The sequence below is a fragment of the Phycodurus eques genome, chromosome 8, assembly GCF_024500275.1.
Source record: "Phycodurus eques isolate BA_2022a chromosome 8, UOR_Pequ_1.1, whole genome shotgun sequence".
Lineage (NCBI taxonomy): Eukaryota > Metazoa > Chordata > Actinopteri > Syngnathiformes > Syngnathidae > Phycodurus > Phycodurus eques.
This window is the reverse complement of record NC_084532.1, coordinates 10,547,006-10,835,363: the sequence shown is the minus strand read 5'-3', so window position 1 is coordinate 10,835,363 and position 288,358 is coordinate 10,547,006. Positions and strand designations below refer to the sequence as shown.

The 288,358-nt window shown below is 40.9% G+C and overlaps 12 protein-coding genes across 22 annotated transcripts in view; 4 read left to right on the top strand and 8 right to left on the bottom strand.

The window, feature by feature from the left end:
* Nucleotides 1-21,994, top strand: part of mfn1b (mitofusin 1b) — a 24,461-nt gene extending 2,467 nt beyond the window's left edge. For 3 of the 4 annotated variants that reach the window (XM_061683604.1, XM_061683605.1, XM_061683603.1), the window contains 16 exons: nucleotides 807-942; nucleotides 1,174-1,336; nucleotides 1,632-1,756; nucleotides 3,907-4,015; nucleotides 5,245-5,352; nucleotides 5,682-5,835; nucleotides 6,915-6,982; nucleotides 8,553-8,674; nucleotides 8,820-8,946; nucleotides 9,995-10,099; nucleotides 10,811-10,913; nucleotides 12,564-12,790; nucleotides 15,669-15,848; nucleotides 15,955-16,151; nucleotides 17,389-17,523; nucleotides 21,010-21,994. In XM_061683604.1, the coding sequence (XP_061539588.1) occupies nucleotides 807-942; nucleotides 1,174-1,336; nucleotides 1,632-1,756; nucleotides 3,907-4,015; nucleotides 5,245-5,352; nucleotides 5,682-5,835; nucleotides 6,915-6,982; nucleotides 8,553-8,674; nucleotides 8,820-8,946; nucleotides 9,995-10,099; nucleotides 10,811-10,913; nucleotides 12,564-12,790; nucleotides 15,669-15,848; nucleotides 15,955-16,151; nucleotides 17,389-17,523; nucleotides 21,010-21,079 (2,129 nt within the window). In that variant the 3' untranslated portion in view covers nucleotides 21,080-21,994. Of the gene's footprint in view, nucleotides 723-806; nucleotides 943-1,173; nucleotides 1,337-1,631; nucleotides 1,757-3,906; nucleotides 4,016-5,244; nucleotides 5,353-5,681; nucleotides 5,836-6,914; nucleotides 6,983-8,552; nucleotides 8,675-8,819; nucleotides 8,947-9,994; nucleotides 10,100-10,810; nucleotides 10,914-12,563; nucleotides 12,791-15,668; nucleotides 15,849-15,954; nucleotides 16,152-17,388; nucleotides 17,524-21,009 lie in introns of all 4 variants that reach the window. The other variant, XM_061683606.1, reaches the window with a different exon arrangement.
* A 3,335-nt stretch (nucleotides 21,995-25,329) lies between these two features.
* On the bottom strand, nucleotides 25,330-51,687 carry LOC133406829 (guanine nucleotide-binding protein subunit beta-4). Of its 2 annotated transcripts, XR_009769099.1 has the most exons (11): nucleotides 51,017-51,687; nucleotides 42,267-42,448; nucleotides 42,039-42,077; nucleotides 40,042-40,148; nucleotides 38,604-38,667; nucleotides 38,312-38,474; nucleotides 37,958-38,024; nucleotides 35,530-35,731; nucleotides 33,721-33,937; nucleotides 30,352-31,148; nucleotides 25,330-29,420 (listed from the first exon to the last, which is right to left on the bottom strand). XR_009769099.1 is itself a non-coding variant. In XM_061684799.1 (10 exons), the coding sequence occupies exons 2-10, from the start codon at nucleotides 42,321-42,323 to the stop codon at nucleotides 31,042-31,044; spliced, it is 1,023 nt and encodes a 340-aa protein (XP_061540783.1). In that variant the 5' UTR covers nucleotides 42,324-42,448; nucleotides 51,017-51,687; the 3' UTR covers nucleotides 25,330-31,041. The 2 variants fall into 2 exon arrangements, 1 of the variants encoding a protein (XP_061540783.1); XM_061684799.1 differs by having other exon boundaries at nucleotides 25,330-31,148.
* A 6,871-nt stretch (nucleotides 51,688-58,558) lies between these two features.
* Nucleotides 58,559-61,658, bottom strand: aldh7a1 (aldehyde dehydrogenase 7 family, member A1). Its single transcript, XM_061684798.1, has 2 exons — nucleotides 61,577-61,658; nucleotides 58,559-60,524 (listed from the first exon to the last, which is right to left on the bottom strand). The coding sequence occupies exon 2, from the start codon at nucleotides 60,517-60,519 to the stop codon at nucleotides 58,897-58,899; it is 1,623 nt and encodes a 540-aa protein (XP_061540782.1). The 5' UTR covers nucleotides 60,520-60,524; nucleotides 61,577-61,658; the 3' UTR covers nucleotides 58,559-58,896.
* A 49-nt stretch (nucleotides 61,659-61,707) lies between these two features.
* On the top strand, nucleotides 61,708-76,390 carry actl6a (actin-like 6A). Of its 2 annotated transcripts, none has more exons than XM_061683846.1 (14): nucleotides 61,708-61,832; nucleotides 63,726-63,802; nucleotides 65,288-65,462; nucleotides 71,786-71,886; nucleotides 71,971-72,068; nucleotides 72,854-72,948; nucleotides 74,074-74,180; nucleotides 74,453-74,542; nucleotides 74,630-74,691; nucleotides 75,048-75,162; nucleotides 75,249-75,329; nucleotides 75,443-75,538; nucleotides 75,618-75,704; nucleotides 75,787-76,385. In XM_061683846.1, the coding sequence occupies exons 1-14, from the start codon at nucleotides 61,808-61,810 to the stop codon at nucleotides 75,865-75,867; spliced, it is 1,290 nt and encodes a 429-aa protein (XP_061539830.1). In that variant the 5' UTR covers nucleotides 61,708-61,807; the 3' UTR covers nucleotides 75,868-76,385. The 2 variants fall into 2 exon arrangements, with proteins under 2 accessions (XP_061539830.1, XP_061539829.1); XM_061683845.1 differs by lacking the exon at nucleotides 61,708-61,832 and adding an exon at nucleotides 61,839-63,194 and having other exon boundaries at nucleotides 75,787-76,390.
* Nucleotides 76,391-76,454: 64 nt separating this feature from the next.
* mrpl47 (mitochondrial ribosomal protein L47) lies at nucleotides 76,455-81,044 on the bottom strand. Its single transcript, XM_061683847.1, has 7 exons — nucleotides 80,897-81,044; nucleotides 80,444-80,592; nucleotides 80,286-80,346; nucleotides 80,112-80,208; nucleotides 79,875-80,005; nucleotides 76,772-76,867; nucleotides 76,455-76,684 (listed from the first exon to the last, which is right to left on the bottom strand). Exons 1-7 carry the CDS (start codon nucleotides 81,028-81,030, stop codon nucleotides 76,576-76,578), a joined length of 777 nt encoding a protein of 258 aa, XP_061539831.1. The 5' UTR covers nucleotides 81,031-81,044; the 3' UTR covers nucleotides 76,455-76,575.
* A 517-nt stretch (nucleotides 81,045-81,561) lies between these two features.
* On the top strand, nucleotides 81,562-90,179 carry ndufb5 (NADH:ubiquinone oxidoreductase subunit B5). Its single transcript, XM_061683848.1, has 6 exons — nucleotides 81,562-81,862; nucleotides 82,803-82,885; nucleotides 84,167-84,233; nucleotides 84,305-84,366; nucleotides 87,574-87,680; nucleotides 89,976-90,179. Exons 1-6 carry the CDS (start codon nucleotides 81,745-81,747, stop codon nucleotides 90,094-90,096), a joined length of 558 nt encoding a protein of 185 aa, XP_061539832.1. The 5' UTR covers nucleotides 81,562-81,744; the 3' UTR covers nucleotides 90,097-90,179.
* A 2,569-nt stretch (nucleotides 90,180-92,748) lies between these two features.
* Nucleotides 92,749-146,794, top strand: usp13 (ubiquitin specific peptidase 13). Of its 3 annotated transcripts, none has more exons than XM_061683391.1 (21): nucleotides 92,749-93,080; nucleotides 98,612-98,737; nucleotides 105,056-105,116; nucleotides 107,990-108,111; nucleotides 108,841-108,983; nucleotides 109,569-109,753; nucleotides 111,526-111,623; nucleotides 111,705-111,895; nucleotides 113,512-113,583; nucleotides 114,796-114,868; nucleotides 117,566-117,691; nucleotides 120,000-120,153; nucleotides 121,563-121,737; nucleotides 121,805-121,893; nucleotides 123,046-123,168; nucleotides 129,799-129,822; nucleotides 130,131-130,274; nucleotides 137,817-137,989; nucleotides 140,890-141,079; nucleotides 144,700-144,784; nucleotides 146,673-146,794. In XM_061683391.1, the coding sequence occupies exons 1-21, from the start codon at nucleotides 92,970-92,972 to the stop codon at nucleotides 146,767-146,769; spliced, it is 2,562 nt and encodes an 853-aa protein (XP_061539375.1). In that variant the 5' UTR covers nucleotides 92,749-92,969; the 3' UTR covers nucleotides 146,770-146,794. The 3 variants fall into 3 exon arrangements, with proteins under 3 accessions (XP_061539375.1, XP_061539374.1, XP_061539373.1); XM_061683390.1 differs by having other exon boundaries at nucleotides 114,796-114,889; XM_061683389.1 differs by having other exon boundaries at nucleotides 114,796-114,901.
* A 7,612-nt stretch (nucleotides 146,795-154,406) lies between these two features.
* pex5la (peroxisomal biogenesis factor 5-like a) lies at nucleotides 154,407-254,854 on the bottom strand. Of its 4 annotated transcripts, XM_061684220.1 has the most exons (15): nucleotides 254,533-254,853; nucleotides 199,937-200,041; nucleotides 189,339-189,450; nucleotides 183,486-183,683; nucleotides 182,220-182,343; nucleotides 180,926-181,019; nucleotides 180,671-180,700; nucleotides 178,061-178,156; nucleotides 167,743-167,859; nucleotides 163,863-164,006; nucleotides 161,067-161,137; nucleotides 159,474-159,692; nucleotides 158,223-158,388; nucleotides 156,498-156,655; nucleotides 154,407-155,437 (listed from the first exon to the last, which is right to left on the bottom strand). In XM_061684220.1, the coding sequence occupies exons 1-15, from the start codon at nucleotides 254,551-254,553 to the stop codon at nucleotides 155,236-155,238; spliced, it is 1,857 nt and encodes a 618-aa protein (XP_061540204.1). In that variant the 5' UTR covers nucleotides 254,554-254,853; the 3' UTR covers nucleotides 154,407-155,235. The 4 variants fall into 4 exon arrangements, with proteins under 4 accessions (XP_061540204.1, XP_061540207.1, XP_061540206.1 ...); XM_061684223.1 differs by lacking the exon at nucleotides 167,743-167,859 and having other exon boundaries at nucleotides 254,533-254,854; XM_061684222.1 differs by lacking the exon at nucleotides 199,937-200,041.
* An 11,613-nt stretch (nucleotides 254,855-266,467) lies between these two features.
* LOC133406512 (carboxypeptidase N subunit 2) lies at nucleotides 266,468-268,744 on the bottom strand. The gene is made up of 2 exons (XM_061684174.1): nucleotides 267,173-268,744; nucleotides 266,468-266,728 (listed from the first exon to the last, which is right to left on the bottom strand). The coding sequence occupies exons 1-2, from the start codon at nucleotides 268,742-268,744 to the stop codon at nucleotides 266,468-266,470; spliced, it is 1,833 nt and encodes a 610-aa protein (XP_061540158.1).
* A 2,354-nt stretch (nucleotides 268,745-271,098) lies between these two features.
* On the bottom strand, nucleotides 271,099-276,810 carry lrrc15 (leucine rich repeat containing 15). Its single transcript, XM_061684536.1, has 2 exons — nucleotides 276,563-276,810; nucleotides 271,099-274,858 (listed from the first exon to the last, which is right to left on the bottom strand). The coding sequence occupies exon 2, from the start codon at nucleotides 274,849-274,851 to the stop codon at nucleotides 273,148-273,150; it is 1,704 nt and encodes a 567-aa protein (XP_061540520.1). The 5' UTR covers nucleotides 274,852-274,858; nucleotides 276,563-276,810; the 3' UTR covers nucleotides 271,099-273,147.
* A 2,954-nt stretch (nucleotides 276,811-279,764) lies between these two features.
* On the bottom strand, nucleotides 279,765-281,408 carry LOC133406711 (leucine-rich repeat-containing protein 15). The gene is made up of 2 exons (XM_061684537.1): nucleotides 281,314-281,408; nucleotides 279,765-281,082 (listed from the first exon to the last, which is right to left on the bottom strand). Exons 1-2 carry the CDS (start codon nucleotides 281,333-281,335, stop codon nucleotides 279,833-279,835), a joined length of 1,272 nt encoding a protein of 423 aa, XP_061540521.1. The 5' UTR covers nucleotides 281,336-281,408; the 3' UTR covers nucleotides 279,765-279,832.
* Nucleotides 281,409-283,263: 1,855 nt separating this feature from the next.
* uts2d (urotensin 2 domain containing) lies at nucleotides 283,264-284,086 on the bottom strand. The gene is made up of 5 exons (XM_061683059.1): nucleotides 283,987-284,086; nucleotides 283,768-283,872; nucleotides 283,656-283,693; nucleotides 283,464-283,551; nucleotides 283,264-283,325 (listed from the first exon to the last, which is right to left on the bottom strand). The coding sequence occupies exons 1-5, from the start codon at nucleotides 284,084-284,086 to the stop codon at nucleotides 283,300-283,302; spliced, it is 357 nt and encodes a 118-aa protein (XP_061539043.1). The 3' UTR covers nucleotides 283,264-283,299.
* Between the last annotated feature and the right edge of the window lie 4,272 nt (nucleotides 284,087-288,358).

The following is a 288,358-nucleotide window of genomic DNA, read 5'->3' as shown; positions in this document are numbered from 1 at the left end:
ACTAAGTGGCTAAACCCAGCTCCTCAAAAACAACCCCACACCATAATCCCCTGTCCACCAAACTTTACACTTGGCAAAATGCAGTCAGACAAGTACCGTTCTCCTGGTAACCACCAAACCCAGACTTGCCCATCAGATTGCCAGATGGAGATGCGTGATTCGTCACACCAGAGAACGTGTCTCCACTACCCTTGAGTCCAGTACGGCGTGCTTTACACCACTGCATCCAGCGCTTTGCATTGCACTTGGTGACATATGGCTTAGATGCAGCTGCTCGGCCATGGAAACCCATTCCATGAAGCTCGGTGCACACTGTTCTTGAGCTAATCTGAACGCCACATAAAGTTTGGCGGTCTGTAGAGATTCGCCAGAGAGCGAAACCTCTTCGCACTATGCGCCTTAGCATCCGCTGACCCCGTTACGTCACTTTACGTGGCCTACCGCTTCATGGCTGAGTTGCTGTCGTTCCAAAACGCTTCCACCTTCTTATAATACAGATGACAGTCGACTGTGGAATATTTAGGAGTGAGGACATTTCTCGACTAGAGTTTTTGTACATGTGGCATCCTATCACAGTCCCACACTGGAAGTCACTGAGCTTCTGAGAGCGACCCATTCGATCACAAATGTTTGTATAAACAGTCTGCATGCTTAGATGCTTGATTTTATACACCTGTGGCCATGGAAGTGATTGGGAGACCTGAATCCGATTATTTGGATGGGTGAGCGAATACTTTTGGCAATATAAGTGTACATTTAAGGAAGACTCATTGTGTTGATGTTGTGTAACTGTGCTTGTTTAACAGAAACATGCGAGAATAAAGCGATGGAGAAAATTGCAAGTCTGGATCAAAAGTTGGAGATCCAGGCGTATGCAGATAAACTTGCTGTCATCAAGGAGGTGCTGGCTCGCAGACACATGAAAGTGGCCTTTTTTGGAAGGTAAACACTTTTGACCATAAAACCTGACTTGTCAGCTTGAGATATTCTCTCTGAGATTTCTTGTTTATTTAACTATAAATCCCTGTCGTGACTTTGCTGCGCCATCTCTCGTATCTTAAAGTTTTAGAAGGCATCTTGTACTGTTTATAGATTTGCAGAAACATGCCTGAAACATTGCTCACTAGCTTGAACATGGTCCATCTGTTGTCCCAATCGATTGTGTGCTCGTAGGACAAGTAACGGTAAAAGCACAGTGGTCAACGCCATGCTGAGGGATCGCGTGCTGCCCAGCGGTATCGGTCACACCACCAACTGCTTCCTGAGTGTGGAAGGGACTGATGAGGATAAGGCCTACCTCAAGACTGAGGGCTCAGAGGAGGAGAAGAGCATAAAGGTCAGCAGTGTCTTAATCTATTTTACTCCCAATCATTTAAATGCATTTCATCCCACAAAGATACACATAAATGTCAATAATAATAGTATTTGAGTGATGCAACTTTTCTTTCTGGATTCTTATACAGGATGATTAGAAACTGAACAAATGTTATTAAAGTCTTCAGTTTCCTTACACATTCCAAAAGCATGCATGTCAGAAATATGTTGAAACATTCCTTCCATTTAATTTTAATCACACTAAGAGGATCCCAGTGCCAAAAGTTGCTCTCTTACATGTTTTAAAAACCCTGCAGACAGTCAACCAGCTGGCTCATGCCCTCCACATGGACGAGAGTTTGGATGCTGGCTGTCTCGTTCGTATATTTTGGCCAAAGACCAAGTGTGCCCTGCTTCGGGACGACCTGGTGCTTGTAGACAGGTATATAATAGTAGTAGTAGAATATATTGTTGCTTTACTTCAGTGTCTCAAATTTAGAGGAGACAAATTCTGCTTTTTTTTTTCACAATTTAAACTGTGTCCAAACAAAATCGCTGAAATGCTTTTATCGATACTCCCCAAGGAGACACACGCTTTACATAACCCATTGTTGTCTCGGTGAAATTACCGGTAGCGTGTTTTGAGGTGCTGGCTCTTCTCTTGCAAGTGAGCGACTACACACTGTGTATACAGTCCCTTTCCAAAAAATTACAATATCATGGAAACGTTTATTTGTATAATTACATTCAGAAAGTTAAACTTTCATAGCTTATAGATTCAGGGCCCACAATTTAGACAATTTGAAGTATTTATTTTATTTTTACATAATTTGGGCTTCCAGCTCATAAAACCCACAAAATCAGGAATTCAAAAAATTAGAATACTGTGAAGAAATTTCCATTTACTTCTCAGTTTTTGTTGAAAACTTCCCTTCTGAGCCTGAGCCAACGTAGGAAGCATCTCAACTGGGCCAAAGAGAAGAAGGACGGGAAATCTGGGCTTCAATAACTCCCAGGCAATACCACAGGCTGATTGCCTCAATGCCACGGCACATTCAGACAGTAATTAAAGCAAAGGCATTCCCAACCAAGTATTGAAGATTAAGATATCTTTTTGAAAGTACCATATTTTGATTGATTTAATGTGACCCTAATCTCTTATTTTTCTACAAAAACTGAGAAATGGTGATTTCTTCACAGTATAAAAATATGTTTTTTAAATTATTGATTTCATGGGTTTTAAGAGGCTGGAAGCCCAAATTACTTAAAAATCAACAAATAAATACTTGGAATTGTTTAAATTGTGGACCCTGAATCTATAATCTATGAAAGTTAACTTTTTGAATGGAAATTATGGAAATAAATAACGTTTTCCATGATATTCAAATTTTTTGGAAAGGGTCTGGCTTTTTGTACCCATGATTACTTGGGGTGCTACAACTAGACTACACTGTCACATTGAATCATCTCCGCCGCCATGTCGACAACTTAATCACGTGATCAAGTATGCGTTGCTTATCAGAAGCTAATGCTGTTAGCTCAGTGATTCCAACCGGGGTCCCTTGGCACATGATTGTGCTGTGAGAATAAGCTGAGCTGTGGGAAATTATCCAATTTCTCTTAATTCGTCCAAAAATGATTTATTTACACCAAACAATGTATCTTTGTTGAACTTTCTCTGCCAGTGACACATAGTGACAGGTAAAACAATTAAACACACTTCCACTAGATAGCAGTAGGTACATAAATAATAAAGGTTGGGGCCATTTGTTGAATGCTAATCTACGCATCCAACAAAGCAACTCAGGTATCAAACCAGGTCTGGCCCGCCGCATCATTTTGTGTGGCTCGCAATAGCAAATCATGTGTCAACTTCCATGATTCTTCCTCAAATCTATACCAAAATTTCCAATTGTCATACATAAATAATAATGTTGAGATATTGCAAGGATATTTTTTTTGTTACCAAACAACCTTTTACAGTAACTTGAACAACAGTTCAACAAACTATTAGCCTCGACTTCTGATTTCAAACTAGTTATCCATCAATTTGTTGTTTATGTCTAACACTATAAGGAGGTGCTTAAAGATACTTATGGTTTCACAGTCATCACGACCCTCTGAGGGAAACCTTAACTACAAAGTGGCCTGCAACAAAAATTAGTTTGACATGCCTACCTTATTAGGTGCATTTCTACATGACTGGGCCTCTGCATGATGGTGTTTCACACAGTGAAGTCTGGTGGCTGTACTCAGACCATCGCTTGAAAGTGGCTCTGGATCTTTGCCCATCTTAGCTGATCATGTCATTGGCAGAGAAACTTTGTGTGCGTGTGGTTATCATGTAAATTAGTGTAGGTTGTCTCAGTCACAGACACTTTTTTAGAAATAGCCACATTAATTTAGTTGATTATTTTCACACTTGATAGTTTCGAAGGCACTCCAGAGAGTCAACTATTTGAATACAAGCTTTCAAAAAGTAATATTTCGATAATATGCTACCTTTAAAGTTGAGAAATTTAATGTAAAACAAGTTCATATTTTCTAAGTTGTGTCTATGGCTTGTTAAATAACTACTTTGTCATTTACCAGCCCGGGGACAGATGTCACGTCAGAGTTGGACAGCTGGATAGACAAGTTTTGTCTGGACGCTGATGTCTTCGTGCTTGTTGCCAACTCTGAATCCACGCTCATGAACACGGTAATGACACTTGCTGCGTTCAGGTTCACATCTGTGAAATCCAGTAAATATGAACCTACTCTTCTTGTCATCCTGTGAGAAAGAGGAGCCTCAGAATAAACTCACATACCATTACACTGACTGTAAGGACATCGTCAAATTTTGGAGTTGGTATCACACAAAGCATAATCAAAATAATAGAAAACATTATATGTATGTGGCGGCACGGTGGCCGACTGGTTAGAGCGTCAGCCTCACAGTTCTGAGGAGCGGGGTTCAATCCCCGGTCCCGCCTGTGTGGAGTTTGCATGTTCTCCCTGTGCCTGCGTGGGTTTTCTCCGGGCACTCCGGTTTCCTCCCACATCCCAAAAACATGCATTAATTGGGGACTCTAAATTGCCCGTAGGTGTGAATGTGAGTGCGAATGTTGTTTGTTTGTATGTGCCCTGCGATTGGCTGGCAACCAGTTCAGGGTGTACCCCGCCTCCTGCCCGAAGATAGCTGGGATAGGCTCCAGCACGCCCGCGACCCTAGTGAGGAGAAGCGGCTCAGAAAATGGATGGATGGATTATATGTATGTATTTCCTCAAATATTATTCCCACATTTTAAATGATGGCCATTTAATTACTGGGTGCCGCATCCACTTGACGAAATGAACAGGTATATCTAATTTTCTATATAGGGTATGATACTTATTTAATACAGCACTATAAAAACATTTGTACAAATAAATTCCTACCACCCACCTAACCCCTAATAGACGCCTGGTAATCTCCGAGAATAAGTAAATAAACATTAAAAATAAGGAAAAACAGTAGTTGTCCTAAATATTACTAATGAGCATCTGAAATAAAGCTTGCCAAATCGTGTGCTTTTTTCTAAACTCGTTGCAGATCATAGAATGTGTCTGCCTGCTCTCGTGGTTGGTTTCTGTGCGCTCAGGAATTCATGCAATGTGAAGCGTTACAGAGCTGCTTCAAGGAAAAGCACACACATTCCGCTCCAAGTTTTTCCGTGGAATTAAGCAGCTATACTGACAAGTGATTATAAAGAGGCGTCCGGTAAAAGCTTAGTTGGCTTGTCAGTCTTTATTGTCGCTGCCTCTAAAAAACACATGCAGAATCTTGGAATGTCTCTGTCAGATATTACTTTTAATGTTATAGTTTATACACCTATCAACAAAGATGGATAGAGTAAATACCAGTTTTAAAAGTGACCAGTTTGCCTTATTTACTCTGTCACCATCTAGGAAAAGCATTTTTTTCACAAAGTCAACGAACGGTTGTCAAAGCCCAACATCTTCATCCTCAACAATCGCTGGGACGCCTCTGCAAATGAACCTGAATACATGGAAGATGTGAGTTATGTTGTATCATTTAGAAGATGGAAGCGATCTGACATGGGTGGAACAGTGATTGAGTGGTTAGCACATCCGACTCACAGGTGTGAATGGTTGTTTGTCTATATGTGCCCTGTGATTGGCTAGCCACCAGTCCAGGCTGTCCCCCTGCCTCTTAAAGTCAGCTGGGATAGGTTTCAGCACACTTGCGATGCTAGTGAGGATAATCAGTATAAATAGAAGATGGATGGATGGATGGATCTGACACCGTACAATGTTGTAGTTGTTTTTTGTTTTAAAATACTACTACTGTATATTTTAATCCTTTCCCTCCTCTCATGTTCTAGGTGAGAAAGCAGCACACAGATCGTTGTGTTAACTTCCTGGTGGAAGAGCTGAAGGTCGTGGACCGTGAACAGGCACCCAACCACATTTTCTTCGTCTCTGCCAAAGAGGTGCTCAACTCCCGCATGCAGCGGGCACAGGGCATGCCCGAGACAGGTGAGAGGTTGGGTCTTATGATTGACACTGAAAATGTGTATTATTTGAGTTGACAATAAGGAACTGGATTACAGCAAAGTAATTATAATAGTATTACAGAGTAATTGATGACCCCCCCCCCCCAAAATGTTAAGAACTGCTAATATTAACTGCCAGCCTTCCCAGTTGACATGGATATTTGACTTCTAAAGCCGTCAATGGCAGTGAATGTGTTAATAGTTCAAACACCATAACTATACCACAGAATATGATCCCCAAAAACTTTAATATCATTTCAAACTAATCTTACAACATTATCCTTAAAAAAATTATAATTACAGATGATTTGATTTCAGTACAGCAAAAACTTACACATGCAGTGAAAACTCTCCCGAACTTCCGCAAACAATTTAGCCTCACCTTCTTGACATAACAGATTTTAAACTGTCGAGATGAACCACTTCAACATACTGTACCTCCGTGACACCAATTACAACTTTCCTGCAATTTTGGCGCCATCTCGTGCCATTTTCGGGCATGAGAGAACGAGTACAAAAATATGCCTCATAGCCAAACTTTTTTTTTCTTCTTCACTGCATAACAGAGGATAGGTTCGACAAAAAATTTTTATCATTTGTCCACTGGTCCATACATCCATTTTTTTTATTATTATTATTTTTTTTAAACACCCTTATCATGTTTACTTAACATGGTGACTTACGGCCAAAGTCAGACAGGGAAGCCACTTAGTCACAGGGCGATTGTGAGTGGGAATTTAGCCCATGCCAGCTGTAGTCAGCCATGAGAACCACTGCACTACCGATAGCTTTTACAGCAAATAACCAAGAACCTCAAGTAGTAACGGAATTTAAAAACGTTTTTTCTGTGTGGAAAATACAGACATCCATCCATCCATTTTCTTTAGCACTTGTCCTAATTAAGGTCATGGGTGAGCTGGAGCCTATTCTAGCTGACTTTGGGTGAGAGACAGCCAATTTCAGGGCATATTACAGAAAAACAAGGTTTCACACTCACATTCACCCCAATTGACAATTTAGAGTCGAAACTCAAGACATGAACGTGTTCATTCCATTCACCAGGTGGTGCCCTGGCCGAGGGCTTCCAGGAGAGACTTAAAGAGTTCCAGAGCTTTGAAAGGAGGTTTGAGGTGTGTACGTGTGTTTGTGTGTGTGTGTGTGTGTTTTACTGTTGTTGTTCTGACTCTCTCAACAGGTTGTTGGAAAGCCCAGTTTTAACTATGCATTGTAGCTCCTTGAGCAGATGTTTGACACTAGAAAAACAAGCCAATTTGTTTGATTCTGTCCTAAAATCATTGTAACGAATCGGAAGTCCTAAGTGTTAAGCTGCAGTTGTGAGAACGCCCAGCAAGTCTAGTTAAGTAGAAGATGATCTCTCGTAGGAATAATGACAGAACCTGTGCCCTTTCCAAGCATACTAACATTAGTCACTGTTAGGTTCTCCCATCAAGTGCCTCTTCAAATAGGCTCCCGTGATGATCTCTGAGACCAGGCACTGTGCTTTTTTTTTTTTTTTTTTTTTTTTAATCAACCTGCGTCTTCATTGTTGAAGTCTAGATTCACTAAGGCGAGGGCATCTGTTTATTTACTTTCCATTTTGATATGATTCTGTCTTTATATTTCAAAGTTGTTTTTGCCCCTCCTTAAGATGTTTTGCACAAGGAAAAGCAGCAAACGTCAATAAGTATATACAATGTAATGTGGAACCTACAATTAGGGGTTCATCACAACGTTTTTGTACAAATATGTTTCAAAAGTCAAACAAAATGTCAGCTCAAACCATCACCATGCGTGATTTCACACGTCTTTTTTCAAATGTTTTGTATTGATACCACACGGTTTAATGTTGACAAACTAAACATGAGTATCGGTCGAGAAATGAGCACGTTATGACTTCAGTGTCCATGTATTGCCTTTGAAGCAAACGCCAACCTCCCCAACATGGCTGCCACGTAGGCACGGTTAGCCAGGTTGCTGTAGCATGCTGGCATATCTAGTCTTATTATTTATGCTTCGAAGCCCCCTCACATGCTGCCTTCCAGTTTTAATGCAAATTGCAAAACCATGTGATTGTTGATTAATCAACGACACGTTCTAACCATCTTTGCGGGGCGGTAAAGTTGATGCGTCGACTAATTGGCTAATCGATTCAACCCCTACTGCAAATAGCATGTTGCTGAAAGCATAATAGCTAATGACTAGCACAAAAATGACCAAAAACGACACATATTAACTGTCCATTGCTCTCTGCTATGTTTTTTTTTTGGCGTCCTTAAAAACTGAGTAGATTCACTTTTTGGGAGCGTTAGTTTTATTATACGGTGGTTAACACTACTTACATAACTGTGTACACAATCAACCAGCATCACACACACTATTCAACTTTGGAGGCTGCATTGTATTATATTTATCAGTTTTTATGTTCATTTTCATTATTGAAAGTTTGGTTGTATTCATTTTTTATTTATTTAGTTATTTTTTGCTGACGCTTCACCACCACGTTACTGTGACTTTCGACTATTTGGGGGCCACGGGATGTGAGATGCACACTCTGCTGCTGTCATTTACACACTTTAATTTTGTCTTTCTTTAACTTATAAAGCAGCAGCTGTGTGTGTGTGTGTCTCTGCCTCTTTTCGCCCTCCGTCATCAGCCCCAACAAACGTCACAGTAACGTGCGTGTGTGTTATGGCCTCGCAGGAGTGTATCTCGCAGTCAGCAGTGAAAACAAAGTTTGAGCAGCACACTATCAGGGCCAAGCAGATCACAGAAAAAGTCCAGTGCATCATGGACGCCATCAACATCGAGGCGGCGGAGAAGAGGTGAGTCACATGGGTCACTTTGAACTTGTAGCTGTGTCTTGGGAGAGATGTGAATATGAAATTCAGGAGGAGGTAGGAGCTGTCGGATGACGTTTTGACTGTGAGATGAGTATCTAAAATGGCTGCCTGTTTGATGGGAATTTAGAGTAGCAGCACTGGAGGACAGGGAATATCAAATAGACCGTCTGGACTTTGTGAGGAATCAGCTCAGACTGCTGATTGATGACATCAATAAGAAGATCAAGGCCATCAGTGAGGATGTGGAGTCAAAGGTAATTTGAGTCAAAATATGGAAAGTGCCACTATGAGCATGCTTTTATAGACCTGTTCACCATGACGCTACACGTGCTTCCGAGTGGGACTATCTTGAGCAAACTCCCATGGCAGGCTTTTTCCTCTACAACTGTAGTTTGAAAGTATTTTCAAAAGTGTTTACAACTAACACTTCAGTAAAAAAGATTATACGTGAGGTACATTGTTTGTGAGATGGAACAGTGGCCATAATTTAAGTTTTAACAGGTAAATCTATTTTTTTAAAAAGACGTGGTGGAAATTCAGACATAGTCAGGTCCGTAAATATTGGGACATCGACGCAAGTCTAATCTTTTTGGCTCTTTAAACACCATCGCAATGGATTTGAAATGAAACGAACAAGATGTGCTTTAACTGCAGACCTACAGCTTTAATTTGTGGGTATTTACATCCAAATCAGGTGAACGGTGTAGGACTTACATCAGTTTTAATGTTATGCCATGGACTGAATGGAAAATGCCCCAAGAACATGCAGGAACTGAAGACCTAGCAGAGCATCACCAAGGATGAAATCCAGCCTCTGCTGATGTCTATGCGTTCCAGACTCCAGGCTGTAATTGACTGCAAAGGACTTGCAACCAAGTAATAAAAAGTGAAAGTCAGATTTTTTTTATTGGTAATTTGTCCCATTACTTTTGAGTCCCTTAAAAAGTAGGGAAAGGAAGTAATGGAGGTTTGACTCCCTGTCTGTCCCTTTAGAAATGGCTGCCACGTCTACTTACGACATCCACTCGATTTATCCTCCTCGTCGGAAGGTTTCGCTTTATTACTTTGGATGACAGTATTTAGAAAGCCATCGACAATAACAAAAACCTTTTGGTGCATATCTGGTGGCACATCGCCAAACACAGCAAGTTTTAGTTGAGGTCAGCGGTAGTCAGTCACTTTTCAGCCACCTGGAAGTACCATGGCGCCTACTGTTTAAAAACATGAAAAGGTCCATAGTCGTCCATCAGAAAAAAAATGTTCCTTCTCAGATGTTTTGTGCTGACTTTGTCCTTACTTGAGGTGTCTGACGCCATGGGTGAGGAGATCTGCCGTCTGCATGTGATTGTGGACGAGTTCCATGCGGACTTCCACCCCTCGCCCCAGGTCCTCAAGCTCTACAAGTCTGTAAGTAGAAACACACTCGTGACTGTAGAGTGTATTTGTCTTCCTCAGCAGGGATGCTGAACCTTTTTCCTATCAGGTGCCGTTTCGGTCCTCCGAGGGCCGTACAAATATGAAAAACTCAACCAAATTTCTTTTTTATATACATATATACACACTGTACTGGTTGGCACGTCTGAGGTCTGGGTTCAAATCTCAGCTCCAGGCTTCCTACCTGGAGTTTGCTTGTTCTTCCTGTGTTTATGTGGGTTCTCTCCGGGTACTCCGGCTTCTCCCAGATTCATGCATATTAAGTATTTTCAAGACTCTGACTTGTCAATTGCCCTGCGATTGGCTGGCGACCAGTTCAGGGTGTACCCCGCCTCTTGCCCAAAGGTAGCTGGGATAGGCTCCAGCACGCCCGTAGTGAGGATAAGTGGAACGGAATAGTAATGAATGAATTGTCAAGAGATGTGAGTGTGATTGGTTGTTTGTCTATGTGTGTCCTGCGATCGCCTGGCGACCATTCCTGGGTTTAACCTGCCTCTTGCCCAAAGTCAGCTGGGATAGCCTCCAGCTCACCCATGATCCTGAAAATTGATGGAAGGAAAAAAAAATCCAAGCCTCCCTTCTGTCATTTTAACCACCCGTCAGGATACAATATTCAGTTTTTAGTAAATGATGACAGCTTTGAGACCTGATTTTTGTTTTCTTTGTTTTTTTTCCCCCTACCAGGAGCTGTTGTCCCATGTGGAAGAGGGGATGGGCAAGAACCTGGCCTTCCGCTGCTCAGATGCTGTCAACGCCTCCGTCCAGTCTATTCAGAGATTCATGACAGGTACAGGTATCCTCCGTTATTTACTGACAAACCCACCTCTTTGCTGTTTTTATGCTCAGGCCGAAGCAATAAAAGTTTTACTTAGGGCTACAATTACTCAGATTGTCGCTATTTGCAGCAGGGCTCGATCCCCCACGAATAGTTCACGTTACATTTGCCTCCACCCTATTCCTTGTTTGATTTAGTTGGTTCAACAAAACCTACCAAAAATGTCATTAGGTTGACTACTTCTGCATGTTATCGCTTTTCATCATTGCTGGAAAGCAAATACAATATAACACAAACAATCTGTTCCATGACCCTGGTTGACTTCCAAGTGTTTGAATTTCAATAAAATGTTTCCAATAACAAATAATACTGTAAGGTGAATTAATCCATTGCAGGCTCAAGGAAGTCTCATCATAAAACATGATTTTCATTGTTCTCCGTGACAAAAAGTTCTATTCTATTCTAAAAGATTTATTAAATGTACGACTAATCTATTCGGTAATATTTTAACATTCCTAACTGTCACAAGAATAATGAAAAGTTAACGACTGTGTAATAGAACTAAAATAAAGAAAAAATTCTCACCCATGCGATGTCTCACAGACGCATAATAGAAAGGGAGAACGTAGATATATTAAGTGATGCTTTGAGATAGGAGTGGCTTCACTTGACTTACAAGTTTTTCGAGATCTGGCGATTTTTCTTTTTACTTTGGCTTGCGAGCGCAAACTTGAAAACCGAACGCTGTATGGTGGCAGTGACTCAAGTCACTTCACAACAAGCAGCAGTTTGGCAGATTTAATAAGTGAACAATTCTTCAAAAAAAGAGGGTTGAAGTTGTTTATTTTCACCCCCAGCTGAAGTGTACTGTCAAAGTAAGTACTGTCAAAACAGAATTACTACGGATCATGCTTACCATCAAGTTAAATAGACAAATACATGGAGAGAGGGAGAGTGAGAGAGTATGCATTTTCACAGTTACAACCAAACATAAAAAGTTAAAGTGATAATATATTACCTTATGGTTTCAGTTATTACATTTACACACACAATTATTACATTATGGGCTTCTACAATGTGTGTATTATCTATTTGTCAGGCCAAGGTTGGTATTTGTGAGTTTACTTACTTAAACTCTGATTCTGTCTTGTGTTTTAAACAGTGACTTTCTGGGCATGTTCTTTGTATCCCAAAGCAATTATATGCGATTTACCAGATGTATGAGTTGAGATTACGCAGTAAGGTGTCTTTTTCTGTTAAGAAAAAGAGTCCAATTGACTTTGTGCGAGTCATTGTTGCCACATTAAAATCATATAGTCAGTAAAGCTAACTGTATCAGAGGGCTACACTGACCTATTAAAAAAAAAAAAATTGCAATGCACTGAATCCGCAATAAGTGAACTGTGATATAGCGAGGGATTGCTGTATATCCTTTTGTCTGTTGTAAATAACTGCCAGGTGGCCAAGGTGGACACGCCAGAAGGAGCAGCATGATGGCCATTCAACTGATGCAGTGTTATAAAAACTGTTTAATTCATTCCATTTAATTATGTCATTGTTAGTTTTTATAGGGATTAAAAAATTTTGGAGACCCCAATATTGAAATTCCATTAAATGTGGCATACAAATGGTGACCCTCTTTGTCTCTTCTCGCGTCTACAGAGAGCATGTTCCCGTTGCTGCCCGCCGTCAGCCAGAACCAAATCCACATGCTGGTGCCCAGCCGGAAACTGGACCTGAGTTACGACCTCAACTGCGCCTCGCTGTGCAGCGACTTCCAGGAGGACATAGAGTTTCGCTTTTCTTTTGGCTGGACGGCATTGGTGCACCGTTTCCTGGGATCCGTCCATGCCGAGAGAGCCCTCAAACTGGTGGACCAGAAACTGCAGGTATTGCCTGGAGCGATGTTACTTTGAATTTGTAGTAAGAAAATAAACATTGGCTGAAATATATACAGAAGTTTACATATACTCCTAATCCCTAGTCCTATTTATTTTGTTTCGGAGAATTAGATTCTCAGGGCATTGAATCAATCGCAGCTGGACTGTTCTGTTTGTCTTAGAAGACGTTTCGCAGGCTTCATCAGTTCATCCAACAAGCTAGTTAGGACGCCTTAGCCACTGTTTGTGTTGAAGACTCAACTATTTATGCTCCAATTTAGAGGCATGCCCATCATTCTTTCCGCTAAGCCGCCCGGCCGGATAGGCCAGAGTCGTTGGGTGGAAACTCCATTTATTTATTTTCCATTTTCCGTACCGCTTATCCTCACTGGGGTCGCGGGTGTACTGGAGCCTATCCCAGCTGACTCTGGGCAAGAAGGCAGAGTACACCCTCAACTCTTCGCCAGCCAATCGCAGGGCACATCTAAACAAACAATAATTCGCACTCACATTCACACTTACGGGCAATTTAGAGTCTACAATTAACCTACCATGCATGTTTTTGGGATGTGGGAGGAAATCAGAGTAACCGGAGAAAACCCACGCAGGCACGGGGAGAACATGCAACCTCCACAGAGACGAGCCCAGATTTGAACCCGGATCCTCAGAACTGTGAGGCAGCCACCCCTAAATGGTTTATTTATTTATTACAAAAAAGTACCAGCAAATTCAATATAAAGTGGCCAGAAATGAGTTGAAATAAATAATCACCTAACCTATAACTACTCACTTAAATATGATCATAAATATGTTTCCCTTCACTTCATAGTATAAGTTTGTTATGGCCAAAATAATAATCACAATTATTTTGATGAATATTATCAAAATTATTCCTTGTTTGGGGAAAATCTATTTTTATTGCACTACTTTTCCACAAACAATATGTAACAGTTTTCAGTGCAAACTGAATATTTAAATAAGAATAAATGACAGCTAATAATAAAAAAATAAGTCATTTTCAGAAAAGACAACCCCCTTAGTGCCAGCTGTTTTTGAGGATTTTGACCGATCTTTCAAGGCCTACAGAATACTGTGTTCAATAATTATGTTCATACGAAATTAAAAGGATGGACACTCTTCTTTCAGCAAAAAAAACCAAAAACAGTTGCTCGTATATTTTTTTTATTGCTTTTTCTCACACCTCGGACATCTGAAAGTGTTTTCATTGTAGAATCCAGCTAAAACAACATTTAGGAATGGCTTTTGATTGCAAAATAAGCATGTATTTAGCTATATAATGCGCTGCGAGCGACGCTAACTCACCAGAATTCACGTCAGTCATGACACTTTGTGTTGTTTCCTGGCTGTTGACAGGGTCCTCGTTATAGAAGATCTCAGGTATACAGTTATCTCTTTGAGTGTATAAATGCTTCAGCTCCTCCGACTTCCAGCCTTTGAGCGAGACCATTCTTGGCCTGCAAACTCTGCTTTGTGCATAGGCTCAAGAGGGCAGTTTGTCATATCTAAAACCGTGGATTGCTCCCCTCTGTTGTCAGTTTTTAGTAACAAAACAAAAACAAACAAATGTTTCCCAGCTTGATAATTAAAGTAAGGGTGCACCAGACTCTGGTCTGCCCAACCCTGTGAAAAAACGTATTTGACACGTTAACTCGTCAACGGTAGAGAATATATTGTTTCTACTTGATGAGTTAATTTGTCAGTGGCACTGAATGAGTTAATGGGAGCAAATACAGTTCATCCATAAAAGGCAGTAGGCTGTAAGCACCAACTTTTCCTTTGGTAAATCCGTCCATATAGTAAATTGTCAAGGGCGGGTACGTCTCCATTGTTCTGCTTGTTTGTTGTTCAGTCGCGCACGGTCACAAACTGCAAAGAACTCGACAGTTGTGATTTCCCTCTCTATTTACTCCCGCCCTTTTTTTTTTGTTGTTTTTACTGCGGTCAGGCCAGCCGAAAAGTTGAAGTCAAGCCAGCCACAACAACGATTGTTAATAGTGTCTTACCGTGACACGCCGCCTCTCTGCCAACGTGCTGAGAGGGCCAACTTCAAAATAAAAGCTTCATATATTAGTAAGTTAGACATCAATGCCTTTTTAAGTTTTTATTTTGAAGATGGCCACAGAGGGCCCTGAATGAACCCTTAACGCTTACGTTCGTTCCCTGGTGGCTGGGTTGCGGCACTGCTACAAATGAAACACTTTTCATATGCAGCAGTGCCCGGATTTTAAATGTAAAAAATAAATAAATAAAATAAAATAAATCGCCGATGATGAGGCTCATTTAATTATGGAAACCAGATATACTAATGCTTCTAATTCTGCCTCCAGCAAACAACACGGCCTCCTTGACAGTTAGGTAACTCCACTTTACAACTCAATGGAGTTTCCACCCAACGAATCTGGTGGCCGGACAATGGCCTCTCGGCCAGACTGCTTAGCGGCTCTCCCCTTTTTTTGCATTCCAAAAGAAAGATTCCATACGTGGTGGCTCAAAGTTGGAGCATAAAAAGTTGAGTTTTCCACACAAAACACTGGCTAGTTCGTCCTAACTAAGCCTTGTTGCATGAACTGAGGAAGGCTGCTCGGATGAGAGGCGAAACGTCTTCTAAAAAAAACAGAACAGTCCAGTTACAATTCATTCAATGCACCCGGAATGAAATGAGCTGGATGAATGATATTCACAGGCACGAGAGATTGTAGATTTACACTTCATTCTTGTTTTAAAATTCACTGCAGATGTTAATCATTCATGCTGTGAAAAGCTTCATGCAAATAATTAAATGCCCCAAGATAAGAAGTCATTAAAAGTTAATCTGACATTAATGCCCACGACAAGTGTACGTCAACATCACTTACATTTCCATCAGGCTTCTCTACCAGCTCTGCCCTCGGCCACAACGCCCTCCTCAGGACCCCCGTCCACCGTCGCGCCACCCAACCACGAGACAGCCCTCATGAGCCAGGAAGACCTGATGGTCGCCATGGCAACCAACGCTGCATCCCTCACCTCCCGCACATCAATGAGCGCTATTGTCGTCGGAGGAGTGGTACGAACTTTTTTGCCAGACTGAACAGCTTATGTTTTTTAACAGTGAGCCCATTTGTTTACTTTGAATTTCATAATGGAGTTGGTGTGTGTGTGTGTGTGTGTAGGTGTGGAAGACATTGGGCTGGAGGCTGATCGGCATGATGGCCTCCCTCTACGGTTTGCTGTACCTGTACGAGCGCCTCACGTGGACCACCAAGGCCAAGGAGCGCAGCCTGAAGCGCCAGTTTGTGGACTACGCCACAGACAAGCTACAGCTCATCATCAGCTTCACCAGCGCCAACTGTAGCCACCAAGTGCAGCAGTAAGCAACTGCACACAGTGGATATTCAAAGTCTATACTCCCCTGTTCAAATGCTAGGTTTTTGTGATATACCAACAAAAGTCATTTCAATGCTTTTTCCACCAATAATGTGGCCATCGTGGCGCGTGCACACGCAGCGACTTCTCTCTGTCCCGACCGAACGGTGTTTTTGTGTCCTTTGTCTTATATGTCAGAGTGTTTTATTCCATCTTTGTCATGTCTACATGTCCCAAGGCGCAGATACAGTCGTAGGTTTCTGCTCGACGCAGGCAGAACTACTTTTACGGAGTTAAAGTCTCCTCTCACTGAGGAGCTACAGAACTACAGTCTGCTCAGGAGCCTACAACAACGACCCCCACTACTGTATCGCGCCCAAACGGGGGAGGAGGAAGCAGAAGCGGGGCAAGCGTGGAGGTATCCAAGCAAGGCTAGTGGCTAAACCGCACAAGCTGGCAATTCCCACCATCGTGTTAGCCAGCGTAGGGTCTCTGGACAACAAGCTGGATTACATTCGACTACTCCGCTTTACCTGTAAGACTGTGAGAGAGCGCTGTGTTTTTGTGTTTGTGGAAACATGGGTTAACAGCAGTGTTCCAGACGGTGCCATTCAGCTAGACCGGCTAACAGGACAGAGCTCTCGCCGAGAGAGGCAAGACCCTCGGCGGCGGACTCTGTGTTTACATCAATGTTGCCTGTTGCCGGGACGCTGTCTTGGTCAGTCAACACTGCTCACCACTACTGGAGTTTATGGTTCTGAAGTGCCAGCCATTTTATTTGCCGACAGAATGTACTGCCATACTGCTTGTGGCTGGTTACATCCCTCCCAGCTCCAATAACAACAACAGGAGTGAGGCACTGAGCGAACTATACAATTATATCAGTGAGCAGCAGACGGCCCACCCAGATGCTTTCCTCATCCTCAACCATGAAACAAACAACCATTCGCACTCAGATTCACACCTACGGGCAATTTAGAGTCTTCAATTAACCTACCATGCATGTTTTTGGGATGTGGAAGGAAACTGGAGTGCACGGGGAGAACATGGAAACTCCACACAGTCGGGGCCGGGATTTGAACCCCGGTCCCTCAGAACTGTGAGGCAGATGTGCCAAACAGTCGCCAACCGTGCCGCCCAACTCAAATTGATAAAAATAAAAACTGAAATGTTGAATGAAACACTGAGCCATGTGTTTGAGGCCTACAGTAGAACTAATCAAGCATTGTCTGCATTCCCAGGGAGATGGCGACCACCTTCGCTCGGCTGTGTAATCAGGTGAAGCAGACGCAGGTGGAGCTCGAGGCAGAAATCCAGCGACTGAGTGCCAACGTCGATCAGCTGGAGAGCGTCCAGACACGCGCCAAGAGTCTGCGGTAAGTCCACGACAACATATTAATCCTATATGTAATAAAGTAAATTTAGTCTTGTATAATTGCAGCTTTTTTTCTCAGAATGTTATTTTACAGGGCTTTATATTATCTGGTATACAGCGACTGAAATAAGTATTCAACACAATACCGTTTTTCTCAACTATACTTCCAAAGTTGCTATTGACCTGAAAATTTCACCAGATGTTGTGAACAGCCCAAGTAATACATACATACAAAGTAGAACAAATAAGATCAGAAATTAAGGTGTGTGTAATGACACAAGGAAAAAGTATTGAACACACCAACTTGTATTTATTTAATACTTTTCCCAAAAGTCTTTGTTTGCAATGACAGCTTCAAGACGCCTCCTGTATGGAGAAACGAGTCGCACGCATTGCTCTGGTGTGATTTTGGCCCATACCTCCACACCAGCAGTCTTCAAATGTTGAAGGTTCCGTGGGCTTCTTTTATGGACCTTGAGTTTCAGTTCTTTCCATAGATTTTCGATTGGATTCAAGTCAGGTTGGGCCATTATCGCAGCTTTGTTTTTTTCTTTGAAACCAATTGAGAGTTTTCTTGGCCGTATGTTTTGGATCGTTATCCTGCTAAAATATCCACCCTAGTTTCATTTTCATCATCTTCGTAGATGGCAGCGCGTTTTTGTCAAGAATGTCTCTGTACATTTGCCCATTCATCCTTCCTTCAATGTGAAGTTTACCAGTACCATTTGTTAAAAAGCAGCCCCACACCATCATGTTCGCATGGTGATTTTTGGGTGACAGGACAGTACCATTTCTCTGCCTAACGTGGTGTGCATAAACATCCAAACAGTTAAATTTTGCTCTCATCTGACCAGACTACATTCTCCCAGTATTTAACTGGCTTGTCCAAATGTTGTTCAGCAAACTTTAAACGAGCTTTGTCGTGCTTTTTTTTTTTTTTTTTTTCCCCCCAGGGGTCTTGCATGGTGAGCGTGCATGCACGCCCTGGCGGCGGAGTGCATTACTCACAGTTTACCTTGTGACAACAGTACCTGCTAATTCCAGGTCTTTTTGAAGCTCTCCACAGGTGGTCCTTGGCTCTCGGACAACTCTTCTGATGATTCTTTGCACTCCTCTGTCAGAAATCTTGCGAGGTGCACCTGATCGACATAAATTTATGGTGGTGTGATTGGCTTTCCACTTACGCATTATGGCCTCAACCGTGCTCACTGGGACGTTCAGAAGCTTAGATATGGGCTGTAACCAATGCCATTGTTATGTTTTGCAACAATTAGTTTGCGATGGTCTTGTGACAGCTCTCTGCTTTTACCCATCATGAGATGTGTCTTGACTCACACCTTGACAATGAGACCTCTTTGTAGGCCATCAATTAGGACTGAACCAGCTGATATTAATGTACACTGACAAGGGGCTGGATTGCTGTTTGATTATTGATAGATTTTAGGTGTTGTCTTGGCTTTCCATACCTTTTTGCACCTCCCTTCATGGGTACAATACATTTTCTGTGTCATTTCACATTTTTACACACAACTTAATTTTTGATCTTATTTGTTTTACTTTCTTTGTATGTATCGATTACTTGGGTTGGGTAGAAATTTTCAGGTCAATAGCACCTTTGGAAGTATATTTAGCGAGACAAATGGTGACGTGCTAAATACTTACTTCAGCCGGTGTATACACTATTGTCCTATTCTAAACTTGTCAAATTACAACTCATATTTGTTCATTTTCATAAAGTGACAACCTTTTGTTCATTTTTTAGAATTTCAAAGTATTTATTCTCATGAAATTACCATTTTTCAAATTACGTAATGTTTTGATTGAACTCGTAACATTTTTTTAAACTTCTCATATTGCAACTTTATACTTGTAAAAGTACAACCTTGTTACTTATTATTAGGGCTGGGCGCCATTTGAATTTGAGCGATTCCGGTCCCTGTTCCTCAGTTCGATTGCGCTTCCAAACAATTCTCGATTCTGATTCTTTTAGTCCAGGGGTGTTAAACTCATTTTTGTCCCGGGCCACATCGTAGTTATGACTTCCCTCGGATGGCCGCTACGACTGTGAACCCATATAAATGAAAGATTGCCTAATATACTGTAATTACATACAGTATACACAACACATTGATGAATAACCAGTTTTGAAATCAGAAGCCAATAAAAACATGTTTTTTGACAATTACATTTCTTTTCAAAGTGGGATTGGTAACAAAAAAATGCTTCCAAATATCTCAATGGTATTACACCAGAACACAATGAGCAATTATGATTTGCTTTCGCGGGCCACATAAAATGATGTGGCGGGCCGGATCTGGCCCCCGGGCCACCAGTTTGACACCGGTGTTTTAGGGGGCTGTGTAAATTTTTTTTGCATGGTTTAAATGAGGGGTGTCCAAATTCTGAACATCGATTTTCTTAGCAGCCCGTAGCATAGACTAAGATGAACATTTGACTCACGGTTCTTTTTAACCAGTATCAATATCAAATCTATGAACTAAAAGGCAATGTGTATGTACCTAACCCATCTGACTTGAATCATTGTTGTTTCAAGTAAAACTTAAATATAGCATTGTTAAAATAGTGATTTGTGACTGTTTTATCACAAGTTTTAACTTTTATTTTGAAGGGTACGCACCGGAACAAAGCATTTTGGCACGAAAAAAAATAACTTCCCACGACACCGGTAAAAACAAAAGTAAAATGGGATGGCATGAAAAAGAGTAATGAATGGAACCAAATGCTCTGTAAAACAAGGTTAGTGTTTGTGATACAGGGAGACAACGTTCATGGGAATTTTTTCCCAATTCATTGTGATGTAAAGTTGCTTGTTTGACCTTGGGTGAGGTTACAGTTCATTGTTAAGATTGTAATGCAACTGTTTTTACTCTTTCCAGTATGGTAAAAGAATTAATATTAAATTTTTGTGTCATCAGCTCTTATGTTGGTTCGAAGACTAAAATAAATGCTAAAAACCATCAGTGCAACCCACCGTTTACCTTGTTAGCAGACGTATTTTATCGGTTCACACTCGCCCACTGAAGTTCTGCGTGGTGTAGACTGAGGCTCAGAGTGGGAGGGCGCACATCAGACTTCTACATATCGCGAAAGCCTTCTTTGCACAATACAATCTTATTCCAAGTGTTGCACCGAGGCGACTGGTTATTTATTTTAACAAAGTTATGGAACACTTGTTCACCGCTGCCGTTGGGGCACAAGCACGACTTTGGATGCGTTCTTCTTCGCCACTTTCTTCTTTTTCAGGGTCGGCGAAACTGGGAACCAAATTTTTTTATTTGAACGATTGCGGGAGAACCGGAATGTTAGTCCCGCTTCTAGTAGAATTTAGTCTGGTAAAATTAAGTTCAACTTTTTTCTCTTTCCCCACCTTATTCTCATAAAAAGGTCAAAAATGTTACACTTCTGATTGCAATTTTATTCTTTTACCTCTTTTCGCTAATCTGTGTGTGTTGTTTGTGGTCTTCAGGCACAAAGCTAGTGAGCTGGAGAAACAGTTGGAGACATTTACAAAGCAGTACCTGCAGCCTCAACACTGAAGTCAGTCTTCGGAAAGGCACAAAATAATCCATCGACAAAAGCATTTTTCCCACAACTTCACAGCCATAAAGATTATGGATGATTCTGTTCTCTTTAGTTCCATTAGGAATTGTTTTTTTTATTATTGTTTCATAATAAACCACCTGTTTAAGTCTTGGACTTGTCCACTCTATGTGACAGTAGTATCATAAAGAATACTAACTATCGGGGTGCTATATTTGTACACTAATGTGCTTCAGACTGTGAATATGCCTTTTTTGACAAATGTTTGTGAAATAAATGATCTTTTTGTGTCTGTCAGACGGCACATGTGTTGGCAACAAAAAATGCATTTACTATTGAGAGATAATTTGGGATGTAGTGCAAATCTATTGTATATACATCACCTGATTAAAAGTATTTCCTCAAATTGTGGCCAAGGGTGCTTATTTAATCAACTGCAGAGGCTACCTGGCATCGAATAGGAGTAAGGTAGGCGTCTATCTGCACAAATGCATTTTTTTATTTTTTTAAATGCAATTATTTTTCACCCTGAATGCTTCCCGCTGCATACAGCAGTGCTTTCTCTTTAAACTACACTGTAAACTTCAGCTTTACAGATGCCACGTCTACTCAGCAGTTGTGATTTTTATGACATCTCGACTAGGGTGTGGTCAAGCAGATAATGCATTCATTGGGGTACAGACACTCTGAGGAAATACTATTTTCTTTCAATTGAAAATGTAAAAAAAAAAATATATATATATATATATATATATATATATATAGTGTATATTTTTTTTCCTGAACCAATATCTGATTTGTCGAGCTAAGGAACGATAATGAAAACTCATATTCAATATGCACTTTTTAAACTGCTCCCATCTCGCCTGTGTTTGTGTCCGAATGCTCCAAGAGATGCAAGTTTGGAATAAATAAACCCACAAAAAAAAAAAAAACACCTGTTGTGATTTTTTTTCAGTTTTGGTTGAAAACCCTTCCATCACAAAAATGTATTGTAGGGTACGACAGGGTAGAGGCAGGCGCAAAATGCATCACGGGGGAGGGAAATAATGGCTGTGGTCGGAATCACTCACCATCCACTACGTCATGCCCCATTGTACCATGATTTATGAGTTTCATTTCTTCTGTGACCATGCTCGTAAATAAAAATCACTGGTATCTTAAATCAACTTTTCCACTGAAATGAAAGAAATCCCATTAATCTGAGATATGATCACTGTGCTGGCACTGAGCTCAACTCATTTCACAACAAGCTGCAGTTTGGCAAATTGTGAATTTCTTCTTTTCCTTTTGGCTTCTCCCGTTTGGGGTCTCCACGGTGTGTTATCCTTTTCGATGTCTTCAGAATCAGAATCCTCTTCATTTGCCAAGTATGTCCAAAAAAAAGAAAGGAATTTGTCTCCGGTAGTTTGAGCCGCTCTAGTACGACAACAGACAGTCACCACTGTTTTATAAATTTTGCCCTTCATCCTAGCAGAGACTCTTCTGTCACATAACACACCCGACACCTTCCTCCACCCGTTCCAACCTGCTTGGACCAGTTTCTTCACTTCTTGACCACACTCACCATTGCTCTGGACGGTTGACCCCAAGTATTTTAAAGTCGTCCACCCTTGCTATCTCTTCTCCCTGTAGCCTCACTCTTCCCCATCCACCCCTCTCATTGACGCACATATATTCTGTCTCACTTCGGCTAATCTTCATTCCTCTGCTTTCCAGTGCATGCCTCCATCTTTCTAAATGTTCTTCCACTTGCCATCACAATTTCATCTGCCAACATCATAGTCCACAGGGACTCCAGTCTAACCTAATCTGTCAGCCAATCCATCCCCACTGCAAACAGGAAGGGGCTCAGGGCTGATCCCTGATGCAGTCCCACCTCCACCTTAAACTCCTCTGTCACACCTACAGCACACATCACCACTGTTCTGTTCCTGTATTATTCTAACATACTTCTTTGCAACTCCAGACTTCCGCATGCAGTACCACAGTTCTTCTCTAGGTCATAGGTTTTTGTCTAGAGCTACAAAGACATAATGCAGCTCCTTCTGACCTCTGTACATCACCAACACCCTCAAGACAAATAATGCATCTGTGGTACTCTTTCTAGGCATGAAACCATACTGTTGCTCGCAAATATTCACTTCTGTCCTGAGTCTAGCCTCCACTACTCTTTCTCCTAACTTCATTGTGTGGTTCATCAACTTTATTCCTCTATAGTTCCCACAGGAATGCACATCACCCTTGCACACATTTCCTCCATTGCTCAGGCATCTTCTCACCTGCTAGAATTCTGTTGAACAACCTGGTCAAAAACCCCACAACCACCTCTCCTAGATGCCTCCATACCTCCACAGGAATGTCATTAGGACCAACTGCCTTTCTATTTTCATCCTCTTTAGTGCCTTTCTAACTTCCCCCTTATCATTGCTACCTCCTGGTCCACCACACTTGCCTCTTCATTGTCTCTCATTTTCCTCATTCCTCAACTCCTCGAAGTATTCTTTCCATCTATCCAGCACACTACTGGCACCAGTCAACACTTTTCCATCTCTGTCCTTAATCACACTAACTTGCTGCACATCCCATCTCTATCCCTCCATCTGGCTAACCTGTATAGATATTTTTCTCCTTTAGTGTCCAACCTGGCATACTGGACATGATCATATGCCTCTTGTTTGGCCTTTGTCACCTCTATCCTCGCCCTACATCACATCTCCATGTATTCCCCTGAGAGCAGTGTCCCACTTCTTGTTAGCTAACCTCTTTCCTTGTATGATTTCCTGTACTTTGATGTTCCACCACCAAATCTCCTTCTCCCCTTTTGTACACCAAGTACTCTTCTGCCGGTCTCTCTGATCACCTTTGGCTGTAGTGGTCCAGTCTTCTGGAAGCTCCCCGTGTCCATCGAGAGCCTGTCTCACCTCTTCTTGAAAAGTCCTCTCTCAGCTTCCACCACATGGTTCTCTGCTCTGCCTTTTTCTTCCTTCCTACCATCAGAGTCATTTTACACAACACCATCCTATGCTGTCTAGCCACACCCTTCTCTACCACGTTGGGTAACGGCAAAAACTAATGGAAAATTTTAGCTTTAACCCTTTACACCGAGAGCCAGTCAGGACTCTCATAGTGCCTAAAGGTGCAAGGGAGCCTGGGGTAAGAGAGACTTGACGCACACACACTACCTTAAAGTCAGTAACCTCCTCCAGATTACATCGTCTGCACAAGATATAATCCACCTGCGTGCTTCTACCTCCGCTCTTGTAGGTCACCCTATGTTCTTGCCTCTTCTGGAGAAAAAAAAATAATTCACTACAGCCATTTCCATCCTTTTTGTAAAGTCTACCACCATCTGTCCCTCCAAGTTCCTTTCCTGGGTGCCGTACTTACCAATCACTTCTTCATCACCCCCGTTTCCTTCACCAACATGTCCATTACAATCTGCACCAATCATAAGTCTCTCTCGGTCAGGGATGCTCAGAACTACTTCATCTAGCTCCTTCCAGAATTTCCCTTTCACCTCGAGGTGACATCCTACCTGTGGGGCATAGCCGCTAAACACATTATACAAAACACCCTCAATTTCAAGTTTCAGCCTCATCACTTGATCGGATACTCTTTTCACCTCCAAAACATTCTTAGCTAACTTTTCCTTTGTAATAATAACTCAATTCCTCTTCCCATCTACACCGTGGTAAAGTCAATGGTGGAGCGACACATGTAGACAGACAGACATAACAAAACCCACGATCATGTAATTCTTTGTCCTCTCCAGAGGACGGCTAATATGCCAGTGGCTCCCCGAGTTGTGATTGTCTTTTCAGTCTCCCTGTACATGTAGTATACTCCCCTCAGGTGGCCAAGGCGTTCAAACTATTAGCCGCAGAATCGCAAAGAAGTAATCATGATACACAAACCGTTTAATTTGTGACAGTCTACTTTATATTATTATTATGCTTTTATAATATTATAGAGTGCTATTGTCCTAAAAAAAAAAAAAAAAAAAAAACATTACAAATTTATTTGGGGGGGGGGGGGCTGGAACTGATTGAAAGTATTTCTATTCATTTAAACGGTGAAAGATATTTTGTGATATGAGTGTTTTGCATTATTAACGTGGTCACAGAACAAAACACTTATCTCAAGCCACCACTGCATGAAATCTACCGTCATCTGTCTCTTTCTTCACATTCCCGCACACATACACAGTGTCACAATATCAGTCATCAAAGTCACAACTCCCAAGTAGACTTCTTTTGTCAAAAGCCTTTTTATTTTATTGATTACAATAACTCATGGCAACATATCAGTATCACCAAGCCACTGTACAAATACAAAAAACAAAACAAAAAAAGATCTGGTGTGAAAAAGACTATAAAAATTATCCCATAAGTGATTATTTCACATACTAGCACAGTAGGAGCATTATCATGGCACCAAGTCCCTGGTCATTACTGGCTTACAACATGAACCAATAAATAGGAGATTAAGCAACGTAGAGTTAAAAAGACAGTGCATTATTTGTGATAGTGCGGTGGCCGTGGGGGTTTGTGGGTAATGGCACTCCATGTTTTTGTCATGTTGAATAACTCGAAAGTTATACTTTATGTTGGCACTGAGGTTGAGACGTGTCCACATAGAAAACTACAGTATTGTTATTTAGGCTGTGGTACCTGCGCCCCAAACAAGCGGTTTTGACAGCTCCATAATCTAAATCTGTACTCTAACATTGAGAACATACAAAAGTGTGAAATTAAATCAAACTTAGCACCTTTTGTTGTTGAACAGCTGTGTACTCTGATGGTCGTCGGCTTGCTGAATAATCACTGGCAACAGAAATGAGCCCATTTACACTTAGTGCGCTGCTCAGAAGGTCAAATTTCATTCCAGACAAAGGTGAAGCGAAAGTAAAGCCGTAAAGGAAGTCAATTGGGAAACATTTTACGCGCCGAATATTGTTTTGGTGTTGTTGACGTGGCTATAAATGAGCTGGTTAGCTTAGCGAGCAAGCAGTGCTAGTAAACTAGTTGTTACTCATTAAAACCAAATGAAACAATTTATCTCCAAAGTCTAACAGACACAAAGTTCCACCACAGAGGGTAAATATGATCGCTATAAAGCATCAAATTGACCAGATTGTGAGGTCGCAAAGGGTCTGACTACAATATTTAGCAGCGCAGATGCCAATGATTAGCATGAAGCAGCTCTTCCTGTTCCATCTTGGTTACGTATTCAAAAGGTTACTCGTTTTGCTTTTAGTTTTATTATAAAAGAAATGGTAACAACTTCAGCGACTTTGGCGGTTTCACCGTAAGACATTCATTTGTTTACGTTAGAGGCGCTGGGGTGAAAGGTTGTTTTGTGCTAAGCTAGGCTAACTGGCTGCAAGCTAACAGCGGTACAGACGGTTTTCACAAAAAAACTTTTTAAAGCAATGATTCCTAACCAGTGAGCTGCGTGAAGTTTTTTTTTTTTTTTTTTTTTTTTTCAAACAAATTTATGTTTGTTAACTATCTGTCAGGGATGTATAGTGACAGGCAGAATAATTAACTACTCTTCCACTAAATGGCAGAAGGTGAAGTGAAGGTAACATTTTTGAGTTTTTCTAATGTAAAATATGTGCCTTGGCTCAATAAAAGCTGGGAAACACTGCTTTACACCGTTGCATGTTAGCATTCTGTAGCAAATACCACAGCTCAGGGTCCATGAATGACATGGGCACAAATGAGTCAGTCTAAAAGTTAGGCGTGCTCACACGTACACATATCACATCCTAGACACCTCAGAGATTCCCAAGATAACTATTTGGTTATCATTCTGTTCAAATAAACACATTAATGCAGCGATCCTCAAAGTGTGGCAGTAGTAAAGAGGCTCGCTCTACTGGAACACAAAATAATCACTGCGTGAGTAGAGCTCGGTTGTATTTAACTTCAGCTCAATATTTGCTTATAATCTTTGTTTTTTGCCAACATTTAGGTACAATTTATGTGCAATGCATTTTAACTGGATCAGTACAGTATTTTTTAATTTTCCTATATTTAAGCAGTGTTAATGTTGAAATTGCATAATGTTACAGTGACTTACAATATTAAATGCCTTTTAGGAACAAAACCCGTGCCTCAATTTTGATTAACAACTACGCTACTGTGTTTTAATGCTGGTCATGATGGTGGGACTAGCAAAGTATTTAAAAAATATATTTTTTTTAGGTGCTACTTGGTGTGTGCGCGCGCGCACAAACACACACACACACACACACACATTTGAGAACCACTGCATTATTAGGCAAAGAAACACAAAGGTCGCTATAAAGTCCTGGTATGTTCATGGAATGAACCATAACGAATTGTCACAAAGCATAAAATTGTACCAAAAAGTTTAAGAAGTCGAAGGATTCTGCACAGGCTCGTGTTTGCTGACTATAAGTGCGCGTTCGTGTTCACGAGGGTAACCGTGTGCTTCAAATGGGCCAGTGGAAAAGTACGAGCCTTTCTTAGTCAAGGCTTTGCTTTGTGGTGATGGAGGCGGATGCAAGGCAGAAAGCGTCCGATGTTTGGACACAGGCACCTGAGATGACACATGATAGGTCCAACAACTTAATGTCAAGCTTTTTTTTTTTTTTTTTAAAGCGCAGTGCTTCTCAACTGGTGGAGTGATTTAAAAACTAAATTATAATACAGCTATTGATGTCACATGTGCATCAAGTGTGTCCAATTCGACTGCGCTCTGGTGTTGGAAGCAAGAAATGACATTTTAAATGTCGATTTTTGTACATTAGCAATTTTTAAAAAGTGGACACAATCCCCAGTGTGGGTTAATGTGAGCAGTTTTGATATTTTTTAATTGTGGCCTTATTTTCTGCAATTTTGATATTTCGTTTTAGTTTGGTCCTTAGATCTTTAAGAATCTGCTCTGAAATGCGCTTTTAACATGCAGTTATTTAGATTAGTGTGCCATGAGAGATCATCAGGTTGGTTGTTGCACATTATCCAAATTCACTTTATTGGTTTAAAAATTATTCACTACAAATATTGTGTCTTTGTCTTTATATGTGGCTGCCTATGACGGATAGAACAATAAAATGCTCTTCCACTAGATGGCAGAAGGTACAATTAACCTGTGTATCCACTGGTTGTCATTCATACAACAGAAAAACAGCTTTGTGGTCAACTCAACAGGACCGAATTTCACTCTTGAGCATTTGTGAGGAAATTGAGACAAGATCATGATTATTTCAGTGTATATACAGCATAGGTGTCGAAGTCAAGTCCCGGGACCCAGATGCGGCCCGCCACCTCATTTTCTGTGGCCCATGAAAGCAATTCATGTGCATCGACTTCATGTTTCTTGCTAAAATGTGTTTCACAATTAATAATGCTGAGATTACAAACATTTTTTGTGACCAAATTTTTTTTTTTTTTTTTAAACAATAAATTAAGTTGAACAAATTGTTTCCTTTAACTTCATATTTCAAAACTAGTTATTAATTTTTAAAAAAATTATGTAATATGAGGTCATTACACTTATACTTAATTTGGTTTCACAATCATAATGGCCCTCTAAGAGGAACCATAACTACTGTGTGGCCCACGACAAAAAGGAGTTTGACACCCCTGAAACAGTACACCTTCGGTGACATTTTTTGTTTGGTGGTGTGCCGTGAGATACCTCATACAGGTATATGCCTTGGGGGAAATGGATGTATATATATATGCTGGGTTTGATAAGTATAAAAGCTGGGAGCAACTTAATGGCCATGTAAAAACTGGGGTTACAGGGGAGACCAGTTGAGAAGCTCTGCTTTAGGAGAGCCACAGTGGAAGCAAAAAAGGGGGAACATTGTGTGTAAATCAGGGGTGGGGAACCTCTTGCCTATTATACAGAGTCCTGAGGACCATACCAACATTTTGAAAACATTTTTTTATGCCATTACGGTTATTTTTTAGCATTTGTGGGTGGGTTCAGTTTTTTTTTAATTATAGTTCCTCCGTTTTATCTTTAGATAGGTTCCCCACCCCTGTTGGAAGTGAAGTCACACGTGCTCAGTTGTTGAACTGCAGTTTGTGAGTGCATTCCTCGCGTTTCTCTTCTACATGTTGTCCACTTGTAGTATTAACAGTTCAAAGTTTTTTTTTGGTGAAGAAACTAAACAAAGCACTGAAAGTGTTCAAAGATTTTTTTTTTTGTGGCACATGACTTCAGGTCCACGCTGTTCACAACCAGGACTTGTTGTTACTTCATTTGTTTTCTTTGTAAAAGTAAAAAAGATGACTGCTAACTAGTCGCTGTAGTTCTTGGTGATGATGGTCCACACCACTCTGTGTGCTCCAGAGGCTCCACAGTCAAAGACACACACACACACACACACACACACACACACACACAGAGAGAGAGAGAGAGAGAGCCTTGTACTAGGATAACTTGTCTAGATTGCTGATTTGTAAAAACTTGAGTTGAAAAATCACCATCTCCTGTAGGAAACCCGAGCCCCAAATGGCCCATGGTTCCATTTTGATTGACTTGGGATTGTTAGAGAATGCTCCAAGCAGCACGATTTCTTTTTTGGTTGGGTTTTGGTCCAGTGAATTCTCTCAAAGCTATGATACGTTATAAATTATTGTGTAGTTTATTTTAATCAGTGGGACCAAATATTTAAAATGTTTTCTCTAAAAAAGGTACACATTTCTCGATAACCCATGATGATACATTTTCAAACATTGGTATTACCACTTTATATTCTATCGTAATTATCGAAAATAGCGCAAAAGTGTTTTAGGTGAATGTATGTGCCATTTATTGTTAACACTTATTTGCGCAACCGTGATTATTTTGGTCACTGAGACGCGCTGCCCTCATTTGTTTTGTTTGTAAATTTATTGTTTTGTTTATAATCTTTTTAGGTTCAATTTTGATTTATTTAGATTTTTTTAATTTTTTATTTTTTTAAGTGCTCTGCAAATAAAGTTGAGACTATTGGATGATGATATTTTTATACTACTGCAGCTCTAGTTTGATACAGAAGTGTCAAATATTAATATTATAGCTTCCCCGAAGTACTCTTGACACTTAATGTGATCTCAGTATTTGCCACCATCACCCAAGGTTACAAAAGGGTACAAAATCCATCAATTTCCGACTGGTTTGTTCACGATTCCCACCCCTAGTATGCTGTATGTCCATGTCATGAAAGTACATGTCTAAATTGGGTCTTGACAACGTTTGGGAAAGGCTGTCCTTGAGTCTGGATGCTTAACTTATGACCCACCTCATTGCTCCATTGACTAGATCGCAGACTCCCTCTAAACATGCGTGGCGAGCTCCTTCCCGTGCTGACGAATGCCAGGTCCTCTTCCTCTAAACATCATTGGACGTTTCCAGGGACACTCGTCATGTCCACAGACGCATATCATCACGTTCTCTGTGGAGCACTTCTGTCCCGCAGCACAGCCCGAGAGTTTTTTGCCACTTGGCCGTATCATGATGGGAGTAAGCAGAAAAAAAACAAACCCCGAAAATGATTTAGGAAAAAAAAAAAAAAAAAAAAAAAAAAAACTGAAATTAAAAATATCAACATTATATATGCATATATTATGCATACGTATATAAACACACACATAATGCTATACATATATACTGTCTTTTATATATAAATTTACAAATGACACGCATAATTATCGAATAAGATGTTTTGGGTTTTTTTTGTAATTTATCCCTCAACTGTTTTTGATGGGACTGCTTGAACGTATTCATTCAGGTTGTTGTGTTGGGGAATCAAAAAGTAAAAAGATTGTTTAGAGGGCTGACACTGTACACTCCTTAAACACCAGCCCTGCATGAGTCATGTTACGTTGAGTGGGGGGTAAAGGTGTGGGGTTTGGGTGGGGAGAAGTGTGTGCGTGTGTTTATGTTGGGAGGGGGGGTTGGCAGGCGCTGATGGAGGACAGCCCAGAGGAGTTTAGTTCCAGATCCGCAGGAAACTGTCCCAGGAGCCGGTGCCCACGGCCATGCCATCCTCAGTCACACCCAAGCAGCTCACCCTATTGTCGTGGCCCGCGAGCATGCCTGCATGACAGCAAGACAAACAACAGCCCGCACATTACTCGCCAGTTGGTTGCCGCATGTTTAGTTCTACTTACTCTGAGGGTTCTTGCTAATCCGGTATACGCAAAACCTACTTCTGAATTCGGCAAAAGGGGTTTAAAAAAAAAAGTTTTCTGTACTCTGAGGAACGGTGAAGGGGGCCGCATGAAACAGTACCTGTGAGAACTTTAAATGTCTACAATGCCTATTTTTTACCACAAGCTGTCACAATACAGCCACCAAAGAGGACAGCCTATGTTTAGGCTTCATTCGTGTTCACATCATATTAAATTTGTGAAAATAAATGATATAGCATGTATTTAACTTTTGTATGAAGACACCAGTGATTTAAAAAAAAATAAAAAAAGAATTTTAGAAAATTAGGCTTCAAACAATCATGTGATCAAACCTAGTTATGCTCGTTTGCGTACCATACAGGAAGTCCGCTATCTGATTTTTTTATTGGTCACGTGACGTTCCGCATATTAAGGAAGTACAGTGCCGTGAAAAAGTATTGGCCCCTTTCGCAAATTGTTATATTTTTGCAAAGTTTCCCCACTAATTCCCCACTAATGACCTTGAATTCTCTCGCAGCTGCTCGATTCCCATGTTCCTCCGCGTAATTGATAGCTTGCAGTTTAAACTGTGCTTCGCAAGCGTGTCTCTTCATAGGTACCATTTTCGGAGGTGCTTAGCCAAACCGATGTTTTGCACAATGCACATACCGGCGCTATATAACTACTGGGGGCGTGCCTTTAGCGTCCTCCTTCACGCGCACCCTTCCCCCTTTAATGGTCCTCAGCTATGTCCGCTTTTCCGCTATATAAGCAGCGTGTCGGCAGGAAATGCTGCCAGTCAGTCAAGCGGAGCGCTCATCACACAACAACATTTATAGATTTTGGAACTCGGTGCACACATAAGGCACGGCGCATTATAAGGCGGCCCGTTCATTTTGGAGAAAATTTAAGACTTTTAAGTGCGCCTTATCGTCGTGAAAATACGGTATACCCGGAACCATGTTTACGCCGCCGGAGCCCATGTTTCACATGGACATTTATTGCAGATGGACACAGTGTTGGGCCAATAATAAACTTTGCCAAAAACAATGACAGCATCTAAGTGATTTGTAAGACACTGTTAGATGTGTCATGTACATATAACATGGATATACTGTGTAAGTATGAGTGAGCTGAATGGTAGTTCGCATTTATTTTAAACCTAAAATTATAATCGCTAGCGTGCTAATGCTAATCTTGATTGCTAACCGTTTATCATTTAGTATTTTACGGTCTCAAACTCTGTACACCAAATTTAAACCATACACTCAGTACCAACACATGCAGTTTAGGAATTTAATTCCATCCATCCATTCATTTTCAGTACTGCTTATTCTCACTAGGGTTGCGGGCGTGCTGGAGCCTCTCAAAGCTGACTCTGGGCAAGAGGCGGGGTACACCCTGGACTGGTCGCCTGCCTATCGCAGGGTACATGTAAACAAACAACCACTCGCTCTCACATTCACACCTATGAACCATCCCTCATAAATGAGAATATAGCATTAAAAACAATATTTTTTTCGTAATAATAAGGGGGGATTATTATTCGATCAATACTCAATAAGAGTATTGATTCTAAAAAGATTCGACAGTGACAGCCCTAAGTGACTTAATAATCGCTAGTATACAGGTAGTTGGACCTCTGTTGTACATGGCCACCAATAGATATGATTGTGTAGATAAGCCAGCGCAATGAAGCAGCCCGGCTACCAGAAATGCCTATGTAGACATGCTGGGGAGGTCATCGTTCCCATAGAAGGCAATGCATGGACACTGAAATTAAGTCATAAATTGCTTATTCATCAATCGATTTTCATGAGGGTTACGGTTTTGTCAACGCCAAAGCGTATGCTACCAATACACAACATTTTTAAATAAGCAATAAATAATATATTTCAATATATTTTCTAATTTGACTCCCAGTTCCCTTGTCGTGATTGTACGCCGTTTTATGCAACCATATGCTGCACAATGTACTGGCATCGTTGGTCTTTTGGTTTTCTTGCCGTACACACACAGTGAATGCACTGACAACTTTGACCTCCCTGGCATAGTGTCGCAGTCGGGCATAGAGCTCAAAATGGACGTGTCGTAGTGACCAATTCATATCTACGTGCCCAACCATTTAGTGTGAAATTTAACAACCAAGTGAATCTTTTTCCATCTGCTATACATTATCTACTTTCAAGTTGAAATTGTTTACCAAGTCTAGGACACAAGTAAGGTAAAAATTATTACGTGTTAAAAAAAAATAAAAAAAAAAAGCCACAATAATGACATTCATTTTATGGTCATTTGCTGCCATCTTGTGACTGCATTGTGATACTACTCAGAGGATGACTGATAATTTCTCCCAAACATCTCCAATAATATCAGGAAGTACATTGTATAGTATCCAAAATTTATACGATAAATATCAAGTCACTGTAAATACCATATGTCATATTGAAGAAATGTTTCCATTCTAGGGATCCGCTCCATGAAAAAGCCTAACGTACCTGCCCGTTCGCCTTTCAGAGTGTCCCAGACGTTGCAGTTGAAGTCGTCGTAGCCGGCCAGCAGCAGACGGCCGCTCTTGGAGAAAGCCACGGATGTGATGCCGCAAATGATGTTGTCGTGGCTGTACATCATCAGCTCCTGGTCAGCTCGCAGGTCAAACAGCCTGCAGGTGGCGTCGTCTGAGCCTGTGCCAAAGGCATTTCCATTGGGGAAAAACTGTAGGAAGGGGGAAAACGGTGAAATCTAAGGATTAAGATTTTTGTTAAATCATTAACCAATAAGATTCTGTGTAAAAAATAAATAAGTGAATAAACTTTAATGCAGCAAGAGATATCCTGATCATATTTGGGGAATCCTGAACGAGGCGGCTTAATCTGCATGTTCAGCAACAATTTCGTTTGCAGGCGGCACCCAGTGAGGATATGCAATAACTAACCAAGAGAACAAGATAGAGGACAGAAAAGGGCAGGACAGCATGTGGGGAAATGAGCAAGGCAGTGCTACTGACGAGTGGTGCTTTTTTTAGTGTCTGAACACCTGTAAGAACTTGAGTTGTTATGTTTGTATAACCTGTGTTGTTGTTAGTTTTATATATATATATATATATATATACACACACATACACACACACACACACACACACAATTTCTTTACATTTAAAAAAAAAAAAAGTCTTGGCTTTTGTTTAATAGTGTTACAAGGCTGTCACCACAAAGTACACAGCATAGTGTGTTCAGAATTACAGCTGAGTTAAATTGAGTTTGAAATATAACTTTAAAACAATTCAATTCAATAAATCTCAGTTATTGTTCATTTAACTTATGAGAAGTGAATACTTTTTTTTTTCTTTTACATTTAATGCTATGATTTGTGAAAAAACATTTTATTACCACTCCAATATGTTCTGACTGGAGCAAGATTGTATGACTTGATTTGCAATGACTTGACTTGCTTGAAACTTAGTGGAGACTCGACTTGCTTGAGACTTGAAGGTTAGGACTTGAGACTTGTACATATGTGACTTATTCCCACCTCTGATAGACATGCTAACAAAACTAGCATCAATGTTGCAATTCTAAATATTCAAACAAGCAACATGTAGAAAGATCATATACAGTACATTCAAGAATATATTCTTTATCCTGTGCAAAAAAAAAAAAAAAAAAGCAAACAAAAAACCTTGATTATTCCAGTTTATTTGTTTCATTATCAAATCTGTGTCGTATGTCTATACGAATAAAGCCAAGGTGCTCACACCAGAAAGAGGAGCACAATGTCAACATGATGCACAAACTCCTTTATTCTTTACATTCTATTTAATGATATTATAACAATATGTTTTCATAAAGTGCAATACTGTCGAGTGCTACTTTTTATTATTATTATTATTATAAAATACATGTTACAAAATTTTCTGTAGATGTTTTTCAGGGTACTGGAACAAATTAATGGCATTTTCATTCGTTTCAATGGAGAAAGATGATTTGAGATACAAGCGTGTTCACGGAACAAATTAAACTGGTAAAACAAGGCACCACTGTAAAATGATTGACAAGATTTTTAAATTAAAATATTAAAACGTAAGGTCATGAAATCCCTGTTGATTTTAAAACACTTATTGTAGGCTTCAAAAAGTGGTCACCTTTGTATAGCAAGTCTAGAACTATAAAACACTCAGATCTATGAAGAGTTTATCACTCTTAAACCGAAATAATCTAAGGCAATCAAAAGAAGGAACATATGAACCATTTTAGTTACCATTTTCTTACACCGACGTGTGTATGTGTGTGTCTATGTGTGAGACTCACAGTGACAGCGTTGATGTCGGACACATGGCCAGTGAAAGACTGCCTGCACATGCCATCACGGATGTCCCACAGCTTTGAGGTGGCATCACAGGCTCCAGAAACAAAGGTCTTGTAGTCCGGACTGAGCGACAAGCTCATCACATCCCCAGTGTGGCCAGTGAAGGTTGTGGCCTGCTGGCCCGTCTCTATGTCCCATAATGCGCTGGAAGAAAAAGTATTTAAGAGGACTACTCTTGTCAAGTGTAAAACAGTGCACTGTATATTCATTTACTCAGTGATTTAACCAATCTCCACAAGAGGTATGGGATGCGTGTATCTTTATAGCAGATCCCAGTTTTATTTTAATCTGTAAAACTGAATTTCATCTTTGATACTGCTCACTATTCGTTTTTTTGAGACAGCTGTCGACCCTGTGGGGGAGGGGGGGGGGGTGAACATTTGGTGAATTGTTAAGCAATAAAAAATTAATACATATTACATATATGCTGTGTATAAATACAGTGGGGGAAAAGTATTTAGTCCGCCACCGACACATGTTCTCCCACTTAAAAAGTATGTCATTTTCATCATAGGTATACAGCAGGTCCGTGGTTGAAGTTGGACATTCATTCTTACATTGACAACCCCTAACCCAAATTTGTATACAAATCGCAATGCGCCTTAGGCGGTCACTAACCTACACTAACGCAGTAGTAGTCAAATACAGTAAATATTTGTAAAAAAATATAAAACAAAACAAAATGAAAAACAGTAAGTACAGCTATAACTGAGTACGCTTTCTTGTGCAGGGTAACAACATTTTTACGTAGCTGTGCAAACTAGTTTTCATTGTGTGCTCTCTCTAACCACAAAATGGTGTCTGTAGGTACCGTCTTAGACCGAGCACCTCCTGTATGTACCATACATTGGCTATATTAGTATTGGTACATTATGTACCATACTATACCATAGTTATTACCAACACTACATATGCACGGGAAAGGAGAGGAATGACAATTAGCCAAAGTAAGACTTCTGTATATGTGCATGAATGAGAGCGGTGGAGGGGAGTGAGGCTACAGGGAGAAGCGATAGCGAGGGTGGAGGAGTTTAACATGCTTGGGGTCAACAGTCCAGAGCATTAGGAGCGTGAGAAGGAAGTGAAGAAACAGGTCCAAGCAGGTTTGAACGTGTGGAGGAAGGTGTCAGGTGTGTTGTGTGACAGAAGAGTCTCTACTAGCTTGAAGTTTATACGGTAGGACAGAGGTGAGGTCAGCCATGATGTACGGATTAGAGACAGTGGCACTGAAGAGACAACAGGAAGCAAAGCTTGAGGTGGCACAAATGAAGATATTGAGGTTCTCTCTAGGAGTGACGAGGTTGGATATGATTAGAAATTAGCTCAGAGGGACAGCCAAGATTAGATGTTTTAGAGAGAGCAGAGGAGAGAGAGTGAATATAGTGGTAGAAGGATGAGGAGGATGGAGCTGCCGGGCAAGAGAGCTATAGAGGAAGACCAAAGAGAAGGTTGATAGGTGTAGTAAGGGAAGACATGAGGGCAGTTGGAGGATGGAGGAGAGGCTTACATGGAAAAGGATGACACGCTGTGGCGAGCCCTAACAGGACAAGCCAAAAGGAAAAGAAGACATGCAACATTTTGTCTACAATTTGATTCTTGAAGGTCCCATATTTTACCAAACCAACTTAGTATTTGGGATGTTATATTGGCTCTATGGTGCCTCAGTCAGTAAACGTAAAATATGAATTAAACTCATCCACACTTTCCTGAGTTCCAGATGTTTTTTTAGCTTATCTCCATCAGTATCGAAGATCTCCACCTATCTCTCCATTCCAGTCAGCATTGTCAACCTAACAAATGTGTGCTCTCACAAGTGGGCCTTCTGCAAGGAGGCAAGCAATCAGAGGATATGGACAAAGCGGATACAATACTGGGTCAAACAGACGTAGCTGTCAGAGGGGACTTTCCTGGATAATCGTATGACTAAACCAAGGTGTTGTTTTTATTTTTATTTTTTTAAATGAAATTTACACTTTTATACTAAGTCCGTGTTAGAGTCACTCTATGGATGTCTAAATAGCCACAATATAGGACCTTTAAGGATGTTTCGCATTTTCCCCTTGTATTTTTTTGCTCTTGTAGCTGGTACCTAATATATGGATATAAACAACATGACACCTTAATTTCTCTCATGAGGTTAATAAGATATCCATCTATCCTTTCATCATTTATATCTATCTATCTATCTATAGCTGATGGAAAGCAACAGACATGGCTTCTCCATCTCCACATGATGTTATGCAGTTATCAAACACTTTGTAATGTGAAATGGAATGGCAGTCTTTCACCGCATACTTGGCCGTTTTCTGAGACCTACCATCAAGAGTAGATTTGTAAATTGAACTCGCAGAAGGATATATGCACACTCACCAAGTGGTGTCTCCAGAGCTGGTCAGTATCTGGTTGTCATCCAAGAAGCGACAACAGGACAAATAACCTGAAAGAAGAGACATTATTCATGCATCACTTACAGGTAATGTTTTACATGACTCAAGATGACATTGCTGTGTCTACACAGATGTGATCTCATCCAGCACATTGTGTTTACACTTCTGTTGTCTAACATTTATCTCATCAGACAATATATCGGCAATTCAGGAAGTCTTTTTCCCTGACCTCAAATCAGAACATGATTATTATTATTTTTTTTAAACCCTCGATGGTATCAGGTGGACTGATTTCTGACACTCTCTGACAATAGTGCAAGACATTTGTTGTGCTCACCTGTATGTCCCGGCAGCTCCCGGGTGACACGCACACTGCCCTCACGGGTCTTCAGGCTGTATATGGAACAGATGTTGTCCAGGCCGCCACAGGCCACATAGTTCCCAGAGGGGGCATAGGCGCACGTCATCACCCAGGAAGAGCGGAGAGGGATGGCATGCATCTGTGGATACCAATTGCCTTTTTATTATTAACACTGTCCAGAAATTAATTAAGGGTTGAACTGTAAAAAGTAGTTTAAGACTGATCGACAGTATATTAGAAGTTTGCTGCCGCAGGTGAGTTTTCTGACCTTATTTGTGGTGTAACTGTCCCAGATGATTAGCTTTCCATCTTGCGAGGCACTGACAAGAAGCCTGGAAAACAATAACAAAAAAATAAGATGATGCATGGTGTGCATGCATTTTACAAACCACCATGATCTACGATGCATGCATGTGGTGCTTTCAAAGCAATGACAGGCAGCCACCGTGCGCACTCTGTGTACTCAACTCAACTTTATTGATTTATTGCTTTCACAACAGCCGCAGCTGTATCAAAGTGTACCAAAACAAAAATGTAGACAAAATTTAAGTTGTACAGACAGAAGGCATCTATCTTGTGCTCCCTTTCTTGATCAGAATTGTAATGTCCTGCTTCATGTAATATTATTCAGCATGGAAATATCTATTGTCAGATGGGCATGAACCTTGAGGGGCGAGGAAAAAACAAAAACTGAAAATATGAGAAATCTACTGGAGAGGAGGAAGAAAATGAGGAGAGTGAAGAGAGAACTGAAGGAGACACAGGGATCCCTAAGGAGTGCAAATGCAGAAACACCCTGACTGCATGTTTCCTGCTCTCTCAGGACAGGAAGTGGCTTGCTGGGGCTGTGCTATAATCAAGCGGGGAGGCACCGAGCACAAATGGTCAGTGGCTATGTACAAAATAAAGTCCCTGCTGGATCACACAGAGGGTGCACACATGCTGGATAAATTGTTATCTCAACCATTCAAATGATGTTAAAAATAATCTGTAAATTTGCCTGGGCTATAAAAAAAAAAAAAAAAAAAAAAGTTAAGGTTGTGGAATCCCCCTAGAATTCACATCATACAAATAGAAAGCCACTGCAGGGACTGCATGCATGTAATGTAAAAATAATAATTCTTGGTACAACAGTTAAAAACGCAGTTTGTATGTTTTTTATGATGCGGAAATGTGTGCAGCCACAGTCTGACTACCGGTGTAGACTGACTATTTCTGAATCATTCAAGTATTCGAAAAGCTCTCAAACTGCATCTTTAAGGCGATTTCAAACAAGCTGTGTTCAATGCCGCTGTCGGTGCATTACAAACATCATCCGTGTGATAGTTATGAAATGTAATTCTGTCCTAACACATCTTAAGTAGAAGTGGAGGTGCCAGTGTCATTCACTCATGGTGGTATTAGTCATATTAGTAGAAGTGGTAGTAGTAGCAGAAGTAGATGTATATAGCCCCACACCTGGGACTGCCGTCACTGGCCCAGTGCATTGCATTGGGAGACAGATGGACAGAGAGCAAGATTTAAGTCACATACGTAGATAGACATAAGATACTGACACACATACATTATAAACACATATACTACAGTTATCACCCTATATTATCCTCATTATGCACTTAAGTTCAAATGTATTGTGTATGCGGGAAAAAGACAAGAGGTTTAATAGAACTACTATTGTTTTAGGGTCTGAGGAATAACTGCACTACCTGGAGTCACTCCCCCAATGCATTGCATAGATCTTGGCCAGGTGGCCCCTGAGAGTGCGTCTTGTCCGCATCTGTATCCGGCCCACTGAGTCCAGACCAGCTGTGATCTGCCAAAACACAGGAAGGAGTGTCAGTGGTTACAGACACTTAACACTGTAACCACTCACCACTGGATACTACCGTATTCTGCGTTTAAAACATCAACAATCTGTCAACAATGAGGTGAACAGCATATCAGCAAACACAGAATCAAGTCATACAGTCATGAATACACTTCTGCCATAGCTATAAAATGAATGAAATGACAATATAGTAACTGAGCGTGCCTTTTTGTGTCACATCCTGTCCTAGTCTTACACCGCTGCAGAAACAACAATAGTTCATTATTGTGCGCCACTTGAAATGTTGTATGTTGGACCGTTGTCAACTCCTGTATACACATTTGTGAGCCACCAAATTCAAACTTCATACAGGTTGTACATTTAGATACAAATGAAAGTATTCAGGAAAAATCTGCTTCATGCCCAATGTCCGGCAAGACTTTCGCAAACCTTACCAGTCTTAACCGTGGTTAATGCCACACGTGTTCTGCATCAACATGCATGATCGCCTGTTCTTATCCATGCATCCATCCATTTTCTGAACCACTTATCCTCACTAGGGTTGTGGGTGCACTGGCACCTAACTCAGGTGACTCTGGGAAAGAGACGGTGTGCACCCAGTACTGGTCGCCAGCCAATCGCAGGGCACATATAAACAAACAACCATTCGCAATCACATTCACACCTATGGGCAATTTAGAGTCTTCAATTGACCTACCATGCATGTTTTTGGAATATAGGAGTACCCAGAGAAAACCCACACAGACAAGGGGAGAACATGCAAACTCCAAACAGCCGAGGCTGGATTTGAACCCGGGACCTCAGAACTGTGAGGCAGATGTGCTAACCACTCACTCACCGTGCCGCAACCTTCTTATATTGTTTAAAATTTAAAAATACATGATTATTTGAATCTGTGTATTATTTGAATATCTTAGTAGTGATTGCAAAAAAACAAGGTATATTTATACATGGCATCTCATCTCAGTCTCATTGTACTATATAGTGAAAATAAAAAGGCATTCTATTATGAGACCAGTTTAATATAAAACTGAATTATATACTACATACATAAGTAGGGGGTTACTGCTCCAGCTTTCAATCAGTTTGGGGGTCCTTGGTCTGGAAATTGTGAAAGACCCCTGGTATAAATTTTATATTAAAAAATGATATCACTTATCGGCATCGTATCGGTTTGGAGAAGCAGCAAGTTAAAGGATCTGTATCGGTGGAAAAAACAGAGCTTCCCTACTTGTCACAAAACAATTCAAACAGACATCTATTCGAAGGTAAGTTGCTCAGATGAGTCATATTTGCTAACCTGTCACTCTTTGAACTCTAACGATGCCACTCTGCGAGGTGTTTGGACACACTGTAATGGAGGTCTTCCCACCTCCGGTCCGAGTGGCTTTATAGCAGGCTTTACAGACAGGTATTGTAGTATCCCTCAGCTTGCCCTGACTGTCAGCCGTGTAAGCAAAATGTGTCCATCTCACTCTGTGTCTCTTTTTTTCCCTTCACAAACTGCGGGCAACCATGAAAGCTTGTGGCCATTTCTTTCTCAACCCGAAGACACACTCTGGGTAGTGATGCTTTCTGGGGGGGCGCCGACAACGACAGATAGCACTGTGGCCGCAGACGCACAGACTGCTGTCTGAAGCTGGCTCTGTCACTGTCACTATAAAATACAAGTATTAAAAACTAGTGGTATCGTGTAATCACTAAAGGAAAGATATCACGATACTTTTCCAGTACCAATAAACCCTGAAACCCAATCTCACTGTATTTGTTAATACCACAACTTGTGTGCAATTCACATCAACACATCAATTATACTGCTTAAATTTCCATGGTTAAGGGCCACGCAGAGATATTTTTCTATATACTGCCTCTTACCTGTGACAAAGTAGAGTCACTGCAGGCTTTTCTGGCATCCTGCATTGAACAAACAAACGACATTTTCACCAACAACACGTGTACAGGTAAATCACAAAAAACAAGAGAAACAAACACTTGTGACATGCGCCACTGTCTCATCTGTAAGAGTTTGAGTCAGAGTTTACAGTGAGCAGACAGTCGTTCGCATGTGATGATCACGCTCAATTACACAGAATGTTGCCGTACCCGGATCTGATTGCGTAGCTGATCTGCCTCCTGCCGCAACTGTTCCAGCTCACTCATTGTTCAGGTCACACTCCACACCAAACGCTGACTGAGCGAGGAAAATCCACGTGACTGAATACACAAGCTCTTGTATACACACCCACAGACAGACAGGTACTCCTCACTCTCTTGCTAGCTGACACCTGCAAGAAAAAGTGAGACAAAAAATTACATTTAGCAGAAGGGAGATTACTAATACATCCAACAAATAAATGTACTGTATCCTGTTCAGGAAGCAGCAAAGGGTAGAGAGCAGGGCAGAGGCCTTCAGGGGGTCTGGCTCTTCAAACACCTCCAGCATGGTTCAAAAAGGCCATCTGAGACACCCACTGACCTTTAACTCACTCTATAAGGATTTTGCATTGTTACATTGTATCATAACGTATGAGTTTGAATCTTGCAACACTGTAGCCCCTTTCACACCGTTCAAAAAGGCATGCATTTTTTTCTGCCGGTTTTCTTTGTCACTGTTCTGTACAAACAGCACTAACATGGAATGGCGGGAGCAAGCTGACCTGGCAGTTTTGCAGAGGTAGTCTTGCAGCTGAAAGACAGGAGGGGCAATTCTTGTGTTAAAAGGAATTCCTCAATGCTGGGACAGGGGTGACAAAATGGGTGTTTGGAAGAAATATCCACATCAGACTAGTATTTTATACATCACACCAGACGCCAGCCTATACATTGTCACTCATTTAATTATCTGATTGAGGCATGCCATGTCACTGTGTGAAAGCACAAACAGTTGTAGAAATAACCTGCATCACTCGGTTCAAAAAGGCAACAATGTACAACTTTGCAGGATCTCTGAGTAAAAGAGGCTAGTATCACAACACAGTACATTTAGGAACAGACAGTAGGGCAAATCAACCAGGTGTAGACTTGCTCAGATAACCTGTTCATGACTAGTCCAAACATCCAGGGAATGGAAGAAATGCTTGGTGTGCTTCCACTATGTAAATTTTCCAGTAACACAGGTTGCCACTTCTCAACAGCCATTATATGACTGTGTAATTTATGGTGCTTAAAGTCAACACACCTCTGCTTGGTAAACAAACTATATAACTCTGTTTTTGTTCCATCATTCTAAACGGAAAACAATAATGCATGCATGATCATAACCAATCACATACCTTATCCAGTCACGGATTGGTTTAATGGTAGATGTGCTTGACTGAGGTGCAGGCAGCATGAGTTCAGTTCCCTGCCTGTGATGGTGTGACTGTGGGAATGAATGGTCATCTATCTCTATGGCTATGCTTACACGGCAAGGCACGATACCCAACTCCAACTTTTTTGTTGAAGCCATTCTTTTTATGTAGTCGTTCACATCCGTAACATCACATGCAGGCTGCAAAACTGGAAGTCACATTGCACATGCCCACAACTGTGAGGCTGCATGATTACGGCAGATTGACATGGAAAAAAACAAAAACAAAAAAATTCAAAAATCAGATACATGTCACATGGGGCAAAAAAATTGGACCTGGCCTGCTGTGTGAACATAAATGGCCTAAATGTGCCGGCTGGCTGCGACTGACTGGTGACCAGTTCAGGGTCTAGTCCGCCTTTCGCCTGAAGTAAGCTGGGATAGGCTCCAGCTTCCCGAGACTGAACAGGACAAGCGCCGCGGCATAGAAAATGGATGGATATTTTATCCCACATACAATGCACTAGGCACAAGTTCAAGTATAAGCCGAAGTCAAAATAAAACATTGTTTGACATGTGACACTACTTTGATGCACTATGTATTTCTTAAAAGTCCCACTGCTGGAAGTACAGGACTACACAAATACTTTTCCCACATTCGTATGGCAAATGTATTTGCATATTGTAAATGTACGGTGGAACCTTGGAGTTTCAATGCCCCAGTATGCTGTTAGACCAAAATTTGCCATCATGCCTCAAAGTTCAAACATTTTTAATTATGAACCTAGCTAGGTAACAATATTAAATATTACTTGAAAGATTGTCTGTACATCAAAAATGAAAGCTTTATGATTGAAACAGTTCGGACTCTAAAATTAATCAACTCAAAGCTCGACCAGTAACAGAACAAACTTCCAGCTACTGGTGTATATTCAGTATATTGTTATGTTATAGTGAACAGGGCGATTGATTCTGTTCTGGTATTTCATTGTGTAACTGCATGTAGTATATGTAACGAGATACCAACTCAAATTCCATCCACTTTCTATTCCACTTAACCGGGGAAATGAAGCATATACCAGTTGACTTTGGGCAAGAGACACATGACACTCTGGACTGGTCGCCAGTCAGTCACACAAATATAAAGACTAACAACCATTCACACTCGTATTCACACCATCACTGACTGGGAAATGAATCCACACCGCCTGCACGGAAGTCAGTCATGTGAACCACTATACTATCAGATTATTTAACTCTCATTGTTACAGTGAAACTGTTTTCTACAAACATCCATACAAGTGTAATGTAATGTAATGTTATTGTTAACCCAGGCGCAGTTTTGTGTGATATGTTGCAAAGTCAAAAGATTAAATGTAGCGAATCGAGATTAATATAATCAGAGAATGCTAATGATAATACATATATGCATACTGTATAGACACAAAAATACACAATACACAACAAAGTCAAAACTAAAAAGCCATGGTTGTAGACAATGTAACCGTCTGGGCATTCTTCAATTGTTCATGGTAATGTATAAAGTGATTTCTCGTGTATAATGCGCATTTTCTCCCCAAACAATTGTCAAAAGTCAATAGTGTGCATTGTACATAGGTATAAGGGATAATGGGTGGGGGAAAAACTCACGTTTTACATATGTATGCAGCCATCTAGAGGTTATGAAAAAGCTGTAAACTTTCATTCCAATATGCCACCGCCACCTTGAGATTGGTGTACACTTTCATTCCAATATGCCACTGCCCCCTAGAGGTTTTTAAAAACTTGTAGACTACACTTTCATTCCAATATGACACGGGTACGTATGACTGCATACATGTAGTAGTCCAGTTGAGCTCATAACTTTACATACCCTGGCAGAACTTGTGAAATAGTTTTTTCTAAATACGACTGACTGAACAACAACCATCATTAATTTCTTTATAGTTATGTTTTGTTTCATGATAATGCTTTTCTGAAACGCTTGACAGGTTAATTTGAATCCCATTAAAATAAAATATGTTTCGCCTGGCCCTTCATGTTTTTAAAGAATTTGACCCATCTTACAAATTATGCGTATGAGAACAAATGTGTGTTTTCTCATTTACGAAATAAAAGGCTGTAAATTTCAAAATAAGAGCAAGTAAATAACGTATTACATGTTCAAATAAAGTGCTTAACTTCTGAATACTTCATGTTTTGATCATATGGATTGAAGCAAAATCATGCATTGTAAAAATGCATTATATATAGGTAGAAGGGTTTTCAAGAATTTTGAGGTCAACTTTGGGGGTGCGTATTATACATGGGTGCACATTATACATGAGAAATTACTGTAGGTACCATAAATAGAGTTGAGCATCGAGAACCGATTGGAACCGGCACTAACGTTCCGGTTCTCCCGTAATCATTCAAATTAAAAAATTCCCACAGACCCTCAAGAAGAAGTGGGGATAACCAACGAAGAAGCGGCGAAAACGAACAAAGAACGCACGTGAAGAGGTACTTGTTCCCAACGGCGGCAAACAAAAGCGTGTCTTAACTTTATTAAAATTAATGACCAGCTTCAGTGCAACACTTAGAATACGGTTATATTGTGCAAAGAAGGCTTTGACGATGTGTAGCGTCTGACGAGCTCCCTCCCGAGTCCCGCTCCGAGCCCCAGCCAACACCGCGCGCAGCTTCAGTGAAGTCAACTCTCAGTCAATTGGGTGAGTGAAACAATAAAAAAACATCTATGCCAACATTGAGACACCTAACAAGGTAAACGGTTGGTTGCACTTTTGCACTGATGGTTTTTAATTTAATTTAATTTTCAAACCAAAGTAAGACCCGATGACAGAAAAAAAAAAGCTTAACATTGGGCTAAAACTTCACCGTAGCAACTTTACATCACAATGAATTGGGACAAAATTCACAAACATTGTCTCACAATATCACAAAGACTAACCTTGTGCCTCATCGTTGGGTAAGGACAGGAATCAACGTTGTATAGCATTTGGTTCCATGCATTTAAAAAAATAAAATGTCACCAGCGCCATGTGAAGTTTCTTTTTGTGCCAAAATGCCGAGTTCCAGTCCGTATCCTTCAAGATAAAAGGCTACAAGCTTAAAACGGGAGGTCAAGTTAAAACTTGCACATATAAACCATTTGATGTGATAAAACTGTCCCAAGTAACAATTTTAACAATGCTATATTTAATTTTTAGCTAAAACATGAATAACTATTCAGTCAATTGTATTTTTAACCATGTGTATTTCATGTATTTTATGAAATTGCATTGTCCCCTTTCAAATAAACTGATTAATAAAAATTAGTTCAACACACATTGCCTTTTAGTTCCTAGGTTTGATATTGATACTGGTTATAAAGAACCCAGAGTCAAATGTTCATTTTAGTCTATGCTGTGGGCTGCTAAGAAAATGGATGTTCATAATTTGGACACCCTTTATTTAAATCATGCAAACTATTTTGACCCAGCCCCTTAAAAGAATCACAATAGAGAATCGTTCTGAACCGGAATCGGGACCGTAATTGCTCAAATTCAAACAATGCCCGACCCTAACCATAATAGAAAATTAGATTCCAATAATGAAGGTAATAATTGGTTAATTAAAGACGAAATTGCCCGTAGGTGTGAATGTGAATGGTTGTTGGTCGATATGTGCCCTTCCTCTTGCCCAGTCAGCTGGGATAGGCTCCAGCACGGCCGCGACGGAAAAATGGATGGATGAATCATCATACTCCAGTGATAACCACATTTTGAAATTATCTCCAATGACCACAGCAGGTAGCTGCTACGCCAATATTACCATTATCTTTAATGACAGCACTGTCATACAATAATTCATAATTAATTATATTCTAATCCAAACCAGTGGCTATGACACACCTATATACATTAAGTAAACACTATTAGACCACAACATCTACATATTACCCAGGAAAACGGTTTCCAAAACTTAGGGTGATGAACCAAATGGGTTTGTGAATGAGTGTTTAAACGGGTTGCCGGTTGTCAGATTAAAATGCTGTAAAATAGTTTGATTGCCAAGCAGGACCACAATTTCTTGACAAATGGCTTTTGGATTAATGCTGCTATAAATGATGTTTTCTGAGTCAATGTTAGGGCAATGCTATAAATCTATGTCCCAAGAGGAAAGCACATTTCTAATTTGGGACTTCAGATAAAAACATTTGGGAAACCTTGCACTAGAACAGTGGCTCTCAACTGTTGTCGGTCTGAGGCCTGCATATCCCTTTTATTGCAAAGTCGCAAAACACGTTTATAGATGTTAAAAACAATGAACATTTATTGTTTAAAAAAAGCTTTTGGAAACATGTAATTTTATTTTTGAAAACAGTTTCAAATTAGTTTGATGTACTGCCAAAAGCAAACCACTAGCCATGATGTCAGCTAGCCAGACGCTGAGCTGTACTGTATTTGTTTACAAGTGGCTAGAGCGTGAGAAGGTAGTGTAAATAGCAAAGATCTGCCACAGATTGCAGCAAAGCACTACATAAAGCTCCTCACCACACTTCAGCATACCATAATTTATCGTGTATAATGCGCACCAATGTATAATACGCACCCGCAAAATTGACCTCAAAATTCTGGAAAACCCTTCAAACCATGTATAATGCATTTTTACAATGCATGATTTTGCTTCTATCCATATGATCAAAATGAAGTATCTGTATTTTGTTAGTTTTTCAAAGAATTATTCTTAAGTGTATTTTTATTTATTTGCTCTTATTTTGAAATTCACACCCCTACTTTTATTTAGTAAATGAGAAAACACAGTTGTGCTCATATGTTTAATTACAAAGGCAGAATTATTAAGATGTGTATAATTTTAAGAAAACATGAAGGACCAGGTGAAACAATTAATTTTATTTTAATGGGATTCAAATTAAACTGTCAAGCATTTCAGAAAAGCATTATCATTAAACAAAACATAACCATTAAGAAATTAATGATGGTTGTTGTTCAGTCATATTTATATATATAAAAAAAAAAAATTTCCACAAATTCTGCCTGGGTATGTAAACTTATGATCACAATTGTACATCTATGCAATCATATGTCCCCTGTGTCATATTGGAAGGAAATGAAACCTTTTCCATAACCTGTAGGTCCCATACTAGAATGAAAGTGTCCAAGTTTTTCATAACCTCTAGGGGGCAGTGGCATAGTGGAATGAAAGTGTAAAACTTTTTCATGACCTCCAGATGGCGGCATACATTTATAAAATGTGAAAGTCGTTTTTATTTTCTCCTATACCCATGTATAATGTGCACTATTGACTTTTGACAATATTTTTTGGGGGGGAAAATGCACATTATACACGAGAAATTACGGTAGTTCCTTGGCACCAATATGCCACAAGATGGTGCCAAAGCAATTAGTTTATAATAGACTGTGCTTTGGCCTGAGCACAAAAACAGTTGAGTTTTTCAGCAAATAACGGATAGGTTAAAAAAGAAATCTGCCATTAAGTGAATCCGCATGTTGTAAATTGCTAATGTACACTTTTACCTAATGTTCTATGTTGGAAATCAGTACGCCTCTGTATCGTACCAAGAAATACCCTGAGTGGTGGTCCCTTAACTTGCAAGTGACTCAACTCTTTTGAAAAGAAGCTTCAAACTGTTTATTACCACTATCAGTTGGAGCTTACGATCAAACTAAATAAAGCAAAGAGAATCAACTCTTCTTCGTGTCTGTCTCGCTCTGTCTTATAATGCCCCTGGTGGCCAAGGCACGCACATCTAAAGGAATTTAACAGTGGGACTGGAAGGGATTAATGGCATTTCCATTCATTTCAATGAGGAAAGATGATTTGCAATGAGTGTTTTGTGTTACGAGGGTGGTCGTGGAACAAATTAAACTCTTATCTCAAGGCACCACTGCATATGCATTTATTTGCTAGTTGTCCACAACCCACTTGTTGAGAATCACTGCACTACATAATAGAATAATTCAAAATGTACAAATTGAACCTTTAGTTTAATTTCCCCACTGAGCAACAACTCTCGTCCGAAAGCTCCTAATCCAGGCATTGATAAACAGCATGCAATTAAATGTTAGTACTGTACTGATGTATCACATAAAACGAGTCTTTCGAAGTTCCTGAATCAAGCAACACACACACACCGCAAGACATCTGACAGAAGAGTGCAAAGAATAATCAGAAGAGGTGTCCAAAAGCCAAGGACCATCTGTGGAGAGCTTCAAAAAGACCTGGAATTAGCAGGTACTGTTGTCAGAAGGAAAACAGTGAGTAATGTACTCAACCGCCATGGCCTGTATGTACGTTCACCACGCAAGACCCCATTGCTGAAAAAAAAGCATGTCAAAGCTCATTTAAAGTTTGCTGAACAACATTTGGTCAAGCCAGTTAAATACTGGGAGAATATAGTCTGGTCGGATGACAGCAAAATTTAACTATTGGATGCCGTAATGCACACCTCATTTGGAGGGGAAATGGCACTGCACATCATAAAAACACCATACCAACAGTGAAGCTTGGAGGTGGGAACCTGCTGGTGTGGTGCTGCTTTTCAGCAAATGGTACTGGTAAACTTAATGTTAATGAAGGAAGGATGAATGGGCAAATGTACAGAGACCTTCTTGACAAAGATCTGCTGCCATCTACGAGATTGATGAAAATGAAACAAGGCTGGACATTTCAGCAGGATAATGATCCAAAACATACTGCCAAGGAAACTCAATTGGTTTCAAAGAAAAACAAAACCGCTAGAATGGCCCAGCCAATCACCTGATTTGAATCCAATCAAAAATCTATGGATAGAACTCAAACTCAAGATCCATAAAAGAAGCCCACGGTACCTTCAAGATTTGATGACTGCTTGTGTGGAGGAATGGGGCCAAAATCACACCAGAGCAATGCGTGCAACTAGTTTCTCCATAAGGAGGTGTCTTGAACATGTCATTGCAAATAAAGTCTTTTGTACAAAGTATTAAATACCAGTTGGCGTGTTCAATACTTCTTCCCTGTGTCATTGCACAATATTACACACAATAAAATTTCTGAGTTTATTTGTTATACTTTCTTTCCAAACATCTGGTGAAATTTTCATGTCAATTGCACCTTTGGAAATATATTTAATGAGAAAAATCGTGACATGTTAAATACTTATTTCAGCATCTGTACACACACACACACATATATACATGCATATATAAATATGTACACACATGTATGAGTGTGTACACACGCACACGCCACGCTCGCAGCGGCGGCTCGGATTCATAAAGGCGGCCTCGACTAAGAAAAAGAGACGGTGTGTGTCACTGGGACAAAATGCATCAATATGGGTCTACTGGGCCGCCTGGATAGCAGTCGATTGCCAATTCGTAAAGACAAATGTTATACAGAGCAAGAAGGCAGTGGTAGCGTGGCCACATTTACCCGGTGGCAATATACCAGTACTTAAAAGCCCATTTGTTTTTCTTTGAAATGAAAGTAGCGTGACCAAAAAGCAGGAAACAAGCAAAAGGCACAAGCACGGCGTTGAGACGAGACAGCACGTCCTCACCTGAAAAAACAGCCTTTTTGTCCTCCTCCCTGAGCCGTGCGCGTCCTTATAGTCCGTGTCACGCCAGTCCGTTTTCACAAGATGACCATAGTCACAGCTGTGAGGCGGGGGAAATCGCAAAGAAGGTCGTGTTGAGTGAATTTGAGGGGTTTCCAGGCTTTGGGGCTGGCGCCACTGTGGCCAGATTTGTCAAAAATTTCTCCAAGCAAGCTAATCACCACACCCATGAAAGTGGAAACATGGCAACAGGCTACGCTGAAGGGGTGCCCTGGTTTGAATTGTGTGTCTGGATTTTTCAGAACAGAAATAACACATAATTAACCGCCATTTCCCCCAATTAAATATTTTAATTAGACTCTTAGCTCTAGTATTTTTCAATAAAGTCATTTTTATAACGCAGGATAATAATTAAAAATCAAAGCGTACCCTGTACGAAAATGGTACAGTCTGTTAGCTCCCCCAGTGAAAAGGGAAGCGACCAGGATACAGGAAGCAACTCTTAAATGTACAAAACTGGTTACAACATCGAGTCAAGTTTAAACACGGATTTGTTCAAATGCCGGCAGGCTGCTAAAATCACTGAATCAACCAGAGCTGAAGAAAGTGTGATAGCTTAGATTTGCCCTGTAATTACTTAAATTGCCCGATAACGCTTTCAAAATTAAAATAAATAAATCAATAAATAAATACCAGGCCTACTATGCCACAGTACAGTGTAGTGTATGATTTGTAGAGCTGGAAGGACCAAAACAAGTTACGAGCAAAAAATTTACTTACTACAATTTGTCAACCCAAAAATATTTAAATTCAAGATCTGTGGTCAAATACAAGGTTTGAACTGTTCTGGGAGACAGCTGTGCCAAGTCTCACAATGGCACACATCACGGCTGGACTGCATCTGGTTCATTGAAAAGGATACCTTTCCATTAAGTTAGGATGAATTTTTAATGGGGACAATGAAAGAGAGCAGTGGGGTAGGCTTTTCCATATCTCTGCATGAGGTATAATCAATCAAGGGAAGATGAAAGTTGCCCAGCGTTTGGTTTCCTTTCGAAGAGGCATGGGGTCAGATTAAGTCTAATTGAATTCACACTCAGCAGTAGTTTAGGTGTGTCAAATTGACTTGCCTCCAAACACATAATGAGGAAAAGTGATATACCGTGTTGGTGGTTTGTCATTTTGCCATCTATGATTTTTCTAGTTCTACAATCATCATTAATGATCACTTACTATTACCATCCATCCATTTTCTGAGCCGCTTCTCCTCACTAGGGTCGCGGGCGTGCTGGATCCTATCCCAGCTGTCATCAGGCAGGAGGCGGGGTACACCCTGAACTGGTTGCCAGCCAATCGCAGCACTTACTATTACCACCAAAGTAAAATATATATATATATTGTGCTGGAAATTTGGAAACTAAAAGACCAATAAGAAGAGGGTGTTATCATTAAATATTAGTCATCATCAATGCCAAGCCTGCAGGCATGCATTATGATAAAAACCAAGCAAGACCAAGCAGAAACCTTAGAAGATAGTGCCTGATGTCAGATCAGGCCTGAAGTTGCTCAATGCAAGAATAATGTATATGATGCAATCGCAGTTTGCCAGTAATTAAATTATTGCGGCGCAACAGCCTTGAATGTATTTTTCACCAGAAAATAATCCAAGGACTAGAATACACAAGTCAAACTCTTCTGCTTATTTATTCATTTATTCATCTATCTATCTATCTATCTATCTATCTATCTATCATTTATTTATCTCCCGTGAAAAGCAGCTAAATGCATTAGCCTGCTGAGATTCAGTCAGTGTCCAAAAGCACATCTTTGTTCAATCACCCCCAGTCCATTGCTTGGCAACCAAAAGGGGAGGGTGCAGATTGATACTATCAAAATAGAACATCAATAGCTCTATGTTTGAAAAAAAAAAAAAAAAATACACACACGTTGGTTTGGCTATAAATAGTATCTGGAAGCCTGGACACGTTATGTTCTACAGTAGCTCAATTGTAATGTCACCTGCAGCACATAATGTATGACAGAATTTTGCATCAATGCAAAATCAAACAGAGTAACAGTCAAGAATTTGAATTTGTGGCAGTTTTATGGCTCTGGTTGAAATAACTTGAGCGAACATTACAACATCTCCTATTTATTAAGCAAAACAGGCAAAGGTTCTGTGTGAGTGTGTATAGTATATACAGGTTCCAGCTTCCTCATTATATTCTTGATGGTGGTTTGTATGAAGGCAAATTATTTTGGCATACGATACAACAATGAATTTGAATATTTTTTGTTTTTTTAACAATCAATGATGTGTAAGTAAGTGTGCTTGACATGCAATATTTCTATTATTAATTTAAGTGAATAAACTCATTAAAAAATACAAATGCATGGGTGATTAAACCAGGTTTTTTGAATGAGCTATGAAATATATATTTTTAAATTTTAATTTAATTTATTTTGTCCGACATGCAGTGCCAGGCCGAAATGACCACCGTGTAATATTTTCACTCTATCAAAGGCAATTAAAAGGTGTTGCAACAGCAGGACCTTAAAAGGCTGTCTTATCCACCAGACATCGCCCGGGGAGGCTGGCCGTTGCCAGGGTAACCCTCACAAATGGCTACTGACGTCAAGAAGGTAGGAGAAATACCAGGGAGAGGAAGAACTTCTATGCATAATGGATTATTGGAAAAAAAAGAACTGTCTTGAAGAGTGTGAAGTGACTTAAAATATGCGTGTTGTGCTTGACTTACCACTTATTTCTAAGGTAAATTAAGGTTAACAGTTTAAAGCATTAACTTGTTGGCTAACAAACATGAAAATAACCATTTTCATTCATTGTATCTCCTGGACAACATTGTATTTCCTCGAAAAGGAAATTCTTCAAGCATGGAAAATATGTATACTTTTGAACACTGGAGTGTTTGTGCAACAAGAATTTGCAGCGAGGCACAGTAGCTGACTTGTTAAGACGTCTCCCTCAAAGTTCTGAGGTTGTGGGTTCAAATCTGTGGGCCGGCCTTCCTTCATGGAGTTTGCATGCTCTCCCAGTGCCTGCATGGGTTTTCTCTTGGTACTCTGGTTTCCTCCCACATTCTAAAACATGCATGGTAGGTTAATTGAAAACTCTAAATTGTCCTTAGGTGTGAATGGTTATTTGTGTACTGTATATCTGCCATGTGACCAATTCACGGTGTACCCCACCACTTCCCCAAAGTCAGCTAGGATAGACTTCAGCATATATCTGCGACCCTCGTGAGGATAAGTGGTGCAGAGAATGGATGGATGAATTAATTTGAAGAAATGTAACTATAGTGGAGCTGCACAAAATCTTGATATCAGGGTCACCTGTTTGACAACTACCTTTTTCAAATTTAATTTAACTATCAGTTCTGGTCAAGTTACAGTCTTGTATGATTGTTGCTGCTGTTATGTTAGACAATCCAATACCATGCTCAAGAATACATGATACCAAAAGATTTTTTGACTATGTGAGCGTTCAACTGTGCTCACGCACATTATACAGTACTTACCTGGCCGTGGCACCGTTGGACAAGATGGACTTGGGAAAGCTTGGCACGGTATGCTTTCTTACGCAATGTACAGTATTGAATAAAAATGAATATGTTATAATAAAAAACAAAAAATAAAGTCATAGATTTATGAGAATAACGCAAATTATTTTCTCATAGGTCTTTAGAGGCTTCGTTCTTGTAAAATTCCAATTTTTTTCGTCTGTCAGCATGGCCGTACTAAATAAGCTATGGAGTCAGGAAAGTTGCTGCAATGCAATGTCGCATCATGAAATGATGACAGATGAAACTGAGAGCTACTGTTAGGTACTGATTAATGTGAAGGGCTACTAATTTGATAGTCACTTCTGAAATAACAAATTTGCTCTAAATACCTTTAATTACTGTATATCCATACATCAATTTTCCATACTGCTCATCTTCACTAGGGTCACAGGCATGCTGGAGCCCATCCCAGCTGACTTTGGGCGAGAGGCGAGGTACAGCCTGAACTAGTCGCCAGCCAATCACAGGGCGCATACAGACAAACTACCATTCACCCTCACATTCACACCTATGGGCAATTTAGAGTCTTTTATTAACCTATGATCATGTTTTTGGGATGTGACAGGAAACCGGAGGACATGGAGAAAACCCACACAGGCACAGGGAGAACATGCAGAGTCCACACAGGGGAGGCTGGATTTGAACCTGGGACCTCAGAACTGTGAGGCAGATGTTCTAACTAGTTGTCCACTGTGTCACCGCCCCCATTTAATTATATGTTATTATTAATGATTAATTATATTCATCTATGTGAAGAAGTCACTGATCATGTTAATGATTTCTCACAATAATTATCAACAGTGATTTAACAAAGTAGGAAACAAATATCAATATGCAACACTTTATTTCTAAAAATCTCTGCAAGTGCTTACATTTTCAAATGGTCACTTCTACAACATTCCCAGGAAATCACAATGTCCCATTACTGATTAGCTATACAGTATTTAGAACAGGGTCGTGGGCTACTCGTGGTCCTTCGGGGCTACCTGGTGCCCGCGGACACCATGTTGGTGACCCTTGGAGTATGTAAAACATGCTGGAGTACGGATGAGTGCAGTTTATGACAGTTTACTGTACGTTGTCCCCCTTTGACAGCTTCTTGTCTAATCTCAGTTCTATTGTTGGCACACGAGACTGTCCGAGCAAAGGTTTGGTGAAGTGCCCTCATCATTTCTGTGATAATGTCTCTCGTGATGTGTTGGAATTACAAGATTGGCGACCAGGACGCCGATTGTGGTGTCAGGGTCTGTATTCGCAGATGGCCAAATGTTCTGTGCCTCAAATTACTACTGTAGGAAAATGCATGATCCACAGGTGTGAATGTCATTGTAAATAGTTGTCTAAATGTGCACTGCAATTGGATGGCGACCAGTCTAAGGTACAGCCCACCTCGTGCCCAAAGTCAGCTGGACTTGGCCCCAGCTCACCCGCAACCCTCATGATGACATGTGCTTAAGAAAATAAAAACATTATGGATGTTTAACACAAAGGTGACATTAGCCGACAATAAATATCTTTAGGTTATCCAACCTGTGTGGATAACATGGCTTGGCAAGGGGGACCCATGCAGGGAAAGAATCAAATATTCAAAGAGACTCTTCTGTCTTTAATAAATCATTCATGTCAACAATGGAGCCCTGAAGGATTGTTGAAAAAGAATGTGCAGTGAGGTGAGCTGTTTGTGGGGAATTTCCAACACTTCTGCTATCAGACTTGCAACAAACAACATGAAACGTGATCCAACGTGCTCTTACATTTCTAGAGAAATGAATCACACATCAGGAACAGTTTTAAAGGAAGCATTGAGCAACCTAGATGTAATAATGTCACCCGCTTCAAATTGCTCTTGCCATAGCTGCAACACAACGGTACCAGATGAACATTCACTTACGGCTGTGATCTCACTGTTAGTTTTACTTGATCTTTGAGTGCAGCACAGGTTCAAAACATGACATAAGCACCGACAAATATACTGTAGGTGTTAAGGAAACATAGTCGTCCATCTTGATTACATTATTATACAGTTATAGGTTCATACCATAGAAAGATAATTTTCTGACTAGGAATAATGATCTCTGCTGTGTAAGGGATGCAACACACAACAAAAATGCAGCACTGAATTAACAGGAAATAAAATAATTCTGAGCATTCCTACCTATTGCAAGAAGAACAGTACAGGCAGTGGGTGTTTCCCTGTTAGGTCCGAAATGGCATGGGCTAGAAAGAGTGCAGTGGTTTTGGTTCTTTCTTTTGCTGACGTGTGGAGGCTTCAGGGAGCAGTAAATGGAGAGAGATAGAGGAGGAGGCAGAGCTGGAGTACGGGCCTGCTGAGTGGGAGAGTGAGCATATGGAAGACGAAGTAGTATTTCATTTTTGTTAAAGGGACAGTGTTAGGCTTCCATAAGAGTGAAGTTATCAATGGATGACATACTGTTGCTACTGTGATGGCAATGGCTATTGATTCCAAACAAATTCAACAATGGATAGTTGTATTCTTATGTAGTATGGGAGTGCTAATGACTCAAAGTAACTCCAGGTTCGAGAACTGTTAAAAATGAGTAGTCCCCTGAGTTTTTAAACTCAGCGGTTGGCTTTAATTTTAACAGAAACTGCAATGCTGGGAGGGGATGTTTTAAATTATATGCATTAGTAGACAGGAATCTGAACTTAAATGCCTTGTGTGATGCTTTTGCATTAGGGCAGGCGTGGAGAAACGCTTCCTTACCAAGGGTGGTTTCTTTCATTTAAATCATAGTCAATTTCTAAAGAAATATGCAAAGACCAAACATATTTGTATTATTAAGATTCTTTGTGTATTAAATGTTCTAACAGTTCCTGTAACTTCCTCACCCGTGCAATGGGGTCGTACAGGACTGGATCCAGCAGATGCTGCTGTGGTGAAAGAAAGTGTTACTTGATTGTGAAATTCCTGTGAATAAATGTCAGGTCTTCCTGTCCTTTTTCCGCTATGTGGCTTAGCATTACCCTCTGTCCCAATTTAATTGGGTAATGAAGTTGCATTAGAGCACTAAATTGTTTATAAATGTATATAGATTCTTGAATTAACCACTTCTGTTGACTATATACGTTGAACAATTAGCAATGCATACTATCTATTTTGTTTCTGTTACAAGAGTGATGATTTTTGCACGAGAGCCCTGGATGGATGGATGGCAGTGCAGCAAAGGTGCAGCAGATGGTGCTGTGGTGGTTACAAAAGTTAAAAAAAAATTTTTCATACATTACAGTGACTCTGCTGCAAAATGCATGCATAAACATAAACTTTGTCCTTTACATGGCTTTTTGTAATGTTCTGCAATAAATGTTGACTTTGTTCCTGCTGAGTCTCCCTGTCCTTTCTCTGCCATGTCCATCAGCAATCACTCCCTCCCATATGTACTAGGGAACTCAAGAAAAACACTTCTGTTGAATGATCAGTAATGCAAACAGATTGAGAAACGGTGAATGTAAAACTATTATGTATTATATTATTTATATTACTTATTCAGCCTGCTACTTGCCTTCAACATTATTTCATTTGATCTTTTAGTAAACCTGCAATTGGTTGGTGACCAGTTCAGGGTGTAGCCCGCCTCTTGCCCGAAGATAGCTGGGATAGGCTCCAGCATGCCCGCGACCCTAGTGAGAATAAGCGGTACAGAAAATGGATGGATTTTAGTAAAGCATGTAGTCTCTGTCCATGTGTGGTTGCCGCCCCACCCTTTTTAGTCTATATTGAGTAAGAAGAGCGCACAATGTTAAATGTTGACTGTTAATGTCAACAGGCAAATTTAATATTTAACCAAGGTTGACTTAACTAAGAAATTAGAACTGTGTGGAACCGTATGACAGAAAAATATTAAGTTGACATTTTAAGAGTGACAGAAGTGACCCATGTACTGTACTGTCCATTTCCATTTAATATATACGGTAATGGAAACGAATAATATTGTCCATTCCATTGTTTATGCCAGAATAAAAGGTTTATTTTATTTTAAGAGATTAAAGTATCCGGTACAGTCACTTAGCACAGAAACTGAATTTCTACGTGCTGGTACATAACTGCAAAATCAACATAATGATAGACGCATTCAAAACCTTTTCAGGTTTGCTAAGTGCCCACATACTTCAAATTCCTGATTCATATCTAAACCCATAGCAATAGACTTACATAATACACGACTATTACTTTTTTTCCCCCAAACGTTGACCTTTTCTAATTCCCAGATGCAAAGACAAAAGTTGTCATAATATTCATTGCTGTTCAGTTTCTGAACAAACAACAAGCAGCCACAGGTGTCACTCAAATTTGATTCCCTGTGCAAGAGGAAGATCCTTGCTGTAGTTGATGGTGCAGGTTGAGCGCCTCATGTACTGCTTCCAAGAGTCACTTCCAGACTCTCTGCCTCCTCCTGTGTGTTTTTCTCCACCGAAGGCCCCTCCGATTTCAGCACCGCTTGTTGGAATGTTGACGTTCACGATGCCACAGTCGGACCCTTTAGGTCCGAGCCAGCGGAAAACCCGTCCCAGATCCTTGGTAAAGATGCTGCTGGACAGGCCCTGTTTCACCTCGTTGTTCCACGCAAATGCCTCCTCCTCGGTTTTAAACTTGAGGACGTAGAGGATGGGGACAAACGTTTCCGTGTGGACAACTGGAGCGTCGTGAGCCAGCCCGGTGATGATGGTGGGCTCCACATAATTTCCTGGACGGTCCATCACTTTTCCTCCACAGACGACAGTGCCGCCTTGCTGCTTGGCCTTCTCAATTGCAGATAAGTACTGCTCCACTGCTTGTTTAGTGTGCAGAGGCCCATACATGGTGCTGGGGTCCGAGGGATCTCCAATGCGGACTTGCTTATAGGCCTTGGTGATCCTCTCAATCAATGTGTCATGGACGCTCTCATGCAGCATTAACCTTCTCGTGGTAGTGCAGCGTTGGCCAGCGGTTCCGACAGATGCAAACACCGCAGAGGGGACTACCAGATTAAGGTCGGCATCCTCAAAAACAATGATAGCATTGTTTCCACCGAGCTCCAGCAGCTTGCGGCCGAACCTTTCTTGGACCATCATGCCCACCATCTTGCCAACATGAGTGCTGCCGGTGAAAGACAACAGATCCACCCGCTCGTCCTTAGCCATGGCCGTGCCAATATCAGCTCCTCCGCATGTCATGGAACAGATGGCACCTGGAAGGTTGTTCTGCTCCAGCACCTCAGTGACAATCTTTGAAACAGCCACGCTTGTAAGTGGTGTTGTTGGCGCTCCTTTCCACAGGCAGACATTGCCACACATAAGAGCTAGGGCGTTGTTCCAGCCGTAGACAGCCACAGGGAAGTTGAAGGCGGTGATGATGCCGACAAGACCAACTGGGTTCCACTGTTCGATCAGGGCATGGCCCGGTCTTTCTGAAGGCAGGACAGGCCCACCAATCATTCTTGACAGACCGACAGCATAATCACACACGTCAATATATTCCTGAACTTCTCCCACCCCTTCAACATATATCTTTCCCATTTCTAGAGACAACAAACTCCCGAGAACTTTGATTTTCTTTCTCAGCCCATCTCCAATCTGCCTGACGATCTCCCCTCTTTTGGGAGCAGGAATATCCGCCCATATCTTCCAGGCTTCTTTTGACTTCTGAACAGTTTCTTCATACTCCGCCATTGTAGCTTGGGTTACTCTGGCAATTGGCTCGTTGTTGGCGGGGCAGTATGACGTGATAACCTCCCCACTGCCTCCCCAGCTGCCATTGTAAACACCGGGGTTGTCCTCAGAGAGACCCAGCTCCTTTAGCCAAGTGTATTTGGGCTGGCTAATAAGAAGATTTGACATGGCTGCTGACTGGTGAACAGATGGCAATTTATACTTCAAGAGGAGCGTGCTGTATCGGGCAATGGTCAAGTTGAGGCAGTGCTGCATGAGTCCTGCAAAAAAAAATCAAAAACAGTTGTATTTGTGAACCACCACAACATTTGGACAAATTGCACTCTTATGAACGTCATCTTTTGCAGTGATGTACAACTTGCACTGCAGCCAGGGTTTTCGCGTATTAAAAATGTTCGGGCCACCTCTGGCTCTAAAAGGAAACATAATGAACTCTGTTATCTAAACAGGGTGACATTAAATTGCAATGTCAGTAGGACTATTTTAGGTACCAGAAAACGTTGGACTTCAGAAGTTGCTCCTAAAACCAGCGATGATGAAGAGAAGAGCCCCTAATTTCCCATTCCCGAATGATCAGAACAGTACAACCTCTGCCTCAATTTTTGCCAGAAAAAAACCTCAAACATGTTTGTAATATAAACAGCTCTTATATTTGATCACATTCAATTGTCCAGGTGATAATAATGTTGTGGACAGTGCGCGTACAACAATAAATGACTTTTTTATCGCTAACAATTAAATGTCATTCGCAAATTAAAGTTTATAAAAGTAGACCGGATGTGATGCAATGTTTTCTCAATATATTTGTCATACCGTAGCTACAAAAGTAGCAGCTTATTAGGTCGTTACTTCTTTGTTTCTTGCATTGCTATGCAAAAAAATAATCATACATTCCATGCTATATGTACAACAAATGTCTAAGTAACTTTCCACCTATTTATTATAACACTTGAAAACTTTGTCCCGCTGCCTGTGCACATTTAAACCCGAACTGTAACTCCAAAGTGGCATTCTGAATTCTCACTTGATTGATTTAGTGTTACTGGGCAATTTTGCCGATAGCTTTGACGACTTTTAAACTTTAAGTTGTGCGGCACCTATCTAGTTTTATTTTTATTTTTTTCATTTTTTTTGCAAGTGTCATGGTCGCCAAGAACCGTGACACATTATCGAAAAGACCGCGGCTCAAGGTCATGAGTTTGTTGCTGACTTACTGCCATCATCGTACAGCTATGACGTAGCAACTCGTTTCATTTCACCATCAATTTCAAACAGGTTTTTAAACGAAAATCTGGGCAGTTTTTTCGCTTACTTTGCTGTATGGTCCGCGAGGCCACGTTCACAGAAGAGCATGGAGCGTACTGTCGTCCCCTGATTTATTCGTCACCACGCCCTCACCGCTCTCTGATTGGACGGCCGCTGTGACGCACAAGTGGCGCCCGCTTCGTCACGGGTCCGTGCTAACTCCCGCAGCTCCTTTGTTGTCATTCAGCAATAATAACCCACATTATCACGTAAACGCGCTGTTGTGAACATTTCCAAGATGAGCGGTGGCGTGTACGGGGGTGGTGAGTGGTATTTAATGGTTACAGAAATTAATCGCTTTCACGTGTTGTCCTTCTTCCTAGCCTTGTGCATAGCTATCTAACTGCGCTAGCCATGCTACCGGTTAGTTCCACGGTTGGAATATGTTACGCTATTTGGTACAGTTTGTCATGCGCACAGCCTTGAATCTCTGTTTCCACTAAAGTGTTCATGCCAAAGTGCATATATTTCCGTCAGTTCAAGCCGGTTCAGCTGTGCTGTCCTGAGTTGCTACCGTTTTAGTCGGACGAAATGAATGAAAGTGGGCAGGACGCAATTTAAAATTATGTCCGTTTGCTGTGCAACGCAACAAAAGTTGTAATACAGTAAATGGATTAAGCGTTACCTAAAATCAGTGACATTTCGGGTGCTTTGCTGGTATTTATTTTTTAAAATCAGGATAAGCGGTCTATTGAAAATGGATGGATAGACGTGTAGTGTAAGATATTTCTCCAAATGCACAATCTTGTAATCAGCATAATCGCAAACATACATTCCCCTCCAAAAGTATTGAAACGGCAAGGTAAATTCCTTTGTTTTTGTTGTGCACTGAAGACATTTGGGTTTCAGATCAAAAGATGAATATGAGACAAAAATTCAGAATTCCAGCTTTTATTTCATGGTATTTACATCTAGATGCGTTAAACAACTCAGGACAGAGTACCTTTTGTTTGAATCCACCCACTTTTTCCAGGGAACAAAAGTATCGGAACATGTGACTGGGTATTTCTAGTTGCTCAAGTGTTGCATTATAGATTGATTGCTTAAACCTTAGTGCTTGTTTTTGGTTGTGGGTTTCACCCGTGAAAACTGCATTTACTGTTAAGCAACCATGAAGACCAGAGAGCTGTCTATTGGAGAAAAGAAAGGCATTTTGAAGCTGAGAGAAGAGGAAAAATCGATCAGAGCTAATGCACAAACATTGGGCATAGCCAATACAACAATTTGGAATGTTCTGAAAAAGAAAGAAACTACTGGTGTACTGAGCAACAGACATCGAACAGGTCGACCAAGGGTATCAACAGCAGTTGATGACAGACACACTGCCAACCTGCACAGGCCAGGTGTGAAGGTATCACAATCCACTGTTCGAAGAAGACTTTGTGAGAAGAAATATAATGACCATACCACAAGATGCAAACCACTCATCAGCAAAAAGAATCGGAAGACCAGATTGGATTTTGCAAAGTACAGAGATGAGTCACAAAAGTTTAGCAACAAAGTTTTATGGACTGATGAGACCAAAATTAACCTCTACCAAAGTGATGGAAAGGCCAAAGTATGGAGAAAGAAAGGATCTGCTTATGATCCAAAACACAGAAGCGCATCTGTGAACCATGGTGGAGGTAATGTCATGGCTTGGGCTTGCATGGCTGCTTCTATATGAAAAAAAAAAAAAAAATATATATATATATATATATATATATATATATATATATATATTTTTTTTTTTTTTTTTTTTTTTGCGTGAGTGGTTCATTCACTTGAGTTCCTTGTTGTCAACATGTGTAACACTGGGTTCAGTGTGATGCACCGAGCATCATGGTGTGAATGTGAATATGACTGGTTTGTCTCAGTGTGCCCTGAGATTGACTGGTGACCAGTCCAGGTGAGGGTGTAGTCTTCCTTTTGCCTGAAGTCAGCTGGAATAGGCTCCAGCTCATATTCATTCATTATAGAAAAAGAATGGATGTAATTTTGTGTGTGCACATTGACAAATTTACAGTCATCGGTCCATGTGTGTCGGAGTATTTTGTAGCAAGTAAGGCCACATTGACCAATTTACAGTGATTGATCCACGTTTGTCAGAGAATTTTGTAGCAAGAAAGACCATAGACAATATTCATTGTGAAAGGAAACACTATCATATTCTCCAGATGAGGTGGGAGCTCTGGTGTTCGACATTGGCTCATACACAGTGAGAGCTGGCTATGCAGGAGAAGACTGTCCCAAGGTAAGAGGATCTCTCAAATAACCTTATTCAACATGTCCTTGTTTTTTTTTTGCTCTTCATCCTTCTCTCTGGGGGTATGCTGATGATGTCAAGAAATGAGGTCTGTCACCCAGGAGACAGACTGCATAAATCGAGTTCAGATCATTGTGGATGACTTGCTTGAGTTAGAGCTACTGCCGCCTCTAAATTAAATTTAAAAAATAATCATTAAAAGGAAAATCTAAATTAAATTACGATTGTTTCACCAGTTGGAGAGGAACCTCTGAGGTTGAGACACAGCTACACAATCTCCAATCTGTTCGGAATTGGGGAAATAATTCCCATTCCCTCAAGATATAATGAAATTAGAAATAACCCGGGGTTAAACAGTTTCCATCATCAATAATTTACTATAAATGAATAATTTTCGTCTTTTAAGTCACACTTAAAATATTCTTAACTGTCACACATGAGGAAGGGCGTAATGTGCCTAACGAATGTCATTCTGAAGGCCTTTTCACACTGCACTTAGCAACGTGCAGCGCACCGTCGACTTTCCTGTTCATTGTGCACTATATGTGCTGAGGGGGCTGGCATGGTCGGCAAGTGCAGACGGCATTTGACGCACTGTAATAGAATAGAAATATGCTCTATTTTAGAGACGCGGCGTGGTGACGTCAGAAAGCGTCTCCAATAGGAGAGAGGCTGGCAGAATGTTTTCTGACTGCTATTTTGGCTGACTTGCACTGTATACGGCAATGGGGAAATGGAGTAAGTCATAATAAATGCGGTGTCCCACTATCCCCAGCTTTGGGATAATAGAAAAATGATATACTGAGACGTATCTGCAGCCTTTAAACTACACCTCGAAGCGCTCTTCGTGGAACTGTAGCTCACAAACGAGCTTAAACTCCAAGATCCTGCTGTGAAATTAGTATAGCATGCACACATCCCTTTTTGACTACAACTCAACACCTCCTCCTCCTTAAAATAAGCGAACCTAGCTTACCTTTCTTTTGACAAATACATAATTGCCAAGGTGCAGTCTAACAGTGGGGAAAGCCTCCAGACTTCATTGAAGGCTGCTACGTCAGCATTTGCAAAGATGGGCTTGGTCGCATTGGGGTGCTGTCACCCCTACAGACTGCCGCACGGACCTTTCACACTTGGGCAAGTGTGGTGTGAAAAGGCCATTAACCCTCCTGTTATGTTTGCGTCTTTGGAACATCAAAAACGTTCACGGGTCAATGTGACCTGCTGCATGTTCAGTCCTTAAAAAAAGACAATACAAATTTTTGGGAAAATAAAGTTTTTTAAAAGAATGAAATAACAAAAATAAGGCCAGGTTTTATATATATATATATTTTTTGCATTACATCTCAGTGCTAAACAAGAAACAAAACAAATATATTCTGGCTTTTACAGGCAGTGTGAAAGGCGCTAGTATTAGTGTCAGTAAACTGAAATCTTAAAATACTAAAGGAGTGTATCTTCTGCGCCCGCAAGGCTGACTTCCCCACGGTGATCGGTGTGACCCTTGACCGCGAGGATGGCACCACTCCCATGGAGACGGACGGTGACAAAGGCAAGCAGAGTGGCACCATTTACTACATTGACACCAACCAGCTGAGGGTCCCGAGGGAGACCATGGAGGTCATGTCTCCCCTCAAGAACGGCATGAGTGAGTATTTCTGTCACCTTTATACCTTCCAAAGCACAGTGCCCCAAAGCCGAATGATAGAGAAGTATAAAGTACCTCTGAAGTCGTACTACATTTGTTCTATACAGTGCTGTGAAAAAGTATTTTCCCCCTTCTCAGATTCTTATATTTTTGCATAGTTTCTCCACTTTGTTTAAGATTATCAAACAAAAGTAAATATCAGACAAATATAACCCAAGTGAAGTTCAAATACAGTTTTTATATTGTGATTTAATTTATGAAGGGAAAAAAAAACTATTCAAAGTTACTTGGCCCGATGTGGAAAAAGTAATTACCCCCCCTTGTTAAATCATGAATTAATTGTGGTCACTGCACACGCACACACACACACACACACACACACACACACACACACACACACACACACACACACACACACACACACACACACACACGCGCACACACACACACACACACAACCTCTTCTTCAGTCTGCTGCCATCAGGGAGGAGACTGCGGAGTCTGCGGGCCAGGACCAGCTGACTTAAAGACAGTTTTATATATCAGGCTGTCAGAAAGCTGAACTCTCTTCCCGCTCTGGCCCCTAAACCTCTCTTGTTCTCTGCCCACCTGAACTCTGAACCCCCACGCACATGCACACACACCACCCCTCATTCACTTCTAATTTGAAAATCTCTTTAAGTGGCTTGGTACTCAGACTTTGACTATGTTGAACGTCTCCTAATCTTTGATATTTGCACATTTAATTTATACTGTCTATACCACAGTTTTAGTTAGTTTTATTCTTTATACTGATGTTTATTATTCATACTTTTTAATATTTTTTTGCAGCACTGTAGGGCCTTGAGTCTCATAATTTCAATATTCTGTATGTGCTACACGTATTGTGGAATTGACAATAAAAGTACCTTCATTGTACTCGTGCTCCAAAAATAAAAATAAAGAAGGCGGTGGTGGCCCAACACAGCGGTGTAGTGGCTGTGGGCCACCGTTAATATTGGACCCTGGGTAATTTATTTACTTTGTTGCATTTGTCTTCCTTCTTGAATTCACCGGCATGATGAATTGTGTTGCGCTCATCCCATGTCACACAATATTTACGCAGCAAAGAAAGCTATGCTTAGCCTTACAAGTTCAGGGTTCATTATCCCAAATTGTACCAGGTAGCTTAGTGGAAATGTGACTTTATTGCCTCCTCTGTAATACAAATGCATGATATGGCATTAATCCAGTTGACCTGCATCTGTAAACTCCATTACAGTGGTGTGAAAAAGTGTTTGCCCCTTCCTGCTTTTTTCTTTTTTTTTTGCATGTCTGTCACACTTTTTTTCCCCATCATCAAACAAATTTAAATAATAGTCTTAGACAACACAAGTAAACACAAAATGCAGTTTTTAAATGAAAGTTTCTATTGTAAAGGGAGAAAAAAATCCAAACCTACTTGGCCCTGTGTGAAAAAGTGATTGCCCACTAAACCTAATAACTGGTGGGGGAACCCTTAGCAGCAATCAAGCGTTTCCGATAATTTACAATTAATCTCTTGCAGCGCTGTGGAGGAAATTTGGCCCACGCATCTTTGCAGAATTGGTGTAATTCAGCCACATTAGAGGGTTTTCGAGCATGAACCTCATTTTAAGGTTATGCCACGGCATCTCAATAGGATTCAGGTGAGGGCTTTGACTTGGACAGTCAAAAGTCTTCATTTTGTTTTTCTTCGGCCATTCAGAGGTGGACTTGGTGGTGGCTGCAGAACCCAAGTTCGTTTCAGCTTGAGGTCACGAACAGATGGCCGGTTCACCATATTTTACTGTTGGTATGATGATCTTTTTCTGAAATGTGGTGTTACTTTTATGCCAGATCTAATGGAATACACACCTTCCATAAAGTTCAACTTTTATCTCGTCAGACCCCAGAGTATTTTCCAAAAAGTTTTGGGGATCATCAAGATGTCCTCTGGCAAAATTGAGACGAGCCTTAATGTTCTTTTTGCTCAGCAGTGGTTTTCGTCTTGCCCAGTCTCTCTCTTATGGTGGAGTCATGAACACTGACCTTAACTGAGGCAAGTGAGGCCTGCAGTTCTTTGGATGTTATTGTGGGGTCTCTTGTGACCTTTTGGATGAGTTGTCGCTGCAGTCTTGGCGTAATTGTGGTTGGTCGACCACTCCTGGGAAGGTTCACCACAGTTCTGTTTTTTTTTTGTGGAAAGTGGTTCTCACTGTGGTCCGCTGCAGTCCCAAAGCTTTAGAAATGGCTTTATAACATTTTCCCACACTGATAGATCTCAATTACTTGGTTTCTCAATTGTTCCTGAATTTATTTAGGTCTTGGCATGATGTCTAGATTTTGAGGATCTTTTGGTCTACTTTGTCAGGCAGGCCCGATTTCAGCGGTTTCTTGATTGAGAACAGGTGTGGCAGTATTAGGCTTGGGTGTGGCTAGAGAAATTGAACTCTGGTATGACAAACCACAGTTATGTTTTACCGGGGGGAATCACTTGACACAGAGCCATGTAGGTTTTTTTTTTTTCCTCCCTTAATAATAAAAAAAACATTTAAAAACTGCATTTTATGTTGTCTTTGAATAATATTAAAATTATCTTGATAATGGGAAACATTTAAGTGTGACAAACATGCAAAGAAATGAGGAAGGGGGCAAAGACTTTTTTACACCACTGTATGGAGCCCACAAATGTGAAGTATGATGGCCCAGCTGATAATGCTCATCAGGATGAGGACCCATGGAAATGTGACTATTTCAAGGCTATTGTGACACTAATTTTAATTGCAGCAGAGCGGCAGTGTGGGATCACAGCCTCCCTTAGAGAACTGGCCTGGAACATCGATGCACGCATCTTAAATTACGATCTAAAAAAAACTCACCATTGCTCTATTTTTCATAACGAAACTGATGCCGTGCTGACGATGAAAGAATCATATTTTTTGTTCCTGTGACACATGTGACACACACATGCAGCAAAACCTTGATCAATCAAATCATGTTCAACCTATATTTAATTGAATACACAACAAAGACAAGATATTTAATGTTCGAACTGATAAACTTTGTTTTTAGCAAATAATCATTAACTTCAAATTTTATGGCTGCAACACGTTCCAAGAAAGCTGGGACAGGTGGCAAAAAAGACCTGAGAAAGTTGAGGAATGTTCATCAAACACCTGTTTGGAACATCCCACAGGTGAACAGGCTAATTGGGAACAGGTGGGTGCTATGATTGGGTATAGAAGGAGCTTCCCTGAATTGCTCAGTCATTCACAAGCAAAGATGGGGCGAGGTTCACCTTTGTGAACAAGTGCATGAGAAAATAGTCGAACAGTTTAAGGACAATGTTCCTCAACGTACAATTGCAAGGAATTTAGGGATTTCATCATCTATGGCCCATAATATCATCAAACGGTTCAGAGAATCTGGAGAAATCACTGCATGTAAGTGGCAAGGCCGAAAACCAACATTGAATGCCTGTGACCTTCGATCCCTCAGGCGGCACTGCATCAAAAACAGACATCAATGTGAAAAGGATATCACCACATGGGCTCAGGAACACTTCAGAAAACCAATGTCAGTAAATACAGTTTGGCGCTACATCTGTAAGTGCAACTTGAAACTCTACTATGCAAAGCAAAAGCCATTTATCAACAACACCAAGAAACGCCGCCGGCTTCTCTGGGCCCGCTCATCTGAGAAGAACTGATGCAAAGTGGAAAAGTGTTCTGTGGTCCAACAAATCCACATTTCAAATTGTTTTGGGAAATTGTGGACATCGTGTCCTCCGGGCCAAAGAGGAAAAGAACCATCCGAACTGTTATGGACGCACAGTTCAAAAGCCAGCATCTGTGATGGTATGGGCCTGTGTTAGTGCCAATGGCATGGGTAACTTACACATCTGTGAAGGCACCATTAATCCTGAAAGGTACATACAGGATTTGGAGAAACACATGCTGCCATCCAAGCAACGTCTTTTTCATTGTTCCCCCGTCTTATTTCAGCAGGACAATGCCAAACCACATTCTGCACACGTTACAACAGCGTGGCGTCGTAGTAAAAGAGTGCGGGTACTAGACTGGCCTGCCTGCAGTCTGGACCTGTCTCCCATTGAAAATGTGTGGCGCATTGTAAAGTGTAAAATACGACAACGGAGACCCCGGACTGTTGAATATCTGAAGCTGTACATCAAGCAAGAATGGGAAAGGATTCCACCTACAAAGCTTCAACAATTAGTGTCCTCACTTCCCAAACATTTATTGAGTGTTGTTTAAAAAAAAAAAAAGGTGATGTAACACAGTGGTAAACGTGACCCTGTCCCAGCTTTTTTAGAACGTGTTGGAGCCATAAAATTCTAAGTGAATGATTATTCGCTAAAACAATAAGGTTTATCAGTTTGAACATTACATATCTTGTCTTTGTAGTGTATTCAATTAAATACAGGTTGAACATGATTTGCAAATAATTGTATTCTGTGTTTATTTATGTTTAACACAACGTCCCAACTTCATTGGAATTGGGGTTGTAGATTATGGTATCTTCTTGTTTTTAGCAGGCAATTTTATGATTTTTCTTCATATCAAAGGTGTTACATTTACAGTAAATTCCTTCATATACCGGTTGAAAATCGCTCTACGAAGGGAACAAAAAGAAAAACAAACTGCTTGTCTTTGATAGGGACAGATTTGATGACTTAATTTTCAATGAAACAACTTCTTAAATTTTTATGAATGTGCAACATCAATCGTTCGTCGTCTTTTTAGGTAATGAACGATGTAGAGAATTGCAATACTAACATTTTAAACATTGTTTTGGCTACAGGAGGTTTCTTTTTCAACATATGGCTAGCCATGACATCTACTGGCTAGAATCTGAGCTGCACTATGTTTGTTTCCGGATTAGACGTGCGGCTAAACTGCAAGGCAGTTACCCATTTTCTCCCTTACTTTAAGTTGTGTGTCTCACTCACAGTTCTGAGGTTCGAATCTTGGCTCAGGTCTTCCTGTGTGAAATTTGCATGTTTTCCTTGTGCTTGTGTGGGACAATCCCACCATCATATTACATAATTTCCCTTGCAATTGGTTGTTATCATTTTTGTGGGTAGTTTTGAACAGAAGTAAAAGAAAATTTGTGGAAAGCTTTTGCAAGCCATATGAAATGACAAGGAGGCCCGGACACTGCGGTCTATATAGTGCAGAACATACAGCGGCTGAAGTAAGTATTTAACACGTCACCATTTTTTTTAAGGACATATATTTTCAAAGGTGCTATTGACATGAAGATTTCACCAGATGTTGGGAACAACCCAAGTAACCCACACATACAAAGAAAGTAGAACAAATAAGCTCAGAAATTAAGTTATGTGTAATAATGTGAACACACCAACTAGTATTTATTCAATACTTTGTACAAAAGCCTCTGTTTGCAATGACATGTTCAAGACGCCTCCTGTATGGAGAAACTAGCCGCATGCATTGCTTTGGTGTGATTTTGGCCCATTCCTCCATACAAGCAGTCTTCAAATCTTGAAGGTTCGGTGGGCTTCTTTTCTGGACCTTGAGTTTAACTTCTTTCCATAGATTTTCAATTGGATTCAAGTCAGATGATTGGCTGGGCCATTCTCGCAGCTTTATTTGCCTTATTTGAAACCAATTGAGAGTTTCCTTGGCAGTATCTTTTGGATCATTATCCTGCTGAAATGTCCACCCTCGTTTCATTTTCATCATCCTCGTAGATGGCATCAGATTTTTGTCAAGAAGGTACATTTGCCTATTCATCCTTCCTTCAATAATATGAAGTTTACCAGTACCATTTTGTGAAAAGCAGCCCCACACCTTGGCAATGAGACCTTTTTGTAGGTCAATTAGGACTGAACCGGCTGATATTCATGTGCGCTGACAAGGGGCTTGATTGCTATTTGATTATTGATAGATTTTAGGTGTTGTCTTGGCTTTCCATGCCCTTTTTCACCTCCTTTTCTTGTTGTGTTCAATACTTTTTCCCTGTGTCATTTCACATTATTACACACAACTTAATTTCTGATCTTATTTGTTCTACTTTCTTTGTATGTATGGATTACTTGGGTTGTTCCCAACAGCTGGTGAAAATGTCATTTTCAATAGCACCTTTGGAAGCATATTTAGTGAGAAAAATGGTGATCCGTTAAATACTTATTTCAGCCACTGTATGTGAAGTTTCTACCTTAAACTGCAGTCACATTACCTGGGATATATTCAGATAAAAATTGCTTATACATGTTTGTGTCCATTTGTGACAAAATGTATTTTGTCTTGATTTATCTTTTTTTATACCATATGCCACAGTTGAAGACTGGGACAGTTTCCAAGCCATTTTGGATCACACCTACAGGATGCACTTCAAGTCAGAACCAAGCCTGCATCCAGTACTTATGTCGGAAGCATCAGTGAGTTACTCTTTCTGTGAGCTGGAATTTTTAGTGCATCTGCGTATGTTTTTGTCTCATGTCATATGTGTTTTACGTCTGCAGTGGAACACGCGCGCAAAACGAGAGAAACTGACCGAACTGATGTTCGAGCACTACAACATTCCCGCCTTCTTTCTCTGCAAGTCAGCCGTGCTGTCTGCGTATCTTTTATGCACTTACATCACAGGTGTCAAACTCAAGGCCACATCCGGCCTGCCACATCAATTTATGTGGCCCGCGAAAGTGCGTCGACTTCATGTTTCTTGTTAAAATAACAACATTGCAAATCGTCTTCCCTTTTATATATCGTTGATTGCAAACATTTTTATTACCAATCCCCATTTCAAAATAAACTGAATTAACAACTTTTTACTGGCTTCTGGTTTCAAATATAGTTATTCATCAATATTTTTTTGTGTATATTTAATAACATGAGGCAATGGTACATTTACTGTATATGTGTTCGCGCTCATGATGGCCCTCCGAGGGAAACCATTACTACGATGTGGCCCACAGCAAAAATGAGTTTGACACCCCTGCCTTACATGCTTCCTTGTTTATAATAGAAGAAGAAGCGACCTTCGGCACTACAACATTCCCGCCTTCTTGGCTCAGGTCTTCCTGTGTGAAGTTTGCATGTTTTACTTGTGCTTGTGTGAGATTTCTCCAGGTACTCCGGCTTCCTCCCACATTCCAAAAAACATGCATGTTAGGTTCATTGGAGACTTAAATTGTCAATAGGTGTGAATGTGCGTGTGAATGGGTCTTTGTCTACAGTATGTGCCCTGCGATTGGTTCTGTACGCCGGCTCTCGCCCAAAGTCAGCTGGGATAGGCTCCAGGCCATCCTCGACCCTAATGAGGACAAGGGCTATAGAAAATGGATGTTCCGTAATGGTCATATGCGTGTCATACATGTGTCGCAACAATTCCTTTACTTGGAGAAGCTTCGCCAACGGACGGTCTACAGGCTTGGTCCTGGACAGCGGAGCCACACACACCACAGCCATACCGGTGCATGATGGCTACGTCCTGCAGCAAGGTAACTCATAATCATTCCCTTTTCTATATATACATTTTGACTCCTAGCAGTGGGAAAACTGAGCAATCAGGGGAGAAGAGCGGTAAATAAGAACCCAAAAATCACTGTGGCCAAGCTCCAGAGATGCAGTGGGGAGATGGGAGAAATTTCAAGAAAGTCAAGCATCACTGCACCCTGCGCCAGTTGGAGCTTAATGTTAGAGTGGCTCGACGGAAGCTTTTCGTCAATGGCTTACACATGAAAGTCTGCATAGAACACATGGACTCCCAGACTATTGGAAATCAGATTCTCTGGTCTTATGAAACCAAGATTCAACTTTTTGGTCTTAATTCTAAGCAGTCTGTGAAAAAACAGGCACTGCTTATCTCCTGCCCAATACAATTCCAATGGTGATGGCAGCATCATGCTGTAGCGGTGTTTTTCAGATGCAGGGACAGGACGACTGGTTGCCATTGAAGGAAAGATTAATGCGGCTAAGTACAGAGTCTTGGACGAAAACCTTTTCCAGCATGGTCAGGACCTCAGACTCGGCCGTAGGTTCACCATCCAACAAGACACTGACCCTCGGCACACAGCTAAAATAACGGAGTGGCTTCAGAACAAATCTGTGACTGTTCTTGAATGGCCCACCCAAAGCCCTGACTTAAACCAAATTGAGCATCTCTGGAGAGATCTGAAAATGGCTGTCCACTAATGTTCACCATTCAACCTGACTGAACTGGAGAGGATCTGCAATGAGGAATGGCAGATGATCCCCAAATCCAGGCCCCTCATTTATCAAAGAGTGCATAAAACCGGTTCTAAATTCATTTGTACAACTGATATTTCAATAATCTACTTTTAGTGAGTGCTTAGCATGTTGTTGTAGTAGTGGTTAGAATGCCTGCCACACAATTCTGAGGTTTGGGTTGGAATATCTGCTTTGGCTTTCTGTGTGCAGTCATGTGCTCGTGTGGGTAGTACTCCGGCTTCTTCCCACATTCCAAAAATGTGCTACTTGGGCACATATTCCCGTAAAGTTTTGGTTGAATTCCCAATTGTATCACTTACGGGGTGTTTGTCTTTGGAGGTTCCGCTATATGTGTGTTTTGTCTGAGTCACTGTGACTTTTGTTTTCTCTGACAGGCATTGTCAAGTCGCCCCTGGCTGGAGAATTCATGAGCATGCAGTGTCGAGAACTTTTCCAAGAGATAAATGTTGAAATAATTCCACCTTACATGATTGCATCAAAGGTGAACCCCCTTTTATCATTCATATTGGGAGTGATGCATTTTAAGTAATTTTAATTATCGGACACACCGTGGCTGTGTATACTCTTGCTCACTAATGAAAACGTTTTATCTCAATTTTATTTTTCTGATGGCATTTCAATAGCAATGAGCTGACAGAGAAATATTTGTAATACATTGACTTTTTGTCACTTGAACTGTATTCTGAAATGACGTCGGTGACATGTACATCCACAGTGTTAAATAGGTATTCACTTCACTATTTATCATATCAGGATCCAGTGCGAGAGGGATCGCCGGCCAGCTGGAAGAAAAAGGAGAAACTACCTCAAGTCACACGCTCGTGGCACAATTACATGTGCAATGTCAGTAATAGAATCTAGCATTGGCAATACTTAGCTTTATACTCCAAATTTAGACTTAAACAACATGTCTCCTCTTTGTGATTACAGTGTGTCATCCAAGACTTCCAGGCATCTGTGCTGCAGGTGTCCGACTCGCCATACGACGAACAGTAAGAAAATCTAATTTGTTACCATAAAGCCATCAACATTTTCCCACGTGTATATTTTCTTCAAAATTTGCCGTGCTCGGATCATATTCACAACTATGTACAATTTAGAGTTATATGCCAGAGTAACTGGAGAAAAGACATTTGAAACCAGGACTTCTCAACTGTGATCGTTGTCATTATTAGAACTATGTTAATCTATTCTAAACTCATATTATAGCTGAATTAAACACATAGGTCATAGTGTAGAGTGACAAGCTCCGTTTTGCCCTATCCTCTAGCTTCTATGGAGGTTTTCATGCTAAAATCCACTCTCAAAAATATTTTAAAAACCTGTGAATGCTATCCTCTTCTTTCAGGGTTGCTGCCCAGATGCCCACAGTGCACTATGAGCTGCCCAACGGCTACAACTGTGACTTTGGGGCTGAGAGGTTAAAAATCCCAGAGGGCCTTTTTGACCCCTCTAACGCCAAGGTAGGCTTTGCCTCATTTTATAGCACATGGACCAAGTATATCGGTGTGTTTGGGTGTAGTAACAATGTTTCATGATCCACTGTCAGGGCTTGTCTGGAAACACGATGTTAGGAGTCGGCCACGTGGTGACAACCAGCGTGGGAATGTGCGACATCGACATTCGGCCGGTAAATATTGAGTCATGCCCTCAGCGTGATCATATTTATTGGTCCTCTGAAATCTTAAGATATTTTATTGTTAGAAATCACTATCTGAGGCAGCTCTATGACTTGCGTGTCAGGGTCTGTATGGCAGCGTAGTGGTGACAGGAGGAAACACGCTGATTCAGGGCTTCACTGACCGACTCAACAGAGAACTCTCCCAGAAAACGCCCCCGGTGTGTGCTCAACAACTGCCTTCTTTTATTGTCTTCAAAAAAAAAACAATAAATGGGTGTGTTTGTTTTGTGACTTAAGAGTATGCGACTGAAGCTGATAGCCAATAATACCACAGTGGAGCGCAGGTTCAGTGCATGGATCGGAGGCTCCATCCTAGCATCACTTGTAAGTGCACAGGATATGCTGCTGATATTTTGATATCTAGTATCCAAGTAGAGACGCATCAAATGATTTCCTTGTCTTCTAGGGAACCTTCCAGCAAATGTGGATCTCTAAACAGGAGTACGAGGAGGGAGGAAAGCAGTGTGTGGACAGAAAATGCCCTTAATTTTACACCGAGCATATCCCCATACCTAATGATACGGAGAACTGATCGTAAATCTTTTTTTAGCAGTTTGTCCATATTTTCTGTTTGTGGATGTGTTGTAGCGACATTCACAATTGCCTATCACTTTGATGTAGTGAGATTAAATTTCTTTGCCATAATGTTCAGTGTGATGCCTTATCTTCAGATGAAAAGTGGTTTATGGAAACCAGAAAGCAACAAAATCTCACTCATGAACACTCTTTTTGTACTTTACATCTGCTCTTCTTTCCTTTTGATCAGTATGGCATACCCCAAAACAACAAACTTGGTTCCCACTGAGCATAAATACATTTTTTCCCCCCAAACATTTTATACACAATACTGATAAAGTAGTTTTGAAAGTTCACTTTCAATAACTAGGTGTTTTTTAAGAACCTTTACAGTTGAAGTGATAGTCTGTGGTGCATAAACTGTGTACGAACTCATTGACGTAGGCCTCGTTGCCTCTGTGGGAGTTTCAAGTCATAATAAAACTATTTAATTGTACACTTTTCAGTGGCTCCACCTTATTGTCAAATAGTCTTAGAAATTGTTAAGTCAATTGCACATTGTAAGGTAATAGTTTATCGTACATCATCACAAAGGTTACTTCAGTTCACTCAACAGTTTCAAGTCTATCTTCAATGAAGCGTGGTGACAGTGACTTCTACAGGACGAATGACTTGGTTTTCATGCTGGAACCTTCATCTGGGGGAACCTTCCTTGAAGTTTGGCGAGCTTTTTCTTTTCCATGTTTGCTTTCCTGTACTTCTCCCGAAGGAACCTCTCAATCCGTAACCTACAAGACGAACAGCACAAAAGTACATTTATTGTACAACATACAGCTTTTACAAGATGTGGATGTTGCCTGTGTACTGTATCCTACCTGATGTGCGGTTCAACAAACTTGGGTGTGTAAAACCTCTTACGCTTGTATCTTTTATTCATATACCAAGGAATGGCATACTCTTTGAATCGATACCTAGATGAGAAAAAAACTTAACCTGAGTGAAGGGACAGGAACAGTTTTTTGGAAAGCGTGTCTCGTCATTTGCACTCATTAGCTATTTCATCTACAGTTAAACCCCCACAATTCCTGGAGGATAGAGACGGGGTCCATCCATATATGGTGAAAATCTGGAGTAACTGATGCCACCCAGAAAGGTTTGCAATTGCCTATAGATACTACAAAAATGGCAGCAAAGCACGTTTTCTTTCAAATAGACAAAGCTACGTCCTGACTAAATGAAGCTGCTCCTCTCTATTCAACATACTAGTTGCTTGGCACCAAGACGCCTTCAGATGGTGCCAAAACAATATTCGACATGGCTTTGACCTCAACACAAAAACGTGAGTTTTTGTTTCTTTTTTCTGTTACTACATGGTTTATGCAAAGACTGGTAAAACACTTTTTTTAAAAATACATTTAACATTAACATCCGTAAACTAATTTGATAATTGTAGGCGCGTTTCCTAATTAATGCAAGATGTACCAGCGGATCAACTTGTTGCCGATGTTACGTCTGCTTCGCGGTTCCGCTGGCACCACGACCCGCAACACCTCAATGCGAAAAAACAAAAGACCAGTGCAACAAATACGACACAGTCTGATCTGATGAGCAAAAATGTTGCTCTAATGTAAGAGTAGCAATACAGGATGTCCGTTCCAGGGGTGGGTAGAGTAGCCAAATAGTGTACTGTTACTTGACAATAATGTGACTCAGGTAAAAGTAAAAAGTAGTCCTCAAAAATATTACTTGAGTAAAAGGTACACAGGGAAATAATTACTCAACTACTAAGTAAATAGTGAGTAACTTCAGATTTTTTTAACCACAGCATGAAAAGCAATTAAAAAAAAAAATCCAAAATAAAATGTGAATTTGCATATTCTGATGTTGCTGTGTGTGTATGCACAGTCAAAACTACAACAAAACATCTGCAATTTACTGCACGGTGTTTTCTCAAGTTATGCGTGAGCTGAAATATCCACATTTGGGCAGACAGTGCCAGACAAAAACTACAATACATGAAAGCTGTTGTTTTTGTTCGTTTAAATGTAAACACGAGTAGCTCGCCGTTGCCTTCATGGTAACGACGACCTTCCCAACATGGTGGCCACGTATGCACGACATTCAGCGGGGCTGGCTTAGCTAGTGTTAATACCTATGCTCGGGAAGCCCAATAGAAGACATTGTGTGAGGTCATATGACTTTCTTGTGTCGTTTGATTGGTGAACTAGATTTAAACGTCAGCGCTTAAATTTGATTGGTGCAAACAGGCCCAATGCGGAAGTCGTAGTCTCGCACACGAAATAGTTAATAAGCAATAATTGACAAATAAAAGTAGCGAGCGACATTTAGCTCATTGTAACGGAGTAAAAGTACCGTTACTTCTTAACAGCAGAATAGTTTTTTTTTCTGGTCTCGTCAACTCCTGTGAGTTATCCAAAGCAGGTCCCGGGCGCACAGGCGGAACCTCAGGGTGATGCGCTCGCATATTAGTCCGCCGCGGAGTAATATTCAGAAATCACACCTGTGCGTGGATGGTGGTTGTGTGGAATGGATCTAGCTGCCAGCGTTCAAGGAGTACAAAACACCCTATGACGTCAGCAACGGTGCCCCCCACCCCCACCTACCTACCCGCTTTCGCCGAAAGTATGTATGCGTGTATGTAAAGTGCAAAAAATTAGAAGGCAGTAATGTTGCCCCTCAATAAATCATAAATGTGAAAACTAAGGTAGCATTTGTAACGCAGCCTCAGAACATTCATACACAACTCCATGAAATTAAAAGTCAGATTGTCGTAAATAAAGGGCAGTAACGCTGCACCAGAATAACGACTAGCTCTAAACTCGCTGTTCGGAGATTGAATTTGCCATCCACCCACTGCGCCATCAGACTCTGAAGTGACAGACAAAGGCTAGAATTTGAGCAGTAGACAGATTCGTACCACTGTACACGTATTTTCCACCTCAAAAGCCAGGAGTCATAATATTGCATACAGTAGTGATAGATTATTGGCCACGCCGATTATCGAGGCCAATATTTGGCTTTTGGCCCATATCGGTATCTGTCTTTACACAGCAGATTATCGGTCATGTTAAAAGTGGGTCGAACTGGGTTTATTTTGTCTGGCTTTACAGCATAACAACTGTGCTCTAACCTCATTACAGGACATTACACAATGTCCCATAATAGCTTCACTGTTCTCAAAGACTAACTGACTTCGTTTTGAGAAAATATATTCATACTCAAGAATTTCCGAGGCTCGCTTTAAGAGTCAATGCCCTGTCGGGCTTATCTGTTACGTGGAATAGACCGGGAAGTCCATTTTTCACATACAAACTATAAAGTCCTAGTTTCTTTAAAATAAAATATGTGCAATATAAATCAACCATAAATGTGGCAGTTAAATAAGGTTCACTAAGGTACATTCAACGAACTACTGCTAACACAAACACACAGAAACAAGATACATAATTATAAAACATAATTGGGACAAATAATTCAAAATTGCATTCTGGGTCCTGTGTGGCTTGATGTCACGTATGCTTACCCAAGCTTACCCCCCACTTCCCCCCGTGACAGACTGCGTTCGTTCTTGGCTTCTTTATTTGAGCCAATTACTGTCTAAAAGTGTGCATAAAGGCATTTCAATGAAGTAAAGTGTTGGAGTTTCATACAAAATTATTCAAAATTGTGATGCAAATATTTCCCCTTTTACTGTAAACGAATATCGGCTCTGAATATCGGTTATCGGCTTCCTTGATTACTAATAATCAGTATCAGTCCCAAAAAAAACATATCGGTCTATCACTACCATACAGAGAGCAAAATTCCACAAACAAGCAAATGCCAAACCCCTAATATGCAGATGATCAGTGTACATGCCATTTACATCAGCATCTGCTTGGTCAAATTAATTTGTGTTGTACATTTTCCCAGAAAATTTTGGTCACGGTTCAAATGTGTTGGTGTACAATCTCTCACCAATAAACATATCCAAACACGTTCCTCCTCCAGGCGCCTGGTCTCCCCTTCTCCCGGCCCATTTGGAGTAGACGCAGTGAAGTCTCTCTCTCCATCACCACCGTCTCCAGCCTGATCATGGATCGCTGCACCTAAGAAGAGAGAGACAAACTTTAAAAAAAATAAAAATAAATCATGCCTGTGGCAATGACCAAACCTGTCTGTATGGTGAGGAAGTCATCCAAGCATGAGACCAACCTTCCGTAGTCTCTCCGGACTTGGCATCGGAACCCTTTGTCTTCTCGCTTCCTGCTCCAGTGTGAGCAGCATGTTCTTTTCTTTCAACAGCACATACCTGACACAAGACAAATGCTTTTAAACACTGCCAAAAATATGGACTTTTACATTAAAATGTAATCCATACAATATTACCAGAGTTTGTGCAAATCCTCGTTGCTCTTTGTTCTCAGTTGTTTGGCAGTCCATGGTGCACCTGCAATATGATAACCCCCAAAACTAAATGCGTACAGTGGTGCGAACTACATTTTGCAAATTGTTAATTGTGAACGTATTACTTGTTTCTGTTTTACCTGATTTCACCTTGCTTTCTCCCCAGTTCTCAGGGAGGTCAAAGAACTCATCCAGCCCCCTTCTATGAATGCTTGTGTGCAAGGCGCGACACTGAACCAGCGGGATGCTGCGACTGTACCAAAACTGGGCAACATGTGGTAACTTTTCCCTGGAAGGGGAGAAAATATGTTTAGTCTTCCGTTTTATGTACTATATACAGAACATATACAGTAACTGGGTGTAATTCCCGGTGGAGACACTTTCACCTTAAGAAATGCCAAGGAGACCACAATAACACCATGGCCAGGTGGTCAGATTAACCTTGTTGTTAACTACTTTAAACGTTACATCCTTGCAACCTGTCATGTGTCTTGAGGTCAGAGAAGGGGGGGGGGGGGACCTCGGGTGTTAGCGCGAAGCTAATGATGAACTAGCTCCAATTCGTATACCGGTACATACAACCGGGTTCTTACCTGCAAATATAAGGGTTGAGATGTGTCAAACTAGCTGTACGTCGTTGAATATTTATCTGCGAAGATATTCGACAAACAGTCTGCAACTGTTTGCAAAGACTGAAAACGCGTCTGGTTGAAGAGGACGTCGCCATCTTTGCAATGTATCCACCACATTACCCAGAATGCATTTCGGTCTGATAATTTTTTAAACGCATATTTTACTTATTTTATACTCAGCAATATATTATAATAAAACTGTCATTCTACATTTATAGACACATTTAAAATAAAGTAAAATTAGAACAATGATTAAGACCTGTTAAAAAGTATCTGCCCAAGGATATTAACGCGAGATAAACCAACGTTGTAGAAGCCCAGCTAATCGACATGCCTACATGGCGGCCATGTTGGAAAGGTCGACGTTCACATCATAGACAATGCATACCCATTTGAAATTAAGCCGTCACCTGCTTATATTTCAACCGACTTTCACGAGGGTTACTGTTTTGTGTACGCCAAATCGTATGCTACCATCATAAAATCTTTGAAAAGGCAAACAATAAAATAGGTGAAAGGAACCTCCAGTTTTCCTGTTGTAATTGTACGGCGTTTTACGCAACAATATGCGGCACGACGTACCGGCATCCTGGGACTTTTGGTTTTCTTTCCGTCCACACACATGGAGTGTGCTGCAGAATTTGACCTCGTCCTTTAGCGTCGCCGTGGGCATAGAGCTAAAACTAGAATTGTTGTATTTACCTATACATAGCTGTGTATTTGCCCCTACTAATAATGGCGGCTTCCGTTTCAGGAATTTCGACAGCGAATCACAGTGTGTTTTGTTGGAGCGCCATCCCACAGTAGCTATGGTGGGTATCGGTCTACTCAGGTCTGCTTCTGCCATCGCTGCCAGACTCAGTCCACTGAAATCTGGCAATGCGGTGGCAAATTTACTGGCTCGAACAATACCGCGTACGGAAAAAGGTACGCGACACTACGATTCAGTCAACTATTTTAATTTTGTGACAGAAGCTTGTTGTCTCTTGTGACCTTGCGTCAGGGTTTGTTAGCATGCTAATGATAGCGAGTTGGCACGGTTTGCCTGGCAGTCTTGCAGAGTAGTAACACTATGTATCAATTTCATCTGTATTACCTAATTAAATGCACCAGAGACCTCATCGTGATCATAATTAATTAAACTTCTGACTTAAATATCCAGGTTTTTTAAATTCTGGATAAATTACTTAAAATTATAACTTGGTCAGACTTTATAATAAAATTAGAATGTCATGACTTTCTTTGAGCACACTTTACTATTCTCACACAGCCATCGATTGATCAATTTCCTATAGAGATTGTCCTGGATAATTGGAGTTGGCAATAAGGATCAATCATCAATCAATTATGTTTCAGGAATTTGGGGGCATGTCAGTGTACTTGGGGTAAAACCATGAAAATGCAAAAGCCACACAGTGTGGCCGTAGCCGAAATTCAAACCCGATCCATCCATTTTCTGTAACGCTTATCCTCACAAGGGCCGCGGGCGTGCTGGAACCTATCCCAGCTACCTTCGGGCGAAAGGCGGGGTACACCCTGAACTGGTCGCAAGTCAATCGCAGGGCACATAGAAACAAACTGCAATTTAGAGTCTTCAATTAACCTACCATTCATGTTTTTGGGATGTGGAAGGAAACTGGAGTAACCGGAAAAAATCCATGAAGGCACGGGGAGAACATGCAAACTCCACACAGGCGGGATTTGAACCCCGGTCCTCAGAACTGTGAGGCAGATGTGCTAACGAGTCGTTCACCGTGCCACCAGATTCAAACCCCGATCCACAGAACTGTGAAACAGATTCGCTGACCACTGCTACACCGTGCTGCCTATTCTCACCCAGTATAATTTTAACACGTTTGTTTTTCAGTGGCTGTCCGTTGGGGTCATGGGAAGAAAATGTTTGTCATCAAACCAACTGAGTTCTATGACAAGCGATTTCTGCGTCTCCTGGTGAGTTTAAAGGAGACATGTTATGCAATTATTCACTATATAAAAACAGTTCCAAGGTGTCTTGATAAAAAAGGTCCCAGACATTCTTGAATCAAAATACACAGAGCATAAAGAATTATACTACATTTCATATAAACTTGCCACACGTTTCGTTATGACCGGGGCAGAGCTAGAACGTGCGACGAAGCGAGCACTTACTCCTAACCTAGTGTTGGCAACTTTTTGACCCCTCTGGCGACTGACCATTAAAAAAAAAAAAAAAGAACTTTACAAATTGGATACTGCCGACTAACAGTGATTTCTTTGCTTGAGTCCAAAAATTCAAGTGACGTCATAAACGCAGGAGCACTCTTAAAGGCATAAGAATCCATAATTTCTTTTCCTCAGGGTAGTGATATTATAAGATGATTGATTTTTCTGAGCAGCCTCTGTAATGTGTTTTGATTTGAAATGAGGGAAGAAGAGAGGGAAGTATGTCAGATTTATTTTTCATCAGTCATTATCAAATGATAATCTTACCTAGCCCGTCAATGGGGTTTTCCATTAACTATTTGTTTTAATATAAAATGAGGGTAATTATTTTTGTTGTGCGTTTAGTTTACAGTAATCTCCAACTAGGGTGTCAATAAACAATTTAAAGCATCCTCCAATTTGGATTAATTGCCCAGCCAGCCTCATGCTCCACTGCACACATTCTCTGCAGGCTGCAAAGTATGAGCCGCGGGTGATTGGTTTTTGTGATCGGCAATGAAAGGCATTGATAGAAGACAGCCAATCTCGTCTTTTCCACAGAAATCGGCCAATCAATTAGAGCATCGCTACTCTGATATTTATTGGACTGGTATCCCACCAGTGTTAAATGTATCACTACTATTTTATTAATTTTAGGAACATTTTGTGGTGATTTCCTTGTGTGAAAATACTTACTTTTGTTTTTTCTATTTATTTATTTATTTCTAGTGCATTGCTGATTTTATATACATATTTCTACATTTAAAATAATGTTTTGCAATGCCTTCTGAGGGTGGATCTGTTTTTTTTTTTTTTTTTTTTTGTCCGTTTACACTTCTTTTACTAATACCTCAATAAAACCAATAATTGTGGTGATGATAATTGTGATGTGAAATGTTCTTATTCCATCTCTAGTGGGCACACACTCCAAGGACCCAACTATTTGTATAAGAACCAATTACATTTTACAGTGTCCCGTTTAAATTCTCACAAAATTGATTGGATTCATACAAGAGACAACAAGTGACTATTTCTCCTTTTCCCCCTTAGCAATATTACATCCTGCTGACCGGTATTCCAGTGGCTGTAATTGTCACATCTGTAAATCTCTTCATTGGTGAGTGATCCAACACCTTGAATGCAACGCTTTCATTTTAGACTGTAATCGAGCGTGATTGTGTTGTGAAGGTGAAGCGGAGCTGGCGGAAACCCCCAAGGGCTATGAACCTGAGCACTGGGAATACTACAAGGTATGTAGCACCTTCCCCAACACAAACAATAAAAGGGGGATGGTCTATCTATAATTTCCTCAAATTTGTAAACAATGGAAAGTTTTATTAATCCATTCAATTAAAACTGTCACCATCATAAAAATATTTTGCTATTTACTGCACAAGCATTTTTTTAAGTATACTGTAATTTCTCATGTGTAATGCGTGCCCCCAAAATTGACCTAAAAATTCTGCAAAACCCTTCTACCTATGTATAATGCATTTTTACAATGCATAATTTTGCTTCTACCCATATGATCAAAACATGAAGTATTTTTTCACAGAATTATTCTGAAGTTAAGCACTTTATTTGAACATGTAATACTTTTTTATTTACTTGCTCTTATTTTGAAATTCACAGCCTTACTTTTATTTCGTAAATGAGAAAACACATCCATCCATCCATTTTCTGAGCCGCTTCTCCTCACAAGGGTCGCGGGCGTGTTGGAGCCTTTCCCAGCTGTCATCGGGCAGGAAATGGTTGCCAGCCAATCGCAGGGCACATAGAAACTAACAACCATTGGCACTCACAGTCGTGCCTACGGGCAATTTAGAGTCTCCAATTCATACATGTTTTTGGGATGTGGGAGGAAACCGGAGTGCCCGGAGAAAACCCACGCAGGCACGGAGAGAACATGCAAACTCCACACAGGCGGGGACGGGGATTGAACCCCGCACCTCAGAACTGTGAGGCTGACGCTTTAACCAGTCGGCCACCGTGCCGCCTGAGAAAACGCAGTTGTGCTCATATGTTTGATTACCCAGGCAGAATTTGTAAGATGAGTACAATTCTTTAAAGAAAACATGAAGGGCTAGGCGAAAGACATTTTATTTTATTTTAATAGGATTCGAATTAAACTGTCAAGTATATCAGAAAAGCATTATCATTAAACAAAACATAACCATAAAGAAATGAATGATGATTGTTTTTCAGTCATATTTCAAAACAAAACAATATTTCACAAATTCTGCCACGATATGTAAACTTATGAGCACAACTGTACATACAGTATGTGGAGTCATATGTACCCCCTATTGGAATGAAACTGTAGGCTACACCTTTCTCATAACCTCTTGCTGGCGGTGACATTGGCATGAAAGTGTACAGGTTTTTCATAACCTCTAGATGGCGGCATACATTTATAAAACGTGAAAGCGTTTTCATTTTCCCCTATACCTATGTGTAACGCACGCTATTGACTTTTGACAATTCTTTGGGCAAGAAAATGTGCATTATGCACGAGAAATTATGGTAATTTGCTTGTGCCTGGAAGGTAGTTAATTGACTTTGCAATGTATATTCTGTACTTTTATAACTGATGACAACTTATTCTCATAATAGCTGTGATTATGTTGCAATGAGTTGAATTTCCTGATCTTTGGTTACACCTCTCTCTGTTGTGACATCAAAATAAGACAAAGAAAATCCAAAGCACACTTGAGGAATGTATCCTTTCGATCAGGGGTGGGCAATACATTTTCTGAAGGAGCCACATGAGAAACTGGAACAAATGTGAAGTGCTACACCAACTCAATTGAATCTCAACTGTATTCCATCTTAATTTAATGTATTTATATTAAGCATTGTATTGTTTCAATAAGATGCTACTTGGTATATGTTAATGTTATAATTAGGAAATGAAAATGTTCACCAAAATGAAGAGCAGTTATTAAAATAACATTAACATCCATTGTCCCTTGCCATATTGCGCTTCACTTTTCACAGTCTCAGGCATTGCAGATTTTTAAATCATACCCATCTAATTTTATATAGCAGTATCATAGGATTTTGCGGTGATCATTTCCCCACATGGACTAATATTACAGGCTCACGGAGCAATAAGCTCGAGCCAGGAGGAAAGTGTGTGTAAAAGACACAGAATGTCCAAAGTTTGGGATCATGTCACATTGAAAAATAGAAGGAAGTGCAATGTGTCTACTGCAAAGTAGAAATGACTTGCAACTGCATGCCCTTGGTAAAGTAAACGTCCATCCATCCATTTTCTATGCCGCTTATCCTCACTAGTGTCGCGGGCGTGCTGGACCCTATCCCAGCTATCTTTGGACGAGAGGCAGGGTACACCCATGGTGGTATACACCATGTCACCAAACAGCACAGTGATTACTTGTCACCCTTTAAATAGTCCGACTGACTGATTACAAGTTTGAATGCACCTCTGATGCTATTTAGAGACAATACCTTGTTGGAACATGTCCCTATGGCCAAACTATTTTCACTGTTTTCCAGGGGTACCATCATTTTTGTCCAGGCCGGTTTCATGAGTTTGTTTTTTGAAATAATTCTGTTGAACCATAATTCAAAAGCAATGTCTGATTTTCATTAGTTAATTTCTATATATATTATTTATATCTTATTATTATTAGGTATTCTTGTGTTGTCATTGACTAATATTTAAATTTATTTGATGGAAAACATTTCAGTGCGACTAACATGCAAAAACAAAAAAACTAACTATATATATATACTGTGTGTGTGTAAATGCATTATGGTATCCATTATGGTATTGCTGTGATGTTTTAAACGACAATATTGTAGTTGTAGAAAATCAAGATAAACATGGCTCTAGTATTTGTTTTGTTCAATATTATGAGTTATGAGTGTGTGTGCGCCTTAGCCTTTTGTGCGACTAAGGTTGGTATTTGTGAATTGATTATATATTACTCATTGTGGCTGGTGTTAGGTACAAAGTAAGGTTTCTTTATCTGCTAAGTACAAAACCCCAATTGACCTTCTGTGAGTCATTGCTGCCATTTTTAAATCAATTAGCCTATAAAGCTGACTGTATCAGAAATGTGCAGTTGAGTAATTGCACTACTCTGACCTTCAAATGAAATCTGCGATACACTGAATCTACAATAAATGTACCGCAATATAGTGAGGGATTCATGTAAAAGTGTTTTGGGATCATAGTTTGTGATACATTTTTTGCTTAAAATTTAAATTACTAATATAGGCAATTCTTAAAAAACAAAACAAAAATTGGGGGGCATCAATTACTTGGTGATTTATGCTATTCGCAGCAGGGCTCTGTCCCTATCACCCGAAGATAGTGGGGTATCACTGTAGTTACTGTCTTTCAAGAATTTACTGTAACGGAATACCCTAATTTTCGGAACCATTTCATCGAAATGTCGTGCATGCCCTCTTTCCCCATACTATTGCAGCACCCGATCACTAGGTGGATTTCTCGGACCTTCTATGACTCCCCTGTGAAGGACTATGAAAAGATGATGGCTGCGATCCAAATAGAAAAAGAGAAGGCAGACATGAGGTGGGTGAAAGCACTATTGTGTCTTTTTAATTGTTTCTGAATATCCTTATTCTGCTCTTTTGCAAGTAGTTATTTGTGAAGTGTCTTTCTGAAAAAGAACATCACAGTACAGCCTGGTGCATCTGAGTAAATTCAAATGTAACATTTGTTTCAGTAGTTCAATTTAAAAAGGTGAAACTTGTATTTTGCACAGATTCTTTAAACTGAGGAAAAATATTTTCCAAAAGCCCAATTTCAGCCTCATTTTTATATTAAACTATTTCGTTGAAGTAATTTTCTAATTTCTTGGGATGAGTTTTTAAAAAAATATAATCAATCAAAATAATAGAAAATCATCAAATATTAAAATCTGTGAGTCACGACTCTATGTTCGGAATAATTAAAAAAAAAAAAATTTTTCCATGGTATTCCAACTCATTCAGATGGACCGTGACAGTTATCTGCAGGGATGCACAAAAATTGTTTTTGTCCATGCATACAGATAACCGATAACTTGCTGCTTCTCCAAGCCGATACTGATAACCGATATTATAATTTTTTTTCCAATGGTTTATACCAGGGGTCTTGAACAATTTCCAGACCAACGACCCCTAGACTAATGGAAAACTGGAGTGGGGACCCCCTACTCATGTATATTGTATATAATTGTATTTTATATAAAACTGGTCCTATAATACAATTCCTTTTTATTGTCACTATACACAAGTACATGATTGACATTCGGTGCCATGTATAAATGTACCTGCAATCAATCGATATGCAAATAATACATAGGTTTAAATATTCATGTGTTTTAAACAATAGAAGAACAGGCGATCTTTGTTTTTTATTTATTTATTTATTTATGAAAATAAACTTGTCCTGTTCAGCTGCATGGCCTTGCAGAATTGTGAATCTGTATGCCTTTGCGCTGGAAAAGTTTTGCTGTGCAATAGGGGAGTTTGAAATACTCCCTCTGCTTTTTTTTTTTTTTTTTTTTTTTTTTTTTTTTTTATTATTCTGATGTTTATTGAAAATGTAGCAGAAAAGGGGTTTAGGGGGGCGGACGAGGGGTGAAAACCACAGCAGAACAATAGTGAAGACAGTCTAGATATTTGAACACAAGTAACATTACAAGTTATTTGTAGATTGGAGGGGGTGAGGACACCAGGTGAGGACATGCAATTACTAACCAAGAGAACCAGATAAGAGAGGACAGAAAAGGGTAGGACAGTATGTGGGCAAATGAGCAAGGCAGTGCTACTGTGTAGTGGTGCGGTGGGGTTATTTTTTGGTGTCTAAACACTTGTAAGAACCTGTGAGTTGATGTTAGTATAACCTGTGTTGCTATTAATAATCCCTGCACAAGTATTTAAAGTCTATAGTGTTTCTATCGAAACTTATTAGTGAATGAACACCGCATCACATGCATGTTAGTCAACTGGTGGACAGAGTTGCTGAGCCGGCACATCGAGGAAGGGTGAGCAAGTCAGTAAGCCCATCCAGCAGGGTACCCAACCAGTGGGACACCACCAACCACCCAGGACCCAGGGAGGTCCCGAGCCTGACCGAAGCCCCCCGACCAGTCCCAAGGGGAGGGGCACGGGCACTGGACCACCGCACATTAATTACCACTACCACATTAATCAACGTTGAACAGTTTACCATTTCAACCGCTTTTATACTCAGATCTTGGTGATGAAAAGCGTTACTAATGTCTCTCTCCACTTTATCATGTTTTATAAAATAACACGATTATAATGAGTATGTTCTGCAATTCAACCGTATGAAAATTTAGCTTTATCCTTTTTCCCCATTATATACTGGAATAACTGTCCTCCGGTTATGTTCTTGGCAGAATTTTAAAACTATGGTAGTTCAGAAACATTGTTCTGGAAGTGAATTCCTATATGTTGGCAGCTCTACAAACTGATTGATGAATGATTGCACTTACAGTATAAACTACAAAGACGAACACACACACTATCTTACAAATAAGTTAACCACTTTAAGTAGAATTACTCATCATTTTAAAGACTTATGACAGACGTAAAAGAAAGTTGTTTGCAGGGGGATACTGTCACTTCATAATGTTTTATAGATAGCCTATTGGTGGAATTAATACATGTGTAGTGTATTTTCAATAGCATCCTTCTGGGTAAAATTAGTGTGTTTATGTAATTGATTTGTAATTAATTGTATTGCTCATATTGTACTGAGCAGAAAGACAATTTCCATTTGTCACAGTTGACTTCGAAGGATTCACTGTAACTGTCTGTTCATTGAGTGGATGTTCTTTTTGTTCGTGGTCGATAGGCTGGCACAGCTGGAAGTGCGCAGACACATGAGGCAGAGAGGAGACGGCCCCTGGTTCCAGTTGGAAACCCTCAACAAGGAGCTCGTCGACTCCAGCCCCAAGGCAACACCTGATAACTAAACCAGACCGTTGTCAGTACGTTGAGCTGGTCTGGCTCGCTGTTTGTACATTCACGCCTCCTTCATGCTTAAATAAAATATCTATGTGTACCTTGTGTGTGTATGTGTGTGTGTGCATGAAAGGGAAGATTCATTATAGCTTCAGTGATTTATGAGGACAAAAAACAACTCGGCCACAACATTACCGGTAGGTAAGAACTATAATGGTCAGGATTAATGAGGCAATCATTTAACTATCTATTGTCTCATACTTTTGGCAATATAATGTATCTTGCGGAACCTTTCTGACATGCATTCTTAGTGCCCTAGGAACTATTGAACGGAAGCCCTAAATTTCTGCCCAATGTTTACAGTATAACATTTTATATTATGAATGACTTGATAAGACTGCCCAATTTTGATACACTTTGGAATTTAAAGTAAATATTACATTTTTCTTCATGAAATATATGGTTAAAACTGAGATGGTCAAAATGATACGGCCTCTTGTGATTTTGTGCTTTCAAAACACAACTTGAAACCACACCAGGCTATTTAATTCCCAGTGAGCGACATGATATTTTTCTAATGTAAAATATGTCTTGGTTCAATAAAGGCTGGGAAAGTGATTACAGCTGGGCCTACCCATCTATTGTTGTAGTAACACTGGTGGCCACTGTGGGGCAGGGCCAAGGTGAATGAATACCCGATTCAGGGGTGTCAAACTGAAATTCACGGTGGGCCAAAATTAATATTTAATGAAAAAGCACTGCGATATGCATGTTTCCCTTCTCTAGAGAAATGTACCTTTAAAGTTTATCATATGACAACGAACTTAAATTTTGTTTAACACTGAATCTGGAATAAACAATCTTTAATATTATAAACGCATGAGAAATCAAATTTTCGATAAAAGACATCAGTATTTTGTTGTTGTTTTGTATTTAAATAGACAACATGAATTCTTCTTTCTCTCTATCTTCTATTCATCTATCTCCAACTACCTTTATTTTTTATGCAAGTCTTTTTTCAAAGTCCAACAACAAAACAACCCCAAAATATAAGAATGTCCTTTATTAAAACTCTAAACTTCAAACTATTAACAGTCCCTTGCCTAGCAGTTGATAAAGGGCATTAAAAAAAACATTATTTCAATTATGTTATATTCTTTGTTCTTAGTTTGACATATATGCCCTATATTAATAAGAAAGACTAGACTCAGGACAGAAGTGAGTATTTGCGAGCAACAGTATGGTTTCATGCCTAGAAAGACTACCACAGATGCATTATTTGCCTGGAGGATGTTGATGGAAAAGTACAGAGAAGGTCAGAAAGAGCAACATTGTCCTTGTGGATCTAGAGAAAGCCTATGACAGAGTACCCAGAGAGGAACTGTGATACTGTATACGGAAGTCTGGAGTGGCAGAGAAGTATGTTCGAATATTACAGGACATGTACGAGGGCAGCAGAATAGTGGGGAGGTGTGCTGTAGGTGTGACAGAGGAATTTAAGGTGGAGGTGGGACTGCATCAGGGATCAGCCCTGGGCCCCTTCCTGTTTGCAGTGGTGATGGATAGGCTGACAGATGAGGTTAGACTGGAATCCCCAGTGGACCATGATGTTTGCAGATGACATTGTGATCTGCAGTGAAAGAAGGGAGCAGGTGGAGGAACAGTTAGAAAGATGGAGGCATGCACTAGAAAGCAGAGGAAATGAAGATTAGCCGAAGTAAGACAGAATATATGTGCATGAATGAGAGGGGTGGAGGGGGAAGAATGAGGCTACAGGGAGAAGAGATAGAAAGGGTGGAGGACTTTAAATAATTGGGGTCAACCGTCCAGAGCAATGGTGAGTGTGGTCAGGAAGTGAAGAAACGGGTCCAAGCTGGTTGGAACGGGTGGAGGAAGGTGTCAGGTGTGTTATGTGACAGAAGAGTCTCTGCTAGGATGAAGGGCAAAGTTTTATAAAACAGTGGTGAGGCCAGCCATGATGTACGGATTAGAGACAGTGGCACTGAAGAGACAACAGGAAGCAGAGTTGGAGGTGGCGGAAATGAAGATGTTGAGGTTCGCTCTCGGAGTGACCAGGTTGGATAAAATTAGAAATGAGCTCATCAGACACGTCCAGAGGAGAATTAGTGAGTATATTGATAGAAGGATGACGAGGATGGAGCTGCCAGGCAAGAGAGCTCGAGGAAGACCAAAGAGAAGGTTGATGGATGTCGTGAGGGAAGACAAGAGAGCAGTTGGCGTTAGAGTTAGAGAGGAGGATGCAGGAGATAGGCTCACATGGAAAAAGATGACACGCTGTGGCGACCCCTAACGGGACAAGCCGAAAGGAAAAGCAGAAGATTGTACAGTATTACTGTGATAGACAAAGCCTAAGTTTTCCTTTATTTGTGTTGTTCGAGAAATATTACTGTTGTGAGTTTATTGTTTTATCAAGATTCCACAGATGCAGTGGCAGTGTTTTCATTCGTTGCAACGTGGGAAATGCATGCATGTTTCCCTGCAGGGGTCGTCACGGCGGTGTAGTAGTAAGCGTGGGCGTCTGCACGAATCATTTCAAGAGGTGGGAGTGGCTCCCGTGCAGAAATATTTCCACGCGATGTCACGTGACGTTGGAAAACAAACACATAAAAGAGCCTCCGTGTTTTTAGCGCAGCATCCCGCCTCGTACACGTCTTCTGATTCATTTATTGACAGTACTTTGATGTTTCCCAGAGGCACGCCCCCGACGCCGTCCTCCACCTTCCTTCCTTCTTTCCGCCCTGCCTCCAATGGCCGGAGGAATGTAGTGTTGGTTTGCCACTTTAAAAATAACACCGCTCACCTCTGAGAGCGCGCGGCTCCGGTGGCTGGCCTGCACTGTGCGACGAGGAGCGGGAAAGCCAACATGGCTACAGACCTCGGCGAGATGCTGGTCCCCTACATGCCCACCGTCAGAGTGCCCAAAACCGGAGACAGGGTGTTTAAGAGCGAGTGCTCCTTCTCCTTCGACTCCCCGGTAAGTGCGGGTTTTTATTCCGGGGAAAGGGCAAGGTGAACCTGCAGCATCTTCATTGCTGAACCTGGATGGGTGATTACATGTGAAGAGCTGGAGGCTGCTGACTGGATGGAAGGGCTTTCATAAATATAAAACAATAAAATGAAAAACCTTAAAGTAGGGCGGTAATTGAGCGTGTTATCTCGTGCTGTGTAACGAGATTTTCCAACGTCTTTGTGCAAACTACAATACATCAATGTGCACTGTTCAAATGTCGTAGGATGAGACCGTCGTAAACCAAGGACCTCTTGTATGTACCGTCTGTGTCATGCACCTGTAAAAACCCGTGTACCACGAATAGAGACTTGTGGAACACGAACACTATCAGTCCATCTACTGGGGGCTCCTCGGTTTACGACGTAGTTAAGTTGCTACGACGGTTTGCTCACCTGGATTGTTGTAGTCTCTCACAGTGATTCCCAACCTCTGTGCAGCTTGCTGAGGCACAGTTGTGTGCTGTGAGAGATCATGAGCTTTGCCGCAGGATATTATCTAATTTCACTTCGTTGTCCCGAAAATTATTTCAGTCCTTGTTCATCCATTTATGCCAGTGATGTATCGTGGCATTCAAAACAATTGAATACCCTCCCAGAGAAAAGAAAGGAGGTAATCATCATTATTACAATATACTGTATACACTTTTTGTGACATTTTTGTCCAGTGGTGTGGCATGAGATTTCACTAATGTAAAATATGTGCCTTGGTTTAATAGAGATTGGGCAACACGGGTCTATCACGCAGTCTTAATTACAGTCAATATTGATATCATAACCTCTTAATGTTGTATGACCAGACCGTTGTAAACCGAGAACCTCCTGTGTCTATCTATCTATCTATCTATCTATCTATCTATCTATCTATCTATCTATCTATCTATCTATCGGTTTAATGTACAAACCTGTGGACCTAGGATAGAGGCTTGTGGAACACCATAAGTATTTATCTACAGGGGTGTCCTCGGTTTATGACGGCGTTCCGTTCCTATGGCAATGACTTACCCGGAATTTCTACGTAAGTCGGAACGAACCGAAGTCTATTACACAAAGTCCTACGTACGGTAAACAAAATAAAATAACATTGCTAGGTTTTTAATTTTTTTGATTTTTTCACAAAAACGGGTTAGGCAGCACGGTAATTAGTGGTTAGCACGTCCCCGGTTTGAATCTCAGCTCAGGTTGGGTTTTATCTGGGTGCTCTTGCTTTCTTCCCACATTCCAATAACGTGCAGGTTAATTGAATGTGTGTGTGAATGGTTGTTGCCCATTATGTGCCCTGTGATTGACTTCTGCCATGTCCACGATGTACCTCATCTCTGTGGATGGATATTATGGGTTAAGTTTACTTTTTAGAACAGTTTATATGTTTTTAAAAAATTCACGTAGCATTAGGCTGTAGTTTGCCCACACTCTATTTTACAGTCGTGTCTTTTAGAGTCCAGTGTCTATTCAGTTAACTTTGACACAGTGTACTTGTTTGTTATACTTCTAATAATTCTCAATGACTCCTACATATTACCTGTGCTCCAAAAAAAACACGTTCAAAGCTCTCGCAACTGTTTTTAAAGGTGACTCAGCTGCCTGGAGTCCATCATGTTAGCTTGACGATGGATTTATTTATAGCCTTGTGCTGTTCAAGCTCATATGTCACTCTGGGCCACTTAAAAGTTTATCACACTGGTTCTTTACATGTGGACATGTAGGATATTGCAGGTTTTTGTTTTTTATTTTGACAGGAAAAAGCAGGATGATAATGAATTGTACTGTTTTAAATATTTCAATATGAGCGACCTGTTGAATTGAAGCTAACGGTAGCCTTAAACACTTGTTGGCTTAAGCAAGGACTGCTACAGAACAGAAGTGTCAAGAGCGATACATACATACCAATAAGTCAATAAGTGGGCTGAACGTGAGCATTTCCCTCTTTCCGATTAAAGTCAGCAAAAGCCGCATTGTCGGATGTCTGTGAAGCAATTATCTTGTGGTGTGGGGTGTGGTAAGAGTGATTTTTTTCCCCCCCTCCTTGTTCTGCTGAGAAAAGTTGGGATGAATCAGAAACGTTAAAGCTGTTCAATCGGTTAAAATGTTAAAGATGAGTACAGGTATGTGTGTGTAGCCCACATAAGCAAATGGCCCCAGTTTTTGTAGAGGAAAAGTTCTATAAAACTCAGCTAGAAGACCTGTATTTCTTTGTGAGCATACCTTTTCTTTTCTTCTTATTTGACACATTTTTTTTAACCATGCTACTGCACTTTGGTGACTTTGGAGCCTTTCATGATCCACAAATTGAGGCAATGTAGTACTGTAATTGTATAGTGATATGTGAAAGGCTGTGTCCTGGTGTCACTCTCCAAAAGCAAGTGCTTGCATTGCCATGGCAACAGCAATTGAACCTTTCACCAGCTGATTGGTCACAGCTTCTGAGACTGCACTGACACCTTTTCATCAGCCTACTTAAATCATTTTGCAATTGTTCTGTAGACATTTCATTCATTAGAAATACAACAATTTAAATCTTTTTTTTGACCACTTTATTTGACTTATTCATGATAAATTAGAAGTTCTGTGGAAAAGGAGATTTTTTTTCTGTAAATTGATAGCATGATTTTATTTATTTTTGAAAATCCATCATATTATTTTCATTTCCATTTTGCACTGTTTAAAAACTTGTTATTAGTTAATTTCACTGAAACATTTAGCCTTATTTAGTTCACAATCTTTTTCATCGAGACCAGCGAGGTGAGCAATCATTTGTGCTGAAGGGCCACATTTGATTTTTAAAACAGATAGATGGGCCTGGTCAGAGGTGAAACAAACAAACAAAGAAACAAACAAACCAAAAAAGTTAAAATGTCTGTATAAAACAATTTAATAATAAATCTATTAATTTTCATATGCGTAATTAACACATTCAGTGCCACTGACTGCTTTAGAAGTCAAATATCCATGTTAATGGAAGGGCTGGCACTGAATGAGTTAATCAATTATTTGATAACATAAATAGGGCACATTTAAACAAACAACCATTCACACTCACATTCTTACCTACGGGCAATTTAGAGTTTTCAATTAACCTACCATGCATGTTTTTGGGATGTGGGAGGAAACCGGAGTACCCAGAGAAAACCCACGCAGGCACGGGGAGAACAAGCAAACACCACACGGGCGAGGCAGGATTTGATCCCTGGTCCTCAGAACTGTGAGGCATATGGTGGGCTGCACCATGTATACCGTTTTTTAAATACATTTTTCAAATATGAATGTCCCTACACGTGACAAAAATCAGTTTGTGCTTACTGCTCTTATCAGTATCTCCATTGATAATTACAAGTAGGGTTGGGCATCATTTAAATTTGAGCGATTCCAGTCCCGATTCCGGTTCCTCATTTCGATTCCAGTTCCAAACGATTCTCAATTCTGATTCCTTTAGGGGGCTAGGTCAAAAAAAGGTTGCATGGTTTAAATAAAGGGTTTCCAAACTATGAACATCAATTTTATTAACAGCCCGCAGAATAGACTAAAATGAACATTTGACAAGCTAGGGTAACTGTTAGCGTACCTGGTTACTTTCAGTTGCACACACTTGTCCTTGTCATTTTTACTGTGGTGAATAACATCTGAGACACATTATAAAACCACTCAACACAACCAGATGCTCCTCTATTTGTATTTGGCAATAGCGTGAGCTTCAGGTTGCTTCCTAATTGGCTATAGTTTTGTTTCACAATCACACAGTCTAGCGCCTGGCCCAACTCGGTGTTGAACATAGGCTTAAGTATTTGTGATTGTGATCGAAAATATTGAACATTATTAACATTGAAGATTGTCGTCCCTGATCATTTTCCAAGCAGATCTGAGAGAAATCCCTCTTAACACGCCCAACACCACAGGAAAATTGCTCAGGATAATCTTTTAGATACATCTGATAATTGTACCTTTGGTCTTTTGGGGGGAAATGCTCAAATTTGCTGTATGTATTGTTGCATGTGTCAAAGAACATTATGTAAACCAGTGGCAAGGCCAGCCCTATTTTTGGTGGGCTCAAGCCCACCCAAAACTTGCCTTAGCCCACCCTACGAATTCGTCCTCAAATTAAATGGAAAAAAATAGATGTTTTCCTTTTTAAATTTTTTAATTTTTTATTTTTTTTAGATAAAATGTTCTGCGGTGATAGCACAGGCTTTGGTATTGACAAAAAAAGTCAACATTGACTCGGCAGGGCCATGTAATGGTGCGTACTGCGTCGCTATTAGCTAATAAGCTAATTAGGCACCTGGAGCTCCTGCCAGCTAATTGAATAGCAAAGACTTCTTGCCAAGTATATTTGATACAATATGAAATGCCAAGATAGGGCATGTTCAAACGTGGTGTTTTTTTTTTGTTTTTTTTTCTGATTATAGGGCAAAAAAAGTTGACATGCCCTGCAAAAACTCAAAATCTTGTAATATTTTATTTCTAGTCAAAACTAATACATGAGATGCGTCACGTAAAAAATACAAAAATAAAACATTGCCAGTTTAGTATAAAAAATAGCTTACTCCCCTGGCAAACTTTTTGTCTTTGTATTTCAAGTACAAATTAGCTTGAAACAAAGTGATGAGTCTTATTTTTCTAAGATTTTGAGTTTTTGCAGTGGGGGTGTTTATTTTGAGATGAAGAAAAAAAAGGCTGGCAGTATCAGGTCGCTTGCATTGCCATAACTACATGTGCTAAATGTCTGCTTATCAATAGATGGACATACGCTATTTTTTTAAAAGAAGTCAGCCAGGTACAGGTGAAACTGTAAAAAAACAACAACAAGAAAACATTATTGCATGATAATGAGTTTGTCTTCGTTTCTTTTTTGTGTAATTGTTATACTGTATATACTGGTACTACATTTCCAACAGTGTTGTCTATTACTCAAATCAAAAGGAGACCTTATAAACAACCTTTCTTCTTTAACAGAACTAGAGACTAGCCAAAATGTTTTAATATATCTTTCCTGAGATGAAATACTCATATTGTGTTCCTAATTTTACAAAAGGTCTGTGCTTTTTTGACAATAAACCAGAATTTTATAATGTATTGAGTAAATAGATAATAATAATAATATAATTAATTATTATTATTATTATCTATTAGTGGCGAGGCTAGCCCCATTTTGGGTCGTCCATCAAATGGTCTTTTTCAAGGTCTAAAAAGTTTGATCCAATTTCAGAAGGGTACTTTCCAAAATTGAGCTCATGAGCTCAGCTCACCCAAAGTACTCGACCTAGACTCAACGATGGGGAGTTGGACGTTAATCAGTATAATAACACTGGCATGGAAACAGGAGTTCAGAACATCCAGAGAGATTTACACACGACCCTCCTTTAAACAGTTCATTGATTATTGTTCGCTGCAGTCAGTCGAGGAAATTTAATCGAACATCCCTAATTTTGACTGCTGTTGTCTCATTACCTTTACCCCTCCCTTTGTGTACGTGTATGCATGTGTGTGTGTGCACGTGTGTAGGAATCTGAGGGAGGCCTGTATGTGTGCATGAACACATTCCTGGGCTTTGGGCGAGAACACGTGGAGAGACACTATCGCAAAACAGGCCAGAGTGTTTACATGCACCTCAAGCGACACGTCAAAGAAGTAAGTATATTCCTTGTGGCTCAGAGGTCAGCCGTTGTCATTCGGTAGCGTGAAAATGTACTGTATAATCCAGGGGTGTCAAACATATGGCCCACTGGCCAAAACCAGCCCATTAGGGGGTACAATCCGGGTCGCAGGATGTATTTATAAGTGAAAAAATAAATAGGATTTCGTGGTGGTGGTGAGTGAAAATAATTTTGAGGATTATTATGCTCATGTAGAAAATAAAATGGAGACATAATAATTCCTAGGTCTTCATCAATTCATTTAATTTTAAAGTGGAGCATTATAATTTTAAATTCCAAATACCTTTGACTTAAAGTTTTGTGCCTTAAAATACAATTACTGTGATCAGTTATTATGCTGATGACAAACTGAAGCAAAATGTTCTCAAGATATCTGAAGTTGTTTTGTAAAATGCTGAAAAAAGTCATTAAATATAAAGATTTTCGTAATGTACTTGCATTGAAACAAAGGGAAGAACTTAGTTATTTAGTATTGAAGTAAGTATGGTATGATTTTAGTGGTCTGGCCCCTTTGACATCAAATTAGGCTGTATGTAGTCTCTGAAGTACAATGAGTTTGACATACCTGGTATAATCCCTTATACCATACCTGGTATAATCCCTTTTGTTCAATGGGTCAAAGTGACCTGCTGCAAGTTTCAGCATCCAAGAATTACTGCCCTCCTTTTGCTTCTTGTGTCACTGTAATTATATTTAATACATGTAGATTGAAAAATGAAAACAAAATATGTGTTATTAAAAATGAGAAATGAAAAAGGACAGCAGAAAATCTTAAAAATAATATGAACACACTTTCGCTTAAGAAATATGTTTCATTATTTGTTTACATTCTGACCAAAAGTTCCATGTAAAAAATTACAGATGCCCTTTGTTGATGTTTTAGAATGCTTTCACTATAGATTTGTCCAGGTTGTACCTTTTCATATTTGGCTTCATGAGCTCCTCAACTATGATGGTACAGGTTATGTTGGTTCTCTTTGGATATGTTGTAGTATTGCACCAAGCTATAATGTAATCTAAAGCAGTAAACCTCAAACAGAATATTTACATTCAGCACAGTAGTGTGCATTATTATAAAAAAAAGTTAGAATTTTGTTGTGTTGCTATTTCATTGCAGATCATTTCAAAAGTTTAATCTGTCATTTTGCACTCTCCTCATATTGTTACTGTATTTTGAATTTTCGGGTTATATAGATGAAATTGCAAATGGAGCAAGTTTACATTTTTTTGGGTGGGAATTATGCTTTAAAAGAAACTTTAAAAAATATGTCACATTTGACGTGGAAGTTAGTTGAATTAATATTGACATGTCCAATTTGTGGAGGTGTGTCTCTGTTAAAAATGAAAAAATCCAATCGCTCCTGGACCCAAACTGAAGCTTCTCACCTTGTGTCTCTCTCGACAAGTTGGGAGTGAGCACTCGAGGCCTTAGCTTCTGCTGTGTTTTCTCACTGGCTCTAATTGCTCCCAGATAAGCTGTGCTTTGTAAAGAGCTGCTATTTCCATGCCTGCATCTGAAAACAGAAACAGCTGTTCACATTCTGCAGGCTCCCATGTCTGCTGTTTTTTTTTTTTTTTTTTTGTGTCTTTCCCTTGAGTACTTTCTGGTCTCGAGTATGTCAGCATTCTCTCAGTCTGTTTGTGTCCATCCTGTCTAATGAACAGACTGACACCTTAACGTGAATCCTGAATGCGCTTAACAAATACAGTAAATGCTGAAATAGAGCAAGATAGGTCAGTGATGTGTAGTGGTACAGTCGCCTGACTTCGGTGCGGGCAGCATGGGTTCAAGTTTCCACTCAGTGATAGTGCGAATGTGAGTGAAAATGGTTGTCTGTCTCGGTATGTGCCCTGTGACTGACTGGCGACCAGTCAGGGGTGTAATCTGCCTTTTACTCGACGTCAATTGGGATAGGCTGCAGCTCCTTGTGACTCTGAACAGGATAAGTGGGACAGAAAATGGATGGATGGATATAGCAAAATAACAACCTGAGTAGATGAAGCACTAAGCCAGATAAAGATTTTATCTCTTACCCTGATGTTGGGTACTATTTCAAATGAGAATCGATAACATAGTATTATATGGTATGCTGACGTATAGCATGATATCAACCTGAGTACTGTGCATAAAGCACTAAACTAAGAACTAAGATTGATAAGGATTACCATTTTACATCAGGCCCAGTAGTTTGGTGCTATTTTATGTAAGAATGAATAAAATGCTAACATGCTAACAAATATGTGCTAAATGGTAAGGTAAATTGACAATGAGGTTGTGGTGCCCTGATGCTGGGTACTTCGTATTTCAATTCCTATTTCAAAAGGCATATTAGTCTGGATAAAAATGCTAACAATTGGTATACTGAAAAAAACAAAACCAGATAGTCGTATGAGTAAATAATATATGTATGTATGAATCAAGAAAGCACATAAGAAGCCCAACAATAATTTTATATCAAGCCCAGTATTTCAAAAGCCAAATATAATAAAATGTTAACATGTTAATAGTTGGTATACTAGCATATAGCAGATATGTTACAAAAAATACAAACCACCTGTATATCAAAATATAGTGTATCATTGGATACAGATTTGAAACACGAATAAAACGAGTACTAGTTTGTAAGAATTGGATAAGGATTAAGGATTTTATGCCACTTTTTATGTCGCAAAGCGGCCCAGATTTCCTTGTCCAGAAATAAATGTGAATCATTAAGAAATGTATGACCAAAACCTTGACTCTTTGCTAAAAAAATGCCTGGATGTTTATTAGTTGAGATGAAAACGTGATGTTTCAACAGGCCATTTTCATATTTTTCAATGGTGGCGTCTGCTCGAGCCATCTCATTCCCAGGCCACACCGAGAGAGCAATAATCAGCAGATTTACAAATCTTATCAAACTTCACAGAGAACAAGAATAATAAAAGTTCATCACGTTGACATACCTTTCAATTGTGTTAAAATCCTATGAATGTGTGATTTTGAACGCTGAAATGGAGGAACATTTCTATTGTTGTTTTTTTCTTCCTTTGTTTTTAAATGTTTTTAAACATGTGAAGCACATTGCATTACCTTTTGTATGAAATGCGTTATATAAATAAATTTGCTTTGCTTTGTTGTCAGAACCACAGAAAATCTCATCAGAATTGAAAAATTCTAAGATGAGATGGTAAAGGGATTTCATCATTCGCTGGAGAAAAACCACGATTACCCTACGTGAAACAATGAATGCAGTCCTATGGGGGGCACAAGACAGTGCAAACTGTAGGCCGGTCCCAAGCCCGGATAAATGCAGAGGGTTGCGTCAGGAAGGGCATCCGGCTTAAAACTTTGCCAAACAAATATGAGCGTTCAGCCAAAGAATTCCATACCGGATCGGTCGTGGCCCGGGTTAACAACGTCCGCCACCGCCGGTGGAAATTCAGCTACTGTGGGTTGAAGTCCAAGAAGAGGTGGAAAGCGGGTGCTTCGGGAGAAAGAGAAGAGGAAAGCACAGAGCCTAGAACTGAATGTTGGGACTATGACAGGAACATCTTGGGAGTTGGTTGAGATGATGATAAGGAGAAAGGTTGATATATTGTGTGTCCAGGAGACCAGGTGGAAAGGTAGTAAGGCTCGAAGTTTAGAGGCAGGGGTTAGATTATTTTACCATGGTGTAGATGGGAAGAGAAATGGAGTAGCGGTTATTTTAAAGGAAGAGTTAGCTAAGAATGTCTTGGAGGTGAAAAGAGTATCAGATCGAGTGATGAGGCTGAAACTTGAAATTGAAGGTGTTATGTATAATGTGATTAGTGGCTCTGCCCCACAGGTAGGATGTGACCTAGAGGTGAAAGGACAATTCTGGAAGGAGCTAGACGAAGTAGTTCTGAGCATCCCAGACAGAGAGAGAGTCGTGATTGGTGCAGATTGTAATGGACATGTTGGTGAAGGAAATAGGCGTGATGAAGAAGTGATGGGTAAGTACGGCATCCAGGAAAGGAGCTTGGAGGAACAGATGGTGGGAGACTTTGCAAAAAGGATGCAAATGTGAGGACAGGACGAGTGTTGTGGAGCTTTTCGGGAAGAGGTGAGACAGGCTCTCGGTGGACAGGAGGAGCTTCCAGAAGACTGGACCACTGCAGCCAAGGGGATCAGAGAAGCAGGCAGGAGAGTACTTGGTATATCTTCTGGCAGGAAAGGAGAGAAGGAGACTTGGTGGTGGAACCTCACAGTACAGGAAATCATACAAGGAAAAAGGTTAGCTAAGAAGAATTAGGACACTGAGAGGACTGAGGAGAGGTGAAAGGAATACATTGAGACGCGACATAGGGCAAAGGTAGAGGTGGCAAAGGGCAAACAAGAGGCATATGATGACATGTATGCCAGGTTGGAGACTAAAGAAGGAGAAAAGGATCTATACAGGTTGGCCAGACAGAGGGATAGAGATGGGAAGGATGTGCAGCAGGTTAGGGTGATTAAGGATAGAGATGGAAATATGTTGACTGGTGCCAGCAGTGTGCTAGCTAGATGGAAAGAATACTTCGAGGAGTTGATGAATGAGGAAAATGAGAGAGAAGGGAGAGTAGAAGGGCCAAGTGTGGTGGACCAGGAAGTGGCAATAATTAATAAGGGGGAAGTTAGAAAGGCATTAAAGAGGATGACATTGTCATCTGCAGTGAAAGCAGGGAGCAGGTGGAGGTACACTTCGAAAGATGGAGGCATGCACTGGAAAGCAGAGGAATGAAGATTAGCCAAAGTAAGACAGAATATATGTGCATGAATGAGAGGGGTGGTGGGAGAAGAGTGAGGCTTCAGGGAGAAGAGATAGCGAGGGTGGAGGACTTTAAATACTTGGGGTCAACCGTCCAGAGCAATGGTGAGTGTGGTCAGGAAGTGAAGAAACAGGTCCAAGCAGGTTGGAATGGGTGGAGGAAGGTGTCAGGTGTGTTATGTGACAGAAGAGTCTCTGCTAGGATGAAGGGCAAAGTTTATAAAACAGTGGTGAGGCCAGCACGGATTAGAGACAGTTACGTTTTTCCGAAAAATAGCACTGTATTGTAAAATATAAATATAAAAACGTAGTGAAAGAGAATGTGAAGAAATAGGATTTATACCACAGACGGGGCAGGACTCGGCAAAAGTACTTCCGGGGCCCATTGTCGCCACGGTGTCACAGTTAGATTTTTGTAAGATTAAAGTAGAGAGGGCGGCATGGTAGTTGACTGGTAAGCACATCTGCCTCGCAGTTCTGAGGACCGCGGTTCAAATCCCGGCCTGCGTGGGTTTTCTCCGGGTATTCCGGTTTCCGCCCACATCTCAAAAACATGCATCGTAGATTAATTGAAGACTCTAAATTGCTCGTAGGTGTGGATGTTAGTGCGAGTGGTTGTTTGTTTATATGTGCCCTTTGATTGGCTGGAGACCAGTTCAGGGTGTACCCCGCCTCCTGCCCGATGATAACTGGGATAGGCTCCAGCACGCCCGGGACCCTAGTGAGGATGAGCGGTACAGAAAATGGATGCATGTAATTGTAGGTCAGTACTGTTGATAGTATTTAGGCCAATGGCGAAGTCTCCGAAGGCCCTCACGGCACACCACTGCCACCCACAAAAGGTAAAAATCTACGATATAGGGAGCCTGTATAAAAACAGGTTTTACCAATTTCCACAAACTTTAAACATATTTAAACTTATTAAAACTTACTTTTGAAAATGTGTTTGAACACAAAAAACAAAAAACATAAAATGTTTAGAAAATACTGTACACATTGGAGTGTCGTGTTAGGTAAGCATGTGCCTTCAAGAGGTGGGGCCTGATGGCGTGGCATGTTATGTCGGCAAGACGGGGTTTGAGTGTCTGGGTGAGAGCTATGGTCAACAGAAGCCTCTGTATTAGTGTGCTTATTGTGTTTTTTTCCTGTTCTCCCTGAATGTGCATCAGTGTCGGTGGCTCTCCATTCCCACATGCGAGGGAATTACAATACATTCAGTATCCTGTAAAATCCCATTAAAAAACACGGTTGCTTAAAAATTTGCCATATAGCAAGGGGCGCGACCGATGAACTGCGATATAGTGAGGGGACTACCGTACTTACTTTCTGACAGTGACCCTGTTAGTTGGTAGTTGGGGTTTTCCCCAGAACTTGTAAGCTGACCTCACTACTGGACCAGCCAGCATCTATTTCTAACTACCAATTTGAAGTGGCCAATTTACAACAAAATCAAGCATCTTTCTGCAAACGATACTATCTCATGTATGGATTTAATGATGAATACTTGTTTTTTTATTTCTCTTGCTTCTTTTCTCCCGCAGAAAGCCACAGGAGCTGCAGGAGGCGCCATCCCCAGGCGACGGAACGGAAAAGTGTTTTTGGGTAAGTTATATTTGTGTCACAAGCTGTGTTTGAGGTGGAGGAATTTATAGTATGTGGAGTACCACCAGAAAGTATTCACGCCCTTCACTTTTTCCACATTTTGCTATGTTACAGACTTATTCTAAAGCTGATTTGAAGATAGTTTTCTTTAAAAAAAAATCTACATAAAATATCCTATAATGACAAAGTCAAAACATATTTTCAGATAGTTTGTGCAAATTTATAGTTGAAAAGGGGTTGACCAAGTTCATATTTTCTTCCATTTTCACGAAAGAACTAATTGATTATTATGGTAAAATTCTCATTTAGTCATTTAATTGGTTGTTAAGAGGTCTTTCAATTGTGAGGAATCCATTGTTGGTTAATCGATTGATGTATTTCTAGTTTCAATAGTGTCTATGAGTAAAATGTCAACCGTGTATGTCGAAGAAGAAGCAACATAAATACATATGATTAGATATATATATAAAAAAAAATCACAAATTGACAAATATACCGTCAAGAATTTTGTTTTCAAAATAATTGACAACAATAGAATCACAACTCAGAATTTGTGATTCAATCATGTTTGTAATATTGGAGTACGACAATATCATCAGTGTCATCATTGTTCATTAAATTCAATATGACAACCACTCTTCCTTTTAGTCCATAAACCGAATATCAAGAGATGAAAAATAGAATAGCTTAAAGAACTAATCAAAAGACCATTAATTCAAATTGAGTCAGTTGACCTTCTGACTAGTGGTTTACATATCTTCCTCGCAGTCAAGGGGTTCGAGTTTGAATCTTGGCTCAGGCTTTCCTCCTTCATTCTAGAAACATACATGTTAAGTTAATTGAAGACTAAATCGTGCGAAAGTGAGTCAAAAAAGTTGTGTTTTTGTGCCCTGAGATTGTCTGGCGACCAGTCCAGGGTGTACCCCGCTTCTCACCCAAAGTTAGCCGACCATTGGCTCAAGCTCACCTGCGACCTTAATTTGGACAATAGAAAATCGATGGATAACCATCCCTAATTTTACTTCCTGTCGATAATAGCCAACGTGCCCAATACTTTTGGTCACATTGTGTGAAACAGAGGGACAAAGTATGTGACAATGTTCTTTTGTTCATTCATTTAAAAAAAAAAAAGGCATTTCACATTGTATTCATTTGGTATCCATACATCCATTAATTTTGTTTGTCCTCATTAGGGACGTGAGTGAGCTGGTGCCTAGCCCAGTTGACTTTGGGGGAAAGACAGCGTACTTGACTGGTCACCAGTTAGTTGCAGGGCACATAACGTACTGTATAGTCAAACAACCATCCAGACTCACATTCACACCTAAAGTATTCAAAGAATCGAACATGCATGTTTTTGGAATGTGGGAGGAAGCCACAGTGCTTGAAGAAAACCCACACAAGTCCGGAGAGAACACGCCAACTCCACACAGAGAACCCTGAACTTTAGAACCTTGAGGGAGACGTGCTAACCAATATTACACTATGCTGCGTCGTCTGGCATCACAGTGAAAGATGAAAGAAAATCACCAGAATAAGGCTGAGCCGACAAAATTATTATATCAATTTACTAAAATAAAATGCCAGGGTATGTAATTTTACTGTAACTTTACAGTCAATTTACCATACCTAAAAACATTCTTAATGCATTTTATACATTTTCACTTATCTCCGTGGTTAGAAACACCACTGCTGTCATTGTTTGTTGCTGAACGTGTCAGATATTTGCACTAATCAGACTCCTCCTCTTCCTCCCGCATTCTAAATGTAGGCCGCTTATGTGTATGTGCGGTTAGTAACTGTACTAAATCAAAGCGACCCATGCACAGCCATGGCCCAGAGGGTGGTTGGTTTACAGTGGGGCTGCCTCGTGTCTCTCCCTGGTCCTTCAGCTGCTGCCACCTGTCACCCTAACCTAACACCCTTCTATTGCCGCTATATACGCTTGCTTGGCAAGGACCAGTGATCTCGCCCCCCTCCTCTCACCTCTGACCCAGCGGAGGAGGAATTCCTTCCACTTTACCCCATGGGCCTTGATGTTGACCAACATCTTAAGTTTGCGCTTCCATCTCATTCATTATGACCGATACACACCAGCTCAGCAGTACCTTCACAAATAGTAGTTCTTAGCACAGTCTTCTTTAGTTATTAATGTTGTCATCCAGGTTATTTATGTCTGTATGTTAATGGTCTGCCCCATACCAGGCCTATGAGCCAATCTATCCTTTTGTTGCTTCTCTGAGAAGTTTCCATGGCTGTGAGTCAATATACAACTAGGCTGCTCAATGACAACTCTATATGACCAAGCTCCTCTTTAGAATCATAATATAGAGGGTCCGCAGTTTACGAGGTTCCCAACATACACTACAGTGTTTTGAGGTTGTGAACCGAGTGCAATGCAAGAATACGTCGTCATGCGGCACAAGGAGGCTTGCTCAGTTGCTGCCAAACCTTTGTGTTTTTCACTGATTGTTCTGTATTTATAGCCGAAAAGTGTTTTTCATACAAATATTCCTTGTAATTATGGCGTTACTGCTATCATGTCTGTGCTGATAAACTGGGAGAAATTCCATTGTTCTACTACATTATCGGGTGGAATGATTTGAGTCAGCCATCCGTAACCCTTTGCTGGTTGCCGATGAGGGCTAAATATACAGCATGCACTCCAACTGGAAGTAAACATCATGATTATATAAAGGTAGTCAGGGACTGAAGGTTAAAAACATGCTTTTATTATCCGTCTGTTTAAACTGGGTTTTAACCTTTTGTTTTAAAATGTGTAGGAATAAAAAGAAGAAAGTATGATTAAAAAGAGCAATGTGAAAGGGTGTGTTTAGCAGAAATGACTGAATATTTGCTTCCTCCTTTTGAAGATTTAGAGCTAAACCGTGATTTTAACGGTGAGGACTATGAGTACGAGGACGAGGCCAAGCTTGTTATATTTCCAGACCACTTCGAGATCCCCTTACCAAATATTGAGGAGTTACCCGCTCTGGTCAGTGAGTCCGGTGTGTTTTCATGCATGTTATAGGAAGGGTGCACTCAGTGGCTTTCACCTTTGTTCCACTCAAAGTGAGTCTAATATCGACACAGCGTCACTCCATTACATGCTTTGTAGGTTGGTTTGTGTTTTGTGAACACAAGCACTGTTGAAACCACTAAGTGCACAACCAATACACTCACTGGCCACAACATTAGGTACACCTTCTCTATGTAACTGCATCCAATAGAAAGCTGTAGCAATAATTCTGCCTCCACAGATTTAAGGTTTTAAGTGAGTAGTATCAACAACTTTATTGTTGTGGTTGTTGTTCACAGTGGTGTACTACTGCACCACATTATACGGACATAACGTTTATAATACAAATATGAAACAGTGAAAACAGTGTAAAAGCATCGTTCTGATTGCTCTTGTATTGATCACATTAAATTGTGTAGGTGTACCTAATGACGTGGCCTGTTTTGTTTCTTGCACGCACGGAGAATGCATTCAAATTTCCTTTTATTTCAATGTCTTATGTCATATTTTTGTTCTCAGGCTAGACGTTTTAGTGTTAGAATGCTGCAACATCGTTCAACACATCTTCTCTTTGTAAAGCTTATGTTGTGTGTAACTTGATTGTTTTGCTATTGGTCACAGCAACAAAATGTCCTATTAAGAAACAAAGTGATATGTAATTTATACTGTATAATGTGGCTTCACTTTTTCCTCTGCCCCATCCAGGTAACCATCGCCTGTGATGCATTGCTCAATGCGCCGTCGGCCTACAAAAAGCAGGAGCCTGAATCCTGGGAGGAGGAGATCCAGGTATCCAGACATGCCAGAAGTCTTAGACAGTTGGACAATGGAGTCAGAATCCCCCCCAGGTAGGACAACCACCAGCCAGCCATATAAAGAGACTGATGGGACCTTACGTTTCTTTATTAGTTCCGTCATATTTTCTAAAATCTTGGCCTTTTTTAATTGGGAAAATGTAATTTTATGTATTAAAGTTTCCCATTTGGCGGCACAGTGGACGACTGGTTAGCACATCTGCCTCACAGTTCTGAGGACTGGGGTTCAAATTCCAGCTCCGCCTGTGTGGAGTTTGCATGTTCTCCCCGTGGCTGCTCCTCCCACATCCCCAAAACATGCGTGGTAGGTTGATTGAAGACTCTAAATTGCCCATAGGTGTGAATGTGAGTGCGAATGATTGTTTGTTTATATGTGCCCTGCGATTGGCTGGCGACGAGTTCAGGGTCTACCCCGCCTCTCGCTCGAAGACAGCTGGGATAGCGTCCAGCACGCCCGCGACCCTAGTGAGGATAAGCGGTACAGTAAATGGATGGATGTATTTTTGTATTATCCTGTTTGTTTGCAATTACGGATGACAGCAGGGCGTATTAACAAACAGGTGTCTGGATAATTCATTGATAACACTAAAATGACACCAGTCTCATTCCTATCGACAGTGGCTGGAAGTGTCAGAAGTGCGAGATGAGAGAGAACCTGTGGCTGAACCTGACGGATGGCGCCATGCTCTGCGGCAAGTGGTTCTTTGATGGCAGCGGGGGGAACGGACACGCTCTGGACCACTACAAAGAGACCAAACACCCGCTGGCTGTCAAACTGGACACCATCACTCCAGATGGAGCAGGTCTGATACTGCTGACGTCTTGGTTTGAGCTATCATCCAAAAACAGGAGAGTGTTTCGTCTGTCTTCTAATTTGGTATAAACTGGAAAACCTCATCAAATCAACATTATTAATGTCTTAGTACGGGAGTTATCAAAGCTTTTACAACAATTGCCTCCTAAAAAGGACTTAGCTCTGCAAGTACCACCATCATGACCAACATTAAAATATTGTAGCATAATAGGCCCAAGTGTTCATCAAGAACGAGGTAGTTTTTTCCCCCCAAAAAGTATATTTAATATTATTGTAAGCCACTGTAATGTTATGCACAGTATGAACACAGTGTAAATGTAAGGAAAAAAAATGTAGGAAAAAAAAACTACTTAAAAAAACAATTAAACTCTCATCAATTGCACATAAAAGTGTACCTAAATAAATGTTTTAAAACAGGCATTTTTTAAACATTAAATGCAAATGTATGGCACTTACAGCCGAACGGTATTCAGGCAGTGATACTTTCATGTACCACTAGAGGGAGGCTTCAGATAACTCATTCATTCATTTTCCGTACCGCTTCACTGGGGTCGCGGGCGTGCTGGAGCCTATCACAGCTGACTCTAGGCAGTACATCCTAAACTGGTCACCAGCCAATCTCAGGGCACATATAAACAAACAACAATTCCACCTCACATTCACACCTATGGGAAATTTAGTGTCTTCAGTTACCCTACCATGCATGTTTTTGGGATGTGGGAGGAAACCGGAGTACCTGGAGAAAATCCATGCCGGCACGGGGAGCACATGCAAACTCCACACATTTTAACCCGGGTCCTCAGAACTGTGAGGCGAATGTCCTAACCAGTCGTCCTCTGTGCCGCCGCTTCAGTTAACTCTTTGCAGAAAATACAGTGAAACCTCTCATTTCGAACCAGGCGTTTTTTCCACAGGAGGCATATTTTGCATTTTTTTATCCAGTGAGTTCCCACGTCTTAATAACATTTCTTTGACATACTTTCATCAAAATACCCCAAGGATAAAGAACTATAGCACACTTAAGGACCCCGTGGAGGCAGCGTTTCATCTCCAAGCTGCTGAATTACGCTTGTCAATTAGTGTAGCAGTGTGGTGGATGAGATCGCCAAACACAAATAGCCCACACCCCCACATCGACAACTAGCTGAACATTCGAGTCTGTGCCAGTTATCAGAAGCTAGTGCTGATAAAACTGTTTGGTACTGCAAATGGGGTGGTTATTGTGTAAATTAGTCCCACTGTTCGTACCAGCGAAGTAAAGAATTGCTCTCTCACAGACACATTTTCAGAAGTAGGCAGATAACAAAAGATGTACTTGGTTGTTTATTTCACACTTGATATGTGGACTTACAGTCCAGAGACTGAACTACTTTTATCCAAACAATTTCTATACAAGTCCATTTTCCATAATATGCCCCATTTTCAGACACTGGCTGACCTTTGTATTTAGAATCCTTTTCTCCCTTCGGAGAAATCGTTATTGAACAAACTCAGTTGAAGGTCAAACTGTTATAAAACCTTTTATCCACTGTACAGGTAATGTTTCAAGTAACATTTTAACATTCTTAACATTCTTACAAATGCAAAAATATGTTTGCCATTATTTAATTTGAAGATATAAAAGCAATCATTTGTGTTCTCAATTTTGATGATGATTCATGGACGGGGTGACAAACATCCAGCCTGAGGGAGCTTACTGCTTGTGCTTAGGAAGTGAGTTACTTCATGGCTGAAAAGGACTAACTGAACCCCTGGTTTCAGATGTCTATTCGTTTGAGGAAGAGGAAGCTGTGTTGGACCCGCACATATCAGAACACCTGTCTCACTTTGGAATAGACATGCTACAGATGCAGAAAAAAGTAAGTCAACATGGCTTTGATACACACAATCTGTCCGCAGATAAAAAGCACTGAATGGCGTGGCCTTCGCTGCCCCCTCAGACAGAGAATGGCCACCACACAGACAACAACGCCCGGCCACGGGTCAGCGAGTGGGAGGTGATCCAGGAGTCCGGCATGAAACTGAAAGCGGTCTACGGTTCCGGTTACACGGGCATCAAAAACCTCGGCAACAGCTGCTACCTCAGCACAGTCTTGCAGGTCCTCTTCAGCATCCCAGACTTCCAGAGGATGTGAGTATACACAAAAGGCTTCACTGCAAGACATTGTTTAATGGGTATTCTAGTAAAAAAAAAAATTCTCATAGGAACTACTGTGAATCTATTTGTTTTGGTCTCCAACCATCACATCACAAAACCTTTATTAACTGCACAGTCAAAACCTTTAACTGCACAGCCAAATGTTTTATGTAACTTTTAACATTTGTAACTGGCACACAATCATAAACATCTTAACAGTGTAAAATACACCTAATAGAAATACAATAAAGTAAAACTACTCACCGTTTACAGACACTTGACAGACTTCTAAGACAGAACAGTGGTGCTTTAAATACGAGTTCACTTTGAGCTGTGACCACGCTCATAACTCAAAACACAAATCTCAAATCGTCTTTCCCCATTGAAATGAGTGAAAATGCCATTAATACATTTGAACCTCCCCAAAAAAAATTTCAATTAACATGTTTTAATATGTTAATGTTTTTTAATAAGAAAAATAGCACTATAATTGTGTACTTAAAAAAATACACTTATGACATAATTAAATAGAATGTAAAAAATAAAAAGTTTCACAACTGACTCTGTAAGCTGCAGTAATATTTTTTGTCATTTTTTGCAAAGGAAAATAATATAGGCCTGTGAGTGTTGCTGTATTGTCTGTGTACATTTATTGCTTAATCATTTCTGTTCCAATATCCATTGCTTGAAGGGTTACAACAATGTGTCTCATAGATGCGGTTTGTTTGTCTGTCAATGGCGTTTTGCATTGTTTGTTGGCATTAAGCTAAACTGACGTTATTAATGCAAAGCAATTTGATTGTTTTAAATACACAGCATGTAATTATCTTAGTTTTATGTTTCGTTTCACTGTAAACGTCAACTGGCAATGGCATTAAACAGAAGAATTGGTCACTATCTGTCCCATTGACGAATGGATGTACAATGTGTTGTCCATCCATCCATCCATCCATTTTCTGAGCCGCTTCTCCTCACTAGGGTCGCGGGCGTGCTGGAGCCTATCCCAGCTGTCATCGGGCAGGAGGCGGGGTACACCCTGAACTGGTTGCCAGCCAATCGCAGGGCACATACGAACAAACAACCATTCGCACTCACAGTCATGCCAACGGGCAATTTAGAGTCTCCAATTCATGCATGTTTTTGGGATGTGGGAGGAAACCGGAGTGCCCGGAGAAAACCCACGCAGGCACGGGGAGAACATGCAAACTCCACACAGGCGGGGCCGGGGATTGAACCCGGGTACTCAGAACTGTGAGGCTGACGCTCTAACCAGTCGTCCACCGTGCCGCACAATGTGTTGTTTTATTTTAAATTTCCCTAATGTGCCAATTTTAACTTCAGTTTAAGTCACTGTTGTCATATTAATATAAACTGCTGAATCAAAAACATTCAAAATATCAAATTGGTGAGCTATGATAGACACTGATATTCAGATATTCTCCAAAAGACCTTATTGGAGGGATTACCAATGCACAATGCAGCACATCCAGACCGTGACTCGGGTGCAGATACCATAGGAGTAAAAATATGAAATTAGAAATGATTAACTCTTTATTTTCCAACAAAAAGAAAGTCTCATGTGTGTGTATAACACTTATTTGAATCTGTAGGTACGTCGGGAACCTTCAGAGGATATTTGACTATTCACCCCTTGACCCCACACAGGACTTTGCCACGCAAATGTAAGTGACTCCAGCTCTACACAATGTAGATTTATGAGCAAACTAGTAAGAATTGGCAATTTTGCAATAACGCACATGTATGATTTAGTCTAGAAGCTTTTCCTACAGCATGTCCGAGTAACTCTTGCTGTACTAACGTCCCAGAAGTAAGTAGATAAGATTTGCATGAGAAGAAATGTAATGCTTACTCGTCAGTCAGGAAAGGTTTAGGCCTTTATACGGCAAGGAACCGTATTTGGTCACTTAAGTGCAGTGACGCCGGTAACGCGTTACATACTCAGAAAATTCGGTCGGGTAACATCAAAAATAATCTAACACGTTACTTTTTATATAAGAGTAATAGGATTACAATTACTTTGATATCTATGCCAAAAGTTACTTTTTTGTTTATGAGAGCCCGAGCTTAATATGCTTTAGATTCTAAAATATGTTATTACCACTTAGACAACTACAGGTAATTATCATTAACAAACTACAGTTTTTGGTGACATGAGTCACTACGAATATATCATGAAATAAAACAGAATTGTAGTATAATTTAATGTTACTGTATATCATTAGAAATGAAATGTAATAAAGAATGATAATAATACATTTGGAAAAAGTCCCAAATAGCTTGAAGGCAGGCAGACCGTCTAACATCTTGCAGCTAATCAGTGAAAAATTATTATTAACTAGGATGATATTGAAATATGGAAGAGTGGACCGCGCGTCTGCCTCAGAGTTCTGAGGTTCCGGGTTTGAATCTCGGCTCCAGCCTTCCTGCGTGTTTGCGTTTTCTCTGGGTGCTCTGGTTTCCCCCCAAAACATGCTTCTTCGATCGATTGAAGACTACAAATTGTCCACATGTAAGTGTGACTGGCTGGTTGGTCTGCGATTGGCTAGTGACCAGTCCAGGGTACCTCTCACCCAAAGTCAGCTGGGATAGGCTCCAGCTCACCCACGACGCTAGTGGGAATAAGCGGTATAGAAAAAATTAAAACAAGTACATTGTAAAAATGTAAAAAAAAAAAAAACAAGTACATTGTAAAAATGTAATATTACACGTGTATTAATCCAGAAATGGCAAGTGAACACTGGGTAAATTGAGATAAGATGTTATAAAACAACTATTTACCATAAACTGATGATCTGACAGGTGAAGACACCATGTAAAAATAGAACAAAGTGTAATTTATGCTGTCCTATTTTTAACCGTGTTTTGTCCAACAGGGCTAAAGTGGGCCATGGGCTCCTCTCAGGGCAGTACTCCAAACCACCCGTGAAATCTGAGCTCATTGAACAGGTGATGAAAGAAGAATACAAGGTATTAAACTGGGTATGTTCAGCTCCACAACTGGCCGCGTAGCCCACACAAGCATGCTACTAGTCAGTGCCAGCAAACAACTAATTTCACTGAAATGCTACTGGATGCCATGTATGTGCAGTGTTGGGGAGTAGTAACTAATTACATGTAATGAGATTATGTAATTCAAATAGAATATCCATCCATCCAATCCATTACATTACATTACTGGGAGAAAATGTATACCGTTAATTAATTTACAGTTGCTTTTGGAAATTTCTGTGATTACAATTTTAGTTACATTTGAAAAATAGCCCCAAAACCTCAGATTTGTTTTCATATCACTTCATCCTTCTAAAGCCGACACATGTGATTGGCTGTCTTTGGTCATATGCTATTCTTGTGGCGCAATCTATTAGTTTGTCTGAGATTTTGAAAAAGGTTCGACACAGAGTTACACGTTTGAACACATAAAAAAGAACACTGACCTTTGGACAGTTTCATCTTTATAATTTTGCACTTTTTATGGAACGTTCACTCATCTTGTTTGTCTTATGAACCGATATTGTGCACATTTGTCAATAGTTCAACATGGCATCATTTTTTTCCACATGCTGTACACATACAGATTTATGCAATAAACACATTTTTTCCATCATTTACATTTCATCATGTTTTGTTATCAGTTATTATTTGTGTAAAGAACAAATAAGTGCTTAATTCCAAAATAATAACTTTTAGCTTTTAGTCCACCATTTCAGAAGAAACAAAAGTCTTATTCAAAATGAAGAAAAGTAGTCAAAATGTAATCAAATGTAATTTGTTATATAACTTTGAGAAAGTAATTGAAATAGTTACACTACTATTACATTTTCAACAGGCTAACTTCTAATTTTAACCAATTATATTGCCAAAGTAATCTTGGCAACGCTGTTTATGTGGGAACAAGTCTCTCTCGCTTTCATTCAGTTTGCTGTTTGTGACGCAGAGCCTGAGTGACACAAACCAATGCATGCTTTTTAGAATGTGCTTGCACCATCTTTCACTCTGTCTGAAAATAGCTGTTGGCTGCAATGCCACATTTGCAACTCAAAGCGCTTCCGAAGACAGCTGTCGTGGTTCCACTTGCACCATTGGGGTCTTTTTTTTCTTTCCGCTTTCTTTATTTTGCTCTTTAAATGTTTCTTCCACTATGTTGTCAACACTGCATCGTCCCTTCTCTGTATGTGCCTGCCAGCTCCCTACTTCCCTTGTGCTCTCGCCTACCTGTGTCATGAAGTCACTACTTTTTTTCCCCACTGCGTGGTACTTACAAGTGCCCCAACTAAGGAGTTCTTTTCGAGCCCCAGCTGTTGCTTGGTTGATTTTTGTTTTTGTGTTTTAAGCCGAAATTTGAGGTCAGAGTGGGGAGTCGGGGTCACAAATGCACTTTCAGCCACTTATTTAATGGCGCAAACTGTCAAACGCACAAATACAAAATGAAAACACTTGCAAGGAGCTGCTATCTCACGCCAAGACGCTCACACTTTACTCTAACCGGCCAGCAAAACTCCAGCTCCTGACATTTTTCACCAGGCCACACCCCTTAAAGGTACACTGTCAACACACACATACTACAGTACATACAGTATGACACTTTATAAAACCAGTTATTCCTGTACATTCTCTTTAGTTTTATTATGTTTTGTATGAAACAGTGCTATTTTTCTTGATTTAAAAACATCCAAAAATTGTGGTAATTTTTTACGGTGGGCGAGAACAGATTAATGGCACTTCAATTAATTTCCATGGGGAAAATTGAGTGACAAGTTTGGTCATGGATGAATTAAGATGGTAAGTCAAGGTACCACTGTACCAGTGCCCTTCCCTTCTATCATTTGATGATACGTGACAATAAATGACAAAAAATAAACGCACAATCTACCATGAACTTACGTTTTTGCTGTGCCGCAGCGCTGGGTGCTTCAGTATTGCACTCCACAGTCGTCACTTTGCTGCAATGTTGCGCTCTAAAGTCTCCTGAGTAAAATTTGTCTCCTTAACGTTTCTTAGTGTCTTGTCCCAACTGTTGACTTCAATGCGGCATTGTTTTTGCAGTTACCTGCGGTACTATTTTGACGTGGAAAACTAATGCCAGTACTCTGCAGTGGAAAAGTTGTCATAGTTTTCCCCAAAATGGCTTCTAATTGTATCCAGTCAAGATACAATCACAATTTCATTCGGAACACTTGTTTCGTGTGTTTTTAAAAAGCACAACTACTTTTGCAGACTTTAAGAAACCATCATCTTCCCAAACTGTCAGGATGTGAAAAGCCATTAAAGCATTATGGTAGCCGGTGACCTAGGAAGTGAATTTGCTTTAATCCTCATCAGCTTCAGTAATTGATGACTCGGTGGGGGTCATCCTCCACGTGATGGTATAGATCAGGTCTGGACACATAATGAATGACAGCTGAGCGAGAGAGGCTGTGGCTGGCAGTGTTGGCCGTTCGAATGTAAAATTAGGATTCAACTCTTTTGAACAGCTTGTATCAATCCCACAAATAGATTGTCATATATATTAACAGTGAGGTTTTATTCCCTTCCTTTAGTTACCACTTCTGTTATTAATGGAGAACAAATCACCACCAGTTAGGTTTGGCAGGGGGTCCTGTTCTGCACAGTCACTGTGTGTAATGCTGATTCTTTTTCTTCCAGCAACAACAAAAAGGCATCTCCCCCCGGATGCTGAAGGCTCTAGTCGCCCGAGGACATCCGGAGTTTTCCTCCAACAGGCAACAAGACGCACAAGAGTTCTTCTTGCATATGATCAACTTGGTGGAGGTGAGTTGGACTTAACATCCACATCCACCTAGAAACCTTTCTATTATCCTGACTGGGACCTGACACCTTCTTCTAACTGTTTGTAATTCTAGATTCAGTTAGCATATTCTGTTGTAAACACAACCAAAAACTCTCCTCCGTGGATAGCTGTCAAAATTTTTCGGGGTAGAATTAATGCTTGTGTGAGTTCCATTACCTCTCACACCGACTGTAAAATACAGTTATTATAGAACTATGGCATAATCAATCGGTCTTTAAAGAGTTGGTCTGTTGTGTGGAAATGACTGGTAATTAATCATGTCTATGAAGCAATTGAGGCAAAATGGAGTGCTTGCTGCTGTTGATTGTGTCTCAACTAGTTTGCTGTCTAAATAAGGGCAACATGACGTCAGCTATGGGACGAGGAGCAACATCCGCAGCATTATTCTGATAAGTACGGCTCTGGCAATGAAAAAGGAGTTCAGAACTTTAAGAGTGATTCTCCCATCCCAATAAAGATGAAGATCCACCCAGCTTTTCCTCACTAGGGTTGCGGGTATGTGGGAGCCTATCCCAGTTTGGCAGGAGGCGGGGTACACCCCTTCCCCGTTTGGCAGGAGGCGGGGTACATCCCTTCCCATGGGCTCACCACCTGTGGGAGGAGCAAAGGGGGTCGGGTGCAATGTGAATGTGGAGGTGGCTGAAGGCTGGGACCTTGGCGATCTGATCCCCGGCTCTTGGGACGTGGAGTGTCACCTCTCTGGCAAGGAAAGAGCCTGAGCTGGTGTGCAAGGTTGAGAAATTCCGAGTAGATACTGGATAGTCGGGCTCACACCCACGCACAAGTTAAACTCTGGTACCAGTATTCTTGACAGGGGTTGGACTCTTTTCCACTCTGACGTTGCCCATGGTGAGAGGGGCCGAGCAGGTGTGGGCATACTTATTGCCCCATGGCTCTGTGCCTGTACGTTGGGGTTCACCCCAGTAGAAGAGAGGGTTGGCCGCAGTTCGATTATCGACTTTGTAGTCGTGTCATCGGACTTGCGGACGCATGTCTTGGACACTCAGGTGACGAGAGAGGTGGCGATGTTCATTGATCACCACCTGCTGGTGTGTGTGTTGTGTTGGCTGGTGGGGGAGGATGCCGTTCCGACCTAGCAGACACAAATGTATTGTTGGGTTCTGCTGGGAAAGTTTCAACTCTCACCTCCAGGAGACATTGAGTCCAGTGGACCATGTTCCGTGCCTCCATTGTTGAGGGGCCCCACAGGGAGCTGTTGCTGTAAGGTGGTTGGTACCTGTCATGGCGGCAATCCCCATACCCATTGGTGGACACCAGCAGTGAAGTCAAGTCAAGTTGAAGGAGGAGTCCTATTGGGCCTTTTTTGCCTGTGGGTCTCTGGAGGCAGCTGATGGGTACCAGCTGGCCAAGCGGAACGTAGCTTTGGTGGTCACTGAGGCAAAAACTCAGGCACGGGAGGAGTTTGGTGACTTCAGGACAGCTTTGAGGAAATTCCGGTCCACCATACGATGTCTCAGGAAGGGGAAGCAGCGTACCATCAACACTGTATATAGTGGGGACGGGATGCTGCTGACCTCAACTCGTGACGTTGTGAGTTAGTGGGCCAAATACTTTGAAAACCTCCTCAATGCCACTGACACGCCTTCGTTTGAGGAAGCAGAGTCTGGGGACTCTAAGATGGGCTCTCCTATCTTTATGGTTGAGATCACCGAGGTGATTAAAAAGCTCCCCGGTGGCGGGGCCCCGGGGGTGGAGGAGATCCGCCTGAAGTAATGTGCATATTTTTGGAATGTGTGAGGAAGCCGGAGCAAACTCCACACAGGGTTGACTGAGCCAAGATTCGAACCCTGAACCTTGAACTGTGACGCAGAACACTGTGCTGCTGCCAATAAAATATAATTATTCATTAAACGATTCTTTTACCCCAGTTTTACACATGGTTGAACAAGGACATTTTGTGCAATTCCCATCACTAACTAGAATGATAATATAACAGTATATATTATGTAATGTAGTAATTGTAATCCCTCAAGGGGAAATTAATATCTTGAATAGATTTAATGAAAAAGACAGATGATTAAACTGCATCCTATTGGTCTATAGAACTGCTGGAAAATACTCCCAACATTAGCACAGACTTTCCAGATCATTAATATTTCATAATTCCCAGCACCTTATGTTGACAGAATGACAGCAGTGTCGTTAACTGACTCCAGGGAGGCACACTGATGCACTGTAAATAACACAGCACACACCACATCAGTGTATCTACATAAACCCCATCATCACTACCGTATATATCTGCAGAGGAACAGTACGAGCTCAGAGAATCCGAGTGACGCCTTCCGCTTCCTGGTGGAGGAGCGAGTCCAGTGCTGCCAGACACGCCAGGTTCGATACACTCAGCGGGTGGATTACTGCATCCAGCTGCCGGCCCCCATCGAAGCCGCAACCAATCGAGGTAAGGGAGACCCGTGTACTTGATGCCAGAAACAGCACACACGAACGTGTGTTCAATTCAAGTTCCATAGGGGGCAGACTGACAGAACTGCAGTCTGTGCCTTGAGATATGAGTTGAATGTAACTCAAAACGAAATCATCTTTCCCCATTGAAATGAATAGAAATGCCATTAATCCGTTACAGCCCCCCCAAAATAAATTCTTAAAGGCAATTACCCACAGAGGAGAGTGCTGCCACCTAGGGGAAGTATAAGACAGACATACGGATATCCGGTACAGGAGACTCAGCTTCTCTCCTTGCTTCTCAGTACGGCAGTAATTAGTTATGAGTAATTAGTTGTTCTTCACATAGGATAACGAATATATGCCTGTCCATTCTATGTCTGTTGATGTAGTCATTCAAAATTTGAAAAAGTAATCAAAATGGAAGCAAATGTAATTCGTTATATTACTTTGAGAACGTTTTCAACAGGGTGACTTGTAATTGAAATCAACTACATTTCCAAAGTAATCTTCCCAACACTATCAACGTGTCAGTAGTACTTTTTGTACGGTACTTGTTCTTCTCCAAGAAGAACGGCAAAATGAACGGCAAAATTCACAACAGGTGTTTGAGCCATGAATCAACCAATAGATTTCCACTTCTAAGCTATTGTGTGACTCTTCCAGTCTCTCTGTAATCCACTTGCAACCTGCTGATGACACTCTTAAGATCAATGGCCACTTCCCTCTGAGAACATCCTGTTTGAAGCCTCGCAATGGCCAGATACTGTTGCTCAATTGATCGGTCTCATGATGTCCAAACAACATGATGAAGAGGACTGTTCAAATACCAATTCTAATTGAACGAGTAACTGTATTAGTCCATTCATGGACCTGTTGTGAATTTTGCTGTTCAGTTCTTTGTGAGACCACAGCAAACCTGAAACATTGAACAGTTGGACATGTGCATTCAAAAAAGATTTCAACTTTCGAAGTTCGCCCTTGACGTTATAGTGCATTTTAGGCTCATCTTGAAAGCCCGGTGTCCCTAATTTTCTCGAAGTAGTGTATGTTACAAGAAAAATGTAATCCATCAGTGACTTAAGTTTTATTACTTGCTACTCAACAAATTCTACCATTTCCCAGCGAGTGCTAAGGGTAGACCTCCACCAAGGCAACATTTGGGGGGAACAAATCTGGATCCTTGTAACAGGTTCTTTATTGGCCCATGCTACGTCGCCACAAATTTTGTGCAAACGTGTTGATCACATCTGTCTAATACCAACAAATATTAATAAACTGTGGTGATAAACAAACCACAAAAATAACCCTGTACTTAATGAAATGTAGATGACCTCATTAACAAAGTGGTATTTTCTGTATTTATACAGTTTCAAAGTTGCTAAAATTGGTCTTTCTTCCCACCAGAGGAGCTGTTGGCTTACGAGTGCAAGCGGAGGGAAGCTGAGGAGAATATGAGACCCCCCCCAGAGCCGGTGAGGGCTCGCATCCCTTTCACCGCCTGCCTGCAGGCCTTCACTGAGCCCGAGAACGTTCCAGACTTCTGGAGTTCGGCGCTGCAGGCCAAGTCTGCTGGAGTCAAGTAAGCTACCCGCATATTAAATCCTCAATTTAATATGCTTTAATTTGTCATCCATTTTTTTCCTCAGAACATCTCGCTTCGCCTCATTTCCAGAATATCTGGTGCTCCAAATCAAGAAATTCACATTTGGAGTTGACTGGGTGCCAAAGAAACTAGGTAACTGTTGGAGGGTTAATCTACTTTTTCTTATTTACATTCCTCTTTGGTCCTCCAGCTTCATTTGTGGCCAGGAAGTTGCACTCACACTGTCTGATTGTTGAGGAGCTGAAGTGTCTTATATGCGAGAATGAACTCTCACTGAACTCTTTGGGACTTACCCGTTGTGTGTAAAAATGCGTACACAATAGCTATGTTCTAATGCAGTGGTTCCTAACAAGTGTGCCATGGGAAATTATCCAACGTCCTTAAATAAGGACAATTTAGAGTCTTCAATGAGGGAGGAAGCTGGAGTACCTGGAGAAAACCCGCGCAAGTACGGGGAGAACATGCAAACGCCACACAGGAATGCTTGGAGCCAAGATTTGATTCCCCAGCCTCAGAAATGTGAGGTGAATGTGCTCACCCCTTTTCACTGCGCTGCCACACTATAATATGATCATCATATTTAAACGCATCCTTGCGGGAGGAGCTAAGGTGCACGGCTCGAGGACATAGGTGGTTGCAAATAAAATGAGAATAAGATTTACCAGTGTTGTTAATCGGGAAGACGGCATTGTCTCTCAAACGTCCAACAGAGGGCAGCAGTGTTTCATAGGGCACACATACTGTGGAAATCCGGGGTTATTTATGTTCAGTTTGAAATCTAATCTCAGAACATCATTTTTTGAAACTTTAAAATTAAATCACATTAGAAAAAGCAGCAGAGTGAGCTTTAGTTAGCACATCTGCCTCACAGCCTAAAGGTTCTGGGTTCGAATCTTGGCTCTGGCATTTCTGTGTGGAGTTTGCAAGTTCTACTTGAGCTTGTGTGGGTTTTCTCCGGGTATTCGAGCTTCCTCCCGCATCCCCAAAACACACGTTAGGTTCATTGAAGACTAAATTGTCCATACAGGCATGTGTGGTTGTGAGTGTAAATGCTTGTTAGTCTATATGTGCCCTGCTATTGACTCGCGACCAGTCCAGGGTGTACCTCGCCTATCTCCCAAAGTCAGCTGTGACCAATGAGGACAAGCACTGTAGAAAATGGATGCCTGGCTAACTAAAAAAAAAAAGAAAAAAAAGAAAAAAGACTTCCCCTGCATTTGACATCACCAACAAGAAGGATGGTTTTAGTACAAGTACAAATGTTTCTAATGTGTTTGTGTGTAGATTTGGGCATAGATGTTCCAGACTTCCTGGATTTGAGCCGTCTCCGGGCCACAGGGCTGCAGTCAGGTGAAGAGGAGCTCCCTGACCTGATGCCACCCATTGTGCTGCCTGAAGACATGAGAGGTATTAAAATATACATGCACAAACCTAAATATAGCTCTAACATAGCAGAGTTTTTGTGACTACACAACGCCAAAGTTATGTTTTATGACTGCACTGCACGTTACCTACTCTGCTTTACATGGCTCTAGTTCTACATTTTAGGATACATGGCTAGAAATTATACAAATAAACACACATCAACGTTAGCTTACTGTTGTTGTGCCTTTGCTTGGAGAAAGTTACAGTATTATACTCCACAGTCTCCACATTGCTGCAGCAGGCCTCTTTGCCAAAAGGTGAATACACGGGACCCTCATTCTCCTCTAATGTGGTTATCTGTAGGGCTGCATGATAATGGAAAAATTAACATTGCAATTTTATACAATATCGATATTGTAATGTGAAATAATACAGGATCAGTGTTGGGAAAGTTCATTTTCTACTAGTTCAAAGTTCAGTTCATCGTTCCAAAAATGGACAAACTCAGTTCATAGTTTATAATTCAAAATTTTGAACTAACTTCACCGGTCCAAAAATGAACTAGTTCGTAGTTGCTGATGGGCTATTACCCTCAAAATACTGGCATTTCATCTTCCCATTGTTGCATTGTCTTCTGGAAGCTCCTCCTGTCCACCGAGAGCCTGTCTCACCTCTTCCCGAAAAGCTGCACAACACTCGTCCTGTCTCAGCTTCCACCACATGGTTCTCTTCTCTGCCTTTGTCTTCCTAACCTTCCTCCCCACCACCAGAGTCATTTTACACACCACCATCCTATGCTGTCGAGCCACACTCTCCCCTACCACAACCTTACAGTCGGTAACCTTCAGATTACATCGTCTGCACAAGATGTAATCCACCTGCGTGCTTCTACCTCCGCTCTTGTAGGTCACCCTATGTTCCTGCCTTTTCTGGGAAAAAGTGTTCACTACAGCCATTTGCATCCTTTTTGCAAAATCTCTCACCATCTGTCCCTCCATGTTCCTTTCCTGGATGCCGTACTTACCCGTCACTTCTTCATCACCCCTATTACCTTCACCAACATGTCCATTACAATCTGCACCAATTACGACTCTCTCTCTGTCTGGGATGCTCAGAACTACTTCGTCTAGCTCCTTCCAGAATTTCTCTTTCACCTCTAGGTCACATCCTACCTGTGGGGCACAGCCGCTAATCACATTATACATAATCTATTCTTATCCTACAAAACAAAATAAAATTCCATATTATCATAGTGTGATGATACAGTGTTTTAACTTAACCATTCTATTACAAATAATAATTTTCTTCGTAATCCATTTGTACATTTATGGAATGTATTACAAAAGAACACATTCACTCCCATATACGCAGTGTCCCTGAACACACCTCGCACACTCACGCAGCTGCCGTGTGCCTGCCGACTTTCATTCTGAAGAGCGAAATAGGTAATGCAGCAGGTGTACCATCCTTTAATCTTTCGAGCATGTCCAAACAGGTTCCTCTCCTGGTCACTTTTAATATTACAGTTGATTCACTGTATATTACTGTACACCAACATCACTTACAGCAGACCCTGCGATGTCACTATTGCGCACACGTACGTCACGATGACGATGCGCGAACAACACATCGTGCAGCCCTGGTTGACTGTTATTTTTTGTTATTTAAAAGGTCCACATGACACCCCAAATTTAAAAAAAAATTATATTTATATTTAATGTCATTATGACGGTTGGGTTCAGTGTGGCATGGCCTTGATAGGTTCCCCATTTTCAAGTTGAAAACCGACCTGCGAGATTGTATGCTGTTTTTTAAATATTCTGTCATTTTCAGATCAGAAAGTGTCCATTTTATTCTCTTAGAAAAGCTCCAATGACTCAACCCCAGTAATCACGGGCAGTATACTCAAATAGGGAAAAATTTGCATGCTGGAAGACTGGTTAGCACATCCGCCTCACAGTTCTGAGGGTTGCTAAAAAAAATTATGTTTATCATTTGGACACCTCTTATTTAAACCATGCAAACTTTTTTGCCTCCTAAAATAATCTGAATCGAGAATCGTTTGGAACCGGAATCAAAATGAGGAACCGGAATCAGGACCGGAATCGCTCAAATTCAAACGATGCACAACCTTATACATACAGTATATTACATGTTTCTATTAATGACTGTAAAACAATCCAAAACATTTGAACGCAAGTATTACAAAAAGTCAAGTTTACACTTTTAATAGCTTCTGAAATTCATTTAGGTAGGCTCCCAAATTTCTTCTGCAATATAGAAAATCAGCTTGATACAAAAGTATAGAAGCAGAAAAGTCAATACAAATTTGGACTTACCAAGCAGTTTATTCCATTCATTTAGTTCTTATTGACTTGACTTGGACCTGAGAATTCTAACCATTAAACAGGCAAAACCATTTATAAAGATGCCTTGTAAAATGGAGCCTTAATTTGTCCCCCCAAACTCCCTTGGAGTGAGTCTCTCTCTCTCTCTCTCTCCCTCCCTCCCTCCCTCCCTCCCTTTCTCTGTCTCCCTCTCCCTCCCTACAAAACCTTTTTATTGCGGTTTAAGCAGAGGGACAAAAAGAGGTTAGGAAAAACAAAAAGTTCTTTTTCAGCACTTTTGCCGACTTTCTAAATCCCTGTTTGTATGATGAGTTATGTTTGCTGCAAATGATCCACTGCCCCCATTGTCCTCAGGCAGGCATGAGCAGTGATTAATCATGTTGACCCTCCTGTCACTCCCGCTACCCAAGACTCCCGTGCCTTATTGAGCACAAATGTTTGCCTTTATGCTACTTTATACACGTTCTTCCTGAGGTGAAGTAACTTGCAATATTTTCTAAATAATAAAGGTAATATAACAATACAGCATTTATGCGATCAATATATCTATGTTAATGAAGAAGGTAAGGTTTGCACATTAAGCATCCATAAAATGAAGAAACACTTTCATTAGTGAGAAAAAAAATCAGATTCACTTTAGAACATTCACACACAGGAGTCGTTCTCATATAATAGATTGCTCAGTCTTCTAAAAACATACGCATTCATTTGTTTGAAATGTCAAATAATATTAATAATATTTAAACAATATAATAGAATATTTACACTATCACCTGATTTTCTGACGGTTATGAGAGCTTGTAAAAAGTAGGTATGCCAACATACACTCGGGTCGAACAGTGCAATACCAGTGTACAATCCACCTGAGGGAAATGGGCCCGCAATTCTCAATTTACCTGGATATTTGAGGGGGCAATAACTCCCATCAAGGAATTATACCATTTCCATTCTCTTGTTGCAGCAGCAAAATGTGAAGAATAGATTGTCACGATAGTCAAACAGCAAGTAGTTTATTGTAATGTAAAACTCAAGAGCACTAATATAGTGTGAACAACCAATATGCAAAATGGCATTATGATGTACAGTACATTAGTACCTCCAAGTTGTTCTATTAAGTTTTCATAGGAATTAAGTGAATTAATATGTCATAATGTCATAAAATATTTATTAACTGTACAGGCAATGTTTTAGGTTACCTTTTAGTATAAAGTTGAAGTTAACCACTGTAAAACGGAACAAAAAAAAAAAAGAGTCCTGTGATATGTGTTACTTTAATTCAGCATTTTTTCACCTCAAATGAGTTATTTAAATGTTTGTATCCATGTTTTATTCATTTATTTTATTAAATAATTAGTTAATTGATTGTAAATGTTGTTGTGACTTTCAGCTTCTTCCATCTGGGGTTGCCACAGCGAGTCACTTACATGATTTGTTCACCACATTTTTTTACACTGGATGTCCTTCCTGGTGCAATCCAATAAGAGTTAAAAAAAAAAGGTTAAAGGAAAAGTTTGATATATACTGTACAGTGAACATTAGCCTATTTGCAGTACACTATTAATTGTTTTTCCTGTGAAATCTAGCCTTACCTTTTTTTTCCTGAAAACTCACCTTTTCACGGCTTTCGGCATATTTTTGTGCTATATTTGTAATGCCCTAGGATGCTAAAAAAAAAATGGAGCTAAAGCCTAATAGAGAAGTATTGATTTGTGTCAAGGAAATATGTTGAAGCGATGCATCTCTACTGAGAGATTAAGGTATTTTTTACGTCACTGAGGAGCTAAGTTTAGCCTGGGTTGTCAACGGAATTTAAGGGCCTATCTCACTGGCCTCGAGACTAGTTTGGCGACCTTATGGCGACTCGTGTCTCCGCTGGTTGCGATGACGTCTACGTAACTACTCTCGGAGTCTCCTGGAGACAAGCAGTGTCGTCAAAGAGTCGCACTGAAATTGAACATGTTTCCGTGGAGACCTTTTGGAGACTCCTCAGCACACATAGACAAAAAGACTCATAAAGTACGTTAATGTTGCCAAACTGCAAGCATCATTACCAAACTTTATATGGACGGTTCTACCTGTGCTCACTTCAACCTCTGAAAATATCAGAAAGATCACCCCATTATTTTGGACTTTACAGAACGTTAAAAAGTCTTCCTCTATCCTTATAGAGTAAAAAAAGCTCAACGCTCAACGTTGCTTTGTCATAAAACTGCGAGCGATCGTTACCAAAAATTATATGGACGTATCTACCTATGCCCACTTCAACTTAAAAAAAATATCTGAACGATCGTCCCATTAGTTTGGATTTTATGGAATGTTAAAGCGTCTTCCTCATCAGAGGACTTGGTGTCCGTGCAAGCACATGGCACGGCCTCAAGGAGGCTCGTGCGCACACACACACACCCACAATATCCATCCATCTTCTTTACCTCTTATCCTCATTAGGGTCGCGGGCTGCTGGAGCCTATCCCAGCTATCTTCGGGCGGGAGGCGGGGTACACCCTGAACCGGTCGCCAGCCAATCGCAGGGCACACATGTTTTTGCTTCTGCTCTTTGATTTTTTTTCATGGCAATTATCATGAGCGTCAATTATTTTCAACGCCACTTACCAGTGAGTTGGTCACACCTGCATCGGTGTAGCTCTTGAAATGACATTTAAAACAACAACAACAAAAAAACAGTAGGTCCAATGGTCACTTTTGTGCGAGTTACTAAACCTACTCTGCCATAAAGTCCCGACTGGTGGAGGCCTGCAGTGATGGTTGACTTTCGAGAACTTTCTCTCATCTCCCTACTGCATCTCTGGAGCTCAGCCACAGTGATCTTTGGGTTCTTCTTTACCTCTCTCACCAAGGCTAGGAAGGGTTCTGGTTGTCCCAAACGTCTTCCATTTAAGGATTATGGAGGCCACTGTGCTCTTTGGAACCTTAAGTGCAGCAGAATTGTTTTTGTAACCTTGGCCAGATCTGTGCCTTGCCACAATTCTGTCTCTGAGCTCTTCAGGCAGCTCCTTTGACCTCATGATTCTCATTTGCGCTGACATGCACTGTGAGCTGTAAGGTCTTATATAGACAGGTGTGTGGCTTTCCTAATCAAGTACAATCAGTATAATCAAACACAGCTGGACTCCAGTGAAGGTGTAGAACCATCTCAAGGATGATCAGAAGAAATGGACAGCACCCGAGTTAAATATATGAGTGTCACAGCAAAGGTCTGAATATTTATGGCTGTGTGATATTTAAGTTTTTCTTTTTTAATAAATCTGCAAAGATTTCAACAATTCCATTTTTTTTCTGTCAATATGGGGTGCTGTGGCGGCACGGTGGACGACTGGTTAGAGCGTCAGCCTCACAGTTCTGAGGACCCGGGTTCAATCCCCTGGCCCCGCCTGTGTGGAGTTTGCATGTTCTCCCCGTGCCTGCATGGGTTTTCTCCGGGCACTCCGGTTTCCTCCCACATCCCAAAAACATGCGTTAATTGGAGACTCTAAAAAAATAAAAAATTGCCCGTAGGTGTGACTGTGAGTGCGAATGGTTGTTTGTTTGTATGTGCCCTGCGATTGGCTGGCAACCAGTTCAGGGTGTACCCCGCCTCCTGCCCGATGACAGCTGGGATAGGCTCCAGCACGCCCGCGACCCTAGTGAGGAGAAGCGGCTCAGAAAATGGATGGATGGATGGGTGGATGGGGTGCTGTGTCTACATTACTGAGGAAAACAAATGAACTTAAATCAGTTTAACAAATGGCTGCAATATAACAAAGAGCGAAAAATTTAAGGGGGTCTGAAAACTTTCCGTACCCACTGTATATACATATATATGTATGTGTGTGTAAATGTGTGTACAGACAATTTTTTTTAACCACATCTACAAATAATGTGGCCCATCTGTCCATTTTTAAAAAACTTTTTTGCCCACCCCGTTTTAGTTTTCCGATTTATTGTGTGACATCACACATGATGATGGTTGAACAACCCGTTTTGTTTAGCGTGGTTGTCGAGAAAATGTTGGTTGAATTCCAAATTCTCCGACTTTGGAGTTTTCATTGTATTGCGTTAAGTCAAACCCACTTAAGAATCAGAGCATTGTAATATTGGCTCATTCACTGCCGGTCCTCCATGTTAACATGGATATTTGTATTCACTAGCCGTCAATGGCAGTGTTATGGGGGGCTGGTTCTTTCAGCTGTGATATTAGCAATGGAGGCTGTGGAGGATTGTGTTCATATTAATTCCATCCATGTGTTTGTAATCATTTGATACACAAAAACATGCAAGCGCATATAAGGGAGCAGTGTGTGATTCATCTCTTTCTCCTCTGTTCCAGATAGCTCGATGAGCTCCTTAGACTGTGAGTATATTGCCTCTGCTCTCATTAACACGATGACACATTGAGCCAAAGCACTGCGCATGCATGCCTGAGCAGGTGCACAACACTTTCTTGTTGTGTACGTACTCCACGATAGATCATCGTGCGATGAAGCAACATCCCCAGAGCTCATTGTCTTCTGGTCTCTTTGCTTAATGAGGCTCAAAGAGAGAGAGAGGGAGAGGCTGGTTGCTATGACACCAGCACATGTGAATGAGCAGCTGTGTGTGTGTGTGTGTGTGTGTTTGTGTTTTAAGTTATTGATGCTGCCTCTCCGTTGTACCCCTTAGCTCCAGAAATAGATGAGGCAGCAGTAATGCAGCTGGCAGAGATGGGCTTCCCGCTAGAGGCCTGCAGGAAGGCCGTCTACTATACTGGCAACATGGGCCCCGAGATGGCCTTCAACTGGATCATAGCCCACATGGAGGAGCCTGGTAAGGAACCTGTGAATACAGTGGTACCTTGACATATGAGTGACCCGACTCATGAGTTCTTCAAGATACGAGGCATCATTCGACTGATTTTCTGCTTTGACTTTTGAATACGAGCGTTGTATGGTGGCAGTGAGCTCAGTTCAACTCACTTCACAATAAGCAGCAGGTTGAAAGATAATTAACAGTTCTTCAAAAGAGACTTAAACTATTTAATCCCACTCCCAGTTGAAGTTTAATGTCAAACTAAACACAAAACAAAGAAATGTACACGTTTATTTGAAACAACCAAACGACCTTGTCTAAAGAATGTCCCCGCTAGTTTAGTCCTAATACATTATGAAAGGTGCCTTCTACGGGCTAACATTTAGCACTGATAGTCACGGTGTTAAAACCCTTCTTGCAACTGAGATTTTAACACAAACGGTGGAGCAACACATGTAGACAGACAATATCACAATACAGTGGAACTCTTGATTTACGAACACCTCATTATCCGAACAATTCCATTTCCAAACCACAGACCAAACAAAACATATTGCCCAATGGTCGAAACCTTGTCACAGTGGGCGAACGTTTCATTCATCCCTTCTGTGCCGAGAGGTGGATCGCTTCAGTGTCACGGTCGGTACTTTGCTGAGTGTGTCACTGTGTGCCTTTTTTTGGCAAATCTGCCTCGTATGGATCAAATCAACCTATCAACAACTGTGGCTTGAATTTAACAAGAACATAATTGCCATAAAACGCCAGCAGAAGGAGCCAACGCAACACAAGTATGAGCCAGCTCTCACAAAACAAATTGCTTGCATACAGCAAACAACATGTAGAAACAACGCACTGTGACTGTAATTCATTAATCACAATTGACACATTGTCACTCTAGGTCACTGGTATAGAAACAGAGCCGTGAAAACAAATATTGGCCCCCTTCTCAAATTTGTATATTTTTGCAGTTTCCCCACTTTAATGTTTAAGATAATCAAACAAATGTAAATAGACAGAAAATACTGTATAATCCAAGTGAACTTAAAATGCTGTTTTAAAATTGTGATTTAATTTATCAAGGGAAAAAAAACATTTACCTGGTCCTGTGTGAAAAACTAATGGCCCCCTAAACCTAACAACTGCTTGGGCCATCCTCAGCAGCAACAACTGAAATCAAGCATTTTCTATAACTGCCGATGAGTCGTTCACATGCCGATGAGTCGTTCACATCTCATTCAGCAAAAATGGAGGGTTTTCAAGGGCTTTTTAAGGTCATGCCACTATATTTCAAGTCAAGTCTGGACTTTGACTAGACCACTCCAAAACTTTCATTTATTTTTTATTAAAGCCATTCAGAAGTTGACTTGCTGGTGTCTTTTGGATCGTTATCCTGCTGCAGAACCCAAGTGCACTTCAGCTTGAGGTCACAAACTGATGGCTGAATATTCTCCTTCAGGATTTTCTGTTAAAGAGCAGAATTCATGGTTCCATCAACCACAGCAAGTTGTCCAGGTCCCGAAGGAGCGAAGCACCCTAATACCATCACACTACCCCCACCATGTTTGACTGTTGCTTTGATGTTCTTTTTCTGAAATGCTGTACTACATTTACGCCTGATGTAATGAGACACACACCTTCCGAAAGGCTCAACTTTCACCTCGTCAGTCTCAAGAATGCACGGAAAAGAGAGCAGCCTCTTGCTTGTAAGTTTGAAGGGGAGCGATGCACAATTGGCTGCATTAAGGCTGAATAATGTCATTGGAGGTGGTGTAATCTCATATTTTGTGTTGATTTCGGGTTTAGGAAGCAGTGGAGATTGGCGACATTTTCATTGCATCATCATACGATTGACAAAACAATTACATATCTGGACAACCCTCATCAAAAGAGCTTTAATATGACACAATGTGGTTTTTCTCTGGGTACTCCGATTTCCTCCCACATCCCAAAAACATGCATGGTAGGTTAATTGAAGGCTCTAAATTATCCCTAGATGGGAATGTGAGTGTGAATGGTTGTTTGTCTATATGCGCCCTGTGATTGGCTGGTGACCATTTCAGGGTGTACCAAGCCTCTCAGTTCGCTGAAATAGGCACCAGCACACCCTAGCTGGCTGGAGTGAACACTTTCTTCCAGAAGAGGTAGGAACATAGGGTGACCTATAATAGCAGAGGTAGAAGCACACAGGTGGATTACATCTTGTGCAGACTATGTGTTCTGAAGGAATTTACTAACTATAAAGTAGTGGCAGGGGAGAGCGTGGTGAGACAGCATAGGATGGTGGTGTGTAAGATGACTCTGGTGGTGAGGAGGAAGATTAAGAAGAAAAAGGCAGATCAGAGAACTATGTGGTGGAAGATGAGAAAGGAATAGTGTTGTGCGGCTTTTCGAGTAGAGGTGAGACAGACTCCTGGTGGACATGAATCATGAATGAGAGGGGTGGAGGGGGAAGGAGTGAGTTAGCCAGGGTGGAAGACTTGAAATACTTGTGGTCAACAGTCCAGAGCAATGGTGAGTGCGGTCAGGAAGTGAAGAAATGGGTCCAAGCAGGTTGGAACGGGTGGAGGAAGGTGTCAGGTGTGTTATGTGACAGAAGAGTCTCTGCTAGGATGAAGGGCAAAGTTTATGAAACAGTGGTGAGGCCAGCCATGATGGACAGATTAGAGACAGTGGCACTGAAGCGACAACAGGAAGCAGAGCTGGAGGTGGCAGAAATGAAGATGTTGAGGTTCTCTCTTGGAGGGACCAGGTTGGATCGGATTACAAATGAGCTCATCAGAGGGATGGCCAAGGTTAGATGGTTTGGACATGTCCAGAGGAGAAATAGTGAGTATATTGGTAGAAGGATGATGAGGATGGAGCTGCCAGGCAAGAGAGCTAGAGGAAGACCAAAGAGAAGGTTGATGGATGTCGTGAGGGAAGACATGAGGGCAGTTGGTGTTCGAGAGGAGGATGCAGGAGAAAAGTATAACGGGACAAAACCAAAAGGAAAAGAAGAAAACTCAATGGAGGGTTTGTGTAAAATTATTTTTCACATTGTTAGTAGTTATCAGAGGTGGGTAGAGTAGCCGTATTGTACTATATTGTACTCAAGTAAGAGTACTGTTGAAGTAACAGTACTCTACAGTACTTCAACAGTACAACAGTACTGTTGAAGTAACAGTACTCTTCCTTGAATAATATGACTAAAGTAAAAATAAAAAGTAGTCATCCAAATATTTACTTGCGTAAGAATAAGAAAGTACTCAATGAAAAACTACTCAAGTAAAGAGTAACTAGTGAGTAACTTTTAGAGCATGAACATCAAATAAAATTTAAACAAATAATATATGGGAGCCGACGTACACCTGCCACCATTTCAATTTTTAACTGGCCAAAAACCAACAACACATGCATTGGGGCCTACAGAAGCATTATTTGCTTTATTCACTTCAATGACTTCATGAAGAAGCTATTTGCTGACCAGACTTAGTGACTGTGTGTGTATGTGCATGGGCGACACCATTAGTCAAGGCTAATGTTGCCATATCCACTGCCAAAACAACAATCAAAACATCTGCAATTTACTGCAAGGTGTTTTCTCAAGTTAGAAGTGGGCTGAAATATTCAAGTTCGGCCAGTGACAAAACTGCGCTGCATGTTAAAGATGTTGTTGGACAACTGGTTAGCACATCTGCCGCACAATTCTGAGGTTCTGGGTTCCCTACTGAGGATAAGCGGTACAGAAGATGGAGTCATTTTGATTGGCTCGCGAAGGCTATGTGCCCGGTCATGTGCCTTGTGTCGTCTGATTGGTGAATTGGTGTCAAATGACACTAGTGACCAGGTTGGATTGGCGCAACGGGCGCCCTATACGGAAGTCGACGAAGGAGTCTAAAAATAGACGCGCACACGCAAGAAAGAAAAGTAAATAAAAATAGCGAACAGCATGTTGATCATTGTAATGGAGTAAAAGTATCGCTCCTTCTTCACATAAATACTCAAGTAAAAGTTAAAAATACGGTGCATTTAAAGTACTCTGCCAAGTACAGTTGATCGAAAATATTACTTGAGTAAATGTAACGGAGTAAATGTAGCGTGTTACTACCCAGCTCTGCTAGTTATTCGTCTCACCTGCCTAAAAACGTTTTTGAGCAGAGTGGTTATCAACCACAAAGGATTAAGAAACAAGGATTGAATGGTCATTAAATCACATCAGATTTAGATATATTGACAAAATAATTGAAGATTTGGAAATCTTTAATTTGAGGTATTACGGTACTCAGTGGGGGTTTGTTGAAAAGTAATCTCTTTTTTTGTTTGTTGATATTACCAATTGCCTCTGAAACATAATCAGCTGAGTGGCTGAAGGTATTTTTGGTCATTGTCATCCTCTGAGGGTATGTTTACAAAGTAAAAATGGAAAACCCTCATCAGGACCTTTGATTTGATGTGCTTTGTTGCAAATACATTTTTTTGACCTTGTTACTGGTGACCTATGTCCTCAAGGCTCTAAGCCACAGAACCCACAAAGTCAGTGCCAAGTGAATTTGTGCCGAAGATACTGGCTACAATATATACATTGTCATTAATGTGATGAGATATGCACATTAAGAGAGAAGGGCTCCATTAGCAGTTTAGTGGAAACAAGCAGTTTAATAGCCATTTAACTGCTCTTGCAAACATGTGCCGTTTATTTATTCACCTCTTTAGTTTTCTGGCGGCTAGACAACACAATGGCAATCGAAAGCACACAAAACACGGAGATAAAGGCATTAGCGGGTAGATAAGGAGTTTGCGTTTTCTTTTATGACAGCGAGATTAATGAAGGCTGTTTATGGCCATCCGTAATTACAGTCGCAGTGTCCTTGCTGAAGGGCCACTTCACTTTGATTTTAGTCTCACAGAAGTGCAGAGATGCCAGATAAATGAAACAATAATTCGTTGTCACATATAAATATGCTTTTAATTTACAAGTTCATAAATGTACATACTGTAGTAAAGTATTCCCCCACTATATCTACCATGCCCCAGCTTAATCACAGATCTTTTATTGTGGAATGAATTTCTTTGTCTCTGGCGGAAATCCCCACCATATCGCTGAAATAAGCGCTTAATAGTGATTTTTTTAAAGGGTTCTGACACTATACAATGGTGCCTTGATTCACGACTGTCCCAATTTAGGACTTAGTTATACAGTGAATCCCTGCTATCCACGGGGGATAAGGACATGCCCTGCTTCGAATAGCAAAAATCCACAAATAATTGACAAGCCCCCTAAAGCAATTTGTAATTACATATAAATGCCAAAAGATGGTGGCAAAGCACTTAAAACGGAGAGGACCATAAAGCAGGGGTGTCAAACTCATTTTTGTTTTGGGGCAACTTTTTAGTTTCCCTCTGAGGGCCATTACGACTGTGAAACCATATAAATGTTTAGTCACCCCATCATATTATTACATATACACAACACATTGATGGATAACTAGTTTGCTTGCAATATCTGAACATTATTTATTAACATGACAATTTAGAATTTTGGTACATATTTTTGCAGGAATCATGGAAGTTGACGCATATGATATCCTTTCACGGGCCACATCTGGCCCCTTGGCCTTGAGTTTGACAGCCGTGCCATAAATTAGCATCTTCCGAAACGCTTCTCCTCACTAGGGTCATGGCTGTTCTGGCGCCTAGCCCAGCTAATTTGGGGCGAGTGGCGGGATACACCTAACCAGTCGACCACCTTGCCACACATAAAATATCAAATCTAGAATGTACACAATCATGAACCCATGTTACATAACTGTATTCAGTAGTTTGATTATTCAACACAAACAAATCACCTTCACATGAGGCTCATCAATGGTGTTAGCTAGCATACGAGCCTAAATAACATGCGAGCACAACCTGATGTGACATCGTAGGCCACACATGCGGTATTAAGTAATTAAACTCGCCTTTTGGCATTTAAACACAATACTAAATGTTAAATAGATAATAAATACAGGGAATACAGGCAATTTTGACAGCAAAGAAGAGAAGCGTTGGAAAGATTACGTTGGAAATGTAATTGGTTACAATTATGTTACCCCGTTGGAAATAGTATTGATTACATTTTGATGACCTTTCTTAATTTTGAAGGAATGCATCAACAGGAGTGGCACGGTGGACGACTGGTTAGCACATTCACCTTTCAGTTCTGAGGACCGGGGTTCAAATCCGGCCTCGACTGTGTGGAGTTTGCATGTTTTCCCCGTGCCTGTGTGGGTTATCTCCGGGTACTCCGTTTTCCTCCCACATCCCAAAAACATGCATGGTAGGCTAATTGAAGACTCTAAATTACCCGTAGGTGTGAATGGTTGTTTCTTTATATGTGTCCTGCGATTGGCTGGCGACCAGTTCAGGGTGTACCCCGCCTCTCGCCCAGAGTCACCTGGGATTGGCTCAAGCTCGTCCTAGTGAGGATAAGCGGTATGGAAAATGGATGGATGGATGACAACCCAGTGAATGTTCCATTAAAAAAAGTCTAAAATTGAAAAGATGAAACTGTTCAAAAGTCAATGTTCTTTTATGTGTTCAAAAGGGTAACCATGAGTGTCTAAGCTTTTCAAAATATCAGACAAACTAATAGATTGCACCACAAGGTGGCGCTTTGAAGTCATATTTGGAAAAGTATGTCATTTTTTGAGACTACAATGGCACATGACCAGAGAAAGCCAATCACAAGCGGCAGCTTTACATGGAAAAAGTAATATGAAAAAAAAAAAATCAGGTTTTGCGGCTATTTTTCAAATGTAACTAAAATCTATCTAAAAAAAAAAGTGCCATGTCAAAGCAACTTGTATTGCGTTGGCCTGAGCACAAAAGCAGCGATTTGTTTGGATTTTCAGTGAATAACGGCGGATCGTATCCATTCATATCCGTGCAGTACATCGATATAATTAAAAAAAAAAACAAAAAAAAAAACAGTGAATTCCGTACTGTGGAATATCATGGGGTTCACTCTAACTTTTGAGTTATGAGCTGTTTCTTGGTCGATTTTTATTTTTTTCCCATGTTTTTGATTTGTGTTGTGTTTTTTGCTTTGTGATACGCCGACGCTTGAGTGAAGTGGGGGTGGGGGGGGGGACTCGCTGTCTCAGATCCACTTTCAGTAGTTTATTGACTGGTACAGCCAAAACACACAAATACGTACAAAATGAGAACACTTCCAAGCAGATAGTGTTCACTTAGCCTCACGTCCAGACGCTCGCAGAAACTAACCAGCGTGGCACCTTCCGCTGTTCCTGATGCCACACACTAGGCCACGCCCCATTTGAAGGTACACAACGCGGATGCACAGTTGATGTTGTGACTTTCGGCTTGTCACAATGTGCAGTAATTATGCTTGATAACACCAGTTTATTTCTTTAAATTTCCTTTCATTGTTTTTTGTGTTTTACACAATACAGTGCTGTTATTTATTCAAAACAAAAACAATGGTGGTGGTTTTTAGGGGCTGTAATTAATTAATGGAATTTACGTTCATTCCAATCAAGTAACCTTGATGATAAATGATTTACTTCTCATGGTCTCCAGACTTTTCAGAGCCTCTCATGCTGCCCTCTATGTTGGACCTGGGCCTTTCCAGCAGTGCAGACAGCCCCATGGGCGCCACCCCGCTGGATAACTCGCCCCCCGAGGAGAGCATCGCCATCCTTACTTCGATGGGCTTCCCTCGCACTCACACCATCCAGGCGCTCAAAGCCACGGTCAGTTGCGCACCCACTCTCTGATCATATTATTGACGTACAAATGCAGTCACTGCGCAATCTAGTGATATCCAATGTAAGAAATATTTATGCATTCTACCTTTACTTAAGAGGGGTACGCATGGATTTTTATCATCTAAACCAGGGGTTTCAAAGTCATTTTTATCACTGGCCACATTGTTGGTACCGTTTCCCTCAGAGGGGCATTATGACCGGGAATCCATAGAAATGTTTTATCGCCTGATCATTGTATTTTATATACACATCAAAATGATGGATAACTACTTTTCAAACCAGAATCAAGAAGAATACTTTGTTAAACTATTTTTCAAGTTACTTTAAAATGTTGTTTGTTAACCAAAAAAAAAGCAATTAAAAATGCTTGCAATATTTCATTATTATTTATTACATATTATGATGTGAAGTTTTGGTACAGATTTTGGCAATAATCATGGAAGTTGACTTCAATTATTTGCTTTCGCTGGCCGCATAAAATGATGTTGCGGGCCGGATGGGGCTCCCAGGCTACGAGTTTGACATGGCTGCTATTTGTTTTTTAACATTTTTTATATCCACTTGATACTCTTTTCATCAGAGAGGTGTTGCTTGATGATTAAAATACATTTTTTGTTTTAGCAGTACCGTTATTTGATTTCATATCTATTCAAATTATTAATTGGTGTCTTTTGCTTTAAAGGTCAGAGGACAAAGATGTTAAAAAATGTCTTGATAACTCTAGAACCCGTTTACAAACCACATCTGCCATTTCGAAGTGATTATATAGCAGATATACAGCAGTTAAAGCGATAAATATGATTCAGAATGCGCTATTGCATCTAGCCCCTTCCGGTCTACGGCTCTGTCTGACGTAACACTAGCCAAACATCCTGTCCATTCGGCGTTGTGTGCTATTGTTCCATGCTGTATATATGTTGTCGTATGATTTAGCGATTTCACGATGGTTTATTGTGTGGCATTTGGTTGTACAAATAGTTTGGGCAGTGGCAAGAGTTTTTTGGGGTTTTCCAAGTGAAGAAGGAATATGTGGCCAGTGGATAGGGAAAGTCAATCGACAGGGGAAGAAACCTGGTCAAGTATGGGTGCCTAGCAAGCATTCCAAACTCTGTGCTGATCACTTCGAACCGGCGTGTTTTGAGAAAGACTGAGCAGAAAGCATTGCATATAGAGGTGTAGTTAGGCAGAGGCTGAAACCAGCTGCGGTGCCAACTATTCAATTGCAACGTCACTTCCGGTAGCCCTTGGGGTGGCTAGAGTAACCGCACCCCGGTGTCTCGAGCTTCAGTTATGCTCGGGGAGTGCTCAATCCATGTAATAGAAACCACATTTTTAGCTCAACTGTAGTTGCCAACTTGCTGGAAATGATGTGCATGTATTACATGACATATAATCAACGCAAATAGGAATTTTAACTGACCCCATAACATCTTTGTCCTCTGACCTTTTTCATGTTGTTTCCATGTTCAACTCTGTAGCATGTATTTTGAGTAACTACTGCATGAATGAATCTTGTAAGTACACTATTAATGTACAGTGTGCTGGACTAATAGATTATTTGTACTGTTGATTATACGTTGACTGCTACGGCACAAGCTAATAGGGATGTCTGCGTTTAAAAATACAATAGACACGTTTTCAGAGGCCAACTGGAAAGAGGGCTAACAAATAGGAGGATTTCAGACAAGAAATAGGGTGTATGTCTCCTTTGGAGGGTCCACTATAATAAGAAATAGCAATAGTTATAATAGTAACAGTTATAATATAACAATAGTTCCACTGTAATAACAATTCTTAATAACAATAGGGTTATTACAAAGGCCCTGAAATAGCGACCAGAGAGAACTTGTTTGTCTTCTTGTGCTTCCAGTATGAGTACACAAATAAACACATATTGCTTTTAATTAATGTGAAGCTGGAGGATGGCGCTCAACACTGAATTTATGATTAGCCCAAAATAAGAAGGAGGTACTTTTTTCAACCTCACTGATCTGAATGAGAGCCATAATAAGCCACCAAAACAGTACTACGGTACTTGGATGCACATTCTCCAGGAATCAAACGTCTATTTTGGATCTCCCTAAAAAATATCCTCTGCAGGTGCTTACTGTAAGTGGAGATAGAGATGTGTCACCGCAAATATATTTAGAATAAGATGATTTTGTGAGGGGCTACCTACCGTAAGATAGGTCAGGGGAGGTAAGCGAAAAGCACTTCATTAGGTCAATATGCATAATTGAATGAAATCCACTGCAAAAATAGAAGATAATGCCTGAGATGGTTAATGATTATTATTATAGTCGTGTTTTTTTTTTATTTTTTTATTATTGTGGTCATGCTGTTATTTGAATTGGTGAGAAACTGCAGTGCATCATAATGTGCACAGTCTAAAAGCTTGATAAACATATTGCGCTAAAACACTACAAGCAGATCTCAGTATGATTCATCACATCTGCCTGTCATTTCCGAAGTTCTGGCCTCGAATCTTGGCTTTGGCCTTCCTGTGTTCGCAAGGGCTCAGGATTGAACCTGCAACTTTCGGGGTGAAAAGACTAAACCTCTACCACCAGCTATGCCTCCCAGTATTATGCATTGAAATTGTACACAACTGCAAAGTACAGAAGGCTGAACATGCTGTTAAACTAATACCTCTCAAGACAGAGCATTATCTTCGTTTAGGTTGAATTTTTGGTCAATCTCTTGAATTGGATTTAATTAGATTGTGCAGGTTTATTTTATTTTCTGAACAGTGATTGTACACATTACTGCACATTTCAAAAAAACGAATAAGCGGTTCACAAGATGGCTGAGTGGATGTCTGGATGGGACTTAAAGTAATTTAAAGGGGCAGTAGATTTTACATGGTTTTTTTTTTCGTCTTAAAGAACAATAACCTTGAGAGAGCGCTCGACTGGATCTTCACCCACCCGGAGGAGGAGGAGAGCGACGCCCTTTCCAACATGGCAGACACGGAGCCCAATGACAACGCTTTCTCCAATGCCAACTCGCACAGTGACTCCACATTGTCCCCAGACAGGGACACGTCGGGGCCGCGCGTCAAAGATGGACCAGGACGTGAGTGAATGACTTTCTTTTGTCTGCACTATTACGTCTCATTGATTTTGTACGAATGCAACGACTGCAAGGAACATTTGAGTCTCATTTTATTATTTGAAAGGAGGATCATTGAGCTTAACCAAGATGTAGTATACACACTGAACCAACTCAGCAGATCTTCACATTCATGTATCTTACCAACCAAGGTCCTATTATATTTGTATTTCTTATATTTGTTAAGATATTTATATAGAGCATATAGATTATTAATCCATCCATCCATCCATCCATCATTATTGCTCTCATCTTCATTAGGGTCATGAATGAGCTGGGGCCCATCTTAGTTGACTGGGTGAGAGGTGGGGCACACCCTGAACTAGTCACCATTCAGTAGCAGAGCACAGTTATTATTATATAATATATTTTTAATTCGGCGGCACGGTGGACGACTTGTTAGAGCGTCAGCCTCACAGTTCTGAGGACCGGGGTTCAATCCCTGGCCCCGCCTGTGTGGAGTTTGCATGTTCTCCCCGTGCCTGCGTGGGTTTCCTCCGGGCACTCCGGTTTCGTCCCACATCCCAAAAACATGCGTGGTAGCTTAATTGAAGACTTTAAATTGCCCGTAGGTGTGACTGTGAGTGCGAATGGTTGTTTGTTTGTATGTGCCCTGCGATTGGCTAGCAACCAGTTCAGGGTGTACCCCGCCTCCTGCCCGATGATAGCTGGGATTGGCTCCGGCACGCCCGCGACCCGAGTGAGGAGAAGCGGCTCAGAAAATGGATGGATGGATGGATATTTTTAATTCCAGATTTCTTCCAATTCATATTGTATTGTAATTTTAATTTACCATGTACTTTTATGTTCGTATCTCAACTAATTTAGGCTGAGAATAAAAGCTTTTTTAAATTGTCATGAAACACTAAAAAAAGTGAAAGTTGATTGACTAAAAGTCAATACACTACAAAGACAATATATTTAATGTTCAAACTGATAAATTTGATTGTTTTTTGCAAATAATCATTAACTTAGAATTTTATGGTTGCAACAAGTTCCAAAAAAGCTGGGAAGGGTCATATTTACCACTGTGTTACATCACCTTTCCTTTTAACAACCTTCAATAAACATTTGGGAACTGATGACACTAATTGTTGAAGCTTTGTAGGTGGAATTCTTTCCCATTCTTGCTTGATGTACAGCTTCAGCTCTTCAACAGTCCGGGGTCTCCGTTGTCGTATTTTACGCTTCATAATGTGTCACACATTTTCAATAGGAGACAGGTCTGGACTGCAGGCAGGCCAGTCTAGTACCCGCACTCTTTTACTACGAACCCACGCTGTTGTAACACGTGCAGAATGTGGTTTGGCATTGTCTTGCTAAAATAAGCAGAAAAGACGTTGCTTGGATGGCAGCATATGTTTCTCCGAATCCTGTATGTACCTTTCGGCATTAATGGTGCCTTCACAGATGTGTGGGTTACCCATGCCATTGGCACTAACACAGCCCCATACCATCACAGATGCTGGCTTTTGAACTTTGCGTCCATAACAGTCCGGATGGTTCTTTTACTCTTTGGCCCAGAGGACAGGATGTCCACAATTTCCAAAAACAATTTGAAATGTGGACTCGTCGGACCACAAAACACTTTTCCACTTTGCATCAGTCCATCTTAGATGAGCTCGGGCCCAGAGAAGCCGGCGGCGTTTCTGTGTGTTGTTGATAAATGGCTTTTTCTTTGCATAGTAGAGTTTCAAGTCGCACTTACGGATGTAGCGCCGAACTGTATTTACTGACATTGGTTTACTGAAGTGTTCCTGAGCCCATGTGGTGATATCCTTTACACGTTGATGTCGGTTTTTGATGCAATGCCGCCTGAGGGATCGAAGGTCACGAGCATTCAATGTTTGTTTTCGCCCTTGCCGCTTACATGCAGCGATTTCTCCAGATTCTCTGAACCTTTTGATGATATTATGGACCGTAGATGATGAAATCCCTACATTCCTTGCAATTGTACGTTGAGGAACATTGTCCTGTTCGACTATTTTCTCATGCACTTGTTCTCAAAGAGGTGAACCTCGCCCCATCTTTGCTTGTGAATGACTGAGCAATTCAGGGAAGCTCCTTTTATACCCAATCATGGCACCCACCTGTTCCCAATTAGCCTGTTCACCTGTGGGATGTTCCAAACAGTTGTTTGATGAACGTTCGTCAACTTTCTCAGTCTTTTTGCCACCTTTTTTGGAACGTGTTGCAGCCATACATTTCTAAGTTAATGATTATTTGCTAAAAATAATAAAGTTTATCAGTTTGAACATTAAATATCTTGTCTTTGTTGTGTATTCAATTAAATACAGGTTGAACATGATTTTCAAATCATTGTATTCTGTTTTTATTTATTTTTAACACAACGTCCCGACTTCATTGGAATTGGGGTTGTATTTAGTTTACGGATGTTAAATGTATTCAGCGACGGGGCGATGTTAAGGTTTATGTCACAACACAGAATGAACTATCTTCAAATTCAGAAATGGCCAATAAAAACAGAAATATATTGTAGTTAATATTTTCCTGGCGGATGCATTTGGGATTAGCATTCTAAGTTGGTAATACTTTAGTGAAAAATCAAGTGAAACAGATAATGATTTCCGTCAATTATTTTCCAGAATGAGAATGCTTAAAGAGGAGGAGGGTATTCATGTGGCACAGCTTGAAGCAGGCATCAGGTGCTGGTCGAGATGGGCCTGGTTCAAGTTGGAGGCCAAAACAAAAAAGCAAAGAAATGAGGCAAATTAAAATGTATCTTAAATTTGAACATCATGTATTTGAGCGGTGTAAATAAATGTTTTTCTGCGTGAAGAAAATGTATTTATTTTTCCTTATTGTACTCTTCAAAGTCTTCCAGATTGCTTAATTTATGTTAAAATAAGCAAAATTCTCTGCAATGTTTTTTTTTTTGTCACCTTTTTCATGCCTTTGGTGTTTGCATGTCTGCACTGTGTAACACACACACAATGAAATTGTTGACCTTTCCACTGATGCAAATATAAAGAAATAAATTAAATAGACAATATAATCTAAATATTTAATCATGTATCCCAACAGTAAGTTATAAAAACATTAAGATATTTAAATAATAAAAAAAAAAAGATACATTGGGAAGAATGCGGTGGAACAGCGGGCGACTGTTTAGCACATCTGCCTCACAGTTCTGAGGACCGGGGTTGAAATCCTGGCCCCACCTGTGTAGAGTTTGCATGTTCTCCCCATGCCATGCGTGGGTTTTCGACGGGCACTCCGGTTTCCTCCCACATCCCAAAAACACGTGTGGTAGGTTGATTGAAGACTCTAGATTGGCCATAGGTGGGAATGTGTGTGCGAATGGTTCAGGGTGTACCCCGCCTCCCACACGAAGATAGCTGGGACAGGCTCCAGCAGCCCGCGACCCTAGTGGGGATAAGCTGTAAGGAAAATGCATGGATGGATGGGAAGAATGCTTAGAAACTGTTTTTTTTTTTTTTTTCATTCTAGATGTTTGAGTAGAGGGCTCTGTAAAGTCAGTATTATTGCTTATAAATGATCGGCAATATTCACATTTATTTTTTGTTGCCTTTATTCTAAACAGTGTCAATTTCTTACCCCAGGTTATGAGCTCTTCGCCATCATCAGTCACATGGGAGCGTCCACAATGTCTGGACACTATGTTTGTCACATTAAAAAGGAAGGAAGGTGAGTTGAAAAACAATGCATTCTTTCGAATGTACTTGTATTGAGTCATTATTATTTTATATTATTATTATTATTATTATTTTTTTTTTACAAAACAGACAGAATTGTATTAATGTTGAAAATGTCTGATAACAAATTGTTTTCTCACCATTCTGCTGCAATAATGGCTTTTTAATTACGAGAGAAGCCTTTATTTCTTGACGCATAATAATATTTTATTCTCCTCTCTGTCTGATTTATATAATGCAAGGGGGACTTTATGCTGATATCAAAACAACAACAACAACAAAACAACTTATATTAGAAAGTCAGTTGCCCACTCGATAAGTTGCCGAAGCCACCTTAGGGGCAAAATATTTAAGCGTATTGCGTTGTCGTTGGGTTTATCATAGAATTAATTTAATGAAATAGTTAAAGGAGCCATGTTATGCATTTGTCGCACAGTTTACAATAGCTCCCAGGTGTATTTAATAACATGTCTGTAGCATGCTTTTTTTCCCCAAATACCCCTTACGATAAAAAATGATAGTTTACACTTTCCACATGCAGTCACTGATGGTGTAGTGGTACACTCGACTGACTTTGGTGCAGGCAGCGTGGGTTCAGTTCCCACTCAGTGACGGTGTGAATGTGAGTGCGAATGGTTGTCCGTGTCTATATGTGCCCTGCGACTGACTGGCGACCAGTTCAGGGTGTAGTCCGCCTTTCGCCCGAAGTCAGCTGGGATAGGCTCCAGCGTCCCGCGACCCTAACCAGGATAAGCGGTGTTGAAATGGATGGATGGATGGATGGATGGACGTTCCACATGCTATTATTGTCTTGATGAAATCAGCCAGCCCTTATCTCGCCTCCCACCTAATGCCAGGCCAATGGCGAGTCCAGATCCCGTTACCATAATGCGGTCTACTGTGTGGACCTGTATGTGGTGTTGCACACACATCGGCAAACACAAATACGCCTCCACCCCCACCGAAACAACAAACAATAATAATAATATAATAATATATGCTCATCAGCAACTTTATATTATCTGGCTACATATGTTGTGCCACAGCGTGTGTTCGAATAGCCGAAAAGTGAGCGTTATAACACTCCAACACTGATGTTATTTGTTAGGATGGAATTTTGCATTGTTCTTTGGCATCAACTCAACAGACTTTCCTAAGGCAAAGCTACACTGCCCCGACAAAGTCAGAACAGCTTCTTCCCTCTTGCGATCAACTTCTTAAACACCTAACCTACAATTTCATGACAACATGCTGGCAATTTTTTTGACTTGACTTCGTTGTCACATTTCTGTGGGGCCAATTATGTATTACTCGTGCTCTCACTGTAGTCGTCTCGCCATGTTGCACTATTTGCATATACTGGCCACTCATGCCAGAGTAGCATCTGCTCCATTTGAACACTAATTGAGGAGTATCTGCAACATTTGCGCAACCAACATTGTCCCAGACTATTGCACTACTCGTCACTTTAAACCGCATACACTCCTTGAAGTCTCGGCGCCCTTTGCACAATGGTCATTGCACCGGACTATTGCAATATTAGTCATTTGAACTGCTCTAAGCGCTAGAGGACTTACCAGATAACTAACAACCCTTTACTGCTCAGTGACTGTTTTTTTTTTTTTTTGTCAATGTCTTTCTGTCTCCAAAGTTTTTCTGTAAATTGACTGTCTGTTGTCGGACTGCTCCAAGACAAATTCATTGTGTGTTTTTGGACATACTTGGCAAATAAAGATGATTCTGATGATTGAGTCACTTGTATATCAAGGTGCCACTGTTCTCGGTTGTGCATTTTTATACACACAATAATATGTCAAGTTCTATAATATATCTCTTTTTAAATAGCCATGATATGATGTCACGTGTGCCTCTTTGTGCAGGTGGGTGATCTACAATGACCACAAAGTGTGTTTATCAGAAAGGCCTCCAAAGGACTTGGGCTACATCTACTTTTACCATCGACTGTCAAGCAGTTAAAGTTAAAGTTAGCACCCATTAGCACCCCCCCCCCCCCCCCCCAAACCCCCTCACCCCTCCCAACCAATGAACAACTGTCATCCATCCTGGGAGAATGGCTCCCAACGGTACCAACAGGCTCAGTGGTAACCATGGAAATATCACTTCAGACCATCTACCTGCCTTAACCACGAGGGCGGTGAGGGAAAGCGATGTGCTCTTTTTGTGCGTTTGTGCTTGTTGTTGTTGGACAGCGGGATGTGTGCAATGTCTGGCGTACTCTACCCCCAAAGACGTGCAACATCATATCTCACTGGTACCCGTTAGATGCCTTCAGATAACGTGGCAGTATTTTCTAAAAGGTACATTTTGTAAATGTATTGCAATATATCAAGGTAGTGCCAGTGCTTAACACCAACATGGTCTGGGATGTCAAAAATGTGCAATTCGTGCCTTTCTTTTTATTTCAGATAGGTCCTTGAAATTGATATTGTTGGACAGTGGACAAAGCAGACCTTTCTGTGGCCGCATAATAGCTCAACCCTGACGCAATTTAATGTGCTAGTTTGTCACTTTTACCAACAAAAAACTTTTTTTTTTTCTTCAAAATTATAGTATTTTCCTTCACTGAAAGCACTTTTTTTTTTCTTCAATCAATAATATTTTGCACCCCATGCCCAAGCAGAGTCTACAGTAGCTACACAGAAGTGAATGTGATTGTGATTTAAATGTCAACTCCCATTACTACTGTAAACCCGTGAGAGAACGTCTCTATTATATTGAGGTCCTTGCTACTACACTTTGGGTCTTTTAATACAGAAAGGCAAATGTCTCAGCAGTTTAAAAAAATAAATAAAAAAATAATAAATAATAAATTAAAAAAAAAAAAAAAAAATATATATATATATATATATATATATATATATATATATATATATATACATAAATATTATATTTATAATAGACAATATTCCTGTCCAAAGCAATATGCACTACAAGCAAACCTACTGGATTGTACAGACCTGCACTGAATGTGTAAACCTGAAACAATAACAACAGAGATTTGTTTTAATACGCACGCACCACGTAGTTAGACTCGAAAATCCACAAGTAATTGATACGCCCCCAAAAAAGGTTTGTCATTACATATCAATGCCGCAAGAAAGCATCACTTATGTCAAAGGAAACGCCTCAATTAACCTTGACATACTTTGCAAATAGGCAAATGTTGAACTTTCACTGTACATGTACCGTATTTCCTCAAATGATGGCTTCCGCTCTAATAGATGCCATATCCCGAATATTCACCTGGTGCATCCGTGTGGATGAATAAACACTTCCTTTGTTTACCTCAAGGAAAGAATAACAGCAGGTAGCTGTAATTACCTTTATTATGACTGATACCAACATGTGTCACAGTAGTAAACACGCACCGCATCTGTAAATCTGAAGTTTAAAGAGAAAGCGAGTGCAGCAAGGTGTTGGGAGAGAAAGGTTCCCATCCCGCCTGTTTTCCAGGTCGCGGAATGGTGATGGTACAAAGTCATCTTTGGCGGTAGCATGAAATGCATAACAGAGACGGGACGACGTCTGTGTAAAACGGAATGTCGGACTACTGGGACCGGGGTTTGCAATTTCGCAACACTACTCCACTGACGTCATCACACGTGTCTTATTATCTGATTGCGGGATGTCGTGCTGGCCTTCTCACGATCGACACTAGAACTCTCTGCCGTTGGGTAAATAATAGAAAATTATATGGGTAAATACGTTACAGTACTTCACATCCTTAACGGGATTTTAGCCTGCGCTCATATTCAAGACTTGAGATTCATATTTCTTAAGAGGAAATAGACACCCACATATCACAATACCGGTTAGTGTCGTATCTCAGGTTTCTGACGTGTCTGCCCTTGAGGGCCGATGTAATATTTCAGCAGTGCTTCCCTTCAACAACGCTGTGCCTACAAGGTCCTTGAGCAAGTTTAAATACAGTCTATCTCAACATAACAATTCCCGAGGCAGTGAGAAAATGATCAAGCATCTCTACGGAAGTCCCGGCTCGCTTTTGCATCCCCTGTGTCGAATGGAAGGTTCTCATGTGATCAGTGGCCGCCGCCTGGTAAAGTCATCTCGACGGTGTCGAGTGCTGAATATCTTCTTATCTTCTGTTGTCATGTCATATTCTGTTAATCTCCAAGCACCCGATCATATTATCGCGAGTGTATGTTTTGTTTGAGTTTTACCCTTCCAGCTGTTGTTCAAGATACGGTTCAATTCGTCTCCACAGTTAGCATGTGCACTAAACGTTAACATTTTAGTTATTTGGATTGCAAGGCTGTACTTTGCTGGGCTTTCTTTTCATGTAACTAAATGTTCAAGTGGTTCTTTGTTGCCTTTTTAGAAACAGATTTGGGCAAATGATTTTAGTTTTCCTCAAGAGATTGTTTTACGTCGACTTTTGAAATGTATGCCTTTATTCAGATATGGCTTAGCCGTATGTGAATAGAGACATGCCAGTATGCTCAATGGCACTGTTTACTTACGATGTTTGGGTAATTTAATAAACAACACTTTGTCCCCTCTTGCCTTTTGTTTGGAGTTTTTTGAAAAAGTAATCGGAATTGTTTAAGGCCGCATTTACATGGTGGGAAAATCGGATCTCTGTCAATGCAACTCACAGTTCAAACCAACAACATTGAAGAATTGTATTGACTTATTATTCTTTCCTCGCATGATGTTGCTGCCTGGTGCTGACACATTTATCACAAAAGAATGCAATTAGGACATAAAACACAATTTACAAAATGTAGCATGTTGCTAGAAGTACAGAAGCAGCACAACTAACTTGAAATGGCGACATGGAGCATTTGACCGCTATCCAGATACAAACTCCAGTGTTGGCTTTTGCATGAAACCGGTGAAGTGACCAATGCAAATATCTACATATTTTTTCTGTATTAGGCACATGCAGCCTTTTCTCCTAGAACAACACAAAGACATACACATGGAATTTGTACGTATAACAACTTTATTTTTTGAAAAGATTACTTTCATATTGTTCATTTTAAAGGTTCTAATGCGTTCATTATGATTATACAGAGTAATATGCATTATAGTGTCGAACTACATGAATTGATGTATATAAAGTGTATCATTTCAATGTTGTCCCATCAAAATATCATTTGCTTCACACATGTAGGATGCATGGCTAAACAAAACAGCAAAATGCCTTTTGTACACTTGTACGAGGACAAAAATACTGATAACTCTCATAAACCCCAACCATTTATACCCTTTGACAAAAACTTTAAATGAGTGTAAGAACTTGACATGTAACGGAAAATGACGAGGCACATTTATAGATTTGTTTTGACAGTCATAAGGCAAGAGAATGATTTTTAAATAAAATCAAGCCAAAGTTTAGAATTCAGTGACTAATTCATCACATGGATAAATAGGACGGGTAACATATGTTATTTTTAAGAGCAGAATTTAGTTACACTGTACTGTTGGTTTTTGCAAAAATATCATTGCAGATTCAAAAGGAGGACCATAAATCTCTTTTGTTTCATTTATGTCAGGTGACGAAGTATTTGGGCCACACTGCTAAACTTAGTCCTTATCTTAATGTTTGCTAAAGCTTGTATTACACAAACATTATTTTTTTCCCCCATGTAATTAGTTTTTTTCAAATTGCATTTTTTTTCTTACTTCAACTTTTCTCCCAATAAAATGTTTTTTTTTTTCTTTCTTTGTAACATCTAGGCATTGTAAAAGGAGTACTGCATTGTACATTACAATCTTTTTCTCTGCAATGTAACAACTTTATTCTCATATTCTCTCATATTTGATCATAAAATAGCAATTTGATCCTAAAATGGTAGATTGTCCTAATATTTCAACATCCATCCATCCATTTTCTTTACCGCTTCTCCTCAGTCGGGTCGCGGGCGTGCTGGAGCCTATCCCGGCTATCTTCGGGCGGGAGGCGGGGTACACCCTGAACCGGTCGCCAGCCAATCAACATTTCTCTCATAAAATCAAACTTTTTCTTGTTATATTATTACTTTATTCTTTCAAAAGTATGACTTTATTCCCATAAAATTAAGATTTAAGTCTGCTTAAAAATAATAATAAAAAAATATATATATATGTTTTTGATGATTTATGGTAAGATTCCAACTTTCCGATAACATTAAGTGTATTCATATGTATATCAAAAATAATTTTCAGAAAATGTAACTTTCTTCTTGTAAGTCTATGGCTTTATTCTTGTATTGTCACTTGTATATTCAGTTTGGCCCTAGTTCTGCGTCACGCATTTCATGATTTGAGATTGTAACACAGTACTTTTAATATCATCTTGCTAGCTATAGCCTTTGTGGCCATGTACTGTAAGTAAGAAATAATGGTCATCCTCGTCTTTCTGACACTAAATTCTTGCACTCATAAAATGTTTATGACACCGTAATTAATTAGGTGTCATGCAAATGGGTTTAACTCATTTATTGATCAAATAATCATGATTAATTGCAACAACTAAAACATTTGGGGAAATGTATCATTCCAATAGTTGGGGTTATAAGAAAATGTTATCGGTAGTTTTGTACAAGTCAGAATTCCAAAATTCCTAGCAATATAGCTGTGATTGTAGTAACGTACTAGTGAGCTTCATAGTTAGTGTGTGTGTTTATTCTGTCTCCCTTGCGCAGCTGCTCATTCTAACCAAAGCATTTTACAGTATATAGATGTATGTATATTCACCTTTTTTTCCCCTCTAGGATGCAGTTTTTAATTGCAAACATATTGCAATGAAATGTAATACAATATGTTATGTTGACAAGTTACTGGGAATAAAAGAAAGCAGTTCCTCGTTATTCATGCACACAAACTCAATGTAAAGGATCTGGCATGCGATCAAGCTCGTTTTGTTCCTCAGGCGCATGCTCTATGATAGTTCACCTGAGAGGCTTCAACAAGTCGCTTCTACTGACACTCGATGCGATACAGTATGCCATCAAAGGTTTCGTTAAAAAAATAACTTCTTCATTTCGAGCAAAAACAGCAAAGGCCTGCAGGCCTCGATCACAAAACATTTTGTACATTTGGAAACAGACATCATCGTATCAGTTTTCATCCAGAGCTGAAAAATGACAGGTTTGTAAATGACTGCCATATGTCTAGTAAAAGAAAAAGAAAGGTGCTTGTATTGGTGGCCGTTGTGTGGCTACCTGGCAATGTCAGCATGTAGGACAGTGTGGGTGAGGCTGGTGAAAGCAAACCGATGTGCTGGCCAGCTGTGACACAGAGGCACAAAAGACTCATCCAAAGCCATTCTGCCATTTCTATGTGGCCGCGTTTAAGTACAACATTGAAACAATGAGGACAATGGGGGAGGGGATCAGTTAAAAATGGTTTAGGGACCAAAAAACTCTTTCTGGTGGTCTCACCTAACTATTGCTTTCATTGCTGATCACAAACTGTTTCCATCCCTGGCTGTAGATGCTGCAGCTGCATGCACATACAGTAGATTATACAGTTTGTCCTCAGTTTATGGCGCACATAAATCATAGGTTAACGCAGTAGTAAAGTCATCATTACAGTAAATGTATGAAAAACACTTGTCTGGCCATAAATATAAATGAAAAACAATGAATAAAGCATTAACTGTGCGTCGTTCATAACCTCAAAGTGACATGTCGGGACCGTCGTAAAACCAGGACCCCCCCCCCCCCCCCCCCCCCTGTATATTAATTATGTGACCAGAAATATTAGAACACATCTCAAAACGAATTCATTATTCAATCTAGGGTTGGTTACACCCCTTTATTCCCTCTAATTTTACATTTTTCATCTTCTCAACATCTTTTAGAGAATTTCCAACTTTGTGGGGAATTGTTTTGGAAAAGCCCTTTTCTGAAAATGTCTGTTCTTGTTCTCGTCATGATTGCGCCTCATCAACTAGTGTACATTAGGACAAGGGAATGAACTAGAATAGATATTGCAAGCCAGGCCGACATCAGTGACCTCTGACTGAACGTGCCAGGAAAGTAGAGCAGTGATTCCCAACCACTGAGCCAGGCACATTAGTTCTGATGTGAGGGATCATCAGGTGTACCTTGGGAAATGATCCAAATTCACTTCAATGGTCCGAAAATGTATTTGTTATTTACTCCAAACAATGGATGTGGGTTCATCTGTCTATGCCAGTGACGTTTAGTAACAGAAAGAAAAACCTTTGTTTCAACTAAACGGGCCCAGATTCCACACTGAATAAGTACATTTGTGAGTATATTGAGACACATTAATCATTATAGTAGTACATTTATCTTTAGTACTATTTTGTTTGGTGGTGTGTCTGGGGAATGTGAATGACCCCATAAAAAGACCGGATTGTACAAATATTTTGTTCATGTTGCTGTGATTTTCAAAATAGGGGAGGCATAGCCGCATGTAAAAAGCTAAGCTAAATATTTTAGAAGAGGCCAAATAGATTGAGCTTTAGTTTTGGATTTTTAGTTGAGCGAAGAGTCTGGTGCAGGCAAAAATTGGATACGATATGCTCATGATTATTGGATTTTGGCAGCCTGCTTCAGACGATTCCTCCTTGTTGCAACACCAACTCGTAGTTCGTGACAGCACGAGGTCATTCACCCACTGGCGTCACATTTGACTACCACCGAACAATCTTGCGATGTGATCAGTTCCGTTTCCTGTCAGTACTCTGGTGTTCTTTTTCAAAAGGTATCCCACATGCTTTCACAGGGAAAATCTGCAGTGGAGCACTGATAGAATTCTGACGTTTGAGGTGGAAACGAGGCCAAAAACAACACTACCCCATTACACAACGTGCCACAACAGGCTAAAACTTAATGGATCGTGTTGCGTGTATCTTCAGATTTGGGTTTATCTGCTGTTATTGTCTCACGTCACTTTCCTAATGAAATCCTTGCCCTTATTCACCCTGTGACCACACGACTGCACGATTGGAAAGATGAATAGCTCAAGCGCTCGGCTCTGGCTTCCCCTGATAGCATTCTGAGCAAGTTGTTTTTTTTAAGGTCCGCTAAACATAAAACATGACCTTTTGCATAGGATCAGAAAAAAAAAAAAAAACACCCCCCCCCACCGATCACCAATCCACATCTTCAGCCTGGCAGGGCCGCAGCCACGCTGAGCTAAATGTTCAGTAAAGCAGATGAGCTATCATTTCCTCCTTTTTACTGAAAAGGAAAGGACGTTGCTGACTTCACAGAGTAACTTTTAGATGATGCCTCTGCAGAAGACATATAACACAACTTCTTAGGGTATTTGACTTTTCTGGCTTCTTACAGTCATTTATTTGTGACCAAACTCTTATTTCCACCAAGCAGAACAGTGTGATTTGGTATATAATTGTCGAAGTGCTATATTTTTCTATCCTTCTGTGAGAGTACCCTATCCAAACCTTAACCTTGAACTGCACTGCTTGGTGAAAACGATAGTTCCCGCTTGAAACGTGAGTGTGATGTACTGGCGAAAAATCTGTATTGAAAGGATGCCTGATGTCAGAGGCAAAGTTTGAAGGTTTAAAAGCTGTGTTGCCTAGCTGCAAAGTAAAGTTCTTTGAACCATTAACATGAAGTGAACAAAGATTTCAACAAAAAAAAAAAAAAAAAAAAGTAAAACTGAGACTTCGTCAAATGAGAAAACGACAACAAATTAACGGCTCAGAAAGATTTCAAGTTTAGAAGACGGCAGTAAATCAACAAAGTGAAACCAGTCTGGTAATATTATATATAGAATGGGATGCAATGGCTTCATGTTTTTGTGTTGCCATAAAAATAGTATCAATAAATCTTGTTGGCATGCTTTTGAGTAAGGCTTACACAACCTGGCTTGCACATTCCACTTGGATGGAGGAGGTTACCGGTTTGTCTCAAGTGCAAAAGGGAAACTTTTGAAAAGTCATGCGGGAGCGTTATTTCAAGCCAGGAAGAGAAATGTGAACTTCAGGTTATACGGTGCAGTCGTTTTCATTTGCTCAATCAAAGCGCCCATGAGTCTTTCTGAGTAACTGAGTTGTTTGGAAAGCTTTGTTTTCACAAAACGTCATCGGTTGTGTGCCAACAGCAAACTGAACATGACGTTCCCTCTGTGAGCTCTCTCCTGGTTCAGCTCTGTTCCAATGAGTGAGCCTGTTTTTAATTGATCTATTCTCTAAGGCATTGCTCGTACAATCTTCGCCCGTCCTTGTGCTCTTCAGGATACTTGCAAATTGCAGTGCAAATCTGTCACAAAGCAGTCACTTGGAAGAAGTTGTCCTCAGAATTGCTCCAAGGTAACTGGGCTGGACGACGTCCATAAAAAACAAACAAACAAAACAAACTCCAGACTAATATCTCGTGCATTACATCCACTGCATTCTGATGTGTCCACTTTGGGCTTTCAGCTACCGGCTAGAAGAAAGAGGAGGAAATGTGGTCGACGCGACGTTACTATTCCTCATATGTCTAAGTTAAAAGCTCGCATGAGGTGATCCAGGTCACCAATGTTTGCAGCCTGGAAGAGCTCGGGCTGGTCCATCATGGACAAAGCTATTCTGAGAGCGGCCCAAATGTTTCCAGACATGACCTGGTGTGACTGCTGCCGACTCTGGCTTTTCCGCTGAAGGCTGAGGGCCGTCAGGAAGTTTCTGGCCGCCTCTCTGGGGAAACAAGTACAATCACTCATGTTTAATTGGGCTGCCTCATTTATGATAAAACCTGATTCTCCGGGCCTAACCTTGACACTGAAAACCTCAACGGTTAAACACAAACCCGTCTTGAACGTCGGATGTTCGGATTTGAAAACCATTTGCGCATAAGAAATGAAAAAAAGAATGTCTCGGTAAATGGAAATAATCTGTGTCAGACTGTCACTGAAGTTTCACAAAACATTAATTAACAGTACAGCCGATGTTTTAAATCAAATTTGAACTTAACTCTTACGAATGTGTAAAATATAAATTGGATGACACTCTTTAACGAGAGAATCATGTGACGTTGGGGGCATTTGACTTATGGAGATTCCGCTATGGTTGCTTCTCTTTATTAAGGCCAGTCATAGCACCATAGCGCTCAATGTTTGAGTAATATGTGTCATAATTGGTTATCATTGTGAGACCTGATCAGGTTTTGTTTCATAAATTCAAGTAGATGCTTCCCTGTTGACTTTGTTGCTGTTTGTATTGTGTCTGGGGTTTGGTGCCTTTCATTTTTGTGACCAATGACTTCTCTCTGCCCGACTGAGACACATACTTCATCTTCTGAACATCATGTCATATCCCAACGTGGATGTCTTACTAATTGACATTTCTGTTGGATCCCTTATCACATTGTTCCAAAAATGCTACATAATTATCATTCTGTGTACATGTTGCCAAAGGGCTTCTATAATGCAGCAATAGGTAAATAATGTTTATGGTCAAAAATACACAAACCATATTTCTGCCGTTTGTTTTTATCGTTCTGTTGGGTTGGACCTTCAGTGTGGTCACTCCTGACTCTCTGTTGTGTGTGTTTTTTTTTTTTCTATTTTTATTTTTTTTAATAAGGACAAGGCAGCCCTGAGCATATAGTCGAAGTATAAGTGTGGTCACATTTGATTAGTTCTGTCGAACTTGTCTGGCAGTGACGATGACTTGCGTTTCGCTCTAAGGATTCAACGTTGTCTCACTCAAACTTTTTTTCCTAATTTCCAGCCCCTAAGCGATTGCACTCGCTCACCTGTGTGCTCCGAGGTTAATGCAGCTTATTCCCAGGTTGTAGCGGGACCTGATAAATCCCGGCTGCAGCTCCAAAGCTCGCGTGTACGCCTCCACCGCCTCCTCGCTCCGGTCTCCGTTTGCCAGCGTGGCCCCGAGCCGGTTCCACAGCAAGTAATCCTGGGTGAAATATAGATCTTTTAATTCCTTAGAGCTGAATTATATGCTTTGCAACAAAACAAGCAGCTCGGTTTTTGCTGTGAAAAAGTGACAAAACGTCAACGTCAGCTCCTTGCTAAACCTAACAAGGGTAATTTAAGGAGAGCTCAGTTATATCACTCACAGTGTCCTTGTGCTTGTTTGCCACCTGCAGGCACACACATACGCGCGCGCGCACACACACACACACACACACACACACACACACACACGCACACACACACACGCAGAGGTCATGGTCTACGACAATACAGGGGCCTTTTAGCTAAGATGGAGCGTTGCAGTGGGGATATAATTATCTTTCTTTGTGTTCAGAGCTAGTTGTGCAGCAGGGGGCACATATTACCAAGTCAAATGTGGGCGGTTGGATTTAACAGTGTGTAATGTTCATGCCGACCTGGGACATCGTGGAGGAGAACAGATGCTCATTTGCATCAAGGGGATGCAGAGACACCCAATAGATTTTTTGTATCCCTGGGCATATTGACGTTTTCTGTTTGTTTTGTGTGAATGAGCGCTGAGTACATCTGTATGAGGGTCCATTAGGGGCATTATTCAGGATTAGCTTGCACACTTACTAGTCAAATGGTCTCATACACACGACTGAAAGGCTGTCATACACAAGACTGAAATGTTTTCGCTCATAAACACTTGTCAAATGCTCTCATAAACACTCGTAAAATGTTCTCATACACACTACTCAAACACGCTCAGGCAAGCATGTCACTGGCACTCATGTCCATCACGCTCACAGCGCATGTCAATCACGCTGACGCGTGCATGTCACTAACGCTCACATGCACATGTCAATCATGCTCATGAGTGCATGTCAATCACGCAAGATTTTAGACAGAGTGAGAGTTGAGCGGGACGTGGTTTCAGTGCATTCAACGGACAAGCCCACAGCCTTCCAGAACAGAAACAGTCTGATATTTCATGATTTTAAAGCTTCATTTTATATGCTATATATATTTCTTTCAAATATGTCACCGTTGTTACCAACACTCTGTGTTGTGTCACTTTTACAGGACATATTTTCACACTACAGGGACTTCATCATGGAAAGGGAACTTGTTTACCACATGCAGTAAGTCTTCACACCTTCATCCTTCGGAGAGACTGTTTATGTGCTTCTGTGCTGCTGTTTTGGTTAGCAACAGAGTGGAAATGGGTTGAACTGTTAATGTCCATATGAAAAATAGCATGTAAGAACTGAACGCACTCCCCGTTTTTTTCTTCTCTTTGCTGGGGCAATTTGAGGGAGGCATTTAGTTCTCAGATGGACAACTGACTAATTGGGGCACAGCATTTCTTAGAGGAATGGCAAATATTCACACAAATGCCCCTGTCAATAAATGGATTTTTGTTACTTACTTAAACAGGTCTGACAAATGTTCCCTATTACGTAGATCCTAAGAATAGTCCAAGTACATTATTCATATCACATCTCATGCGTCAATCTACAGTCTAATGTACAGTCCATGTTTCTGTCTTTCCTCGACTGAGTGAGTATGTGGCTCTGCTATACCTCAGGCCGCACCGACAAAGCCGTGTTGAAAGCATCCACCGCCTTGTTGAACTCGCCACTGAGGTTGTAAAGCACCCCGAGACCCGTCTGCAAGTCTGGGTCAACGGTGTCCGAGTTGTGCTGGACAGCTTCCAGGAAGAGCTCCTTGATCTCGGGTAGCATGGAGCTGGGGACATGTTCAGACGAGGATTAATGCGACGCCACATTGCTGAGTGACAGTGACTGTTGTTCGTCTCTATTCAAAGAGAGGTATAAAACAAATGATAAAGTTTTTCCATTGTCACCCCCCCCCCCCGAGGTCAGGCATTACATGTGCATGGAAGATGGGAGTAAAAGATAGAGTGGATAATTGCAGAGAACAGTTAACCAGCAGGGTTAAAGGAGAGGGATGGAGTGAGCAGCAGAAAGACTAGAATAAATAAGATCCTTCATGGATTAACGGGAACATCACGGTAATTGGGATGTACCTGTATCTCTTCACTTTGACTAGTCGATTAATGATTGGATAGAGTGCTTCTTTTCCTCGGGAGGAGAATTAAGCCTTTTCTATCTGATGTTCAAAGCCTAAAACCTCAATTTTAACGGCTTAAGATAGAAGCGTCTCTTCCTAAAGCAGGGATTGAGAGTGGTTTGGGGAGGAGGATGCGGCGGTCAAGATAGTGAAAGAACGCCGGCACCAGCCATGGTTCACAGAGCTGACTAGTTCTAGTCCTTTGACACGGTTAATGGAAGTCAGAGTAAAACAAATGAGCGTGTTGAACACATGATAAATATATGATGTGACAATGTCTTCTCTTGGTCAGCATGTTGGAGTTAAAATTATACTTTGGCAAGCTCCTTTGAATGATTTGACAATTTTAGCATCACACTTTGTGACAGCATGGAAATCGACGTGTCACATTTTGCACTGATGACCTTGGGGGACACTTCACTGAAAGTGACTATTAGGGCCACAATAATTAAGTCAGGCTGGCAACCAGTCCAGGGTGCACACCCCACCTCTCGAGCCAAGTCGAGTGGCAAAGTCTCCAGCTGATCCGCCACCCTAATGAGGACAAGCAATTACGTAACTACAAAATGGATATTTTTATCTATATAAACAGAGACGGACATTCGGTTTTCTTAATAATCAGGCCAGTAGTGAAAATTGAGTAGCAAGGAGGTGGCTAGTCAAATGCACCAACCTTCAAGAAGTGAAGAAAAATGTAAAGCTCCACTACAAAACATGAATACCACCATTTTGTTGAATACCTTTCATGCCTGCCAATGTTGGGTGCATGAGACATCCTGCGCTGGGAGTTTGGGGATCCCGCAAGATGTTTTTTCCCCTTCAGGAGGTGTTTGTATTTCGGATTGTGTCGCAACCAGCGGAGCAGAGCCTCGCAAGCGTCGTAGCGCATGCCCGTGTTGGTCAGGCTCACCGCCAAGGCCATGAGGGCTGGGAGGTTGTTGGGGTGGAGCTCCAAACACCTGAATGAAGACGGGAAGCGGGTGAGGTTGCACGCATTAGCGTGCAGGATTACATTCTGTATGTATTGTCCTTGGATTTGCGTGCATAGAAAGTGGTGTTGTTGTTGTTGTTTCTGATGAGGTACCACAGATGAATTTTGGATGAACGTCTTGGATTACATTAAAGATTTAAAAGAGAGACCAAAAACAAGATCTAACAAGACCAACTCATGTGCCAAACTCTTAATCTCTGTTAATCTCAAAGTAAATGATTTCACCCTGCGTATTGAAGGAGAGGGTTACATAAAGTCAGAATACTCCAACCCACTGTGCACTAATGACCTTCTTCTTTTTTCATAATACAGAAACAAATACAACAGCTTTGAAGTCATAAGCAAATGTTTGTTACATTTTATTGAAACCTTTTCTGACACAAAAAGAATAACAATAGGATGCATCCCATCCAAAGTGTTGCCAGTGCAGCTCCAACAGGACTAAAGCCAGGTAAAACATCTAATCTCACTTCAAAACATTGTGCACACAGATGGTAGCTGTTACATAACAACAACACAATGTGGACTCAAGTGCCTCATACTTGACTGGTGACTATCTGGAAGATTAAGTGCACAAATGGTCTCCCCAGTAATCACATTTACTTGGAAAAGCAATTATTATTATTATGTTTTTGTACATTCAATTTCATAGCACAGTCTACACGGAATGAAAGACTTTGAATTGTGGTCTGGTAGATTTCTGTGGACCACATAAGAGAAATTTCTGCTTACAAAACTGTGGTCTAAGTTGCCTGTTAATACTTTGCTTGTGTGGATGAGATCACTTTTTATATAAACAGTTGATCAATGGCCCAGTTATTGAATTACAATGAATACGTTGGGTAACAGGAAAAAAGAAAGTCATTTCTTAATAAGATTGCAAACGGGGGGGAACATTTCCGGTATTCTTTTGAAATCTTTGTGAGACTTTCTTTTGGAAATTTCTAGATTCTTTTGTAAATATCAAATGGTGGATTGGACACTACCGTGAGACTTATATTATTTCCCCAATAATTGTAAAAAATAATTTCGTTTGCTTTGCTTTATTTGCTAATTGGACTGTAATCAGGTGAGCGTATGTCTTGAAATTGTGGCCACTCTCCTAATGGGTTCGTCATCCAGGTAAAAAAAAACGCCTCCCTCAAATAGACTCCTCCCTTTATATTGTTAAATAATTCAAAACTGCATTTTTTCCAAATTATAGCTTTGCACCTGAATAGATGACTTGATGATGATGACATTAACGTAATAGGACTGACAGTTTATATAAGCCTCTTATACATTGCCTGTTTTTTCCCCATATCGCTTAAGTTGTTATCCAATGCATCATTTATTTCTTTACCTCTGGAGGGAGACAATTGCCGCCTGCTCATTCTCGTTTTCGGCCTGGGTGGTGCCCAGCACTTGCCAAGCCTGCAGAGAAGCAATAAGGAGACTGTATAAGGAGAAGCCGGACTTTCATTATTTGTCACCCAAGAACCAATCTCCATCACAATTCAACATACAGTATAGTGTATAGGGATTGAGAGGGCGAGTTGTTTGGCCACAACAAATCTTTCCTCTTGTCTTTATTGGAACCAAATGTTGTCCATCCATTGCCAATGTTAGACAATCAGTAGCTGGAACCACTTCCATTTTCTACCCCAGGATCCGAGCAAGTAAAGCTACTAAAGTAGCAGACATTTCTCAAGAAAAATAGCACATACTGTGTTTCCAATACCACAATAATCCAGCCATCCATTCCTTTTTTTTTTTTTTTTTTTTTTTTTAATAGCGTTTGTCGTCTCGAGGGTTGTGGATGAGCAGGAGCCTAGCCCAGCTGGCGGCGTACAACCTGGAGTGGTCGCCAGCCAATCACAGAGCACATACAGACAAACAAGAATGCACACATGGATGATTACTGTAATAGGAATCAATGCTTTTGGAATGTGGGAAGAAGCCGGGGAGACCATACGAACGAGAACCTCAGAGCTATTATTATTATTATTATTATTATTATTATTATAAGGCAGACATGCAAACCACGAGACTACCGTGCTGTCACAAGAACTTTAATTCAATAAAAACTTTAAATATGAGCAATAGAGCAATGAAGCAAGTTCCCCAAATAAGCAGTAGAGGGCAGAACAACTAATTTTAAATCCATAATGTGAGATGATAAAATCGCCTCTGTTTTGTCTCTGTAAATCCTCATGTTAAAACCTCCAAATGTTAAAGATAATCTCCGCGTATGCCTATTTTTTTTTTTGTCCCGCTCTCTTAAATAAGGGGAGAAATTATTTCTCGGAGGTCTTCGGAGTGAGGCAACGAGCCATTAAGCGCCCCAGGTGGAATTTTGGAATCGTATTAGTTCTATACACTGAGGGATTATCCATTCCCTGCAAAAATTGGCACATTTCTGAATATTCTCGGGGATACCAAAAGCACTGCGAAGGCTTTGCTCTTTCAACCTGCAAAGAGGTCACTCGTGACTAAGAAAAGGAGGGAAGGGGAATAAAATGAAATGAGTGAAGACTCATCTCACTGGTTAAATGGAAATTCTCATCAAGAGTACGAGCAAGTTGGGCCTTTTTGTTACAGTAAACAACTCAAAAAGGCAGAAGGCTTTCTAGGCAATCAGCGTTCAGCCTGTGCGCTCTGAGGACAAAATCTGCCTTGCACAGCTGGCAATCACTGAGGCTTTCTTTCTCTATGGTTTCTCTCAGCACGAGCCGGCTAGGACGGAGCTTTCTGCTCGCACTCTGCCACAGTCAAGTTGAGCTGTGCAATCTTGAAGAGTTAGCACATTTTGTAAATATGCATCTCAAGTTATGTTGCTGTGGCGAACCTGCTTGATTACAGGTAGTTTACAGTCAGCCACTTTTAACTGAAAAATGGATCAAATATATTGGTCGTTAATTTACACTGTGGCAATTTGCAGCCTGGAAACACAAACCTCTAAGAAGAAGAACACTGATTTAACTACATTCACTTAATTGGTCTGAAAATGAGGTGCAGGTATCCACTACAAAGCTTTGTTCATCTGTCTATGCCACCAACATGTAGTGACAGGCAGAACCTTTAAATATTTTCCACTAACATGAGTACCCACCTGTTGTGGTGCTGCTTTTATGTAGGGGGACACTGCTCAATACTCACTTATATGATTTTTCGAGGTAAAATTGTTGTTGTTTGCTTTGACGTGAGAGCAAAAATTTGAACTATGAGCACTGTGTGGTGACAATGAACTCAACTAACTTCACAACAAGCAGGTTCGGCAGATAGTGAACAGGCTTTAAGCTGTTTTTTGACACTCCCAGTTGAAATTTACTGTCAAACTAAACAAAACAAAGAGATTTACACACTGTGTATCTAAAACAAGCACATAGCTTTAAGTCAACTTAGCTTGATGCTAATAAATAATCCAAAATGCCATAGACAGGCTAACAAAGCACCGGTGTTACGGTATAACCTTTTAAGCAACGGCCATTTGAACACAAATGGTGCAGCAGCACATTTAGCCACATAATATAACAACACTCACAGGCATACTGTATACTCTTTATCCTCTGTGAAGAACAGCTAATATTACTGCAGTTTATAGAGGAGCTGTGACTGTGTACTGTATATCAGTATGTCTGTATTATATTTCCCCAAGGTACAGCTCCTCTAAGCAGCAGCAAAGTGTTCATTGAATTGAAGGAAAAAAATGTGGCAGAAAGAGTTACATTTTTTTACATTTTATTTAACTACGTCATCACTGTATGTTTTTATGAATTCTAATACTGTGATATTTGTGATATGCTTTTGTGATATTTTTCTTTCGACAAAAACACTGCAAAAGATACTGTTGATTGTTTTTGGGAGATTGGAACAGATTAATCAATAGCATTTCCATTCATGACAATGAGAAAAGATGATTTGAAATAGGAGTGTTTTGAGTTACCGGCGTGGTCATGGAACAAATTAAACTCGTATCTCAAGGCACCACTGGCTTGGTATGCAAATGATAGCGTTTTCAGTTGTTATGGTAGGGATCGTTTTGAGTCTTGCATCTTTTTTTTCTTGGTCTGTTACATAAAAATAAATAGGAATTTGCCACATACTGTACAGTATACTTTGTGTGTGTGTTTGTATACACTGTCATTAGTGCATTGACCTCTGAATCGTGAGGATCCTGCAAGACAGCTGCTTCCAGCATCAGCACCGCATTTGGCAAGTCTCCTTCTCGAGACTTCTTCAGCCCCTCCTCAAACGCATTAGGCAAGTCCTTATAGGGATTATCTGTGTGGAAGTAGTAACCCTGTCAGCAAAAACAAAAACAACAACAGAAAACAAGTTCAGTGGTGACGTCAGTGCCCCTCGGATGCAAAGCTGCAGCATCGAATCGATCGTTACCACATCACATAAACCCTGGACTGGGCTCCCTGGGGTTTTTCCCTGTTCTCTTTAAATGTTAAACTTTGAATTTCCCAACTGTGATTACCCAAGTGTGTTTACGGGCGCCTCTGAGCAAGATGACTTTGAATGAACTTGCTCTGCGCTGGGATCAATCAGGAGGCCCGCGAGTGTGCTTCTTAAGTCTTCCTCATATAGGAAGGTCAGTTCATGGGCTCTGCCTTTAAACATATTCGCTTCCTGCTCGATGCTCAGGTGACCGATATATCACATCTTCTTCAAACATACAGTATATTAGTTAGATAGAGGAACACGTCAACCGAGTGTGTCCGCCCTTATAGCGTACTCATTGAAATACTGAAGAACTTTATCCCACAGATATCATTGACTTATGTACATGACATTTATATATTAGCATTTTTCTTTCAAAATGTTGTAACCATTATATCTATATGTGAATATGATACTTTCCCCCATATTTGTAACTTTTTTCATTCCAATCCTGACCTTTCATTGCTGATCTATTCTGACTAAAGCTTAATGGAACAAATATGCTTCCTTGTATGCACAATATTCCAATGGACAGCAAGAGGTGATGCTTACAAATTGTGCTGCACTGCTTTGTATCAGTTTTAGTTTTCTCTGAAGTTTCAAGGCTCACACGTTCACTTGTGGGAGGAAGTAAGTACATACAGGTCAAAAATGATTTCTACTAAATTCTTTCAAAATAAGATGCAGAAAAGTTGAGTTTTCCAGCAAGCATGAGTGGAAATACACAATTTTTATATGAATAAATTCCTATTCATTGCTCTTCAAACAGAGGCTCTTTTGATAACAGGTGCTTTCATTTCAATACCTGCAAACCAAAATAAAGAAACAGTAGAGCTTTCAAAGTCACACACAGCTATTACTTAATTGGATGACTTAAATGTTGTAAAAAAATAAATAAAAATACTATTCCATGAAATGTTTATACAGGAAATTTTTTTTTAGTAACATTTTAACATAATATAAGGAGACGTTAACACGGCATAATACAACAAGATAATGTAAAGCTACTACATGTTGAAGACATTTACAGTATACACAAAACACACTTATGGAATTAATCACAACCTCGTGAGATTTGCTGAGGTCATACATGATGATAGTTGGAACTTTCAAGTTTTCTTGGCTTTTGAAGATTATTTTCCCTCAGAACATTTTGGTAATATTCTATTATTCCTTCATTCATCTTCTGTCGAGAGGCGGGGGAAAACCCTGAACTGGTCGCCAGACAATCACACATTATTGTTTATTTATTTGGATCCCAATTTTAGGGGATTTAGAAAATTTGATTACAGCTTCAGCTTCCAATAAATGCAATATCATTTCCATGGCAACCTAAAAAAACAACAACACCCATTTTAATGGTTTCCGAACACAGACATTTCACTTTGTGACTACATGTAGAATATATATTTTTTGATTTTACGCAAGGATAGATACATTATGACTCCATGTAATGAGATTACCTTTATCGGGAGTGCGAGAACATACATTATTTATATGAATGCGAGGCATAAAAAAGATTGGGAGTTACAGCCTCCTAATCATGGAGGACCACTCTCATGGTGTGTTCGCACTAATTTTGGCGCTAATTTTATTGTTATGAATTGCATGCATACTTGATTGCACACTTAACGGCTGATGATTATTTTACTGTTGTGTCCTCAATAAATAACACAAAAAAAAAAAAACCCTCTAGGACGAGGATCCTTGCAACCTGTTTACTTTTGTCAGTATAAATGATAAAAAAACGTAATATTTCCTACCATTATTGATTTGAAACAGATTAAATTATTGCTGTTTGAGTCCCCCGCATAGGAGTTTATAGCCTCTTTCGGAGGCACCCCTAAAATTTAATTCCAGCAGCCCTAAAATTTGTGTGATCAAAAAAACGTTTTCAACTGTTTGCTCATTTTAAACAACCTAGAAAAGGGTCAAACCATACCGTACACATTTGAAATGCCATATTTAAACAACAAAAATACAGCATGCCCTCTTTTGCTTCAAAAATGATTTGCTCCACTCAATCCCTCCCACCTTTCCCCAACTGGGTTGTGGGCGCTCTAGCTGCACCGAGCAATAGGCTTAGACCAGGATATGTGGCACAGCTCTTAATTGTAACTACTCAATACCAACACACTATTATCATTACCAGTCCCCATTGTTTCTGCATTTATCCATCCATCCATTTTCTGGACCGCTTATTCTCACTAGGGGCGCGGGTGTGCTGGAGCCTATCCTAGCTATCTTCGGGCGAGAGGCGGGGTACACCCTGGTCGGCAGCCAATCACAGGGCACATAGAAACAAGCAACCATTCGCGCACACATTCACACCTACGGGCAATTTAGAGTCTTCAATTAACCTACCATGCATGTTTTTGGAATGTGGGAGGCTGTTGTTTTTTTTTTTTAGGAGAAGAGGGGTAAATTACGTCATTTTAACACATTATAATCAGGTGCAACCAATGTACATGTTCAAATTAAGTAAATTCAAAGGACTCTTTTTTTTTTTTTAATCAATGTGCACTAGTGAGGACACGGCCAGTTGTTGGAGTGTAATGGCGTCGGAGACGCTGGGGATGCCGGAGGAGATGCCAGGACCGGTGGACGAATCCTCCGCATCTGTGACACTCGCGACACTGGGGACGGTGGACGAATCCCCCGAACACGTAGCATGTGGCTACGACTGCGTGTCCTCTCCTGTGTATCAAAATAATAAATTGAGTAATCAAACAGGAGGCGAAGTTTTTGATATCCTCTTTAATATGCTGACAATATACATACAACATTTACGCGTGAACCTTCATCTCATAGGGCTGAGTGTAAGTTACTGTATGAACACATTTGTTGTGCGTTCTACAAATAAATGGTATTTACCTTGTGGGGTGATCAGAGTCAGCCACGTGTGCTCCCACCATCCCTGACACAGCAGCGTCACCCATGATTGCAGCGACACACTCCTCGAATGGGGTGAGGCCCTCCGCGCCGGTTCTTCCGCCTGCTTTGGCCACACTTTGGCGGTGGGCAGCCGTCTTCCGCTTCACATCCACCTTAATGTCTGACCACTTCTTTTTTTTAGTTGAGCGTGTGTGCGCTGTTTCCGACCCCACAGCGTTGACAGCCGCACACACGCGGTCTCATTCACTCCTCTCTTTCCATCGTCTCCTCTTGTTGTTAACGCTAGAGGACAGTGCCGAAGAGGATTTTTTTTGCACACCACTTCGTTGAGCAGCGTCTCAACTTCCCATTCAGATTTTCTTTTCGCTCGTTTTCTTTTTTTCTGATCATGCAGCGATTGGGATCGCAGGTGCAGGGTTCATTTAAATATGATTTGCATATTCAAATGTGGGCGTGGACAGGGAGGAGTCGGCTACTCCAGCACGTGCGCTCAATTCTACGTTGATTGGGATGTGCGAAGGAAATGTACTTGGATTCATGCGTACGCACAGATTCATACATCTGGATATTTTTATGCTCAGGATGTTTTCTGGATTTGAGCGTACACCATGTTTCGGTAGGAAGTCTTTGTACATGCGGCCCCTGGTCCCCTGTAAAAAAATGTTTTGTTCATGCAAATCACAGACAATAATGACCTTCTCATGTGGAGAGACAGTGGAGGGAATCTGGGTTTGCTCATTCTCCGTCAGCCAGTTTCGCCGAGCCAATTCCTCCCACTCTGCCTGCATCTTATCCCAGAATTCTGTATCTGACTACAGACAACAGAGCAAAAGGGGGAGGAGTCGAGGAATGGAGAGAAAAGGAGAGGTGAATGAATGACTGGTGCACATTTCAAAAAATGTCAGGTGACATATGCAGCTCACTTAACTAACCACATGTTGAAGGGTTAAAATAGAGGAAATATGCATTAAACATGCTGCATTTAAACTGGAAGGTAAATATTTGTATTTTTGAACTTCAGTGCAAATATTGCGGGTAAACAAGCTTGTTCCTTTATTCCTGTAATGGTTATGTCACAGATTACATCCGGCAGCGCAATTGCCTAGTGGAGAGTACGTCTGCCTCACAGCTCAGAGATTCTGGGTTTCAATCTCAACTGTCCTCTCTCTTGTGGGGAGTTTGCAGATTCCGCCGGTACCCCAGCTTCCTTCCACATTTTGAAAAACTGCATGTGAGGTGAATTGGATACTTTTATTGTCCGTAGGTGTGAATGTGAGTGTGAGTGGTTGTCTATGTGCCCTGTGACAGCCTGTGACAGCCTGTGACAGCCTGCGATAGGCTCCAGCACACCCTTGACCTGAATGAGGACAGGCACGATAGAGAACGGATGGAAATATTGTGTCCTGGATTAAGTTGGGACTTAAAAGCTTAGAGAACAAGTGCAATTAGGCTTGAAATCAAAGAATTAATATATTGTCGTTTTCTTAAGGAGGGAGGAAATTATACAGTAACTGGCAAAAGCAGACACTAAATAAACCAACTTCCACATAAATAACTTTTTTTCTATTCATATTTTTCATGAAACATTTAAATCGATGTGAAAACCAAAAGCAACTATTTTTTTTTACGTCAAATATTTAAAGAGATAATTCAGTGTGTGTTTCGTCTGCATTCTAAAATTAGATTTGTTGACACAGGATTGTGTGAGTCTCCTCTCACAAGTCATAGTACAGTAATAGCTGTTCACTTGCGCCGTCCTTACAGCACCGTCATGTCTCAGTTTTATGAGGACCTTCATCCATTCATCACAGTGTCCATGATTCTTGGCCAACCTGGGATGAATGATGCCAATCAGAGCGGAACAACCTACTGTGCCTCACTTACGGACTCCTCCATTGTTAGAAACACACGAGTGGAAAAACGGGGCTAAAGTCCTTTCTATAATGTCTGCGAGCGTGCGCAGCAGGCGCGTCTACTGACAATCTAGACGGGATCACGGCCGAGATCCGCCGTGAAAGAGTGCGTTTGTGTCATAGGTCTTCTCATCAAGCCATTGTGGCTCCCAACAAGCAGCCATGGCAGGTAATTGGGGGCTGCTGACACTCCAAGCCCAGTTGCATGAAGGTGACTTTTTATAGGTGCCGCTTCCTGAGGACCCTCTCAAATACAGTATCACATCAAATATGAGCTTAGCGAAGCTACCTCGTTCGGATATTGCACAGCTCTAGTTTCTACAAATTAAAAAAGTGTCTCGAGTGTCTTTCGGAAAAGCCCGTGACATGCTTCACTTCACACCAGACTTTTCATCTGTTTTTACAGCCCTGTCGAAACCCACCTGTTTTGACGGGGCTTTCGAGTCTCATGCCAATCAGCCACTCCTCACTCCGCCCCCGCTTGACGTGTGTCAAATTGAGTACAGATTTGCATTACCATGACGACAAAGTGTGACCACTACGCGCCAAACACGAGTACCCCCAAATTATACTAAAATACACTTAATACTTGATTTAGCCCAGTTTATGAGTTTTTCATGTTGTTACTCTGTTCTTTTTTTTCTCTCTCTCTTTTTGACGCACTTTCCGTCATTCGTTGAACGGGACAAACAGTCAAACACACAAATACAAAATGAGAACATTCGCAACGAGCTGCTGTCGGCCGCAACTAGCACCCAGATGCTCACGTGCAGAATAACCGACTAACCCAACTGCAGCGCTGCATGTCACTTGATGGGCCACACATCCAAAGCACAAATACTACAGTACGTACAGTATTACACTTTATAAAGCCAATTTATTTACAAAATGAACTTATAAATCAACGTACCACTATATACTGTATTCGGCTTTCATCTTCATTCATCTACGTACCGCTTAATTCTCCTCACGAGGGTCACGGGCGTGCCGGAGCCTATCCCAGCTGACTCTGGGCGAGAAGCGGGGTACACCCTGAACTGGTCGCCAGCCAATCGCAGGGCACATATAAACAAACAGCCATTCACAATCACATTCACACCTACGGGAAAAGTAGAACACGTCACCGTGCCACCTTTGACTTAATTGTGTTATTATATATTAATTATGTCATTGGTGTACCACAAGTGAATGCTGCACCAGTGCTGCTGGGGTGGTAGGGATGATGCCTTGCTCAAGTACACCTCAGCAGTAGCCAGTAAGCAGTCTAGCATATTTCCAACAAGTAGTTGCTATTTTCTTTTTACATTTTGTCATGTGGGACTTGAACCTGTGACCTCTGACGCCAAAGCCCAAGTCATTACTGACTGAACCACTGCCGCCATAATATACCGTATACTTTAGTAAAATTTGGAATCAATATTTTAGATAACCTGAGTATATTTTCTAGCAAAACTAAAGATGATTACAATCAACCATTGGTGAATTGCTCTTCTAAACTATTATTTTTCTATCGAACTTAACAAAAACTAATCACTAAATCGTTTGCTTCTGGCAAACAGCATATGCACCGGAAGAAGATTATGACGCTGGAGCCTATCCCAGATGACTTCGGGGCACCTGCGCTGCGTGGAGTGAAAATCATATTCCTATCATTGGCCGTTGTTCAAAGCTGCACTAATCAAGTAAAATGTACGTATGCGGAAAATACTTTGGATGTGTCAGTTCACATACATCTATTTGCTACATCTAATTGGCTGGCGACCAGTTCAGGGTGTACCCCGCCTATCGCCCGAAGATAGATGGGATAGGCTTCAGCATGCCCACGACCCTAGTGAGGATAAAGCGGTACAGAAAATGGATGGATGGAATAGGGTACAATCTGTCTCACTTTGTTGTACATGTCAATTATAAATCCTTGCTAGAATAAGACACATACTGTACATATGAGCTGCATGCATTACTAATTTTGATCTCCAAATTGCAAAGCAGTAAACCTTTTTTTTTTGTTTTTGTTTTTTTAATTTACTGACAACGATAGATTGCAAATTCAAATTATTACTTCATGTATGCAAAACATATTCAAGCATGTATGAAAATCTGTTCTCATCCTAGTAATCCCTGTCTTGTGCACATGAACGGACATTGAAATGTCTACTGATAACAACCACACTATTTCAGCCTAGTGATTAAATGTCTTGATTCTTTACTGTGACATTTACACCGCTGAAGTGAACACACCGCATAAATTAATGTAGCTTTATTTTGTTGTACTTTGGATTTGAGACTGGGTATTTGAAAGTGGATCAATAACAGTTACCAAGATTTTTTTATTATATAGTGGCATATTTGTCACTGCTGAAGATGGCATATTATGTGTTCTAAATTGAATAGCTCCGTGTATCCATTTTCAATAAGACTGGCGCCTATCTCAGCTGAATTTGTTTGTTGACACCAGACAATTAATTGCAGGGCACATATAGACAGAAAACTATAAACGGAAAATTTCTAACCTATGGACAATTGAGTCTTCAATTAACATAACATGCATATTATGAGAATGTGGTTGGAGGTCAGAGTACCCGGAGAAAACCCATGCAAATACAAGCAGAATGTGCAATCTTCACACAGGAGGGCCTGAGCTGAGATTTCAAACCCAAACCTTCTTAAAAGTGAGGCAGACACATTAAACATTCATCCACTCTTTTTAATGGACTCCCACTTCACTGGTTCGCATAAGGTTCTCTAGGACTAAGAAATGAAGGGGGTTACAACTAAGGAATGAAGGGCGTTATCCATCTTGGCCCAACATCGCAAAAAGTTTAATTACTTATCAGTTACACAAGAGTCTCACCTCCAGAGTCTCCAGAGCAGGACTGGTCTGGCCTTTCAATGCTAACAAGCATGGACAGTCCTCGGTCAGCCAGACCAAAATAGAAAGCCGGCGACCCGATAATGGAATAACACACATTTATTGGACAAAGTGTGGTTGTATTTTGCAAGACGATGCAGTTACCCATGATGTGAATGTCTGTGATAACACATGGTTCAGCACGTGCAGTTTTCTGCTCTGTCGGCAGAAATAAAGGGCTAGTTATTTAGGGAAGCAACTACTGCCAGGCAGTTTGTCAACAAAAGTTGATATTACAATACTCAATATGATTTACAGCTAGAACTCATAGATGGAAATCAGATGCAGATGTTCCAAACAAATACTGTATAATAAAAATACCAAATTCAAATGAGGTTTAGGGTTTGGATCTTGGTTTAGGCTTTTGTGTGTGGAGTTTGCATGCTCTCGACCTAATCGCTTGGGTTTTCTCAAGGTACTGTACTCTGGCTTCTTCCCACATACATGTCGGGTTCATTTAAGACTCAAAATTGTCCGCAGGTATGGTACGTGAGGTTGAACGGTTCTCTACATGTGCCTTGCGATTGGTTGGCAATCAGTCCAGGGTGGATCCTGTCTCTCACCTTAATGCCAGCTGGGACAGGCTGCAGCTCACACGTGACCCTAATGAGGACATGAGGACAAGCACTAAAGAAAATGAATGGATTTACAATACCAGGCTGATAGCATCATGAATAATTGACCGCTGGAACTTGTTTGTTTAAAAGCACCTCACAGGAGGCGGGTGTACAATTTGAAGTTCAACCAAAATTCTAAGGTAAAACATGGCTTTAAAGTTACACAAAAACCCTGAGTCTGAACCGCCTTTCTGTGTTTTGCTTTTTGTACTTTTTTGGGGTGTTTTTTGTAACGCTACCATAGAAGGCGATCAGTGATAGCAACAACAAGAAATGTGATGTTTACAGCAGAACTTATTTCACCACAGAAAGGTACAACACGTCTCTGTCGTGGCTGCTCAGTATAAGATGGATAATGTAACGGTAAGTTGCTAATAATATTATAAGTAGAGCAGCATTTCGTCGAAACACGAACTGTAGCCTCCTCAGTGTCCTTTTTTTTACACTTGTTTGACACTAACAAATATTACAATGCTACTCCTGTATGCATGTACAATTACTTACAGGTTAATGATGGTGAACTTTTACGGATGAGCTGGAGACTATCCTAGCAATTTTGGGCGAAAGGTGGACTACACTCTGGACTAGTCACCAGTCTATCACAGGGCACACATAGACAAACAACTATTCACATTTGCAATCACAACGTCGCTGAGTGGGAACTGAATCCACACTGGGTGCACCGATGTTAGTTGAGTGTACCACTACTCCATCAGTGGAACAGATTAATTACTTCCCATTAGAACAATTGGTTAGACATTATAACAACTTGGAAGTCAAATAACATAAAATAACATAACATGTATTGTTTTCAATCTTAGCACTTGCACTGAATTTCTTTGACAGGACATTACTAAGCACAACAGCAGGTCAATTATTTTGTTATAAATTGTTTGACGAATTACTGCAGTGAATATTCCAGCCCTGCAATAAAAATGAAGCAGATCACGCCCATTTCTAAAACAGGTTTAACTTCTTGGAGATTATAATTTGTGGTGCATTCAAATAACATTAGGTTATCCACAGAGATAGTAATCTAATATTCATGGCAGCAGGATTGAATGAGCTTTATTTTTTAATCTTTATACTAAAGCAAATTAATTAAACTTTCCAAAATGTTTTAGAAGGGAAGAGAACGGGCAAAGGAATCATTAAATCATTAAAATTTAAGAGCACACTAATAACTGCGCTTTCGCACAAAAACTGACCACCAAACTGTTATCAATCATTGTGATTGCAACTTTGCTCGCGTTCTGGTGAACTGATAATGTTGTTGCCCAAATTGATGGATGCCGGTGAAGGGGGTAAATGCATTACTTATTGACGTTCCCCATTCATATGTGGATTGAGAGCATAATATGGCAAACAACTCCGCATCTGATAAACTCAAGACTGCATCGGGCCAATGTCCCAGGAGATAATGGGTAACAATAGAGAGCACCCATCCTGCTGTTGTTTTAATTAAGGAAAGGCCATGCTGGCAACATAGTGTACGCTTTATCTCTACTTGGAGTCCTATTTCTTATGCACGACAGACCAAACAAGTCACAATTTATCCTACATTATCCAAGTGAAGCATAACAATACCATATGCCCTGGATAATTGAAACTGTCCTAACGTAGCATGTAGAGTCACTAACCCACCGAGAAAATGTTTCATCACCCAGCCATCTTATATTAATTTAAAGCCATTTCTCCATTCCTCATTTCATCCTTCTATTCTTATCTTTAAAGCCATATAAACTACATTTACTATCATCCGTGGCAATTTTGCAAATGGATGATATTTGGGAGAGCTTTCTCATCGACTCCCTCTGAGGGTGCTACTTTTCTTTGTCTGCTTCATCTCATTGAATGAAATGAAAGAACGTCTGTGTGCTAAATTGATACACTCCCTGTTGGTGAAATACCTGGGACATACAGTTTAGCTCCAAATTATTCATAATGTGGCCAAATACGGATTTAAAAAAAAAAGACTTTTTATTTGGTGGAGGGGTAGGTCTTAGCTGGAAATTATACAAGTGTCTGCAGATGTTGCATTTCGGGATTACAATTTACTGTATATTCCATTTTGACAAAAAGATGTTTGAAAAGTAGAAAACACAATCTTACTTTTGTGACAAACCTGACAATTGATGACTGATAATCGGGCCGATTTCCCCCTCCACTTCCAAACAAAATCAATTACGTAATTATCAGTTATCTCGAAAAGATTATCCTGTGGTGTGGGGGTGTGGTGAGATTTTCTTTCCCTACTGAATCGTCTCGGTAAATAGTCAGAGCCAAGAAACGTAAACTTTAAACCTGTTCAATATTTACAATAGCAACTCCTTGTGTGTGTTGTTAACACCAAGTTGGGGCAAGACAGGGAGTGCTTGATCGTGATGTGAAACTGAACAATAGCCAATTAGTAAGCGACCTGAAGCTCGCTGGAAACAAATATAGAAGCAACTGAGTGTGTTGAGTGTGCATATAACATGTCTCACGAGTCATTTGCCACATGAAAAATGGTAAGAAGAGTTGCAGCTGTTACCAGATAGTTACTCTAGCTTCTTCTACCACATGAACTAGTGTGCGATATAACGATATACACTGTATGTTGTTGGTAAAACGTTTACCTTACGATATAACCTTATCGTTTATATTATTATAAACGTATTATTTTAGATTTTGGATTCCGCTTGTCACTACTAAGGGAATCCTGTGGTTTCTTTTCCTCCACTTAGTAATGCTTACGGCGATCAGGGAGATGCCACGGTCGTCCGGCCGCCGCGGACTGTGTAGTCGCGCTGGTCCACCAGCAGCTGCTCTCTGCGAAGTGAAAGGCTGCCCCAGCCGCGGGGAGCTGCAAGGTGCATATGAAGTGTTGATGATCATCGTGTCCTGCAATTCACATTAGTTCTCAGAGCTAGTCTTCTTCGCCGCATGAGCAGAGTGATCTACCGCTATGAGTTGTCACTGTTTGGTTGGGTCGGGCCAGCTGTGACTGGCTGGCCCACCTGTTCCGGACGGTTGGGTTCTGTTGCTGTGATATTCTCAAAAAGCAGTCTTGTATTTCTTTTTTTAATTCACTTTATTTACAACTCAGCACACAGAGCTCAAATGGCACCCATGTACCGTAATTTCTTGTGTATAATGCGCACCCATGTATAATACACCCCCCCAAAGTTGACCTAAAAATTCTGGAAAAACCTTCTTCCTATGTATCATGCATTTTTACAAAGCATGATTTTGATTCTACCCATATGATCAAAACATGGAGTATTATCTGTATTTCGTTAGCTTCTTTCAAAGAATTATTCTAAAGTTAAGCACTTTATTTGAACATGTGCTCATTCCAAGCCTGGAGATGATGTTACCAATCGATGATCCATGCTCTGACACTCATCACTCTCTCTAAATCCCTTCTCGAACCTGCCCTGCAGCTGATCCAAAGACAGATATTGTGAGGGCTTACCACTTACACAACGCTGTGACATCAGGGCTAATTTTAGGATGGGATCCCCCAAGTGGGCGAGTGCATTGCTCTTCTACGGCTCCTCTCACATCCTGAACATCTTTCCAGTCCCTGCTCTATTATTCGTCAACGCAGTATACAACAGCGTGTAGTCTTCGGTCCATGTGAAGAAACTCAATAGAGCAGGGTTCACTGCTGTTTTTAGGAAAAGAGGGCATTTTACTTAGTAGAATTATCCTGACGCAGATAATATCTACATGACCTTGTACTACACATGGCAAAAGTCAAAATCCAAAGTGTGAGGCCTAAAGCGCAAGTGACAGTGTAAGTAGATTTAATATGAATTGATTAATTCATAGGGTTGCACTCGTGGTTAACACATCTGCCTCACATGTCTGAGGTTTGGGTTTGAAACTGTTCTGGACTTCCTGTGTGGAGTTCTCACCATGCTAGCATGGGTTTTCTTTTTGAATTGAATAGAATAATACAAAAAAAAGTGAATTGTTGTTTGTCTATATGTGCCCTGCAATTGACTGGTGACCAGTCCAGGGTGTAAATCCAAGGAGCGTTAAGTGCTATATACTGCAGCTCACAAGTGGTATAGAAATTGGATGGATGGATGATTAATTAATTCACTTTTCAGGAATAATTAATGTTCAGGGGTGGAGAGAGCAGATACATTAAAATATTTCTTCACTAATTACTGTAACTTGGCCTGTGAGATATCTGATCCGTATAGTTGGAAGATGATTGACCTATTTACTCTCTTATTGTTCGCAACATGGAAGTTGTTGAATATTTTTCTTTCTGGGTCAAACACACCTTGAACTTGAGTGTGTGGATTTGGTTGTCAAGTATCACAGTGCAACAGTGGAGATGATTCAACAAAGGCAGAAAAGGGGACTCAATTTAATGGGAAATAGGCTCCAGGTAGACTTCAGGTAGAGATTCATAGCACGCCACTGATCATCTGGCTCAAACTGCTCAGAAATGTGGTCTCCTATTGAGTCCTCCTGCTGTGAAGATTACATTATGACATCTGCTTGTTATACTGTGCAGGTTTTTGTCCAGATCCACACACGTTTAGTTTGGTACTGGTAGTGGTCTGATTTCTCTCAGAGTGTTGTTGTTCCGCCCTCCTGTGTCCTCATTATTAAAAATAATATAATTTATTTTGTGTTTTTCATGATTACTTGCATGGAAAGCAATTGCATACAGTATATCATTAAGATTCCAATGATTTTTTTGAACAGATGATTGAGAAATCATCACTGAATATGAAACTGATGCTCAAAATCATGTGGGGTAATTAGCCTTTAAACTATGAATTATGCTGATTTCAATGTAAAATATCAATGCAATGCCTTATGAGATACTGTTAAGAGCTTTGACGAAGCTTTATCTTTTTAACTATTGTTACCTGCTGACTGCAACATGAACAGGAGTTTGCGGGAAGCTTCTATCATTCAAAGCCGTTATTACTGTATATAAAAATGTTTCCCCCTAAAAGATATATGATAATGTGACATACAGGACATGGTTGTCATCACACAGCGGCGATAAAATGTACGTATAATTGACACCCATTATAATTGCATGGGGGGGAGGGGGGGGGGGGTGAAATCCCTGAACAAACGAGGATAAACCACCAATAAACCTTTTCGGAGTTGATTCCTCCCAAAATAAGGAAAAACAAAAATTAAAAAAAATTGAAAATTGAAGAAAATTTGAAAAATAAATGGAAGAGAAATTGAAAAAAATTCAACAAATAGCTGAAGCTGTAGGTGCCGAGCTGCAGGTACGCGGGGGTCCACTGTATAAACATAGTAAGACAGTTGACAGGCTTGTTTTATCTGTAGGAACATTTACACAGCAATGAGCTAATAAAAATGGAAAACGTTTTGTGGAAACAACAAAATGATCCTGATTCACAAAGACCTCCAAAAATGACTCATTGTTATTGTGGTTTTGATTTACTTGCAAATTCGTATAATTAACATGCATGTCCTTTCTTTTTACAAGTGACACGTGTCGTGTCAATGATTAAACAGCACAACAGCTATGTCATGTAGAAGTACTTTCTCTACCTCCCCCAGCGCCAAGCGGCAGTCTGCCTACCTCCACAGCAGCCTTGGCTCTCTCAAACTCCTCTTCTAGGGACTGATGTCTGGAAAGGAGGGCGCTGCCCCACCGCTGATCCTTGGTTAGACGAGCCTATTACATACACACACGCACACGGACAATTCATAGTATATACGTAGCTGCAGAAACACAGTCCATTAATCATCCACATATAGCCCATCACGCACGCACACGCACACACGCGCACACACACACACGCGCACACGAACAATCAGCCAGAGGGAGACAGGCAGGGAGTGTGTGCAGGGGTCAGCCTTCTCTGCTTTCCCAGGGACGAGTGAATATCTCCTCCTCAACACAGCCCCTGACATGCTAAGCTCAATCATTCGTGTCAGCAGCTCACTCCAACCCTCATCTGAACACCATGCTATACTCAGGCAACCTCTCTCGGGTTCAACCGCGTCCCGACATCCACTCTTGTGCACCTGCACATGCAATCCTACTCCCCGCAACACGCTGATGGCCTCACAGGTGTAACTCTAAACATCCAGTATTTAAATTTAAAACAGACCAGCTCAGGAAACGTGCGACTATAGCTATACTATACTGCAGCGTAGGTTAAACAATTTCACATTAAGATGCGTGATTTATTGTAATGATGATATAGACTGAACATAGGAAAAGATTAGGTCATCAAATCTATTCAAGAAGAACTAACGGGTGCGTGTAGAGTTTGTGGTGTCCAATGGAATGGGTTGCATAATCGCAGTACTGATGGATGGATGACAGGTAACTTTAGTATGCCTTTTTTAATTTTAAGATTTCTTTTTTTAATATGACAAACATGCTGTATATGTCAAATTAGTCAAGGAAAATTCACCCCAAAACCTAATAAACACATCTTACAATATTTAGACTGAGCAGAATATGAAATGTTTTTTTCATCAGCTTCTGCTCACAATTACCGGTAAACGGATGCAGCCAAGAATCAAGTACCGTATTTTTCGGACTATAAGGGGCACCGGATTATAAGGCGCATTAAGCGAAACAAAACAGTCAGATATATTACTTGGACACACAGCATAATATGTTGAAGCACAGTAAGTATTACTCCACGAGCCTCCTCACTACAGTAGCCATAATGCTCCGACAATCCGGCTTCGTAGTTTACCAAAGTCATACTTAAATCTTTTGACAGATTTTTGAGCGCCGTGTACCACATAAAATCGGTTCGAGGTCAGTAAGCACAACCAGAATTCACACATAAGGCGCTCTGTCGATTCTTTGAGAAAATGTAAGGATTTTAAGTACGCCTTATAGTCCGAAAAATACGTTATTAGGACCACTTGAAACAGTGACTAAGCTAAGGTTTTTACTTGCTTTCAGAAGAAGACTCACTTTATTTTATTCTCAAATTGATTCAGTGTTAATTTCAGAAAAGAACAGAAGTTCGCACTTTGCCCTTGTCGTTGGTGTGTAAGCCTCACAGTTGTCGTGTTCGAATCAGCTCCTAACTCGCTTGGGATATGAAGATAAGCGGTGTCAAAAATGGATGGATGGAAATAGAAGAGAATTATGTATCTGTATTGTCTTCTGTTATCTACATGTATTTTTTTTATATTAGCTGACTGTTTGTCCACTTTTGGCATTTCAGAAAACATATATATTGATAAGCTGTGGTGTCTCTACTTGAAAGTATGGGGTGACACACAAAACATTTAATTACGAGAATCGCAATTTGTTAGTCCTGACTTTTTTTTTTTTTTTGCATGGTCCAAATGAGAGTTGAAGGACAAGAGTCATCGACTTTACCACTGCAAGTCTGTTGAAAGGAAGCAAATATAATGACTGTTTACATAACACAGTACTTGAATAGTATACTGCATTTCAGGTGTGTGTTATTGTCTAGTTCATTTGTCTAACTGTTCTCTGCATTTTGTGAAGAACAGAATATGTATTTGAGAGCTGACAAAAATCATTGCAGTCCATCTTGAGGGAAGATAATTTTTAGACAAAATGAGCCTTCATCACGCCTGGAAAACTCTTGAAATGCTAGCACTGCATGATTACTAAGGGGGTTGATTTTTCCACAGACTCATTTTGCAAACTCCATGCAAAACACATCTTGAGTTTTCCAAGCAGTCGGTACGTGTATTTTGCATACCTACCAAATATTTGGAGACTAAGCCTGTCTGTGAACTGTTCAACTCTTGAGTGCAACAAATTTTATGTGCTTGTTTGAGAATAACTCCCATCCATCTTGGACAGCTATCTTTAATACCAAATCAATTATTAATGCGGGCGCTGAAAAGGTGACGTATGCATAGCTAGCTCAGTGAGATCAACACTAATGGGCTCAGAGTAAGACGGCTCAATAATTCATAGGCTATTAATCTAATAATGGCATCAGAAATAAGACCCCTTACGCAGACCTGCACAGACATCCACCCAGCAAGAAAGCTCTTCACATTTGGACCATGTAGCACCACCACGGAGCAATCTGGAATTCCCCAAAAGCAACTCTTTGCTTCAAGTCAAGCTGCTCGTTTTGAAAGTCAAATTTCACGACATGGTGCAATGCTCTTTTTGCGGTGCAAATGTTTAAGTCTTTCCAAATGAATTGAAAGGATGCATAGGGAGGCTTACATGTCTTCCACTAATATACTGCCTGTTGAGCTGAAATGGAAGATTTGTAGGGTGTTAGGACAAATGACGGCGAAACAAACACATACAAACTTAAAGGGTTAAAATACAGTAGTGGTTTGGTCCAGGGTCTAAATGTCTGTCAATACAAACAATATTTCCATGCTGTATCACTTTTAAAGGATGATGACTTCAAATGCAGACAGTGTCAACAATAAAGATGATTACTGACAAATCCTAATCACACTGAGCACTTACTTGAGACGCTAGGGCAGACTCTGGCTCCACTTTGGTGTTTGCTTCCATGCAGTTCTTATTCAATGGCTCTAATTGGGCTTTACAGTCAACGGACCTAAAGTAGTGCAGAAGTAGCTGAAATAAGTACTTACAATCCAAGTTATTGTTGGACATAAAACACTCTATTTGTCTATACTAAATCTACACAAAGGACCGTATGTGGTTATGTCTTCAAACATACAGTATAAACACCTAATATAAAAAGCAACACTAATTGCTATACTATGGACAGTTTGGTAAGTATTGGGAGATAAACTTTTTTTTTTTCAATTAAATTCCTTTGCAGTCTAACAGAAGTGTCAAAAGTATTCATGTCCATTACTCAAGTTGAAGGACAGATATTAGGGTTTCAGAAGACTTCTGTAGAAGTAGGAGTATTAACTCAAGCTTTTTACTCAAGTAAAAGTGTAAAAGCAATGGTTTCAAAACTACTTAAAATATAAAATTAAAAGTAATGCAAGGGGGGGAAAATCCATTAAGCGCAGGGCATTTGAAAGGAGTTGTTTTGGCATTCTACCATTTTGAAAAATTCTTCTAGGCAAGACCATGGATGCACAAGGGTTGGCCAGACAAAATATTTTCCTCATGCTAGCTACGCACTCTAGGTGGAACAGCCCAAGATGTGGGCATTCTCTGGCGCTACGCATGATTCTCCTGTGGACCTAAGCACTTTTCCTCTTCCGTACTCCAAAGGATAGCACCCTGTTAAGGTGAAACATCATATTGCACATTTTCATCAACTTGACGACTAACTTCACTTGTTTATTTCCTATTCAAAGTGTGCAAGATTTTCGAAATGGTTTTCTGTGACATTCACGTCTCAGGAAAACATCACTCTCCGGGAATTACAGGTAGCCTCAGACTTCAATGAGTCACGCTTCATCGACATTTGCACGCACATTCGGCGCTTCTGCACGATGGGTGTGTCAGAATGATAATGTGTGGACCTTGAAGGTGCGCAAGCCAGGCGCGTAAAAAACAGGCTTACACATGAACAAGAGAATATGGTACGTAGAGGAACACTGAATGAAAGGGGGACAGACTCTGACACTTGAAACACCAAGCAGTGCCTTCCGTGAGTAACCCTATACAGCCATGACATCACGCTGGTTCCACCATTTTGACACGGCTTTCAAATGCATCGCGGTATACAAACACTCGTCCGCATAATTCTTGACCTAACTTTATATCCTGCATGGATCTTTCCCCCTGATGTATTACTCTGCCACATATCAGTGTCCAGGACAATGCTTACCACAGAAATTCATTCGAAGAGTTTCTTGATGAACGCCGTCTCTCCAGTTTCCACTTCCTGTTACCGTTTCTCTCAGGGTTGGGGTTCAACTCTTCCCATTTATCCAACGGTGAACCAATAATAGCTGCACACAAAGATAAGCATCAATAAAACTACAAAGCAGATTGAACTGGCATAAGAGGCAACCAAAGTAAAGGTTTTGTTGTTGCAATTAACTGCATGGCTTAAAGTATGCCGGCGTTGTGCCGGATATCCGGCGTATGGGTTTGTCAAAAACAAAAAAGCTCACAACATGCGATCGAGCGTGGCAGATAGAGGTGTCCGTACGCTGTAAAAACATCTACCATACTGCTTGTAATTGTATGGTTATCTTATAGTTCCCTCTTGCTGCTACTGAGGCCAGTATAGTTCACTTGAGTTTTTCCTCCAAGTGGGGAAACGGCGCTGCTTGCTGCAGGCTCACAGACAGGCTGACCAGCTTTCACGTGCGGGGAGCCGAGCAGCCACAAGCCTCGATCGATCGATCGGTAAAGAGAAGCCTGCAGAAGGCTGGGGGAGTCTAACCTCGTCCGCAGGTTATAACCGCGAGGTACGTTTAGCTGGTTGGCTTGCTAGCACAAGCCGAGTGATCCACCGTTACGCTGTCACACTTTGGTTATGTGGGCCGGTCATCGCTGGCAGTGCTGTTGTCAAAGGCAAACACAGTCGTACCGGGTTTTTCACATCCACATGAAGTCAAGTATTGTACTTAAGTAAAATCCCTGACATAGAAATACCCTATTTAAATACACCCTAGGCATGTTTTTTGTTGCATTCATGGCACTTAAATGTTTTGAAAGGTCTATAAACACACATAAAACAATACAATCACATTTAAACGTGAGGCATATGTAACAAAAATATTGTACAAACAGTATAAAAAAAATGGAGTAACAAGTTACTGTAATGGTAACCCCCTCCACCGCCTGGATTTTTCTCACTTTAAGCCATGTAAATGTAATTTTGGACTGTGAAACCACTAATGGTCTAAAAGATTAAACAAGGTGCAAAAAATAAAAATCTAAAAATAACAGCTCTAAAAATAACATTTATCAATAGTTCAAACATTGTTTTTTTTTCTTGAAATAACATGCTTATCTTATGCTTTCTTGCCATGAATTATTCACTCCACTGCTGTTTAACATTGCCTAATTAGTTCCCAGTGAACGCTTTGTTGCTCTGAAAGGGTTTGACTGTTTCCTTATATTGTTTGCACGGCGTCCATACCGGACTCTAGTGATGCCCTCTCTGGTGTCCGCATGCTCTGTTCCACCTCCACCTGGATCAGCTCTGTCTCGGCAGTCTTTTTCCTGTGCGGACTGTTCTGCTTGTCTCTCCTGGCCGAACGAGGACTCTTCCTGTCTTTGTTCTTCCTGTGCTCACTTGGCTCACTGAGGTCCAGTAGGTCCAATGTTGATGACAGAACTGCCAAACCCCCCCCCCAAAAACAAAACACTTTATTGGCGCGTTCACACTGTGTAAATCTAGATTTGTTTTGGCTCTTTTATGATTTCCAACCTGGCTTTGATGGGAATGTGATGCCCAGATGGGAAAAAAAGCACAAATAATTTCATATTTTCCCATGACGCGCATGAACTGCCAAATGCAGACTGCAATATTTTGTCACTGTTAAATGGGGTTTATGAAAAGTGCTCATCCCATCCTGAACGCAGTTGCGTTTTGTCTAAAAAAATATTTAAGTTGCACAGGCCAAAACAAATATAGATTCTTTATGAAGCTTCACAACTGAAAAACCTGCCTTGTCATGTCCCAGGTTTTCATGCTGATACCAGGCAGCAGTCATAGGGCAGGCTGAATGATAACTGAGGCCACTGTAAAAACACTTGGCTGTTGGAATGACTAACTAGGGGCAAACAGTGTTGTGCCCCTAGACAAAGAGCCAGCAGAAACAGGAACTCAGGTAGTCACAGACTCTGGTAATTGTTTGAAAACAGCAATAAAGCAACTGAACTGACTATTCTGTATTATATATAACATAAACATTGGAAAGAGATGTCCTGAAAGGACAGTGCCAGTGTCATAAACCACATCCTAATATTTGCATTCATATAACTGTGCAAGTAATTTGGCCAATAAAACATTTTCTGACGTAATCAGTCACAGTAACGCATCTAATTTTCACTGAACACATTTTTATGATTAATATATCAAACCTTTAATGGGAAAAAAACTATGTGGGGAAATTTACATATTCTCTCACCTAATAAATTCACTCTTTTGTTTTAATATTATTCATTTGACAAAATGAGCTTTGAGATGATGGACTATGTTGTCCTGAAATGAAATGTAGGCGATTCAGCACCTACATTTAATAATATGGCGTTGTTTGAAACAATCTAAATGGATGTCAGGCTTATGAGGAGGAGCATCTTTCTGTTTAATTGACTTTCATGATGCGTTTTATGACCCCAGGATTGAAGGCCGAAAACTTCTGTGTGTGATTTCTTTTCTTGTCTTCTTTTAATTTCAAATTGAATGCAACTTTTTGAAACATTGGATCATCACATATTTTTTGGTTGCAGAGTTTTAATAATCATAACTGCCAATACCTGACAGAAAAAAAAGAAATAAAAGTCACACTGGCAGTTTTTAATCTCTTTTACAATTTTCCTAATACAAGACTGTTTTGTATCATCAGTGCCATTCACATGTACTATACTGTCTCTTAATGGTTTCTTCTGATTGCTGTTAATTTTTATGCGTACATGTCCATACAGTGGGTGGTAACTCTTAAACTCACATTTATAGAATCTCAGTCAAATTCCCGGGTCCCTCGATGACTGTTTACCCTGTGTAACGGGAGCTCAAAGCTGCAGAATGATGACGGGATAATTGGCGTGCTGCTGTTTCATGATAACCAGCTGAGAGAGTTTGTTGACTGAAATCTGGGCGTAATCAGAGCGTTTGCATGTCGCCCGTGACTTGTGCTATTAAGATGACAAGCACAATTATAAATATGGGGGAGATGCGCTCATGGGGGGAGGTTGTCTGAAGAGATTTTAGCATAAAAAAAAAACCCACAAAGGCATTTATTACAAAGCAGGACTTTCAAAATGTGTTGACACCATTGAGCTGAAATTAATGAGACTGGCAAGACAATTGCTCAGACTAAGACTGAGCAAGACTGTTTTATTTATAAATCCAATTTTTTTCTTCGATTCTTATCCTGCTTGGAAGAATGCTATGGGTTGGGCTCAAATTAAACAAATAGATGTGTCCTTTGAGCATGAATATGGCTGTGTTTTTAAATGGTAATAAGATTGTTAATTTACAAAAATGGGGTTGCTGTACGATTTCTTTCCTCTCTGGATTGTTCACTGTGGACATTGGAGTCTTGTTATGTTCCTTACGAATAGAATATTCAGGCACAGCCAGGGTAGTGAGTGTGTCTTGTTTTGTGGCCTGAGGACCTCAGTCCTGCTTATTTGTGGACGATGTGGTCCTGATTGCTTAACCAAACTGTGACCTTCCGTGCTTGCTGGGACAGTTCACTGCTGAGCGTGTAGGTATACACCTCCATAACGAATGCCATGGTTCTCAGTGGGGAAGTGGGTGGATTGCCTCGTTCAGGACATCCATCTCTTGTTCATGGTCGTAGTTAAACTGTAGTCTATCCCATCTGACTGGGCAAAAGGCTGACTACAACCTGGATTGGTTGCACAGAGACACTCATATTCACACATACAATGCTGGCTGGATAAAAGTCAGCCGTTTGAACCATCCATCCATCCATCCATCCATCCATCTTCTGAGCCGCTTCTCCTCACTAGGGTCGCGGGCGTGCTGGAGCCTAACCCAGCTATCATAGGGGAGGAGGTGGGGTACACCCTGAACATACAAACAATCAACCATTCGCACTCACATTCACACCTACGGGCAATTTAGAGTCTTCAATTAACCTACCATGCATTTTTTTTGGGATGTGGGAGGAAACCGGAGAAAACCCACACAGGCACAGGGAGAACATGCAAACTCCACACAGGCGGGCCGAGGATTGAACCCCGGTCCTCAGCACTGTGAGGCAGACGTAATAACCAATTTTCTAACCAGTCGTCCACCGTTCCGCCCGTTTGAACCAGTAGACAATCAATAACCTCCTTCACTGCCCTTTTCTGTGTAGTAAGTGAGTGCAATTGAAAATTAGATTATCTCCACCCAGCATGTAGGCAAGAGGCCCTTTATTGACTCTTTGTTAGTGATCAGGATTACGCATAAACGTCATCGCCAATTTTTGGTGAAACTTTGTGGAAGGTTGGCACATGTACTGAGGAAGAACACAATTACAATTTTGCACAAATCCTGACAAAAATGCAGTTATTGAAGTCATAAATAAACATTTCGCCCAATCGAGAGTCCTATCGGTCTAATCCTAATGTCTGGCGTGATTGTCCATAAACCGAATGTAGCCTGATAACTATATTTTGACATATTTTTAACCTCACACACCCATGAAACTAAACTTGAATTTTTTTCCAGTAGCAAAAACATAAATAAATAAAACCGTATGCAAGAGATCCACTTGTGGATTTGCATATATTTGAGCTTGTAATTAAAATTCCGCATTGATTTTCTTCGCTTGCTCAGTCCTGCTCAGCATTATTCACTGCTTCTTCAGTCAATCACATTGTATGACAGGCTGACAAAGGATCACACCTAAATCCACTGCACTGGCACGTACTCAAACTGTGGGGTGGGAGGAAACCAGTTTTGTATAATAGGATAGATCCAGGCTACATTTCATGGAACAAACCTTTACAGTTTGGAGCCCAAGATCTTTTTTTTTTTTTTTTTACATGAAGAAAGACTTGGCTTCAAACTGCTGTACATTCCATGAGCACTATTGATATTAGGCCTAAAGCACTGCCAACAGGCGCTACTTCAGGTGTTTGAGAGCCAGAAGCTGAGTGTTTCCCACAGTATCGTCAATGTAATTAATGGTTAGTTTGAATACAATACATAATGTGGTATATAAGATGCAAGATGGGAGAACTACAACTGAGTGCCCTTCCTGCGTGACATTGTGTTTAATATTTGGGACAGCAAACCCAAAAAACTGCTCTGGGGGAGGACAGTACCAAACAATTGTCAATTGCAGATGGAAGGAAATTCAGACTTACAAGGAGTTTTCTTATAGGTTACTAGCGCTAAGTCAGCCCAGAATTACATTGCTGAATAGACAATATGACCTGATAATTTTTGTTTCTGGCATTTCAAAAATGTTTACATGAGTGAAAAAGATGGGTTGTTACCCTTGGCTCTGATTTTGCCTGCGTCTCCTTGACATGGTTATGCACAGCACTGCTGTTTGCACCTACCTTTTATATACGGTATTTAAAGATGCAAAATTACAATTTGTCTCAGGTTTGATGAATCACATCTCCAAATCTGCAAAATTAACTGTTTAGCAATTTAGTGCATTTGGCAGATGAAATTCTGTTGGCAGATTAGCTTCCGCATCTCTTAGTGTGAACAATCAAGTTGCACACATTTTCGGGTGACACACCCACAGACAATTAGGGAAGTGGGGATCGATGGCAAGCGCCTTGTGGCAACCATGGGGCCTGGCCGGGCACAGCCATGGGTCAGGTGCTGTGTGAGGTGGGTGGCGGTCAAAGGCAATGCTCAGCTACAGTACCTGGCTCTAGGGATGTGGAATGTCACCACTCTGGCAGGAAAAGAGCCTGAGTTGGTGTGTGAGGTCAAGAAATTCCGACTGGACATAGTTTGGCTCACCACAACACATAGCTCAGGCTGCGGTACCAGTTTTCTCAAGAGGGGTTGGACTCTCTTCCACTCTGGCCCGGTGCCTGTATGTCGGGGTTCACCCCAGTAGACGAGAGGGTAGACACCCTCTGCCTTCAGGTGGGAGGACGGGTCCTAAATGTTGTTTGTGCTTATGCAGGAAACAGCAGCTCAGAGTGCCCACACTTTAGGGTGTGCTGGAGAGCACTCCCGCTTCGGACTCTCTTGTTCTGCTGGGGGACTTCAGCGCTCACGTGGGCAATGACAGTGAGACCTGGAAGGGTGTGATTGGGAAGAATTATGGAGGGTCAGTATTACATCTCTGCTTTTTGCAGATGATGTGGTTCTGATGGCTGCATCCAACTGTGATCTTCAACTCTCATTGGAGCAGTTTGCAGCAGAGTGTGAAGCGGCTGGGATGAAAATCAGCACCTACAAATCTGAGACCATGGTGCTCAGTTGGAAAAGGGTGGAGTGGCCTCTCTGGGTTGAGGAAGAGCCCCAAGTGGAGGAGTTCAAGTATCTCTGGGTCTTGTTCATGAGTGAGGGAAGAATGGAGCAGGAGATTGACAGGTGGATCGGTGCAGCGACTGCAGTGATGCGGACTCTGTATCGGCCTATCGTGCTGAAGAAGGAGCTGAACCAAAAGGCAAAGCTCTCAATTTCTATTTCCTACCCTCACCGATGGTCACGAGCTGTGGGCCGTGACCGAAAGAACAAGATCGTGGATACAAGCAGCCGAAATGATTTCCTCTGCAGGGTGTCCGGGCTCTCCCTTAGAGATAGGGTGAGAAGCTTGTTCATCCGGGAGGGGCTCAGAGTCGAACCGCTGCTCCTCTGAATAGAAGGGAGGCAGATGAGGTGGTTTGGGCATTTGGTTAGGATGCCCTCCCGGACGCCTCGCTAGCGAGGTGTTACAGGCACGTCCCACTGGGGGGAGGCCCCAGGGATGACCCAGGACACGCTGGAGAGACAGGGTGGCCTGGGAAGGCCTCAGGATCCCCCCGGAAGATACGGACGAAGTGGCTGGAAAGAGGGAAGTCTGGACGTCCCTACTGAAGCTTCTTCTACCGCAATCCGACCTCGGATAAGCGGATAGAAATGGATGAATGAATAATAATAATAATAATAATAATGATGATATGTATGTATGTAATATGGGTGATGTACGCATCACACACTCTATCACATTCAGCACTTGATCCATTTTAAACTGCATATTTGGACATAATTTGTTAAAGGAAATATATTAAACAAGCAGTTTAGTCTGATTACCTTTTAAAAAAATAAAATAAAAATGACTGTTGTTTGTTGTACCTGCTGTGTTGGAGGTCACTGGGCGGGAAAGCTCATCACACTTGGTCTCGCAGAGGAAATCGTCAATTGATGGGCTCAGAAGCGGGCGACTCTCTTGTTGCTCACTCACTAGCTGGAACAGCAAAATACAAAATAGATTTGAATCCAAAATCCAGAATGCTGTATTTTTGACTAGAGTTGAAAAGTAACATTTTACATGATAAAATTGCTGGGTAATCATTTGGTGTAGAAAATGGATGGAGCTGTGTCAAATCTGCAGGATGTGTCCCAAACAATAACCCAACATATCTCCCCATACCATAAAAATGCTAATCATTTTGTCCTTGTGATACAACAATCTTCCAGTGCAAATGTAGAATGCTTCCAATTCATTGCTTCTGTCTTGAAGCTTGGACGCTCCAAGGCTGAATCAGTGCTTCAGAATTTTGGAGCTAAGAGCCAATTGTGTCGTGGAGGAAAGGTAAGCGCTGGTCTCAGCTTGTGTGTTTGGCAGAAAGGAAATTTGACACTTGCTATTGTAGTTCTGAGGGCTGTATTTGCATGTGGAATTTTAATGAAATGTAAAAAAGCCGTAGCCATTTTAGATGATGCATAATACTGTGGATGGTTTTATGCGCATTTTTGGTACTTGGCAAACAAAGTGAAAATGAAAATAAATCGAGAGAATGGGTCATTACTTTGTTCCATATGAGTTTTTGCTGTGCTGCAAAAAGCCCACGTGGCACAGGTAATCTGACATTGTGCTGTGTTGAAAAAAAACGACTCTGTCTCACAGATGTTGCCGACACATTGTGATAAAATACATTTACAAAGGGGTTTTGTGCTCTTTGTTTATTGACTAATAGAAAGTTTGTTTGGCTAATCATTTAATTGAATATGGCCGCAGGTTAAGGTGTTAATGATTAAATATTGACCTTTTATTGAGGCAATGAATCATTCCAAAGTGTATCAGCTTTAATTAAATGTTATTTTATCTCTAATAAACCAACAGCCACATAATGAGTGGGGTAGTATTAATGTGGTACTCCAAAGTCTTTCCAGCTTTTTAGTTAAGGAAAAATGAAAAATGAATGTGGGTTGGAGGGGCATCAGCAAAACTAATTGTCTTTATGTGTGGTAGCAACAGCTCAGCTCCCCAAGCTGCAGTCTATTTATTCTGGTTAATTTAAACTCACTCCGAATCTGTACTGTTAGTTGGCTCCTTGAGAGTAGACATGGGTGAAAAAAGCAGTTGCAAATCAACAACTTAATAAGCTATGTTGTTTAACCACTTTTGCTGCACCCTCCATCTCTTTAAACAGCTCTTCCATAAAGTGTCTGCATTTTAGGGAGGATTTGTTCCTTTAGTACTCGCCATAACCTCAGATGTGTTTATATTTTAACATTTGTTCCTCAATAATAAACAAATAATACAAGTAGAAGTAATCCGTTCGGAGCTCAAAATGACCTCCTTTAAAGAGACAATATGCAGTTTTTCTCAAACTGCTTGAAATATTTGAATGCAGCCTCATTTCAGTCCCCGTCCCCTTGTGTCTCGGCCTAAAGAAATGCCCCCAGATCACCAAACTTAGACAGCAAAAAAGACCAAGGAAGAGACCGGTTCGTCACCCTCGCCTGGCTCGAGGTCGGCCGAGTGTGTGCAGTGTTACATGAAATGTTATCGGTTGGATGTTGTATTTTTTGGAAGGTACAATCAATGAAAAGTACAACATCGATGATCAACTTACCTGGCGAATTGGTGAAAATGTGACAAACGCAGTGGTTTTCTAAGTTCAGCCATGCAGCCGTCCGTGTATAAGACACACACCACCGGTTATAAATCTTTACCTATGATTTGAAGAAGAAAGCTGTCGAATTTCTTCTTTTTAACGTTTGTTGGTAACCGGAGTTAAATCATCCAGCCAAGAAACTATAATAGTCTACTCTGTGGTACATCACCGCGAGCCTCTGCGTGCATAGTGGGTGTGTGCAAATGATTGACTGACTATTTGTCATGCCTCCTGTCCCTATACTCTCTGATTGGCTATTCTTGTCCTGTTGTGCCCAGTGGTAAAATAATAATAATAAATGCATTAGATGGGGCCAGGGAGGGGTGATTTTTCAAAAGATCATTTTAATAATATTCTACTGTCAGGTCATTTTGACAGTTTTAACAAACGGGATATGACAAAAAGTGTTTATTTTTTTTAAATATGTTTTTTTCTAACTGCAATCTCTCCCTTTAAATGTACAGGGTTTGAAGAAACAGAAGGGAGACTTGTTAAAGTCAAATTCATGGCTCATTAATCGTACAAGTGTAAAAGAAAGTTGACAGATGTATATTTAAACTCAAACTTAACTGAAAACTCTCTCCATCCATAAACTCTACATACGACGCTAGTAGTCATTGGTTGTGAAGGTACTGTGGCATTAAGAGCACCTGTGTATTGCTCTGGGCGATGCCTCAGGCAGTACGTTTCCCTACTCAGTCAAAACCAACTTGTATGTCAACAATTCATACTGCTCAGAAAAATAACAGTCAAAGAAATAAGTTTAAATGTTGCACTTTTCAAAGTGTCTACCTGTGTTAAAAAGAACAAAACGCATTGGGTATTCAGGGTGAAGAGCAAGATTTATTAACAATGCAAATGCTATTCATAAATGCACATGTTTGCAGTAGAAGTGTAAATGATAATCAGAGAAACATCTGTCAGTGAATACCAATTTTTGTGGTACTTGCAAAGTGTCTTCTTGGGACATGTACATGAGAGTAACTGTCAGCCGTTAAAACCTGGGCCCACCTTTATATCACCTTTTAGTGTCCTGGAATGATGGACGACCTAGGACGTTTTTTCCCCTCCTTTTTGTCACGGGGAATGTAAATACAATACGTCTGTATATGCCTCTCTGTGTATTGTCATTTCCTGCAGAGTGATGTTTACATTACGTACAGTGTTGTGAATGACTGAAGGTCAGCGCTGTCAAAAAAGCCACATGAAGACATTTCCATCCCACAATCACTGTCTACTGTATGCATCTGTCTGCCTGCCTGTTTGAATGTCTATACTAGCAGGGGTGTCAAACATTTTTTTCCACAGGCCACATTATTGATACAGTGTCCCTGAGAGGGCCGTTATGACAGTGAAACCATATAAACGGTTCATTGCCAGATCATTGTATTCTACATAAAAAGTGATGGCTAACTAGTTTTCAAATCAGAAGTCAAGGATAATAATTTGTTCAACTATTGTTCAGGTTACTGTAAAAAGGGTTTGGGTAGAAAAAAAATGCTTGCAATATCTTATTACATATTACTATGTGAAATTATGGTAGAGATTTTAGCAAGAATGATGGAAGTTGACGCAAATGATTTGCTTTCGCTGGCCATATAAAATTATGTGGCCGGCCAGATGGTGCCCCTATGCTGCGAGTTTAACATGACTGCTATTTGGTTTTATTACAAGTAGTTATGAGGCCGAGTACGAGCGTGTGAGAACTGAATGTCAGGAGAATATCAAACATTCGGCCAACATTCTCTCGCTGGCTGCCAAGCCAAGTGGCACATTCGCATCTAAGGGCAATTTCGAGTATTCAATTAACCTACCCTGCATGTCTTTGGGATGTGGGAGGAAACCGGAGTGTCCGGAGAAAACCCACACAGGCACGGGGAGAAAATGCAAACTCCACACAGGCGGGGAGATTTGAACCCCGGTCCCCAGAACTGTGAGGCCGATGTGCTAACCAGTCGTCCACCGTGCCGCCTATCTCGAACATTTTTAGTTGCGAGCCACATTGTAGTTGCGGTTTCCCTCAGAAAGCCGGTATGACTTTGAAACCATACAAATGTTTAGTCGCCTCATCATATTATTACATTCGTTCATGGTTTCATTTTCCTTCCTGCTTATCCTCACTAGGCTCACGGGCGTGCTGGAGCCTATATCAGCTATCTTCGAGCGAGAGGCAGGGTAGACCCTGAACTGGTCGCCAGCCACTCGCAGGGGAGGCTGGATTTGAACCCGGCTCCTCAGAACTGTGAGACAGATGTGCTAATCAGTCTCCACCGTGCCGCCCATATTATTACATTTACACAAAAAATTGATGTATAACTACAAGTTTTGAAAACAGATTAGGGGATAATAATTTTTTTTAATAAATTTAGAATTGTGGAAATTGATAGGCATGATTTGCTTTCGCAGGCCATATAAAATGATGTGACTGTCATGAACGGAACAGAGGATAGGACCCAAAAATGCCCGACTCCAAAACAAATGGACAGTTTCAAAAAGAGAGGTTTAATATACGGGCAGAGGTCAGTACACAGACAGGCAATCCAAAAAATGCAACAGTATCCAAAAACGGGAGGCAAAAAGGCGAGGTCGATAATCGGAACAAGGTCTTGTCTTACTGTGAGTCTGTGACGTGGAAACAAGGAATGCTGGAACGCGACGACAAAGTACAACGAACTGGCGACAAGAAAGAATGAGACATGAGGTTAAATGCAAGGGGTAATTAGGGTGAACGAGGCACAGGTGGTGAAGATGCTCTCAGGAGCAGGTGTGTACGAGACAGGGGGAAAGCAACAACCGGAACACACACGCATGACAGTGACGGGAACACATGTGAAGGTCAAATGATGCCAAATTTCAGCATCACATAAATTACTGTGACACCTTTGCACTGCAGTTCTGTGAAAATAAATACCTCATTGAAAAATATTTTAAGACGTTGAATATATTTCAGTCAAAAGCTTTACTTTAAAAGTGGTTGGTTTGGTGTACTGCCACAAATTGTATTTTTATGTAGAAATTGACAAAGGATGCATAACTGAATGGTGCACGCTCACTGAACTTTGAATAGCTGTTATTTATGGATTTTTAAGCAAGCCACAAATATTGTGGTCTGGCCCACTTGAGATTAAATTGAAGTGAATTTGGCCCGCAAACTAAAATGAGTTTCACACTCCTGGTTTATACTATGTTCCACATGACGTCATACTGTTCCTGTATTTAATGGAAAATGAAGCCAGAACATGCTTTACTGCACCAAACTGAACCACGGTGACCTTGACTCAAATGTAACACTTGGTGGCAAACATGGCTTAAATGTTTTTGTGTGTTTCAGGTCTTGATGTGTGGCCAGTTTTAAAAGGTGTTTACAGACTTGTCTTTGCCTCCTCCTAAACATCCATAAAATGGTGATGGAGGACTGTCCATTTTAATCTGGGGAGTTGCTTTGTGCCCTTGTTACTGGCAGGTAGCATACAAACACCAACTATAAATTGGAAACACCTCACTAGCGTTACAGGGAGGTTAAGATTTACTATTGATGCATTTACACTATATGTTCCACACATATTGAGGATTGACAATAAAATACCAAAGCATACCATCTCTTTGTGTCGCTATTGCAAAGCACCTTAAATATCTGTCTACAACTGCTTTAAGGAGTAATCTAGTAAATTATGCAATGGAAAACATACTAATTGTGTCGCTTGGGCTTTACTCAAGAGATCTTTCAGATGTTACTGTCAAGGGAATGGCATAAATTTGCCAGAAGCTCCAAGGTGAGCTTGGAATAGGTTACATAAAGGAAAACTTAAGTGAAGAAGTAAAGTTATTGGGTGCAACCTGGAGCCTTTTACAGCCAGTTTGATTCAGTTGTTTTATCTTCAGCTTGTATTTAATTATTCAGTTTTTAATTGGCTCGGATTCAGTCATCTTTAAACTCCAGTGGATTGTAGCCATCCTAAGTATTCTTTTTACCCCTTTACACAACTTAATAGGATTTATCGCCCACTTTACACTAATTTTGCATATTTTTCGTAACCAGCATTGTAACTAATTATCAGGATTTTTCGGACTGAAAATCCCTGAGCAGCAACACAGCTCAGCTGGCGACCCAGACACCCGCTGCTGTGACCTTTTTAGATGTCTGTTGGCCTAGTTCATATATTACTGATATACACAGTGCACCCAAGTCTCCAATGCTTTAAAGCTTGTAGAAATCAAGGAATTCATTTCGGGGGGGAAAAATACCTTAAATATTGTACATATTTTGGACATCGACCCATCATAATGCCTGACATCAGTGGGCGTCAAGAGAGAGAATTTGGGCCAGTGTCAAAGGAACTGGAAGTTACGGTGATGTAAACCAACAGAAGAAGACTCTGGAGATGTCAAAGAACCTTTGTTTTAAATTGAGCATGTGTTCTCTCTTCTGATCAAAATTAGCAAAACCTGATTGTGGGATGTCTGTAAATTATTATCTTGAGTGATTATCCTGTGGTTTGGTGTGTGTCAAGAATGATTTTTCTCTCACAGACTGCTCGGAAAACAGTCAGGGCATCGTCGTAAATATTGAACCTATTCAATATTGATGATCGCAAATCCTTTTGTGTGTGGTCAACACTGAGCTTGGCCGAGCTACGGATAGCAACATGAAATGGAATAATAGCCAGTGAGTAAGTGACCTGAAATAGAGGAGCAACCTGTTGTTTTGAGTGTTTGTATGACGTGTCATTCACCACAATAAAAATGACAGGGAGAAGAGTTTGCCACCACAAGCAAGTTACCAGTTAAGCTAACAGTTAACTTAGCTTCTTCTATCAATTCTTCTTCTCCTATTCTTCCATCTTCTTTGTATTTCTTGCAGTTTGGGACACCCTGTGTCACTACACAGGTCAGTCTTAATACAATGACAGACCTCTGGTACGGGGAAGGAGATTCACAGTTGTTGGTGGAGATATGGTTATCTTTGTGATGTGCTGTGTTGGTCAGCTTGCGTACACCCCACACAAGTGCACTAAGCACACACCTTGATTCTTCCTTGTCATGTTTGGTGTCTGGCACACTTATCATTGGTTAAGATGTTGATAATAGGTGTTTGTGTACCCCAAATAAGGCAGTGGCTAAGTGTCATGATAGTAAGAGAGGATTGCCAGTCCATGATTGAATTGTGTTGGTATTGTAGCTATGTTTAGCATTGTCAATATTTTTTATCTTGGTACGTTTTTTGCTTCCCTTTTTTATTTTGGTTCAATTCCTATTGACTTGTGTTGAATGTGGTTAGCTGGTTAGCTACCATATGTGTCATGATCTGTGCCCTACAGTTGCTCTGTGACGCGTGGCTAGTGCCCTGTGCCTCTTTTTCCCCCCTCTGTCTCCAGCGCTATTCACCTCCTCGCCTGCGCACCTTGTTCCAATCAGCACTCATCATAGCCTGCACTTAAGTCTGCCTGTTCCTGTGTTCCAACGCCAGCGTATTCTCACTCCTACGCGGTACACCGTCCGACTCTTTGCTCACGATATTAAGAACAGATTCCCTGATATCCGTGCCTGAACTTACTCCATTTTTCCTCCTGCTCCAGTGCCCTCTTGTGTCTGTTGCCACGACGCTCGATCCAACCACACTGCCAAGCTCACTCACCTGCTCACGCTCCAGTCTCCCGCACGCTCCCTGCTCCTACGGACCACCATAACGCCTTGGAATCCTTGACCTCGCGCTTCACCCTAATAAACCCCTTCCAACTGCTTCTTCAGTCTTAGTCTGCTTTTGGGTCCATTCCAATACCGTTTGGTACAAACCGTAACAGAATAGTCTGGCCACTATGAACACAGCAACTCCGGAAGCATTGAGGGAAGCGCTTGTCCACCAAGGTGCCCACATCAGCCGACAGGATAAGATTCTTCAGCAAATCATGGACTATATTAATACCCTCACACAGCAACTATCCCTCATTTACGTAAGGAAAGCACATCTTCCTCATCCTTCAAATCCGGCCTCCGATGTGTGGAGTTTGCATGTTCTCCCTATGCCTGCGTAGGTTTTTTCTGGGTACTCCGGTTTCCTCTCACATCCCAAAAACATGGATGGTAGGTTAATTGAAGATTAAATTGCGTGAATGTGACAGCGAATGGTTGTTTGTTTATATGTGCCCAGTGATTGACTGGTGACCAGTTCAGGGCGCCTCTCGCCCAGAGCCAGCTGGGATAGGCATGAGCACACTCGCGACCCTAGTATGGATAAGCAGTACGGAAAATGAATGGATGGATAGATACACACTTTCCATATATCATTGTCTAAAATAAATAGCTTGGGTTCCAAGATAGACCCGTGCGGGACACCACAGGTAATGTTCAAGCACATTCATTTATGGTTAACGATTTGGACTAACTGTTTCCTATTAGCATTATAACTTTGTAATCAGGTGAGTGGAACCCCTCTGACACAATACCTCTCCATTTTGTTTTAGCCAGATCCCATGATTAATCCTGTCAAAAGCTTTCTTTATGTCAATGAAACCACCCACTGCATATTTTCTTTTATCAATGCATCCTATTGTCTCTTCCACTAGCTCTATTAGAGCCATGAAAGTAGATCTAGATGATCTAAAACCATACTGACTATCACTTAGTAGGTTATGTTTATTACTCAAATTATCTAGTCTTTGCACAAATAATTTATCCAGTATCTGTCTTTGCTGTTTTGTTACTCCAGTTGCTATTTTGCTATAAGTTAGCAAACCGCCTGTTAGTATGTTGACATTTAATACATTTTCATTATAAATGGCATGCGAGTACAGGGCAAGATGTAAAATCCGTATCAATGACCTCACCACTTTCTCTACTCAGGTTTCTATCTTGCTATATGTTAGCATATCAACTGTTAGGATGTTAGAGTTTTAGAATTCAGTGACAATTTTAGTGGCAATAACCAAAATAATCATGTGAAATTTTGAGACATGAATATCTATGTCTGTTCAGATTTTCCAAAATTGTGTTTACTGTTTATTAATTTTTAATTTTAAAGTGTTAAATGTGAATTGTTTTTCATCAAATCCACAGACAGTGAAACATTTGAATCGGTTATCAGAGCGGCTCAGTGCACTCAATCCAAACTAGGGTTGGGAAACTGACAATTCCATTATTTTTAAAATACACTTCGAGTCCAATGATAAATGAACAACCAGGTTATCCATAGGGTTCTTAGCTATATTGCTCAGCTTTAAATGATAGTTGAAGTCAAACTACATGCTTCCACAAAAAGAGGCTATCAATTAATCAATGTATTTTTATTTGACATCACGTCAGTATAATTCAAAATTTAATGGTAAATGTAGCCCTCGTATTTGACACTGTTCAACATGTTCATTCATTTTTTTCAACGTTGTCAGACATTTCTTTATATATAAAAAAATAAAATAAAATAAAATTATCATTTGGTTTTGGCTCTTTGCTCTTCATCTAATCAAAGTGAGATTAGTAGTGGAGGACCATTTTTGATAAAACCATGTGTCACAACATGTACCTGATAGGGGTTGAATCGATAAGTTGATGCATCGGCTTTACCACTCCGCAATGGTGGTTAAAGCTTGGAGTCGACTAATCGCCAATCGTGTGTTCTGGCATTAACTACAGGAACGCCTTAAGGAAATCAACAGGTGGTGGGTTCGCGCAGCAATCTAACAGCGGTGCCTCAAGGGTATGAAAATATTTCACTAAAAATGAGATCGGTAGCACTGTCACTTGTAATATATGCAAGTCTGTCCTCAAATATAATAAATGCATGTCCATCTGAGAAGGCCCCTGCTAATGCTAGCTGACAAAGAGCTTTAAATCCTCACACAGGCCATTAGCAAATTCACCAAATGCCCTCCTGTAACAGTGAAAAGATAGTCGATGAACTTTAGTGTAGCCTTCGACGATAAGCAGTGGTGGATCAATAACCTATTTATTGTGAGAATGAATATTTAATGTTGCCAAAAACATCCAACTAGAGATTCTATCACCCGTCAGCCTTAATCTGACACAGGCACGCCTATCGTCTTCCTCCTTCCAGTGACTCCACCACCTGATTCACTCATCCAGTCAGAAATCACAGATACTTTTGTGGTTTCATAGAGAGTTGTTTCTTATGAAAACAACAAAAAAGAAATCCAAGTTACAGAAATGCAGGTTTGCTACAAAACGTTGCAAAGCATTCCGTCCAGCTGTATTGTATTATTGTAAATTATTATGATATATTACAGTATATTGTATACTGTGGTTAGTCGCAATCGTGTTACATGAATTGATGTTAGAGTTTTACCATGTCTGACTGTCTGCTAGACAATGAAGGTATTGGAATGTGAACAGATGAGTGAGTATCTGAATGTGATTGATAATTAAGTCAGGGGGCGGGGCCTGTGCAAACAGTGATGACAGAGAGAGTAAATGAGTGAGCTGTGTGTTTGGCGGCGCACACAGCGAGTTGACGACTGAAAAAGATATTAATAACATAATTGATTCATGAAGGTCAACTAGATTATCATCACCTTAGCGTTGACCACAAGAAATCTGAAGTCGTTCAACCCCTACTACAAATTCAAAGTTGCTATTAAGTGCGCAACTGCCCATCCTTAGCCACAATATCTACAGTATTTGAGGTTGGTGTATTGATACTGTACTGTTAAAAATAATGATGCTCTGTATTTAGTTTTTGTTGAAAATGACTGTTTCTGTATATACGTACAACAGTCATAAGCAAAACAAAAATAAAAGCTTTGTGATTTCATCTGTACAACCAACACAGGAGGATATTTCACTTGGAGGCAGCAGGTGTTCTGAAATGATTCTGCCCACCTTGGTAGTCACCGTGAGGAGGGGCTTCCCTTCTGATGACGCCTTACTTGGTATCTCCTTCAGGACCATGGCAACAGTCTTATCTGCAGCCCTAGAGTCTTTGCCCTACAACAGTAAAATCAACAATGACTTGTGTCAGGACAGTTCAATGACAACTCAATGCTTTGCCCTCATCCAGGGCGTCTTACATAAAAGACTTTATGTTATAATGATGGAAATACTACAGTATGTGAGGCTCTCAACTGTAACAAGACATCCACAAGACTATGACGATGAAAAGTCATTGAACAACAATGTGTTGACTTGAGACTGATAAGCATGATCATTCACAGTACTTAACGCTACTATGATGGTGGGTTATCACATGGAGATAACTGATTTTGTATTGACAGATGAGGATGCTTGGCTTCAGTGTGGCTTTGTGGTGTGTGTAATGTTGGCCATCACTCAATGTGGTGATAAGCCACCATGTTTACACACCGGCTTCGCCAGCAACATTTCGTACCAGAGGAAAGCAGCGCAGTAACAAGCAAACAGCTCATTTGGATTGCTAACTTAGGACTCACAACAGAAGGCATTTAATAACTAAAATTTTCTGACACTAAATATTGGCTCAACAAACAACAAGATCGTCTGGTAATCAGTACAGTACAGTGACAAACCACACTTCTTAAAGAAGTGTACCTGATCCAAACTCAAGTTCTGATACAATGATGTACACATCTTATTATTAGACCAATATAACAATTGACAAAAATATTGAATTGTTACGTGCACTAGGGCATAGTCACGCTGGAACAGAAAGGGGCTTTCCCTAAAACTGTTCCCACAAAATTCTGAAGCAGATCATTGTACAAAATGTTTAAATTAAGATTCAGGGGGAACTAAGAAGTCTAGACCAACCCCTGATTGATTGATGGATTAATATTACTTCAACGGTTCATGCTTAATTAAAGCAATACCTTTAAAACACCACTCAGTGACAGTACACCAGAACACATTCTTGTTCTCCAGTATGTCTGTCAGGCGTGTTGTAAGGGTGAATAGTTAAGTACTGGTTTACTGTTTTTAAAATAAGAAAGAGCGTTAATGTTACTATATCGTTAATAAAGGTTTTATGACGCGACAGTTGAGTTCAAACTAATTCATCCATCCATCATCATAATTTTCTGTACCGCTTATCCTCACTAGGGTCGCGGGCGTGTTGAAGCCCATCTCAGCTGACTCTGGGTGAGAGGCAGGGTACACCCTGAACTGGTCGCCAGCCAATCGCAGGGCACATATAAAGAAAGAACCATTCGCACTAACATTCACACCTATGGGCAATTTTGAGTCTTCAGTTAACCTACCATGCATGTTTTTGTGATGTGGGAAGAAACCGGAGTAACCGGCGAAAACGGAGAGAACGTGGTAACCCTCAACACAGGCAAGGCCGCATTTGAACCCGGGTCCCCAGAACTGTGAGGGAGATGTGCTAACCAGTTGCCCACCGTGCCACTAAATCACTTTACAGTATTTGTTAAAGGGGAAAATGTTTTGATAGAACTACAGTGGTGTCTTGAGATACACCTGACCTGACATAAACGTTTTTCGAAATACGAGCCGTCATTTCATTCTTTTGCTTGAATTTTTTACGAGCTGTGGAATGCGATACCTCATCAATGTTATAATTACTTGATCTCAGCGCTCCCTGTGATACCATTTGTCATAACATACTACTAAAAATATAATTGTTGAAATGTTTGCAGATTTATTAATTAATTAATTATTACCACCGTGCCGCTATATCTATCTATCTATATATATCTATATATCTATCTATCTATCTATCTATATATATATATATATATATATATATATATATATATAATTAATTAATTATTTATTACCATTGTGCTGCTCTATATATATCCATTTTCAACACCGCTTATCCTCGTTAGGGTCGCGGGGCGCTGGAGCCTATCCCAGCTGACTTCGGGTGAAAGGCGGACTACACCCTGAACCGATCACCAGTCAGTCGCAGGGCACATATAGACACGGACAACCATACGCACTCACATTCATACCGTCACTGAGTGGGAACTGAATCCACTGAACATTTTTGCTGTTCCTGAGAAACAAGCGTAAGACCAGTGATAACAATTAAAATGTTAGTGAAAGAGTTGACCTAGCCATTCTTCATGCTCTCTAGTGCTATTTTTCTAAAAATATATTCTATATTCTGTTTGTTGTTTTTGGGGAAGGCTGTAATGGATTAATGGCATTTCCGTTCATTTCAATGGGGAAAAGATGATGAAAGATGATTTGAGATACGAGTGATTTAAAAAATGTTTGTTGTTTTGGGAGGAGGCTGTAATGAATTAATGGCATTTCCGTTCATTTCAATGGCGAAAGTCGATTTGAGATACGAGTGTTTTGAAGTTACCAGGGTGGTCGCAGAACAACTTAAACTCATCTGAAGGCACCACTGCATTTTAAAACGGACTGTGCTTGACTTTGGAGGCTCCACTTTAGTGTGTATTTTTAAAGACCTACATTATGTCAAAGTGTGCCAATGCCCCACCATCTGCAGCTTATTTAAAAGCAGCAATCTTTGTCGAGTTAAATGTAATAGCTGCAAGGCCACCTGAAATAACTGTAGAAGTTTCAAATGTACAAGGTGTGATTGATTTTTGGCTGCTTATTTTCTCAATGTTCACCTCAACTTTTTGATCACAGTACATTTCGGTGCTCCTTGACTTTGAATTTGCCCACAGCCAAGAGTTGCCTCTATTGGCACTGTAGCAGTTAAGACTCACAGATGTTCACTTGAGACTCAGACCTCCGCAGGCCATTAAATTTGCTCTCCAGTCAGGGACAAAGCTTCTGTTTGAAGTGTCCTTAAGCAGGAAGCCCTAATGGCTCGAAAGTGCGGATCATCCTAAAAAAAAAATACATTTATATATATATATATATATATATATATATATATATATATATATATATATATATATATATATATATATATATTAGCCTGATGTTGATTTGCCAGCTATATAGACTGTTTCTTCAACAGTACGGACTGATCCAATTATTCTATTGTTGAATAGTCTTGTCCAAAGTTTGCATAATACGATTAAATGCAAATAAAATCTCTTTTTATGTACCCTGATGTCCATTCATTGCTCGTCAGGGCTTTCTCAGTATAAAAATAATCTCCAACCACAAAAATGTTATGCTACTAGAGTGGTGCATTGAAGTTCGGAGTCAACACCATAAAAGATACAATTAGGAGTTTGAACAAAATTTAAGTGAAACATACTGCACGCCCATCCATCCATCCATCTTCTGAGCCGCTTCTTCTCACAAGGGTCGCGGGTGTGCTGGAGCCTATCCAGGCCATCATTGGGCAAGAGGCGGGGTACACCCTGAACTGGTTGCCAGCCAATCGCAGGGCACATACAAACAACCAACCATTCGCACTCACATTCACACCTACGGGTAATTTAGAGTCTTCAATTAACCGCGATTGAACCCCGGTCTGTGAGGCAGACCCTCTAACCAGTCGGCCACCGTGCCGCCTGCTGCAGCGCCCCACCGTTAGCATTTTTTGGGCTGAACCGTCAACTTAGCATTTACACAAGCATTCAGTGCACCTCAGTGGTAGACCTTCCATCCATCCATCCATTTTCTGAGCCGCTTCTCCTCACTAGGGTCGCGGGCATGCTGGAGCCTATCCCAGCTGTCATTGGGCAGGAGGCGGGGTACACCCTGAACTGGTTGCCAGCCAATCGCAGAGCACATACAAACAAACAACCATTCGCACTCACAGTCACACCTATGGGCAATTTAGAGTCTCCAATTTATGCATGTTTTTGGGATGTGGGAGGAAACCGGAGTGCCCGGAGAAAACCCACGCAGGCACGGGGAGAACATGCAAACTCCACACAGTCGGGGCCGGGGATTGAACCCGGGTCCTTAGAACTGTGAGGCTGACGCTCTAACCAGTCGACCACCGTGCCGCCCAGTGGTAGACCTGTGCTCTGTATTTAAGTGTAGTGAACTGATATCTTTTGTTTGTAGAATTTGTGTGTTGGTTGTGTTGTGTCTTTAATGGGCGTAGCCTAGTGAATCACATCAGGAGCTGGAATCGGGTTAGCAGGTTAGTTTAGTTTGAGCGTCTGGGTGAGTTATGTCCTACAGCAGCTGCTTGTGAGTGTGTTCATTTTGCATATGTTTCACTGTTTGTCTCGTTCAATAAATGGCTAAAAGTGGATCGGTGGCGGAAAGCTTAATTTTTTTTCACTTCGCTCGAGTGACAGAATATCTGATGTTTGATGAAAGCAAAACAATCACTCAAGCGACGGCTTGTAAATCAGAAAAACGTGAATTGGGCAACTTGTAAGTCAAGGTATTACTGTACCTTTTTTTGTCAATATTTTGTTGATTAAGTGTTTCAGTATCATGGTACTGAGTTTTAGTTCCATTCGCATTACATGCAGTCAGAGTCTATAGTTATTCTCCTTCTATATTATCTTAAAGGGGTAGCTAGCTAAACTACCGACCTGAGACGTTTTTAGGTTATGAATGGTGTGCAATAGCAAGAGAATATAGCACAAGAATGCACCCTCAGTTACTGCTGTACTTATTCTTCTTCATTTGATTGTTTTATATTTATGGTATTTCCTGTAATGGTGACTTTACTACTGTGTTAGCGTAGGTCAGTGAGTGATAGACTTCAGAGTGTTATGACACATTTGGGTTATATTGCCGCTGTAAGAATGGTACTCCGTCATAAACCGAGGAACTCCTGTCGTGTAAATCTTTTAGAATTGCTCTGGCTCTCCAATATACAGTAACCTTACTGTACTGTTTAAGTACATTATATGGGCGCTAAAAGTATTTTGCCCTTCAACAATCACAACTTATTGGAAGTGATACATTACTGTTCCTTTTCGTAATTTTTTACCATCCATTCTCTTTTTATAATGCTTGTCTTAGTCAGGTCGTGGGTGAGCTGGAGTCTATCCCAGCGACAGTATGTTTGGCCAAGAGGTGGGGTACATATAGCCAAATAAACATTCACACTCACATTCAGACCTATGGACAATTTAGTCAATACAGAGTAGTGATTTGTGAATGAGTATGTAGAAAGAAATGTGCCCTGCGATTGGCTGGCAACCAGTTCGGGGTGTGCCCCGCCTCCTTCCCGATGGTGGCTGGGATGGGCTACGGTGCGCCCGCGACCCTAGTGAGGAGAAGCGGCTCAGAGGATGGATGGATGGAAACTACTTCATAGAGTGCTGCTTTCGGTGCAATTTCCTTGCGCATGCATCTCTCTCTCAAAGGGCTCGGCACCGTCTGCCCCCAGTGGACATGGCTGGCAAATGACATTTTTGGTTTGGCCTACAGAACAGTTATGATTGAGTTCTATGAAGTCTGTCTAGCAACACGTGACCTGACCAGAAAACACAATGCAAGCAATTTTGTTGATTTACATTTCTATCAATATTATATTGTATAATGTATCATCTGCGTGGTTCGAAACAGTGATTTTCATAGTGTGGTACGCAGGCTTGGCGGCACGGTGGGGACGACTGGTTAGAGCGTCAGCCTCACAGTTCTGAGGTGCGGGGTTCAATCCCCGGCCCCGCCTGTGTGGAGTTTGCATGTTCTCCACGTGCCTGCGTGGGTTTTCTCCGGGCACTCCGGTTTCCTCCCACATCCCAAAAACATGCATGCTTTGGAGACTCTAAATTGCCCGTAGGTGTGAATGTGAGTGCGAATGGTTGTTTGTTTGTATGTGCCCTGCGATTGGCTGGCAACCAGTTCAGGGTGCCAGCCAATCGCAATGATAGCTGGGATAGGCTCCAGCACGCCCGCGACCCCAGTGAGAAGTGGCTCAGAAAATGGATGGATGGATGGATGGTACGCAGGCTTCCTCTAGTGGTACACAAAATAATCACTGCCTAAGTACAGTTCAGTTTTATTCAACTTTTAACTTCACTACATTTGAATTTTGAACGTTTATTTAGGTACAATTTTTATTTGACCTTCATGTGTAAAACATTTTGACTGAATAATTATTCAATTTGAATTATTCCGAAATTGTTCCCTATTTAAGTGTAACTGTAAATAATGTTACAATGGCTTACAATAATATTCAATACACTTTCAAATTCAGAGTTCTTTTCCTATAATGGAGAATAGGTTAAAAAAGGAATCTGCCAGTTGGTGAATTTGCGAGTATCGGGGGAACACTGTGTTTCAAGTCAAAGTCCAATCCCCAATCCCCAATAGGTATCTGTTAGTCAGATGTTTGAATAAGCTCCTAACAAAGAGTATACTTGAAATGTTGTGCAGTTAAAGTCTTTTCAAAATTCTAAGCAAAATCCCAATGATTTTGACGTGTGGAAAGGTTGTGTCTCTTGAACTACGACAGAAGATTATGCTTCATCGTGACTTATTCATGCAGCCTCTGCAAGCCAAAGTCAGGCACAGCTGCAGTAGTCTGCTCGCTGTGTATATACAGTATTAATATAGTTTCTCATCCACGTTCCTGTGATCAATGTCCCATCTGTGCAGAGGCTTCCCTGCTACTGTTTGTGACCTCGCTCTCTGAAGCCAACAGCGAATGCGGGAGGTGAGGAGCGAGAGGTCTGCCAGCAGTACAGTGAAAGCCATCAAAACACGCTCATTGCATTATTCCAGCATCTGATGTAGCGTGTGGACAACATTTGTTCACGCTTCTTTTCATGACCAACATCTCCAGTCATATATTTAAATAATACACACAAATTCATTCTAGTTTTTGGGAATACGACAGCATCCCTTTTGTATATCAGTGGTGAGTGTTCCGAGCCATCATCGCTATCAGAATCAATAACATTTACAACCTAAATTCTAATTCTTTGGATAATTTGTTCCATCAAATGGTTACCAACAGTCCACTCTCTTTATTTCATAGCTTTATTTCTGGCTGCACTGCTCACGTTAGATTTTTTTGTCAAATCAGGTTAATGTCCTACCATGTCAATCTAATCTGCCCAAGGCCTTGAGAATCAGTAGTGCTGGCGGATGTTACTTAACCTATATTAGCAAGGGGACTGTTTCTTTAACCAATCCATCGATCCATGCATTCATTTACTGCCGCTTATCTGAGGTCGGTTCGCAGGGGCAGCAGTTAAAGCAGGGAAGTCCAGACTTCCCTTCTATATATATATATATATATATATATATATATATATATATATATATATATACATATATACATTTGTTAGCCATATTTTTCACCAAAATGTTGGGTAGTTTCGAAATTATACAACCTTTTTGAGATTGACATATCACTTAATTAGTTTTTTTCCCTACCATTTCAAGTTAACATCCATCCAAAGAGTTGACCTAGCCATTCTTCATGCTCTCCAGTGAGTGCTATTGGTAAACGTAAACCAAAACCAGTTGACATTCCAATACCTTCTTTCCCCTTGCCATTAGCTTCTTAAACAATTGACTAGTAATTTCATAGTGACACTTTGCCAATTTTTACATCTAGGTAGTGCCATTATTACTTTATTCATCATTTTAGCTATGTCACTGTGTGTCATTTACCTAATTTTGTTGTTGATCAGTATTACTGTACTATTGAACCCTTGATATTGCAAATGGCTCTCTGAACTTTGTACATTTGTGTATACATGTATGTCCCAAAAGTACATTTTGTAATAGTGTATATTATAGTGACTTAGACTAAAGGAAACAAATTCCTTGTGTGTTTTAACATACTTTCCCAATAAAAAATTATTTGGATTTTGATTCGTCTTATCCTAGAAGACTGAAGGCCAGAAGAGCAGCACTCATAGTGTTTCCAATTACACACCTTCACTGTGGCAGTCCGATGCAGTATTACAGCCAATAATGGAAATCCAGCAGGGCTTCAGGATAAGCCTATATTTATAAACATTGTGTTAATTTTATTGCAGTCATTTCATTTCCACTTAAACCCCCGATGAGATGTTTTTTCTTCCTCAGTGTGACATTTTCTGCCACAGTTTATTGTCTTCCATGAACTTGACGTGGATTGCATCTTCTAATGAATGGAGAATCCTGGTGGCACATGTAATGTATCCATCCATCCATCCATCCATCCATCCATCCATCTGTTGTCTGTACCGCTTTATCCTCACAAGGGTCGCGGGGGGTGCTGGAGCCTATCCCAGCTATCTTCAGGCGAGAGGTGGGGTAGACTCTGAATTGGTCGCCAGCCAATCGCAGGGCATATATAAACAATCAGCCATTCACACACACACATTCCCACCTATGGGCCATTTAGAGTCTTCATGCCCGGAGAAAACCCACACAGGCACAGGGAGAACATGCAAACTCCACACAGGCGGGGCCTGGATTTTAACCCCGGTCCGCAGAACTGTGAGGCAGATGTGTTAACCAGTCGATAACCGTGCCGCCGCACGCGTAATGTAAGACTGAAAATTACACCCTGATCAGATGCTGAAGAGTAACATAATGAGAATTTGCTGTGTTTGCGGCACCGCTCATACATCACTGTCACAAAGGGTTGGCCTGGACGAACTTCGAAGGAGGCTGGTGACAAAGACAAGTTATTTCCTTGCCAGTCACTACAAACACCAATCATGTGTCATACCAGCCTGCTGTAGTTACTCACTAAATCAAGCATCTGCATCTCGCCTCGGTTGGCTACAGTTTCATACTAGCTTATGCTGACCGACTAGAATACTTTGGCAGCCTGAGAAAAACTCAACATTATTCATGATCCCACCTGTTTTTGTTATGACGCAACAATCTTTTGTACTTAAAGCACAAATGACCTGATTTCATTGTGAATGTTTTATTATTTCATTGTAATCATTCCATCTGTGCCCATAATTGCAAGCGTGACTTACAGCATGGTGGGTTCATTGCTCTCCACTAATCAGTTCCTTTTGAATCTTATTTAATCAGCAACAAAAGTGCAACTCAGGCCACTGAACTAATTAGAGACTTCCAAGGTGGCGGAAGAGTTGTCCTCTATTAAATCGTCTCCCCTGTGCATTGATTTTATACTGACCTCCAGGCCACAATGTTAATGAAATATGTACGACAATGCAAAATGCCCTAACGTTATACGTGGTACCTTCAAGTTCCAACACCCCAAACATTGTTTGAAATTTGGCCCAAATACATCTGAACAATATGCCCCAAGTTCATAGTGGTTACCACAGTATGTTAGAGGTTGAACTGGTGAGTTGTCAGTTGACTTTACTACAACCCCAATTCCAATGAAGTTGGGACGTTGTGTTAAACATAAAAACAGAATGATTTGCAAATCATGTTCGACCTATATTTAATTGAATACACTACCATATAGTCTTGGTGGCCGACTGGTTAGAGCGTCTGCCTCACAGTTCTGAGGACCGGGGTTCAATCCCCGGCCCCGCCTGTGTGGAGTTTCCATGTTCTCCCCGTGCTTGCGTGGGTTTTCTCCGGGCACTCAGGTTTCCTCCCACATCCCAAAAACATGCATGGTAGGTTAATTGACAACTCTAAATTGCTCATAGGTGTGAATGTGAGTGTGAATGGTTGGCTATTTGTATTTGCCCTGCGATTGGCTTCCAACCAGTTCACGGTGTACCTCACCTCCTGCCCGATGATAGCTGGGATAGGCTCCAGCACGCCCGAGACTCTAGTGAGGAGAAGCGGCTCAGAAAATGGATGGATGGACACTACAATACAAGACAATATATTTAATGTTCAAACTGATCAACTTTATTGATTTTCGCAAATAATAATCATTAACTTGGGATTTTATGGCTGTAACATGTTCCAAAAAAGCTCGGACAGGGTCATGTTTACCACTGTGTTACATCACCTTTTCTTTTAACAACATTCAATAAACATTTGGGAACTGAGGACAATAATTGTTGAAGCTTTGTAGGTGGAATTCTTTCCCATTCTTGCTTGATGTTCAGCTTCAGTTGTTCAACAGTCTGGGGTCTCCGTTGTCGTATTTTACGCTTCATAGTGCACCACACATTTTCAATGGGAGACAGGTCTGGACTGCAGGCAGGCCAGTCTAGTATCCTCACTCTTTTACTACGAAGCCACGCTGTTGTAAAACGTGCAGAATGTGGTTAGGTTTTGTCTTGCTGAAATAAGCAGGGGCGTCCATGAAAAAGACGTTGCTTGGATGGCAGCAAATGTTTCTCCAAAACGTGCATGTACCTTTCAGCATTAATGGTGCCTTCACAGATGTGTAAGTTACCCATCCCAATGCCACTAACACAGCCCCATACCATCACAGATGCTGGCTTTTGAACTATGCGTCCATAACAGTCCAGATGGTTCTTTTCCTCTTTGGCCCGGAAGACACGATGTCCACAATTTCCAAAAAGAATTTGAAATGTGGACTCGTCGGAACACAGAACACTTTTCCGCTCTGCATCAGTCCATCTTAAATGAGCTCGGGCCCAGAGAAGCCGGCGGCGTTTCTGGGTGTTGTTGATAAATGGCTTTTGCTTTGCATAGTAGCGTTTCAAGTTGCACTTACGGATGTAGCGCCGAACTGTATTTACTGACATTGGTTTTCTGAAGTGTTCCTGAGGCCATGTGGTGATATCCTTTACACATTGATGTCGGTTTTTGATGCAGGGCCGCCTGAGGGATCGAAGGTCACGGGCAATCAATGTTGGTTTTCGGCCTTGCCGCTTACATGCAGTGATTTCCCCAGATTCTCTGAACCTTTTGATGATATTATAGATGATGAAATCCCTAAATTCCTTGCAACTGTACATTGAGGAACATTGTCCTTAAACTGTTCGACTATTTTCTCACGCACTTGTTCACAAAGAGGTGAACCTCGCCGCATGTTTGCTTGTGAATTACTGGGCAATTCCGGGAAGCTCCTTTTATACCCAATCGTGGGACCCACCTGTTCCCAATTAGCCTGTTCACCTGTGGGATGTTCCAAACAGGTGTTTGATGAGCATTCCTCAACTTTCTCAGTCTTTTTTGCAACCTGACCCAGCTTTTTGGGAATGTGTTGCAGCCATAAAATTCTAAATGAATGATTATTTGCTAAAAACAATCAACTTTATCAGTTTGAACATTAAATATCTTGTATTTATAGTGTATTCAATTAAATATAGGTTGAACATGTTTTGCAAATCATTGTATTCTGTTTTTATTTATGTTTAACATAAGGTCCCAACTTCATTGGAATTGGGGTTGTAAAATGAACATGGCGATGTTTATTACCCCTCTTCATTCATCATTAAGTTAAGAGTGATTTATTGTCTTCGTGGATTAATATAATAGACTGGTTTACAACTGCTAATATCTTTAATTTTAAAAATTACTGAATGTAAAAAAGTTACTTAAAATACTGCCCATTGTCTTTCAAAGCTAACCAGTTGACTTGCTACTCAGTAAACATGTACCAGTGACTCATCAAAAAATAAATTCCTACCACTGTATCTGATGGCTTGGTAATTAAAAATAAATTAAATGACAGTCACAGCTGTGAGCTTAATAAGGATGTCACATTTATAAATCCACAAATAAAAACTAATCGGCTTTCTCGCTATGTTTTAATTTCTTTCCTTTTTTTTTAAATCCCCTGAGGTTGCATTCAAGTGAATCACTCCACCCATAAATTGCTTGGACCGCATCACTGTACTTATCTGCAGGTGACCAGTGTGTTTGTCTATCAGGGAGCTTTCTTGTTGTAATGTAACAATCACCTGGTTTGAAGTCCATTTCAAGTCCAAGTGCACTAAAGGTTTTAGTGGTATTTGTACAGTATCTTATACTGCTGTTGTTTTGTATAGCCATTTCATCCATCCATTTTCCATACTGCTTATCCACACTAGGGTCGCGGGCATGCTGGAAAATGTTGTGAGGTGCAATACCACAAGCAAAACTGTCTGACTTTTATGGATCCCCTCCACATTTCAAACCATGAACAACAACAACAGTGGCTCGAAAGGGTCAGAAATACTGCTCTCGGGACTCAGGAACGGATACAGGCCACTACATACTAACTTAAGGCTTTGATTCTCAACTGGTGGGTTGGGACCCAAAAGTGGGTCATGGAGCCATTTCCCGTGGGTCGCAGACTGCCGGTAAAACAATTATATGTACTGTATTCATATTCAGATTTTTTTCAGGAAAGTACAGAGGTGTACCAAGTTCGCACATGGAACGTATTACGTAAGCGACGGGAAATGTTCCTCACTTGCGCTCTAGTCTAGTCACTAGTTTAATCAGTAAACAAATACAGTCCATCTATATGAATATGTTTTAAAAAATATAAATTATTATACTTGTGTTTTCAGAGGCTATTTTTAAACGAAAATGTTTTTTTGTGCTTAACTTCTATAAAAGTGGGACGAGACTTTGCAACATTAGGCAAATACGGGTGCCAGGGTAACAACAGTTGAGAACCACTGATTTAAGGAAGCATTCTCTTAACTGTTTCATATCAATATTGAGGGTGCAACTCTTACATACAGTCACATTGCTTAAATCGAATGCAGGAGAAGAAGACATCGGATCTTGAATTAATTTGAAAGGTAAGAGGACAAAGCAGACCGTCCAAAATTGTACTGCACTATGTAACGTTAAATTCCCGGTCTCTGAAGACAATTGAGAAATGAAGTCTGGATTGTTGGGAAAGAAAAACTATTATCTCCCAAAAAACATATTTTTACAACATAGGGCTTGATCTTTATATTGAGCCCACATTAATTAACCATTGCATAATTAAACACAATTTCATACACAACACAAGCTCTAATTGTCCCCTATTAGATTTAGAAGGAAAAATGTACACACACAACTTCTTGTGAGTCTTGTTTCAGCACAATGCTCCAGAACAGTTTGTGATTTGGATAGATGGCGACAAAGGAATCCTTTGCCTGCAGGCTGCTGCTCTGGGGGACAGCTGAGCAAATACGTACATACAGATATCAGAAAAAAACAGCCCTCCGGTTGCCAAACTAAATGGCCAAACAGCCACAAGCCTTTGGGTTCCTAGCGGCAACCCGCTGAGCAGCTGTTTGCCAATGATGTTGCCACTGTCGTCATTGGATGATGATTGCATGACACTCGGCATCCATTTAAACAATACTGAAAGCGGGAAAGACGCGTTTTAAGAACCCAATTACAAGATGATTACTTTTTGGAGCCTGAAAATGCTAACATTTTAACATTTTTGAACACTGAAAATGGAGGCCCTTATCACTTTGCATGTTCTGCTCGTTCTTCTGCAGGTTTTCTGCAGGGACCCCGGCTTCCTTCCACATTCCAAAATTATGCTTCTTAGGTAAGTGAAGACTAAATTGTCCGTAGCTATGAATGTGAGTGTGAATTTTTGTTTACATTTAAACTAAATCTTCTCTCAAACCTACTTTGTTTTTTCTTTTGTTCGCTACCTTAAGTAACGTTAACTCAAAACTCAGTGAGAGCAAGTGCGACCTTATTTGTTTGAGTTACAGGGGGACCTTGGTTAAGACTGGAGTTGCATTTCTACCAAAATTGATATGTAAATCCTAGTCTATCACTAATCTACGTCAATGCAATAGTAAAGTCATAATTACAGTGAATACTTGAAATACTGTAGACTTCTTGGCTACGCATTAAAAATGATCAAATAATAAACTGAGCATGCCACACATGGCTGCCGCACAAAATAGTTCAGAAAATACCTTTGAACCATCATAAACTGGGGACCCTGAGTATTCAGTGTTTGTGTTATCCTGTTTACTAACTAGTTAACTAACAAACAGGCAAACTACCCGACTAAAAACTAAGTAACCAACACGACATCCATGTGTGTTTTTCGGCCTTTTGGATTTGAATCAAAATGTAATGAATTCTTCCTTGATGCATGTACCACATCTCTATAAGGTTTTGTTGAAATCAGCGACATAGTTAAGCGTAATCCTGCTTGCTAACCAGCTAGATTCAGTAGCTAACATACAAACTAGATAACAGAGGCAGATTAACAAAATCTCAAATATCTTGCTATAATTTATACTTAAATCGGAACATGCCATAAAATTTCCCGAACCTACACTAACACAGGAGAAAAGTCATATTGCCAGTAAATTGTCATTTGTATTAACAAAAGAAAAACAGCTCGTACGGCAGTAACTGAGCATGCCTGCTTGTGCCACGTAAAGACATTCTTACGCCGGTGTGTAAACTTAGTTACTGAAATAGTTAATTCGTTACAAATTCAGAGCCTTGAAACCTTGTATGTTGGCACCATCGTAAACCGAGGATCTCTGTATTCGTTCAAGAGCTCAAAAAGACATTGTAAGACAATCACAAGTGAGTACCACCCAGTGGGATGAGGTCTGCTGCTGGAGTGCAAGATGATACTCATAAGGAAACTTCCATCCTCAATGGGAATGTTGTGTGTGGAATCCCTGCAGATGGCCGCGACGTATGACGAAATGTGAAACACAGGCCTCTTCTCATTAAATATTAACATGGGATCATGTTAACATGTTAACATGGGATCATGCGTGTAAAAAGCATGTCAGTTTGAACGTGTACTCGACACACACAAAGACACATTTGCCTTCTGGGGCAACTGACATCCCACACTAGGTGATGTATGTTTTACTCATGAATATGGAAGCACTGGATAGTATATCCAGTGGCTGAAAACAATTGGTGAACTACTGACAGGAAGTGTTGACATCAATGCAGGATGTAGCCCAGAGTGTTAAACACAGTATTGGCCCCTCCCGCTTGTGTTACTCCTTGTAAATAGCTTTTGGCTAATGAGTTTTTCATTAATGAGGTTGTTATTTGGCAGGATTTTGCTGATGTTTCCATGATGCTTACTTGTGCAATTTGCAGTGCAGAATTTTTTTCTAATTATGACCATGTATTTTTGTGTCTTGTGTATTCCAGGTTAGAAAATCGGAGCACATCCATGTGTCTGTCTCGATGCAGAGTGGGCATGGAGAAATTGATGGGATCAAGTCAGCTCAATGTATATTTTGTCACCATTGATGTCAGTTTTGATGGGCAATCAATGTCAGACACGTATGTCATGCTTTCAATTGGAGTAGGAGAAACATCTGTTTATGTGAGAGAGGCCATACGGCTTCAAATTGCATGTTTGAGTTGCATTTAATTTGGCTCCCGTGTCACTAATTTTGAGACCTGCATTAGTGACATGCTATCCACATGTACGAGGCGAGTGTCAACACGCTCTCGCAGCCTCTCAAAGGGTCGACGATGCCGTATGCGTTGTGTGCTGCTCTTTCAACAGCCTCTCTTCTCGCCTCTCTTCCTCTCAAGCTGTATGGAGCCTCTCGGGACTTCTGCGCTATTAGGTAACATGGCACCAAATGATAGCCTTGTTTTTCCTGGTCGTTTTCCTTGTGTTGTCTACTTTTCTGTAGGAATTGCAGCAGTGAAAAGGTTTTAAATACAAGGAAAATATAAACATGTTAGCTGTATTTAGCAGCAGGTTTGTCCGAATAATCAGATGTTCAAGTCTGTTTCTTAAGCGTGTTGTTTCTGTAACCACTTCAAACTCACACCAATTAGTGGGGCTGTTATAATGTTTCACTTGTAAGACTGTCCAACGATTGCATTGACAGTGACTGAACCCCCGATCAATCACTGTACAGACAAACCATGTGGACTCTGGACTCTTTTGTCCAGTACTCTTCTACTTTATATGACCACCCTATTTGCAGCTGCATGTAATGCACAACAGGAGACCAACCACAGCATCATCATATACAACAATGGAAAATTATAGGGAGTGTAGGGAAGAATTGCATACAGCAGTATGCAGTTCTTGTTTCTTGTCATTAAAGGGAAAAATGCTTTTTATATTAGATCCTCTCCAAAAAATAAATAAATGGCAGAAAACAATAAGAAAAACGTATATCTTATGTCAAATATCTGTCATAAATTGCGTTGCTCAGTTTGTCAAGAAATGACAATTAAATGAATAAAACTGTGCTATGAAAGTAAATTAGACCGTAACTGTCTGCTGAGGCATGGAGATAATGGTAATGTTTCTTCAACATGACATCGATTATTTCAGATATTGTTGCTTTCAGGGTTTTGTAAATAATTCAAAGGATGAATTACAAGGGAAGCAGAAGCCAATTAAATATGATATTACACCCTGCAGCTCCCGTTTAATCAATGGGACACATTTTTAATGGGGAAACACCTCATGGCCTCTTCACATCTGCAAGTTCAAAGGCACAGACTTTTTATTGAACTATTTGAGAATGATGAATTACAAAGTCATTGACACCAATAAATTCCAATATGTACAAACCCCAAATGCAATGTCGTTGGGACGTTGTGTAAAATGTAAAAAAAGACAGAATAGAATGATTTGCAAATAATGTTCTACCTATATTCAATTGAATACACTACAAAGATAAGATATTTAATGTTAAAGCCGAGGAACATAATTATTATTATTTTTTTAACTTTCTCATTTTGAATTTGATACCTGCAACACATTCCAAAGAAGCTGGGACAGGGGCAACAAAAAGTTGAGGAATGCTGAAAAAACACCTGTTTGGAACGTTCCATGGGTTCCATAAGTGAATTAGAAAGTGAGTGTCATGATTGGGCATAAAAGGAGCATCCCTGAAAGGTTCAATTGTTCACAAGGAAGGATGGCGCAAAGTTCAACACTGCATGAGTAAGTAGTCTAACAGTTTAAGTTTCTTGACGTACAATTGCAAGGACTCTACTGTCCATAATATCATCCAAGGATTCAGAGAATCTGGAGAAATCTTTGTACGTAAGTGCCAAGACCAAAAACCAACATTGAATGCCCGTGATCTTCAGTCCCTCAGGCGGCACTGCATTGAAAATTGGCATCATTGTGTAAAGGACTACCACGTGGGCTCAGGAACACTTAAAAAACCACTGTCAGTTAACACAGTTCCTTGCTACATCTACAAATGCAAGTTAAAACTGTAGCAGGCAAAGTGAAAGCCATATAGAGTATCAAGAAAACCCAGAAATGCCGCCAGCTTCTTTGGTCCACATTTCGAACTCTTTTGAGAAATCATAGATGCCGTGTCCTCTGTGTCAAAGAGGAAAAGGACCATCTGGATTATTATCAAAAGCCAGTATCTGTGACAGTAAAGGGGTGTGTTAGTGCCCATGGCATGGGTAACTTGCACATCTGTGAAGGCACCATTAATGCTGAAAGTTACATACAGGTTTTGGAGCAACATATGCTGCCATCCAAGCAACGGCTTTTTCAGGGACATCCCTACTTGATTCAGCAAGACAACGCCAAGCCATATTCTGTACCTGTTACAACAGCGTGGCTTGGAAGTCAAAGAGAGAGAGTGCGAGAACGAGACTGTCCTGTCAGCAGTCCAGACCTGTCTCCCATTGAAAATATGTGGTGAATTATGCGCATTATGAAGCGCAGAATACAACAACGGAACTCCAACTGCAGTTGTTAACCAAGCAAGAATGGGAAATAATTCCACCTACAGAGCTTCAATTATTAGTGTCCTCCGTTCCCAAATGTTTATTGAGTGTTGTTAAAACACAGTGGTAACACAGTGGTAAACATGCCCCAGTCCCAGTTTTTTGGAACATGTCGCAGGCATTAAATTCAAAATCTGTGATTATCTGCCAAAAACAACAATAAAGTTTATCAGTTTGAACATTAAATATCTTGTTTTTGTAGTGTATTCAATTGAATATAGGTTTAAAAGCATTTGCAAATCATTTTATTCTGTTTTTATTTATATTTTACTCAACGTCCCAACTTCACTGGAATTGGGGTTTGTACATATTGGAATTTATCGGTGTCAATATTTTAAGTCAGGGTTCTCAGCCCGAGGTAATGGACTGGTACCGACCCATGGGCAGGTCCAAACTGAAGGCTCATATTGTTGCTGTTGTGCAACCTTTATTAACTGTACAGGCAAAGTAACATTATAAAACTCAAAAAAGGCAAACACACTTGGAGTTAAACCTTAAAATGCTCACTAAACTGAGAATCCTAATTGTTTGGAGTACTATGGAGGGTCCACTGTATAGCATCAGATTTTTAGTAGTGTGTAGTTTATTTTCCCCATTGACGTACTGTGTGTAAGGCAAATCTCCATCTTCCTTTCTCCATGGTAACACACACACAGTTGTACAGTAGGGGTGACTTTAATAGCTTAAAGGGGAGAGCATGACGGCATGGCACAGAGGGAATGAAAGCCAAGAAAAGTAATGGAGGATGGCCCATAACACTGAGGCTGAATTCTCTCTTGGCTTCCACTTTAGCCACCTTCCTCTTTGATAACTCCTCATCTCTTGACAGAACAGAAGCCACCTCCTTGCTCCCGTGGCCAATTTCCTCTTTGCCCATTACCTTCCCATTAAGGAAAACTATGGCAAGCAAGGCGACGAAGGCCCTCTTGCAGCCAGCTCGAGTCATTACTTACACTATAGCTGTGCTGCTCGCAGCTTGGCCTGCAGCCGCTAATGATGAGGGATGGCAGCAAAACCAAGAAGATCTCTTCAGAGCAAGAGGCGAGTGTAACCTGATTACTAGCGACTTGCTCTGAAAACGGCATTACATTCTCACTCTCGGTTCTCACTCCCAGCTTCCTGCTGCTGTCCTGCATACAGAAGGCCATCGTCTTCTCGAGATGAGTTTATCATTGTGCTTGGTAAGCAGCAGTGGCAAATTACGGCTTTCTTACTCCTCGTGCGTTATTACTTTCGTTTTGATTTAATCACCCTCTCGCACCAAGGGCTGCGGATCTAGCTTTCTTTCAATTACGAAGACATTAGCGACAGTTTTCAGCCGGGGATTATAACTGAGATGTGGACAGCACTAACCATTTAAACACCAGACCCTATTATGCAACTTTGGAGCTGGGAGCTAGTCTCAAAGCGATCTTTTGGATGAGTTGACTTCAAGCAGAAAATGTGCCTTTTATCATTTGGATACATACCTAAAATTCACTCCAATATTTTGTCGTTTGTTTGGTCTCAAGTGTCCTGAGGTACTGAAATAGATTGTGAGCTATTTATGGCGGGACAGAGGGAAAAAAAGTGATGGAGTCTTGTTGTCACCCAAGAGTCAAACAAATTTGCTGTCAGTGCTTTTTTTTTTCTTTTCACAGCCTTGCTTTATATAGATGGACATCCATTATTATAAGACAACCTTGAAGTGGACTCGGACAAGCATTTTATTATAGATTACCATTGAAAGCAGTATATCCTTTATTTTTGTGATTTTTATTTTTTTTCCTGTCATAAGCAACCGCTGACTTCAGTGTCACACACCCACACGCACGCAAACACACACACACACACACACACACACACACACACACACAGTAATCAGGTTTCCCAGACACCAGGCCATCAGGCTCTCTTTTTTCCTTGGGTGACTCTGACCAATTAAAAGCTTTGGAAGCATCAGCAGCAGGGATAGAGACTACTGGGAGAGAGAAATAGGAGCAGGATGAGGAAGAGTGTTTGTTGTCAAGTCACCGTGAGCAAGCATCAGAGTGAATCTATTGTATAAATGCTTGATGATTGCTACTGTAGCCAATCATATTTTTGTTGAGATTATCATAATCGTTATTCAGAAGTACCTACAAATCAGTCACTTCATTTCTTACTCAAAAATGGTCAACGATTCCAGAAGGGGAGAACTGATGGAAACTGTTTGGATAACAGGATGTCATTCATAGGAAAAAAAAAAAAAAACATCATAGTTATGCCAAACCTGCACGTTGTCAAGACAAATCACTGAGATTCCAAAATGGCAACGTCTCACATGTTCGTTGAAACTGTTAAATAGAACATGTTTTGCTTCTGTTTTAATGCAGTTTTGATCAAACGCTGCTCATGTCAGAACACATATTCATCGCTGTTTGGGAGGCTCCATTGTTTGTAAGCTTTCAAGTGTGCTGCTTTAAGTTTTGCTTTCACATATAAACAACTGGAAAATGTTATATTTCTTTAGGGAACACTTTTCCATGGCCTTCCGCCGATTCTGCTTGTTATTGTACTTTTTCTTTGGAAAAGCAGCTACTAAGAGGTACTATTTCTAGTACTTGATCAGCTGGGGCTCCAAGCGCACCAAGCAAATACCATATTGTCACTGTTGGGCAGAAACCTCGTATGTCCACATACGGTCAATTTCATACTTTTTCAATACTCGATACTATTGGTCTGTACCCACGTCGTCTGTGATTTTTACGAATTATTAACCAATTTAATCTGTCTCTGTTTCTGTCTGAGAGGTGTTGTAAAACTCAGTCTCTTCCCACACTCTGCTGGAGCTGTGTGGCATTATGTCGTCTCAAGATTGAAAGTCTGGATATTTTTTAGACAATACCGAGTGAAAATAGTTACATTTGTTTGTTAAAAATAGATCGCTGTAATGTTTTGGTGCCGAAGGAACTGGTCAGCCACAAATGTCAGTGCATGAAACTTCATTTCGGCCTATTAAACTGCTTAGTTGGCTCATCTTTATTGCATCACTCATGGCATTATGACCTTTGAGAAAGAGTTGGTAGGATGATGTAACCACAGTCATTTGCTTTCATGAAGTATTTTAAAGGCTTTTTGTTTGGTTCTATGGTAAGCGTGATGTAGATGACTGGCGTTGGTAACGGCTTGCAACGAGTCATACCATTTTAATCAGTAACAGCGTAATAAACTGTTAATTTCTTTTGGGAATTAAATTAACAATCAAAACTGATTTGCGCAACGGTATATGATTCGGAATATATATAGGAATCTAAGGGAAAATAGCAACTTGAAAGATGTGGTGCTTGGTAACTCAACCAAGGTGACTTTTTTTTTTTCAAATTTATATTCCACCCGACAGCGACAATATTGATGACGTAAACCACTGTATCTTTCCACTGCATCATTGTAACATTAGAGCAGTGGTTCTCAACTGTTGTCACCATGGGACCCCCATTTTCCTATTGTTGCAAAGCCACGACCCCTTTAAGAACAATAAAGATAGTTTTGTTTGTTTAGAAATATCCTCTGATAACAAATGGACAGGATATTATTTTTTTAAATGCTGTTTCAAATGAGTTTGACATACCACCAAAAGCATATTGCTAGCCATGACGCCTGCTAGCCAGAGACTGAGCTGCACTGTACAATATTTGTCTATGGAGTAAACTGGTGACTAGAGCACAAGTGAGTAACATTTTCTGTGCCTTACCGTATACGTTCGAGGTGGGAACTTGGTAAGCGTCTGAACATCCATCCATCCATTATCTGAGCCGCTTCTCCTCACTAGGGTCGCGGGAGTGCTGAGCATATCCCAGCTATCTTCGGGCAGGAGGTGGGGTACACCCTGAACTGGTTGCCAGCCAATCGCAGAGCACATACAAACAAACAACCATTCGCACTCACAGTCACACCTATGGGCAATTTAGAGTCTCCAATTTATGCATGTTTTTGGGATGTGGGAGGAAACCGGAGTGCCCGGAGAAAACCCACGCAGGCACGGGGAGAACATGCAAACTCCACACAGGCGGGCCCGGGGATTGAACCCGGGTCCTCAGAACTGTGAGTCTGACGCTCTAACCAGTCGCCCACCGTGCCGTCGTCTGAACAGTACCAAATAAAAAATCTGAATAAGAATACCTGTAATTTTATCTAAGCTTCTGAACGTTCCAGTGAGCACGGCTGGGGCCGTAATACATAAGTGGAAAGCCAATCATACCACCATAAATTTGCCACGATCAGGTGCTCCCCGCAAGATTTATGCCACAGGAGTGCAAAGAATATTCAGAAGAAGGTCCAAGAGCCAAGGACCACCTGTGAAGAGCTTCAAATAGACTTGGAATTTGCAGGAAAGGAAAACAGTGTATGTTCTACTTTTTTGTATGGATGGATTACTTGGGGCACGGTGGGCGACTGGTTAGAGCGTCAGTCTCACAGTTCTGAGGACCTGGGTTCAATCCCTGGTCCCGCCTGTGTCCCGCCATGTTCTCCCCGTGCCTGCGTGGGTTTTCTCCGGGCACTCCGGTTTCCTCCCACATCCCAAAAACATGCATTAATTCGAGACTCTAAATTGCCTGTAGGTGTGAATGTGAGTGCGAATGGTTGGTTGTTTGTTTGTATGTGCCCTGCGATTGGCTGGCAACCAGTTCAGGGTGTACCCCGCCTCCTGCCCGATGACAGCTGGGATAGGCTCCAGCACGCCCGCGACCCTTGTGAGGAGAAGCGGCTCAGAAAATGGATGGATGGATTACTTGGGTTGTTCTGGTGAACTTTTCATGTCAATAGCACCTTTGGAAATAATTTAATGAGAAAAATGTTGACGTGAAATACTTATTTCAGCTGCTGTATATGCATATATAGAATCAGAATTAGAATCAGAATCAGAATCATCTTTATTTTGCCAAGTATGTCAAAAACACACTAGGAATTTGTCTCCGGTAGTTGGAGCCGCTCTAGTACGACAACAGACACTCAATTGACAAAGAAGAAGAAAAACAGTCAACGAGCAATAAAAGGTTGCTAGTAATCTGGTAATGCCGGTAAAAAAAATGTTGTGTGCAAATTGTGCAAAAAGATGCAGCGTTCTCTAGCAATGAGAGCAGTTTGAATGACGAATTGAGCAATAGTCCGGTACAATGACCATTGTGCAAAGGGCGTCGAGACTTCAAGAAATGTATGCAGTTTAAAGTGACAAGTAGTGCGATAATCTGGGACAATGTCGACTGTGCAAATGTTGTAGATACTACTCAGTCGATTGTGCAAATAGTGCAGATTCTACTCAGGCACATGAGTGGCCAGTATTGGTCAACAACAGATATGCAAATAGTGCACCGTGGTGAGACTACTACAGGGAGTGCACGAGTAATGTATAATTGGCCCGACAGACTCGAGACAAATAAAATTGGCAGCATGTTGCAATTGTTTAAGAAGTTATTTTAAGTGTATATGTCATACACTAATACACACTAATAATATATTTTAGGCACAGGTTTGATTATCATTTTAGAAAAGCTGTTAAAACAGTATCATAGGAACGACATTGTTTTTTTTGCCATGCATTGCTACGCATATCACTGCAAATCCTGGGTCAAGTGTAGGTCTCCTGAAATGATGTTCCACTCACCCGCCTTGATTAAAACCATGCACACTGCCTCTCTTGAAGCCTTGACACTCAACTCTCCCATGCTGTCGCCCCAGCCTGCCTCTTGTTCACCAGTCCTTCGCTGAAGGGGATCTCGGCCCACACATGCCTAACAAGATGGCCCACTAGCGAGGGCTTATTGTTCAAGGGATCCTCTCCCATGCTGAGAGAGGAAATTAACACTCGCTCCCGATTCATTTACATGTCGCAAAAAGACTGCAGAGTGTGACACGTTTGGCAAAAGCAATTACGGTGGAACCTCCGAATTTGGACAGAGGTCGAACTGTTATCATACATAAAAACTTCAGTATACATCATGTGACCTCTGGTCAGCCGGCGTCCAATGAGTGACTAACGTGCATGTGTGTTTTGTCATTTTTTTAAAATTTGTGTGGCTTTTTGTGACACATATTCACAAAAGAAGGGGCAGCATAAACAAGGGCTGTGAGCAGAGGAGAACAAGACTGCTAATGGTGGTCACTAGTGTTAGCCGCTAACTGGACGTTAAAATGTACACGTATGGCCATCAAGAACGATAAAAAGCATAGAAGCATAATAATTTAAAAAAAAAAAAAAAAAAAATGCTAATTATTAATTTAATTTCCCTTCCTTCCTGAGGGAAAATTGAAGATTAAAAGTTGACCAGGTGCCCCACAGAAAGTGAATGTGTTCGGTTCATAGGCTCCACCAGTAAATGCTATAATTATTATTACATTCTGACTTTTGTGTTTTCCCCCTAATATTTTTGGTTTAAACTCCGGTTTCCTCCCACATCCCAAAAACATGTATGGTACTGTGCTTCGTAAGCGTGTCTCTTCGTAGGTGCCATTTTCGGGGGTTCTTAGCCAAACCGATGTTGTTTTGTACAATGCACATACCAGCGCTATATACCTACTGGCGGCGTGCCTTTAGCGTCCTCTGTCACGCGCACCCTTCCCACTTTAACGTCCGCATGCTGTTCTCAGTCACGTCCGCCTTTCCTCTTTATAAGCAGCGTGTCGACAGGAGATGCTCCCTGTCAGTCAAGCGGAGCGCTCATCGAAGTCACACAACATTTCCAGATTTTGGCACTCGGTGCACACATAAGCCGCGCCGCATTATAAGGCGCCCCGTCCATTTTGGAAAAAATGTAAGACTTTTAAGTGCGCCTTATGTTCGTGAAAATACGGTACTGATTCAACTCCTTGAAGTAAAAAGTAAAGATATCTGAAGATATCGGAAAAATCTACTTCATTACGTCCCACCACTGATATTCAATGAAAATAATGTGACTTTGACGGCACGGTGACCAACTGGTTAGCACATCTGCCTCACAGTTCTGAGGACCCGGGTTCAAATCCGGCCTCGCCTTGTGGAGTTTTCCCCTTACCTGCGTGGGTTTTCTCTGGGTACTCCACTTTCCTCCCACATCCCAAAAACATGCATGGTAGGTTAACTGATGACTCTAAATTGCCTGTAGGTGTGGATGTGAGTGAGAATAGTTGTTCGTTTATATGTGGCCTGCGATTGGCTGGTGACCAGTTTAGGGTGTAACCCGCCTCTCTCCCAGAATCAGCTGGGATAGGCTCCAGCCCACCCGCGGCCCTAGTGAGCATAAGCACTATGGAAAATGAATGAATGAATAAATGTGACTCTGAAGTGGATGAAATAATGGAAAGGAATTTGAGTGAAGAGTCACATGTTCAGAGTCTATTTGCTGGCATAAATGAGCTGAGTATCATTTGTTATAAATGTTTCGTTCAGCAAAGGTTCCATGAAAATATCAAAATCCTGAAAGAACACGCATACTTTACGGCGTCACTTCCCCGGGGGAGCATTATGAAGCAATCATGCACTTAGCAAATCATTTATGCTTGCTGATATTGTAAAATCATTTCCTGGACGTGCTCTGCGAAACCAGTCAGAGTGAGTGTTTTAGCTGATCCACACTAACTCTCGTCCCATAAATATGCTGACACGTGCATTTTCTCACACATGAACTTATTGTCAAGCATGAAATGACATTGTGAACGTGCTTGTCCACAGCGAGTCTACAGTACCTTCATATGGCATCTCTGTTTACACGTCTCTGAAATGTTATTACAGCGGATGCTGGCTTCACCAACAATTTTCCATCCCACGTGTCATCCGACTTTTATTTTCTGCCCGTTATTCTTTGTAATACCAGAGCTCAAACCTTCTCTTCCCTGATGATAAGATTCACATTTGGTTGCATCTCTGTTTTGCCTGTTTACCCACAGCAGTAAGGAAGTCAATGTATGGCTAAAGATAGACATATCAGTCAGGGCGGTTTTTGACGATAAAAGCGGATGATGCATCTGCGTTGCTTTACATCTGATGGTACCCCATACTCTTAGAGCACCCACCTCCTGACTGCCCAAGAGACACAGTTGAACACCTTATCTAAGTCTAACAAAGTACATGAAGACTGGTTGAACTCCCATGCAATTTATACTATTGGTCTTTCCCCACATCACCTGTTGTTGTTACACATTATTAACCAACTTAAAGTATTGAAAATAGCTTGAGGACAACTCTAATAACTTTCTTGGACACGTCAATTGTCGAAGAAGTGTTGTATAACTCCACCACTTCCTCATTCTGCAGGAGCCCTGCGGCATTATGTCGCCTCAAGATTGAAAGGGTGGATGTTTTTCAGACAATATCGAGTGAAAATAAGTAGGTTAGATACCTTTGAGTTAGCCAGTTTTGTTAAAAATCGATAGTGTAATGTTTCATTGCAGATGGAAGCACGGCAGCCACAAAGGTAAGTTTGCGTGCAGATGAATGACTAATACACTGCTTTGTAGTATTTAAGTATTTAATATTTTTTTCTCATTGGGGGGTCGGCACGAGCGCAGACTTTGATGTGCATGGCTGGCGGCGGTGAGATGTGCGTACCATTTTAATTACTGACAGCCTAATGAATTTGTAATTTTTTTGTTATAATACCAACTTTAATATTGGGGTGTTTGGCAACTCAAGCAAGATGGCAATTTTCTTTTATTTCCTGAAAAGTGTTTTTTTTTTTTCAGATGTGAGGATTTGGCTCGACAGTGATGACATACATGTATCAAATGTAGTTGAGAATGAAATGCAATGAACATTGATAATAAACAATAACGTACTATACTGTATTGTACTACACTATACCATGTATACATCTATGCAGTATAATATAATATATACAGTATTTGTATCTGACCAAAAGCAGCTAGAATAGGCAGCAGCATTAAATGTGACAACTATACGGTAAATGGATCACACATGGGGTAGAGAATAAAAGGAGCAATATTACCTATTAAGGGCCTAGCTCACTGGCCTGTAGACTAGTTGGCAACCTGATGGTGACTTGATTTTTTTCAGAGACCTGTTGGAGACTTCTGCAATTTTCGACTTGGGAGATGTCTCCGCGACGTCTACGCCAGTGGGATAGGCCCTCAACAGTGGAGTGAGAACTATCCCTTGCTATATCGGGGTTCACCTTTATTTAATCACATTTTTATTGCTGATAATTTGCCATATCACAGGATTTCTTTATATATATTTTTAAGTGTCGTGGTAAAAAACATTTTTAAAAAAACATTTAAAAATTCATTAAGCACATACTCGTTTCTGTTACGGGCCACATTATAGTTAGGACTTTCCCAGCGGGGCCATTATGACAGTGAACCCATACACAGTGGACCCCCGCATACTCGTGATTCGGCACCCGCGGATTCCCCTATTCACGGATCTTTTTCCCATTTTTTGCCAATTTCATTTTTTTTTTAAACCAATTTATTTTATAATTTTATGCTTTTCTTTTTGTTTTTTCTTTTTTGTGGGGAACCAATCCTGATAACGATTGTTGGCGGTTCATCCCCGCTTATTCAATATTCTATGGACATCAATTTTACGCGGGCTTTCGCTATTCGTGGTCTGGCCCGATCCCCTGCCATATACCCCGATAAAAAACATGTTTTTAAAATATCTTTTAAAAGGGGGATTGGTAAGAAAAAAATGCTTGTAATATCACAATGTCATCAAAATTGAGGACAATTTGCAATTTTGATATTTTTGACATAAATATGTAGTTGATGCACTTGATTTGCTTTCGTGGGCCACATAAAACGATGTGGCGGGACGGATGGTATGATGGTAGCAGCAAAATTGTCAAAACCTGTATATCAACATAGACAATACCATTGGATATAGAAACAATACACGAATAAAATGCGCCCTAGTTTGTAAGAATCGGATAAGGATTAAGGATTTTATGCCACTTTGTATGTCACGAATTGGCCCAAATTTTCTTCCCCAAAAATTTGTATAAATCTTTATAAATCTAAATTTGTGACCAAAACCTTGACTCTTTGTTAGTCTTAATAGTTAGAAATGAGCTGTTTAAAGAGGCTGTTTTGAGATTTTTCAATGGCGTCTGCTCGTGCCATCTAATTTTTCCGGTCACACATTGAGAGCAAGCGGATCGCCAGGATTACTTCAAACTTCACAGAAAACAAGAGTAATAATAGTGAATCGCCACCATATGTGCCGGATTTGCCCAAAATCCGGCACAAAAAAATTGGAAAGAAAATAGCCTGTCTGCACCCGTTATGGCATAAATGAATCTTCGGTCTGGTACATAAAGAAGGACGAAAATAATATCAGGGTGACAGATGTAATCCTCTTCCTGGCTGTGCAGTACATTCAAAATGGGCATCAACTTCAATGTTGAGTACCTTTATATGTTATTAATATTATTTACAGGAAATGTTTATGAGTATGATAGAGGTTAGTAAGAGTGTAGGAAAAATTCATAAGTGTGGGACTGCGGAGATTCATACAGCTTAAAAATGTTAAAAAAAAACATGGCTCCCACCTTTTGCATGTGTGGTCCAGAACCGAACCGCTCCGGTAAACGATGGATCACTGTACATGAATAAATAACATGAGACAAGATGTGTACTGGGGTGAAGGAGTTCCCCTCTATTCCTAACTGTTGCTTTGAACTCAATAAATCTTCTTGTAATGTGTCAGTTAATCAATCCCAACAAGCAATGGGTTAGGCTGTCCTGATATATTTTACTGCATGTAAAAAAAAGAAGGATCAAAAAGTATCCGTGGCGGGATTTTCTCCCTGAGCCATTTATCTGAGGAAGACTGATGCGCTGATAGGACAGCTCCCACTAAACCAAACACCACTACAGCAGCTTTCTGAGAGACCATGACTGCAATGAGAAACATTGACGCCACCTCGTTTCTCATTATAGCGCTGAATTCCTCTAAAGACCTGTCATGTTGTCACAGTCCATGATAAAGCATTTGCAAATCCGGACACCGCTGCTGTTCCCATTAACGTCACATTTGTCTAATCTGCTGTCATTAAGATTTCATCTATTCCAACGTGTTTTGTTGTTTTCTGAATGGCGGCTCATATCCTCATTTCAACATTCTAAAGTTACGATGTCAAAACCAGACGTTCAAAGCAGATCTGTTTGAACGCTATCTATTTGTCATAAGGTTAGTGCTGCATAATTGAACCTGTTATGCTTGTGAGATCTGCGCGACGTGGCACTTTTTTCAGCAGAAGATACTGAACAGCATGTGAGCAACTCATCAAACGTTAAAGGCTCATCGGTGTGAACAAAATTCAGCATGATCATTTTCTCACGCTTGGTCACTCGAGTCTCACGCAGCGCACACGTCGGTCTCTCATTTTCAGAATCAATTTCCATATTGAGGAGCCTTCAAAGGGTAATTTCGCCGCTCATCATCCGCAGTGTGTTGATGGTGCCTTTATGTATGTGATGGGTGCCCCTCATACATGATTAGGTGCAAGTGGTGGTGCTGATTACACAAGGAGCTTGCGAGGCACACACAGTCACATCATCCAGCTAAGTATATAGGCATCTCTCAGCGCTGCCATTCTGGGACTCGGTGGCTTTTGAAAACTTCATGAGGCAAAAAAATAATAATTATGTTGAGTGGGTCGCTATACAATCATGGAAATCCTGATGGTTTGTGAAAGTCCTCAGGTCCTCAGAACTGTGAGGCTGTCGCTCTAACCAGTCGCCCACCGTGCCGCCTATCTTAATAATTTTCAACCCAATTTCAAAAGTGGTACACTCGTTACCATGGCGACAACAACAACAATAGATCGCATCGTGTGTATTCTAAGAACACAATAGGAAAAAACGTGCGGTGGTGGTCACCAGTGTTTTCACCAGAGGACGCTCTTTTAAGGATTGCTTGAGGTATGTTCACGTACCTTTTAATACGATACGGCTCGCAAGCAGGCAACAAAACGTCATGGTAGCCTAGCAAGCTAGTGCTAGCACTAACGGTTGTATGTAACCATGCCGGTGTTCTGTCGAATCATGCTCTAAGGTTTCGGTGTGGGTGAAGTCATTAAATTACAATAAAGTGATTTAATTACAGTAAGTTAGCACCCATTATTTCTGTCATGTTGTCATGTTGGTTTGACCTGACTGATTAGAACACATGACCTGAATAGAGAATACTTTTGAAGATACTCAGTATACAGTACACAAGTATATACAGTCATTTAACTTGACACATGCTCCATCTTGTGATCGGATCGGTGATCGGATATCGTTTTTTTAAACTCGGTGATTGGTGATCGGCCCCAAAAATCCTGATCGTGTAAAGCCTAGATTATTGTATATCATCACCACAGCTCCAGCCTCGTGCCTACGGCCGAATCACAGCTATGGCGATATACAGTACAATATCACTCCCCCTCGTGTGATCTTGCTTAATTATACAATAGTCATCATAAGGAAAGTGGTCTCTGTCCTGGCTGCGCAATAAAATATGGTTATGGAATGTAAACTGCAAAGTGGGCTGCGCATCATCTTAATGGGATGGTACTCGCCTCCTAGGGCCAAGAGAGAATCTCCCGCCAAACATTCATCAATGATTTTGCTTTAAAGCTTAAATATAAAAGAGTTAACATTGTGCATAAGGAATGTTAAAAAGCACAATGCAGATGCTTGAACTTGACTCTCGTTCAGCTTGCCTTTCTTTCCCCTTTCCTTAAAGCAGTTGTCAAAGCGTTAGAATGGTTTTGCTTGACAGCGGTTAATTTTACAGGTACTGGCATGACAGCTAAGAATGTTCAAATGTCACATAAACCATTACCTGTCCTGGCAGTTTGACTATGGAATAGTTGAATTCCATTTCCATGATTTCCTATGGGTTAACATTGATTCTAAATACAAATTAGATTGCTATCGACATTAAAGCTGTAGTTTTTTGGTCAACATAATTGTCATTAAAACTTACATTCTACTTCTATTGACTAAGTTGCCATTTGAAAAGTGTCACACAGCATCATTTGCACAATAGTCATCGCATCAGCATGACCACATTTCTGGAACCCTTCCGTTGCATTCCATGGCCAATCAAGATTCTGATTCTGATGAAACTTTAGTTTTGCATGCCCTGCACTATATAAACACATTAAAACAACACTAAAAATAAAAAGCACTACAGCAAGCCAGCATCCGTGCGTCTCATGGCATACTTCCACTTTGAATCTAAAGAGGCGATTGTGCCACTGAAGCGCAAAGGAGCCTTAGATCACACTCCAATTTTCCTCTCAAGTTTTTCACTCTGCAGAGGCGAGGCACTGTAGCGTGAAAGGAATCAATTTTTCAGTCATTACACAAAGCTTGAGAACAGTTGTATACTATGTGGACAAAGGTCACGGGACGGTCCCTAATTCCCCCTGAATCTTAATGCTGCATTTTACCTATACAATTCTCGACAGTTTTGGGAAGACCCTTCTATTCAAGTATAACTGTGCCCCGGGCCACAAAGCAAGGTAGATTGCTGTGCTTGGATGAGTTTGGTGTTGAAGAACCAGAGACCTCTGACCTGTGGAGTGAACTGGAAGAGATTGTGAGAACAAAAATTTAAATTAGTGTGACAATTTCACCAATTTTATGTTGTTTATAGGTCAAACATGCCTGTCACTTGCAACAACATTCCTCTCTATATATATTTTTATTTCTTCCTGCACCATCATTAAGGCAGTCCCTGACCTTTTCTATGGCAGCCTGTCTCCCCACCCTGGGGTATATGATGTCTTCGAGATAGGCTTTAATTGACATGTGAGCATTCCTGAGGTTAGAGGCGGATGAGAGCGAGGAGCGGGAAGTGAAATGTTAAAAGTAGAAAGGCTGTGCACTTGAGTTCTTCTGCTCAAGGTTGAACATACCTCTTCGCCAGTTTCAACGAAAACAATGAGAGAGGAGATGGATACGTCCCTCTTTTTTTTTTCCCCTCAACAGTGCCAGTCTGCGATGATGCTTAAAATGGTTGAAGGTCAGCATTGCTCACTTGAGATGTCCTGACAACTTTGAATGAGTTGTGTTTTCCTGACTGCACAGTTGAGTCTTTTTCATGACCTTTTCAACAGCCTATAGATTTTTTGGGACATGTCAGGCTGAAAACGGAGCCCGACAAACTGTGGCTTTTTGGACGTTTTTATTTGCCATAGACATGTAGCTCTTATATCTTGTTTTACCTCCAAACAGTGTATAGCCATGACCATCAGGACCACATGGGAGTGATTTTAAGGTGGAAAAGTATACACAGCGAAATGTCGACCCTTATTTCATTGTTTCTTGGCATTCACCAGCTAACATCTAAGTATTGTTTTCAAGTATTTTGACATTGCCAATACTACAATTTCACCGAGAGAATATGAATATGAAAAAAAACAGGGGAGTCCATCCCACCTGTTGTAGTTCAATGCAGAGGTATTTGATCAAGTTTAGGTCAGAGTCAGGGTAGGTCAAGTTCTCCCACACCACACTCGACTCATCCAGACATGCTTCATCCTTTATGGACTCTGGTGTGTGTGTGTGCGTGTGTGTGTGTGTGTGTGTGTGTGTGTGTGTGTGTGCGTGTGTTTGCGTGTGTGTGTTCAATCACGCTTCAAAATCATGTTGAATGGCAGTCACTATTAAAAGTGCCACTGATTAACCCCAAATAAAGTTGAGATGTTCTAGTAGGCTTTTCCTGATATTTTTTTCTTCCTAGTAGATTTTGTTTTTGCTTGGACTGTCACATAGCAGCAATTAAGAGTCACTGGGACTTTCTCAAGTGTTGTCCCCACACATGCATACAGCCCCGCCCCCACCACCACCACGACACAAACACAAATACAGATAAAAAGCTTCAAGAGCCAAAAATAGCAACAAACTGTGGTATATGTTATTCAATTGAGACATTCACTTTGCCAGTAAAGCCCTTAATGGCACACAGGCCTCAGTACCGACAGTGTCATGGACACACAGACACGCGTTAACTCTGTCACTGATTACACAGAGAAGGGAATGAATTGGAAGATACAACAGAACAATGTTTGGCTTGTCACATCTTTAAACAATGTGATGGATCTGTGTTTTTCTGTCTCTTCTGTGATCACAGGAACCTTGTCACAATGTGATCAAATAAGAAACGACATCCTTATATTATCTGTATATTGACATTCTTGCTCTATTATTTTGTGGTTTATTCTCAGAAAAAAAAACTCTCTCTTTATCTCCCCTTCTCAATACTCTGATTAAACATTTCTGCAACAATGTGCAAGCACAGTCATTTAGATCAGGGGTGGGGAAATCAACGGGTTGTGGGCCATATCTACCCCTTAGAGCATTTAATCTGGCCCTGTGAAAAAAATAAAACATCAGGAAAAAGGTTCCGCACCACTGATTGATGCTGAGTCACTGATGGTGTAGTGGTACACTCGCCTGACTTCGGTATGAGCAGCGTGGGTTCAGTTCCCACTCAGTGACGGTGTGAATGTGAGTGCGAATGGTCTTCCGTGTCTATATCTGGCCTGCGACTGACTGGCGACCGGTTCAGGGTATAGTCCGCCTTTCGCCCGAAATCAACTGGGATAGGCTCCACCATCCCGCGACCCTGAACAGGATAAGCGGTGTTGGGAATGGATGGATGGACGGATGGATGATTGAAACTGTACACAGCACTGTTATAATTACAGCAGCATCACTGTCTTTGGCATGGCAACCCAAAATTGCCCACTAATATAATGTTAGTGCATCCGTGTAGACCTCTCACATGCTGATTCGAAATGTTATATAAATGAAATTACACCTCACAACAATAGGAGCACAGCAGAAATGTTTTTCTTACAGTGCCTTTAAATGCTTGAGTAACTTGTCAATTGACATTTCGTTATTAAATATGTTGCACTCACTTGAAACCAAATAATTCACATCCACAAACGTCAAAATTAAAAACACACATTATTTTCACAGTACTTATATTGTAAAATATACAATATATTACGGTGACGCGGTGGACGAATGGTTAACACATCTGCCTCACAATTCTGAGGAGACGAGTTCAAATCTGGCCTCGCCTGTGTTGAGTTTTCATGTTCTCCCCGTGCCTGCGTAGTTTTTCTCCAGGTACTCCGGTTTCCTCCTAGTTTAAATAAAAATGCATTAATTGAAGATTCTAATTTGTAGTTGTCAACGTGACTGCGAATGGCTGTTTGTCTATGTGTGCCCTGTGATTGGCTGGCGACCAGTTCAGGGTGTACCCCACCTCTCTCTCGGATAGCCTCCAGCACACCCTAGTGGGGATAAGCGTTTAAGAGACTGGATGGATGGGTAATATAATACAAATGCCCACACTTTTAACATCAATATTGCAACTTGTAAATACTATTTTGGCACTTCTGCTCACTGAAAACACAAAGCACAGAAGCGACCCCTTACAGAAACATGATTAATTCATATTCAATTCCCACGATCAACATCATTCTTAAGAATCAATTATTGTGTCCATCCCTAAAAACCATGGTGTCTATAACATCCCACTGATCCACTGTTCATCCCACTCTCCTGTGCTGCAGGAGCCAATGCAGGGTATGGCTTTCGTTACCATGACGCCCAGGGGTTGGGCCAGGGCATTACCACTACAATTAGTACGTGGATCGGTACATGTGATGCATGCAGAGGACACATCACCAAACACAAGACCACCTGCGCCCACATGCCAGAAGCCAATGTCGATAAAGGCTGTTAGCTAATGCTAATTTGCGCTAACACTGCAGCTCTGCTTACCTTTTGACTTCAACTTCACAGTCCATCCCTTGATAAAGGCCCAGCCTAGCTGCAAAATGATGGGCTGAAAAACTTAATGTGGGGTGGTATTATTTAAATTATCATCAGTGTTAAGTCACAATTTTCCATTTCCATCATATGTGCCCTATTAACATCTATTACATTTCCTCCATGGAGTATCTTGCATGATCATGAGATGTACTGAGTCATACTTAACATAACGTGACAGGAATGATCTCCTTGTTAATGTCACAATTAACAAACAGACATCACTCACGCACGTCTTTAATGTGCAGCTTTTTGTATTGCACTTTGCTTTGCTTATATTTGTCAACTACGATTAGTTGCAATGAATACTGTTGATTTGCTGTATTGCTAATTCATGCAGACTTGTTTGTTATGGCAGACGCTACACACAACCACCTTCGTGTTTCACCAACAGTACTGTTTAGTCTAAGTGTGTGTGACAGGGAAGCCCTTTGACCCTCTCAAAAGCAAGCTGTTGACCAGCCTCTGTCATATAGGTAAATATGAATCACACATCTGTGTCTTCTTTCCTTAGTTCTACTTGTGTGAGCATGACTGCTTGTGTGCAGACAGATGCACAGAGATTGAGGTGCTGCATTTGGAAAATGCGATCTCAACTGTTGTGACCAGTCCCTATTAACACACACAGACACACACACACACACTCATTGACACACACACACACAAACACACGCACAAGCGCACGCACACACACACACACACACACAAAGTAAACTGTAAGTGGGATCACAGCCTGTGGGACGGCTCCAGGCGAGCGATCGTGTCTTGGTTGAGAAACCTGCCTGCCTTTTTGACCGCTCAGCTGGTGTACCCTTGAACTCAGCATACATACCATCTGCACGCCACGATCCACCCCACAGCCCAGCCCTCAACTTTGCTAGGGAATGCATTAGCCGTATGTTATTTGGATTCGTGAGGCATCCACCCGTCACCTGCAGAGTGATGCACGCGAGCAAACATCATGAAGGGTGCTGACATATACTTTGCATAGAAATACAAGAAAGTTGCAGCATGAATTATACAGTGTTTCCCTGCTATACCACAGTTTATAGTTCGCTCCCCAACTATACCACAGATTTTTAAGCAACCTTTTTTATGTTTTTTTTACAGTACAGAGCATATATGTCAAACTCAGGCCCGGTTTAGGATTAACCCACGATGTGATTATATTTGGCCCGCAAGACCATATTAAATGTGTATTAGAGCTGGCCCGCCAGTATATAGCACATGCGCCACTAATATTACAAATCCCAGAATGCTTTGCTAGTGTGTTGGCCTATCAGTCGTTAGCAACTATGCTACCAGTCTCCTCGAGCAAATTTACGCTTGCCCTCCCCAAAAATGTCCAAACAAAAGATGGAAAACAGTCAACTTCCAAGACAGGTGGGAGGCAGATTACCTGTTCACTAAAGTAAAAGACAGACCAGTTTGTCGTGTGCGGAGCAACATGGCTGTAATAAAGAATATAACATAATTGAATTAATGTTTTTTTAATGCCCTTCATCAACTCCTAGGCAGGGACTGTTAATAGTTTGAGGTTTGGATTTCTATTGAAGGACATTCTTATTTTTTTTGGGTTACATTATTATTATTTTTTTTGGTACATTAAAAAGAAAGGTAGTTGGAGATCGATAAATAGAAGATAGAGAGACAGAAGAATTCATGTTATCTATTTAAATACAAAACAACAAACAAATACCACTGATGTCTTTTATCAAACATTTGATTTCTCCTGTTTATAATATTCATGTTTGTTTATTCCAGATTCAGTGTTGAAGCAAAATTGAAGTTTCTTATCAATGATAAACTTTAACGCTACATTTCTGCAGAAAAGGGAAACATGCACATCGCAGTGCTTTTTCATTAAATATTGAGTTTGGCCTGCGCCGTTGTCCCAATTTTTTATTTTGGCCCACCCTGAATTTGAGTTTGACACCCCTGGTCTAGAGGCAAGTCAGAATTTAGAGTTGCACGCCTTCAGTGTAGTACCACGTTTTTGTCACAACATGCCAGGCCACACAGAGGTCTACTGGAAAAGATGCAGCAGTTAATTAAGAGCAGGATAAAGAAGCAGAGAATGTCCCCGACTAAACTCCAGGAATAGTCTTTGTTCCCACTGAGAAGAAAAAATGTATGGCCGTGAGTATTGTTGTATCCCCTGTTTGTATGTGCTGCAGTTTTTGGAAGGTTTATAATTACCACGGTATCTATCCTAGTTTCAATGGGGCTGTCAATTGAGTTTCACATTATATGTTAGCATAAAGCAAGCAGACTTGCTAGACAAAGTTTGGTAAAACATTTTGGTGTTAAAATAGAAAATGTTTAATTCTTTTTTGTTTTATGTGTCAGCTTTACAGTGAACTTCAGCTGGGAGAGACAAATAAACAGCTTTAAGCAAGCCCGCATTGCTTCTTACTTGGAAAACTGTGCGAGCAGGAGTGAGTGAGAAGAGGTGCAAAGGAATACATTAAAAAGTGTGTTTCAATAAGTTTAAGTGTGTTTTAATTGATATTCACTTGTGAAAAGAAAAACTGCAATGCATTGCTGAATCTATATTTTTACGCACCCCTAAAAAATGCACCTTCGATTTTTCACAAATTTCCACTGTGTACGCGCCTCACCCCCAGTCAGCTGGGATTGGTCCAGCTCATCAAAGAGCCAATTGAGGGCAAGCTAACAAATGGCTGAATGGGTTTATGGATGTCATTGTGTAACATCATCATATAACAGTGAAACTAGACTTAATTTTCAATCAGCAATAAAGGACTAACTTTTCTTTTTGTGGCACTTACTGACAGGAAGAAGAACAAGAAAAGGGAGGACGATGCACAGACGTTGGTGGACTCACTTTGGAAGTAGACGTCCAAGAATTTGCAAGTCTTTCAGAGTTATGCCTGTTGTAGGTGATCGCTGGCAGCCATGTGGATACACATTGGCAGGCTGCTACTTCCTGTTTTTGTTCTATTCCTGTTGGCTAAATAGGACTCTAAAGACATGCCACTATATCAAGCAGCTGATTTGGATCTTCTGTGACTGCATTTGATTCCATTTAGGGATAATTGAGTGGAAGGAGCCCTGAGTGAAGAAGTAGACCCCTATGTTCCACAGCTCGTGGGCAGCCAACCGTCTGACTGCCGTATGCTTATCACTTGTTAGCAAAAGTACAGTATACAGTACGTATATACTGTACTGTATGTGCATTTAATGTTTTACATTGATTTCATTTGAGCAGTTAATGTTAAAGTCGCTCCAAAGTGTAAATTTGACAAACCACTGAGAACAATATTGCCAACAAGCTGGACAAATTTGAATGAATATAAAAATCAAAAAGTATGCAAAATCAGTCATCAAAATGGTCAAGAATTGAGACTTTCTTTCAGCTTCCATACGCTGTGGGCATGTCACTGAATGCTCTGAAAAACCCGCCTCCCCGGAACTTTTTGTCTGTCAATCAAATATGTGTCTTCTCTTATGGCTCCTAAGATGGGGAGGAGAATTCACAGTGACACACTTTGTACATGCTCCCACGGGCTTCAGAGATGCAGCTTCTTGGGTGGGCATCGTTTGAATTTGAGCGATTCCGGTCCCGATTCCGGTTCCTTATTTAGATTCCGGTTCCGAACGAATCTCGATTCCCATACTTTTAGGGGACTGAGTCTAAAACGTTTGCCTGGTTTAAATAAAGGGTGTCCGAATTATGAACATCCATTTACTCAGCAACCCACAACATAAACTAAAATGAACATTAGACTTGAGGTTCTTTATAACCAGTATCAATATCAAACCTATGAACTAAAAGGCAATGTCTGTGGAACTAACCCAATTGACTTAATATTCATTAATTAATGTTTCAGCTAAAAGTTAAATATCGCATTGTGAAAATTGTTATTTGGGACTTGACGTCCTGTTTTAAGCTTGTAGCTTAAGGGAGAGGCAGGGTACACCCTGGACTGGGGACCAGCCAGTCACAGCGCACATACAATACAGTATAGACAAAGCACCATTTAAACTCACATTCACACCTACAGACAATTCAGTGTCTTCAATTTATGGAGTAGAGAGAGAAGAAAACCCCTGCAAGCATGGACATGGCTTGTCCAAACTCTTCACATAAAGGCCCGAGTCGAGATTTGAACCCGAACCTCCGAACTGTAAGGCAGACATGCTAACCACTAAATCACCTTGCCATAAATACTGTATAAAACAAAATGAAACGTACGGCAGTAACCAAGCTTCTTATGGCTCCTGAAGAGATATTCTTACGCAGCTGCACAAAGTAGTTCATTGCTGTCACAGTTTGCCATTTATGTCATGACAGACAGCCAATCTGTCAGACAGTCACGTTCTACTAGCTACAGTGATACACCCCCTTTTTAGGGGTTTCTTGATAATGCAATCAGTGTCAGTGTCCGACAATCATACATGCGAGATGCTACAACACGACCCAGTGAGAGTCTGCCTTATCCCGTTTGCCTGGTTCTGTCCCTGTGGCTGTTGGGGATTCTGCTACAAGGTCAACAAGGTGTGAGTTTCCCTGTTTCTGCTCTCTGTGAATCATGACCTGCTATCTCTGGATTATCGAACATTGCATCACTTTGGCCCAAGACAACTACCCTATCTTCCATGCATGACTCTGAAGTGAACTGCCCTGTATCCTGGCTTTGAATTGACCAATTGATTATTAAAATCATTTTCAAATATTCTGGTGATTCGGTGTGCTGCATCTGGATCCTACATCACACTCGGCATGTGTTACATTGCACCCGGTTTGTAACCTCGAAATGTCTGATGTTGGATCTGTCGTAATCCCAGCGACAGTTTGGACTCAATCCCTGGGAGACACAAGAACATCAAAGATTCTTTCACCAGATTATGTTGCCATCTGTAATTCAAATTCTAGTACAATTTCAAGCTCTGTTTTCTGCTGCCTCACAACATCAATTGTTTACTGTGTTCAAATCAGTTGACCAGACAGCAATCATCCATTGCTCCCTCCTCCCCCCATGCAGTATCGCAGCCTCTCATCTCTGACTCTGCGCTTTCTGTCCAGCTTCCCACACCCCCCTGGGGAGATGTGACTGACAGTTGAACATCCCCTGATTGGAACAACAGCTGCTGTAAATCTGTCGTTGCAAAACATGGTGGATTGGCAGATTGATTTAGCTGAAGTGTTACCCTGCATATGTCCTATATCCTAGTGAGTAGTGAGCAATAATATTTCCACTGCAAGCAACTAAATACAAAATCTTTTATTTTTGTGCCTTTGCTCTATGAAACCTGCCTTTCGTTGCCATTAATTGCAAAGTGGGGCGCAAGTATGGTGAGTGTTGACCTTGTCATTAGCGGTACTCACAAGCAAGATGTAAGTGGGTTAATATGCACAATTTTGTATGATTAATTTTTTTGGTTTTAACGGACTGTCGTGACCCAGTTGCCAAAACCTCCTCCACAACTTGATAAGCTGCATTCTTCCAACCTGCCCTGCTGTGAGACGGCCACTAAGAGGACACCTGGCGCATGTAAAGTAGACCCTAAATTAATTAGCAGGTCCCCTCGAAATCTTCATTTACAGTCATCAAAGAATCCTTTTCTTCGTTTGAACTGACAGCAGTCAAAAGGTTAGGTCTCCGAGAAGTCCAAGCTGGGACAGATCGACAACGGGACGCAAATACAGCAATGAACTATTTGCTTAATATTTAAACATTCAAGCAAGGCACCACCCACTGGCGTTTGAGAGTACTGCAACCCGTGGACTTCCATTCAGGGTTGTTTTCAACTGAAGATAAAATGTCCGTTTTGATATTTCACAAACTCTGCAGAAATATTCCAAATGTATGCCTTGATGTCTGTGTCAGTGTGTCAACTTTATGGGTGGAGTTGCAAGACTTTGAGAACTGTTTGTCTTGATTTGAAGCCCAAACAACATGAAATGCGATTGAAATATAAGCAGTTGATTTGCCAAGACTACAGTTTAAACAATTATTCTATATGCTCAATCTATGAGTAAGAGTACAAAGTTGGGAGTATTTTATATTAAGATATGATTTTTACACGACTTTTATGGCAAATTTGTAGACTATGGTCAAGCTGATGGGTGTGGTCTTCCTCCAGTTTCCTACGTCCTCTTGAACACGCCTCAGAGGTATTTAACCTTTGACTCCCGCCTCTCCCAGGCTCTCTTCGCTCTTGTTTTTCCTCTGGCTTGTTCTGGGTGACCTCGGCACAGCCCGGCCGCCCCTCCCCCCTTCCTCTTCCGTTGTCCTCTGCCGCCTCCGGTGTCACCACCTGCGTGAACACCAACCTCAACTAAGCCGGCGGCACTTTTGATCGACAAAATGCGGCTTCGATCGCTTTCCCTCGCCCCGATCGGTTGGCAGAGCCTCATCAAGCAACTACCAGCATCCCGTACCGGTCACGCACGCAGCTGAGAGCGGGAGCTTGACCCGCCACCAGTTCAATTGGCAGGAAAATTACGGGCGGACCCCGAGGGGACAACAATTTTTCCTCTTCCGTCTCTTTTGTTTTTGTTTTATTTTTTTCCGCATTTTTCTTCAACTAAACCTGCTTCGTTTTCCTCCTGAGATGTCCGGAGAAAAACCATCCCCACCGACCAACTGATCTACGGTCGTGAGCACAGCACAACAAGCGTTGCTAGAACGTACAACAATATTAGTGCCTAATAATTTCAGGGAAATTACTAGCTTCACACAAAATCCCAACTTTGCTCTCTCTCTCTCTCGTTCGCACTGAGCGCATTAAACGCTCAGGTTTTCAACTGTCCAGCAACACACGGTCCAATCTTCCATTCTCGTTACCCTTAGTGTTATTTTCTTCCTGTAGTTAGACACTGTGTGTTTCCCTATAGATCCCTTGTAGATGTCATTAAATATTCTATAAAATTCCACTCCTTGTTGTCTTTTGGGTGTGTTTTGAGTTTAATGAGGGAACCTCTGTCATCTATAGGGTTGGTCATCGAGAATCGAGAACCGATTGGAACCGGGACTAACGTTCCGTTTCTCCCGGAACCGTTCAAATAAAAACATTTCGGTTCCCAGTTTCAAGGCCCTGTCCTCCAGCCGCAAAGAAGTAGTGGCGAAAAGCAATTCAGAAGCGGCGTAAACCAATGAAGAAGAATGGCCACAATGACGTGCTTGTGCCCAACGGCAGCGGCGGCGAACAAAAGTGTTTTCTTTGTTAAAATTAATGCCCAGTCGCCTCAATGCAACACTTGGAATAAGATTTTATTGTGCAAAGGAGTTTTTCCTGATGCGTAGTGTCTGACGCACTCCGAGCTTCAGCCTACACCGCGCGGAGCTTCAGTGAAGTCAACTCTCAGTCAATTGGGTGAGTGAAACAATAAAATAGATCTATCCCAACATTCGGACAGCTAACAAGGTTAACGGTTGGTTGCACTTTTGCACTGATGGTTTTTAGCGTTTATTTTAGTCTTCAAACCAACATAGAGAAAAAAAAGCTTAACATTGAGTAAAACTTCACCGTAGCAACTTTACATCACAATGAATTGGGGCAGAATTCATATAAACGTTGTCTCACAGTATAACAAACACTAACCTTGTGCCTCATCGGTGGGTAGGGAAAGGAATCAGCGTTTTACAGCATTTGGTTGCATCCATTAAAAAAAATAAAATAAAATCACCGGTGCCGTGTGAAGTTACTTTTCGTGGCAAAATGCTTAAATCCAGTGCGTACCCTTTAAAATAAAAGGCTACAAGCTTAAAAAAAGAACTCAAGTTAAAAAACTTGGACATATAAATCATTGGACGTGATGAAACAGAATACAGGGGCAGCTAAATAGCATTGTTAAAATAGTTATTTTCTATAGGGTTGGTCATCGAGAATCGAGAACCGATTCGGTTGGCTCTGATAGTTATTTTAACAATGCTATTTAGCTGTCAGTGAAGTCAACTCTCAGTCAACTGGGTGAGTGAAACAATAAAGTAAAATAGTTAAAAAAGGTTAAAATAACTATTTTAACAATGCTATATTTAAATTTTAATTGAAACATTAATTAATGAATATAAAGTCAATTGGGTTAGTTCCACACACACATTGCCTTTTAGTTCATAGGTTTGATATTTATACTGGTTATAAAGAACCTCGAGTCAAATGTTCATTTTAGTCTATGCACAGGCTGCTAAGAAAATGGATGTTCATAATTTGGACGCAAACTTTTTTTGACCCAGCCCCCTAAAAGAGTCAGAATCGAGAATCATTTGGAACCGGAATCGAACTAAGGAACCGGAATCGGAACCGGAATCGCTCAAATTCAAACGATGCCCAACACTAGTCATCTTGGACTCGTATTTCATAAAATGTAGCAACTTTTACATTATGAGACTGATAAAAGGTTTGTAGTTGCTTTTTCCTAAATTTTATACGTATAAAAAGTGACGTGGTGCCCCCTACGAGACAAAATAGTTTGATTTATAACATTACGAGTCAAATCACGGTAAACCAGGAGCAACGCAGGCGTCGCTGCTTCGACAAATTTATTGCTCAAATAAATTATGTTTTATCCACATGCCAATATACGCTACAGGAGCATTAGTATGACAAGCATATACTGTATGTAAGCATGACAAGCATATACTGTATGTAAGCATATATATTCCATTTGTATGACAAGCATATAAGCATGACAAGCATATACTGTATGCTTGCAATGACCTATTGTGTCGGACCGAGGAAGAAGACTGAGCCCGTGGGCTCGGATATGGAGGTACAATGTTAGGAGTTGACATATATATATAAAAATGAGCATCCCTTGCTCAAGGCGCATAAAGCAGCACTAAAACAGCTGAGCCGAGCCGACCTGAGCTGGGATGAAGACGAAGGTGGTGTTTTCAAACCAGATTTTTGAAAGCATGAATCTGCTACAATTTTTCTTCTGCCCCTACCAGGGGACACATCAAATGTGCACTGGTTAGTCATGTCTAATGCATGCGCTTTAACAAATGAACTACTCTTGACTCACAGTTTAGTTTAGCAAGCAGAAAATGAATTCAGTATGTGCTTAGTTAATCCTTGGTTTGTAGCCCAAAAGGAAGTGAAGGAAGGAAGGAAGGAAAACTAAGCCAGTCCCTTTTAGCAGGGTCATAGCCAGGGCAAAATTGTAACTAGGCTCAGCGGTCTGAAGAGAAAGGTTTTGTGTTGGATTGAGCCAAACAGTTTTTCATCAACTCTGCAGTCAGTCCTTCCTGTGTTACAAAGCTGACACATCTTTTTACCAAGAATTGACCACATCTTTTTGACCCTTTACGCCAAAGTGTACTGGGGAGTTGAACAGTTTAAAAATAGCTTTCTGTAGACTGGTACAACCACATTTTGATGGTTTGTCACATCACATATCTGTCTGACCATTCACATAAACACGATGTAAATATCTGTCTGTCCATTCATGTACACACAATATACTGTAAATTCCTGTCTGTCTGTCCACTCACATTCCCATTCACATTGATGATCTCTTTTTCTCTCCTTACATGCACAGACAATGTGAACATTTATCTACAACAGCCATGCAAAACAAACTGATCTCGGTCCATTCCCACCATTAACACCCATAATGCAAAAATATGGCTGTCCATTCACATACACACAAATTGCAAACATTTGGCTGTCTCTCCAATCACATACATACTGAAAACATGTTTTTTTTCATTCACATACAGACAAACGGGTAGAAATATAAGGATAATGACCACATGGATCTCTTAGCTGCTAATATGATACAAGCTTTAGTAAAGATCAAAAGTTTAGAGAATATAGTGCAGATCAGATAGCACAGCCATTTGCTTTTTTATGCTTTGTGTGGTGGCTAACAAAATACAGCACCATTTTTTTTTTTTTTTTTTGCAGTGCTATTGTTAATCCCTCCCTCTTAGTAATGAAACGCTCGATGTTGAGAGGATTCATCCACTAGCCATAAACCTCAGCACCAAATCTCACCCTTGAACTTCCATCTCTGTGGGCCAAAGTGAAGGACTTCCTGTTATCTTGAGAAAATTATTATATCTTTGAAACCACCAATGTGTAATAGGAAGTCTGTGTAGCTGTGAAAGGCAGTTCAAGAAAAAAGGTTGTTTCATAACAAGGTGCGACATGTTTTTTTTTTATGGCATATTAGACACAAACAGACGCATTTCCATGAGAGGTTTCGGACAGTATGAAGATCCTGTGCACATCTGCCACACTGAAGCACATATTTGCTTATCAAGTGCTCTCGTCAGCAATATAGCTCATATTTCCCTGGAGGACCAAATACAGTACATGCTGCCTCGACTCAAGCACCGAGACTCCTGGTTTCTGGAGCAAATTAATTCCCTGCTGGAGAATGACTGTTATGAATGGCTTGGGTGAGAGAGAGGGATGGATGGGCCACTTATTCTTTTGCACGGCCCTCTGCGCTGAGTTAGAAAGATGCTGAGGCGTGTCCTACTTTTGTGACGGGGAAAAAATGTGGCTTTGTACAGTAGCTCAGGGGACTTTCCATGTGGGGCTCGCGGGGCTACTGTGATAACACGCTTGGAAGCAAGACAGAGGGAATCTATTGAGGGTCAAACTGATGTACAGTTTGACCATGAAGCATGTGCATTCAGGTTGTTCAAATTCATTATATGGCGTTTCAGATGCAGGCCGAAGGAGGGAGATGCGGTGTTGACTTGTTGGGGTGTGTATTACGGCCATGCGAGCCTTGCAATACCAAACAGTTCAAGACTTCTAGTCAAAAAGCCAGCAAACTATCTATCCACCCATTTTCTATTGCGGGTGTACTCATTAGGGTTGTGCTTGAGCTGGAGCTTATCCTATCTTACTTTGGGCAAGAGGCAGGGTACATACACTCTGGAGCGCTCGCCAGTCAATCGGAGGGCACATAAAGACAAACGGATTTTCACAACAACACTTATAGACAATTTAAAGTCTTCAATCAACCTAACATGAATGTTTGTTTGTTTTTATGTGGGAGGAGAAAATGCAAACTCTTCATATGAGGAAGGAAGGCCAGAGCTGAGACTTAAGCCAGCAAACAATTCACACAGATGTCTCACCTTTTCAACCTTCCTACTTACTGGTCAAGCTATTTTTTATGCCATAACAACAGCGATTCAGACATGTTTTGTTTCTCTTTTGAGCATCAAATTGACGAATGACAGCAAAATTATAAACTGACCTTATTAGTCAACAATTACACCGAGCTGTTCTCGTATTGTCAAGGTGTAATGTTTTGTTAGCCTATAGTTAAAGTGAGCGGTGAACAACGGTACAGCCATCAAACTTTAAAAAAAAAATGGTTTCTAAAGCAACATTGATTTCCATTCATGAGGGGAAAAATAATGGATTTTACCATAATTTAGATCTTGAAATCAATATTTTTATTTGTTTTAGTTAAACTGAAGACAATTCAGATACTTCTGTACATTTGGTAAAGTATAATCTTCTGAATCCCGGTGCGAACCAAACTAGCGCAATGAGACCACCTGAAAAGGTGTTGTCGTTCCGCTTGCAAGTGAACTGCGGCGCGGTTCAATTCAGCTCAAGTGTGAATACTTTAAAACCAGCATTGACAGCAAGAAAAAGAAAAACAGCAAATACTTAAGAGCAAAGATTGTCGCAACCTCCATTTTCCTGCCGGGGCGCATTCATCAACGTTTTCTAAAAACATAATCTTGAAGCTATTTGTGACATCGCTGCCGGTAAAAATAGTTCAATGTACACGAAAATAAGCAATGTTGGAAAATTTGCGTTTCGGTTGTGGCTTTATGCATAGATTTTTTTTACTGTACTGATGACAAAAATTCCACAACACATACAAAACGTGCGTGCAGTGTATGTTTTTCGTGTGCAAACACAGCTTATAGTAGACATCTTACATCCTGAATAACAAAGCAAAATCCTCCCGGTTGGTTATCTGGAAAGTGTGACAACTTCAAGGAATGCTTTTTCAATAACAACGTGGAAAGCTATGCTTAGTGTTCATATGCACAGTAAATTGATTTGTTCATTCATTTTCGTGTCAGGCTTGTCATGGCTTCCAATACAAAAATAACTGAGTCAGAGGATAACTGTCCCTACAAACAGCGCCTGCTACATTACTCATCGTCATTTCATGTATTGCTAAAGTAAAAATGTCAATTCTTTCTTTCCAAAACTTCACAGACTAACCTGCTCTAACTTGACATATTTGTCATGTTGTGGCCTGCTCCACTTTAGTTATCTAGTGTAAAGTAATGTACACTATAAGGACAAAAGTATAGGGACACCTGAACATGCCATCAACAGGAAGTGAAAATGGAATAAAATAAGGACTTATAAAAGCTTCCACATTTCCAGGAAGACCTTCATTCATTCATTTTCCATTCTGCTTATGCTCACTAGAGTCGCGGGAATGCTGGAGCCTATCCCAGCTATTTTCGGGCGAGAGGCGGGGTACACCCTGAACTGGTCGCCACACAATCACAGGGTACTTATAAACAAACAACCATTCACACTCACATTCACACCTGCGTGCAATTTAGAGTCTTCAATTAAGCTACCACACATGTTTTTGGGATGTGGGAGGAAACCGGAGTACCCGGAGAAAACCCACGCAGGCACGGGGACAACATGCAAACTCCACACAGGCGAGGCCGGATTTGAACCCGAGTCCTCAGAACTGTGAGGCAGATGTGCTAACCAGTCGTCCACCGTGCCGCCTCCAGGAAGACTTTCTACATATTTGACATTTTTTCACATTGGACATTTTGTCCAATCATCCAGATAAAAGTTTGTCTGAAGCATAGAATTTTCTTTTCTAGTGCAGTTGTTTTTTAATCGATTAAGAGGTGTGGAATGATGTCTATCTATTTTGTGTTTACTTTGCGCAGCACAGATATTGCACAACCTTCTCCAGAGGCCCTAAAACTATGTTTTTTTTAGATTTATTATCACCCACAGATGAAGACATTTCACTTCCTGCCCTGTTGCCATCTCTGAGAGGAGCGCTGTCTGGGAAGCTTTCAATCCAGTCAGGGAGCAACTGATTTCTTTCATTATTCTGGGTCCTGAACTAGGCAGGCCTATTAAATACCTTTTAATCAAGACCATGGTTCATTACATTGAGGAGACTTTAAGCTGTCTCGGTAAAAAATAGCATGCAGGACCTCAGTCCACGCTCCTGTGGTTGACGAGCTCGGCCGTGGCAGAATTCTTGATGGAAGTGCCTGCATATGACAGTCGGTGACGGGGTATCAGTAAAGAATGGAAGCTTAGTGGACTATGCAAATTAATCCTTTTTAATACTGAAAGGCGGATGCTTGCTAAATCCCCCGCTGGAGAGGAAACACTTTATCACCATTTGCATCAAGCATTAGGTTACTGACTATTATTTTCGCTACAATAATGTGCAAACATATTATGCCACCACTGGCTGTGTTATTTTACTACAATAATTTTTATGTAGATAAACAGTCAAGAGTAGCACAGATACAGTGAGCAGGATTGCCCGAGCAATACATAACCATTCATTCATTCATTCATTTTCAAATATCCACAAAACTTTGTAGAGGCTTGGTGTGTGGGCCAAGGAAGATCCAACTACATTTTGATGAGGATCTGGACATAAGTCCAGAATGTATTTTTAGCATTTGAGTTTTTTTTTTGATTGCCACTTCATGGTACGACATTTGTCGTGTCTCAGAGCTCAGGACACTGTGACACCACATTAATATTTTTTTCCTCCATTTTCTTCATTAAATTTTCACTGTAAATGTTATGTATCTTGTAAAATGTAAAAAAACATCTGAGGAGGTTTGCGACTCACTGAATAATATACACTCACAGAGATCTTTTCAGTTCAACTAAGGGTTTTGATTCTATTTACATAAAGCAGCACATACACAATAAATGGGTTGGTCGAGTGCAGCGTGAAAAGGCCCTAAGCCAGGGGGTGAGTGATAGCATTTCAGGGGGTACGAGAACATAGGTTTGGACTAGTGTTGTTTTTTGTAAATTGGGAATCACACGTTTTTATCGTGTTTATTGAACATGTACAGAAAACAAAACAATCAACACAAGATAAACTAGACAAGATAAAATAAGGCCCGTGGGACATATTCAGCCTGCGAGACCATTTGATCAGTGTGCAATTCTCAAAAGAAATAATTCCTCAGATCATGTGTTATAAAAATCAGAAAAAAATGTAACCCACAAATGCTGATAATACATAATAAATAGCCATGTGTTGTCTTATTGTGCCATTATTTTTCATAAAGTTAGTATGGTTCTCAGAAGATTTTATAAAAACCGAAATGGCCACTGCGAGAAAAAAGATTGCCCACCGCTGCTCTCAGGCTTCAATGGAACCATCCGCTATCCAGGAAAAAAATGAAGTTACCAATTGCTTGTTCGTCATCTTCCATGACCCTGGAGGTAGCCTGCTAACTAACAAATAAACACAAATATGGCAATGAGAGAAGCCAAACAGTGCTGTATGGTCACTTTTCCCAGATGCAAATCTTTTACTCTGCCAGCCTCAAGCATCACCATGACCGTTAGGGTAACTTAGTAAGTTATTTTTTACTCATATACTGTACCTGGAACACTTTTTTTTAATACACAGGACTCACATTTTACAGATAATACAAGAATAGACACAGATAAATCAAAACAAAATATATAAATTTCTAAGCAAATCAAAAACAATCACGTTTTTGCTGGAATACCTACCTAACAGCTTTTAAAAAAATGTCCACTGAAGAGGCAACTTTTATCTAAAATGGAAGTGCATTTCACAATTTGGGAGCGATAGACAACAAGGCTCGATCACCTTTAGTTTTTAATCTCGTGTGAGGGATAGTTAGTAAAAGGCAGCAGACTGCCGTCACCTAAAACGACAATAAAATGACACCAAATGTATCAAGTGTGGTGGAGGAGCATGACCATTAAGGGCTATGTAAGTCGAAAAAATCTCGTCCTAGTTAACATTCAGTTTTAACTACCGAAGACTATCTACTTGTATGTCTTTTTGACATTTTCAAAACCAGTAAGTGCCCATTTCTTCTCTGATGGATGAATCTTTGTGTCATGTACATTTCCCCATTTACAATCCAAATAGACTTTTTTTTTTAAACAACACACATTGCCTACAGTCTTCTGATCAGCAATGAACTCCGCACAGAGCTTCTCTGAGGGGATTTCCTATACATTATGATAATCAAATTATGTAATCACGTTGTGCTTAACAGAGCAAACAACCAAAGGCCTTGTCGTATCTCTTCCATTAATCCAAGATCTAGTTTGTGCCCATAATAGAACCACTCCCGTAATTACATTTAGTATAAATATAAAGAGTGGAGGAGGAAAACCATAACAAAAATTAGACCGCAATCAGTAATGTCAGGATTTTGGGAATGTGAGATGTGGAAAGACAATGCGGTCGAGTATTTCCTAAACAACAAAAATACTACAGATTAAGCAAGGGCCAGTTTCATATTCTGACGGTATGATAACGTGAGCAAAAATATTTTACATAAATATATACAAAATATTGTTATATTATTATATTGTTATATTATACATTAAAATATATTTTACAGTATCACCGTATTGTAACTGCAGCTATAAAATATATTTTTTTTTATTTTTTGTGTAAATAAAAACCTTCTTCCATTAACACGCTCTGTATGTACATTAAGTGTAAAGAAGAAAAAATATATATATATATTTTTTTCTAAATAAAATCTCAATGTAGTACAACAGTAGGCTTTACACGATCAGAATTTTTGGGGCAGATCACAAATCATCGATCAGTGAGTTTAAAAAAACTATAACCGATCAACGATCTGATCACAAGACGGAGCAATGTGTCTATTGAACTGACTTGTTCATTTACTGGATATACTTGTGTACGGTATACTGAGTATCTTCAAAAGTATTCTCTTGTCAGGTCATGTATTCTAATCAGTTAGGTCAAACCAACGTTAAAACATGACAGAAATAGTGGGTTCTAACTTACTGTAATTAAATTACTTTATTGTAATTAAATTACTTCACACACACCGAAACTTTAGAGCCTGAGTCGACAGAACGCCGGCATGTTTACGTACAACCGTTAGTGCTAGCACTAGCTTGCTAAGTTACACATTTTGTTGCCTGCTTGCGAGCCGTATCATGTTAAAAGTACCTCAAGCAATCCTTGAATGAAAGTCCTCTCCCGAGCACCGGTGTCCACCACCACGTTTTTCCCCATTTTGTTCTTCACTCTGCGCGATCCATTGTTGTTGTCGTCGCCATGGTAACAAGTCTATCTGGTCGAGTTTGAGTTGACAAAAGAAAGCCCAGCGATCGTAAAAAACGGGACGCGGTGGTATCGGGATACAATATTTTATTTCAGTAGTCTGACATCGTGCAAGACCAAATTTGTCTTGTAGTCTGATCCGCACATTACATGTTGTCTGTCTTTATTGGCGGTCAGATATTTACAATACTACGTCAAAAGGCATGCGACAAGGCTAAAAATAAACTCGCGTTTGGATTCAAATATTCTGTACATGATGGCAACATAGTATTGCATCTCCGCTTTTTGTGGTAGTTCTTTTGGCTTCATCAAGCCATGATCTCCAACACTCACTAAAGTGGTGAAAATCAGCACCTCCAAATCTGAGACCATGGTCCTCAGTCGGAAAAGGGTGGAGTGCCCTCTCCAGGTCGGGGATGAGATCCTGCCCCAAGTGGAGGAGTTCAAGTATCTTGGGGTCTTGTTCACGAGCGATGGAAGAATGGAACGGGAGATCGACAGGCGGATCGGTGCAGTGTCTGCTGTGATGCAGACTTTGTTTCGGTCCGTTGTGCTGAAGATGGAGCTAAGCCGAAAGGCAAAGCTCTCAATTTACCGGTCGATCTACGTTCCTACCCTCACCTATGGTCACGAGCTGTGGGTCGTGACCGAAAGAACAAGATCCCGGTTACAAGCGGATGAAATGAGTTTCCTCCGCAGGGTGTCCGGGCTCTCCCTTAGAGAGAGGATGAGAAGCTCGGTCATCCGGGAGGTGCTCAGAGTAGAGCCACTCCTCCTCCACATTGAGAGGAGCCAGATGAGGTGTCTTGGGCATCTGATTAGGATGCCTCCTGGACGCCTCCCCGGTGAGGTTTTCCGGGCACGTCCCACTGGGAGGAGACCCCGGGGCCGACCCAGGACACACTAGAGAGACTACGTCGCTCGGCTGGCCAGGTAACACCTCGAGATCCCCTCGGAAAAGCTGGATGAAGTGGCTGGGGAAAGGGAACTCTGGGCCTCCCTGCTAAAGCTACTGCCCCCGCGACCCGACCTCAGATAAGCGGAAGAGAATGGATTGATGGACAATGGCAACGCGGAGTAATGTCTTTTACGGAGCTGATCAATGACGTCATTGATCGGATTGGCGAATTATGACATTAAAGCCAATCAGCCAATCAGCATAAAATGCTAATTATCGGCCGTTACCGATCAAGCCGATCAGATCGTTATAAAGTCTATACAACAGTAACAGTATCGGTACTAATTTCTTCCTAAATTAGTACTTCTGTCTCTTCTCTTCTCTGCTTTGTGAAGTAACATCAGAGCAGAAACAAACGGATGTTAGCCATGCTAGTTGGCTAGTTACCTGCGAGTTTATGGTATTTATTTCATCAGTTGTAGACACGCTAACTGTCATAGCTGGTTACAAACGTTCATTTCAAGACAGCATTAGCTGCAGCCTAGTATAGTATATTAAAGTTATCCTGAATTTGTCAAAGAGTGATGGATGGCACACTCTTAAATGTGATATCCTTCCTCTACCAAGACGCGGTACCCTCACTGACTGCTTGCACCAACAACGGGACGGGGAGGGGTCATGTCAATTTGTCTGCACTGATGGGTCAAAAAATAAATGAGAGAAATAGAAGACTGCAGTATAGAATTGTTTTCCGAGCAAGCGCTGCTCAGAGTTCTATTGTTTAGCTGCCAAGTCGTCACGAGTCAAACAAGAATTTTGCATCGTTCATGAAACCCGACTCACGCCAAGACATTCGATCCGCTTGGTATTGTATGTGCGGAGTCACAGGGACACTGCAACCATAATTGTGTACAGTTTACGGAACCATCCTCCATCATTGAGCAGAGATTCAGAATTACAGCCCCAATTGCAATAAAGTTGGGATGTTGTGTTAAACATAAAGAAAAACAGAATATAATGATTTGCAAATCATGTTCGACCTATATTTAATTGAATATATTAGTAAGTATTTAATGTATTTAATGTTCAAACTGATCAACTTTATTGTTTTTAGCAAATAATAATTAACTTAGAATTGTATGGCTTTTTTTACGCAACCACATCATTCTTTTTTGTTACTGTTATTCCATTATTTGCTTAATCAGTTATTCATTCATTTAACCCTAAGGGCACATATAGAGACACACAATCTTTCACACTCACATTCACACTGCGACTGAGTGCAAATTAAACCCCAAGGCCTGCACCGAAGTCAGACCTATTTATTTATGTCGTAGAAGTGTTTTTTTTAAAAAATATTTACTGTTATTATGACTAATGTGTTAGCATAGTTTAGTGATGAAGACTGCAATTGGCTGGCGACCAGTTCAGGGCGTACCCCGCCTCTTGCCCGAAGATAGCTGGGATAGGCTCCAGCATCCCCGTGACCCTTGTGAGGATAAGCGGTACAGAAATTGGATGGATGGGTGGATGGATGGATGGATGGAGACTATGTGGAGGTTATGTCGCTGTTGTTGGAACGGAACTAAACCGTCTGTAAAATGTTATCTAAGTGATAGTACAATCGTTTTGTGATTGTTTACAGCTTTTGTTTTCATGCCAGTGTCTTCTTGAGCTCAATAATGGTGCCCAGAGTGTAGCTCCACTTCCCATAGCCAATGTCACATCCTAAGACAGCAAACTAGTTGAGACTAAATCAACAGCGGTGCACACTCCCTTTTACCCCATTTGCTTAAAAATGGGATTACTCAACAATCAATTCCACAGAATTGACTTTGTTTTATTATGATTATTATAATGCCCATCCCTCATATTTATACACAGGTTAGTCGTCCGAGGGAACAGTGATGATGGCATCAAATTGAAAGCCAACTGTGGCTTTCAACTGTGCTTTCAAGCATTATGAAAAAAGATCTATCCCATCAAATGTAGCTGCTGCTTTGCATTTGAAGAATTTGCAAGTTGCACCTTATCTTAATGGCAGAAAATATCAGAGCACTGGCATGAAAAGATCAAGACAAAATCAAAACATCATATGGATATGCGCAACATTTGATTACTTCCCATCACAAAACAGGCTTTTCAGTGTGCCGTAACATATAACACTGCAAAGTCAGACAAGAGTTGTCGACCGCCTTTTCATGCATTTTCAATGAATACCGCATGCTTGAGTAATACATCATGAAAAATTTAAGTTTGGTCTTTAATGCTCTTGACTACTGACTCTGGAGTGTTTTATTATGCAATGAGAGTGCAAAGTATGTATCTCTTTCAGTTTGCAAACTTGCATCGAAAATGGAGAACATACCACCAGAAGCTGGATTTTAAGAAAACTATATATATATATATATATATATATATATATATATATATATATATATATATATATATGTGTGTGTGTGACATGAAAATAGGTTAAAATACTGCATTTTTCCCCCTGAGAGTGTGACCTACAGTAAGTTCACATATTCAGTCTGCACTGCTGATGTAACACAAATTATTCTGTTTTCTGCAGATTGATGTCCGATTGGGTGACGTCACAAGAGGAGCGCGCATGTTGGGAAAAATCATGAAGTGTAATTCCCCCTTGGCAGAGCTGTTTACATGTGAGATGCACCTGCATGCTCCGCGTGTGCGTGCGTGTGTGCGCGCGCGCGCGCGCGTGTGCGCGTGTGTCTTTCAGTTTCCTCCATCCACAATAAATTTGGCTCCAGTGACGGATTAAAAGCATAAACATGTACAGGGCTCCTCAATTTACGACAGTAACAACATGGGCGGTTTCGGGTTTACGAACGGGTCGGTTTTATGTTGGTGACCTAGAAGTGTTTGTTACAGAAATTATCAACTGTGATTATGACGTTAGTGATAGACTACACCGCATTCCATGTTCGGAACTTCCTCGTAAACCGAGGACCCCCTCTATACATGACTACAGAAGATGACTTATGTGCTCTCGGCAGAACATTTTACACCGCGCACATCAGATTTCAAAATGAATATGAACCAGACCATGATAGCAATAACAATAGTAGTGATAAAAGCGGCTCTTACCTGTAAATGCCCCTGGTACATATTGAGGCGTCGCAGATGTCTCCGTCAGTGGCTGCCGGGACTTGTTCCAGACTTGGCGAGGCTCAAAGTCAAAGTAGAAGTGGTGACATTGAACGGCTGTGGTCAAGTGAGAGGATGAGGCGGGTGCAGAGGCAGCAAACAGAGCGCTCAGGTGCTCACTGTTGTGCACAGCAGCTCCGCCCGGCCACTTGAAACTCGCCGGCCGGCCGGGTCGTCCCTCACTCCGCAGCCTCAACGGGACTAAAACAAGTCTCGTTCATCCCGCTTGCTCCCTCCCTCACTCCCTCCCTCCCCTCCTCTTCGTCATCATCGCGTCTGGGGTCTCCCGGGGGCGCCTCTCTCCTTATAGCGCGCTCGTCTTCCTCGTTCGGCCCGGTGGCCGGTGGGTGGGCGGACGCGGACGCGGACGCGGGCGCCTCCCTCCGTGCTGACGTAGCTCGCAGCGGGCGCCTCGAGCCCTGCTTTGACTTACGAGTTTAATTCGCTCAGCGACCGAGCTGGGTTCACTTGTATATCAAATCAGTTTTCCCCACTGAATTGAAATGAAACTAATCCGTTCCAGCCTCCACAAAAAAAATAAAAAAAATTAAAAAAGCGCTCTTAATAGTGCTCCATTTTGTCAAGTTATCCCAAAACTTTGTAAAGAAATATACTGGTTTTCTTTTCAATCTGATTGGACAAAATAAATCTAACATCCCCATACACGTACTTATGAAGCAGTGCAGCCAAGAGAGACGCGTGAAATTAATAGACTCTTGGGAATGAATTAATACCATTTTTCTGTGGAGCAAATTAGTCCTGTGGAACCGTGGATGAGTCGACAGCACATCAGCCTCCCACTTCGGAGGTTGTGTGGTTCAATTGGGCTCTGGCCTTCCTGTGTGGAGTTTGCACGTTCTCCCCTTGCTGGCGTGGCTTTTCTTCAGGTACTCTGGCTTCGTCCCACATTCAGAAAACACGTTTCTCAGGTTAATTGAAGACCTTACATTTTCTGAGGCCTCTTCAGACCCTAAGCGGACTGAAAGGAAATCTCTTTCAAATACATTTGCCGTAAAAGCAGCGAGAACAACTTGAGCACTGTACTCAGGGGGCACTTCCAACAAAGAGGGAAACCATGATCAAATTCAAAATACACATAACCTTGATGAGATAGCTGTTTCTAGCCTATTTTGGGGGTGCTGAAGCACCCCTAAAAGGATTCCCAGCATCCCTAAAATTTGAAAGACAAAATGTTTCAAATCCTTGGTTGAAACACAATATTTTGACGACAAAAATATAGCATCCCCCTATTGCCTCAAAAATGGTTTGCTCCACCCGAAACCCTCCCACCTCTCCCCGACTGAGCTTTGAGTGCTTTACCTGCACAGAGCAATACAATACTGCATATTTCTTAACTTCACTCAATAAAAACACACTATAATCATTACCAGTCCTCATTTTTTGTTGCATTTCAGCATAGGTCACTGTTCATGTAATTAGGTAAGCAGCTCGCTGATGTTTTTTCTAGGTAGAAAATGTTTCAGGTGTTCAGAGACAGTACCATTTTCCTCTGTTCGAAATGGAGTGAGAGAAATGAGAGAAATTGTTGTGTCATGTGCAAGTGATGATATTAAAGCCAAGGTGCTACTGAATAGCTTACTAACTAGAAGCCGATTGATAGTTTTACTCCTTTGTAGGACACAGAGAGAGGAGCAAAAAGAGGAATTCACATATTAGTATTCAAAGTATTTACAAAACTCATTTTCTATTCATGTGTTTCACAATTAGTACCTTCCATTTCAAACAAAAGTCCAAGCTCTATTCTTTGTACTCACTATCAGGGGGCTGGTTTGCGCCAGAGAAAAATGCATACCGTTAATGTACACGTGGAGGTGCTGCTGTATCAAATAGAGTCATATTGCCCTAGAAACAGCTGGTGGCGCAGCTGGTTCCGCCGCCTCTTAATAAAAGACTCCCTGTGTTGCATCACTTTGAGAACACTTTTGATATAGTTTAAAAATTGCTATTTGAGGGAAAGAGTCATGGGAAACAATAAAGAGAGCAGCCTCAAAGAACATGACAGGAAGGTGTTAAAGATCTGAAAACCAATGGGAAATCAGTCACCAAGAACACACTGGTACCACACTTCCGTGTAACTGACTGAAATGTTGCCGCCCGCCTGCTCAAAAAGGCACTTTTACAGGCCCACCTTAAGTTTGGTGGTGATGATCTAAATAACAAGGTGTGTCAAGAAAGCAGTGTAAGTGCTAAAAACACATGCGCAATGTTCCAAGAGTAAAGCCTTCGAAAGAAGCTCATTATCGACATGTTGACAAATGCTTCTCATTTCAACATGAGGAAAATGTGGCTTAGCTATGTCATGTCCATGTGAATTAGTTGTACATAATGATGCCCAGGCTCCATTTAATTACCTGCGACACTTGAAGAGTCACAAAGGGCGTGATTCATGATAATCATGATAAATGCCTGATGATTAGGCATGCCACTTGCAAATAAGCATATTGGCAATATGGTTTGTGTATTCATGACACACCACCACATCATTCAATTCATTTAGATGGCAGGTGGCAGTGCCCATTAGTGTAATAGATTTTCTGAGACAAATCTGTGAACATCGGCGAACACAAATAGTACAGGGTGAAAATGATGAATGAATGTAAGAGTCCAAAATAGACAGGGATGGCACATTTGGTGAGGCCATTAATAGGCAAACGTAGACTGCATGTCTGTCTGACAAAGCCTGTGATTAAAAATTAAGATTTCAATTTTGTCATGTCTCATCTCCTGGCCAAAATGGGACCCGATGTTTAAAAATGATCCGACATGGCCTTTTCAGAAAGATTGTGCATTTTGTGAAGCATTGTCATGTGACAATGGAAAAATGAGTTCTAACTGCGTCCACGTTCTCATTAAACACATTGTTCATATGTTCATTATTCAGAGTTATTTCCATGCAACTAGTGTCTTCAGCAACAGGTCAGGCGGCGTATCAGTAAACATTCCCTACTGACTAGAAATTGCAATCTGTCGATGGGTACTTACCATAATGGGTACGTGTGTGTTTGTGTGTGTGTGTGTGTGTGCGTGGGTGGGTGGGTGGGTGGGTGCGTGTGTTTCGTGGTGCTGAGGAACAATGCCAGTTTCAGCTTGCATTCACCTGGTGGCACCCCTTCAAACTCTTCTGTTATAACTTTTTGTTCTTGTTTTTTCCTGTAATTGTAACAAAGAAATCATGGTTCAGCATGTACCTTGGTTTTAAGGATCTGGTCACGTTTGGTACAGTAATGCCCCCTTTCCATTGTACCGGTTCTTCCCCCAACCAGCCTGGTCCCGCGCTGTGTGGTCGCTTTTCCAATACACTTGTTCGAGGCTGGGCAGTGACCATGGCACCGTTCCCCAGAACCTCCTCCGACCTGGTTTTAAAACGCAGGCCAAGGAGGGCTGTGACGTCACTGGCATATGAGTGGCTGGCAGATGTCGGCATTTCTTTAGGCACAGTGACTTGTCACTTTCACAATCATGGCGTCTAAAGGCTGTCGCACACCAAGCGCCGCCGCTGAACCCGACTGAACTGTCGCGCAGGGTGCGTGGTTTGGCGACAGTTTTCATGAGTGGCCGATCAGTCTGACACTGGTTTTGCTGCGATAATCGAGCAAAACCAGTATGCAGAAACAGTTTTTGTATTATCATACGATATAATGGTATATGATAATATCATTTGTATTATTTCAAACCCTCACCCAATGAGAATCGATAATGCATCAGATCGATAAGCAGTATTGATAATGGAATCGGAACCGCTGAATTCTTATCAATTCCCCATTCCCGACTCATAATGTACCCCACACAAGATAATTGGGCAGGATAATGTTTTCGAGACGTTGAATAATCAGAGCTTTCTTGACTTTGATTGGAAAGACTGAAAATGCTCAAATTCGGCCCAATTATCCTTATGTGTACCCCACTTAAGGAAATCACCCACCAAAGGTTTCATTTTAAGAGTGAATGTTTATGTGATCTCACTTGCTGTGTATTTGATGGACAGCCAGGCCTGACCTCATTTTACCCGTGAGATGTCCTGAACACATAGCTCAAGTGTATCTGAAAGCTGAGTTGGCGATAGGTTGACAGATAGTTTGAATGATTTAGTGCCACGAGGACCTTTCAATGTAGTATCAGTGTCTGCAGGGATCCAATTCCACGTCAGACTTTGATTAAAGCGTCTTGGTTAACAATGATGTATAAAACAGCATGGATTAATCTCTCCAGACATGTTTTTGTTTTTCCAAGACTGAACATCATGAGCCTGTGCACCAAAACTAAAGCACCATAATTGAACCTCTATTATGCTGTTTCACTACAGCTAGTCAAAGGGGAATCTTCCAATTTTGGAAATGTTTGATCTGATACTAAACTAAGAGAGGAATTCATCAAAATGACACTCAGAACATTCGTAACCTCTCAAGCTTCTGCTCCTCACTGCTCTAATTAAAACTGTCTGAATGTGATGTCATCTCATACATTCTCACTGCAATTTCATCTGTTTTACACGTACAACAAAGTACATTTTCAGTGACAATACATTCGATGCTGTCTGACTGACTTTGACTGTGATTTAGCAAAGAATGGCATGCATATCCATTTCTTTCGATGGCGAATAGCTAAGAACTTTCCAAAACATCATGGGATTTGCTTTACTGTACTGCATAGTATCATTTTGTAGCGATTATGTATGAAATAAGACTTGTAATTAACTTAGGATAAAGTAATATACCGGGAGCGACGTTTGCGTTACTTCCGGGTTATCGTAAATTTGATTTGATTGTTAAAATCAAACTAATGTCTCGAAAAGGGCAGCACGTCAAATTTTCAAGTTTAACTTTAGGCAAAATGACGACAAACCTTTTTAAATCAGTCTCATGATCTCTGCACTCTACGACATTTTGAGTTCTAGGTTACAGAGGTTTACTCAAATTCAGAACACACACAAAAGACGACCACCAGTGGAATTTTATGGTATATTTAATGAAACACACAACTACAAACTACAACAAGCAAATAACACTAAGGGTAAACGAAAAAAAGAAAATAAGTCGTACGGAAATGGAAAAGAGGACATCGTGTGTGGTCGCTGGGCTCAAATTAATGAGCGTGTGAGCATTTAATGCGTTGAGTCGGAGCGAGAGAAGGCAAAGTTGGGATTTCGTATGAAGCTAGTAATTTGGCATAATGTGGCATGTGGCACAGTTTCATGCTCTTCATAAGTGCGTTTGTTTGTGCATGTGTGTGTGTGTGTGTGGGGGGGGGGGGGGGGGTTACAGAATTGTGGATTCTGTATTTGCAATATGATAGTGGTGTTATTAAGAGGTGGATTTGGTTGGGAAAGGCCCCACTGAAGGTCCAGCGCCACTGAGTCATATTATCGATCAGTTGTCTACGCTTCTGCTGATTCAAGACACGTATCTGATGAATAAGCATGTTTAATGTCATAATAATCATATTCTAAAATACTTCCTAGGTGTCTTAATATGTCTGTGACATGCTTTATTTCCTGTCCTGTTAGCATGTTAGTGTTTGAGCTAATCTCCTTAAAAATGTGCCAGATACATCATCTAAAGCAGTTCGGAATCAATATTTATCTATAAACCGGACAAAATCTAAAACTCAAAAATAAAATACAAATAAAATCCTGTTCCAATATATCTGTGCACTGGTGCATGAAGCAAAGTCCATAAAGACATGGATGAGAGAATCTGATATGATAAACTTGATTGGCCTGCACAATCCCGACCTCAACCCTATGGAACACTTTTGGATGAAAAGGATGTTTCCTGAAGTCCATAATCATCTGTACAGTCTCGAGCGTGTTTAGCTCCATGTTGTGATGGCTGCACCAGGACACCAGGCAGCTTCACTTCCTGTCAAACTCATTGCTGTCGTTGATGAGGCAGATGGCTGTTGTGTTGTCTGAAAACTTCAGGGGTTTGTCAGCTGGATGCTTTGATGTGCAGTCGTTTGTGTAAAAGGAGAAGACGACACGTCCTTGTGGGGCCCTGGTGTTAACGGTGCGTGTGGATGAGGTGGTTCCCCCTAGCCTCGCCTGCTGTGTCCTGCCTGTCAGGAAGTTGTAAATCTACTGGCAGATGGCAGGAGAAATGCTGAGCTGGAGAAGCTTGGCGGAGAGGAGTTCAGGGATGACGATGTCAAATGCAGAGCTGAAGCCCACAAACAGGATCCTCAAGTAAGTCACTGTGCCATCAAGGTGTTCCGGGATGAAGTGCTTCCCCATGGAAGAAGCATTAGAAGCAAATGATACACTGCGGTTCTTAGCTTTAACCTGCATGACAAAAACTGATTACAATTGGCTCATATAAAAGGTGAGTTATCATTATGTTTTCCCTGCTGTGTAAAGCTGAATTCCTGTCTGTGGCACAGAGATGGTGTGTGCGATCATCTCTCAGTGGTGCTTTGCTGTCGCTGGTGACAGCCAATAACCCCTTTACGACCTCTCTCCAAACAACAGCACAGCGACATAATTAGTTAGGCTTACAGTACAGTGGTGCGCATGGTGTACATTTTTCTTCTCTCTGTGCAATCCCATTCTTCTTCCACAGGCATTTTAAGAATGAATGGGACTTTCATATAAAATTGATCAAGCATTCTCATGCTACATGTCCATAATCTGAATCAGAATCATCTTTATTTGCCAAGTATGTCAAAAAAACAAATGGAATTTGTTAGTTGGAGCCGCTCTAGTACGACAACAGACAACAGGCAACTGTCAATTGACATAGAATACTTTTTGAGACACAGACATAAAAAACACAGTCACTGAGCAATAAAAGTTTACCAGGTATGTGGTAATGCCGGTACTTTTTTTTTGGGGGGGGGGGACAATTGTGCAAAAAGATACAGAGTCCTACAAGATACAGAGAACCGCAGAAGCACTCTGCCTGCGCCCCGAAACTATACTTTTGTGTGTGCGGGGCAGTTTATGGATAAAAGATCCGTCACGAAGGAATTGCGGCGCAAGTTGCTGAGTACGTTGCAACCAACACCAGCCAAACGCTGCGGCCACCAGCAATCTTGAATTCCTTTTTTTCCCCCTTCCTTTTTTTTTTTTTTTTTTTCAAATCCACCTGTCGGCACCCTTACCCATTCATCGGGAAGAGCTACCCTCCTGCCTAAATTCTGTTCTACGCAACATGAGTACAGCGTGCTGTTTCCTAGGTACAAACTGGTGCATAATTGAGCTTACTAAACAGTCACAGAGGTTTTCAGCTCTCGCATTGTCACCGCACATTCTCATTCCACCCTCATATCACGAGTTCAGTCATTCACCCTGCATTTTGTTATTGATCTATGTTTGCTTGTAATCTTTGTAGTTCAGTCCCTCTCCATCGTTCCCCTGTAGTTTCCCGCCTTAGATTTAATAAAATTTTCTCTAAAATTCCACTCTCTGCGTGTGCTTTGTGTGTTTGAGTGCAACAATAAACCGTTGTAATCTAGAACTCTTATTTCATCCACATAGCAAACCTTCCAGAATAAAGAGCTTGATTAGAGGTTTTCGTCACTTTTCCTTAAGTTTATGAATATAAAAAGAGGCGTCGTACCCCTTTACGAGTCAAATATAGTTTGATTGTAACGTTAAACATAAATTGAACTAAACCGTATTCTTTTCCAAAACTAATTACGTTTTTATCCAAAACTGATAGTATTTGTCACACTGACACTTATTCAATTTAGTGCACATTGTGCTGCTGATTCTGGTATGTCCATCTTGGCCATCTAGTTTCCTAGTTACCCTGCACAAGATAATTAATTACTCTTTAGTTATGCAAGTAAGGCAGTTGAGAACAGATGCTCATTTGCAATGCCAACCTGGCAGTAGACAGCAGTGTAAAATAAAAGCAAATACAAATACATATACAACTACTGTAGTTATAACACACTACATTATACCATAGCACATGGTGAATTTAAACAACAATTTGAACAATTTAATGTTCAAAGCAGCATAACAGGGCAGCATATGGATGGCTGGAATATGAATCAAACTTTGTTGTAACATTGGTGAAATGGATTATGATCATGTTGTAATGTGGCAGGTTTCAAACTTGTTTTTCCCATTAGCATCAACCCTAATGAGGTGTTTTTGTAGATATTTTCAAACATTCATCAAAACCCAATGAACAGAAACAACATCTGGCACCGACTGTCAACTTTGTCACTGATTTTGTGTACGAAGCCGCACCCCCCCCCCCCCCCCCCCCCCCATTCCCCCCCAATTAGATTTTCCAGCGTTTAGTCTTGACAGTCAGTCAATTTAAGCCACCTTTAGCTGACTTCCGAGAGTTCATACCATTGATTTGGGGAAAGCCTCGTAATCCTGTCAAGGTTCGTACCTCGGGGGTCACTTGGAATCAGGAAATACGCGGCTTCATCTTTTCTTCCTTTGGAACAGGAGTTGAGTGACAAGTATGAATCACATGGAGTCAATGTCAAGGTTTGTCACTCGGGACAACGTTTCATCAACATGTCAACATCGATCACGGTGGACTCGCTGTAATGTACAACTGCAAACAAAAAGCTTACACATATGTAACATCATTTATTCAGTTTTACAAGCAGGCTTTTGTTCTACACTATGTCCTCCAATCATCAGTTTCACTTCAATGTTTGGGAGCGTGGCAAATGTTACAGGCCATTTGCTCTGCAAATCGGTTTGAGATGTTGTTCGACCCAACTGCGCGCCATTCTGCAGATTCGTGATTCACACATTTATCATTTTTTATTGACTGCTGAAGTTACAGTGTGTACACTAATGTTTTTATACATGGACATAGAGTTTTAGAGGAGACAGCTGCATCAAGCCGCGATCTTCAGCTCCCATTGAAGCGGTTCGCAGCCGTGTGCGAAATGGCTGGGGTGAAAATCAGCACCTCCAAATCTGAGGCCATGGTCTGGAGTGCCCTCTCCGGGTCAGGGAAGAGATTCTGCACCAAGTGGAGGAGTTCAAGTATCTTGGGGTCTTGTTTACGAATGAGGGAAGAATGGAGCGGGAGATCGACAGGCGGATCAGTGCAGCGTCTGCAGTGATGTATCAGTCTGTCGTGGAGAAGAAGGAGCTGACCCAAAATGCAAACCCACACAACAAAGTGTCTGTGCTGCCCATTAAAACAAGTCAGTCTTTGTCAAATTTGTCTTCAGAAAACTATATTTTCTATTTGTACCCCTTTTTTCATAATTTCTTATTTAGTTAAAATTAGTAATATTCTAACCTCCAAAATTGGGATTTGATTCCATTTTGGGTCTTACCAGGTCTCTCACTTAGGTAGGACTGCCCCTGACCAAATTGGGGCCCGAAGCGAAATTTTATTTGGAGGCCCACTCCCACCCCATCTCGCTCAATCCTGATTTTGGGTGGGTCGTGGACTGGTAGTAAAAACATAGCATAATTCAGGCTATTAAAACTACGGATGAGCGAGTGCCGACACTAGATATCAGTATTGGGCCAATATAGCCTTATTTAAGGAATCAGGTATTCGTAAAGGCTGCCAATACCAGCCACCAATACTTAATAAGGAAGTGCTCCTTGCCAGTCATTGGCACTACACTGCAGTGGTCTGACACATTGGTGAATTATCATGTGCATCAGAAAGAAAGAAAAGGTCTTTGTCTGTCAGTGCCGGCAGGTGCAAAATGCGTTCCTCTGATTGGTCAGATTTTGAGTGCTGTCATCACATTAATCATTGGCTCTCTTGCCCTCATGCTAATTTGGAGCTCTTGAGCCACGTGGATTGCAGAGCACCTCATGGAAGCACATATGAGCATCCATTTTGTGTATACTCAAATGTGTCCCCACGCACAAAATGTGTGGAAAAATGTAAAAAAATGGGACTTGATGTCATGTGGGTTTGGCAGGATTTGGGGCTGTTTTTGTTTGTTTGTTTGTTTGTTTGTTTGTTTGTTTTTGTGCCAGCCATGTACTTGAAAAACTGGCCAAGCACAAATTGTCTGAAAATTGAACCTCCTCAAAAGCGCTGGAGCCCATCCCAGCTGACTTCGGGCGAAAGGCGGACTACACCCTGAACTGGTCGCCAGTCAGTCGCAGGGCACATATATAGACACGGACAACCATTCGCACTCACATTCACACCGTCACTGAGTGGGAACTGATCCCATGCTGCCCACACCAAAATCAGGCGAGTGCACCACTACACCATCAGTGACCTTGTCACCAGATGTAACCTTATAAAATATTGTGCACATGAAAAGGAAGAACTTGGCTGGAAGAAGATACTCACATAATTTATTCAAACAACAGCAATTTTATGTGCAGAAACATAAGCAGTAGATGGGTATGTGTTTGATAATATATTCTGCTCAATTTCTGTATGGGTGCAAAGTAAAACTGTCGTGGGTCTCTGGCTCCCCTTGCTGTAAGAAGCCAAGTGGTGCACTTCAGACGATTGTAGAGAGTTTCCTCGACTTCAGAAACCTCATGAAAACAATCAGGCATGTGCTCATTTTGAGAAACAAACAAACAAAAAAAAGCATTACACATACAAATTATAATTCTTCTTGCTCTATAATTCGAGGGCGGCACGGTGGACGACTGGTAAGAGCGTCAGCCTCACAGTTCTGAGGAGTGGGGTTCAATCCCCGGCCCGCCTGTGTGGAGTTTGCGTGTTCTCCCCGTGCCTGCGTGGGTTTTCTCCGGGGACTCCGGTTTCTTCCCACATCCCAAAATCATGCATTGATCAGAGACTCTAAATTGCCCGTAGGTGTGACTGTGAGTGCGAATGGTTGTTTGTTTGTATGTGCCCTGCGATTGGCTGGCAACCAGTGCAGGGTGTACCCCGCCTCCTGCCCGATCACAGCTGGGATAGGCTGCAGCACGCCCTGCGACCCTAGTGAGGAGAAGCGGCTCAGAAAATGGATGGATGGATGGATTGCCACACGAGAAATATTTGAGGAGAATAAAATACAGTTTCCTGCGATATGCACAATCTGAATTTAAGAAAAATACTGTTGATTACCTAAACGAGGGAACCAATTGGTCGAATTAATTGAAATGTCTCATCTTTCTCTCTGTGTTCACAATTGCTATTTAACCAAACAAAAATGTATTTTCTCCTATGACTTGATTATTCGATAGAATTGTCAGTAAGATACTCAATTACCAATTGCAGCATTACTGGATGCAAATTTTCATGAGTGACAGGTCTTTTTAATGTAACTTCAGAAATAAAGTCAGAAAAAGTACTTCATTGTCATTGTTTTCATCAACTGAAAACAATGACTATCGATCGGTATTGAAGCTCCAAAATTTTGTATCAGCGCTCGTGTTTTCTTATAAAGGGTCAATGCACTTGTTTTATCAAATTAGTTTTGATATGGATTTATATATATATATATATATATATATATATATATATATATATCCTCGCTAGGGTCACAGGCGTTCTGAAGCCTATCCCAGCTGACTCTGGGCGAGAGACTCTGTATACCCTGAACTGGTCGCCAGCCAATCGTAGGGCACATATAAACAAACAACCATTTACACTAACATTCACACCTATGGGTAATTTAGAGTCTTCAATTAACCTACCATGCATGTTTTTGGGATGTGGGAGGAAACCGGAGTACCCGGAGAAAACCCACACAGGCAGAGGGAGAACATGCAAACACCACACAGGCAAGGCCGGATTTGAACCTGGGTCCTCAGAACTTTGAGGCAGATGTGCTAACTGGTCATCCACTGTGCCTTTTATTATTATTATTATTATTATTATTATTATTATTATTCTTTCAGAAAATGGAAACCCAAGTATAAGAGTAAGGTTATTAAAATCTCTATTGAAATCTCGGTTATAAATCTAGCTATCTATCGGAGCAACTAAGGAATTTGTTATTCTTTTTCTACGCTCTCCTGCACAGGCCTTAGGATCACTTCTTTCCTGTAGGAGAAGCGGGTGAGTTTGACCTCTTGCTGCATCCTCTTCCTGCACTGCAGCAGGGTGTAAAGAGACACGGTGAACTTAGCCAGCACAAAAGTGCAGGAGACCTCCACCAGCAGCAGAGCGATGTAAATGAGTGCCTGGGATTTGCACTGCTGAGCTGTATTTGTGTCCTTGTATGATAACAAACCAGGTGACTTCTCTAGGGGTGGCTGCATAGGACAAGTTAAAATGACCGGGGTTGTTGGTTCAGAAATGGGCGTTGTCCTTTGAGCAGTGGTCGGTTGGGTTGTCAGCCGGGTGGTCTGTGGTTTTGTGGTCATTGGTGATTGTGTAGTTGTAATTCGAATTGTTCTAGTGGTGCTGGGTAAAGTGGTCGTGACTGTGGTTGCTCCCGGTGTAGTAGCGGGTACAGTTGTTGTTAAAATGGTTGTGGATGAAGCTGTTGGTATTGTGGTTATTTGTGGAGTCGGTGACATAGTGATGGTTGGTGACGTTGCAGTTAGAATTGTTGCGGGTGCGGTTGCTGCCAGTGTGAAAGTAAGTGTAGCTGTTGTTAAAATGGTTGTGGGTATCGTTGCGGTTGTTTGTGGAGTCAGCATCACAGTGCTAACTGGTGAGGTTGTGATTAAAATGGTTGTCTGTGTGGTTGTTACTTTTGCTCTTGTTGTGACCACTGGTGTAGTCTCTGTTGTCGTTTGCTGCATCGTTGCTATAATGTCAGTCGTCGTTTCTTCAGATGCAATTGTGGTAGAAGCTGTTGTAGCTGAAGGTATAGTAGATGTAGGAGTGGTTGGCCAAGTAGTGGTTGACGTTGTTGTGAAGGTGGTGGTTAGTTCTAGGGTTGTGAGAGCCGTCGTAGGCAACACGGTGGTTGTGAACACAACGGTAGGGCAGATGAATTGCTCCTCTCCCAACGACTTGATCTCTTGTTCTTTAAGATCTTCTGGATACGAACAGACAACTGGGTTCTGAACAATCATAGGGTTTTCCTTTATCCAGCGATGGAGATGTAGAAGGTTACAGTCACAATTCCAGGGGTTGTCATTTAGATAAACGTGCGTGAGATGTGTTGCAGGTTCAAAAATATTCCGAGGGAGTGTTTGAAGGTTGTTGCCGGACATGTCCAGGGTTCTCAGCGATTGAAGCTTTTCAAACACATCTGAACCCAAGGAGTCTATCTTGTTGTTTCGGAGATTCAAAACGGTGAGTCTGTGCAGTCCTTCAAAGTAGTCAGCTGACATAGTTGCAAAGTGATTGTTGGATAGATCCAGCTTGGTCAGTCTACTCAAAGGACTGAATATCGCTTTTGGAAGCTCGCTCAGTTCGTTTTCACTGAAACCTAAATCTATCATATTGGTCTTTTCATCAAAAAGCACAGGTGGAAGGCTTAATAGTTTGTTCTTGTTCAAGGTCACTGTTTTGAGATTATGGAAGCCAACAAAGAATTCTCCTGGTAAATATGTCAAGAGATTGTCGTCCAAGACAATCTTTGTGAGTTTGTCTTTATAAGGAAACTGATTAGCAGATAACTCTGTTAATTTGTTGCTTTGCAAATAAATTTCTTTTAAATTTGGTAAATTATGAAAAATGTCCTCTGGAATGGAAGTCAGTTGATTTTCATAAAGCCGAAGCATAGCCAGTTTGTTTAATTTAGAGAACCAGGCGGTTGTCACAGCAGTGAGACGGTTTTTAGCCAGATGGAGTTTCGTGAGGTTCTCGAGGCCATCAAAAGTCCCATCTTCAATGGATGCAATCTCATTTCCATATAACTGGAGCTCGGTTACTTTTTTAAGACCGTCAAACAAACCTCGTTCCAGATTACGGATCCTGTTCGATTTTAGAATAATTTTCTCCAGATTACTGAGGCCTGTAAAGACTCCTATAGGTACGGACGTCAGCGGCGTGCTGGAGATCTCAACATGCTTCATGTTGACCAGACCTTCAAAAGCTCCTGGCTCAATAACGGAGGTGTCTGTGTTTATGAACTCCACATGTTCAAGTTGTGGGTTTTCCACAAAGGCTGCTTTGGGTATTGTTTTTATGTGGCTGTCCAAAAAGAAGACTTTGGTCACGCCTGGCCACAGACTAGGAGGGATTTCTGTCATTGCATTAAAGACAGTTTTTTCTGAAGGACAGTTGGTCTGCTTTTCACATGTTTGGTTTACAGTCAAGAAGCAGTCCAACAGTGAAAACAAGAAAAAAAGAATGACGCGCTGTCTCTGCATGCCTGTTTACTAGAACAAATGCCAAAGGAGAATGCCTACCTGATTGTTTCCTGTGGCGAAATGCAACAGAGAGTTGTTACATCAGGGAGGAGATGCAAACAAATAGAGAGGTTTTGTCAATATCAACGTTGCCAGCGACCCTACAGGGTGTGGCCCAACACCTCCCTGTGAGATGAGATAAGGGCAGAGATGAATTTTTTTTTTCTTCGACCAATTGCAGCACAGGGCTGCAATGTGGCTCCAAAGTTACAAACTGTATGTTCTTTTGTGAATTTTTGCATAATTTAAACACTTGTTGAGAAGAATGACAATGTTGTCACTTGATTTTCAAACAATTTATTTGCCATTGTTTCATCTGTTTTAAAGCAGATTTTACAATTAAGCAATAATTACATTTTATTTAGAATCTTTTCTAGTTTACTGTATAATATTAATCTCAATGACAACATTTTCATTTAGTGTCAACTCAGTGATAACTGGATACTGCACTGTACGGCAGTATGGTGAATAGTGGTTAGCAATTATGACTCACAGTTCTGACATTCAGGGTTCCAATCTCACTCCCGGCCTTCCTGTGTGGAGTTTGCATGTTCTCCCTGTGCTTGTGTGGGTTTTGTCCAGGTACTTCGGCTTCCTACCACATTCCAAAAACATGCATGTTAGGGACTCTGAATTGTCCATAGGTGTAAATATGAATGTAATTGGTGGCCGGTGGCCGTCTGGTTAGAGCGTCTGCCTCACAGTTCTGAGGAACGGGGTTCAATCCCCGGCCCCGCCTGTGTGGAGTTTGTATGTTTTCCCCGTGCCTGAGTGGGTTTTCTCCGGGTACGCCGGTTTCCTCCCACATCCCAAAAACATGCATGCTAGGTTAATTGAAGACTCTAAATTACCCGTAGGTGCGAATGTGAGTGCGAATGGTTGTTTGTTTATGTGTGCCCTGCGATTGGATTGCAACCAGTTCAGAGTGTATCCCGCCTCCTGCCCGATGATAGCTGCGATAGGCTCCAACGCTCCCGTGACCCTTGTGAGGATAAGCTGCTCAGATAATGGTTGGATGGATGGTTGTTTGTCTATACGTGCCCTCTGATTGACCAGCGACCAGTTCAGGGTGTACTCCACGAATATTCTCATACATCCAGGTCATTTCATTCTCAGGGCATTGAATCGATTGCAACTGGACTTCTGGTTAGACATTTTGTTTCTCATCCGAGCAGGCTTCATCAGTTCATGCAACAATGCTTAGTTAGGATTTGCTAGCCAGAGTTGGTGTGAAGAAGGTCAACTACTTATGCGCCAAGTTGGATGCATGCCCCAAACCATGTATGGTATCATTCTTTTGGAATGCAAAAAAGGAGAGTCATTCGGCTGCCTGGCCGAGAACCCACCGTCTGCCCACAAGGGTCATTAAGCAGAAACTTTTTTAAAAATTTTGATCTGTGCTTTGTGTATTAATAACACAGCTAATGACCTAACTCAGTTCCTGTTCAACATTCTCCCTGAATAATAATGCAAAACTGAATGCAGTGTTTGAGAACCATGTGATTTATAAAAATCAAAGTTCAGTCTAATTTATTCCCATCAATATCTATTTCTACTTTCAATGCATAAAAATGTGTTTTTTTAAAATATATTATTGTTAAAACTACTTGTCAAACTCAGTGTTGTAATACTGACATGTGTCATTGTATACTGTAGCAGCCTACAGGGACGATTCTAGATACAGAGGTTTGGAGGTGCAGGGATTAATTTAAAGGGTGGTTCAAATCAGCAACCCCAAAAATGGGCTACAAACGCCTATGGTTGGGATGTAGGGACACACTTTACCACTCAAAGAACGCACGCGCCCACACACAACATGTCTGTCTTTGACAACTGTGAACCTGTGAAGCCCTTTGAGACTCTTTTGTGATTAAGGACTATCCAAATAAACTGGACTTGAAAATAATTATAAAACAGGTATGCCATGGCGGGCAATGGGTAAATGAAAAAGATGGCTGGAGAGATGAAAAAAAAAAAAAAAAAAAAAGATGGCTGGAGAGATGAAAGATGGAGCTGAGGCGGCGTGTGAGCATTTTTCCATATGCGATGGTGTTGTTCCACTCTCTCGTGCATTTTAGGGTCACATCTCTCAAACGCCAGCTGAACCAATCGGGCCTCTTTTTTTGGAGGGGGGAGTGGGGAGTATCGTGGACTTGTGGTCTGATAAAGCACTGCCTGTTTGTTGTTAAAATATTACTTTTCAACCAAGTACAGTATTTTTGAAACACTTTGCTAGCTCGTTAAATAAAGACCACACACAGTAAAAAAATAATAATTCTAAAGATCTCTCAAATTTTGGGAGTACTTTTATTCACTTTAGGGGTGATTCAGCACAGCCAAAAATGGGTTCATACATGCCTATGGCGGCTTACATACTTTCAGTGCATAACATTACCCCAAACATGGAAATATTTCCTCCTTCCAAATATGATAAATGAGCTTTGACAGCTAACGAAACCAAAAGCAAATGTTTCAGATGAGTTTAAATATAATGCGTGACTATCCCATGTGGGTGTGCATGTATTTATAAGGTATCAGCAGCAGATGTCAGTGTAGCAAAAGTAAACAAAAGTCAGCCATATATAGTGCTAAAGCTTCTAAAAACCACACACTTCAGTTTAAGTCTTTAAAGGTCAGCTTCTGATATAAGAACACAGTTCAATGTTGATGTGACAGAGTGTGATATATGTTGGTGCTTCGTAACTGTTAGGACTCAGAGGTTAAAAGTGAAAAGGTGAAGGTTTTGCTAGCTGTTAGCTCATGGCCACCGTAGCAGATGAGGTGAGGCACTTCTCCTTGCTCTTAAGATAATACATTTGGATGTGTATGTATACTGTAGTACGGAAGCGTATTGCATTCCCTTGGATTAAAAAAACTCCTGTTTTTCTGAGTATTTTTTTGAGGGCTTTGTTTTTTTGAATATTTTTTTTTCTGTTTTTTTGAGTATTTCTTTCTGTTTCTCTGACAATTCTTTTTACCACCTGTTTTTCTGACTAATTTTTTCTGAGTTATCGGGACACATCGAACTCACGCGAGAACCTGCAAACTGCAAGTGACTCTTTGCGGACTCCGTAGTAAGCAACATGACCGGCTTATTTAGTTTGATCAAGTTTTATTTTGATATGGGTTTAAGACACTGGGAGATACTCCTGTCTTTGAGTCACATAGATGGTATTGTTATTAGTTTGTCGACATTATGCAGGCCCCTGCGGACTTTGCATTTGTTCAGGAGGAAAGCCCATTCAGAGCTGCTAGATACAGCAATGTTTGTCCAGAATCAGTTGGACAGATATGGTATCCTCCATGGATACAAGATGATGCATTTAAAATACATTCAGGCTGGCTACATGGTGACTCAAGAGACGATCAGGAGACTGATGAAAATACTGGACCCGCATGGTGTGCAACTGAGGCGCGAGAATCAGCTTCGCCGGCGGATGTACCACAATCCCGGCCCAGCAGTAATTCGCCATTAGTGAGTCCGCAAAGAGTCACTTGCAGTTCACAAGGTCTTGCGTGAGTTCGATGTGTCCCGATAGGGACAGGAGTTTTGTTTTTGTTTTTGTTTTTTTATCCAAGTGAATACGCTTCCGTACTGTAGTACTGTGAGTTAAAGCTACTGTTTAAAATGTGACATTGCCCATACATACAGTATGAGTCAAAAATTTACATTGCATGGTTCAAATAATTCTGATGTCTTTTCCTCCCATGTTGTCCTTGTTCTGATATGGGTCATGGCAGTGTAAAGAAAGAAAAAACATGCATGGAATCAGATAGCCTCCAATCAGAATCAAGCCTCTTCCAAATGTGGACAGAAATGTAACTGAAGGATTGGATATATACAGTCAATATGGCATTGATGATGTATCATAGACTGAAGATGTATACACAGCATTGTGGACCCAAACAACACACTCACCTTAAAAAAAAAAAACAACAACAACAACAGAAGCAACTAAATGGTATGATACAATTAATATTCTCATTATTTATTGTTGTTTATGTCTGTGTTGTCACTGATGTTAACTCTTGTGTACAGGTGGTTCTTGGTTCACAACGTTACATATGTATGAAGGTTTGAGGTTACGAATGGCGCGCATTTAACTCGTTTGTGTATCAGCGAAAGAATATGTAGTCATGTGGCACAAAAAGGCATGCTTAGTCACTGCCTATATTTTATTTTTATGCTGTACTGTAACTGATTTTCATACATTTACTGTAATTTTGACTTTACTACTGCGTTAGTGTAGGTTAATCATTAATCAGTTTTGTTTTTTTGTTTTTTTAAATTGCATATAGGCCCTAAATCAAAATAGTGCACTGTAACCTGCAGTGTAAATCCATCTTATGTTGAGCAGTCTCATTTACAGCACAGAGTTCCTGCTCCTGTGGCCTATATGTCCCCGTCCTTTCTTTTTCATCCTCCAGTATAAACAGCTTATGATGGTGGCACTTAAGATTACTGTGGCGACAACTGCGATGACAATGAGGATGATGGAAGTATGGTAAGGAACATGTCCCTCCTCGCCCTTTCCGCTGCTTGTGACTTCATACTCTGAGGAAGATGTTGTTTTGACAGCAGGGGAAGAAGTGCTTTTTTTCACTGGTGGTGTGTTTGGTTTCTTTCTCCTCTCCGTTGAGGTCAGCGGTATTTGCTGTGTGGAACTCTGCAGCCCCAAGTCCTCTTCTGCCAGCCAGGTAATCATCTCCCCACTCAGACTGTGGGGAGTATCACACACCACTAAGGTTTGGTTGGCCTTGGATGGGTGCTTTCTCAGCCAGTTGCTAAGGGGCAGAATATCCTTGTCACACCTCCAGGGGTTCTGCTGAAGAAGTATCTCTTCTGCCACAGAAATAGCGTCTAAGTCTTGCTGTGGCAAGTTTGCAAGAGTGTTATTTCTCAGGTCTATCTGTCCCAGGTGACTCAGGCCTTGGAGAAAACCAACAGGCAGATGATTGATGAAATTGTGCTCCAAAGAAATGTTTACCAGGCTGGGAAGACCTTGGAATGTCCCAGCTTGCAATGTTTTTAACAGATTGGTGTGAAGCGATACTTCGCCTAGCTGTTCCAAACCTCGAAAGGCTCCTGTAGATACATATTTAATCCGGTTGCGGCTGAGCACCAGGAGATGCATCTGAGTGAGATTTTTAAAGGTGTCATCCTCTAAACGACTCAGCTTGTTGTCATACAGCCACAATTCCTGCAGGGCCATAGGACCAAACACACCTGGGCCAATGCTTTCCAGCTGGTTTTCATACAAGGAGATCTGGGCAAGCATGGGAAGGTGTAAGAAGAGTCCTTGTGGAAGAGTCCTCAGTTGGTTGTTGGAGAGAAACAGCTTTGTGAGTTTTGGCATCTTGGAGAACAGGTCATGTTGGAGATGAGTAATACGATTGTCCTGTAGGGATAATTCCTTCAGGTTTCCGAGGTCATCAAAACTTCCACTAAGTATTTCCTGTAGCAAATTTTTATTTAGTCGAAGGTATTCCAGCTTAGAAAGCCCTTTGAATGTACCACTAGGTAACTGAGTGATATAATTTCTTGCAAGCAACAGATACCCTAACTCAGTCAGAGGGTGAAAAGTTTCCATGGGTATTGAGGTCAGTTGGTTCTGAGTGAGATCAAGGGCAGTAAGAACTTTGAGTGGGGAGAACCATTTTTGATGGAGGGCCACGAGCTTGTTTCTATTTAGATTCAGAGTCTCAAGCTTGTGAAGATTTTGGAACAAGGCATCTGGTAGATCTTGCAATTCTGTTCCAGTAACTCCTAATGCTTTTAGGTTCACGGAGGAATCAAATGTGCCTGGTTGAACCTCCTTCAAAGCAGTGTCATCAATAGAAATCCCTAATGCATTAGTTAGAGAAGTAAGGTCATCTGCTTTCAAAGAGTAGATTTTGCAGTTGGAGAAGTAGATGGCAGTTGTAGATGACGGGAGAGGAGGAACATTTGAGAGACCGATGCATAACATTTCGTCTCCCTTACATTGGCATCCATCCGGACACGCCCAAACAGCAACGTTGAGGGAACAGAGAAATAGGAGCACATGGAAGATCATAGGATGGTCCATTACGTCCCTAGAAAAAGACACATAAATGTTGGATTATCTGTATTTTTTTTCTCTCCAAAGAATGTATCTACCAATGTATCACTTTGTACAGTACACATTCTTACATTAAAGGGGACATATTATGCCAAATCAACTTTCTCTAGTGTTTTGGGATGTAATATTGTCTCTATGGTGCCACATTAATAAAAATCGTCCACACATTCCTGAGTTCCAGACATTTTTCTCCTGAAAGGCCTGAAATCCAATTTCTCAATCTGATCTAGGTCACTAGCAAAGAGCTCCGCCTGCTTCTCCGCTCCCGAGCCAGCACCGTCAACATAACAAACTTGTGTCCTCTCACAAGTGGGTCTTCTACACGTAGGCAACCAATCAGAGGAAAGGGGGCGGTCTTAGCCAAATATGGACAAACAGGATACAAAAGTAGATCCACCAGAAGTAGCTATAAGAGGGGCCTTTTCTAGACACTCGTATGACAAACTCAAGTTTTGGTTTTGAAATGAAATTCACACTTTTATACGAAGTCTATGTTCGAGAGTTACTCTATGGAGGTTTAAATAGCCATAATATGGGACCTTTAACCTTATATTTGTATTCATAAATCGGACCTTGACTTATATTTCGATCCATTGCTGATTTAACTTGGTTCGCCTATATTCTGGTAATGAATCACTCATTGATTGTTTCTTGGGTCAGTAGCTTTTGGAGTTGTTTGAAAAATTGCCTATTATCATTATAATTTGTTGTATACATGAAATGATAGTATGCCGAAATATGACAGGCTCACAAATCATTAAGTCTGGGACACTGCTTATCGTTTTGGCACAGGAGGTGTCCAAAGACTGTTGTTGTTCACCATGACCAATTTTACCACATAAATTAATGTCATGTAATGGGTCTCACGACTGATGTAAAAGTATTTGTGGTGGGACAAGATATCAATGTCTCTCATGGTACAATACAGATATGCCAGCATCAAATGCTGAATTATAGACTGTGATTCCCAGCCAGTAAATGTAGAGTATTATTCATGGATGGGGTTTTTCTTTCAGTTTTTTTCTCATGACTGCATTCATTCGCTGTGCTATGTCTTTTCCGTGAGAACTTGTGGTTTCACAAAGATGCCTTCCCATGAGCAAACCCCCCAGGAAATTAAATGGTAAATTTCCACTGACTGGTGCATTATCCAAGTAAAGTTTCCTTTTTTTTCTTTTGAGCGGAAGACTGGTGATATGTGACACAAACATAGCATCTCCTCTCGAAAAGCTACATTTTGTAATCGTGTCATTGGACAAAAACGTTCCGCTTTGGTTCACATTACAACTCTACTGCATGGGTGTGACCATCCGTAATGGAAGAGTGTGCCAAATGTGGCTAAACCATTTCTACTTCCCCATGAATCGCTTTGATTTTTTTTGTTCCTCGTATGACTTACTTGAAGAAACAGAACTTTGATACGCCCACTTTTAAACCTGCATGTATGTATGTATATGTGGGCGTGTGTGCGTGCGTGCGTATGTATGTATGTATGTAACAGAGAACCAAATTTATTGATCATCTTATATTTAGGGTCAGTATTGTATCATCTTTTCATGTCAGTTACTTTCTAAAATAAAATAATCAAATCATCACTCTTATTGCCAAGTCTTGGAAAGTATGATGCAACAAATCTACTAAACACACGCAAGTTCACACAGCGGTCTGCATTGCTTACCTTGAATGGTGGCAGATGATTGAACACACACAGGGAGTTGGTGTTATCTCTAATGCACACCCTGCCTTCCTCTGAAGCTTATGAGATCTTGCAATGAAAATTTCACACGCACACTATCACATTTTCTTGGTCTTCATCATCACACGGATCCCTTCGTCCTTCAGTTTTTTTTGGTCCGCTCATAAAATGTGGCGCTTGTGACCCTCGTCATCATCATCCCCGTTTCCTAACAGTCCTCACTGTTTCTGCCGCACATGTTTGTTAAATGAGGGCGATTGGGTAAAAGGGGAAGCCCCACCCTCTCTGGTGTCAGAACTGGTTTGAATGCACATATTGGACTTTTGTGCTCTTGGAGTCGCCATATGTTTGCAATTAGTTGCTTGCAACAACTGTGTGCGTGTTCGCTTTTCTTCTAGGAAACAGATGTTGTATCTGAGATTGAGGTTATGTGAAGAGGAAGTTTTTATTGTTGTATTTTTTTCAGACATTGTTGTGTGCATGTATTGTTATCTCATGCAATGTATCGCTCCATCGAGGCTTGGTCCAGATTACGATGCTCTGAATTTCAATGCAAGGAAATGCCTATTGTATATATCGTGTGGCTAAATGAGACTCACTGAATCAGTTCTTTTATAACATCCTAAGAATGTGGAATTACAAAATGACATACAGTAATCTGTTTTTTTTCTGAGACTTCGGAATTTGGCTACAAAATGAAATATAAAACTTCAAGTCCACAGTAAATAATCAGGAGAGGCTGGGCAGCAAATTTGAACCTAAACAAACCCCTTCTTTACCACAAAATCCAGACTGGAGCCACACTCTGGATTTGTTGCTGCAGTCCCTGTATAGTATGAGGTGTTACCTTGTGTCCTATCACATTAACGTTATACTCATTAGTACTTTATACTACAAAAGAGTATTAAGGCCACACTAAAAAATATGATAACATGATAATACGACAAGAATGAAAGTTCCAAGTTAATTTTGTTCATTTTTAGAAAAAGTCTTGATATGACTAGGAAAAACTCGAAATTTTCCGCAGTAGTACATGGTGACAATGCAACAATTAATCACTTAATGTTTGGGGCACATCATCTCGTCACTATTACTCTTTCCTCAGAAATATTTTATTCTCATCGCGGAAAAGTTGATCAGTTTGAACATTAAATATCTTGTCTTTGTAGTGTATTCAATTAAATATAGGTTGAACATGTTTAGCAAATCATTGTATTCTGTTTTTATTTATGTTTAACGCAACGTCCCAACTTCATTGGAATTGGGGTTGTACTTCTCGGTAGTATCATCCGAGTATGTTCAATCTCACACACATGCACACACACACGCGCGCACTCACGCACACACACACGCGCGCACACACACACGCAAACACACACACACACACACACACACACTGTGTATAGTATATACGTATGTATAGTCTTAACAATTTCAGTCCTAATTATTTAGAAATAAACAGGGAAGAAGTAATTAACATAATGTTACTCTGGGGTTTTATGAAGAGTTATTGTCACAAAAGGTTCTTTATTTATGTTTATTTCAATGTTAAAGCTTCAATGGCTGGACATTCTGCAGAAAAACATGTACTCGTGATCCTCACAGGGTTTACAAGAATGAAAAACGTTTGATTTTTTTTTTTAAATCATTGTCCTCCAGTCCAATGAAACTTTCATCCCATGAGTCAATGCTTTTTTATCTTTCCGCTTGTTTTCGACTGCACCATTTCCCCTATCGTGTGTGTGCGTGTGCGTGCGTGCGTGTGCGTGTGTGTGTGCGTGTGTTGTGGGAGTTGGTTTATAGCTCCTGTTGTGTAAAGCCAGCCTACTGGAAAGTCCTAATCACCTGTTGTCATGGCAATGAATTTGGGAGCAGCTCACTAATCACTAATTCATCCTCCTATTGTTTGGAGTTTGTTTTAAAGTTATGGAATTTGTGGTATCTGGAGCCATGATGTAAACGTTGAAATCATTTTTGAAAGCTTCAAAGACCTCACCCAAATGATAAATAGTAGAATATTATTATAACGGTAATTGTGGTGACTGTCGTTGTGAGCACGACATCATACCGCTGCACCACTTGTTACTCTCTGGGTAAGCACAGCCATTTTCCTCAGCCGAAATTGTATAAAAAAGATGCCCCTTTAGCTTCCTGCTTGCCTTGAGTGTCTGAGTCTCTATTGGGAAATATCTGCTCTCCGTCCTTCTCGTTCAAAGAGGAAGTTTGATAGTCATGTCATAACCACAAGTGCCTTGGAATATTTTTGTGAACAGCATTTTTCATATAACTATTGCAGACTCCTCGTTAAAGTTTAAAGACAGAAAAATGTTTTATGGGAAAGAACATTGCATCGCCTCTCTCAAATTACTCTTATTCAGTAGTATGATAGGAGAAACATGAGAGATTTAAAATGAAATAATTCAAAAAAAATCCCAGGTAATAATGCGTCAATGTTACATTACAAAGGGTTTCAGAGATCTTGATCCATTGCCAGCTGTTTGAAAGACAGTGCAGTTAAATTGTATAAAAATGTGAGGCTTTACAGACATGGGAAAATGTGCACATTTATCACTGCGTATAGTGTGTTAAGCTACGGTATTTTAAAAGAACAAGGTGTAAATAGAGCACATTTAATTAATAAATCATTTTCTCTTAACATTTTTTAATGCAACTCCATTTTTATACACAACAACAACACAACATGTTAACCTTCAAAATTGTGCCTTTATCTCCTCCACCCTCTTGCTAAGAAGATTCATACTATACATAGTACAAAGAATGAGCAACATGCCTGTGGCCAAAAGAAGAATATGAGAAAGCATGCGGAAGCCTGCCAAGGCTATATTCGAGGGCAAAAACCACACGTACACCCAACCATTGTGATAGTTGTGGTGGATGAATTCGAGCCCCTGTTCGACTACCAGTACATCATAAAAGGGTGGTGAAATGTCGTAGGTGGAGGAAGTCTCATGTGGTCTGACACTGGGTCGAGGTTTGTGTGGCGAAGCCGCTGCTGTTGCTGTAGGGCTTGTCGTAGATGGCGCTTGAGTCGGTTCCGGTGTCACAGTGCAACTTGGAGTGGCTGTAATGTTGCAAGTGTTCAACTCCTCATCATTTAGAGAATCAAGGGTGCGCAGTATTTGGTGCTTTGGACTGTGACAAATCACATTTTCACTATCAAGTACAAGATGCTTGTTATGTCTAATCCATCTTGCAAAACCTTTGATGCTGCAGGTGCAATCCCACGGGTTGTCACTCAAAGAAACCTTTAAAAATGTATTGTACTTGAAAATATCTCCTGGAAGGTTCTTGAGATGGTTTTCCATCAAATCTAAGCTTTGTAAGTTTTCCAAGCTCCTGAAATATGTTTTTAGGTAGGTTCTTGAGCGTGTTGTTATTGAGGAGTAATATGTCCAGTTTGATTAGTCTGGAAAACTGTTGTGGATGCAGCTGCTGGAGGTTGTTGGATTTCAGTGAGAGGGTCTGCAGTTCAGGAAGACTGGAAAACAGATTTGGCGGCAACTCACTTAGCCTGTCATTAAAATGCAGTTTTAGGATCTGCAGCCCAGACATGTTGGCAAACAAATTTCCAGGTACTGTGATGAGGTTTGTGTCATACAAGTAAAATTCTGGCATTTCAGGCATGTGTCCCATCAGCTCATCTGGTAGTGATAAGAGTGGGTTCTTGTAAAGGGTTAGCTTAAATAGCTTGGGCATGTGATAGAAGCTCCTCTCAGGTAGAAATTGAAGTTGGTTTGAAGACAAGGTGATATTCTTCAACTTCCTCAGTGGCCAGAACACCTCGGGGGGAATAGTGGCTATATTGTTGGAGTAGATATGTAGATACTCAAGGTTGACTAGTCCATCAAAGATCCCAGGTTCTAACGTCTCTAATTGGTTTTTCTGAATGTTGAGCATGTTAAGTTTGATCAACGAGCGAAAGCTAGTAGGTGGAAGTCTTTTGAAGTAGTTACTGCCAATGTTCAATATCACAAGGTTCATCAGTCTACTGAAAACCCCTGAGGCAAGACTGGACAATTTGTTGTAACTCAAGTCTAGATCCTGCAATGCAACAAGTCCTTCAAATATGTCGGCAGTAATGGTCTCCAGTTGGTTCCTATTTAAATGGAGCTGCTCCAAAGTGATAAGTGGGCTAAAAACTCTTGCAGGAAGCGAGGAAAGATTGTTGTATGACAGCTGGATGGACCTAAGTTGCGGTGCGCCATGGAAAGCCCGGGGATGGACAGCTTGGAGGTGGCTAAAAGTTAGACTAAAACGCGTCAGAAGGTTCTTATTCTCCAGGCTTCGCTCACTTATGACGTGCATGTTTGTGCTCTGTAGCTTCAGTGTATACAGGTGAATAGGCAGTTGTTTCGGTGTATCGATGATGGTACTACCTAAGCACGTGACGATGCCATTGGTCGAGCACATGCAGACGCTGGGGCAGGCCGCATTGCAGGTGAAGAAGGTCAGCATATAATAGACTAGAATCCGCACCTTCACTGCACAAAATCATGTTAAACCATAAATTAATACATAGTAATGTTCATGTTTTACAGCTGCATGTGAATTTTCAGTGGAATTGTAAAGTATTCATATAAATCTAATTACGTGAGCAGGAAAACAGTTTAAAAGTCTGATAGAATGCATATTTTATATATATATATATTTTTTTTTTTTATTTGTTCATTTCAAATAACAAATACACTGCAATGATTAAATATTCTACTGACCTGTTAAAAGAGAATCCATCATTTGATGTTTTGTGCTTAGATTGCTCAGCTCTGGACTGATCTTGAAGCTGGACAGCCACTGTTATGCCTGCCCAAAACTCATCAAAAGTAGAAGTCCTACAACAACACAATGTGTTGTCACTGATAACGAGTCAAGAATTGCACACAGCATTGCTGGATCATTTCCTTGTACTTATATAGACTGATGTTTTATGAGGCCAAAATAATGTAACTGGGTGTAGGGCAGCTAGCTGACTTGAAATAGTGACGTCATTACTAACAGTGGGAGTAAAAAAGTAATGCTACTATCTTTTGGACCGCTAATGCAAGTAATAATGACTGTAGTAACACTGTGGTATGTTTTATTGTCTGTTTTATAACATTAACTGTGATCTCTCCTGGCCAAATGGTTCCAGGCAGTGATGACAGATGTGCTCACTCACAGATAATCCCAGTTTCCAAAGGATTTACTAGAGGGTCCCATGTTTTATTGTGTTGGTTGTCCAGCTTCCTCCTCCTCAAATATGCTTTCAAAAAAAAAAAAAAAAAAAAAAAAAAAAAAAGCCAGTGAACCCTGGCATATTAGTTTGGATTTTTTAAATATATTTTTTTTCCACTTTAGGACTTGTATCTTTGGCCACATGATAAAAGAGTGTACACTTTACGCTTTTTATAGCACATTTCATTCACAAGAGCAATTCAAAGTGCTCAACAAAGCAATAAAATGCATCCTAAATAGAAAGGCTGTAGCCAAACCATTCATTACTAATGCAGAACAAAATGACTACAAACTGTATATATAGTAAGTTTTTTACCTGCTATATGGAACTCACTGATATAAATACTTGATCGACGAAATGTACCCTCTTTCCTCCACCCTAAATGTTTGTAGCACATTATACTACTACAATACTTTTTAAAAATGTCCATACATTTGCTCGCGCTTAATCTTTATGCTGATCATTTTAACAATGAGTCGCATAATTTGAAGATACATTATTTTTACTGGACAAGCAATAACATACTGTTCTTTCAATTCTTCACTGCTTTGTCAGACGAAATCACATGGTTTTACAGCCTGTATTGAGGTATCCATTTCGACTTGAGTTACCAAATATGGTTCCTTGTCCAAAAACATAACTAAATACATTACCTGTGACTGCTTTACTGGATTTATTAATGAGCACATATGTTTTTAAGGTGTTTATACTCAGATTATGTGGGCAGAAAAAGTTGCTTTTGAAATATATATATAATATACTGTAGTCTGCAGATGTTAAGCCTGTTTTGCTGAGATTCAGGTCTTTTCACAGTAGCTCTCCCATTATTCTGACTAAACCCAGTGACTCAGTTGTGTCACACTCCTCTAAAACTTCACTGCACGTGAATTCCCCTGTCACTGCAGAGGCTACACCACATGTCGGATCCCCTTTACTCAAACAGAGAGCTCCAGTGTTTCCACAAGCTTTACCCCGTTTCATATTGCAGCTATAAGTCCTAGGATGCTCACTAAAATATTAAATGTCCTGTCTTTTTCACCAAAGATCTCTTAAATCATACAAACACAACTTCACGTTCACATAATAATGTATTTATTTGTTTTTAAAGGAACAATGTATTTGTATTACCGGAGACAGATGTAATGCTTGGTGGCAATTTACAAAATTGTTATGCTCCATTCTGCCACAAGAGAGCACCATGAAGACACACAAAAGCGGGAGGCAAATAATAGCCCTGGTGAGTTGGCCTTGGTATTTTGGTATTTTTGGTGAGTATCAGATGATGTGCACATTATAGTCTTACAGTGGCAGTCGCTTGATGAGAGCAACACGAAGCGACGATTTCTTGATGACGCTGATTAATGATGGTCTGTATTGCTTAAAGTAACAGTGTTCGCATTAGGGGTGTTGTTGTTGAGGGTTCTTAAGGCTAAATTGGGCTTTGCAGCAAGATTTCACAGTGGTCCTCATACCCCAGAGTCCCATCTCACACACAGTACTTCCAGAAACAAGCTGTAGGGGAATAAAGGGGGGGGGGGGGGGGGGAGTGGGGGAATGAATTTGTGATCTTGTACAGGACATTGGTGCTACCTAAAATTAAAGCAAGAGGTATGTATCCAAATGAATGCAGAGCTAATAAAGGCGACCTACGTTCTCCCCTCTTCCTCGTAATCGGTTTGTCTACTAAATTGACTGCGATTTCCTTCTCCAGTTCCAGATCATCCCTCAGTGCCTCCAACTTAAAGAAGAGATGAGTATTAGACTTGTAACACCATTCAAATTGAAGCACAGTGTGTCTTGACTACCTGGGATTAAGTCAATATGTGTTCGTAAATAACTTACCTCTTCTAAATCAGCTAATTTATCAACCAGTTCAAGACCTGTTAACAGAAGAAAACATCAACCTCCGAGTAACATCCCATTGGTTTAATTTCTTCATTTCCAAATGTCTCACCTGGGCTGTCATTCTTTTCAACAGGAACTAAGCTTTTGTGCAGAAGCAGTGATAGAATTTTGCTCTGGATATCTATGTCATCTTTGGGATTCAAAACATGGTTACCTGCACAGACAAAAAAAAAGACAACATGGAAAGGAAGTGAGCCAAACATCATCTTACCTGTTACATTTAAAAGTTGCATTTCAAACACTGGATACTGAAAAGAAATTCACATACCTGTGTTAAATAAGTTCCTTCCTTGCACATCTATCACACCCTGCAGTAGTAACAAACCCAGGAGTCCCAAGATGTAGTTGACAACTCTGACCTTATCCATGACACTCAATGTATGGTCCCAGATGCAGCGCTGTGTGAACTCCTCAATCTAGTGATTCTCCTCCTCGTTTCCATCCCTTCAATATAAGTATCCTTTCCGAGGCAGGGAGGCGGAGCCAGTAAGCCACTTGCGTATTAAATCAATAACATGTCACTTTTTGTGTCGTCAGTATAGTCAACGATGTCACTGGGGCTATATTGCAGCTGACGGAAATATGACGTTATAGGCAAGGCCAGTAACTCTATATCACTGTGGCACCAGCAAATCAAGCATAGAGAGGAAGTAATCAATCTGCTTGATGGTTATGATCGAACTGAATCACATTTTTTGGCACTTGCAAGTCTTTTTCTTTTATATTAATTAATTCCTTAAATAGCATCATAGGATTATGTTGGTACAAGGGAGTAGGGCTAAGTAAATTGATTCTTTCCCAAAGTGCATTATAGCAAGAGATGAGCTCCACAGTCTTGGCTGCAGGACTCATTTGGAGACGTGAGGAACATTTATCACGCCAGCCGAGCCAACTAACCAGGGCCTCACTATATCACTATACTTTGTGCGTCAAAGAAGCGCTGCCAGAAGAGCAGGTATCATGCGAGCGTGGTGTTAAGGAAATGAGCTGGCGGGCACCAGATGAATTTGGCTAGTCAGGGTATCATAAAAGTTCCTGCTTGCCGCCAGGCTTCGGTCAAGGGCCTGTTGACATCTTGCATCTCCGTCCAAGCACCTTTTTGCGAATCTATCACTTAAGTTATTCTGCTACTGAACTTAAATGGAGCACTGGGACTCAATGAAGAGTGAAGCGACGTTAAGCTAAATTAAAGGTCAGAGATGGCTCTCTGCGATTGAAAGTTTGTGTCGTAAAAAAAAAAAAACTTGCAGTTGTGACAAACTAAAGTCATTGATGTCCTACCTATCTATTTTCTACCAGTTTTCTAGTTTGGAGTCTCAGGGGAGTTGATGCGGTGTACATCCAGGACTGATTGATGTTTTTCTGTCCTAGTGTTGTCGTTGTTGAGATCCATAGTGTTTGCTGTTAGGTCAAACAGAAAGAAGGATCTGTATCCCTTTTATGGTGGAACAGTTTTACTGTGCCTCAGTGGAGCTTTTAAGCTGCCACTGTGGTTCTTTGTATTCTGATGGATTTTTATTGAAAATTTCAGTTAGACAGACCAAAGCTTTAAAGGGGAGTGACAGAAAAAAACAAAGGGGAGGGACAGTAAAAGACAACTAAATAATATCGGAAGAAAAGACAACAAAAGACAGGGCATTAGCTGTCATAAAGATGAGGAAAGTAAGTCATAATATGCCTAGTACAATGACACGTTAGATTCAAGTGTTGTCAGTTGGCAGTCGTGCTACACCCGGTGAAGGAAGGATAGGATAATATAGGACAGGAGGGGAAGCATGCAGGACAGAGGTAGTGGACCCGGCTGTACAACTGATGTGTGGTTGGAGCGGCTATGTATATTCTAAACATCTTTAGAAATAGAGTGCAAGTGAGGGGATTACCAGGACGTTCGCATAGATATGAGTTATTTATCGCAATGAGTGAGTGGCCCCACACCAAGCGAATAAGTTTCAGAGGTGTGTATCTGCGGACACATGCAAGTGAATTGACAACGTCTCGCATGAACAATAACCTTCAGAAGTGCATCCACCGCGGGGGCTGAGGACCCCACCCCACCCAGCCTTGAGGTTGGGTCAGGCTCAGGAGCCCACCCGAGAGCGGCCCAGTGGACGGGACATCACCCACACCGAGGCACTCAAGGTGGTCCACCGGCCCCAGCGAGGCGCCCCAAAACCGGCCACCCGGAAGAAGCTGCAGAGGCCCAAAGCATTTGATCTCACGCAGCGCATGGACATTATACATCACCAAACATAAACATACCCAGCACCAAAACTGCCACCATCACTGAGAAAGCACGTAACCATTAACACATGCAGTATGCAGCATCCAGTGGTACCTTGACGAAGTTCAGAGTGGTCCAACATTTTTTTATTTTTATGAGCTGTCACCTGGTCAATTTTTTTTTGCTATGTTGTGCGGGACATTTTATGTTACAAGTGCGCTTCAGATACACCGCCACTCGAGTGAAGTAACTGGAGCCTATACTAGATGATTTTGGGCAGTTGGTGGGGTACATCGTGAAGTGGTCGCCTGTCCTTCGCAGGGAACATAGAGACAAACAGCCATTCCCACTCACATTAACACCGATGGACAATTTTGACACTTCAATTAACAGTCCTGTTTTTGGAATGTGGGAGGAAGCCGCGTGCCTGGAGAAAATCCACAAACATGGGGAGAACATGCAAAATCCACACAGGAAGGCCTGAGCTGAGCCTCTTCTCTAAGTGCCAGACATGCTAACCACCAGCACGGTGGACTCGGGTCATGAATGTAATGCCTTTGACTCGACTTGACAATATGTTAAAAGACTTCCAACACGACTTGGACTTGGACAGCAATGACTCGTGACTTCACTTGGACTTGAACCCACTGACTTGAAAAGACTCACTACTTTGACCAAAAGACTGAGAAACCAACATTTTGTAGCATTTTAACCTTTATAACAAGGTGACACCTTGTGTTCCTCTTTTTCAAAATGAATGCCTTGTTTTTGATACAAGAAATGGCAAGTTTAAACTGAAATCTAATTATATTTGTCTTTGAAATTGTTTCACCACAAATGTTTGTAGACAAGAAAATGCAGTTTCCTGCTCTATAGACAATATGAATTTAAGAAAAATACTGTTGATTATCTAGAAGAGGAAACCCGTTGGTCGTTCATTATTAAGTGAAATGTCTCATTACCTCTTGTGTTTTCATAATTGCTCTTTAACCAAGCAAATATATATTTTATCATTATGCTTGATAATTGCAATAGATTTGTCAGTAGAATACTCGATTACTAATTGCAGCAATACTGGATGCAAATTCTTATTGGTGACAGGTCTGGTTTCATGTCACTTCAGAAATAAACTGAGAAAAAGTAAGTCAGTGCATAGAATTTTCATAGAATAACTGAAGACATACTATCAATCGGTATTGAAAGGGCAATAAACTAAATGAATCTCATTTGTCATCATTTTTTTACACTGGAACCTGGCACCAACGCACCCCCGGCCCAAAAGCAAAAAAAATTTGACACGGGTGGCACGTTGGACGACTGGTTAGCACATCTGCCTCACAGTTCTGAGAACTGGGGTTCAAACTCCAAACAGGCCCCGCCTGTTTGGAGTTTGCATGTTCTTCCCGTGCCTGTGTGCGTTTTCTCCGGGTACTCCGGTTTTCTCCCACATCCCAAAAAAATGCAGGGTAGGTTAATTGAAGACTCTAAATTGCCCGTAGGTAATGTGAGTGCAAATGGTTGTTTGTTTCTATGTGCCCTGCGATTGGCTGGCGACCAGTTCAGGGTGTACCCCGCCTCTCGCCCGAAGATAGCTGGGATAGGCTCCAGCACGCCCTTGTGAAGATAAGCGGAACGGAAGATGAATGAATGAATATTTGGCATGATATGTAAATCAATGGCGTTTGGATTGTGCCCCCCTGTGGAACCTCTGTAGAAGAGATGTGAGAAGAGATGACAGGTGTGGGGAGGTTCATTGTTGGGGAATGATGGGAAATTTTGTTTTAAGAATAAGGTCAGAACCTACAGGTGCACGATTTTTAAATAATAGGAAAGAAGAACATGATATATGAACAAAGGATATAGGTAACTTTACATCTTTTTTTCTTCATGATTAGTGCATTATTTTAAGTGTCCCTATGTGTGCCGCTTTGCTTGGCCACAAGACTCTTTTTCAGGAATGGAAAATATCACTCAGCAACAGAGAGCCATTAAAGCAAGGACCGCCACTGGTTAGGCATAGTAACCATGAGCCAGTGTAATGAAGTCATTTTGGTATCAAATACTGCCCCAAATTGAATATACGCTCAGCAAAAATAATAATAATAATAAAGATACATTTTAAAAAGAATGACAAAAACAGAAGATAAACTATTTAATTTTAAGTTGTCCTCCATCATGGGCATGGGCGAGTCACCATCACACCATCGATGCTCTCCGAGAAGTCAACCCAGTGGTCTGCCCCCCACCCCCGAGATCGGGAAGGAGTGAAGAAAATCCCGCGCCCACAGATGGCGGAACCGCAAACACGGGGACAAGAAGAGAAGATCCCCACTCCATGCATGTGTCCTTTCACCATGCAAATCAGTCTAAAATGTGAGAAAAAAAGAGAAAATAAAAATTGAAAAAAGAAATAAAAATA

Coding starts and splice junctions, on each gene's coding strand:
- LOC133406829 (XM_061684799.1), bottom strand. CDS start 42,323: ATGAGTGAGCTGGAACAGTTGCGGCAGGAGGCAGATCAGCTACGCAAT. Junction 38,475..38,603: donor ACAGTTACACCACAAATAAG/GTCAGAAAACTC, acceptor TGGTATCCACAG/ATGCATGCCATCCCTCTCCG. Junction 31,149..33,720: donor TCTGAAAGGCGAACGGGCAG/GTACGTTAGGCT, acceptor GCTGTCATGCAG/GCATGCTCGCGGGCCACGAC.
- aldh7a1 (XM_061684798.1), bottom strand. CDS start 60,519: ATGCAGCACTGCCTCAACTTGACCATTGCCCGATACAGCACGCTCCTC.
- actl6a (XM_061683845.1), top strand. CDS start 62,681: ATGAAGACCAGAGAGCTGTCTATTGGAGAAAAGAAAGGCATTTTGAAG. Junction 74,543..74,629: donor GGCACAATTACATGTGCAAT/GTCAGTAATAGA, acceptor TTGTGATTACAG/TGTGTCATCCAAGACTTCCA. Junction 75,705..75,786: donor GCTCCATCCTAGCATCACTT/GTAAGTGCACAG, acceptor CTTGTCTTCTAG/GGAACCTTCCAGCAAATGTG.
- mrpl47 (XM_061683847.1), bottom strand. CDS start 81,030: ATGGCGACGTCCTCTTCAACCAGACGCGTTTTCAGTCTTTGCAAACAG. Junction 80,593..80,896: donor CTCAACCCTTATATTTGCAG/GTAAGAACCCGG, acceptor CTCCCCTTCCAG/GGAAAAGTTACCACATGTTG. Junction 76,685..76,771: donor TTTGTTGAACCGCACATCAG/GTAGGATACAGT, acceptor TTCGTCTTGTAG/GTTACGGATTGAGAGGTTCC.
- ndufb5 (XM_061683848.1), top strand. CDS start 81,745: ATGGTGGGTATCGGTCTACTCAGGTCTGCTTCTGCCATCGCTGCCAGA. Junction 81,863..82,802: donor AATACCGCGTACGGAAAAAG/GTACGCGACACT, acceptor TTTGTTTTTCAG/TGGCTGTCCGTTGGGGTCAT. Junction 82,886..84,166: donor AGCGATTTCTGCGTCTCCTG/GTGAGTTTAAAG, acceptor TTTCCCCCTTAG/CAATATTACATCCTGCTGAC.
- usp13 (XM_061683389.1), top strand. CDS start 92,970: ATGGCTACAGACCTCGGCGAGATGCTGGTCCCCTACATGCCCACCGTC. Junction 117,692..119,999: donor ATATGATCAACTTGGTGGAG/GTGAGTTGGACT, acceptor ATATATCTGCAG/AGGAACAGTACGAGCTCAGA. Junction 137,990..140,889: donor TCCAGGCGCTCAAAGCCACG/GTCAGTTGCGCA, acceptor TTCGTCTTAAAG/AACAATAACCTTGAGAGAGC.
- pex5la (XM_061684220.1), bottom strand. CDS start 254,553: ATGTACCAGGGGCATTTACAG. Junction 178,157..180,670: donor AGTATATTAGTGGAAGACAT/GTAAGCCTCCCT, acceptor TGTATGTAATAG/GCTCGTCTAACCAAGGATCA. Junction 167,860..178,060: donor GAGCCAAGGCTGCTGTGGAG/GTAGGCAGACTG, acceptor TGTTGTCTGTAG/TCAGATACAGAATTCTGGGA.
- LOC133406512 (XM_061684174.1), bottom strand. CDS start 268,744: ATGCAGAGACAGCGCGTCATTCTTTTTTTCTTGTTTTCACTGTTGGAC. Junction 266,729..267,172: donor TGGTCACAACAAGAGCAAAA/GTAACAACCACA, acceptor TGTCCTATGCAG/CCACCCCTAGAGAAGTCACC.
- lrrc15 (XM_061684536.1), bottom strand. CDS start 274,851: ATGGACCATCCTATGATCTTCCATGTGCTCCTATTTCTCTGTTCCCTC.
- LOC133406711 (XM_061684537.1), bottom strand. CDS start 281,335: ATGATGGATTCTCTTTTAACAG. Junction 281,083..281,313: donor GATGGATTCTCTTTTAACAG/GTCAGTAGAATA, acceptor GATTTTGTGCAG/TGAAGGTGCGGATTCTAGTC.
- uts2d (XM_061683059.1), bottom strand. CDS start 284,086: ATGGATAAGGTCAGAGTTGTCAACTACATCTTGGGACTCCTGGGTTTG. Junction 283,552..283,655: donor AATTAGCTGATTTAGAAGAG/GTAAGTTATTTA, acceptor CTCTTCTTTAAG/TTGGAGGCACTGAGGGATGA. Junction 283,326..283,463: donor TACGAGGAAGAGGGGAGAAC/GTAGGTCGCCTT, acceptor ATTCCCCTACAG/CTTGTTTCTGGAAGTACTGT.